Source organism: Aplidium turbinatum, chromosome 11 (assembly GCF_918807975.1).
Source record: "Aplidium turbinatum chromosome 11, kaAplTurb1.1, whole genome shotgun sequence".
NCBI lineage: Eukaryota > Metazoa > Chordata > Ascidiacea > Aplousobranchia > Polyclinidae > Aplidium > Aplidium turbinatum.
In genome coordinates, this window is record NC_137482.1 from 5065428 (window position 1) to 5306566 (window position 241139).

The 241139-nt window shown below is 37.1% G+C and overlaps 14 protein-coding genes and 5 non-coding genes across 26 annotated transcripts; 11 read left to right on the forward strand and 8 right to left on the reverse strand.

Moving 5' to 3' along the window:
* Positions 1–526: 526 nt before the first annotated feature.
* Positions 527–20302, forward strand: LOC145779748 (orexin receptor type 2-like). Its single transcript, XM_082591388.1, has 10 exons — positions 527–746; positions 9851–10029; positions 11763–12015; positions 13412–13527; positions 16533–16685; positions 17043–17109; positions 17302–17444; positions 17948–18054; positions 18502–18620; positions 19978–20302. The coding sequence occupies exons 1-10, from the start codon at positions 527–529 to the stop codon at positions 20136–20138; spliced, it is 1518 nt and encodes a 505-aa protein (XP_082447514.1). The 3' UTR covers positions 20139–20302.
* Positions 20303–26123: 5821 nt separating this feature from the next.
* LOC145779749 (uncharacterized) lies at positions 26124–32227 on the forward strand. Its single transcript, XM_082591389.1, has 11 exons — positions 26124–26510; positions 26936–27247; positions 27669–27780; positions 27862–27944; positions 28577–28680; positions 29320–29409; positions 30048–30213; positions 30661–30764; positions 30902–30999; positions 31384–31500; positions 32091–32227. The coding sequence occupies exons 1-11, from the start codon at positions 26124–26126 to the stop codon at positions 32225–32227; spliced, it is 1710 nt and encodes a 569-aa protein (XP_082447515.1).
* A 27535-nt stretch (positions 32228–59762) lies between these two features.
* LOC145779708 (4-galactosyl-N-acetylglucosaminide 3-alpha-L-fucosyltransferase 9-like) lies at positions 59763–64838 on the forward strand. Its single transcript, XM_082591344.1, has 2 exons — positions 59763–60369; positions 61670–64838. The coding sequence occupies exons 1-2, from the start codon at positions 59897–59899 to the stop codon at positions 62505–62507; spliced, it is 1311 nt and encodes a 436-aa protein (XP_082447470.1). The 5' UTR covers positions 59763–59896; the 3' UTR covers positions 62508–64838.
* Positions 64839–69934: 5096 nt separating this feature from the next.
* On the forward strand, positions 69935–72067 carry LOC145779750 (4-galactosyl-N-acetylglucosaminide 3-alpha-L-fucosyltransferase FUT6-like). The gene is made up of 2 exons (XM_082591390.1): positions 69935–70344; positions 71230–72067. Exons 1-2 carry the CDS (start codon positions 69935–69937, stop codon positions 72065–72067), a joined length of 1248 nt encoding a protein of 415 aa, XP_082447516.1.
* An 8441-nt stretch (positions 72068–80508) lies between these two features.
* On the forward strand, positions 80509–83993 carry LOC145779751 (4-galactosyl-N-acetylglucosaminide 3-alpha-L-fucosyltransferase FUT6-like). Its single transcript, XM_082591391.1, has 2 exons — positions 80509–81026; positions 82285–83993. Exons 1-2 carry the CDS (start codon positions 80509–80511, stop codon positions 83120–83122), a joined length of 1356 nt encoding a protein of 451 aa, XP_082447517.1. The 3' UTR covers positions 83123–83993.
* Positions 83994–91863: 7870 nt separating this feature from the next.
* On the reverse strand, positions 91864–105836 carry LOC145779952 (uncharacterized). Of its 2 annotated transcripts, XM_082591644.1 has the most exons (13): positions 105703–105836; positions 105013–105164; positions 104403–104474; positions 104116–104154; positions 101419–101451; positions 99567–99638; positions 98137–98214; positions 96058–96252; positions 94879–95067; positions 93963–94059; positions 93672–93709; positions 93285–93488; positions 91864–92396 (listed from the first exon to the last, which is right to left on the reverse strand). In XM_082591644.1, the coding sequence occupies exons 1-13, from the start codon at positions 105793–105795 to the stop codon at positions 92243–92245; spliced, it is 1416 nt and encodes a 471-aa protein (XP_082447770.1). In that variant the 5' UTR covers positions 105796–105836; the 3' UTR covers positions 91864–92242. The 2 variants fall into 2 exon arrangements, with proteins under 2 accessions (XP_082447770.1, XP_082447771.1); XM_082591645.1 differs by lacking the exon at positions 96058–96252.
* A 5246-nt stretch (positions 105837–111082) lies between these two features.
* Positions 111083–111154, reverse strand: Trnaf-gaa (transfer RNA phenylalanine (anticodon GAA)). Its single transcript has one exon. It is a non-coding gene; the product is annotated as a tRNA-Phe (tRNA).
* Positions 111155–113604: 2450 nt separating this feature from the next.
* On the reverse strand, positions 113605–113676 carry Trnaf-gaa (transfer RNA phenylalanine (anticodon GAA)). The gene has a single exon. It is a non-coding gene; the product is annotated as a tRNA-Phe (tRNA).
* A 4803-nt stretch (positions 113677–118479) lies between these two features.
* Trnaf-gaa (transfer RNA phenylalanine (anticodon GAA)) lies at positions 118480–118551 on the reverse strand. The gene has a single exon. It is a non-coding gene; the product is annotated as a tRNA-Phe (tRNA).
* Positions 118552–122694: 4143 nt separating this feature from the next.
* Trnaf-gaa (transfer RNA phenylalanine (anticodon GAA)) lies at positions 122695–122766 on the reverse strand. Its single transcript has one exon. It is a non-coding gene; the product is annotated as a tRNA-Phe (tRNA).
* A 6-nt stretch (positions 122767–122772) lies between these two features.
* Positions 122773–122846, reverse strand: Trnai-aau (transfer RNA isoleucine (anticodon AAU)). Its single transcript has one exon. It is a non-coding gene; the product is annotated as a tRNA-Ile (tRNA).
* Positions 122847–144877: 22031 nt separating this feature from the next.
* LOC145779590 (synaptotagmin-15-like) lies at positions 144878–153898 on the forward strand. The gene is made up of 10 exons (XM_082591216.1): positions 144878–144949; positions 145427–145634; positions 146485–146599; positions 147053–147194; positions 148322–148430; positions 149514–149660; positions 150344–150511; positions 151072–151198; positions 151541–151696; positions 152001–153898. The coding sequence occupies exons 1-10, from the start codon at positions 144885–144887 to the stop codon at positions 152228–152230; spliced, it is 1467 nt and encodes a 488-aa protein (XP_082447342.1). The 5' UTR covers positions 144878–144884; the 3' UTR covers positions 152231–153898.
* A 5407-nt stretch (positions 153899–159305) lies between these two features.
* On the reverse strand, positions 159306–162395 carry LOC145779752 (neuropeptide Y receptor type 1-like). Its single transcript, XM_082591392.1, has 4 exons — positions 162011–162395; positions 161497–161651; positions 160061–160163; positions 159306–159844 (listed from the first exon to the last, which is right to left on the reverse strand). Exons 1-4 carry the CDS (start codon positions 162393–162395, stop codon positions 159306–159308), a joined length of 1182 nt encoding a protein of 393 aa, XP_082447518.1.
* Positions 162396–165480: 3085 nt separating this feature from the next.
* LOC145779753 (uncharacterized) lies at positions 165481–167877 on the forward strand. The gene is made up of 3 exons (XM_082591393.1): positions 165481–165775; positions 166400–166562; positions 166824–167877. Exons 1-3 carry the CDS (start codon positions 165528–165530, stop codon positions 167829–167831), a joined length of 1419 nt encoding a protein of 472 aa, XP_082447519.1. The 5' UTR covers positions 165481–165527; the 3' UTR covers positions 167832–167877.
* A 1442-nt stretch (positions 167878–169319) lies between these two features.
* Positions 169320–201325, forward strand: LOC145779833 (protein lev-9-like). 5 transcript variants are annotated; one of them, XM_082591486.1, is made up of 6 exons: positions 169320–169565; positions 170350–170532; positions 175267–175392; positions 175690–175875; positions 176048–176154; positions 198789–198943. In XM_082591486.1, exons 1-6 carry the CDS (start codon positions 169484–169486, stop codon positions 198858–198860), a joined length of 756 nt encoding a protein of 251 aa, XP_082447612.1. In that variant the 5' UTR covers positions 169320–169483; the 3' UTR covers positions 198861–198943. The 5 variants fall into 5 exon arrangements, 4 of the variants coding, with proteins under 4 accessions (XP_082447612.1, XP_082447613.1, XP_082447615.1 ...); XM_082591487.1 differs by lacking the exon at positions 198789–198943 and adding an exon at positions 197382–197498; XM_082591489.1 differs by lacking the exon at positions 198789–198943 and adding an exon at positions 185296–185604.
* LOC145779622 (QRFP-like peptide receptor) lies at positions 193854–196459 on the reverse strand. The gene is made up of 3 exons (XM_082591259.1): positions 196075–196459; positions 195775–195929; positions 193854–194354 (listed from the first exon to the last, which is right to left on the reverse strand). The coding sequence occupies exons 1-3, from the start codon at positions 196457–196459 to the stop codon at positions 193854–193856; spliced, it is 1041 nt and encodes a 346-aa protein (XP_082447385.1).
* A 1302-nt stretch (positions 201326–202627) lies between the features above and the next one.
* LOC145779808 (C4b-binding protein-like) lies at positions 202628–211425 on the forward strand. Of its 3 annotated transcripts, none has more exons than XM_082591453.1 (13): positions 202628–202880; positions 203668–203850; positions 204281–204340; positions 204691–204888; positions 205162–205362; positions 206408–206599; positions 206963–207145; positions 207944–208129; positions 208965–209150; positions 209583–209741; positions 210055–210222; positions 210548–210664; positions 210988–211425. In XM_082591453.1, exons 1-13 carry the CDS (start codon positions 202799–202801, stop codon positions 211089–211091), a joined length of 2019 nt encoding a protein of 672 aa, XP_082447579.1. In that variant the 5' UTR covers positions 202628–202798; the 3' UTR covers positions 211092–211425. The 3 variants fall into 3 exon arrangements, with proteins under 3 accessions (XP_082447579.1, XP_082447580.1, XP_082447581.1); XM_082591454.1 differs by having other exon boundaries at positions 205177–205362; positions 210988–211424; XM_082591455.1 differs by lacking the exon at positions 204281–204340 and having other exon boundaries at positions 210988–211423.
* Positions 211426–229510: 18085 nt separating this feature from the next.
* Positions 229511–231548, forward strand: LOC145779873 (gap junction gamma-1 protein-like). The gene has a single exon (XM_082591542.1). It carries the CDS (start codon positions 229560–229562, stop codon positions 231105–231107), a length of 1548 nt encoding a protein of 515 aa, XP_082447668.1. The 5' UTR covers positions 229511–229559; the 3' UTR covers positions 231108–231548.
* A 6222-nt stretch (positions 231549–237770) lies between these two features.
* Positions 237771–239057, forward strand: LOC145780012 (gap junction beta-2 protein-like). The gene has a single exon (XM_082591714.1). It carries the CDS (start codon positions 237771–237773, stop codon positions 238758–238760), a length of 990 nt encoding a protein of 329 aa, XP_082447840.1. The 3' UTR covers positions 238761–239057.
* The last annotated feature ends 2082 nt before the right edge of the window (positions 239058–241139 follow it).

The following is a 241139-nucleotide window of genomic DNA, read 5'->3' on the forward strand; positions in this document are numbered from 1 at the left end:
TGTTTAAAAGAATACTGTGTGTTGTTTTTAACTTTGTATCATACAGTATTCATTATTGTAACATCATAGCATAACTTTGTACCATGTAAACATATCATCCCCCTGGTTTATATCTTTTGCTTTACTCCCGAAAAATCACAATCGTTGCCGTAATCGAAAGGTAAATCTATGTCGCAACCCAGAATCCAACCCGAACCTACCAACAGCAGAAGAAAAGACACTGGTCAATCAACCACATAGGTTGGCTCGCTGTAATCGAATGAAGTATGCGCCCTGCTGCGCAGAATGACAAACGCTGACAGTATTTTTTCTTTTTTTCTCGTGGAACTGACATATATCATCAGTACACGGCGGAAAACGGGTTGTTGTTGCATTGGCTAAGTGACCGTTTCATTGTAGGCTACTAAATAGACAAGAGATGTGATTTTTCTTTTTAGACGCGAGTAGCTAATTAACCCATCGTTGACTTTGGATAGTTTATAAGGTGGTGACTGCCCTATGCGTTATGCCAAACTTAAACAGCACAATGGATTTACCAGCTAAACCCGATTATGAAAGATATGAATTTGATTTCAACGAAACAGCTGAAAATTTATCCTTCGGAAATGACAGCCAGTATTCCGATAATTTCTACGAGTTTCAATTTGATTTGTGGGAACATTACTTGAAACCAGAAGCAAAAGAATGGTTGATTATGGTCTGTTACTTGATTGTTTTCATTGTGTCCCTTGTTGGAAATGGTTTAAGTGAGTTGTGTTTATGTTTGTAATTTGTACTGATAGTAGTTTTGTTCATAATTATACTGCACGTACTCAAGCTTATCTAAGTGTTTTAAATAGGCCATTTGATTTTTTTTTTCAAGTTGTAGTTTAAAGTAAGCGCAATTACAGTAGAAATTTATTTTAAGAAATTTGTTTTTAGTAGAAAATAAAGTAATTGATATCTTGTCGGAATTTTTAAAGATACTTTTTCAGAGTGTTTGCAGTAGGCCTATACTTATTTAATAGTAGGCTACTATGGAAACTTTTTGTATTCTTGAGAGTACTATTGTATATTTCAACAGTGTACTAAGCTTAAATTATCTGACTTAAATCATTATCTGACAACCCATTGAAAAATAAGCGTCACTCGTCTATAGTTATACGCGTATCAATCTATTTACCGCAATTGTCACTTCTGCCGAATGTCTTGCTGTCATGTAGCTACAAAAGCGGAAATGAAATCATGTCAAATGATTGAGTTGCCGAGGTTTTTTTGAAAGAAGCAAAACAGCATCTTTATTTTCACTTTTACCTATTACCTCGTTTTTTCTTCACTATTTAAAAAAATTGAATATTTGATATAATATGCTCAAGTTGTAAGCCACCCCTGGCAGCATGGACAATTGCGCTTTTGTTTTAGAACTGCAGAGAAAACTCTTATGTCAGTTCGATGCATGCAAAAACAATAAAGCGACATTAGTCATAATAATCCATCTTCTTGCAGGTTCGGTTCATTTGGGTGCGCTTTAAAAATGATGCAATTTAATGAGCAACTTGCATAACTACAACGTTAACTGAAGTTAAAATCATTTAATCTCCAAAAAAGCAGTTTAAATACAGTAGAATACATTATTTTCAAATTATGATTGACTTCTTAAAGGCTTGATAAATGTATGGAGTCTTATAGATGTGCGTTGCCATTTTGCAAACAAACACAATTGCACAAATCATAAGTTTTTGAACTGCTTTTCCACAGGTATTATTTGATATACTGTAGTAGGCTTTTTCAGCCTATTAGAAGTCGTTGCATTGAAGCTAGATATTACTAGGAATATGTGTGGTCAACATTGCTCATGTTTTAATAGGTAATATAATAATGATATAAAAATAATCAAGCAACTCAGCAATTTTGTTTGATCATTTATTTTAGTGCTGGAGTATCTTTGTTTTAGAAATCCTGAAAATACTCAAATAGCCTCTCAGTGTAGTCCAGTAAACCTTACAGTAGCTAATTAAGGAGTGGTAGACCTAGAAACATCCTTTCTTCACGGTTTCAAATAAAAACAGCGATTAAAATATCTTCAATCTTTAGTTTACTAAAATATTTTATCAGTTGAAAATTTGCATGTTATCCGGACTTCGTTCGACTTGTTTCAGAATGTTGTTCATGTCGATATGTAATCAGTGATCACTTAAAACTAACAACACAACAAAATAGAAACATTAATATTGAAAAATATATACCACTTGTTCGTTTTTAATTTGTTAAATTTTCATCAGGGTGAAAATAGCTCGCATTAAATATTTCAATTCTTGTAGGTTTTTTAGAGCATATTTCTTGAAACTACTGTAAACACGACAAGACAAACTCAAAACAGAATACAACGACTTGGTAAATTGAAGCCACTACAATTCAGCAATAATAAAAATGTGGTTTATTCGTTGTCGCTACCGTTGCGAAGTTTTTGTTTCTCGTTGCAAACAGCACTTTTATCAATTTGGTGTCGTGTTTACGATGCAGCCAATACGCCAAAGTCCCAGAAACTTGTTGGCTACTGATAGCATTCTTTCTTATGTAAACTAATAAGAATAAATCAGTATAATGGTGTTTTCAGCGGCCATAGCACAAATATGACACTGCACAAGCATTAATAAACACGTAGTTGCTAATCAGACTTAGCTGCTATAAAGTGGCAATAAACAAAGATGATATTGTGAGTGTTTTAAAGAAAAAAACACTCGTCTAATCTCTTAACGCATGGCAAATAAAATCGGTCGGTGACTTGTAAAAGTCTTTTAACCTCCTATCTCTTAACAGTCTTCGATTAAATTGTCGCGTGTGTTTCACTCATTGTAGCCTTTGTTTTGCGCAATTATTTTTTTAATCTGTCTGGATAGTTCTCCTCTGAACTTAATTCTCTACTTCAGTGGTTCCCAACCTGGGGTTCGCGGACCCCTTGGGGGTTAATGATTACCTTGATGAATTTTGGAAAAAAAATTGTTCTATATGCAGAGATAGAGCACCAGCTATGCTCGGGAACAAATCCGGATTTGCTGCTTTAGTAAAAAACAAAGCTCCTCGCGTGGTTGTTACCCATTGCTTCTTGCACTGGTACGCCTTAGCAGCAAAAACTTTACCAGCAAGTCTCAAAGAAATTCTGACGAATTGCGTGAAAGTTGTTAATTTTATCAAAAGCAGAGCTGTAAACCACTGTACTTTTAAAGCGCTCTGTCAAGAAGTAGGGTGAGAATACGAAGTACTTTTGTATCATTCTGAGGGACGTTGGTTATCTAGAGGAGAAGTTTTAAAACGACTGCAGAAGCTAAAAAATGAGGTATCAACTCTTTTGAAAGCAAAAGGAAGTCCCCTTTCAAAATTGTTTGAGAGTAAAAGTTTTCTATACGGCATGGCCTACTTAGCCGATATTTTCGGTCATATTAACAATGTTAATCGTGGCATTCAAGGACCAGGTGTGACAATAATTGATGCAGCTGAAAAACTGAAAGCGTTTTTAGCCAAGTAGCCGGTTTGGAAACGCAGATTGGAAGCAGGTAATTACGCTAACTTTTCAATGTTAGAAGATCTTATCTTGATGGATGAAACTCAAAGAGAATGTACTCTTTTGATCTCTATGAGAGAAAAATTTTGCGCACACTTGGAAACCCTGCAAATCTCATTTCAACGTTATTTTAATTCAGAACACCTGCCGCACGAAGTTGAAACATGGATTCGAATTCCTTTTTTTTTTGACTTGAGCAACATTAGTGATGACGATCTCAGTAAATATGACCTACTTGATTTGAGATCAAAAGAGTTATTACGCATTGAATTTCATTCAAAAACTGTGGAAGAAATTTGGTGCTCACAACTGCAAACCTACCTATTCTTGGCAAAGCAAGCTATTGTTACTTTGTTACGATTCATAACCACTTTCCTTTGCGAGGCAGGATTCTCAGCTCTTGTTACAATAAAAACTAAACATTAAATTTGCTTACGTTGAAAAAGTTTCGGCATGGCACTTTGGGTCACCTTAATATTCAAATACTGCTGACATTTCTTGAACAATTCATTCATTTTCTTATTTAAGCAACTGTTTAACCTGATATTTGCCGCAGGAGTTATAGCGGCAATGCAATATGACACAGTAGGCCTACAGTAGTTTAGTAGCATTATTATTACAATAGTCAATAGTATGTTAATTGAGTTTCAGGCAAAATATAGGTAAGGGTCCGCAGAATTAATAATTTGTCTAAAGGGGTCCGTGACAACAAAAAGGTTGGGAACCACTGCTCTACTTGATCCGTTGTACTGTGTAGACATTTTGAATGTGAGCAGGACAGGTAGTCTTTCAATGTTTAGATTAAACACTATTTGCCATGTTATACTGTGTTTCTCTAGTATTTTCTTATACAATGTATAAATATTTTTTCGTTTGAAAAGAACTATACTGTATGTATGGTCGAAAACGTTTGCTGAATTTTTGTGATGTTAAAATGTCGTATTGCTGCTGAGCTACGTCTGTTTATGACTTGTAAAAGCTACAAAACTATCTGCAGCTTGTAAAACTTGTTGTGCAATAAATATGTTCTGAGAACTTTTGCATTAGATCTCAAGCATTAAATCCGCAGGCTATTACTATTGACCAATCTGACATCTTTGACGCGGTTGGCCAGCACTGCTTGGTGAAAGTTTAACGCGAGTCTTATAAATAAGATTTCTTATTTAAACCACATTTGGACATATTTGGTTGAGCTATTCGGAACAAAATATGTTAATTATATTTCGACACTTTGCCTACTAGATTAAAATGCGTGGGATGTTTTTCAAATATTACCTCATAATTAATACTACGCTTGAATGATTGAAACAAGTATTTCGATACTGTTCTGAAGCAAAAAGAAGTTTTTTGAATTTATTTTTTGTTAAAAATACCGCTTTGTCCCCTTTTGGTTAAGTTTTGTATTGGCTAAAAAAGATTGTTTTGGACAGCCCTAACATTTAATTTAAGCCAATCGTCTCAAATTGTTCGTAGAACAGCATTATTCATATTACAAAATTTTAGAAATAAATTTATACTATTATAAAATGTTATTTTTCTATATATGGTCAATGCATTTATCATGAATTGCATTGCAATAACATGGTAAAGAAATTTATCCAATTTTCGAAAAGTGCAGTGAAGATTTGTTAAATAAATAGATCTCTTACTCGACTGCTTGATTAACTTGCAGGCTTGTTATCAGATCTTTGCGATGACAAACACGGACCAACACCAACTTTCATATCTGTCAGTGCCAATTGTCAATTTAGGTATAATGGAATTTCACTTCCATTGGCTAAAAGAACTTTTCGTGACGTCATAAAAAATCCAATTACTGCGGCTTTTCAACAAATGCTGTGCAGAATACCAGAATTAATAAAAATTCCATTTACGCTTCATATGTTTTAAGATGTTATTCAAAAATTGCGATTGTTCATACTTATTTAGATTTCCTTTGATAAGACTGCTACTCAAAACGACTTTGAAAAGTTTGGAATTTTATTCAATACCAAGTTGCTTTTTGAAATTTTCATACTGGCCATCAGGGTGGCCTATTACTAAAATATTTTTCTGTTTTCACAAATTTTGTTGGCTACTCAGCTAGCACATTTGGTCCTTTGTACATTGATTCAACGTCTGGAAACGTTGGTTGCTTTTACATTGATTTAACTTCTACAAACGTAGAATCAATGCAAATCAACTGACTTTGCTAATTGAGGACAAACTCTATCCGTTGTGACAAACTGTTCTTGGGCGCAACATCTACAAATGTTAAAACATTGTAAAAGGATGAATTTTTTTACCAGACACATCGCTCCATAAAACCACAAATCGTCGCGCCTTTTCGCTTTTTCGGATAACAGATTAATTAAAAGTGTAAACTCTCAACTTCATTACATCAGTTAGAGTTTTACTGCATGGGACAGTAAGCAACATTGCTTGCATTTTTCAATTGTATTTCTAATTGGTTTCTGCGGTTAAAGAAATGAACAAAGAAAAAATTTAATTGACGTTCAGTTAATTTGTGTTAATTAAATACTAACGCTTTTTTTTCCATTAAAATGCTTTTGTTTCAGATAAACTCATAGAAAATGTAACCCCACCAGAGTGCCTTAGTTGAAGGAGGCCAAACGACAGCAAAATCCGTAATTTTTACACTGATTCAACGCATGCAGACGTTGAATCAATGTAAAAATTACGAATTTTGCTTCTAGATGGGCAAGAGGGGCCAGCTGCTGTTCCCGTCGCAATATCCGTGTCCAAATTGATTTTTTTTTAAACAATAAGTACCGTATTATGCTTGTGGCTCACACCTGCTCAATCGGTTCATTTTACATTGATTTTACATTTATGTCTGCAGACTTTGAATCAAGATAAAAACGACTGATTTACTCTCTGGATGGTCATCAGAACATAAAAAGTAACATTATCCTTTGAAGTTGAAAACTTTCACCATGTTGCTGGTCAATCTACCGGTTGATTGGTGATTGCTTGATGCTGAGCCTCAATCCAATAAAACCATGGCAAACTATCGAAACCCAGACAGCAAAATTTGTCATTCTCATAAAAATTTTACGTCTGCATACGTTGTAAAAAGTGTAATAATGTCAAATTTTGCAGCCTGGAAAGGGAACTATGCATAACACAACAGGTTATGTTTGTATTGATGTTTAGGTTAATTAGGAACAATGTTTATCACGTTTTTCAGTTGCAATTTCACAGTGAAACATAGCCCACGATTGCATCATCGCTACCAAATTCAATTCCTAGCAAAACAAAACACTATTGCGATGCAAACGCTTGTCCAGAACAATTGATAAGGACCTTTTAGCAAAGCATTACAATGGCAGTACAAACTAATGCACTTACTTGCGGTCGACTTGACCTTTCACATGACTTGCAAATAGCACATTGCCATTGCGCTGATTTAATGCATGGTCTTTCACATGCGCTAAAACATTAGCACCAATATATATTTGAACTCTTTACGCCATAAAATGTTTTCTTTCATTAGTTCTCCTGAAATTACAGCTCTTCTGAGCTAAATGAAAAGCTACTTCACCCATGCATAAGTAGTCAAGCATACCTTAATGGATATTAGGGATCACTCAAATTCAACAAGCCTACATTATCTTGTACTGTATATTAAGAATAGTTTGCACATACTATAAGTGTTTTGCGACCAATACATTAAATACGTTCTGTATTTCAGTTTGATAATTTTCACATTCTGTCTCTGTCCAATAAGAGATTAAAATAATTAAATTACGTCTTTTAGACTTGGAAACCTTTGTATTTAGTAGGTAGGTTGGCAGGGGCGCGGGAAGTAGGGGTGCTCAAGGGGCTGCAGCCCCCCCTACAGCCAATTCAGCCCCCCCTGGAATTTTTGATAATTGCTTCAGCCCCCCCCCCTAGAAAATTCTGACATTTAAGGTGCAGTACAGAACGTTGTAAAGGACGTGAGGCTTATTGCCGATGCCTTAAACTTCGTGCAAATTGTTGCAGTTGTAATTCGTGAATCGTCTAACTCTAAATGTAAATCTTTATTCATCTCGCTTTTTGGTTCCTATGAAGTTGCCTGCAATTTGCTGGGTTTGTGTCCTACTCGTTGGTGCGTTCGTGCTTCTGTCCTCGCTCGTGTTGTTAAGTGCTACCCTACCCTGTTGCAATGTCTTACTGACATGACAGAAGATAGTGCAATAAGAGGAGACAAACATAAAGATATTCGGCTTGGTAAAACAAGCACGCACGACGAGACTTTATCTTGCAATTACCTGAAGCGGTGAAGTTTTTCAGCCTGCAGAAGCCGTCGCAAGATAGCTTCAAAACAAGAAGATCTCTGCTTCTTCAGCTCGGAATCCATCACCATTCTCCTCGAACGGATCAAAAATCTCAGAAACGATGAATCCGTTTCCAAGCTTATGGAAGCAGCGAACGTCTTTGCGTCTGCCAATGGCCTAAAGACGTCATTAGAGATTTCGAAACACAGAAGAATCGGATGCTTTGTCGTCGTCGGCTGGAGAAGGAGCGTGGAAACGGAAATACATCAAAGCCCTTGATTTGGTTCAAGCTGAGCTTGATCGAAGATTTGACCAGGCGGATTTGCTTACAGCAGCCAACAGAGAAGGCCCTTCTGAGCTGTGCAAACGGTGAGGAAAGATCTGATACTGAGATCAGCTTACCCGATGCCATCAGAAAAGATCGCCTAAAAACGGAACTTACCTTGCTCAGCGATGTTGTAAAATATGGAAAAACCGCAAATTCGTTCAAAAGGTTGCTGAGATACTATCGCAACTACAGTAAACCCTCAAACACTAGATCTTTCCAAAAAAATGCAAAAATTCGTGGAGCTCTGCCTTCCAGTTTCTGCTGCACCATCAGAACGTTCTTTTTCAGCTCTAAGACGCCTGAAGACGTGCTTGACAAAAACTCTATGACTCTATGACAAAAAAATACTTACTCATCTTGCGTTGATGCATGTCCACCAAAACATTTTGGACACTGTCGATGTCAAAGAACTCATGACACAATTCATAGAGAAAACACCTGAGCGAAAAGCAATCTTCGGAAGCGTGTGAGAACCAATTTCCACAAACTGTCGTTTTGATATCACTTTCTAATTTGTTCGTTTTCATTTTAATTTCCTAAACAGCTGCTTTGTTGTTGCCGTTCTTCATTGGTCACAATTTACAATGTGTGTGTTTTGGCGTCGTTTTTTTTTTTTACACAGGAGGGAAGCGAATCGTTACTACCAATTTTGAATGATCTCCCACACAAAGGGGGTCTGGGGGGCGAAGCCCCGCAGAAGCTGTCAGCACTACGACAGCTTCAGCCCCCCCCTAGAGAAAAATAGTTCCCGCACCACTGTAGGTTGGTTTTGAATCTTCATTCTGGGAATGACAAAGCCTTTGATAGATTGTTCCTGGTAGTTTCGCATACTTGTAGAAGAAGCTTTGAACCAATAACGCAGGGCCGGTTACCGAGATTGACAAACTAAAGTTTCCGATTGTTGTAATGTTGTTTCTGGAGAATTATTTCCAGGGATATCTAGAGAAGGGGATATGAAGGCTTTTAATACGTCTGACAATAGAAGGGCTTCTGTTTATCGTAAATAATCTCTGTTTACCGTAAACTGACAATCGGCACTGTTAGTAGTTTAATAACTCTTGTTATGATAACCTGCATTGCGCTATCAGTATCAAGCCTGGATACTCACTGCACGCTCATGGTTACTTGTTAATTCAACTACCCGTTTATTTGCTTTAAATCTGGCCTACTGCAAAGACTTTGTTAAAAAAAGCAGCTAACTTGTAACTTTTCAACTGTCTTTCTAAACAAGTATTCTTTAAATATGCTCTATGTAACATTTACTAACTGTCATCTGTAGCTGACTGTACCAGTTGCACAACAAAACTTTCTGCAATTGTGAAAAGAACTGCATGTTTTACGCACTACAAACTACCGCCCTGGTAGTGTCATAAGAATAAGGCAATCGCTGTGAGCCTTCGCATCCCCTTCTTTAGATATCCCTGATTATTTCATTCACTCGATGTCGCTGAATGGAAAACAGTCCTGAAAAGCGTTGCTCAAGCGCACCCTCCAAGAGCCAAACCAGGGCTGCATGATCTTGAGTCGGGCGCGTAACCACTGAGCTAACGGGGCGGACAAAAGTATGTCGGTCTCAAACACGCTTTAACGTTCCCGTTTTGTCGCTTTTACCTTTTTCCAGACCCCTGCTATGTTATGGCAAGTAATTTTTGTTGCTTTGAGGGTCGGAAGCAAACATGAAATTGAACTAAAACTAAATCATCTCATCGTTGCTTTCAGTCGTAACCTACGTTCTGAGGAGAAAGAATCTTCAAACCACAGTGAATTGTTATATGCTCAATCTAGCCTTAGCTGACACCCTTGTCACAATAATAGTCCTCCCTACAACGGTGGCAGTTGATGTTTTCGAAACTTGGCCGTTTGGAAGGGCAATGTGCAAATTTACTCCCTATCTTCAAGTAAGGGATGTTATTGTTATGTTGTGCGTTGTGTTGTTATTGCTTTAAAGTTCTGACCTTTTAGTTTCTGACATTTTAGATAAATATTAAACTAGGCTTAGACATATTCACAACTTATGTCTATAGTCCTATAGATATGTGGTTTCCTTTTACTTATCTTATGTGAATTTTCTTTGAAATTGATCACTTGTTCCTAAAGTTTACGTTGAAGCATCGTATAAAGTTATGCAACGATACAACTAAGGTCAAAACTTGCGATTTAATCGACTTCAAAATATTCGCTTCGTGTTGACGTGAAATTGTATCTGACCTTTGCCAAATCATTGTCATCAATTGATGATTTGAGCTTGTTTTGACTGATAGCACAGTGCCCATTGAAGAGGTTGTTTATTGCAATTGTCGTCCTTATTTAGTAGCCTGCAGTTGAAACGTGTCTACTCAAATCATTTCAAAATAGCGTCATTGGTTTAAAAGCAAAAAAAAAATTGTTATTTTTTCTTTTATTGATTTGATGTCACAAAAGTTCAATAATCGCTGTAAGAAGAAAAGCAAAGAAGCCTATATGTGAAGATGTGAGATTATGTCTTTGTACGACACATCTTCATGCTCTCGTTCGGTCCTCAACTGGCGTTCTTTCAAGCGTCGTGAATCGTTCCCACCACTTGTCCCAGCCAAATTTTCCTGCCAAATATGCTTTTAAAGTTTTCTGTTACGTCTAAGCTGCAGCACACACGAAAATTAATGCGTGATAGGCAACAGTGAAAATTGCAGTAAGCCTGCCCATAACGTTAGACTTCCATTTAGCCATTCTGACAATGACGTATTGCCTTGATGGTCACAGCAGCATAACATAGAAATTTTATGTATGACATCAAGTCTCAATTAAAATAACATGAAAGAAGCATCTAATTGTATAGGCATGGGAAAACTATTGAGCAATAGAGCAAAAAAAAGTTACAAGACTTGATAACTGAGTCAGATTTCTGTAAAGCGCAGTTTATTCATTTTAACGTACTGTAGACAAGAGAGAAAATAAGACAAAAGGCAAAGGGATCACCTGAAATTTATCACAATCATAAACAGTTTTATTTAGTTTATCATAGCTTGCTTAAAAAATGATTTTATCATTTGAAAAGTATATAATTTCGTAGCTGATGAAGTGTCTATGTAGTTGTTATGAATATTTTGGTGGCTTCAAATAGCCCTACAGTAATTGCAAACAGGTTCAATGGCTTTTTATACCAACACAGCAGATTGCCAAACTTTGTTTTACAATGTACTTTGTCTTTACTTAGCTATGTAACTAGGGCTCTGGAGTCGGAGGGATTTTGGCGTGTCCGGAGTCGGAGGCGTTAAAGAAAAGCCGACTCCGCTTGATACAAAGCGATGAACAATAAAAATTTTGTTTGTAATTGTTTTTTTTTTACAATTGCTGTGGTTTGTCCTCCGCATTGCGCTGTAAACCTTTGACAGAAAATAGAAGTGTTTGTTTTTGTGAAAGTCGTCGTTTCAATTTCGTTCACAACTTTTTTAAGTGAAGTAAAATTTGGCAACTCTCAAAATTCTGGAAACAGTGAAGCCAGAATTGGCCACCTATAAATCGAGGAGTCGAAATCGTATATTTTTAGCCCGACTCCACAGCCCTGGTTGTAACTGAAATAAAACTTCGTTTGAGAAACTTGTAATCGAAACACTTGTCACCAAAAATCATTTGCATTTTGGGTATTTTACAGATGATGGTAACATCAGTATCAGCTTTGTCTCTAGGAGCAATTGCCATCAACCGCTGGTATGTGGTATGCCATCCCTTGAAAGTATCGAAAATAAAAAACGCAAGGAAATCAGCAGTGATAGGGATGTCTGTTATTTGGGTGTTTAGTTCGGCAACCCTGTGCCCGGTTGCTGTTGTCAGTGAACTTTCCAGTGATTACGACGACACAGTACCTGAGCTAGAAAATATTAAATCTTGTACTGAAGTATGGGAATGTAAGTTTGCATTTTCAATTTTTTTTCTTTTTGATTAGCTAAAATGTAGGAGTGGCTGTAAACAATACTTATAGTTTCATGGCCTAGACTGCTCAAATTTATAAATTTAAAAGGATTAAAATAATAAAATATGTCGATGTTGCATAAGTTTAGAAGAAAATTTTCCCTAATTAAACAGCTATTTCGAGAATAATTTTATTATGCTGAAGCACTAGAACCACCACTGTTCAAAATAACAAAATCATTGCTCCCAGATATCGTTTACTTTTCGTAGTTGTTTTGTGTATAGAATTTACGGTACCCGGTCATTTGGTCGACAGGACGTTTGGTCGACAGACATTTGGTCGACAGGACGTTTGGTCGACAGGACGTTAGGTCCACAGAACGATCTATTTTAGGGTTAGGGTTAGTTAACTAACCATAACCCTAATCTAACCCTGACTCTAACCCTAACCCAAAAATGAATCGTTCTGTCGACCTAACGTCCTGTCGACCAAACGTCCTGTCGACCAAACGTCCTGTCGACCAAATGTCTGTCGACCAAACGACCGTGCACCGAATTTACCACATAGCTGATAGCATTGTAATCTGTTCAATTATTTTCTTAGCAACTAGCTCTCAGTTGCTTCTTTACGTAAAATATTTTTGTCAAATTTATCGATTGCTCATTCATTTTCATACCACAGAAGTAGGCCTAGTAGGCTACCTCTTGATTTACGAATGCCTAGGCAAAAAATGCAGTAGACTGACATCTCAGCGATTTGTTCATTGTGCGGTCGTTAGCAAGTGTCCCATGTGAAAATGCTGCTTGAAGTTACATCAAACGAAGAATTGCAGCCAATATTAGTTTCAATACTCGAACATATTTCCGTTTGATTGTAATATGATGTCTTGGTGTCATAAGTGAAAAACTACCATTTGCCAATCTTTTACCAATACGAAAACCGATAGAAACAAGTTTGATTTCTATTGCTCGAGATCTTCATTTTGCACACAAATGTCAAGTTCTTCATTTGCTGCGCTGATTCTCAAAGACGCTTGAAATACAGTACTGTACAAACAGCCTAATACAGTGGGGCTGAAAATATGAAAGTATTTATCATGCATGATCTAGTTTACTTTAATTTGTGAGAATGTAACAAACGATGTAAACATAACCACGTTTGCTAGTTGGGACAAACTCTAGACTTCAGTTCCTTGCCATAACTGCAGCAGTTGATAAACTGCATCAAGGTGACCAAAGACAGACTGAAAGGCGATATTGCCGAATCTCGATCGTGCTTTTGTGTCAAATTTTATGAATAAAAAAATACAACCAAGTTCTAATCTAAAACATCCAAGTCTGTAAACCATCAATTAATTCCATTGTATATAGGTAACACTTTTTTATTTTTAGCACATCAAAGAAAGGCAGCATTCCATTTATACTACGTCATCATGTGCTATCTTAGTCCTCTGATAGTGTTAGCCGCCACATACACAATGGTGTTTCGGAGGCTTCGAACAGCTGAGGTAGGTGTAAAATTAACTTGCAAACATACAGGAATACTTTATATTTGATGGAACCTACTGATTCTAACACATAATAATGTACGTTTTGTTCCTCGGCAGCCGTTTGCACTTTATAAAATAGTTTTGTGTGCTCTTGTATTGACTGCAGACTTAGCTACCACAAGCAGTAGCGTAGCCAGGAATTTTGAAAGGGGGGGAGGTTTGACGACTCAGCGGCGGGGGGTCTGGGGGGCTTCCCCTAAAAAAATTTGAAAAATTGTTTTGAATTTGGTGCATTCTGAGAGCATTTCCAACAAAATTGTGGGTATGAATAATCCTGTAAAATGGTGCTGTCCGGTGGCATAGCAAAAGGATAAGATCATGTTTTCTTCGGCATTTTTCGGAAATAATGCTAAGTTTCTATGTTTTCTTGTTGCTAGTTCATGGCTGAGATGTTTGAATATTTGGTATTGGCAAAACTCGCTCTTTTAATGCAGTTTTGTTTAAAATTAGGCAATTTTTTTTTAGACTGAAAGCATCATTCTCAAGCATAAAGAGACTGAAAGCATCATTCTCAATATCGTGACGTCACACGCGTGCCAAAGGGGGGGGAGGTTGTAACCCCCCCTCCTTGGCTACGCCACTGACCACAAGATATTAAAAAAGGATAACCGGCTTTATTTCCGACCTTTTATCAGTCAGCACGACTAAAGGGGGTCAAAACAGAACTTCTCAATAATTTAGTTGTGCTGACGGTACCCGGACATTTTGCCGAAAGGACATTTTGCCGAAAGACATTTTGCCGAAGGGACAATTTGCCGAAAGACATTTTGCTGAATAAACTCCTTTTTGTGTTATATGTATCGATATTCTCCGCAGTGTGTTTTAGTCTATCGTTCACAACCTTAGTCCTTTCGGCAATTAGTCCATCGGCAAAATGTCTTTCGGCAAAATGTCCTTTCGGCAAATTGTCTTTCGGCAAAATGTCTTTCGGCAAAATGTCCGTGCACGGTGCTGACTGACGAAACGTCGGAAATAAGGATTGTTGCCCTATTACTTGTAACATTTTGTGGTAACCTAGTCTGCAATCACAAGAAAAACGCAAGAAAAATATTTTATATTAAATGCCTAGTGAGCAGTCTTATTTCTGAATTTAAATACTTTACAATTTTTGAAGCCTCGGTTCAATTACAAACAAGTCAGTGGATCCTTGGATAACTTGTGATTTTTCGCTACAGCAATAACTTAGAACAACGGTCCGAGACACGTCATCGTTTACTTTATTAGAAATATTACCTTAATAGAAAATAAATAATTTAAAGTAAAATTAATAAAGTCACAACGAAGCTGCAAAATGTTTTATTGAAGGTCTAGGCTAGGTCAATGGGAAGAAGCAGATTAAATTAATAATTACCACGAAGCAATTATTATCGACTTCATTAGTCTTAATTTTGTTAGCCAATGTCAACAAATGCAGATAAAAATCTTCAAAGTGACATCACACTGGAGCAGCTATCTTACATGACACAAGCACTTTATTAAATTCTTTTCACTGCCATAGTCATCATAAAGGTGGCGATATATAGTAAATGAATTGACTAAGCAAAAAAATAGAAATGCTAAGTTAACAAACAAAAAAAATGCTAAAAATTGAATGAGGCTGTGTACCAGGCATTTCGATAAATAACATAATGCGTTCTACTGGTGCAAATTAAGCTAAACTATCACAAAATGTATAAAGTGACAATCTGCTTTTATTCCGACGTTTCGTCAATCAGACACGACTAACTTCTTCAGGGGGCTAGACCAGGTAGTGACTACCTGTCTTTTTCCATGCTAGACAGGTAGTCACTACCTGGTCTAGCCCCCTGAAGAAGTCAGTCGTGTCTGATTGACGAAACGTCGGAATAAAAGCATATTGTCACTTTATACATCGTCTGATCATCATCATTACGAGCCGTCTCCGATCCGAAGGTTGGCTGTCATTTTCTTCCACAAGTCACCTTCTTCCGCTACTTTTTTTGTTTCTCCAATGCTTGACAAATCAGCCCACTGTATTACGTCATCTCCCCATGTTCGTCTCCTTCTTCCCCTGCACTTCTTTCCTTCCACCATACCTTCAATAACCAATTGATGTGTGACAGTTAAGCTTAATTTGCACCAGTAGAACGCATCATGTTATTTAAACAAAAAAATAGTGCAGCAGGCGGTTGACTTGCCCACTGAATGACCGAAGCTAATAAAAGTTGCTCTTTTTGCATCATTTTAACGTGACTGGACGTTGAAACGACGCAAAAAATACAATTTTGCTCCTTGAAATTATGCTTTCCTAGGCCAATAGAAAATTATCCTGTAAAGCTGTCTCCATCTCAAATAGAAAAATCCATCACTTGTACATTTATTTAACCTCTGCAGATGATTGCGGATTTTGCTGTCTGGGGTGAGTCGCGGTATCATCACTGCCTCGCTTTGCGCATTAATTCCGCATTCTAACTCCGAATTCGTAATAAACTATTCGACAGTGCAAACGCATATCCTTGATGGAGTAGTTCCGTGTGGGATTTTTACCGATTAACCGATATTGCAGCTTCAATTAGTTATGATAGCATAACACCACAAGTGTAAACACACATTCACAGTTGATCAATCATCGTTTGGATTAAGCCGTGATCGTGCAATAATATTCCGGGTGCAGTTGATATTGATTGCGCGAAGAAAAAAAAAGTTGATATTCCCATCTGACACCAATTGCCAAGCAACACAAATCTACAAACGAAGCCACTTTCTTGCAAGTAATTTTGTATTAACAAATTAAACTCTCCCAGCATTTCTAATCAGTCAAAAAACTAACTTGAAAAACAATGCAAGCTATTGTTCATACAGTAAACAAGTATTTGAAAATGTATTGTTTTCTACGTTGATTCAACGCCTCAATACAGACGTTAAATCAATAAAGAAGGACATTTTGTTCTGCTGGGATGGGCATACTGTCCTGCACTTGTAATAGAGTTTGTTTTTGTTTTTAGATTCCTGGCCATTGTACAACGGTGAGGTATCGCCGAGAGTGTCATTGTAATAATACGAGGAAAGGACAAACTTATGTGCCCCCTACGTCACCAATTTCAATCTCATCACCACCAGAGTCGCCCAAGTCCCCACCAAATGCCCGACAGGAACAAGTGAGGGATTGTTTTCAAAATCATTTGTTAAAATCAGGCAATTATCGTGATGACGGTCTGTGGGTGTATTCGTTTTTCGTCGAAGAGTAGAACTGTTTTTACTTCTTACCATGATGCAGCCTATTTATGAATAATGCAGAAATAGATACCGTATTGATTTTTTTTTTTTAAAAGGAATAGTTTTGCAAGGGGCATTAAAAACTGAAACTTTTCTAGCAAACAACCGAACTTAACAAACGCCGAGAAGTCTATGATGTGCTGATGGTATTTTTAATTTTTTATAAAATAGTGTGTGTGTTTCAAAAGGTTTTCACTCACAGTTAACTAATATTGAAATGCAATGTATTGTTTAAATAGAAAGCCTTTTGGCGTCAACAAGATGGTCAGCCAGGGTTAAACAATTCATCTTTTCCCTCCATGGACGGTACGTATTGCTCTTAATTGAAAAAAGTTTCAAATGATTGAAAATTAATACATTTATAAAAAAAAATTAAAGTGCAGATGAAAATTTTCAAGGCTTATTACAAAATAATTGTAGACTTCTTATACGAATCCTTAATAAGCACGATAAATTTTCCATTTTGATTAAAAAATAAATATATTTTTTTTACGTTAGATGAAAATCAACCTTTAAATGAAAAGATTGAGGAAAAGGTTCAACCAAAAATCCGATTTACAAGAAAAATAAGGAAGAGCTTGTCTTTAATATCTTTCAAGAAGCCAAATAAAGATGGAATCTGCCGAAGATGTTCGGCAATGGTAATGCTAGCAGATTATTGTAACTTTCACATATTTCTTGATTAGCCATTCAGGTGTGGATGTAATAATATTGTAAAATTATTAATTCTGTAATTAAAATTACCTCGTCGTTAATTAAAAACTTGTGGATAAAATTCTAAAATTCTGATAAAAATATTTGAGCAAATGAAATGGTGGTAGAAGTTCAAAAACCCACTGAATGTTTCAAAATTATGAAAATACGTATCTTTACCAGATGTAAAACACCTTGATTAGAGCTGACAGAGCAATGGTTTTCGTATAGGATATCTAAGTATCAAGTTGCAGTTTTTGAAACATTTTGAAAAATAACTTCTACAGTATTCGCTCAAGTCAAACTTGCTGGAACCAATGGGCCACAATACAGCGCTGAAAACTCAGGTTTGTCTCCACCAAGCATCACCTTGTCTACGGGTTTACAAACCGGCACAAATTTAGTAAGACCTGCTTCTGTTCACAGGTTTACATTATTCTATTTCTCGCAGAGACTTTTGCTACAAACCCGGAGAAAAAGTGCAAGGATGCAAGTGACTCTCATAGTTGTGTTTGGAGTTTGTTATGCTCCTGCAATCATTTTGGACTTGTTGAGGAAGTAAGCTTCGCATAATGCGTTGGTCTAAGGCCGTTTGATACGCTGTGTCATTAAGAGGCAGTATTCAGGCAGGGGCATAGACAGTAGGCAAAGGGGGAAATTGCCTTCCTCCCTCTCAAAAATAGCTTTGTATATGCAACTCGCCAACAGACTTTTAAGCTGTTGGAAAGATAAGTATATCTGGAAGCACTTTAACCTCCACTTATCAGAAACTGCAGCCTAGTTGGTCATCTCGTAATTTTATCAATCCTTATTTTGGTGGTAATAAATGGTATTTGTACTCTCAGCTGTGGCCTATGATCTAAAGGCTTAACACAAACACCTTTACACATAAAGTGCTGTTGTCTTAGTTGAGAAGCATGGGAAAAGAAGTAAATAAGCAATTGGCAAAACATACCAACTTTAGTTTGTAGGTGCGAAAGATAACCGGATGTTATTCATTTTTAGTGTGTTTTCGTGTTCCATCTTTGACGCTCGTGAGACAAACTATTTTGGATTTGCTGTGGCTCATCTCATTGTGTACATCAACAGCGCGGTTAATCCAATCATCTACAACTTCTTCAGCAGTGAGTTGTTTACGGTCGGTAGGCTATAACATACTTTTTCTTTGCATTCAATCCGGTTTAGAAGTAATTCTGATAGTGATTTGTATAAATAATGTGGTGTGCAAAACGTATGTATCAAAACCTCTAAATTCATTAGCAGACATGGACACCAACAGCTGTTCCTATGACAATGGAAAAATATTTCTCGGATTTTTTTTACACTTTTTGTGAGGTTTCTGATCTGTTTCTTCATTGCATTCTGCCCAAGACATCTTCCGCATCCTATCTTAAACGTCAATTTTAAGTAATTTTACCACCTTTGTTTGGTGTTTATCTATTTGTTTACTTAGGTCTCTCGACAGTCGAGTGTAGCAAGAACTCAGCGATAGACACGTGTTTCGCCCATGAGGCTGGGCTCATCAGTACCGCACCACTAGTTCTTGCCGTCATTAAATACTTCTTACTATCTCAAGTTAGAATCGTTGACAGGAGAGTCAAAAGATGTAATTTTGGACCCGGCCCCGGAATTATATTTGAGGCCCCGGGACCTTTCCAGAAGGGCCTGGAGAGAAGAAAACGTGATGTTCATTTTCCGGAGTCCTTTTGTTTTCTTTAAAAATGTATTGTTTGGAAGACCCGAGCCTCTTGTTAGTACCAGTGCCAAATTATCTTTCCAACGATTCTGATCACAGAGAGTGCATTGCATTGTATATCAGAATAAAGACATTAGGGGCAGAATTTTGGAAAATTAAGCGACGTTATAAAATGTTTAAAGTTATAGGCTCTCTTCCAACAGTGACCTGAACGGTTACGTCACCTACAGGGAAGTAGGCACGTAGCCTAAACATAAAAAGTTCTGCAAAAGCAATGAAACATCAAACTAATCAGAAGTTACCGAAACAGCGTTTCAACCAATCAGAAGTTGCAGGTGGAACAAGGAAAACACGCAAACATTTCTGATAGAATGTAAATTAAATCAATGTTCGCCGTCGCAGCTTGGCGTAGAGGGTTAGAGAAGTAGTAGGTATTTCGATGACGTGGGTTCGATTCCCACTCTTGCCATTACTCTTTTTTTCTTCTATAATTACCAAACAAAAGTTCAAAGCAAGAAACAACTCTCTGGCTGAGTGCTAGAAGGGTCACAATTGGACGGTAGCCACTTAAACATGTTGTGATTGGTTAGCGGTGTTGTTGGATTCATTGGGATCTTACTGGGAATTGACTTGTGTGACTACCCTTGCAGGAAGATTCTGACAATGTGTCTCATACAAAAAGACCGTTCTATTATTGGAAATGATGATTGTTGTGTTTACATATATTATAAATTTGATCATCTGTAAAATAATTTTTTTTTTAACGCTTTTGATTTTATGTTCAGGTCAATTTCGTAAGGAATTCCGTAAGACTTTCAGCTGTTTCTTCAATCGTGATTTGAAAAGACGAATATCTGGTTTTTCGTCGTCTTACATTCTTTCGAAGTGGGACCAACAGACACGTAGGGAAACCCTTCAAACCACTCCAAGAATGTCGGAAAGTTGAAATTTTATGCTGTTGATGAGTTACTCTTACTGCGATCTTTGAAGCTGCTTTCAATCTTTACAAGTGTTCAAAAACAAAGACAAGGAAATAATGCCTTCAAATATAAGCTATAAATACCATATATGACATCATTGTTATTTTGTTTGAGATAGACTAATTAAAGCTAATGTAAAATAGTGTAATTTTGTTTTATGGCACGCAGAAAAACCTCAAAGTTGTTTAATGAAAATATGGTTACACTGCGTGAGGTTAAAAGCATGTTTTGAATTATTGAATTTAAGTTAAATTGAATGTAACGACAAGAAAGAAACAATCGTCCATGTTCCATTGCAATATAGCCCGTATTAAGAATACCTGGTCTAGTTATTCATACGGGCCATCAATGCCTGGTTCAGGCAAGGCAATGGAAGAAAAAAATACGAATCTATTTTGTGAAACTCGAGGTCAATAACAGTGATGTACCTTCAATTTCGGGCAAGGAAAAGCGTAGCAAAAAAGGGGGAGAGGGGTGCAAAATAAAAGCATGTGTAGATTCACTTTACTTGCCAGTTGTCGATGCAATTCTCTTCTACCTCCCTTTTTGGTTATACCTGATGTTGATGGTAATAACGTTTTGGTTAAAACAATTTTTTTTTCAGATTTTAAAAACAAAAAGTTAATTTTTTTAATGATTTTGAAGCCCTAAAATAACTTTTCCCATATTATTGTTATGTTATTGTTTTGTACTCCTGCAACGCAAAGGTGTTTTAGTGATTACACTGTTTTTTTGTTTGCGTCATATTTGCGATGTAACTACATTATTCCTCTGTCTTTTTCCTGCTTCTTTAAGTACGAAACGTGAAAATAAAAAAAAAATGAAAAAATCTTCTTACAGAAAAAAAAAATTTGAATATGCTTTTTTCTTAAAAACTCATTCGGTATAATTTTTGAAGTACTTGTTATGTCTCGACTTGGAATCGAACCAAGCATCGCTAACTGACAATAACCAATTGCCGACTGACCTCGCAAACACAGAAGTGGATATTTTGGGAGTATTGTCAAAATCGATATTTCGAAACAAAGGCAATTGTGCCTTGCCTTTGTTTACATATTTTGTTACAGCATCTAAGTGTAAATATCATAAAATTTCTGCAGAAAGCCTTTGTCATATATTTGTAGCATTTTGCATAAAAATGTAATAATGTGTTTTAGTTTCCTCATCTATGTGCAATTTTACAACACACATTAAAGTGATAAACTGCTGATTTCAAGATTTAGATACACTTTGATGTTATGTTTGCTTCTTACTCGTTTATTGCGGTAACAAGGCAACCAGACATATGCTTACCAAACAGATAAAGTTTTAAAATCTGAAGAATTTCACATCTGGACATATTTTTAACAGATTAATAATTTAACAACGGGAATTTTACTGGTTGTATTATTTCAATGCGGAAATTTATAAGTAAAATAAGCCTTAAACGAATGAAAATTTATCGTATCGAGTAAATTAAAAGATTTGAAATATATTTCGCATTAATTTTCAAAAATCTATGAAAGAAAATCCAATTATTTGGTGTTGAACAGTTTACCAAACTGATAAAGTTTAACTCAATGGAATGATTTGTTTGTGCAGTCATGGCCACCTGGATAAGTGTTGCCATGGCCACCTGGATAAGTGTTGTCATGGCCACCTGGAGAAGTGTTGCCATGGCCACCTGGAGAAGTGTTGTCATGGCCACCTGGAGAAGTGTTGTCATGGTCACCTGGAGTAGCTTTAGGTGGCCATGGTGCAGTATATACAGTAGGATATCTTGGCGTAATATTGACCAGTTTTATAAAGTGTTAAAGCTTTGGTAGAGAGTTTGCTTTGTTGAACCATAGAGAAGATTTTTATAAAGTGTGATGGCAAAAGTGTTGAACCCAGGATGGGTCGCTAAGGTTGACAGTTTGAAGAATGCATTTGTAATGTGACAGCCGTGTCCACTGTCCAGGCTTACTTCCAGCGGTTGAAAACGTAAATTTTGAAGCAAAAACAAGAACGCTAAAACTTCGTATTTAAATTCAAGCATGCAATTGAAGACCTGAGTTGAAAAAATATTAAGCTCAACATACGGCTTTTGAGATAAAGCAAGTTAAAGTTATGTCAACGTTTGTTAAGCTTTTGTTTCTATGCAAATACCAGCGAGTGTTATAGCGAAATTATGCAATTTTTTAAACAAAATTTTGCGCGAAAACAGGTATTGACCATGATATAACACATTTTTGGGGTGTCCGACGTTTTCTTCGTAAACAGTTTTTCGTAAAGCAATTCTTCGTAAGCAATTTTTCGTAAAACAATTCTTCGTAAAGTTAATTCTTTGTAAAACAATTCTTCCCAAAGCATTTATTCCTGCATGCAATGGAGATTTCATGTATACGAAGAAATGCTTTACGAAAAATTCTTTTACGGATTTCATTTCACCAACAACTGTTTACGAACAATTGTGTTACGAAGAATTGCTTACGAAGAATTGCTTTACGAAGAATTGTTTACGAAGAATTCGCCTATAACCCATTTTTGGTGATAACTCAATTTCACAAAATGTTACTTAACTAGTTCTACAACTCCGGTCTTCAATTAGTTGTCATGCTGAAGTCGCAAGTCCGCCCCGTTAGCTCAGTGGTTACGCGCCCGGCTTAAGATCACGCGGCGCTGGTTCGACTTTCGGGGTGTGCGCTTGAGCAACGCATTTCAGGACTGCTCTCCATTCAACGGCACTTATTGAATGGAATAATTCTCCGGCAACAACACTTGAACAATCGGAAAGCTTCACTCTGCCAATCTCGGTAACCGGCCGTGCGTCAAGAGCCTCTACTAGTATGCGAAACTACCCGGAATAACCAATCAAGGCTTTGTCAGTCCGAAGATAAAGATTCAAAACCAAACCAAAACGCATGCTTTTCACCAGTTTCGAACCAGATCCCTTTCGAACGCTGTACTAAGGTCCTCACCATCCGGCCGTTCAGGAACAAACTGATGCATACTGTTAAAAGCATCATGTTTTGGCCATCATGGAATGGTCTCTTCCTCCTCCTGTGAATGTGATGCTGAGGAACAGACTGCAGACACATCATCGTGACCGTACCATCTTCAAGCTACCTAGCAGAGTAGAAGGTCTGCGTGTTTTAGATGATGAAACCAAAGACTAGCTGCTCTCTAACAGCCTTCCAGTGTAGTCCCAGAACATGGTGAATCCAGGGTGGTAAAAGGATAAACCCTCGGTCCCAGAAGCTCATACGAAGAAAAAGATATCTTGTTAATTAGTGACATAACTTGCATGTCCCAGAAGTTGAATCAGTGAAGTTACTTCTTTCGTAAAGTCAGGCGCTTAACCAATTATTGAGATATCGGGGCTTTCAGGTATGAAGACAAGTGAGGTGTTGGGGTTGCAGTAAACTAGAAGATGTTTTCTAAACGTCCAAAACACACTGTAGCTTTGCGGCGAAGTTTGAAGTGTGAAAGTTAATCAATACTGTCACTTAATGGTTTAATCTATTGGAATTTTGGCGTAGTAAAACGCAATCTGCATCGTTTACGTCCATTTGGCATTCCAGCAACAACACACTGTGTTTCTCGGCAGTCGAGTGTAGCAATAACTCAGCGATAGACACATAACTCGACTGCCGAGAAACATACGTTTTTGGGAAAAGTCTTGATGGCTAGCGTGTAGGCTACACCGGTATGGTTAGCGAAACACAATGCTCGCTGTTCTATAGTGAGTATAGTCAGGTAGTGCAGACGCCAGGAAGATCGCTCCTTCTCAACTAAACAACACACTGGTAAGCAGTGGCGTAGCCAGAAAAAAAATTTGGGGGGGGGCCAAATATTTTATGAATTGAAGAGAACAACAAAGTGTTTGATTTAAGACATCACCAACTGATGTGCAGTGGCGTATCCTGGTGGGTTGAGCAAGGGAAGCAATAAAAGTGGTGGGGGGTTAGAGCGTGCCGAAGGGCACGCGTATTGTAGGGGGTCCGGGGGCATGCTCCCCCGGAAAATTTTTGCAAAATTACACTCAAATATTGGGTTATAACGCTTTCTGGAAACACTTTTAGGGTAATATTTGTATGAAATTTATTTGCAGATAAACAGCTATTAACTTATTAAAGGTAGCTGTTACACACAAACGGGCAAAAATTAGAGAACACAAAAACTCAGCTACACAAAAACCCAACAGAGTAAGCGATTCTGAAATTGCTTCCACAGATTAGTTTAAAAAAGAAACGTAAATCGCGTAAACTTTGCACGATTTAGGATTTGCAAAATGTATTAGTGTCTTTCTGTGTGTCTAAAACAAGTCCTGGGGGGTGATAATAGCCAGATGTCTTGGAAAACGATGTAAATTTATACAAATTATACCATATTTTCAGCAAAGGGTTCAACTTCAGAATCCAAACTTTGAAAATTTGGGGGGGGGGCCATGGCCCCTTTCGCCCCCCCTGGCTACGCCTATGCTGGTAAGTAAGGCTTGTGCGACCACTAGCGGATTATATTGATTTTATCTCAATTAGAAGAAAGGGCAGAGTGTGATACGGAAGCCAGTTTAACAGTAAGACATTTTGCCAGGTCCCAATGACTGCAATGAGACCGCCCACTAATCAGAGACATGTTTAAGTACCGTCCAATTGTGACCCTTCTTGCACTCAGCCAGAAAGTTAGTCCTTGCTTTAAACTTTGTTTGGTAATTATAGAACAAAAAGAGTAATTACAAGGGTAGGAATCGAACCCACGCCATCGATATAACTACTTTTGCCCTAACTTTCTACGCCAAGGTACGTGATTGCTTCATTTAGCTTGTATGATTTGCTTTTCAAGCTTTTTCACCTAACGAAAAACGTAGTTTCCAATTGGTTGATTGCTTTGACGTTAAACTTGTCTCTGGCAGAGTTTTTTCTAGTTAACGTGTTTACCGGGTCATATGCGTTGAATTGCCTTTACCTGTTTCCGCAAGCAGTTCTTCACATTTCAAGATTTGCGTAAACTCCCAGAAGCAAATCTTGACGTCACAAAACGAGTTCTAGGAATCCGGCATTTTTGCTTAGCTGTGTTGCAGAACAATGGTGTGAAAATTGGAGTCGAAAGGTTGTTGAATGGAAAAGAGGTTTGTTTAGATGCCGTTGTGACTGTAAGTGCCTTTTCATAAGCTGGCAAAAAGCTGTAGATCTCAAATAAATCAATATTCTGTTTAAACGGCTATGGACTTTTTATGAACGATTGCTTAGTTGAAAAAACTTATTAAGTCACCTTACCTGCACATTTATGAGGGTTGCAAAAAAACTTTTGCAGAAATGCCAGATCAAAATTGTCTACAGAGTAGTAATCTTAGCTTAATATGATCTGTTATTTGAATTTTAACGAACTGTTTTTGAAAAGATACGGCATCCGTCTTTCAAATCGTAAATTACGTCGTCAGCATGATACTAATGCTGCATATATCTATTTCCATCTTGCAAAATATATTTGATTGCAAAAAGTTGGCGCCAGGGGCAGATCTAGCAAGTGGTCTTTGGGTGGCAATTTCAACAAACACAATGATGTATGAGTCTACATAAATCCGACCTTGCAAATTTACCGTAATTAAAGTTATTTTTCTATGTTTTAAGAGGTGCGGTTTCCCCATCCGCCCCTCTCCTGGATCCACCACCTGTTGGGGGTCCTAAATGCAGCGAATCATTACGTTTCTTAGGGGAATATTTGTGATGTGCTCTTAATTTGCTTCTAAGTCTACCAACATCGTATTTTTGTCACTCACATGGAAATCTTGGATAATATATCATGTTAAACTTAATATTTACTACTCATTAATAATGTTTTCATTGGATTTGGGTAAAAGAAAAAAAAACAAAAAAAACAAATTAAAACTTTTTGTTAACTTGCAGAAGAGAAGTAAGTATGCCTTAAGAAATTTGTTTTTGAAAATACTATCACTTCCATTATTCTTACATTTTATTAAAAAAACAAAGATGTCGTCACCTGTCACGAAGCTTCGTCATTTTTCGCGGTTATATTCTTTGAATTCGTCACATTCAACGAAGGCTCTCACATCTCCGCACTTAACCAATACTCCAGAGTTTCCATTTCTTCCTGATGAAAACATACGACACGTCGACACACCCTGCTCCAACAAATCACCAAATTTGTGTTCCACCCCTGCCTCTGGACCGTTCAAGCAGGCTTACGAAGGCACACTATCTCAAGGCCAGTCCAGCTGTTCTAGTTTGGCATCGACGAATTTCAACAGTAAATCTTTACGTCATGAGTTATCAATGAGAAATCTGAACTTGAATCTACCTTCAAAAAGAAAGCGATGTCTCGGAATTAGTGAAACAATAGCTACAGCAAAACTTAAGGTGAGTTGGTGAAAGCTTATTCGAGAGACTTCAATGTAAAAGAAAAAAAAGCTTTTGAATAAAATTCTTAACAAGGCTACATACTCAAAGTGCATTATTTTGTTATGTCTCTGGCTATATTCTTTCCCAACAATCCTTTCTAAAAGTTTGAAAGAAAAAAAGAAAGCTATATTATGCCTTAAGCGTAGGCTGCATGCAGTGATATAGCTTAGGCTATATTTTGCATCTTGCAAATTATATTCTTTCGCCTTATTTCGGTCTCAAGGGCTTCTTTGAATTCTCGATTTATCGCTTCTACTTTTTTCTGGGCGACTGTTACTTCATTGTAAGTATCGCTTTCACTTTGATGTTCAGACATTACACCAGACATTGCACCATATTAAAGTGTATTGATTTTATTGCTTCAACGCTTTGTTTGCATGCAGAACAAGCCTGTAGTCGAATTAGTCCATTGCAATGACGCTCAAGGACTTAGCGAACGAGCATCTGCTCGAGAAAGATCAAGATGCAATGTCTTCAGTACTTCAGTGATTCCATGTGCGTCTCCATGCCAGGCCAAGGCACAAATCTTTAGACTGAGCGGTCTCTTGATGAGTCCAAACTCTGTATCGTGGTCTGCGGAGAGTCCAATTCCAGTCCAAAGTAATGCATCAGCTCTGGCTGGTCGTTTCACTCTGAACGAGATGTGCAATAAAGCAAATAAGGATGAATCACGTGTTCTCAAAGCTCGCTTGCAGGTATGTATAGAACGCCAAGAGGAAGAAAGGTTCGAGCTGCTTTAAATTTTTAAAGAAAGTTGTAGTTTTGCATACTTGGAGGCTTTGGACCACTGACGCAGGCTCGGTCACCGAGTTTGACAAAGCGGAGTGTTTTGTCTGAATTATTCCATCCACTAAATGCTACTACATGGAAAGCAGTCCTTGAAATCCCTTGCTCAAGTGCACACCCCGAGAGTAGAATTGCGCAGTTTGATCACGAAGTTTTTCGTTTGTAAACTCAAGCGCTTAACCAAATGAGCTATCAGGGCAAGTCTGAAGGAGGACCTTCCGTGAAGATAAACACAGACGTGGACTCTCTCCCCATCTTATCTACTTACTTTACATCTTCAACCACAGGGCGCAAGCCTGGTTCGGATAGAAATGAATTTTTCTATTTTAGAAACCTTCTGAGCAATGTCCACCTGGAAAGTTATACTTCTGGGAGGAAAGCGAAGAAGAGATTATAGCGGAAGAAAAAGTTGGGAAGGGAGGATTTGGGCAAGTTTTTAAAGGTAAGCTTCATTTAGTTGACTACTAAAAGTAACAGTTCTGCTATTACTAAGTAGCCTAAATGAAATGATTTTTTAATGCAGGGATGTATCGCGGAGAGAAAGTCGCTATTAAAAAATTGGAGCATGCTTTCAAACCAAGACAAGCTGTTCTTGAAACGTTGCAGGTAACTGCATAGATCGTTACCCTACTTGATAGACTCATGATCACAAAATATTAAACAATAAATATTGTTAATAGCCTACTAGAAAAAGTGCTCAATGCCACGCAAAAAGTCAAGCAGAACTTATTACATCAAATATTACTCTCTAAAACCTCTACAGCCTGTGCTTGTTTCACCCTAAAAGGGGGATCATCAGAAGGTCCTAATTTGAATAGAATATATTTAACGATTTAACTATTATTATAACCATTTTATTTGAATAAGAACCTTCTGATGATCCCCCTTTTAGGGTGAAACAGGCTGTAAAAATTTTAAAGATAACTATATTTAACGTGATCACAAAATATAGTGTAGGCTACCAGTTTTTCCACCATACCTGTTATAAACACAAAATGCAAGATGATCTATTGATCTTGGCTTAACCTGAGCTATTTTTCCACACTCGTTGAAAGTAATATTGGCTGTCACAATGTTGCTAGTCTCAATAAAGCTACGGCAGATTAGTTTTGTTGTAACGATTTTTGACTTACACAGCTCAGCATCCAGATATAAAAACAAAATAAAATGTAAAACGTGTTATATTTTTTAAAACTTTTGCGGTGCTAATAGTGCTGCAAGTTAGTTTTTATTTACAGGGTGAATTGCAAGGATTACGTTTTTGCCATCCTAATATAGTGCGCACTCTAGTGGTGATTCAAACAAATCCTTTCTTTGACATCAAGTCGAAGCAAAAAAGTTGGTGAGTTGAAAAATTATTGCTTGCATACTTAAAATCGCTGCAACATAGTTTTAACAAGATATACGTTTTGGAAAAAGCTTTATCTTTTCCTATGTCATAGCTGTTTTAGTGTTTTTTTAAACACTAATGGGACTTGAAAGCTACGTAGGTTAATTACTTTAAATGCTTTTGTTAGTCCCAGCTGTTGATAGATCGCACCAATCGAATTGTTACGGAACGTGTACAAAATATCGGTTAGCATTGGTTTACAAAGCTCATCGTTGCTTGAAAAAGTATAACCTTACAATACTTAAAAAATTTCGACTAAGTTCTAGCTTTTGTCAGTTTAAATATGCATAGGTCGTCGTATTTGAAGTAATATATTTTGTTTGTCTTATCCAGGCCATTTATGGCCAGTGTTTGAAAAAGTAGATTAGGTATACATGCAAGGAGGTCAGTCATCGTGTCCACCTTCAGGAATTTCATTAGGTGTCCTCCTTTTGAAGAATAAAGGCACAGCTGCATGCTCTTAAACCAGCGTCGAAGCTGTGCCCATTTGAGCGTCACACCAGGGCTCATACCACTTGGATGTGCAACCGACAGTAACAGATTGGCAGTGATCAAACTCATTTATTACACTGATATCTTTTTTACTTTTAGCTACGTGGTTATGGAGCATGCAGGGAGTCAAAACTTGTCTCAGATCATCAACAATGCAAACGAGAATATTTCCGAAGATAGAAGATATAGGTTTGCTATGGACGATGACACTTTCAGCTGCATTTCAAATTAAACTAGAAATAAGCATTTTCAGATTGCCCCTGTTTTGATTCTAGGCCTAATACCTTACATTAATAATAATTGAAAACCGCTTTGTATTTTTTGAAGTAACACAAATGGAATTCTATGTGACTGTAAGGCTTTGCAGATATCCAAAACTACTATGGAAGTGTTTCAAGAAGAGACATTCTATCCGAGGAAAATAAGGTTTCTTTAACCCATCAAAGTTGACATAGCACATTGCAGCTATTTTTACAAGACGCGATTATAAATAGTAGGCTACAATGGCGTTAAATAAACTCTGAAAGTTCTGTTTTAAAACTAAGTGGAACTATACACATTGCAAAATGGTCCATTCTCACTCATAGTGAAGTAACTGGATGTTGGTGTGAAAAACGTTCAACTTTGAAAACAAGTTTTTATCTTTTCATTTATATTTTCCAAACAGCATTGCAAACCAGTGAAGTAAAACATTGTTTATTTTCTTCAAAATATAGAATTTAACAACCTGCTCTGATAATAGCTAATTGCACTAGTTCTCGGAACACAGTTCCCTAGTCATGTGCTATGACGAATGGTGTCAATCGATTGCATTGTCTATTTTACAGATATTTGTGTGATATATTAAGTGGACTCAGTTATCTCCATTCAAACAAACTTGCCCATTTGGATTTGAAACCAAGTAACGTAATAGTAACTCCGACCGATTCGTGTAAAATCTGTGACTTTGGCTCCTGCTCCCAAGTGTCAACTCCTAAAGATACAGGGAGTGAGGTAACCTTTAACTTTAATTTTGGGTTCTTGTCTACTTTATGTAAGTCTTTAACCACAGTAAAAAATATTAAGGAGTTTACACACCAAGTTGCATTACCATCAAGTTCTTAAATTAAATTACAGTGAAGCAAAAAATTGTTTTGATAAGTGAAGAAAAAAAATCTGGTTGGTTAAATATTTTAATGATTATGAATCTTTCTTTTCTTAAGCTTTCTACCAAAGCTTTTTTTTCAAAATGTTCTATCTCGCGGTATTATCCTATTTCCCATTCCATACATTCCATAGATGTCTTGATATATTCCTGATTATTGCCTCTATTTTGGTTCTTGATCAGTTGCCAGGATACTGCACGAGGAGACTAAAAACATCAATCCCATGTTGAGTTATGGATTGCGGTTTATTAGTTCTCAGTTGCGGTGGCAGTTTAATCAATTCTCCATCATACAGATGAGCTCTCGAGAGAGCAATGTGACCGCATCTTCAGACTCCGCTGTAAGCAACTCGATATTTTCTGGTCGTACAACGTCATCCGCAAGTTCTGCCAAATCATCGTGAGTCAGCACCATATTTTTTTAAATACTCGAGATGGACGTTGTTAGTCAAATACGATTCAACTACTTTTTCTGCGTTGTGCTTCTTAAGTAAAATTTTATCAGCACTAAAGTAAAATAATCAACCTTTGTTGCAGTTCTCAATTGATGGGGACCTACATATACAGAGCTCCGGAACTTCTTCGGGGCTACCATCCAACAGTTCAAGCCGACATCTTTTCTTTCAGTATCACAGGTAGAGTTTAAAAGCAAGAATCGTTTATTCCTATATCGGCAGAATTGAAAAGGAGTAGTTTCTATGAGTTGAAAGTTGAACGTTAAATAGTGAGCCTAAATTTTTCATGAAAAAAAAAACGTGGAAAATGCCTTAGTTGTCAGACGCTTGTAATTTATTTCAACTTGTAACTGTTTTTAGCATTAGCCTTAAAGCATGTTTAAAGCTTAGTCTCGTAGAGACATGATTTAGCAGCAGTGCAAATTATCCAAAGACATGACATTGATGTACAGTTTTCAAAAAGTCTTAAAAGTAGTAATCTTGATCTACTTTGCTTTACGCTAAATTACCGTTTCTAAGTCGTGCCACTTACAGAAGACATAATCAGTTTGTTTTTTCTTCAAGCTTGGCAAGTATGGAGCAGAAGATTACCTTATTCGGGTCAACACAACCACGCGGCCGTGTTTGCAGTTGTGGCTTTTGGAGCAAGACCAGTTATTCCTAAATTAATTTCCTTACCCAGTAAGTTTGCTTGGCATGATTATGGTGGAAATTTGTTGTGTTTAGCTATAACGACAACTTTGGTCCCAGTCATCATCGGCGTATGAGCAGATCTTTCCAGGCTAGATTGGAGGGAAGGAAATCATCTGCCACTCAGCAGTCTCGTCGTCCAGGACTCTCAACATGCGCACCGTGATGAGGCCGGTGGGTTAGGCAGTAGTGGATGACATGGTCTGCGGTCTTTTCAGTGGCACCACACTCGCATTTCGATGAAGGAGCCAGGCCCCACTTGTGCATGATGATTGGTCCCAGTGTAACCTTTTAAGCAAATAAGGTTTTGGGCTTACGGCATATTGTTACCCATAACCCCACTAGGCTATAAGCTTGTACAAGAAAACCCTTGTGGCTTGTTGCTTTTTCTTTTACTTGCTTGATTGACTGATACGTATAGTGACAGTCTGACAGAAGTTGATGAACTCAACGTTATAAAAATTGATTGCAAAAGTTATTCTCAATTAAAAGTTGGTTTCATTTATAAGATATTGGTAGGCGTATTTAAAAATGGCGTTTGTTACACTGGGAAAAGTAACATGTGTTTCTTTTCCATTCAGATGTCACACAAATAGAGAAGGCTCAGAAAATATTTTTTGAGCTGTTGACTCTGTGCTGGCACGCCGACCCATGTTGCAGACCAAACGCTGAAGACGCTTTGCTTTCTATGAATACTTGTCTAAGTCTCATAATATGAAGCATGCAGAAGCAGCTTTTATTGCTGGTTTCTTTGTATCATAGTTGGCTTTACTATATACGTACCAACTAGTCTAGCTGCTACGCTAGCAGAGGCACAGGCCTAAAAGTTTAAATATTTTTTTGAAATCAAGGTTGTATTGCTTTTTGTTGCTTACTGCAACAGCAAAGCTACGTATGACATTCAGTGGTAATATGATGCTTCATGTCTCAAACTGAGAAGGTATGAGATGTATATGTTGAAATGTTCGTAAAACAACCCTGACAGCAAAATCCACCATTTTTATATTGATTCAACATTTGCAGACGTTGAATCAATGTAAAAATGATGGATTTTGCTGTCTGGGAAATGCGTGCGTCAAACAATGTGATTAAAACAAGCTTTTAACGCGTGAAACAAGATCATACTTTTCTTTTCAAAATGCAACTAAAAGAAACTATAAAGGAAAACTAGCAAAATTGCTAATCCCTTGACATCTTAAAGCTTGTTATTATGGTTTTGCCTGTAACCTATTATTCCAAACAGGGCTACCTGATGTAAGATTGAATAGGTTTTCTGTTAGTTACCAATTTCTGCTAATGTTACTGACAATCTTTTAGATGTTCGTGTATACGTCTTATTTTAGTATTTTGTGGTCGGTGTATATCGTTGCGTCACTATGTGTGTTTAACTCACTAACTCAGTCTTTGAAGATGCCAATATTTACTGTTTTGCAAAATCATTATCGTGTGGTGTGTGATCTTTTAATTTTGCTATAAATCTTCAAGTTACAGTATAAACTTTTAAGCTATAAACCTTCAAACTTCTCGCAAAGATCGATTTCTTTCCTGCCATGATGATAACACACAAATAGCAAGTAACCTCACTCGGCTGCAATAGTTATCTCCACAGCAGATGAAAGCCAAGAAGTGACTGCAGGTGCAGAGTCGACTGAGCTAATTCTCTAACAGTGGAGATGCTAGTAAACCGACGAGCGACGAAGTTTGTTGTAAACTATATGTGGGCAAACTTAATCTCGAGGGCCGCTTTCAGAATTTGAATTTGTTTGAGGGCCGCACTGTAGTATAATTAAGATTATAAGCCAAAACATAAAATATAACATTCAAAACGCAAGCTTTTATTTAATTAAAGTGACAAAATAAAGGGAAGTTTTATATATTAAATAAAGATATATAAAAAGTTTGTCAATTATTTATTTGAATGCAACCCACATCAAGATCACACGATGCCAGACAGACTGAGGCAATTAAACAGAACACATCTTTGAGCGAATTAACACCAGAAAAACTCTTTTCTTTGCCACGAGTCTTGGCCTTGGTCCAAGACTAAAACAAAAAAATGTCTCCTGATGCAACAGGCGGAAGTTAAAAATTTCCATTGTGACGTATCGGCTGTTTAGTAATCGGCTTCTTTCACCCTAATAGCCGTGCAAGATGGCTGAGTACATAAATGACAGGATACATATTATTGCACATATTGATATTAAAACTGCACATTACTAAAATACACAATGTGGCTGGGGAGCAAACCAATACCATCTTGATAAATCTACAATTTATCTTCATCAAGATGAAATATATGAAGAAAAAGTTTAATTAAGTCATTGTGGTAATGAATATTTTAAGCAAATTTATTGTTTTTTTTATATAATTGCTTCAGAGTTTCGTGGGCCGCACAGGAAATTCTCTCGGGCCGTAGTTTGCCCACCTCTGTTGTAAACCGATACCGAGAAAGCTTGTGTCCACTTGGAAAAATATCTATAGAGTGTCTTCTAACTTACAACATAGCGGGTGCTCGCCCTCGGTATAGAACTGGAAACCTTTAAATAGCCATCTTGATGCAGCCATCAACGAATTCCATCACTACCAAAGGTTTGCAAGGAAAATACAAGTGATGTTGGTAATAATCTGTGAAATAACATAGACCTTCATGCATTCCTATAAGATGCAAGCCAGATAATACAACGTGTGAATAGTGAATACCTCCTGCAACAGAAGTAAACTTGCTTTGCGGCATTTGTCCGTACCAAACACCGAGATTATGGAGTTAAAGCAAAATACCGGACTCAGCGGTGTCAGGTCAGTTTCAGCAAGTTGTGTACGCTTATACCTTTCCAGCTTCCCAACTTCAAAACCTTGCCAAACTTAACATTTGATTTTGAAAAAGAAATTATCAAGTTATGATCAAGTGAAGGAGTCTGATTAAACATGAAGCAGAACCAAAGCGTTGATACTTTGGACATGACGCTTTTTAATTATTTTAAGCCTCATTTGTGACTGATGCTTTGAAAACCGACTAGTAGCTTCCATTTTTGAAAACATGACCTCACCGCAATTCGATCAAGCAGTTTTCAACTTAAATGGGGCGAGGTAGCAAAACTAGTTTCGTACGCAATAGAAGATGGTTGATAAACGGTTACATAATTCCTTGCTCCGAGTAATTATCATAAAGTTGGGAAATGTAAATTGTAACACTGTCTATATTTGATTCCACTTGGCCATTTCACTGACAGTTGCTGCGAATGTATAAGGCCAGTGGCGTACGCAGGATTTTCTCAAGGGGGGGCGGGGGGGCCATTGAGAGTAGCGTAACTAGGAATTTTGAAAGGGAGAGTTTTACGGCCGGCGGGCGAAGCCCGACGGCAATTTCGCCTTAAACGACACCCAGTGGCGGGGGGTCTGGGGGGCCTCCCCCAGAAAATTTTGAAAAATTACTTCGAATTTGGTGCATTCTGAGAGCATTTTCAACAAAAATGTGGGTATGAATATTCCTGTAAAATGGTGCTGTCAGGTGGCATAGCAAAAGGATAAGATCATGTTTTCTTCGGCATTTTTCGGAAATAAAGCTAGACGTTTTCATGATATCCCAGTATGGTTTTAGTTTAGACTTTATCCATTTCTTTCTCACTATAATAGGCTTACAGAACACTATGCTACATTGGCATACCTGGGGTGGGGTAGGTGGATTGGGCCATGTATTTCGTATTGGCTTAGTCTATATTGTTAATTGATTTGACAGAGCAATGCAAAACATATTAAATGGCTTAATCTACGTCGTTAACTACTAAAACATTTTAAAGGGGGGGGCGGGCATGGCCCAATGGCCCCCCCCCCTGCGTACGCTAGTGTATAAGGCTAATTAATAAACACAAACACGTATTAGCACAAATCAACACTTTATTCAATAAATTTCAAAATTAGCAATATCCGTGGGCCAGGCGCGGATCTATGAGTTTTTTTTTGGGGGGAGGCCAGAAAAGTTTGAAAATGAATTGAAAAGAAAGAAAAAGATGAAACAGATATGAACAATCAATGGCGTAGCCAGGAATTTTGGGGGTTTTGACGGCCGGCGGGCGAAGCCCGTCGGCCGTCAAAACCCCCAAAATTGCCGTGGGCCCGTCGGCGTGTTTGCCAAAGGCGACACCCAGCGGCGGGGGGTCTGGGGGCCTCCCCCAGAAAATTTTGAAAAATTACTTTGAATTTGGTGCATTCTGAGAGCATTTTCAACAAAAATATGGGTATAAATATTCCTGTAGAATGGTGCTGTCCGGTGGCATAGCAAAAGGATAAAATCATATTTTCTTCTGCATTTTTTCGGTAATAAAGCTAACTCTCTATGTTTTCTTGTTGCTAATTCCTGGCTGAGATGTTTGAATGTTTGGTAATGGCAAAACTCGCTCTTTTATGCAGTTTCGCTTAAAATTAGGCAAACTTTGTTTTAGAGACATAGAGACTGAAAGCATCATTCTCAATATCGTGACGTCACACGCGTGCCAAGGGGGGAGGTTGTAACCCCCCCCCCCCCTGGCTACACCACTGTGAACAATGATACTTCGACATATACGATATTCTATAAAATAGACATTAAAACAGCCATGTTCATCAATAAATTTTGCTGGAATAAAAATTGCTAAGCATGCAAAGTAAACTTGAAATCTGGTTTACAACCCTGTATGCAGTGTCCATGACCAATTGGATATTTGTATGTTTGCAGACATATAGCTTATGGTAATTGATTGAAATTATGATGAAGACTAAAAACTATAAAACAATTCAGGTTTCAGATTGTTTCAGCTGACGTCATTTGGCTCAGAGTTGGTTTCAGCTGAGCCAGCTCCAACAAATGTTGCTATTAAAATGTATAATCGATGGATAATTTCAACCTTAATAATAACAAAAAATAATTCCCCTTCCCCCAGGGATAAGTTAAGTCTGCTGTGGGACTAATATCAGCTGTTTAGAAGCATATCAAACCATTCAACAATTTTTCACAAAATTTCGGGGGGGCATGGGCCCCCCCATAGATCCGCGCCTGCCGTGGGCCTATAAGCTTATTGCCCCATTACAAACTAGGGAAGCATCACTACAACTTTTCTCCATCATACTTCAGTTTGTCCCAACTTACGCAATGACGACTTTCTGGCTTTGTATTTTTCTTTGTGGAAATTGACACAAAAACTACAGTAAAGCAAAGTGGCGCATTCACATATTCTCACGGGTTAAGAGCTGCACAAATTTTCTAACATATTTTATATTCAAAGCTATCAATCTATTTACAATTACTACAGCTATACAATGAGCCCCTGACTATACAACATCCGCCAATTGAAACCCGCAGCGGCTTGGTCTATGTGAGCTGTCTAGGTATGTCTGTACTGCTGTTATCAGCTGGTTGCAATGTAGCCTATAGTGCTGTTGCAACGTTAGACCGGGATATAGAAAATTCAAAAGCGAAAGAATTTATACTTTTTTGAAAAAAAGTGTTTAGTGCGTAGTTTAGTAAAAATAGTGTGCAGTGTTGTATTGGTGAAAAGGTTCAAGTTAAATAGTAATGAGATATGATGCATCGTTGCGAAATATTACATTTCTTCAATGCAGCTGTTCAAAAAAAAATGTAGAAAAATATTAGCTAAGAGCTTATTGTCAATTGAATTACGTTTTAATTAATGAAAATAGCAGGGACGATGTTATGACTTGATTTACAAAAAACTGTGGTTGTCGAAGTCTGTATCAGGTCAGGGACATAATCATCATATAAAAAAGTAAACAACGTGTGGAAAGGAAAAACAGTGTCAGCCAGATTGTTATTCCCAACCGCGCTAGCGCTGTTGCCACAGCAAAAATTGTAAAACCTTTAAGAAAATGATTTAAGTTAAAAATTGCTGCAGTTGCTCAAAGCATCAGGATGGATAATGACTAACGTCAATGATATAAGGTGCGATAACCTAGCTTGGGTTACAAATATAGAGTTTGAAAAATTATCGTTGCTCGCTGAAGGTGATGTTGAAATTAAGTTTAATTACATTTTATAACTATTTATTATGTTTAATAAGTCTGCAAATCGGATTAATTTCAGAAAGCAATATTGATTTGCCTTGAAGTGATAAGAACGCGGAAGCAGAATAAGACAACGCATGGACAACGTAACAACAGTTTGCGTGTGTTGTTATAAGCGAGGATGTAGTGCGATAGAATTGAGTGGGAATATGCGTCCATGCTTTTTTTATTCGAAACGTCATTCTTACATTTGCTTTGCGTTATTTGACTTGAAAATCTGATTTTCATTCTGAATTCTCAAAGAGGAGCTTTCAAACAAGACAAGGAATGAATGAAAAGCGATTCATTCTTGCGGAGTAGCTATGTACGGATTTCAAGCGGCGCAGAATGGAATTTCCACCTGCTAGGATTAGAATACGCTGAGTGTTGCCAGATATTCCCTCAACACAACGGCTATGTTATCTTTCTCAATAGTAAATCAATGCTACTCTGAGCAAACTAGCTCTAGATTTGCAAAACCGCACGGATAAGCTCACCCTTCTCTCAGTAACCGAGTAAACATATCCTACACTCAGTGACCAAGTGAGTGGAAATATAGAAGCCTCTTTTCTTGCTATGAAATACACAAGGCAGATTTTGTTGGTTCATTCCACCAATACAAAAAGCAGTATGTAGGCCATGCCCCTGTTTAAGACTTGTTCCGTGTAGCCTACATTATAAAAAGCAACACTGCGTTTTTATATCACTTTTTTACCTTTTTTTATATAATTTTGTTAGTTAGTTTTATTTTTTGAGGTGGTTGAAATGGATGTTTGATTTTGGTGACTGATTAAAAGTTTTTGTTTTTTCAATTTTTTATTTTACATTAAAGTAACTGTTTTAACCTAGATCTACCCTAACTGCGTATTTAATTTCAACAACAATGCTTTATTTATAAAAACAAATTTAAACAAGAAAAACGGGTGTTTTTTAGCTTCATTAATTAAAAAAAATCAGCAGATAGCCTACCTATGCACATTTGTAACCTATGCAAAAAATACAAATACAATCACTTGCTACAATTACATAACTACAGTAGTTTACTTTACAAGAAGGATTGAATTCCTATTAAACCAACTTATTTATTGCATTTTAAAATATATGCATGCGATAGCCGATAGTATTAATAATTTGTTTCTCTTGGACATTAATTTGCATTCCAACAAATAGGCCACACTAACAAGTTAGGTGTCATTACTTTTGTCGCTTTCTTGTAACCCTGAGCGTAAGAAAGAATGTATTTAAACCGTAGCTTATTTTTGTAATCCACGTTTGAAACCCATCAAAAAAGTTACAAATGAATATGCTTTAGTTTGTGAGTAATATTTTTTACCATTAGGTAATATGACAAATTTTGTCCATTAGAGATTTAAATATATTTTTACCGGAAGCAAAGTTCATACCACATATGTACATTTAAACAACTTATAACGTTTGAGCAACATTTTAAGGTGTTCCAGCCAAACGAAATATGTGCCAGTCACAGCCTGGTTTTCATTAAAAGAGACCTATAACAAAAAACGCTTTCCTCTTTATTTCACGTCTAACTGAATACATTTGTTTGGAGCCTTTGACCTTCACATCAAATTACAGGGTACTTCTGTAAATCTTTTGTTGTATAAAAATAGCCTGAACATAAACATAATAGCCCTAAACTGATCATCGTTTTCTAAAAAAGGGGTGTAACCTTATGTTTATTCAGATATTATTGGCTCAGAGCATAACAATGCCCAAAATTTCGAGTAAAGATAAACACGTCGGCTGCTATCTTTGCAGGCATGTGAAAGACTTTTTGATCTGTTTTTGAGAACGTGGAACAGCAATGCAAAAATGCAGTTCAGTATATTTTAGTCTAGAAAGCAGTTACAAGTGTGGCTTCCATGCATGTTATCTACTCATTTCTTATTGCAAGCACCATAGCTTCGCTTTGATGAAGTGAATTCCAATGTCTGCAATCGTTGAAATTACTTTAAAAGGCAGCTTCAGCAGCAGCTACTGTTGTTCGTGCTTTAGCCAATGCTAGATCTGATGTCGCTTCTGGAAGGTCGGAGCTCGATTTCAGGTCGAGGCAAATTAACCTCTATGGACATAAGATCTGCAACAGAACTTTCTTGTGGATGCAAAGCTGTGAAGATGAATTGAGGTAGCAATGAAAGTCCATTCTGATTCTGGCCACATCAAAAATACCAAAGTGAAAAGTGGTTCTTGTTAAAACATAAATTTTGCAAAAGAATTAAGCTAAAATCATACGTAATAAAACACACCTATTAATTCGTATTGATCTTTATTTAAACTTTAATTAACTTTTTGAACTTTACTCTACAGAACATAAAGTGGTATAACAATTAAATTAAAGATAATCTACATTCTTCAGCTTGTACGGGGCACGACCTGCTGCGCTTAAACGTAAACGATCATGCTAAATTAAAAATAGCAGACACATTCAATTAAGCAGTCAATTAATACCCGCAAGAATAACTACAGAAATGTAATAGCAACACAATTCTACATCAACATAACGCGACAAAAATTAAAAGTTTTGATTCACCAAAGAATTTTTGTTGTAGAAAACTTCACAAATGCAAATACAAACGACCTGTTTGTATTTGCCTTTGCGAAGTAAACCAGGGCTTCTCAAACTTTTTTGCTCTAGACCGGTAGACCCCTGTCAATATCCTAAAATTTTCCGCAACCCTTTGCCGTTGAAATGATAAACAGTGTGAAATTTGTGGTATTTAAAGACTTAATTCGAACAAAACTACAATAAAAACAAGCAACCGGCACTCGAAACTTGCTACTTTCTACGCAGCCTATTACAAAGCCGAAAACACATTTAGCCTATTCAGTGTAATGGGTACGACTGCTTTCTGCTACAAAGCAAGTCAAGCCGTTGCTACATGTTTTGTCACTGCTGGTTTCAAGGAGGTTTCAATGTTGCTGAGTCTGAAACGGTACTTTTCTGCGATTGCTGTCGATTTTGAAAACGTTAACTGGCACAGATACGTAGAGACAAACAGCAGGAGTGCGATGACTGCTGCTGAGTGAGATGGTTATTATAGATATTCCGCTTCAACGAGACAAAAAGTGTGAAGCTTTTTTCAGAAAATTCAAGCCTCAACTTAGAGTCAGAAATTAGATCAGCAAGTTATTCTTGAGATTTTACAAAGAGATGCTCTGTGCTTTGTTTTTGTATTGCAAATGGGTTTTGAATCTAATTTAATCTGGCATTGCCTAATTCTGGAAGAAAATACTTATAAAAATGTTTCAACAGATTTGAAAATTGGTCAACAATCAGTTAACCACAGGCTTAATATTTGGTTTCACATCATTGTTAGCTAAAAACTTTTTAATATGAGATGAGAATATTTGAAATGAATCATTTCCAACCTCTTCTTTTCAGATGTTTAATTTTTTGACGTAAGCTTCAATTTTTGATTTCAAGGCAAAAACAGCCCAAGGTTGCAGAAATGATTGACCGAGAAATGAACAGACCAAGTCTGGTTCTATTCTCTTGGAAAAACCATGACTTCATTTTTCAACAGTGATAGCCTTTTTAAAGCTTTGGTTTTTTGAGCCACCTTACTTCACAACGCAGTAAAGGGGGTTTAAGCTTTGAACTTTAACTACATTTCACCCAGGAATATCTAAAGAAGGGGATACGAAGGCTCGCAGCTATTCTCTTATTCTCACGACACTATCAGGGCGGTAGTTTGTAGCGTGCTAAACATGTGGTTCTTTTTAAAGTAGCAGATAGTTTTGTAGTGCAGCTCCAGCTATACAGAAGACAGATAGCAAATGTTACGTAGAGCATATCTAAAGAATACTTGTTTGGAAAGACAGTTGAAAAGTTACCGGTAAGCTGTTTTTCTTAACAAAGCCTTTGCAGTAGGCTAGATGTAAAGCAAGTATATGGGTAGTTGAATTAACAAGTGACCATGCGCAAGTGCGCATGCTGCAGTGAGTATTCAGGCCTGATGCTACTAGCGCAATGCAGGTTATCATAACAAGATTTATTAAATTACTATCAGTGCCAATTATCATTTTACGATAAACAGAGATTGTTTACGATAAACAAAAGCCCTTCTATTGTCAGACGTAATAAAAGCCTTCGTATGCCCTTCTTTAGACATCCCTGATTTCACCATACAAACTTGCAAAAATACGGGCATTGAATGCACGACTCTTAATGAAGTTAATTATTTCACAGCATCTTGCACAACAGCATCTCGATAAGGAAGTATTTTTGTAGGTAATAGGGTTTCACAATGAATCATAGCCTATTTCACGGAAAGACTGATGCAATATGTGTAGCCTACTACTTGCAAATCGCACTTTTGCATGAAACCCAGCTGTATGTCCTGCCAATGCCGCAGCTCCTCAATAGGTTACACATACCAACACAGTCCTTCCAAAATATCCCCACCCCCGAGAAAATTGTCGACATTACTGTTACAGTTTGATTATTTTAACCAGTTATCCATTGATACGATTAGTTTCACTTTTTCAATATTTATTTACTAACATGCGGTCCTCAAGCTAGCCCACTACGAGGGCGAGGCGTATTTATGCAGCATTTACAGCTCAGTTGGGAATAATGTTTTGAACAGTTGCATCAGTTTTAGTAACTACGTTTTAAAACATACGTTTGGAGAGTACCATAAGATAATATGCAGTACCTGCAGAGCCGGATTAAGGTTTTCATGGACCTGGGGCTATTGGTAATCTGAGGCCTATATTTCATTTCCCTCATTCTACCAATCCCAATTAAAATGAAATAACAAAAATTATAGCCTACCCGAAGTACAGTATTTACTTATTAAACTCATTCAAATGACATGTTTTCTGGACTTAGACAAAGCAAAGCTGTTAATAACATCATCGGTGTCTATTTTTTCCAAAATTTTGTTTTCAATGCAGAGTAGAGCCAAGGAATGCAATCTTTTCTGGTCCATGGATGAAGGCACTTGATTCTTTACTCTTTTAAGCACTGAAAATGAGCGCTCACCTGAACAATTAGAAATCATCAGACAAAGATACATTCTTAGTAGCCTACAACAAATACGTTAGGAAATGCATACATTAACTCATTTTCATTGATGAATCTAAACATTCGAGTTTCTTTGCTGCATTCGCTGTTAAAATAGTGTTGTTTAAGCAGTGCAGAAAAATGAATTATCTCTTCAGGCAGTGATTCTTTCAGAATCTTGATCATCTGGATGATAGTGAAGCAATGTTTTAGCACTCTCTTCAATTTTACAGTAAGACATGGTGTTTAATTCCGCCAGAAACGAAAATCTTATTTGAAGACGATCGTATGCTGCGATTCGGGATTTCATACACAAAATAATTTGGTCAATGATTGGCAAATATGAGTCTACTTTGAATCTGCACGATGGATCAAGTGATGTGTCTTCAGATCCACCTTCGCTATCCAAGCATACTTTTCTTCTCTTCCTTCTTGAAATTTCTTCATTCAATATAATGATGACAGCCACTTAAACCCCCCCCCCCCCCCCCCAGGGTTATTCAACTAATCTTAACAAAGGTCCAGTTTGACAAGTTGCATATTTTTAACGGTCCGGTGAACAAGTTATTTCACACGCAACCACGAAACCTAAACTATTTTATCAAACCACTTTCTTAGGTAAAATGTAACTCGAATTAGATTTCTGAGAAAGTATTGGAGAGTTTGGGAGTCGACTACCCCCAGCAACTAGATTAATCACAGTAGAAATTGCTTCCTTCCAGTAGAAATATGTTTAAAAAAGCTCTGAAACGTGGCAAAGAGGGTATTCTTCCAAAAGCTCAAGGTCCACCATCAACCCCCAGAAGGTCCGGATTCGGACCGCGGTCCGCCAGTTGAGTAGCCCTGCTGTACCCTTTTTTTTGAGTTTTTGAAATTGGGATCTAAATTTTTGAACAAAGTTATATAGACCCTGAAGCAGATTTGTTGCCTTATTCAAAGTAATTTTGCTATCCTGTAGCGCCCGACTAGTTTTATAAAACCGTTCCATTATGCAAGACCATAACTCAATTAAAATAACGGTTTCAAGCTTTTCCATTGACAAGATAGCCTAAACCCCTTGGCTGTTTCTTTAGTTTGTGATTGTTCGTCATTGTCATCAGACATTGCTTTCAAGACTTGAAGAACTGCTTGATAACTTTTTCTTAGCGCATGTATAACGTCATATCGTGTGCCTCCCAACGTGTATCAGACGAAGGCTTAATTGTTGGCAAATAAGTTAAGAACCACTGGTTTACACAGTTAGCGTTCGTTCTATGATATTCGTCCTTTATTTTTTCGATCGTGATAATAAGCATGTCAGTTGCTCTTAGTAAGTTGTTATCGGTGGGCCTATTTTTTGGTGGGCCTGGGGCTGCAGCCCCATCAGCCCCCGCCTTAATCCGGCCCTGAGTACCTGTATGAAAATTGGTATAGGCCTACTCTCTGCGACCCCTGAAGTTCGTTACACGACCCCTTGCGGGTCGCGACCCCCCAGTTTGGAAAGCCCTGAAGTATACAACGATCATGCTGCTAAAAAAGCAAAAGTCAATCTACAGTATTGCATAGAACGTTATGCTAGGATTTTATAGACAGAATTAGATGATGTGAGTTTATATTAGCTTGAGGTTAAACTTACAATTTGCAATTACATGAATACAACACGATAACCTGTGCCATAACATCCACAGTGAAAGGAAAAGTTGTCAGCATCTGGAGTCTAGGCCTACATTCAATTCAGAAAAAATTAAAATAAAAGTTAAAATGTATTAACTTTTACAAAAACTGAAAATAGAAAAACATTGAAACAGCGCAACTGTAGTGGGTTTCGTTCGTGAGTGGTAAAAGCGAAATTACACAGTTTGTAGCATTGAAAAACTATGACGTCACACATAGCGGATTGTGATGCGTATACTTTTGACAGGATACGTAGTTTGGCGTTGTCTTGCGAGTCGAAGTTTCCAAGTAAAAACCTCAAAAGTCGTGCAACAAAATAAAAACATGAAAATAAAACACAAAATTAAAAAAAATATTATTAAAAATAGAATTTTTATCTCTACATTAGTGGGGGGGTAATTTTGCATTAGTTACCCCCCCACTCCAATTGGTGAGGGGTAATCACCCCCGCGGCCCCCCTCTAACGGAGCCCATGCATGAATGCAATACATTGAGTTTCGCTTTTAGCAGCATGATCGTTGCTTACTTCACAATGTAGACGGCTTCGTCACTAGCACATGACTAGAGAACTGTGTTTCGAAAGCTAGTGCAAACCGCAATTACCACAACGAACCCGCAGCATCAGGCTAACTTCGTTAGTAGGCTATCTACATTGTGAAGTCACATGAATGCATTTAGAACGTGTCGACGGCATATTCCATGCCATAACTGCAGTGGTTATCATCTGTTAGAGCTCAATTTTAGCAACACTTAATAAAAGCTAAGGACTGCTTGGGACAAATTTTTTTCGTAACTTAGTTGAAACGAAAGTAAATTTGTTACTAAACAATTTAATTCGAAACAAAAGTTTAAAAAAATATTTTGCATCGAAACGAAATAATTTAAAAACGTTTCTATCTTTTTTCAAAGTGTTTTCCATTTACTATTTATTTATTTAACTCTACCAAATACCTTTCAATTAAACTTAGTTTCACCAGTTCGGTAAAACTATCAGGTTAAACTTTTCAGGCAAAAATAAATCAATTACCACAGATATCAAATCTTATGCAAGACAATACTAATGTAATGTTGCCTTTTAATCATTTCATTGATTATAATAATTGAGGGCAACCAGAAAAAAAACGTTTTAAATTAGCATTATAAAAAAGTTCAGCGAAAAAATTTTCAACGAAGAGTACATTTTCTTTCTGGGGATAAATACCTCGTCATTCATCAATCAAGAAATTAAAAATAAATCGAAAATCCCAAAACTTGACGGAAATAATTATGAGAAGTAAAGGTACCTTTGCACAGTCGTCAAGGGTTAAACTAAAGGAATAAGAGCGTGGACGTTGCTATAATAGCATCTGGACAGGAAGCCAAACGCGAGGCCTCATCTTGCACGGCAAACAGGATTGCCACATTGGCGGTCTTTACGCCAAATTTTAGAAATTTGAGCGTTTTTTAATGCGTTTGGCAGGCTACTTTGACTTTGGCATTTTGATATATTTTTGGCGTTTTTTAAATTTTTTTCAGCATTGTAAATAGCTTGAAAAACTCTGACTTATCAATGCGCAGTTGCCTATTTACAAAACATCAGGTTTGAAAAGACAACTTTTCCTGAATCTTGATGCTTTTCATAATATTGCATTTTGGGCTGATTTTGTCAACAATATGATTACTACCATAGCCTAAGTTGTTGTGACAGTGCCATATTTTAATCAGAAAATGTATTAAAAAACGTCAAGTTTCTAAAATCTGGCGTTATAACCGTCAATATGGCAACCTTGTTTGCCGTGCAAGATGAGGGCTAGTGTTTGGCTTCCAGTACAGATACTATTGTAGCAACGTCCATGATAAGAGCCGCTGGCTTTGAACATGCAAATGCAAACTAAGCATGTGGCAGAGAAAAATTCTTGCTGACAATGAGAAAACGTGAAGAATCACCGCAGGCTGCTTGAGACAGTCTCCAGTCATAAAAAGTTGCAAACTTGCAAGCCAGCAGTGGTCGAGTTTTGGCTCTGGTACTGGTAGATGTGGGTTCGATTCCAGGTCAGGTCATACCAAAACTTTAAAAACGATACCGATTGTAGCCTATTCTTTCTTGCACAACGCAGTGAGGATAAGTCGGGTAGCAATGTGACGACATTCTAAATCTGATACAAAATTAAGCAAGAGCCCTGTCGCTTAAAGTGCCTCTGACAGGTAAATAAATTCGCTAAATTTACCTAAGATACCAAAAAGATGACACTAACAAACTTCCCTGACCAGCAAATCATAAAAAATATCAACACGCTACTAAGTTACACGCTTGCAAACTTTCGTTGACATCGGCGAATCTGGCACTCATTTAATTGCGAAAATAAAAACGGCAACACTGCTGTGACGTCACAGTAAGCGGGAAGGATACATTCTTTCTCTGTGATGACTTGGTAAAGTATGGTACGGCTACTGCAAAACGTGAATGTGTGGGGCTCTGTTGGTCTAAAGCATATGCAAATTAAGAATTACCGAAATGAAAAAGTGAACTTATTATTACTATCAGGTTTCGATCAAATAGGTTGAGTTTACTTTTATCAAACAGCATCTCAATTCAATTGAAATTGCAGTTTCATAGGGCTATAATTTTCATACTTTTTTATTTGTCCTAATCTGGCTATAGCTATTTGCAGTGAAACAACAGTATCTCACAAACAGTACCTTTAATTTATGGTTGAGGCAATGCCTACAAATTGCTGTTTATGTGACATTGTCAGTGACAAAGACCGTGTGCTGTCTTTTCCCACTTTCCCACAAAACAAGGTACTGAGAAGAAAATGGTCAAAGTTTTCTTCAAGTGTTCGAAAATGGGATGGGCCATACAAAACTAGTCGTATATGTTCACTTCACTGAAGATGATTTTGTTAATACCAATCAAGTAAAAATGCCCACAGGCATGTGTTGGAGTGTATACTACAAGGTGATGCTCTCGGAAGCAACAATCGGATTGTGATGCCGTCATGCATTGTTTGGCGAATCCGAAACAATTTTCCAGATCCAGATGGCCGTTACACAGGATTTCAATGGCCAACTAAAGGCACATTATGAGAGAGAGAGAGAACTTTTATTTATTTTTGAATAGTGATGATGAATTAAATATGAATGATGATTCGTACGATTTCTTCATTTTTTACTTCAAGTATATTTTAGGTTTTGTAGGAACGTATCCAGTATAGTTTTATTAAACTGCAAAAAACAATAAATCTTCGAAAAAAGCAACCGCTTGTACCAACTCCGACCAAACTGTGATCCACCAATTACATCTAGGAAGTGTTTGTTTCATCCGTTGCTAACGACGTCCACTTAGGATGACGTAATACCACCAAAGTCGTCCCAGAGCAGTGAAATATGGAGTTTCGCCTGTGGTGGCGCTGCGGAGCAGTCGTTTGATTAAATTACGCCCTAACCAGTCGAGCTACGAGGTTAAGATTAAAAAGTTCGCTAAGTGTAATTCTGCGCTAGGAGATGCTTTAAAAAGTTACTATACTTGGATCCAACCTGTCAGGGGCACTTTAAAGATCTTAGCTGTTGTACACTGACAAATAAACCACATCATTATTGATATTATGGAAAATAGAGAGACAGTAGAAACCTCGAAGCAAATAAGTGCGAGCCATGATGAGGATGACTCATGATCACCGGCATGCTTTACTTGTGAAAGGTGCGGCCAAACAGGCCCGTTACACATTGGACTTTTTAGCCACCGGCAAGCCTTTATGTAACGTGTGCTGAGCTAAAGGTTCATAATCACGTATTGACACAAAATTGAGGCAATGCTTAGTGAACAGTGTGAGAAAGTGACATCCCTGTAGCCTATATAGTATATTGACAATGGTCCATTGATTTATAAAATTTCATTGTGTTTCGAAAAAGATATATATATAACCGTCACGGACAGACATGTTGGGCGAAAAAGACTTTGTAACCAATATTTTGTATTTCTGATCTACTGCATGCAAACAAACACTTTTTGTTTGTCTTCAAGCAGTGAAGAAAATTTACACCCAAAATCTTCCACGCTTGTCGCGTGATACGTAAATCGTATAATCAATATGCGTCGAAGAGCGATTCAGTTCATTATCCATTGAAAATCATAAGTGCGTTTTGGTCTTTGTTATTCGACGTTGAATCAAATGAAAATAAATAATAGAAAGCTGGTTTTGTTTAGATATGATCCTACTCATCTTTCGTAATCGCATTGAAGGCATTCTTTGTTGAGATTTAGCAATTTTGCGTTTTCTTCATGTCGTTTCACAGCAGAAGAGCCTATACCAGTAACACTGAAGCAGCTGCAGCAGTGCGTGGTCTGCTTCAAGCTCAGTTCATCTACTTTTGGTCTTTTGTAGAAACATGATTGTGACAGGTTAGGAAACAAGCAGAAAAAATTTTGATCATCAAATGCGTTCTTACACGAAAAACCCTATTTGCTATGTTGACGTGTATGGTTTTCGCTTGGTTGTCAGAAATAAAAACAATTGAACTGAACCAGGTTATTAAAAGATAGAGTGCAGAACTTTATGAGCCATCTAGGCATGAATTGCTATCGACAGGTATGTCAAAATGCAAGCAGGGGTAGCATTAACGTGTGAATGGAATGGGTAAATGATTAACAAAGACAGATTATAATTCATTGACAGCTTTGTTGGAGGCAGGGGCGGATCCAGGTATTAACGTTAGGGGGGGCGATGTCATGGACGTTCAGGCATGTGATCGGCGCGGCACAAACAAAGACGGGGGTCTCCCGTAAAAAAATTAGGTTGAGTTTGGTGCGTTCTGAGAGCATTTCGAACACAAATTATGAGAAATTCTATAACTTAAAAAACCCTCAACAATGCTGTTGTTTAACAAAGTGAGAGATGAAGAGCTGATGTGCCCTTGTCATATGTCAAGTTGAAGCCTGAACAACCTAAGTTTTACTCTTGATTGTTTCACAGCAGTTTAAAAATTGACCACGGCAAAATAATGGTTATAGGCAAATTGTTCGTAAGCAATTGTTCGTAAAGCAATTGTTCGTAAGCAATTGTTCGTAAAACAATTGTTCGTAAACTGTTTTTCGTAAAATGAAATCCGTAAAACAATTCTTCGTAAAGCATTTCTTCGTATACATCAAATTTTAACTGCATGCACGAAAAAATGCTTTAGGAAGAATTGTTTTACGAAGAATTAATTTTACGAACAATTGAGCTTTAACCACATTTAAAAGAACATGATTTCGCTTTACAGAAGCGTTAAAGAAGGACACGACTTCTTTAATTGTTCCAATTGTATTACGGACACTGGAAACTGATGACGTCTTGGACATAGACAAATTAAGCGCATGGTTGAAGCAGAGGTACCTGGATTAGGCTGGCGCAAAATCTCCAAAAAAAAATTTTTTTCTTTTAAATTTTTCGTCAGTTTGGAATATTGTTCCTTTTGGTAAATGTATCTCCTACACCAAATTTTACAAAAAAATATTAACGTTTGACCCTGGTTCACCTGGTTTGAATTTTTTCAAAATATCGAATTTTCGCTTATCCCTGAAACTGCTCACTCGCTATCTTCTAATGCACTCTAGCATCTTAATGGACACAATAAGAGGCAGTAACACAAACTTGTAGCAAGCAAAGTAGTTTAATTATCAATTCCATGAACACTGACACATGTATTACTCTCAAAATGTCGAATTCTACCACATTTCAGACATGATTTTCTTTGTGCACTCTTCACGTAGTAAATATCTACTGCTTTCAGTTTCTTGAATCATTTGACGATGTTTATCGATTTTCACAGGCCAACAAAACTTTTTTTTATATAAAGACATGTGAGAGTCATTTTAAGGTATTTCGAGGCCCCTAATTCTAAAAATGCACTAAGTTTTCTCGAATTGGCTTTAGTTTTTGAGTTACAGCAAAAACATTTTTTTCGCAATTTTGAGCCCTTATAGATTTAACGTCGTGTCGTTTACTACATAGACAAAACTGGAAGTAATCCCAGGCACATTTCTGAGTTGTATAAACGCTATTTGGAACCAATCACGTTGATTACAACCCAAACAAACAGCTATTTAACGTTTACTGGCCTAGTAACAATCAAAATATGATGCGAAGTAAGCCTGAGGATACAAGATGTAGAATATATAACTTGCGTTTTGCATTAATATATTTGCTCATTTCAACAGTCTCAGACTTACTAAGTAAGCTACTAAGTACAAACAAAATGCATACATTGTTTAATTGTTTTGCTTAACAAACTAGACAAATAAACAAAACAAAGCTATCGATGAACAAACGCAACTCTTTATTATGATTGGCCTACTGAGCAACACCCATCAAGGTACGAAGGCCATTTATATAATTACAGAATACAAAGTTATGTTCTTCAGTAAAGTAGCTGCATTTATCCTTGCTGCGGAAGAACGTAATCTTGGCCTTGGAGTCAAGAATGTCATGTTGATCGAGATGAGGAGCCAAGATTGCAGCTACCACTTTTGATAACTAAATCTTTAACTACCACAGTAGGTGGTAGAAATGGTTTTGAGAAAAAAACTTGACCTTGCTACAAAACATTACTGAAGGTATTGAGGTTACTCTCAGTCATGCCCGTTTTCCTATTGTTTCAAGCAAATCACCACTTGAAACTATAGAGAGGGCAAACAAAAAACAGAAATAGCAACGTCCATGCAATGACTGCCTTGCACACTCCATGTAAACATGATGTTCCAACTTCCTTCGAACATCCTCACCGTGCAGAAGTATCAATTTTCATGGTGATTCCACGGCTCTCTTCATGTCATGGCACTCTGAACTTCTTAGCCTTGAGCCCAGAAACGGGTTTGAGTGCAATGTTTGCATACTTTAGGAGGAACCCAGGACTTATCTTGATCACCCAGCTTCCTGTCAAAGTAATAATAATAATGCTTGTTTTTATATAGCGCTGTATCTATCGCAAAATGTGTTGGTCCTCTGCGTTGCTTCATGCAGCAAAATATATCTGGGTTGTTTGTACAGCATCCTACTTGTCAATGGCATATTTTATTAGCCTATATGCCATTTATTTAGCCTATAGACCAGAAAAAAACTTCTTGCAGCAAAGACTTGGCCTTAGCAAAGGCTTGGAATAAAACTTCATTTGTAGCCTACAAGTATCCATTTCAGTAGGCCTACCTTTTCAATATAAAGCTGCATTCATACACATGACTTTCGGAATATTTTTCTTGTGATGTAGGCCTACTGATTCACAACTGTTTTCATTGAGTATTATGTCTCCTTTACGTTAAACACAGTTCATTTCAACCTTTGCTTGCGTTTTGAACTTTCGTGCAATATGAACCGATTGAACTAGACAAGTGCAATTATGACATCATAATGGTAAACAGGGCTGAAAATAAGTAATTTGCTAACTGAATGATTTTGAGAAACGATTTCAAAAATATTTTCATTGTCGAATATCTCGAAAACTAGAGGCAATTCGAAAAAACTAAGTGCATTTTCGGAATCAGGGGCCCTGAAATACTCTAAAATGACTCTCATCTTTTATGCCAAATTTTTTTGTTGGTCTACGACGTTATAGATTCACTGACTGCGAAAAGGCTGTAAAATCAACTAAAATGACACTAAAAGCATGCACTATTAGTGACTCTCAGACTTGGAGTAGGGTGAAAATGTTCCACGTGGAAGTTAACAGAGGAAGTGACGTCAAAATCACGTGGTCAAATTTTGAGAAATCCTCTCTTGAGATACTTCTAAACCACTTCGAAATTTACTAATTTTTCAGAAAAATTCAGAATTTCTCCTTGGGTGAACCAGGGTCAAAGGTCAAAACCCAACAAAAGTTTTTGGTTTACAAATATCAGTGAGCAAAATGGAACATTATTCCAAACTGACAAAAATTTTAAAGAACATCAACGAAAATGAGCCACCCTAACCTGGATGCATGGATTATTATAGCCTAATTTAGCCTAACCTAATCTTTGAACATGGCAAAAGACTTATTCAGCATTGCTTGCTTTCGATATGTTGTTTTTCAAATCGTATAGGCTACGGTACATATAAATGAAGAATAAAGTTACTTTTTTAGGTTTTAGAGGGGGGCGATCGCCCCAATCGCCCTTCTCTGGATCCGCCCCTGGTTGGAGGTTGAAGAATTTGTCAAAACCAAACAAGTGAAATTTACTCACCAAAGGAGCGAGGCTTGTCAATATTGAAGTGACATCAGTTGAAAGAGTCGAATGCAGTCAACACACACTGCTTTATAGATGATAGCATGTGTTTAATGTATCTTTTTCAGTCGTTTTTATTTTTGTTGTCCTACAGTTAGAAAGTCTAGCAGGCATTTTTAATTTATTTTATTTTTATCATTTACATGACCTGAACGAAAGCAGTAGTACCAGATTACCAACTGCAGTATATTCAATCCAATTCAATTTATTTTTCTTTGTAGGAAAACAACAGCAATGGTAAAATTACCAATAGTTTACACTACAGGAACAAAACCAACAAAAGGAAACGGCATCTGACGTAGCATCATGCCAAAAATGCCGACTGTGGTGTTTACGACAGGATTTATAAAGTATCAATGTAGGGTAGATTTACCATAAACAAAGGCAATTTTTTATGGAGAAACGCAAAACGTTTTTTTTTTCAGCATGGTGTGTGGCCTTGTGCAAACGTGCAATATGTGCATTGTACACCCCTGCAGCCCATGCACCTGTGGTCTAGCTACTAGCCCTGGTACCAAAAAGTTGTAAATTTTACATGGATGCTAAATAGCAGCTTTTGATTGGAAAGTGACTTTGGTAAGCAGACAAAATGGAAAATGAAATTTGCACAAATCTTCTATGAACAGAGAAGTCTGCTCCTCAAGCCAGAAAATAAACTATGAAAATACAAATTGTGCGTTTGCATGAAAATTTAATGGACTAAGTGCATTAAAACTTGGGTTAGCTGAAAATTACAACTTTGCAAGCGATTAGCTCTTGCATTCTAAATTAAATCAATCCCACTCAGGCGCTAGCAAAAGCATTTATTTATTGATTTAGCATTTCTTGACGTTGCATCAATTAGTTGTCATGTCAAGACAACCAACTGCCTCGTAAACTACAAGGCTGATAAGACCTGTCAAAGCCGAGAGAAAGCAAGCTCTGAGGTAGTGCATACTTTCCATGTCGAAGTGATAACACTCCACCACTTTGCAGTGTGTTAGAGGTGTAGAACTTTTCCAGCTCAGTCAGTGGCATGATGGTTTGTGCCTTGGCATCTAGAGCAGGTAGGTCTTGGTTTAATTTTTCGTCAGGTCATACCAGGGACTCTCAAACGCTCCCGATGTTTGTTACTGCTTAGAACAGTAAAATTAAGTCAGGCTTGTACTGTACTGTAATAACGTACAGCATCGTAAATATAATACAAATTGAAAAACGTACAGTTGCTGTAAGAGCTTGGCAGTTTTTGTCTTTATAGCAATTTTTCGAATCATGTGAACAAAATATTTAATAATTTTTATTTAATATTTCAATGTCAGTGTGCATTCTAAATAGAACATTTTCAGTGATGGAGAGTGTAGCGCCAGAAAGCTCTGTCTCTGGCGCTACACAGAGCAATCCAGAGATACCAAATTATTAATTATTGTTCATTTCAAACAGACAACATATGCCGATTTATTTTACGTGTCACTTCATAGAGCTTTTGCGTTCTCGTTTGAGCTTCAGCTTCATATGCTACTGCGCGAGTGTTAGCCTATGTTGGGTAGGATATTTCAGCTCAACTCTGATATGCAAAGTAAACTATTACAAAATTGAAACTCATTCTTTAAAAAAAATTCGTTTGTTTAGATCAGGGGTGTCCAACCTTTTTGACCGAAGGGCCACTTGCGTTTTACGAACGATTGCGCGGGCCACTCCAGTGTTTACTGCTAACTAGTAATCTTAGAAATGACTGTCTTATAATTTCTAATCAAAACCCTCACACCAAAATTCTAATCTTAGAAATGCGTATGATCCTCTTTCACAATTATAAGAACAATAAATTTATCAAGATATGGTAAAGTCCACGAAGTTTTTACTACACGTCGACATATCAATGAGAAGTTTGGCACTGTTTTTCTCGAACAAATTTGGCAATATTCGGTGAGATGGACCGTGTAGCAATGCGAAGTGAGTTTTCCATAAGGCTGTCAAAAATTAGTGAGCTCACAAGGGATTTGACATGGTTCATCCGCGAAAAAACTTACTCGCCTAAGTAAGTGCTGTCAAATAATGATGTCACGAAAACTGTCAATCTGTGAATTCTCTGATAATTTTCTTTAGAGACGTATTTTTTGTAAAATTCTTGCAATGGAAAGTCTTTAAACTTCTCTCTTTAATCAGATAAGCACTGAAGCTGAAGATCAATGCACTCCATCTGTAGGTTTTCAGGTAGCCTACCTCTTCTATCTTTACGGAAAAAGGGGCAGAAAAACACATTGAAATGCATAGTAGACTTTTTAAAGTCAACGAATCTGTGGTCGAAGTCTTTTCTTAGTTCTGTTATTAAGTTTTTGCGTATTTCTGGGAGTCTTAAACTCGAAGACTCTGAAGAGTAGGAAAAATAACGAAGTTTTCGTTGTTTATCTGCGTTAACTGCTAAATAATGATATCAGATGTAGGTTAATGAAGCAAGAAATATTACTGATTGACTGACTCTCGAAGCAGGAATACGATTGTGTGGAAAGGATGTAGACATGACAATTTGGAAATCTTATGCGTAACAATGTGCATTGTGATGCAATAAAATTAAGTTGAACAGTTGTGTACCCCTGCACTAGAGACTATAGCAGTGGTGGTTGGATACCCCTGGTTTAGATCAAGCGTCCATTACAGAGGTTAGACTTTCGATATTTCGGTATCTGTTCGATGTTTCCAGTAAGGACATTTATGTTATTATTCTACATATCCTTCAGCAAACACGCACACCACAATATAAAACGAGACAAAAGTGACAGCTTACGAGAATAGATTTCGTAAAGATGGGAAGTTGCAGTTTGATAGTTTAGGTCTAGTTGTAGAAAGTGAAAGATTGGCAGGCTTTAATTTTTATTCAAAGTTTTTACGTAATTCAACGTTTATTGTCGATAAATCACTTTTCGAAGAAAAAAAGTTCGGAAACAAGTTGAGTTATTTATGGTAAGCCTTAGCCGCGTAGTCTTTGAAGGCAACCAGCGTCTCGTTGTTGAAGTTTAAAAACACTTTTCTTTTAGCGTTTACGTGAGCTCGATGGAGTGACAGATCTGCCTCTGTCAGTGACTTTTCAGTCTGCAAAGCTTGTATTTTGTTGAATCAAGCGCTGAAGACGTTAACTTCGTGTGAAAAGGAAGGATTTTGCCAGCTGGTGCCAGTTTGTGTAAATAATGAAATCCATTAGATGTTCATACAAAGTCGATTGTGACGTTGTCTGTGCTTTCAGAGAGAACCACTTTGGAAGTTACATGGCAGGCTTTTGTATCCAGTACAATAAGAGTAAGTAACAAACTTACAATGGTCGACATTTGAACAGAATAAGAATTCCAATAGAATCTAAGTGTTGCAGGCTTTAAAGTTTTTGAGAGCTCATAGTAAAACGACGTTAGAACAGGCATAAATTGTGATAACATTGGCTTTGTCATAGACATCGGAAATAGCCGTCTTTACATCACTTCAACTTTGCTAGGTATTAAAACGCTGTAAAAAAGCTTTTTTGCAGTCTAAGATGATGGTGAACGTTTCCGTGAACAACCGAGACATAACAGTTTCTAGCATTAGCTGCAACGTTCATCTGATGAAAGTGAAAGTAAATGCAAAGACAAACAATTTGTTTCATTGCTTCACTGACCATGGCGATACCATGGTCAGCGAAGCAATGAACCCACCATGGCGATACGCATCCTCAGAGCGAATAGCATACAAAACAAAATATACAAAATTATATACTGCAGTGCAGTTGAAAGCAAGAAAAAAAAGTGAAACACACATTATTTCAAAGGTTGACCAAAGGCTGTGTGAGCAATTACTTTCTTCGTGAAGTAACAATTTTGTCTTTGCTTTTACTTTCGCTTTCATCTGATTAAGCGTTGCAAATAGTGCCAGAAACGATAATTATCCTGATGAACACCTAAACTTTTCAGTATGCAGAGCATAACCGACAGGGAACGGAGATGCAAACTACTTCTCTGCTGGCGAGCAAAACGGTGAAACTAAGCCGCACTAACGTTTCTACTTCCCTTCATAATTATCGCATGTGCATTGTGAACAGGCGACTATTTCTGAGCAAAAGTAGTTTAAAGTTAAGCTATTACCAAAAAGGAGAAATAGTTAAGCCATAATGCCTTTTTTGAACTTTTCGTTAACTTTCTATCAGAGGTGTAGGCCTACTACGTGATGTTTTGTGCAGGTGGCAGAGGATTGTGTTGATTTGATACAACACACGTACAACCTCTCGAACAGCAGAAGGATATGACACAGTAACTTGAAAACTTTTAGTGACTGATAGCAACAGCAGACCCATCGTAAACAAAGAAGGAGCGTTTTAGATTACAGCACTTTTACGAGCTTGTGTTACACTGGTGTGGTGGATACTGGATACTATACTAAGCAAACAGCGAGCAAACGATTGAGTTCATTGGAACCTGGCCGGTAGCTGAAATCAGAGCAGAGCCTACGATTACGTTTCTCTTCAAAAAATGATAAACAAGCGACACTTCGCGATATAACACAGCAAATTTGTGTAAAGCTTTCTGGACAATCACAATTTGTTTTTTTGCCGACTTCCAAATCACAGCTTAGCTAACATCGGGCTCCTTCTTGAACGATTTTTAAAACAAATTGGTGTCCCCTTTTTTATTTTTTTTTTAAGATTTCATCCTAGACAGGGCTAACATTTATAGATATAGGCTTTTTGCAGATCTTTCGAGTGTTGTGTTTGTTGAAAACCATTAAACTTACATACAACGTATATTTACATTATTTAAGTGATCACAGGATTGTACTGCGGTACAACCTTGATTAGCGAAATTCCGCTTTGTCACATTTCACAAACTTCAATTGGAGAAAACTGAGCTTTTCATTTTTATGTAAGAATTTGCTCAGTGCTTAGTGCTTGTGTTCAAAGCAAGCGTTTATTTTAAAAACAGGAGTGAAGTCGTACAACTAAACAAACATACATCTGAGCTTTTTGCCCAATGAAAAACGTCGCTTTCAAACTTCTACGAAATAATTTTTGAATTGAAGATTTAATTAAAAACAAAAATGAGATGCAATATGCTCGTAGTGCCTTTCTCAAACGTTTTACAACGTCAAATTACAAATCTTTTAGAATTAACGGTTTAAAATTAGTTGAGAGATTTTTTCCCTTTCTGCGACTTGCCGCAGCTAAGCGTTAAATGAAAAGCTACTAAAATTGCCAAAACTTTTCCCTTGACATAGTTGGCTTCTGTGTGAGCTGTTAGGAAATCCCTTGGATTGCGTGATGCCTGAATAAAAAAAAAAATAGGGTTTTGCCTGTAAATGACGTGAAATTAGGGCATTGTGCTTCTTCTTTCGAGTGATACAGAATTTTTCAGATTTCAAGGCAGGTAATGGAAAGCCAGGTGAGTGTAGGTTCATACAGTTCTCCTATGCCATGCATTTCATTTGGCATTTGTAAATGGGGCATTCAAGAAAGACACGGTCAGCCGTTGGTTCCTCCGCGCCCCACTGGCTGGTCGATGAGGGAACCAGACCCAACTTGTGCATATTGTTTTGCATTAACTTCAAAGGTCACTTTTGTCTCTTTTGCTTTTACAAACCCAAGGCTTGAAAGTAAAATCGTGTGGTTTCAGCCAATCTGCAAGCCTCAAAATCAATTCTTACCATGTTCTCTGCGATGGTATCCAACTAACACTGTGGAGGCAGAAATAGATATAAAGTATTAGTATTTATTGAGTTCCATTAAGGATAGAGGATCGCCTGACTAAGAAGCAGCTGGCCAGCGATTCTCCATCAAGTATCAATTCAGTATTTTATTATTAAAAATGCATGAAGAATCAGCAGAGCTCTATTTATGGCATATGCATTTCGCTCTGCAACTGTAGAGCATCATTAGTGCCTTATTCAAATGAAACCAATATAAAGTACGTTCGATGCTGGTTTAAGGCCAAAGCAACAAAATGAAAATAAAGTATCAGGGAGATTTTTTGAATTAAATTAGTTGTTGGATTTAAAACAGTCAACAGTTCAGATTTACAAAACGTTAAACTTCTCTTTTTCAGTGCACAATCAGATCATTAGCAACATTTTCTAGTGTACGCTTTTCAGACGAAAAAACATATTTTTTAGTACAATTTGTTGATACAAAACAAAGCAAACCTGTAAGCTACACATACATATAGCTTCACTTGACAGCAGAGCTTGAATGGAAATCCGTAATTATAAACAGTAACTCGCCGAGACTTTGACGTCATTCAAATCACGTCAAGTGGATCCTTTTTGCCAAAGGCTTGGTCCAACAAGAAATCCGTGATTATGAAACACTGCGGTTTTGTTCAAGTTAATTTCAGTTGACTTGCTGAGATTTTAATTTTGAGTAAAAGGTTACCAACAGTTCAAGAAGCTCAGGCCTTTCAAGTTGTTTGATTGCCTATTTAGTGAAATTGATGCTTCTCAACTTAAGAGCCAATATGAAATTTGTTTGTTAAATTAACGAAAAAAACAACAAAATACAAAAACACAACAAACTCAAATAATTCGCACAACAAGGATGGCAGCGAAAGACCGAAAGGTCACCAAAGGATATGTTAGGACTAGAACAGAAAAACCCTCAGAGAAAGTTGTTGCCATCGCAGTCCAGCAAGAGCATATCAGTTTTAAGAATTGATTTGGCTGGTTGGAAATTTTGTAATACAAAGATCAAATAAAGCTCAGTTTTTTCAGAACGAAGCATTTTTATAAAGCTCGATGCCTCTGTTGATGCACTACAGTTAAGCAGTTTTTAATTTTGTTTTTCGTGGTACCGTACCGAAAGTGTAAGTTGATTTAGTTGCGGCAAAGGAAAAAGTCTATTTCGACGTGTTAGTCATACGATCACTAAATGAATATACAGCATTTGTAGAGCCCGATAAAAGATTTGTCTTCATCAGAAATTCACTGGTAAAAAATAAAACGAGTATTTAGGCTTCGCTGTTTGGTCTACTACCGCATTATGTTGATAGCAAATGTATGTTTAAGAAAATAAATGAATTTCTGAACGAGTTAACTCGTAGCGATAGTGCATAACACCTTCGCTGCATTAAAATTTGTAACTCTTCAAATGACTAATACAGTATTTTGTGATAGTGGCACGGAACAGTGATAATTAATTGGTAGGCCTAAGCTACTAGTTACAAGAGAACGGATTTGTAAGTTATCACAAACTCATCGCTCTTGGGCGGGTGTTACGGAGAAAACCGATTGAAGTTCTGCATGGCATAAAATGCAGAAGTGGCATTCGCGTCGGGCATATCGAAAAACCACCTTTTTGTTCCAGCTAACTGTTCTTAATTAAGTTTGACGGAGCTGAAATTTTGTAAAGGTAACGTATTACAAATTTAAACATATTTTTCTTTTGCAAAGGAACTAAAGATTTGGCAACACTGATCAAGAATAACTTTTGAAATGCTTTCAACTTAAAAAAATTATACAAGTTAAAAAAAACCATGTTGTCTAAACGATGTCTAAAAAAAAGTATTTTATATTTGATGGTTGGATTTGGAATATATGCCATGCACCTCCATGTCTTAGCAGGCAGACAAGAAAACAATGTGATCAGGGAAAAGTTCAGAGTGAAAGTGGACAAGCACAGTAAGCTGCCTGAAGCTCCTAAAGATTATCATGAAAGTAAAAAGGAATTCAATAGAGATTATTACGAGGTGCAAAAAAAGCACGAGAATGGTCGTCCTCCTTTAAATGATATGATATTTGATAAAGAGGATATGGTAGATGAACACGGAGATCCTTATTCCATTGATATATGGGTGGCGACAAAAGGGAAGCCAGGGTATCTTGCAAACCCTCAGGAGTGCCTCGGTAACATTAGTTGTGATATTTCATATTCCATGGATGAATCCAGAAAACCTCATGCGATTGTTTTTAAGTCCGACTATTTACGCAGTGCTCTTCCCAACAAAAGGTAAGGCATCAAAAATATAAAGAGCCCAAAATGTGGATACTAAACTCATGTTTAGAAAGCCTTTCGAAAACTATACTGTCTTCATCTTCAGGGATACAAATGCGAAGACCGTATAGTTTTCAAAATGTTTGCTGAACATGGGTTTAGTATCTACATTTTAGGCTCTTTATTTTTTGATTAGATTAACCAGGCATTACAACCATTTTGCTTCTAGTTAAGGCATCTTTAACGGTTTTTGCATTTGATGTGTTTTGTTTTAAACTTAGTTCCCGACAAAAATCGCCAAAAAGTGTAGCCAGTACTGTGAGACAAAAAGTATCTGAAATCGTTATCCTCAATATTATCTACACGTTTGTCTTATCTAAACTACTACACGTTGGGTAAGAATTTTTATGAAGTGGCAAGGAAGGCAAAAAGCCAATTTTTATTATCCCCTTTAAATGTGTCGATAAGTGTTTGGTTAAAAGTATCTTTTCGCTGGGTGTCGAACATGGGTCTTTTTGAGCATCTTTTAAACGCGTTTCCCTCTCAGGGAGACAGGCATCAAAATCATGACATCATATATGGATATTATGATGTCCAAGGGACTATTTTGGATTCTATAAAAAAAAGTAAAACCTTACATCAAGAACGCGTCTCTAATTTTAGATTGAAAGATTTTTTCCGTTGCAGCAAGAACCTGGAAGTTTTAAAGTAAATTCCTATTTGAACTTTAGTGATTGAGGACTCTGTTGTCTCACAAACATAGGCCTACGTTACAAAGGAAGCTGTTGAAGCTTTTTTTGTACAACGGAAACTAAATCTGCATAGAGTATAGCTCGTCCTTGTTATTGTATAATATTTTCTACATTGGTTGTTTGTGGTACATCTTTCATTATTTTCTAATGCAAACGATTTTAGTTAGTTTGGTTTGACGTAAAACTGTCGGTCCTTGTCGTAATTTTGATGTTGCGAGTCTTCCCTGTTGGGTAACAGTAAAGTCTTTCGAAATGACACCCTTTGTATTCTTTACGTGGTAAAATAAGTGTTTATCCTGTATACGGCCATTGCAATAATACTGAACTGAAAATGGAGATTCAAAAACTAAATTATTAGAGCAAAAACAAGTAAAAAATTACACAACTAAACAAAATCCTAGCTAACTAAAGCATGCTTGAATAAGCACCGTTGGCATGCTAATAGGCAAATTGCATAACAAATTTAAACGTGTAAGAAGTGAAGACTTGCATTGATTGTTGGAACACAGTTGCACACAACATGCAAAGTGCTCCATTTATGCTTTGCTGTATGTATTGCACAGATTTCCTAACCAGCTGTACGCTTGGTGGACCGGTGAAAGCCCGCTGCACACATCACTACCAAACGGGAATTTAGACCAAATGTTTAACTTGACTTTCCACTACCGAACTGATGCAGATATTTATGCTCCTTATGGAAGCATCAACCTTATTTTACGAGAATTGCAGAATGCAGGAGACACAGATTTAGACAAACTTCTTTTAAAGAAACGGATGAGTCACAAAATGGCTGCTTGGGCAGTGAGCAATTGCTACTCAAAACGCATGAACTTTGCCAACTCTCTAATTGCAGCAGGATTACAAGTTGATACTTACGGTGCTTGCTTTGGCAGTCGTCAGCTTGGATCCGGCAGATACAGTGATTCCATGTATGAAGCAATCAGCGAATACAAGTTTTATTTATCTTTTGAAAACTCAATTACATGTAAAGATTACTTCACAGAAAAGTTTTGGTTCAATGGATTACGATCAGGGGCTGTACCGATTGTTTGGGGCCCAGATAAAAATGATTTACTTAAAGTGGCTCCAACAAAATCATTTATCCACGCAAATGACTTTTCAAATCCACAAGAACTGGTAACTTACCTCAAGTACTTGGCAAACAATGAAACAGCTTATGCAGAATATCTTCATTGGAGAACTTGGATAAAACATCCTGAGAGGATTGAAACGAGACTTAAAATGGAAAACCGTGATAATGACATGAGAAGCTATTGCAAACTTTGTAGCATCCTCCAAGCTGATGGGAGGAGGAGAAAACTGGGAATTCCCAACCCCCCACGAATAGTCCCCTCCATCAGAGCAGCATGGAAGGATGCAGACGCAAATTGCTACAGCTGAGAGAAAGTTGAATGATAGTCAGCTTGTGATGCTGTTCTATAAAAATGTTCTTGAAGTTAAACAAATTATTTTGTTGTGAAAACGTGTATTGCGGTACGATAACCCTTTTCTTCATATAAGACTATTGCTTGTATCACATTACTTTTGACACAGATCTGTTTTTCTTAATGACGTTTTTTCTGTTTATACTTTTATCATATCTATGCATTTTTTCAATTAACAAACTTTCTTCAGTCACATTATTCAAGACATTTTTGTATCGTGGTGATTTACACTTTGGAGTTAGTGTAAGAACAACTTGTCATTTGAATTGACAGCAAATAGCCGAGTTACAAACGTAAGCATGGCTAATGAGAGTAAAACTTAAGTTAAGTGCTTGCAAGAGGAGCGCCCCAAGAATAAGACTGTTTTAAAGAAAACAATACAGCTCCATAAATACGCTGTGTTTTTTCGTACCAAGCTCTTCTGGAAAGGTTTTGCGTCTCTAAAATAATCCCGGGCTTGGCCTGATTCCAAAATTACTTCCATATGAACGCCATTGGCCATGGGACCAATATGTTAATTCTATTCTTCATGCTTTTGTTCTCTTAGAATTGGTAAAATCAAAGCCAAAACTTATTATAATCGTTTATTATATTATTTTCATTATAATATTCATTTTTATATGTTATTACAAGAGTTGAGAAAGGATTGTGAGACCTTGGGAGTTGAAAGAGACTAAACCACATGCATGCAGTTTTTTGCTGATGCTTTAATGTAACCTACACTGCATTTACTGTAGGACGTTACTAAATACAAATTCCCTTTGACTTTCCCTGCTGCAATGATTAATCCACTGTTTGCATCAACGCAAGTACAAAGTCATAAGGTAGCCTATTAACCCACACGCAATGTAACTAGTTAATTTAAAAGGCTGCCTGCGATTTTTCACAGTTTGTAATTAAAATAGCAGAAAATGAAAAATTGCTTGAGCCACATCACCACAGACGTTTGTTTATTTTTCTTGAAATCGAGCGTGTGAAAACTTATTTTGCTTGTTTTGCCAACCAGTGACAAGTCTAAATAACAAAGCATTGTTTGTGGAGCATAGGAAAATAACCTCTTGGCACTAAAAGCGCAGAAATTACTATCATGGTCTGAAATTATTATTCAATTGCTTAACAGAGCTAAAGAATAGTCTGCCATGCACATCATAACTGTTTTCCTTAAAGTAAGGCGCATGTTTGAGCGGTTAAACCACTAACAATGCGCATTCGAGCATAAATAGTCTTTGCTGGCAGTTGCACGTTGTTATTAACATTGAACATGAAATCAATACAATCATCAACACGTTTGCTGAAATAAGCATTTTGACTGGGCCTTTTTATTTCCATTTACATTCATCATACGTCCCTACTATTTTACTCCAAAAACAGTTTCGATTTAAATCTATTGAATCATTTTCTACACAACTGACAGGCTACCAGGCAAATTTTAGCCTGTTTTTATGCTACTCACAACTACGTTGAATTTACATAAAATTTCCAATTTTCTACCGAAACTTGCTTGTTTGCACATTGGATCCAGGTTGCATGATATTGTGCTGATGTGCATATGGTAATGTGAGTTGGCAGGGTTGAATTTTAATCAAGGGGTTGTATAACTTCCTTATTGAAGATTGTTATCAAATTATAGTCCATACTTCCAAACTCCACTTTTTAGCTAACCTAGCAAAGCAAGATTCCTCATTCGCGTCAATGCATCTATGATAGTTATAACCATCGTCACACAATGAGCTTTTTATGCATTTGCTCGCAGTATTGAGGTGTTAACACCGATCATTTCCGTATCAACTCCTTGCAATGACACTCTAATTTTTATAACAACACATAACATAAAGAATAACAACTAGCGATTTGTACCATCAAATGTAATAAACTTGACGTTTTATTTTTGTTATTTGTAACCATTCAATTGTTTTGCATGTTGTTTAACTTGCAATTATTTTATTTTAACGTTTTGCATTTAACCATAGAGACTACTGTAGAGAGTTTTCATTTCAACCGATTGCCTTTTTGTTTTGTTTGATATTTTCGAAGCAGAAGCTTGGGCCTGATAACAATAGCCTTAAAATAATCTGATCCTGCATAAGTCAAAACCGGAAGCTCATGTAAAAAAGATGAGCTATGTCATCAACATCAACGTTAGAGCTGTAAATTCGTAAAACGTTGTTTGGAGTTTGTTGAACGTGTTTTGTGGAGGACTTGACAAAATAATGCAAAATATTTCACAAGTGCTTTTGTTTCCTTCACTGCATTTTGAATATAGGTTACAGTAAACTATGTTGCTCATTGAGAATTCTGAAAAACTTTTTGAGATTAGCAAAGGTAACCTATTTGGTCTAATTATTATTTATCTGAGACCTTCGATGCCTGGTTCAGGCAAGGCACTTGAAGGAGAATGAAAATCAGTATTTTGAAAGAGGTCAGTTATTCACTAGGCTAACACTGGAACTGAAGTGATAAAATGTTTTCTGTCTCTGAGGTTCCACTCCCAGAGAACTGTTTAAAAGCTATAGCTCTAGTTCCCCAGCTTTGCGAGTACTTCTCAGCAGTTAGTTGCGTCTACCCATTGGAAGGGATTTCGAAACATTGCGTCGAACCTAATCACCGCTTCGTCGAGTGGTGATGAATACAGCGGACACTCGAAAGGGTCGCTGGTTCGATGACTATAGAGGACACTCGACCTGTCTGGGCAAGACACTAGCTAGCATATTTCGATGTTGGCGCAAAAAGCGACAACTTTTGAGTCTGCTACATCTGAATCTCTTAACGACCCAGCATATGGCTAAAAGCATACAAATGAACCACAAAAATCCACTTAAATCTTAGACGAATACATCACAGCAATCGATAACTTTTGAGAAAAATTAAGATGCTACGTCTATTATTTCAGGTAGGCACTTTAACGTATTCCGCTTTCCCAAAGCAGTAACGCAATCATGCGTGACATATGACATCACTGATGTTTGAAACCACCTGATTGCAGCCAAAATTCTGGTAGGCAGTTTAACATGAAGATATCCAAATCAACCACGAGCCAATCAGATATTATGTGATGTGTAAATCAGAACATGTTTTAGGTGGCTTACCGTCCATTTGTGACCATTCCAGCATTCAGCCAGAGAGTTGATTTACTTTGAACTTTGTTTGGTAATTAGCCTACAGAAGAAAAAGAGCAGTAGCAGTGGTGGGAATCAAACCCACGGAAATGACATGACTAGCATCGTCCTAACCCTTTGCGCCGACTCAGCCGATGGCAAACCGATGACTTAATTTAGCTTTAATGGGCGTTTTTTTGTTCTTCCTAGAAATGCAACCTTGATGACGTCATGAATAGCGTAGCTTCGTGGTTGAATTGGATATCTTCATGTTAAAGTGCCCACAAAAGATTCTTTTTGCACTCAGTTCAGTTACAGAAGAAAAAATAGTATAGACAGGAGGTGGAAATCGAATCCAAGCAATAAAAATGACTATATCTCTTGCCCAAACTCTAATTCACAATGCTACGCTGGTGACGGCGATTCGTTCACTTAGCTTAGTTTGTACCAAAAAACTTTCGAGAAGAGCGCTTACAATATCACGTGCTGAGTCCCATGACCGCAATCAGCTGATTTTTGAGGAATCGTAGACTATGTCACGCATGATTGCGTTATTGTTTTAGGAAAGTGGAATACGTTAAATGCCTACCAGGCTACCATTATTTCAAGGCAAAAGGAATAAAATAAAATCAAATTTGTTGAAAAATATTTTAGTATAGTAATGTGTTCTGCTACGCTATCATAGGCCTACCGCTGCTCTGACATTGCCTTTTTTGTAAAATGCTGAGAGCAACGCATAACTGCGATTATTATAATTAACACAAAGTATTATAATTCTCGTTTTTGATATCGTTCAATACCAAATTTTAAAGTAATTTGGTATTGAACGATGTCGCATCTAGTCTCGTGTCTTGTGAATCAAATTAGATTAAGCAGCCTAGATTGGGAGTAAGGAACCCAGTCTTTGCGTCCGTTTCCAAACACACTGTTACCGGTCCCACCAAAATAAGCTTCGCGTTCACATTGGATTTAAACCGGCGTTCGTTGGATGGTGTGGCGGACGATTGTACGCTCGACCACGTTGCTGGCAGTAGCAACACGTAATTTAATTCAATATTTTTATTGAATTGTTTGCCACGTGCGGCGATGAAGAGCAGTCCCTGTCACATGGGACAAAGTATTACAAACCAGCCGCCATTACTTTGTTTTTGATTGTAAACACTGAAGTTCATTTTTAGATGAGGGTAAAAACAATTAAATAAATGTTGATGCTTCTATTCGTAGGGCATGTAATTTTTACTTTATGAAGACGACCAAACACCTAAACTTTAAGTGTTTGGTCTTCTTTGAAGGGTGACGCTGTTTTCGTCCGCCCCGATAGCTCAGTGGTTACGCGCCTGGCTCATAATCAAGCGGCGCAGGTTCGACTTTCGGGGTGTGCGCTTGAGCAACGCATTTCAGGACAGCTCTCCATTCAGCAGCACCTAATGGATAGAATAATTCCGCCTTCGGCACAACGAGAGAAAGGTGGCCAGTTTTTTCCTCTCAGTCGCCTTTCCTTCAGCAATTACGCCCACCCAATTTATTATACTCTGGGTAGAGATGAGCGGTGTTTATCAATAACCAGCTTAAACCAGATGTAGAACCAAGTTCGCATTGTTGAAAAGCCAACGCCTTATCCGTTGCACCATCCCACCGCCTTTCCAGACTAAGTACTCAAATAAATAAAACTGTTCATATGTAGGCTATTCCTGTTCAGCTTGAAATGGAGTTACACAAAAGCCAAGTGAATATATGAAAAAAAAATCTTACAAAACACGAAGTTTTAAAAACGTTTGCGGGATTGTATTTGCACTAAAGAATTGTCAATTATATCAACTGTAAAAAACTTTTTTTGCCAGGATCGCCAGGGCATCATTATATTTACCTGAGGTGTTTTTGTGGTATCCAAGTTACTCTCCGGTTGATGAAGATTCAGGATAGGTGGGTGACAAGGAAGTTGATTTTCCTTTAAGAAGTGCTTTACCTCAGACTAGCACATGCTTGTCATGAGCCTCGAACTGACAACCTTTAAACGACGTAAAAGTGATGAGCGTGGTGCTCAGTAGTATCTTTACGAATATTACAATGAAAGCTATCCCAGTTCATGAAATACACCGGTACGGTTTGCACAACGACACACTTTGACTGTAGGCTAACCTAGAGTACCCAATAACTGTCTGCTACCCTTGTTCTGTTTTTGGTCGAAATACAACTTCAAGAAAATCTTTACAAAAGTTAATTCAAAAATAATATAATTATGGAAAATAATTCTTTATATAGGCTACTTCGTAGCTTAATCGAACAAATTTTTTATCTATTTTAAAAAATGTTGGATTTATTGTTAACTTGAACACTAATAACGCTGATAAAAATTAATTGGCAATTCTTCAAACTCATCTCTACAAAATTGTTTTTCTTTCGAAAAGAAGCAAAACATTTCGAGATATTCTTGCCGGATAGACTGAAAGAAGATTGAATCGATTGAATGCAAAACAAAGGTTTCTTTTTCTGAAGAACCATTATGTCATCTCATATCAGGCAATAAAGTGGAAACTGATTTCTTAGTGATCAATCAATAGTTCCTGTATTACTTCTTTCAACAATTTTTATAATTAACTTAGGCTATATATTGGCTATGGATTAAAATGTATAGCCTACGACGTTATCTATGAAAGTGGTGGGATGGCGCAGCGGATAACGTGTTCGCTTTCCAATCATTCAAACTTGGTGCGATTCCCAGCTTAAGCTGGTCATAAACACCTCTCACTCTTACCCAGCAGGGTGTAATTATAACTGGGTGGTCGTAGTTACTGACGGAAAGGCGGCGAGAAAAAACAACTGGCCACCCTATTTTCGTTAGTGCCGATGGCTTATAGTACGATGAAAACCTTATTTTCTCATCAAAGGTTGAATACACACACTGTGAAAGATAACGACAAATTTTGAAAAGTTAGTTATTCAAAACTGATGTAAAATCACAAACGTAATTGAAACTTGAAAAATATTAAGCCTAAACAAAGTTCACCGCTAGAAAAATGACAAGAAGCACTAAGCCTTGAAAACCTGTGACCTACAGTCTGTATTGTACTGTATGATAAATAGTGCATACAGCAGACATGAGTGATTTAAATTTAAAACATGCATAACCTTCATATCATTCTACTGTATTTCCGGTGGACAAACTGCGTCGCGTCGACATGTTTTTGTGGCTCTTCTAGCTGAATATCTCAAATTGAGAAAATTTTGTTGTTAGCTTATAACTCAAACTTTTATATCAAACATAGCTCAAACGGTTTTAAGTTTTCTAAACAAAATCACAGTTGTTCAAACAGACATAATGTCGAGAACGTTCTGTTATTTTCCCAGTGTCAGAATGAGAGAAAATATTTTCCTGAAGTGGCAAGTACAGACAATAGCCTACTGTAATTTGGAAGAATATAAAGATAAACTGGAGGAGTTCCAAGCCAATGGGAGAGTTATAATTTACTGGAGAAGTTCAAAGTCAGATTTACAGGAGCTAAAACTATGTTTTGATATGCTTGTAAATTCATTCAATGTTTCTCGGTAGTCGAATGCAGCAAGAATGGACAGCGATACCCACCGGTGTTTCGCCTATGAGGCTGGGCTCGGCAGTATCACACCACTAATTCATACCACACAGTTCTCGACCGTTGTTTAGCATTCAATGTTAATGTGGCCAGTGATATAACTGTCCAGTCCGTCAACAATTTGTTACAAACTCGTCTACTGTAGAAATAAAACTGATTGAAAGGCAACAGACAAGGCCTTAAAAAATATCAGTTCATGCTTCTTGACAATTGAGTTTTAGATAAACATTCCATGGAGTAAAGGGTCAATATATGATATTTCTGTATTTAGCAGGACATATGGTTGTGAATCTTCTTTTCTTGAAACAAAGTTTGTAAAATCAAAACATTGTGCCATTCCAACAAATAAACACTTAGGAGAATTAATTTGTACAACTTCAACGTAATATTATATAAATTTTCACTGATTAGCAACTCGAACAAAAACCTAATATTGCGTTTGTTGTTTTTTATTTAGCCTATGTTAATTTACGTAAACCTTGCATTGTTTAGTGTTTACCTATTTTACTGATACTACACATTTTGCGGCTCACCGGTATTTTTAGTTTTCGGCAAATGACTCTTTCATGAAACAAGTCTGCCCACCCCTGGTATATACCGAATATGTAATTTTTGCAGGTTCAATCACAAAAAATAGTCTTGTCATGATAACTGGTAGATACTGCTTTCGAGTTGTCAAATTGGTCATGTTTTGCACAATGGCTGCTTCCATCTCTTTTAATTTTCTTCTCAATGTCGACGAAAGCCAAATAAAACCAACAAAGTCACAAGAAAATATTCTTGCTCAAAATTTAGCACCAAGAATAATGGAGCCCCCACAACGCCCAAACAAATTGGAAAGATACCTGAAATCCAAGCAGAGGAAAAATGATTTGAAAACTTTCAACGACATGATATTTGAAGAGAAGGACATGGTTGATGAACTTGGAAAGTCATACAAAATCGTTATTTGGTCCGGTGCTTCCGGAAAACCAGGGTACATTGCTAATCCACAAGAATGTCTCGGCAATGTTAGCTGTGAAACAATCTTTTCGTCTAAGTTAACCAAAGAAGCTCATGCTGTTGTCTTCAAGCACGACCATCTAAATTTCAACTTCCCTACGGAAAGGTACGTAACTGGCATTTGTCACTATATTTCTTGTAAAACAATAATTCTCAAACCATTGTCGGCGACTCATGTTTAGGCCATAGAGGAGTTGAATTGGGGCCACAACTTGATTGGAAGGTAATTACAGAGAAGCTAAAATGGAAAAAAGATAACTTGTTTTAAAAGATTGCATGTTTTTGCTTCACGAGCGCTTCATTGCCTCCACATGATTAAAGTAAGTGAGCGACCAGGACTATGACCTGATAATTGGATGAGGATAGAAGGACAGGATTTTCCCAACGGTGTTGATGTTAAGTTTACGATTCTTTTCCCGAAAGTTACCAACACTCTTTTGGTTTCTCTGTTGCAATCTCAAGTTTTGAAGATATGTCCAAAGGGTCGAGATATCCTGGTCTATAAATCCTTTGTACAGTTTCCCAATGTTTCGATGGGTGTAGAATTGTCAAATCATTGGTGAAAGTGTAGGCTACTTTACGGATGCAATACTTTGGTACCATGATTAGAAAACCGTGTTGTAGATGGTGAAAAGAAGGGGAAGCAAAATAAGAACCTAAAAGGCGTCATTTAAGCTGTCGTTACCTGCTTATTTTACTTAACCTGCTTACTTTACTACTTCTGGCGGGGATAAAACTTCTGTCGCTCTAGTAAAATTTCTGTTGTAAAATTACGTGTGTGGTAACGAAAAATACTTATCGTAATAATTATATTAGATAGAACGCATTCTGTTAGTAATATGGCAAAAGTAGATCATAATGTGACATAGGCTACAAGTTTTAATTAAAACGAGTGAAGTAAAAACTCGTTTCAATTTGCGAGTTTTCAGCACAATAAATATTAAATATTACTTGCAGCATTCCATTTAATTTTAATACTTTTGATTTTCAGATATCCGGAACAATTGTACGCTTGGTGGACTCTAGAAAGCCCCCTTCATTCCGTCAGACCACCTCCACATTTAGATGGGACTTTCAATTTGACATTTCATTATAGAACTGATGCAGACGTTTATGCTCCTTATGGAAGTATCAACTTAATATTGAGAGAACTAAAAAAAGCTGGTGAAACAGATCTTGAACTGTTGTTACGAAAAAAACAAAAAAGCAACAAAATGGCAATTTGGGCAGTAAGTAATTGCTACAAAAAAAGAATGGATTATGGAAAGTCGTTGATAGAAGCAGGGTTAGATGTAGACACGTACGGAGCGTGTTTTGAACATCGCCAATTAGGGAGAGGGAGATACAGCGATTCCATGTATGAAGCAATCAGCGAATACAAGTTTTATTTTTCGTTTGAAAATTCAATTACATGCAAAGATTACTTCACAGAAAAGTTTTGGTTTAATGGATTACGATCAGGGGCTGTCCCGATCGTTTGGGGCCCAGACAAAAATGATTTACTTAAAGTGGCTCCAACAAAATCATTTATTCACGCAAATGACTTTTCAAATCCACAAGAACTGGTAACTCATCTTAAGTACTTGGCAAACAATGAAACAGCTTATGCAGAATATCTTCATTGGAGGACTTGGATAAAACATCCTGAGAGGATTGAAACGAGACTTAGAATGGAAAACCGTGATAACGACATGAGAAGTTATTGCAAACTTTGTAGCATCCTTCAAGCTGATGGGAGGAGGAGAAAACTGGGGATTCCCAACCCCCCACGAATAGTCCCCTCCATCAAAGCAGCATGGAAGGATGCAGACGCAAATTGCCACTGGTGAAATTAAGTTGTTATATTGATGATGATGATGTAGACATAAATTCGTTAAATAAGTGTCAATAACTTAAACCTTTTAAATGATTTGACATAGATGTTCTGATCAGTCTACTGTAGTAATAGGCTAAGTATTGCAATGACAGGCTTGTTAGTTTGCTTTTTTACCTCGTCGACTATTTATTATAATTTGAATCAAACTGTAACAATTTTATAACCAAAAGTTTTTGCTGATACAAAGTGATTTGATTGAGTGTCTGAAGTTGTTCATGTTCATGACAAAAGATATGATAATGTGTATTATCATGCAAAGTATGCTTTTGAACAAAAAAATTAAATTGCAGTACCACATAAACAAAGTAATGGGATTGAATAATATGATGATGGTGATGATGGCGTATAAGTGATCTTTCCATGATGTATAAACGTTATAACCAAATCTATGAGACCGGAGTGACGAAAAGACACAACTCCAGGCCTAAAAATCCGCTGTACGCCATATAGGGCATCATTTCAATGCAACGTCTATTAAATTACGTTGATATTTTGCTTTGTAATGTTGTTTAGACGCGTTTCTTGATATTGTCACGTTGCCTTTGTCTTACTCATCGCTACATTTGTTTTATGATTGCAGTCTTGCAAAATATTGCAACAGAATAGCCGTAATAGCTTGTAAATTGTTAGAATTGTATGGTTCAAAATAGTGTTATTCAACCTCATTCATTCAGTATCTATTACATCTATTTAAAATGTTTTAAATGAGATTTTACAAATCACTTAATTTTCACTTGATTCAATTCAACTCTATGATTTATGGGAAATCGACTTTGATTTACAACGAGATAATCTTCTGTAAATCTTATTCAAATAGAATACTATTTCAATAGAACACTTTACTTGAATAATATTTTGCTTAAAGAAGCTTTGCTGAAGAATTATTGAGATCAATTTCCTAAAAATATGAGCGAAAACACACCTAACTGTATTACAAGATATGCAACCGAGTTACTTATTAATTTATTATCGAGCACCGCTTTTGATTTAATACCTGTTAGAATATACACCTTTTCTTGCGTTTTTTATTGAACTGCTATTATTTTTACTATACATGGAAAGCAATGGATCATTATTCAGCATATTTTATTATGCTTTCGTTTATCATAGAAACTTTAAATTTTCTTGTTCTTAATAATAATAATGTTAATTTTATTTGAAACCCATCGCGATTGCATATTGCATGTTGCAACTGCCAGATGCAAAACAATAGACAGCTAGAAGCAACCAAAGAAGCGTAGCCATCGAATCAGCTGCTTCCTTTTCATCAGACAGGCTTGTTAAGGATTTTAAACACATTCAGTAAGCGCCTTGCCAAGACAAAGTAGCATGCTCTGGAGCGGTGTCGAGTCGATGTCCTTTAAAGAATCGCACAGGCCCTTTTTGTCACTGTGACCCTAAATATTAGAAAGCCTGTCAACATTGAATCAATATGAAAAGAGGAAATCTTTTAGCTGAGAGTGATACCCTGCGTGATGAATTTGCAGGTAAATAAATGATTCGTAGTTGCATGACTACAAAATTGTACGCCTCATACAACATGGACAATCTCTTGGTAAGAGCAAACCAGTCGTAATCATAAACATTGTCAGTTTTACATTTCGTGTTTTCAAATGGAGATTTGTTTAATGCGGCCTTCAACGTTTCAAAATGTTCTTTTGTTTTTATTCTTTGTTTCGACAAAATAACATGTAGCCTACAGATTTTTGCAGACCGATGTAACATACATTATTTAACTATTTATTTATTTCATTCCCGAATTGTCTATTTTGTAAAACGCTTTTGTTTTCTATAGGCCTATTGCGTTAACGCATAGGCCTACCATGGCCACCTGGAGATGCGACCTGATTTGTCACATTTTGCAGATTTTGATTACAGCTACTGCTACTGCTTGACTGACATTTTTTGAGATGTTTTTACTTTTTGCGGTTTCCTAATGACATAAAACTTTTTTGTTGCCATGGGGAAGCAGTAGAAAATGAGAAAACGTAAGTTGAAAAACGCAAAATCAGACTGTTATTGAAAAATTAACAGTCTGGCTAAAATCTTCGAAATCAAATTTTCTTTGTTTTTCAACATGTGAGGATGTTAAAACCTATCGTGTCATCTAGGGAAAACAGTAAAGAAAGCGTAAAAATTTAATTTTTAGAAAAATTTATTTAAACGTTCGCCCAAAGTTAGAAAAACCTGGAAATTTCTGCAAAATGTGACAAATCAGGCCGTATCTTCAGATGGCCATAGGCCTACATTCCATCTCTTTTGCCGATAAAAAACAATTGTGTATTTTGTTTTTGTGGTGGCTATCCGGTGCGCAATCGAATGAATAGTTGTCAGTCGTCACAGCATTTTATTTTGGGCTATCGGCATGTTGTCAAACTTCGTTATTTTGCCTCCTCAAGGGGATTAAAGAAAAGTGATGAATTTAGAAAAGTGATAAATTATTAAACCAGACACGTTGTCAGAACGTGATCTCATCACACCTTACAGTGCAAAATTACCAAGAATGTCTATAAACTCAATCTCTGCTGCAGTTTGCTTTCAGCATTGTACCTAGAAATTTCCAACTGCTTATCAGCTCAGTGTCCGAGTGGTTTCGCCTTCGGCTGGTTCTGGTGCTGGTAGATTTGAGATCGATTCTAGATCCGGTCGAACCGAAGAAACGGTAAAAACGGCACCACTTTTTTCTTGTATAACACAGTGAGAATAAGTCGACTAGCAATAATGTGATGACGGGTAGTAATAGTTTTGCAATTGATTGAGTTTCGCTTTTAGCAGCATGATCGTAGCTTACTTCACAAGGTAGATTTAAACGATCTGTCTTAGCCTGATGCTGCGAGTTTGCTGTGGCAATAGTAAGTTGCGCAAGCTTTCGGAACACAGTTCCCTAGTCATGTGCTATGATGAACATGACTAGGGAATCATAGCACATGATTAGGGAACTGTGTTCCGAAAGCTTGCGCAACTTACTATTGCCACAGCAAACTCGCAGCATCAGGCTAAGACAGATCGTTTAAATCTACCTTGTGAAGTAGTAATAGTTTGATGACAACGTAAACCTGATATAAAATTAAAAATGAGCCCTGTCGCTAAGAGACTTTAGCCGTTGTAGAGCTACAATAAATAAAACCATGGCATTATTATTAATTTCTAACTGAAAGCAAATAACTGTAGATTTCGGTCCACGTAACGCTTTTCAGAGACGCTCTGTTCCAGAGTAGGATCAATTAAATAGTTGTCAGTTTAACTACATTACAATTACAATTAACATTACAATTACAATTAACATTACAATTACAATTAACATTACAATTACAATTAATATTACAATTACAATTAACATTACAATTACAATTAACATTACAATTACAATTAACATTACAATTAACATTACAATTAACATTACAATTAACATTACAATTAACATTACAATTAACATTACAATTACAATTAACATTACAATTACAATTAACATTACAATTACAATTAACATTACAATTACAATTAACATTACAATTACAATTAACATTACAATTACAATTAACATTACAATTACAATTAATTACAATTACATTGTTCTGAAATTTTCAAACAACAATTGTAATTACATTTACTTCCAAATGTAATTGATTACAAGTTTTAATTACAAAATTAAATGTTCCAATATTTATGTTCATCGATAATTTTATAGGGTTTGGTTAAGACAAGTAGAATTGCATTGATAAAGATAATTAATGAAGTTTCAACGCAAAAGTCCCTTTTGAACCCCAACTAAAGACTCGACAAAAGCACTGATATTATGCGTGCAACTTATCAAATGTAATTGTAATTTAAGCCAATTTTTTTGAAAAGATTGTTACAATTACACAACAAAATCTCAATTACATTGTAACTAATCCAACTCTGCTTTGTTTTATGCGGTTAAGCCGTGTTGCCATGAAGTTCTGCGTCCAGTTGATATTAATCACTTCAATCATTTAGTTTCATGAGTTGATTAATTCGCTTTCACAACGACAAAGTTTGAGTTTCCTCAATCGTGTTCATCGAGTTGCGTTTACGTTTTGTTGTAGAAGTGTTGTGACAAGTGAAGTATTTTATTTACCACCATCATCATCATTAAGATCCTTACTCTCGTCGATGATTGGAGGCAATGAAGCGTTGAGTTTTTCTGTTTCGAGATTTTTCTATTTCAATTGTGTAATCAAGTCCTGACCCGTCATTAATATCATTAGTCCAAAATTATTTTATTTATCAGACGCCACTAATTGGAGCACTGCTCTTAAAGTGAGCTACTCAGCTAGGCCGAAGATTGAACTATCGTCTCTTGATCATGCTGTGTCTACATTAGCAAGGCCAGGTGCTCACCAGCTGAGCAATAAAAGTAGGCATAATAACCACAAGCCAACAAAGCTTAGTTACACACAAACTTAACAAACAGCAACCAAGACAGCAGCCTCAAGCCAACAAAAAAACTTGTAAAACAACGAAACTCTGACTCTAACACTATTCGTCATAGCACACGACCAAGGAACTGTGTTGCGAAAGCTGGGGCAAACTGCTACTGCCACAGCAAACTCGCAGCATCCGACTAGAACAAATCGTTAGTATCTACAGTAAGTTTGTGAAGTACAATATACCCAATAGAAGATGAGCGGAAGAAAGCAATATTGAAACTGATACAAAAAGCAGAACAGAGTGCAGAAGCTTTATAATGGATCAAAGTATCATATGCCAAAACCAGTGCTGCTAGTTTTGTGGCAGCTTAAGAGGTTGTTATGCTTGGAAAGCCGTTTCCAGACGGAGATTACGGTATAGCCTGCAGTATATAAGGGAATCGTGTAGAGCAGGGGTTTTTAACCAGGGGGCACGCACCACTAAGGGGTGCGAGACCTGTGTCTAGCCGGTGCGGGGATGCTGAATTATCAAGGTTTGTTATAATATGACGTAAAAAGTTGTTTTAACAGGTTTCAACAAAAATTTCGAACTGTTACGCGACTACTACTTTTCAGCCACTCCTAGGAGGGGGTGCGAGAACTGGTTGGTAATTTCAAGGTGGTGCCGACAAGATAAAAGGTAAAGAACCGCTGGTGTAGAGAATACGTGTACTTTACTGATGTATATTTGCAAAACTACCACAAAATGCGTAGCCTGTTACGTTTTGTGGTTTCTTGCTGGTCATATCTGCTGAAAAACATAGCAGAATGACTCTTTTTGTTTAAAAAAGTTTGGCGATTCCTGTTCTAGTCATAGGAAAAAAATCATTATTTCATAGCTAAACAACAAAACTGCCATTCGATTGTTTTTCCACTGCTTGATTGCAAAAACACATCAAAGCTTTCACAGTTTAAAAAATATAAGTAGCCCATAAACATGTTGTGCGATCGCTTTACGTTTTTAAAATCAATGATCTTGCAAAATGCAAACACAGCGCAAACGTGAACTGAACTTAAATTTGCTAAAAATCACAAATAAAATATTCTTAAAACTCACACGATTCCAACAATAAATTTAAAAAAAACACACTTTGCTAAATACAATGTTAAAATTGACGAAAAAATTTTTAAGTGGGACTCCAACTTATGCTTGAAAAATTTGAAGCTAAATAAACTTTGTCACATCGTTCTTGGATGAAAATCGCTTTAGCTCAAAGCCAGGGTTTGCCATTGACAAAACAAATCTAACAACTGCTTTCAAAGACTATGGTCCTTGTCAAGTTTCAAGACATAGGTTAGTTATGACTACTTCGATCAACTTTTTGTTTTAATGAGATCGGCGACTAATCAAACTTACTGATTACTGGTCTCCCACGGCCGCTTCAAAGTATAGATTTAACCTAAGTAATGATGTACGCATACAAATTGGAATTCTTGCTAGCGAAATCTGACTCTCATTAACAACAATTCAAAACAAAGTGTTTTTAGAAAGTCCGGACCCAGACAGCAAATCCGTCATTTTTTCAATGATCAGTGTAATGATTGATCAGATTTTTTCATTGATCAGTGATGTTTTCATAAATCAGTGTAAAAAACGATTGATTTGCTATCTTGGGATCAACTCGGCAGGTGACTGACGTAGACAGCAAAATCTGTTTTTTTTACATTGATTCAACATCTGCAAACGTCTGCAGACAACGTCTCGAAGTTTCCAAGTCTGCAGACGTTAAATCAATGTAAAAATGGCGGATTTTGCTGCCTGGAGAGTACAAAGTGGGAAACTGGACAAATGCTTGATGTACCGGTACCACTCTCTTGTTGTCATAATCGCCCTCAGGGGTTCACCTTCTTTTCAATACAATATTTGCAGTCGCATATGTGATGCTTATAGTTGATATTTTAATTTTAGTCTGTTACTCTTACAAACCTCAAATAATGCTGTGTTTCTGTTTAGTTATGATCAAGTTTCCACTAGCGTTTAGTTTTGTAAACTTATATTTTAGTTATGAAACCAATACTGGAAAGATTAATGCAGACTGTGCGTTCATGTCCTCACAGCTAGAATTTCAATCAAGTAGCGTAGCATGTTGAAACTATAAAATTAGGTTCATGTGGATCTGATAGTGCACGCAGAAGCAGTTTCAGCAAAGGATAAAATAACCAACAGAAGCAGAAATGCAGATCCCATTAACACAAAAATATTAACTTAACTGATTACAAAATGACTATTTGTGTCGTTGCTTCAGAAGCTCCGAAAAAAGACTAATACAGATACAGCTCTTTTGCATTTGTCAAATGCTGGCATTTGCCCAACAATCTAATATCTTGCAGCACTTACTGCACTAACCTCTTGCTGCACTACAGATACAGACTGGTTTTTTAAACATGATTATTTTCATATCACATACCATTTTTAGCTTAATGAAGATAAGTTTCCCGTTGCAACATTGATATGCTTGATTTTACAAAATTAAGGATATTGTCATTAAAATATAAGAAATGTTCTTTTAAAAAGAATATGCTTTGATGTAATTTATTGGTGGTAGCTTAGATTCCAGCTTTTGGAAACAAAAGAAACTGTCATAGCCTGGAACTGAAGTTCTAAAAAAAGAAAGTGAAGAGCTATGGCTGAGCAGATAAGAAACTGGCTAAAATTCAAAGCACCCTCTGAAGCTAAACTTAATTAATCTAGCACCTCAACCACGTTTCTCGAAGTATATCACATCCAGAAAAAAAGTTGTTTTTTTACATATCCTTTCAACATAGTTGTCGTTTTAATTGTTGTAGGCGTGTCATTTTCGCGCAAAATGAAATGTATAACGACGTCAAACGATGTAACAGGAGCAAGTTTTGCCAGCTGAAGAAACCAATACATCACAAGGCAATGTGGTTCAATATTTCACAGATAAAATGTCTTGTAAAGCGTAGCCGCTACATGCAAGTAACAAAGGAGTTAAAACAATATAGCAAGTTATGAGAATGCGAGAATGTGATACAAGCCAAAAAGATGTAGGACTGCACAGTGCACAGTATGAAAACATGGGCTTCCAGTTCTTGCGCTGAAATCTTTTTAATTGCATTACTATATGTGTTGTGTTGGTCAAAAGTGACCAGCTGAGTTCATTCAGAAAAAAAGAACATTAAGTTGATAGCTTTAGAGTTGACTATGTAATTGTTGATGTTCTGACTAAGAAAGCCGTTTTGCTAGCTCAATCCTGGTGATTTGGTGTGGGCTACTTGCACAGGCTTTGTAGCATACAACTTTTTTGTTATATTCAAGCTTAGCGCTAGGTGGTTGAAAATTTAGATCTATTGAACGGAAAGGTATATAGAAAGTCAACCTTTGTGTCCATCTTCAATAATGTCATCTAAGTGACCCGTCAAAGGCGTAGATGCATAGCCTACTCTCGTGTGGTGTCGACCCGGCGCTTTTTCGAGTTTCGTACATATTTCGTGCAGTTTCGTGCAAAGGCTCTCACCCCTTGTCTATGCGACAATGGCTCATCACATCAGGCTATGAAACCCTTATGCTTGTTTGATGTCATTGTTCAAGACAAGTGAGCTTGTTAGTAGCCGACCAAGAGGCAAAATATTTCAAGAATACAGTAGCATAAGTGCTTGCCAGTGGCGGATCTAAGAAGAAGTGTATTTTGTTGAAATCGCCACCCCCCCAAGGCTATTCGCTGGACCCGCTTCTGGTGCTTGCAGCAAGCTTAAACAACATATTATGTGATTACAGTGTAAAATTCGAAGATAATTAAATAAATAATATGTTTCGAAACCGTTCATCAATGCATAAGACAATGAAGCAGCTAAAGCAATACTTTTTCTATTGTTTTTGGACTCTTAATTAATGGGTTTTTAATTTTCGTATGCCACTTATTTACAGTGATTACTTCAAAAATTGAAAAGTCGATCACTGCTGGAAAAATTAACAATGATTACATTAAGATATTGTACTCGCATGGCTAAGCGTATCATCGGATGGACAATGGTTGTTTTGGTCGGATACAATGCCATTGTGAGTGTCTTTGCTCCTCACGATAAAACCAGACCAACACCAAGATCTATTATCAAAGCTTCAACGCTACCACATGCCAAACTACCACAAGCTCCTAAAGAAAATCATAAACTAATTGAAATACTTAAGAAAAGAGAAGCCTCCTATAGAAGAGAATCAATAGACTCAAAGAAAATTGTTGCAAACATGCGACAATTGCCTTCAATGGAGCAAAGTATAAAGAGAACTGCTCCACTTAATGATAATATCTTTGAAGAGAAGGATATGGTGGATGAATACGGAAAGCCTTATAAGATTGTAATCTGGTTTGGCGGCCGCGGGAAGCCACAATATGTTGCAAATCCAGAAGTCTGTTTCGGAAACATTAGCTGTGAAACTACATTTTCTGCAAAAGGAATACAAGATGCTCATGCAGTTGTTTTCAAGGCCGAATCAGTTTTTCTTTCATTCCCAAAAGAAAGGTATGATAATAATAATAATGCGTATTTTATATCTCGCTATAGCCTATTGATTACAACTGTGGGTTAATGTAATGGATGTGTAGCGGACAGCAGATAACTTAACTTATCCGCTCACCTAGCTATAATACTAAGTCTACAGCGACATTTCGAGCGCAATAATGGGTCAGAAATGATCCGAGAACGAGGTCTGGGCTTCTTTAATACATATATGATTCTATTGTCACCACATAACTTAAAAGATTGCAATCGTCTTTCTACAACAGAACATAATTCAAATCATAAGTTCAACCCAGGAAACTGCACACTGAACGCTGACTGACGGAGCCAGAAGTAATATCGCTACAGTACCAAAATCATATTATAGTTACCTACACCAAAATTATGCCATACTGGGTGCGGCAAAATCAGACTGTGCTCTAATAGCGGCAAAAATCATTTGTACTGATTGCACCAAAATCATACCGTACTCTGACATACTCTCTACACCAAAAATACACCAAGTTGAAGGCCAGAACGCGATATACATAGCCTAGTCGTTGAGACATCCAGCATCTGTAGGCTATAACGTTGAAGAGACAAAAAAAACTACGTATATGTGATTGAAACTTCCGGTTGCAAGAATGCGTTTAGCTTATTGGCATGCAAATTCGTGATTGATAAGTGCCATATGATTAGCCAAAAATGTTTGCTATTTTGTTTTTGTTTTTATAAGGTTAAATGTTGTGTTGTTGCTCTATTATGTCTGTTTATGGTTAAAAAAAAGTAACTTCTCTACTCAAATTGTAATGCTTTATGAGGCAGACTTTTGATGTAGCTTTTATTGTTTCAAAATTTATGTCGACACCGACTGCGACTCCGCACTCGCCAAAAATCTCGCCGAGTCCACGACTCCGAGTCAACAGCCCTGCCCACAACTCCACCAATCAACCGATAAAGCGTTGTGGTGCCGCGGTGTAAATTTAAATGTCTTAGATTAACAATAAGTAGTTAACAATGTTGAAAAGGAGCGATCTTTCTGGCGTCAGCACTACCTGACTACTCACTATAGAACAGCGAGCATTGTGTTTCGCTAACCATACCGGTGTGTAACCATATTCAATTGACTGACAAAAGCAGCGGTTGAGAACTATGTGGCAGGAACTGGTGCGGTACTGATGAGCCCAGCCTCATGGGCGAAACACGTGTCTACCGCTGAGTTACTGCTACACTCAACTGCCGAGAAACACTAGTCAACAATGTTCGTTTATTAATTTTATAGGAAACAGAACCAGCTATACGCGTGGTGGACGGCTGAGAGTTTATTTCACACCCTTGTGCCATTACCAAGGTTGGATGGAGCTTTCAATTTGACGTTTCATTATAGAACTGATGCAGATGTTTACGCACCATATGGGAGCATGAATTTGATACTAACTGAACTGAAAAAAGCTGGCGAAACAGATCTTGAAGTATTATTGGGAAAAAAGCGAAAAAGTAACAAAATGGCTATTTGGGCAGTGAGTAACTGCTACTCAAAAAGAATGGATTATGGAAAGTCGTTAATAAAAGCAGGATTAGATGTAGACACGTATGGTGCATGTTTTGGACATCGGGAATTAGGGAAAGGAAAATCTAGCGATTCCATGTATGAAGCAATCAGCGAATACAAGTTTTATTTTGCATTTGAAAATTCGGTCAACTGCAAAGACTATATCACAGAAAAGTTTTGGTTTAATGGATTGCGATCAGGGGCCGTCCCGATCGTTTGGGGCCCAAATAAAAATGATTTACTTAAAGTGGCTCCAACAAAATCATTTATTCACGCAAATGACTTTTCAAATCCACAAGAACTGGTAATTTATCTCAAGTACTTGGCACGTAATGAAACAGCTTATGCAGAATATCTTCAATGGAGAACTTGGATAAAACATCCTGAGAGGATTGAAACAAGACTTAGAATGGAAAACCGTGATAACGACATGAGAAGTTATTGCAAACTTTGTAGCATCCTTCAAGCTGATGGGAGGAGGAGAAAACTGGGGATTCCCAACCCCCCACGAATAGTCCCTTCCATCAAAGCAGCATGGTTTTCTCGAGATTTAGAGTGCAGAGTTTAGTGTTTTCTACATAAATCAATGTTCAAATGATATTTTTAAACGTTTGTTTTGCTTAAATGAACGAGACGGATTTTTTTGTGTCCATGCTATGTTGGAACGTGAACATGGAGAGTGCGCCATACCATTTTATATCGCTGCTTAATGTTTTGATAAGTTGCCACGTTTGAAATCGAAAGTGTTTGTAATCTATAATTGTAATTCATAACTTTGAAATCCACATTATTTGCAACTGAAACAGTGACTAGCTGCACATGAGTGTACTGCTAAAGATAAACTTTCCTTTAAAGCCACCGAGCAAACTGCAGGGTTTTTTTTAACACTTGAAAAAACAAAATTATAAAACACGTTATGGTTCTCAAACAAAAAGTTAGTATTGGTCAGAGTTTTCGAAAGCATGTGATGCGACACACTGGTGTGCAGTGGGAGCGTAGCAAGTGTGTTCCCAAAAACCTTGTGATTTGGATGTTGCCAAGTTGAGAAGTAGGACACAGATACGAAGTGTCAATTTAGTTTGAAAAAATGCGTAAATCATTTGATCATAAAACTACTTCCAACGGATGTCAAGCCCTGATTAAAGACTATTTGTGCACATGAGTAGACAGTACTGGGTACTCCTTTGACATTATGGTAGGCCTACCAGTAAATGATTTTATTGTATGCATTTATTAAAATAAATCTAACCTTATTCTACAGTATTATGTATCCAAACGTTTGTTTAACGTAGCAGTCGCAATCAAAGAGTTTGTGGGACAACAAAAAACAATAATCTAGAATCCTAGATAGTCAACGTGCTGCAGTAGATTTCGAAATTCTTTGGTGTGCGGAGTTTGAAAATTACTTCTATAAGCGATGCACGATAATTAAGGAACTAATCCTCAAACATTTTTGCAAACCTTTATATTGTATATTTTTTAAATTCGGACTTTTTGAGAAAATTTGTGCTGCAAAATGATTTGAATTTGTTAAAAATAAGAACTTGAGAAAAAGACGGGAATTTGTCACTAAGCTAGGACATAACAATCATCGGAGATGGATCCAAAATACAGAAAATTGGATACTAACACCACAAATTATTTAAAAAGAAGGGGCGATTACTTTAAACCCGTATCAACGTAAAGTCAATCGGGGATCCGCGTAAAGCAGATACAAAAGCATCAAAAATTTGAGAAAAATATGAACACTATAATATAAACGACGACCTTTTAGAGTACATGCATAAAAGTGAGACAAAGTCCAATTTGAAATTCTTTTGTTGCATTTAGTTTTTTACGCAGATCCCCGATTGACTTTACGTTGATACGGGTTTAAAGTAATCGCTCCTTTTTTTTAAATAATTAGTTAGAAGTAGCTTGCATCCGCTAGTTCGGATCATGTAATTTGTAATTGTAACAGGAGGCTGGCTTGACTGGTCCCAGGCTTTGGCGTATGTCAGCTTGACTGACCCCATTGTTTGTTGTTTACATTTAAATACTTCGCCGAATGCTTAATATTCTCGTACTTTTTATTGTTGCAACTATAGTTTGTCACTTTAGCCTATGACCTAATTACCTTCATAATTTGCATAAAAATTGTCATTTTTACTGCTCGTAGACTAATTTGTTTCTTAGCAACCAAATAACATTTTTAGTCATTTTTTTACAGTGAACTGGTGTAAATTTTACTGTACTATGCTGTTGATAAAAGTTGTACTGAAGAGGGTTAAATACCTGAAATCGCGCGATATGCAACATAAGAATTTCTAACTGGAAAAATGCAACAAAAGAATTTCAAATTGGACTTTGTCTCACTTTTATGCATGTACTCTAAAAGGTCGTCGTTTATATTATAGTGTTCATATTTTTCTCTAACACCACAAATATGTATTTAAAGTCAAAAAATGAAAGGGTGTACCAGCAAACAATCCTATAGATGTTTGCTGGTACACCCCTTCATTTTCTTTGAATTTTACTTCAGCAGTATGTTTTCTTTGCACTTACAACACATCCTTCATGCATGTATAACTTGTAATTTTATTTGTTATCAAATGTAGCCTATGTTTATCTTTTTGCTGCATGTGTGTCAGGTAAAACATAATTTTTAATAAGTTTGATATCAGATTACATATGTTAGCCTATAAGAAACGGTATTTAGTCAAGATTAAGCACAAAATTTGAAACGTGCTCAAAAGGTCTATAAGAGCAACGAAAAGATTTTTTCCCATGACAAAAACAAGCCAATAAACATTACCGTGAAATATTTTTATTGTATAGAATTGTAATAAAGTGAAAGCTTTTATTTTATCGTATTAAGCTCATGCAAAGAAACAAAGGAGTCAAACTTTAGTGGATGGTTTTAAGTTTTTTTTTGTATGAACCTCCTTTGTCAATCCAAGAGCAGGGGCTTTGCCTTTTTATATTTTTTAGGCAACGTTTATGACCAGAGTTAGATACAGGCAAAGTATTGACCAGCCATAATCTTGTTTTGTTATTCAAATTACGACACCAATCTTACCGCTTGGTAGGCTGTGGATTGTGCGGTCTTTCATGTGTTTTCCATGACAATCTCACACATTGCAAATGTGTTGTTCTCCATTTCTTGAAAATAAATAACAACCTAACTACTAAAAACGAGATATTGTGAAAAGTGTTGTGGCTCATACTTCACTCGTAGACTTGAAATCGCAACAACGGTCCCTTCTTTGCTTGCGGTAAAAAAACCTACACTACCAATTTGACATTGATTGCATGAGATCAGTTTTGGCTACCTCACATCATATTTATACTGCGTGACTGTTCACGTGACACGAATGAGACTCGGTAACATTACATTTCACAACGTTGCAAGAAAGTAACGACTATACCGGTATGTTAACTCCATACCTGTTGCTGTTAAATGTGTTTGCAGTTTGTGTTAAAATCTTTCTCATCTGTGATACGACTGACACCATACTCGAAAAGTCAGCAAGAATCCACATTCCACATGCACTGCTTCAATAAAAGTAGCCTAACCCAGACAGCAAAGCGTCATTTTTACATTGATTCAGCATTTGCAGACGTTGAATCAATGTAAAAATGACAGATTTTGCTGTCTGGGAAGTTAAATGTTTCAAAAATGTAGCCTAAAAACGTTTCTTAACGTTGTTGGAACATTTCTAATAAGTTAAACTCCCGGTTTGAAAAGCGAACATCTTATTTCAAAACCAACATGGCAAAGCAATGTCAACATCATGTTCTCTGAAGCATCACATTCACATGGAAATGAACGTGATTGGCCACTTTTTGTAACTTTCTACTCAGATGGTCTCAACATGGTTTTATTGGCTAGATAATTTAAAGGTTTTATTTAGGCCTACCATATTTTCATCGCCTAAAAAGAGGACACGTTTCGCCTGCAAGTAAATTTTACGCTTGAAGAATCTTTTACATGTTTTTAGATCATTCATTACAATATTGCCCTACGCAGCAAAAGTTATCAAAAAAAAAACAAAAAAAAACAAAAAAAAACGAGAAAACAGATTGACTGAACGTTTAACTTATTTGTTGTCATTTCTAGTGCTTCCTTAAGACAACAAATGATTTTATATTTTTAAGAGTAGGCAAAAAGTTAAAAAAGACCTAATTTTTAGACAGTTTCAATCAGACAGCAATGATCGCAAAAATCTGCAAAATGTGACAAATCAGGCCCGACCTCCAGGTCAAGCCTTAACTTATTTAACAAAATTGTTAAATTATTTGCAAGAAATATGACTAAAACAGTAGGCTGTAGCCAGGGCCGGATTTAGACCATAAGAGGCCCTAGGCTATTCCATTTGTGAGGCCCCTCTCTATTTTTGAGCTCAGAATTTCTCTCTAAACAACATCACATGTCATTGCTTAATGTTAAAAATATGAGTGCATTAAACTCTTCGTTCTTTTCATTTTCCACATTCATGGGTGCAAACTTTTAATTACTAGAATAAAAATCTAGTTTATGCAGTTTCGCCTTTAATTTTAATTTCTTTGATCAAACAACCGTTACAATAATTGTAAAGTTAATTTACGAGGACATAAGAAATAGTTACAGCCATCAAATAAAGTAAGACTAGGCTACCAATTTTTTTTTCTAGCTTTGGTCAAAGCAAAATCATGCAAAAGTTCATCAAAATTTATCTGCTTAAGTTTGTCACTCTCAATGCACGGAATGCTCACTTGCTCAGTGCGGACAACCTTTCTTGAGACATTGTCGATCCCAGTTTATTTTTGATGCTTTTGAGCCTTGAGAAAGACCTCTCTCCTAAGCAGTTTGATTGATTGAATCTTTATCCTCGGACTGGAAAGCTTCTTGCAGAGCTTAATCTTGGCAGTTTCGCATACTTGTAAAGGCTTTGAATCACTGACGCAGGCCCGGTCACCGAGATTGACAGAGTGAAGTTTCCGATTGTTGAAGTTTTGTTGCCGTGGAATTATTCCATTCACTAGGTGCCGCTGAATGGAGAGCAGTCCTTAACGTGCGCTGCTCAAGCGCACACCTCGAGAGTCGAACCAGCGCCGCTTGATCTTGAAGCTTCTTCGTTCCAGAAGTGACGCGCTAACCAATTGAGCTTTCGGTTAGAAACAGTCTTAATATTGCTTCCACGTTAGGAAAGGCAGTGTTAATTTTTTCCTTGCATATAATTTCATAAAGATCTCCATGAGACAAGGAAATAAATTGCTCTTCTGTACCGACAAGCCCTTGGTTTTGTGTTTGTCTCACGTACAAATGAAAATGTAGAAGTTCATCAGCAAGTTTCGGGTCAACATCTTCCGAATACGCTTCCTTTAAAAGTTCTACGCCTCGTAGGGGAGATGCAGGACCTATTATACATTTTTTCTTTATTGCTCTCATTTCTTCAGCTCATATCAAAATTAGACAAAATGTTTAGAGAATACGGCTCAGGTCAATGTTTATTGACTGTGTAAATATCTTGAAAATCGAATTTATTTTTGTTAAGTTCTTCTTCTTCTTCGTTTGAACCTTGTTCTTCGCCACTTCAAGGGTCGAGGGGCTCTGCCTTTTACCACCCTTGGGCAGTGGCGGCGACGCGGTCTAGATGTTTGGGCAGGTGTCGAGCAGCCATTGAATTGATTCGTCATCCAATTCACGCAGACCACGCACACCATTTGGCGCATGGTAGATGGCGCAGTTACAGATGGTGTGGTCTACGGTTTGTTCCTCCATGCCACTCACAGATCGCGGATGGAGCCATCCCCCATTTGTGCATGTTGAAGCGAAATAGTCCGACGCCAGTACGCAGGCGGTTGAGCCGCACCCAGGCCTTCCTTGGCAAATGCATTCCGGTTGGGTGGTGGCTGGTATCGGAGATGAAACTTCGATTAAGTTAAGTTAAAACTTATACAAACTTTTTTGAAAAGTGTATGATAGGTCCTGCCCCTGAAGGACCTATTAAACACAAGCAAACATTGAAAAAAACCTGTCTTTTCACTTTCATTGCAAAAACAAGCACATAAAGTTGTGAAATGATAATACTTAATGTTTATGAACACTTTAATTGCCAAAGTAACAGAGACAATATAATGTTGCTAGAAAATTAAGGTTTATTTTCAAAACCTTCAAAACATACAAAGTTTAATTCTTCAAATGCCTCATTGTATAATAGGTCCTAAACGTTACTATATAATAGGTCCTTTAAGGATTCATTTTTAAGTCTTAGTTAATACAAAAATATTTACACGAGCAATCACTTTGAAATTTTGTGACAACGTACAGGTTAGTTACCACACAACTGCAAATAAACGCAAACTTTTGCAAAGAGCATCAATAACAAAATTTATCGCCTTATTGCTGAACTCCCAAAAGTTTACATTTTGACCCCAAATTGGAAAATCCTGTGTTTCTCTTGAACCGAAAGCTTTTATCACACAAAACTTCATACAATTTAGTTGAACTAAAATCTTGATCCAAAACCATAAAAACCGAAACCATTCATTTTGAAGTAAAGAATTTACAGCGCTGTATAATAGGTCCTTCTGTATAATAGGTCCTGCATCTCCCATACAATTTCTACCTTAGTTGCTTTCAGATTAGCAAGAAAGAGGAACATTTCTGCAGTGTCACTGTACAATGTACATATTAGCTCTTCTTCATTGGCTTCAAGTGCGTCGAGCATAGGGATAAAGGAATTTATTTCAAACCTTTTCTTTGAAGAGAGACTGACCAGTTCACGTAAAGCGTCAGGTGCATTTCTTCTAGTGACAGCTCTGTAGTTACATGTCTCCTAGTGACAGGTCTCCTAGTGACAGCTCTGTAGTTACATGGCCATGTCTCCGTCAGGTCTCCTAGTGACAGCTCTGTAGTTACATGGCCACTTGGAGATGCGGCCTGATTTGTCACATTTTGCATATTTTGAATACATCTACTGCTAGTGTTTGACTGACATTTTCTGAGATTTTTTTACTATTTGCTGTCTCCTAATGATATAAAATCTTTTTGTTGCCTTGGGGAAGCAATAGAAAATGAGAAAAAGTAAGTTGAAAAACGCTAAATCAGACTGTTATTGAAAAATTAACAGTCTGACTAAAATCTTCGAAATCATTTTTTCTTTGTTTTTTAACATCTGAGGATGTTAAAACCTATTGTGTCATCTGGGAAAAACAGTACAGAATGGGTAAAAATACAATTTTTAGAAAAGTTTATTTAAACATTCGCAAAAAGGTAACAAAATCTGGAAATTTCTGCAAAATGTGACAAATCAGGCCGTATCTTTAGGTGGCCATGGTAGTCAATATTCGGCAAGGTTGCTTTTGCTTGCTGATCAAACTTATCTCTAATTTCGCTTAGAAAGTCTGTCAAACCAATTGTGTATAAAATTTTTACTCTGAAAAGCTTGATATATAAATACTTTAGGTAGGGTTTAAACTGGTCAAGTTTTTAAAAGAATTACAAACTTCAAAACCGAATTTCGAGGCCCCTGGACGCTGAGGCCCTAGGCTTCAGCCTGTCTAGCCTATTGGTAAATCCGGCCCTGGCTGTAGCCTACATTAGCGTTAAAATGCTAAAAACGGCGTGAACTAAAAAGCTGTTCCTTTCTTTGCAAAGCTTTAGGCCTATCCATGCCACAATTTCTTTTGCCGTAGGTTAGGTCTTAGCCTATAGCCTAGCCTACACATTGCACTTTTAGACATTCGTTCCGATTTGTTCAAGTACCAAACTGAGTTGGTAATAAGTTGGTAATAAGAGTAGGCAAAAAGTTAAAAAATACCTAATTTTTAGACAGTTTCAGTCAGACAGCAATGATCGCAAAAATCTGCAAAATGTGACAAATCAGGCCCGACCTCCAGGTCAAGCCTTAACTTATTTAACGAAATTGTTAAATTATTTGCAAGAAATATGACTAAAACAGTAGGCTGCACATTAGCGTTAAAATGCTAAAAACGGCGTGAACTAAAAAGCTGTTCCTTTCTTTGCAAAGCTTTAGGCCTATCCATGCCACAATTTCTTTTGCCGTAGGTTAGGTCTTAGCCTATAGCCTAGCCTACACATTGCACTTTTAGACATTCGTTCCGATTTGTTCAAGTACCAAACTGAGTTGGTAATCAACAACGTTACGTCTACCAGCGTTGTACGGTATCAATATAAAACGTATGTAGGTAAAAAAATAATTCTTTGTTTAAGTGTGAGCATGGTCTTTGAAATGTCATTTAATATCTTACAGTAAACCAGGCAATGAACATTCAACAACGGTTCCATAAAATGCGTCAATTTCTTGTAGAATGTATAAATCAGCATGTTGCATTGGTATACAAAATATTTATAAAACAAATAGCCTACAAGCCGTCGTTGAAACGTCACCAAGCAATGTAATCCCGTTGAAAATATAAGCATGAAAACCCAAGTTGTCAAAAAAGAGGACATTTGAGCATTTTTTAGTGTCCTCGGAGGACAATTCATTTTTCTTGAAAAAAGAGGACAAATCCTCTTAAAAGAGGACATATGGTAGCCCTATTTTATTACAACTTTTTAAAGTTAACGTTTCGTTGGCTTTCAGGCTTGGTATGCACCGGTAAAATAATTTTTATCTGACTAGTTACAAGATTCCATTCAGTAAAATAATTTACACAAAACCGTAAATGAGAAATCACTTTCCCAATTGCTCCTCACTGTCATCTTTCCCTATATCTTTTCCTTAAGTAGTAGAGAGCAAGGGGATAACACTTTACTACTGTAGTAAGACATTCAACAGCCATGTTGTCATAAATTTTTCATCCTGCAGCTTTGGCTTGTGACTAGTTAGCAACATTGTGGTTTGAGGTAATTACACTTTTGAAAAGTCGAAAATTGTCTTGAAACAAAATGCATTACAAACATTTGCTTGTAGAATAATGACACTTGTTTGTTAAATAAGATATTGATGCCTTGAACTGTTCTCGTTTTTGAAAATTGTAAATTTTTTTTACAAGGTCTTCATTGTTTTTTGTTTGTTTTTTTCTTTTTGAAAAAAATAAATTATAATTTTAAGCATTTTTGAGAAGGCATATTTTTATGTACAGAGAGCAAATTGTACAGAGATTGTTTTAATTAGTCTTCGATGAATATCATCTCAATCTATTTTGGTGCACAAAAATTAAAACTTTGTTGTTGGTTCTTTATGTAGAATTTTTTTGTAAACTTAAACTACGAACAAAAATAACATAAGTAGCCTACTCCGTTAAAGCGCTCACATTTACTTGATAGCCAACCATACCTAGAAGAATTCTAATTTTCCATCTTTATTTGAATAAGGACCTCATGTTAAAACATAAATATTTACAATATTTCAGTATAAACGCTTTTTTTGTAAGGGTGACCCAAAAAGATGCGTACCCGTGTTTTATTCGATTTTTTCACATTTGGAACACATCTTGGGAAAGCCATAAATTGACTAAAAATTGACAGAAAAAGCTGAAACTCTGGTCAATGGTCGTCCATAAACTGAATAATGTGTGGTTGTAATTTGAAGTAAATAGCTTTTCAATCAAAGTCACAATTGAAATTTTCATAGGTACGCATCTTTTTGGGTCACCCTGTAGTTTATGAACATGCCATATGTCACACTATGTTTATATTTAGCTACATTGTTTTCAAGTAGAAATTGAACACTTCCAGTGTCCTCCACTTTCTTATAAGTTACAAGATCCGTCTTGGCATCTCTCTTCCGTGTTCCAAAAGAGCATCAAGGATCTTGATGGAACGAGATTGAGCGGGAGCAGGAGATGCCCGATCAGAGTCATGCACCATCTTGTATACTGGAGTATTCATGTCAACATCCACGTGTTGGTCACTGAAAAAAGGGTTTGATTTACCAACTGAGCGCATTTATAGACGGAAATGGCATACCGTACAAATGACGACAAATGCAAAGGTGCGAGGGTCATGCCGACAGCTGCTACAAAAGGCAGTTCATTGGGACATGCAGTTTTTTGCACCAATCAGCCCTACTGTTTTTTTTATTATCGAAACAGTTTCGTAGCTCATCTCACAACAATGTTTAAGGCTGTGAAAACAAAGTTTTGTTTAGCGACTGCTCAGAAAAATAAAACGTTTTACACGCAACATTTGAATTGTTTTAAATTTGGAAAGCTGGAGTTATGATGATATGTTTCGCATGAGGATATGCAAAACAGCAATTGCCATTTAAAACCCACAGTATTGACAAGTTTATGACTATAAGTGGGTAAGAAGATAACAAAACGCCAGCATATTATACAATAGCAGGCACATGCTGAAGTGTATGAGTGATAACAGGGAGCACCAGCAGTACAGCGATTTCAACATACTGAGGAAGACTTATTCATAAGTGAGAATGTATAGGCCAACTCAAACGAGTAGCAGTATTTAGGACGCTTCGAGGACACGAGATAGTAGAATGTTATTTAACATAAGTTTAATGGCATTATATGGTTTGCTAAGTGACAAACGATGATGAAAATTAAATGTTGCAAATAACAACATTCAGCCCGTGATGAACGTAAATAAACAGTAGGGTCTTTGACTATCGTAGTAAGATGGTGATTGAAGAATTACATTTAATTCTTGAGAAACTAACAAATTGGCTAGAATATTCATGTAGACTACAATTTAAACGGAAGCAAAAACTTCTACTATTTTTTTTATAAATGCAGATGCAACCACAATAAACCTAATAAAAATGATTGAAATGCACTTGTACCCAAATGCCTCCGGATCTGGAACTTCAGCTCCCTGTGCAGCTGCCGTGTTGACAAGTGTGCTGACAATCTGATTGGCACTGTACATTCCAACCGGCGTGTTGTACTGTGAGTGTACTATCGTTGCCGACAATGGGCCTTCTATTTCAATACGCTGACAAGGATAAGCAGCGGCAGCTATCTTTAAACTGTTCCCAGGATCGGATCTGAAAAACAACGTATATTTTGTTAGTTGTTCTTCTCTATTGAATACTGCATGCGCGGTATAAAATATTATGTGCAGTAGCCTATATGCAGTTAAAAAATAAACTCTGAAAACAGCCTTTTGTTGATAGGAATGAGGTACATACGCTATTACACTTTTTTACTAAAATAAATCAAATACTCACAATCCATTGGGCTTTTTAGGCAAGATCTTAAGTTTATCCTGATATGGAAGTCACCGTGGAAGAATCGGAGTGTAGAAAAAAGGTAATATGAAAGAAAAAAAAATGGAATGAAAAGCACAACACCCAATCTTAAACATTTAAAAATGAATTCTAAATAAAAGTATTTGTTGCCGTTTTGAAGTTTGTGACAGTCTTCAGTTAAACGAATCTCTAACTGTAGCCTATGTTCCACGGCATTATGGCCAATACAGTATTTTTACAAATGTAAGCCAGTTCCAATATAAAACTTACATGGAGCCAAGTCATCTTGGGGTTATACACTGGCTGTTTTTTTGGTGGTTTCAATTGGCGTCGTATGTAGTCTGGCATTTTTGGTGTTGTGTTCTCCCTAAAACAACCAATGCAAGTGTTCAGGTATGAGCTAGTGTTTAAATTAGTTAAAATAGATAAGCTGTAGGATACTGCTTAAAACCTTCTTTCAAATTCAATAGCTCTAAGTAGGCTACATAAATTAAAACTGGACTACTCCAAGTATTCAAGTAGGTATTTGAGGCTTGGAAAAATGAAGTAGCCTATGTCCTGTACGGCTATTAACGAACCAGAGTCAGAAGCTTTTCTAATAGCACAAGAAATATCTTCTTAAATTTTCAGCCTGGCTCAAATGAAGTTTCTTGTTCAATTTTTGAGTGACCAGAATAACAGATTACTTAAAAAGGAATCGAACCCACGTTCTCAGCATAGAAGGCATAACATGCATTACGCCGAGGTTATTTTCAATTTTAAAATATAGCCTACATCAAGCAAAACATTTTTTTGCAGTTTCTAGATAAGCAACAAAACAAAAAAAACGTTCTTCACAATTTTTTATGTCTTGACTCTCGAGATACTTGAATACTGAACAAAGACGGTTATTTTATTGCGATTCGATCATGAACAAAGACGGTTATTTTTCTTAAATGTATTAACAAAAGAAAAATGATCGAATCGCAATTTCTGCAACAAAATACACAACGTAAGATTGTTAAACTCAACACTAGAACTAGAACAAAAGAAGCTGTTGTTCGCTAGCCTGCCAGAATGAAATGATACGAATAGAACAGAGTACTGCCTCGCGGAGTACACGTGACAAAAGGAGTGCAAAAGTAATCAAGGAAGCATGCTAACTGCAGGCATTTGTGCAAATACTTTAAATATAACTAAACCTTACGTATTTTCTTTACAACTTTCATCCAAAATTGAGTGTTTTTCAGTCTCTTTCGTGGCGTTTTCCAGCTTCCGTGTCCTAGGCTTTGGTGCCGGCGGTTGTTGAGGAAGATCTGTACCATTCGCATCAATGGTGCGTTCGGATGTTTCCAAATGTTGTGTCTCTGAAATCTCGTTTTTCTTTTTAGTTTCACTGCATTTAAAGAATATAAATTAGGCTAGCTTGCTCAGAATAATTTGGACTCACAATCGATGGCCAGGATTTGATTACAAAACTGCAATAGAAAAATCACAATACAATAAAGGAACTTAGTGCTTCATTGCCTTCAACCCATGACGAGAGCAAGAAACTTAAAGATGGTGGCTCACAAATTGCTGTCTGTAAAAATGTGAAAGAAAAAGTTTCACTATCTATGCGGCATGTGTAAAAAACTAAAAACTAAAAAAATGTTTTAAAAACTTCGTCGTGTAAAAAATCTTCTGGCTTTCTATACTGCCAAACCATTTAAAAACAGTGTTTTAAAATTGCAGTTAAAAGTACACGGGTGTACCATGCAATCATAAGAGATTAGCTTTATACTTTAAGTTTCGTTTTGTGAAAAACAATCTGAAATAACGGTGATTAAAGCGTCACTTGACTTAGGCGAACCTTTATCTGATCAAAAAAGAATTTATATATGTGGGATAGCCTGCTCTACTACAAGAAATATTAAATGCAAAAGTTCATCATTAAATCTTTGAAACACTTTAAGTTTGCAGGATTAGAAACACATGTAAGTTCTTGGTATTTAAGCTAATTTACTGCATGTTAATGGCTAAAAAATTGAGTTTATTCAAGGTTTAGATTACAATGTATCATTGTGTACATGCCAGATCAAGTTTAAAGTATGCTTTCTATGTACAACTAAAATTGAAGGCCGTTTACATAAAATCAATACAGAATAAATAAGCTTGCAAAGTAAAAGAAAGGCAACAATTTACAATCGAATGAAGAATTGATACTAACCTAATCGGGTTGAGGTGTAGAGTTAAAACACATGCAAGCTTTTCTCACTTTGCAAAATAAATGAAAATAAAAATAATTGCACGTGCAACTGCTCCAATACAGTGGTGATCACAAAGCACGCGTAGTGTGTGAAATGTACAGGCAGCTGACTGCAAGTGTGACAAATGTAAAAGTCACCGCAATAATGCTCCTTGCTGACTTCCACAAAATATTTCACCAACATTATCAACATTCTTAGAGATACTGGAGTTAGAAGACCCGAGCGAGGTTTTAAATCCATTTTCATGAACATGGTTTTCCGAATGCTTCTTTAGCGCCACTTTGTGGACGTATTTCGAAGTGTTTTGAAGGCAAACGTCTACTGCTTTTAAGCTTGAAAAATGATAAAAATAGTTAAGCACATTACATGCAAGGGAATGATTTTTTTCTAGAAAATATCATCTTGTCAAAAATAAATCAATCATTTTCTATAATAATGATGAATGTCGTTACAGTTTCTTCCTGTCAGCTCAGATATTTATTAATTTCCAACATTGCTTTGCGAGGAAATATGTTGTAACAGATTCTTACAAATTTATTTCATTCCCTAAAACATTTTCAGCAACTTTTTGTAGATTGTTTTGTAGCCTATACAGCAGATATAAACAAAACATTTGCTAGTTACATGTAGGGTAGTGGTAAAACAATTAACAAATAGGAACAAAACATCAACAAAATTAGATTATACTAGGCTAGTGGTGTTTTTGGGAATCTGAAGAGCTTGTAACGTTCCCTAAGCATTGTATTGACACAAAAGTTAATCAACTGTAATGTAATTAAGCCAAGCTACATGGTTACCTCAGTAAGCCGACTTAATTGATTGTTCATTGAATCTATTACTGGATGAAACGTTGTGTGTGGAGTTGTAGCAAAGTAAATGAAATTTTAAGATGGAGAAACAAACGTTAAACCAACGTTCATTGACGTGTTACGGGTACAAACGTAGTAAAAAAAAGTTAAAAGAATAATCAAAAAATACGAGAAATTGACATAATAAAGTTAGATAATAATCTCTACAAAAAACAGTATTGATTACTAACTCGCCTTCTGATATTTATGATAGTGTCACGCTCAATAGCAAATCTAGAAGACATGGTAGAGCCCAGCTTGTTTTCCGAATAAGCATTGCAAGAAAGAATAAAAAAGACAATGAATGAGGTAAACATATGCCACGCTTCAACCTATGGCAGGGTTACTCAACTAATGTTAACAAAGGTCCAGTTTGACAAGTTGAATATTTTTAGCGGTCCGGTGAATAAGTTATTTCACACGCAACCACAAAAGTTAAATTATCTGTACTAAACCACTTTTTTAGGTAAAATGTAACCCGAATTGGATTTCTGAAAAAGTGTTAGGGAATCTGGGGGGCGAATCCCGCCAGCAACTAGGATAATCACAGTGAAATTGCTTCCTCCCAGTAGAAATCTGTTTACAGAAGCCCTGAAACGTGGCAATGAGGTTATTCTTCCAAAAGCCCAAGGTCCACCATCAACATCCAGACGGTCCGGATTTGGACCGCGGTCCGCTAGTTGAGTAGCCCTTACCTATGGCGTTTAAAGGCAAGGGGCATCCATAAAATATTGAAATTCTTTTTTGTTGGGAAGGAGCGATCTTCCTGGCGTCAGCACTACCTGACTACTAACTATAGAACAGCGAGCATTGCGTTTGGCTAACCATACGGGTGTAGCCTCCACAATAGTCATCAAGACTTTTCCAAAAACATGTGTTTCTCGGACCAGAAAGATCGCTCCTTCTCAAAAGTGCATATCCTTGGCGACAGTTAGTTTAATTGTTTTCTTTCAACAAAGGTAAGGAAAAAGAAAAAAAAAGCCCATAAGCTTCATGGGCGAAACACGTGTTTATCGCTGTCAATTCTTGCTACACTCGATTGCCGAGAAACACAATCTTTTTTGTTTTATTGTCATCAGAGTTTGAAACTAAAATTCATGAGGCACTCCAAATAAAGCAGCACAACCCCAGGCTCAACAAACAATTATTCGCTGGAGGGGCATCTTTTTTGTTGAATTTGTATTAGCTTACGTTTATTTTACATAGTTATTTCCCCATGACTTCACGTGACAGATGCTCAGTTCACTGTCATAAGATCCACTATTGGACATACGCCACAATCCTTGTAGAGTGTAGACTGTAAGCATTTCAACATCTGCAACCGTTCATAAAATCTTTCAAAGCTTTGTGGTATTGAATTGCGCTTACCTTGTTGGGCTTATGACACCTGTTGATGGTGAAGCTGGGGTTGCAGCAGACGACGATCCAACACTTTCTGACATGACCCTAAAATAATGCTAATGCGTAAGGTTTCAGGTGATTTGGTTTTGAATTTCTATCCTCGTACTGACAAAGACTTGATGAGTTATTCCTGGTAGTTTCACATACTTGTAGAGGCTCTTGACTCAGGGCTGGTTACCGAGATGGGTAAAGTGAAGTTTTTCGATTGTTGAAGTGTTGCTGCTGGGGAATTATTCCATCCATTAGGTGCCGCTGAATAGAAAGTAGTCCTGAGATGCGTTGCTCAAGTGCACACCCAGAGAGTCGCACCAGCGCCACTTGATCTAGTAGCTTCTTCGTTCACAAAGTCACATGCTAACCAATTGAGTTAACGGGCGAACGCTGCATGATGCAAATCGTAGTATAACAAGCAGAGATGTACGTATACGCCGCAAATTCTACGCCGTATACTTGCGGCGTAGACTTTTTGTTTGCGCTAACGCTTGGGGCCACATTTTTTTGGATAGTTGTCGCTTGAGGCTACGCCATAAAGTTTTCGCGGTTTTTAGCGCATAGCGTCAACGCATACTTTTTAATGTCTTTTTATTCGCTACAACACGCCAATACTTTCCAGCGCTGCAGCTGAAAGAATGTTTTCAATGGGCAAAGACATATTGAAACCAAAACGCAGCAAAATGTCAGATGAACACTTTCAGATGCTTGTGTTTCTTCGTGGAAATTCAAAATAAAACTTGTTTGTTTCGAGTGGTTTATACCGTGTGAATGTTTGGCACCTAGCAAACAAAATGAGTTTACGCTAGTGTATGCGCTGACGTTGACGCCGCCAACTTTTTTTTTACAATTTACGTTTACGCATCCGGCGTATGGTTTTTCGAACGTTTGCGTTTACGCTGACGGCGTCAATATTATTTGTATGCGCGTACATCACTGATAACAAGCAATATTTTCTCATAAATGCTGAATCCATCATAAAGTTTAATAAACCAGTCTGCAGGTCTTGTAGCCCAATACGAAAACAAACTCATGCTTTCAAATTACTTCAATTAACTCTCTTTCTTAGTTGCTCAAACGTTTCTTACTTGGCACTTGCAAATCAGGTGTTTATAGCAATAATTTCCTTAGCGGATTAATAAAAAACTTATTTCAGATTAAGGAAATCACTTTTTAAACTTAACCCCAGCAGCCTCGCATAGCCAAATTATGAAATCCTTCAACTAGGCTACTTAGAAAGCTCCAGTCACAGAAGATAGCACGAAGATAATTGAAAAAAATGTCCAATTTAAATATGATAACTTAAGCCACACATTAGATACGATCCAGATGAACAGTGGTTTAGTCAAACGATTAAAACAGTCAAAACTTTGCTGGCTTATTTATTTTCTTATACCAACACTCACATCTCTCGGTCGGTGCTTTCAAGCGCGTCTTCTAACTTCTCATTCTTTAAAGAGTCGTCTCTATCACAAGCACTGCGGCAAAAAGTAACATTGGAGTTGAAGTTCCACATCAATCAAAAGTTTAATTCGATTGCGAAAAACTTAAAACTATCATTTTCATGCAAGATACCAGTTTCTGGCATTAAATAAGAATTTAAAGTTATGAATAATGTGTTTTGTTTTTTTTGCAAACGGTAACATGTGAGTAGCCCAGTTCATACCACCTAGGGCTACCATATTTTCATAGCCCAAAAAGAGGACACGTTTCGCCAGCAAGTAAAATGCAAGTAGAATTTTACGTTTGGACAATCTTTTACATCTTTTGGATAATTTTAAGCTTATGCAGCAAACGTTAAGTTACAGCAAAAAAACAAGGTAGATTTATATGCCAGATTTGGCCTATGAATCTTTTGCAGCCCCCGTATACGGCCTGATTTGTTAGCCTACATTCTGCAACACATTTCCAGATTTTTCTAACTTTTGGTTGCTGTCTGAGTGAAATATTTTAAAAATCATATTTTAACATCTGTTGCTGTCTTTCCCAAGTGACACAATGAGTTTTAACATCACAAGGGATGGAAAAACGAAGACAATTTAACCTATGAGATTTCAGTCAGACTGGTAGCCTAACAAGACTTGCTTACAAGGACTTTTTACAGTCTGCTTGAACGTTTTTTAGTATAGTTTTTCTCATTTTTGACTGCTTCCTCAAGGTAAAAAAAATCTTTCATATTATTACGAGTCAGCAAAAAGCGAAAATATCTGATTTTTAGAAAATTTAAGTCAGACACCAACGATCGCAAAAATTTACAAAATGTGACAAATCATGCACCACCTCCAGGTGGCAATGCCTTAACTTTTTCAGTGAGAAAGGATCAGCTTTGAAATTACAAAATTGTTGGCATGAAATATGATTGAAATTGTATGCTATTCAATAGTTAAGATTCTGAAAACGGACTGAGATGACTAAAAGGCTGTTTATTTCCATGCACCATTAAGGCTGAAACGAAAATCGTACATAAAATGCGTTCTATTTGCCACCGTAAGCCATGTTATTCATTTTGCACTTTTGGACATTCTTTCCTACTTTCTTCACTTGACCAACGAGACAAACTCTTAAGTTGGTAATCATAACGTCTACAAGCGTTGAATCAATTTAATAAAATCTGAGTAAAAAGATTATTTTTTCGCAAAAACTTTGAACTCGTTTTTGTAAAACTTTGAACTCGTTTTGTAAAACTTTAAACTCGTTTGCATTTTTCTGTTTTTAAATCACATTTTTTAATGTATTTCTTCGTGATTTAGGCTACATAGCCCACTCATTTTTTTGATTTCTTAAATTGATATATTGTCGAAAATTTCCTTATAAAATTCAAATTCAAAGTCACAAACTTCCGATAACCGCGAAACAATGGTGTTTGATATGTTACAATACAGTAGACGTCTGATTGTTTACAACAACGGATCAACAAGATAGGCTACTCCAATATTCTGAGTTATCTTTGAATATTACATTGGTGCAGAAAATTGTTTTGGAAAGCACATACAAGCCATCGCCGAAAATTCGCACAACAATAAAATCCTGTTGAAAATTTAAGCAAGAAAACTCAAAATACCAAAAAAAGAGGACATTTGATCATTTCTGAGTGTCCTTGGAGGACTATTCATTTTTCTTGAAAAAAGAGGACAAATCCTCTAAAAAGAGGACATATGGTAGCCCTAATACCAACTGAAATAAATTTAACATTGCCATTCTTGACTGACATGCAATGCATTCACGCTTGGATCTTGTCAAAGCATCAATGCAACTCACCTTAGACGGCTGGAAGCCCGACTGACACGTTCGCTAGAAAAACATAAAAACTGTTTCACATATTTACAACACCAGTCAGAATGTTAGTGAAGTGGGTTGTTACAAAATGTAATAAATTAACGGAGCACGTTTTTAGGTGTACAAAATGTATATATTTGTCAACATGTAGTCAGTAGGGGGAGGGGGTTAATCGGCTTTTTTCAAATTCAACTTTATTCCTGGTTTTAGGATACAACAGGACATTCTAAAACCTCTGAAAACAATTTTAAAATTTCCGCCCAAACCCTCTACCCTGAAAATTACTTTTTGCGTCCAATTGCCTAATATTGTATGGACGTCACTTTTTGTTTATGGCATTTAAACTTTAAATATTATCTGCTACTGTACTAACACACATTAAATATGCTGCAAGACAACCGCAAACATTTTTCTGGTTTTGGTTTTATCGTAAAACACGGGACAGTGGTCATTTCTCTTTGAGCGCATGACTACGCGCATGCGCGAAAGCGTGAAATTAATGCAAACAGTTTGTATTACGCTGGTTGTATTTGAGCGACCGTTCATTGACTAACCACTATCTCTAAAAACTACTTTTCAAAAAAACGAAGTCGCTATTAGCTTGTTTTGTTATAACAACTGATAAAACATCTTTGGCTTCTGTCTGCAAAAATTTACTCTACATTTATAATTCAAGTCCTCATTCTGAGACTCTCCGCTCAATCCCTCCATCTACCTGTATATTTCATCTTTTGGTTTCAGTTTAATCACATGGATTGGCTTGCCTTTGGTTTGCTTCTGCTGCAACAACCAATTGAAAACCTCAGGCTGACAACGGCTGCTCAACAGTGAGTTGTTGTTGTTGGTACGGCTGCGTGATTCTCCGCTCCTTGCGTATTTTTTAATGTTTGTGTTTTTATCCGGCAACCCTGTTTTTCTTATCTTTCTAAAATGTGGCCCGTTTGAAATCACTTAAAAGAAAGCTTGGAACTAAGTTTAAATGGTCATTAGTGAAAATGAATAGTTGTATGTTGTCCTTATTAAGTCGATCGGAACTGCGTACTATCTGCATTGCTGTGTTACTTGTCCTGATATCTAGTGTTGTGCTCAATCTGTGCTAAGGTGCAAGTATACAAATTTAATAGTAAACCTGGTCTAATCAAATACTATGCTGTTGGGCTCATATCCGTCATTACCTTTTATGTTGTAGTTAGTGTGTGATGTTTGATGCATAGGGTAGCCTATCATTATTAACATGCCCTGATAATTTCTCATCTGCCCTATGGTGACTTTGTTGAAGCCTGAGTTCATTGGTAAATGTTGTTGTAGATTGTTCGTTTGGAAGAAATTCAGTTTTCTCTTTGGGTCTTGGTTTCGCCAACGTCAGGTACATACTTTGTGCGATTTGGTTTACTGTATTTAGATGCAAATGATGCCGTAAGAATAAGACAATTAAGAATAGCAGCATACATTGTATGAATACTGTTTGATTTATTATGTGCGAGTGTAAATATGTGTGTAGGTTAGGCACCTGTCTTAGTCTCGTTTGTTTATTGCAGTTATCGTCAGTCTTCACCTTGACATCAATCAATATACACAACAATTCAATTGGCGTGGTTGTACATTGGAGTCCAGAGGAGGCTGTCGCATTAAAAACCTATACTGACAGGCTGGTAAACTGCTGACGCTGTCAAAGCATCTGACGTCAGCCACAGTTGTATTGCATGGTTGTCGACGCGGTAGCCACTTAACCATGACAACTCCCCGCAAGACCTGAAAGACACCGCTAACCAATCAGAACATATGCTTAAGTGACTACCGTCCAATTGTCACCCCTCTAGCAGTCAGCCAGAGAGTTGATCTTACTTTGACCTTTGTTTGGTTATTACAAAAGAAAAAATAGTTATGACAGGGGTAGGAATCGAACCCACGTCATCGAACTGTATTCCCAAGCCTTGACCCACTAGACCACGCTGACTACGGCGGAATGTTTACGGATTTTACGTTATATCAGAAGTGTTTACGCTTTTTCTCCGTTTTACCTGTAACTTTCTGATTGGTTGAAGCGCTGCTCCTGTAACTTCTGGTTGGTCTGATTTTCTGATTGATTCATTTGTTTCACCAATTTTTTTATGTTTAAGAGCCCACCTGTCGACGCGAGGTGGTTGTTGAGAAAGCTCTATCAAAAGGACACCGAACAATGCGCTAATCCTGAAGAGATCTTTCAGAAGTTGGGAGAGCTTTAGCTCCACGGTTTGTGGTTAACCTGTAGGCCTATACCGATGCAAGCTCAACTTGACCCTATTGGGACGAAACTTTCCTAATTTTTAATACCCTGTTGTATCAAGATTAAAGTTTAAATCAAAATTAACCCTCCCTCCCCATTTATAATCAGTTGGTTGAAAACATATCCACAAGTTTAAGTTGCATAGTTAGAAAAAAGGAAATGTTGTAGTATTCAATTTATGTTGTAGCCTATTTCAGACAGCAAATCAATCGTTCTTTAGATTATTACGAATGACTGATTTGCTGTCTGGGCTTTAGAAGGGAAAACAATACTGTATTTATGAATGGAAAGTTGTACTTAGCTGGAAATTTTTGAGTTGTAACTAGATTTCTAAAACCTGAAAAATAACAGCTCTGATATTTATGATAACACAATTATTAGAATATATTTGAAACTGTAACATTTGCACTTGCCTCATAGGAGTCATGACCGATTGACTTCGAGGTCTTTCTCTGCAACGAAGTGTGGTTTTAATGTGTCTGCTATGTATCATACACTAGCCGTACTCATAAAATAGATAGGCATACTTGGAATCGGTCAATTATGGAAAATAAATTACACAAAACTTTAATAAGAAATTCAAAATAAAAATATTTCAAACAGGTTTTGAAGAGTCCGAACTCCGAAGTCAATCAGTTAATGAAGTAACCGAAATTAAACTGAAAATTTTAAGTCAAAAAATCTCTTGCAATACACTCACAATTCAGAAACAGCCGTGATATTGGTCTCCGAAACACGTTTTTTCTTTGTGACCTGAACTATTTCATCCTGGCTAAACAGAGAAAAAATAAATGAGCTGTAAGCACTCAGAAGGATTGCCAATGTCTTTAAAATGGACTTTGAACCTAATAGGCTATGACGCGGAACGAAATCAAACAAAGTAGTAAAATTTTCAGCATACGTAGTTATAGAATTTATTAATGCTACTTTTTAATTATTTCATAGCAAAAATATTGTTCAGAATTTTTTTTTAATAATTTATCAATAAACTTTCGTAATTCTAGCTCAAACTAATTTTTAAAAAAGGTTGCTGAGAAAATTCTTCAAAGTTTTGTGCTAATCAACACGTCTCCACCACGAAGTGTTCGCGACATTGTGACGTGAGAGATATTTTGCTTTCGTCATAAGCTAAAATAACAAGTTGATAAGAATAGTGAAACCACATTTGACAGGCCAACTTCTCCCTTGTTGCGACAATGCCGCTTGTTTTTTTTAACCTTGCAGTAAATAGGAAAAACTTTTCTTAGTTTTGAACAAAGCATTACACCAAAGCCGACATCACACTTATCAGTACTTTGCTTACCATGTACCTGATAAGCGTCATGTGAAGAGTCCAGCCTGAAATTCTTATCATTTCCATAATTTCTGGAAGATCGAGATGGCTGATATCAAAGCCATTGATAGCGATCAAGGCATCGCCTTGCATTACATTGGCTTGTGCTGCTTTACCTCCGGGTGTTATCTTAAAAAAATAAAAAGTTATTATTTTGTGCTCAAAGCTTTGTTGTTCTTTATTATCCCCAGTCAGCAAATCAGCCCTTTTTTACAATGACTCAACATCTTATTTTTTATAACTTTGTTTGTCTTCGTTTTTTTGTTCTCTCGTTGTTGATGCCTCTCCTTGTTGTATGAGGTAGCAGCTGACTTCGTTGACCCTGTGGTTTTTCGCTGTCATTCCTAGTACCAGCATCGCATTCAATGTATTTATTTCTGTAGCTTAACTGATGTAGGCCTATACGTGCCATGATACTTGGCTCGCACGACGACGATACTAAAAAAAATTTGAAATCTTTACCTGAAGACGTTGAATCAATGCAAAAAACATTGAGTTGCTGACTGGGTATTTGTAATATTTGTTTCAAAATTCAGACCAAAAATTCCAACTCATATGGAAAGCATTCGGTTAGTAAACTATATATTAAAGTTTTTAACAACATTGCAACAATTTTTTTAACTTCATAAATAAAATTAAATGTAGGCCTATTGTAAACAAAACTTACTCTTGAAACAGCAGTCAGCTTTCCATTTAAGGGCCCCCCGGAAAGACGAAATCCCCAAGGGGCTCCCCCTGACATTGACACCTCGTAAGGCATTTCAATGCCGAAACACTTGACGAAATGTTACATAAAAATATTTATCTGTTGCAAAATAATAGCTATTAGTATTACTGGCATGCGATCTGTAGTACCCTCAATAACACAAAAATTGTATCTTATCTCAACAAAAACTAAAGCTATAAGCTGTTCTTCATTTGCCATTATGCTTCTTGTTATACAATGCAGTGCCATGCACATATACAAATAGGAATACGTCGGTATGCTCGAAAGAAGTATCTGCAGTTTCAATTACCTGTCGAGTTATACTTAATCAGTTTAACACACAATACTAAAGAAGTTCTTATGACATCAATAAGCCCTCCCGTTCTAATGCAACCGACTGCGCTGCTACTGTACAACATTTCACTTGGCGTTTGACCTACGTAGTTTGGAGACCACGATATCTCAAGTTACAATGTCTGGGTTTTGTCACTTTCACCGATCATCTTTAACCACACTGTCGCAAAAACTGTAGTGTTGCCAGATGTTTTTAAAAAGATTCGAGCCTAACTGTCATTAAAAACCAGCCCGAAAGTAGCCCAAAGGATACAAGTTGAAACTAAACTAAATGTGCCCAACATTGGAACATTTGCGCCATGTAAAATCTTTAAAAATGAAGCTTTTTCAGTAGAAATGGTAATTGCACTTCCATAAAAGTTGATTCCAAATAAAACGAAACCGAACAAATCAACTACAGTAGTCCATAACATGCAACTGCTAAAATTTTCCGACAAATAAGTAACAACACCAGTCCAATTCTGCGAAGAAAACGCAAAACTAGTAACCAAGAAATACTTCTTCATTCAATCACGAAAGCATTAAAACGTTATCCTGCTTTGCACTCCACTCGTGGCTTATTTGCTACTGAAAAATCTCAAAACGAAATTCTGTAATAATTTTCCTCTCGTTTTCAAGGTTTTGTCCACCGATTCAAAATTTAAATTGAGTGGCAGGCAAGCTAATATCTGTGTTCACATTCTGACATCATGTCTGTCTCTGGTCAAAGCACAGTCTCTTGATATCGCTATCAAGTCAATGCAAAGCCCCGATAGCTCAGTGGTTACGCGCCGGGCTCAAGATCACACGGCGCTGGTTCGACTCTCGGGGTGTGCGCTTGAGCAACGCATTTCAGGACTGCTCTCCATTCAGCGGCACCTAGTGAATGGAATAATTTCTCGGCAACAAGACTTCAACAATCGGAAAACTTCACTCTGCCAATCTCGGTAACCGGCCCTGCGTCAAGTGCCTCTACAAGTATGCGAACAAGTACCAGGAATAACCTATCAAGGCTTTGTCAGTCCGAGGATAAAGATTCAAAACCAAACCAAACCAAACCAACGCCGAGCTGCTGTTTTTGAAAATTGACAACCTTCTGCTAAAATGTTAATCTCCATCCAATTAGTAATCTTCCAGTAGTAAAAATTGGAAGTAAGAAACTGAATTCCGTCAGTTTTTAATCACTTGCTTTAAATTGCTGTTCTTTCTGTGGACCTCAAACCAACAAGTTGGTGATGCTTTCACTTTGCGACTACGCAGCATCAGATTTCGAATGAAAAATAAATCCAAATTACACTCAATCTCGCCTTCAATTCAGTTCACCAGGCCATAGCCCAAAGAAAGGTCGTAGTTACTCCTCTCGATAACTGTGCAGAGTTCAAAATCATGAAAGAAATCAAGCACAAAAGTTGAAGGAGCACCACTTCGCAATCGAGTCATGCCTTTAAGTCCCTTGTCAAAGACAAAGCCACATACTCTTGAGCGGTGTCGAACCAACACCCTGTTGAACGTCGAACCAGGGCTCTCACCACTCGGCTATGCAGAGTTGGGATTGGTAAGACAATGTCCAAGCAAGCAAAAGTTGCTTTTTAAAAACATTTTCAACGTGTTAAAACGTTAAAATGACGATGGTTCTGTCACTTACTTTCTTGGTTTCTGAGTGTGAGAATAGTCAAAATCTGGTGAAAAAACACAGACATTTGAGAAGTTTTGCAAATTAAGTCATAACTTTAGCAACTTGAAGACTTTCTTATTTGACGGCGTACGCTCAGACAGCAAAATTCGTCATTTTTCAACTGAGACGTCTGCAGACGTTGAATCTATGTAAAAATCACGGATTTTGCTGTTTGTGCCGTCACTATTGTACAAGAGCTGCAAAATTAATTTTACTGGTTTGCAAACCCATGCTTCTCTGAGAGCACCACTTTCACAGAAACTGCTGCAACATCGACATTGGCTCACTTTTATTATACAATTGCAATTGCTTATCTCAACAAGTAAAACTATTACTCAAACTTGTTACCACAGTGATCTCAAGATGACACTCACATCGGCTAAAGGTTAAACTTTTGTTTTTCTGGGAAGTATTGCCTTTCCTTGTATGGACACTTCCACAAACTAAAAGTGCTCTTATCAACTGATGCTAAGGCTATGTTCCTTATTCTAATCTATTTTCAACATAAACGTTTTTAGTCTTTCTTGCAATTGGGCGACACTCGAATGAATCAGATGCAGCTTTCACCATCACCATGCTGCGAAGATTTTTTATTGTCCACTGCTGCTTCACTATTGCCCTTAACGCTTCTTAATAGTTGAAGTCGATTGATTGAAAGGGTTTCTTTGTTATCTTTTAATAATTTAATTCACCATTATTAGGTGATAATTACAGGGCAATCAATCACGCAGAAAAATCCTTTGACGCACTGAAGGTGTGAGGGCAGACTCATCAATCCAAACAAAATTCACAAAAAAGCTGCTTTTTGTTTTTTCATAAATACCCAACAGAAATAGGCCGCCAGGCAGTAACAGCGAAACCAGCATCGTCATTTTGGCTGCTTGGTCTTGGGCAAGTGTAGACTGAGGAATCGCCAACATTGCACTGTCGGTTACCTTTGTACACGTATTCTAGCTACATTTGCTTCCCAAGTGTATTTTAAGAATTTACGAAGTGATAATCCTCCATGGAAGAGTGGCTTCAGCGCCAGAAAGGGCATGTGAGGTGATTTGAGTTTCCAACTGCAGTGATGAAAGCTAGCAGCTACATTAGCCTACCATTATGAACAACATGCTAAGGTAGCATAAGTGATTTTTAACTACAGAATGTGCAAACTGCAATATAAATAGATAACTCATTAAGATTTCATTCTTTTCATCGGTGATGTGGAAATTTAAATTGAAAAATAATAAATTGTCCAAACTTGCCATAAAGAAATTTATTGCTGTGAGCAATCAAAGCTCAAGCTCTTTAAATCGTCATAGCCTCTAGCAAGAAGGAAGGCAGATATAAGAATTTGAGTGTAAAAACTTTGCTGCATTTTCAAGTTGAAAATTTTAGATTAAAAAGGTGATAACTGATAATATTCAAACTTTTATAATATAACTAAAACATATCACTAACTAACTCCAGCCAGATGAGCATTTTATATCTTAATTTAGATTAACATATAAAATCAAATATTTGTTTATCGATTTGGTAATTAGGCCTTCAACTTGTTTGTCGTATCCAGGCTTACACCCGGTGGTTGAAGATTTAAATTAAGTGGACGGGAAGGTAAGGAAGCCAATCTTCGTGTCCACCTTCAGGCATGCCTAAGTGTCCTGCTACAGAAACAGCCGCATGCTCGAGCGGTGTCGAACCGGCACCCTTTCGATTGCCGTCCCAGGGATCTCACTACTCGGCTATGCATTCTTATATAACTAAAAAAAAAGGAACGCTTGGGCTTTGTCTTTTTCAGTGTGATTCCTTAAGCCGAAGAGGTTATTTATTGAAAGCTACATAGCAACTTACCTGTTGAAAGTATCCCAGAACAGAGCTCAGTCTACGTTTTTGCATTAATAGGGTAATGTACAAATTGTCAAATTTTAAAACGTAGGCCAATACTGGTTGTGCTGTTGACATGAGAACATGAAGAAAAAAGTCGGTCATAAAATATGGCCTGGCCGTTCCATACTCGGAGTTGCATAAGCTTTGAGATTTTTTCAAAACGTTACTTAAAGAGTTGATTCGTCATAGCACACATGACTAGAGAACTATGTTCAGAATAGAGAACTGTGAATCGAGAACTAGAGAACTGTGTTCTGTGACTATGCGCTCAACATGATGGAATTGGTAAGGAAACTTACTAATCGAGTAACGTGATCAAGTTTAACATCTTCAAGTTTATTACATATAGAAACACAAAACTACGCAACAAATTAAGTATCGAACGTTTTCGACATGACAAGATGTCCTCTTCAGGAATAATATACATATAACTTAACTACATCTGAATAAAATGCAATGGTTAACTAAGTCTATAAACAGAAAAAGACAAAAACTGCACAGTAGGCTACTTCTGACTAGGTCAAACTCAAGGATAGGCTCCACGAGAATCAAAGGTAACTGCATCAAAAGGTGTTAAACAGATCATCTTGTGATGTCGAAAACGTTCGATACTTAATTTGTTGCGTAGTTTTGTGTTTCTATATGTAATAAACTTAAAGATGTTAAACTTGATCACGTTAATCGATTAGTAAGTTTCCTTACCAATTCCATCATGTTGAGCGCATAGTCACAGAACACAGTTCTCTAGTTCTCTATTCACAGTTTTCTATTCTGAACATAGTTCTCTTATAGTCATGTGCTATGACGAATCAACTCTTTAAGAAACGTTTTGAAAAAATCTCAAAGCTCATGGAACGGCTTTGCAAAAGCAGCAAGCCCGCTAGATGCGCCAATCAAACTTGCAGATTCAAAGCATTAGAGCGAATTTGTTTATTATCTCGTGAAGTGCAGTAGGCTATGAGCCTACAGATCCTGCGGTAATATTCGAAGCACCAAAACGTCTTTTTAAAAAAAAGAATACATAAAAAAATTACAAAACTGCAAAAAAGACAGTTCTGCGCCCCTCTACCCAACTGAGCTAACCGCTGCGAAAGACCATAAGCTTGTCATCCAGTTAGCCACGACCCCCACAGACCACAACAATAAATCTAACTAACACATTTATACACACAGGTGTGCAGAGGCAGGCACATTACTTCAGAAAATAAAAAGGGTTTAGCCACTGACATCAGAAAACAACAACGGCTGCTGGTTACATCACAACCAGTCTTTTCTACCTCAGTTTACCTTTTCACTAAATATGGTGCATGGGTTCGTCACAACATTTTAAGGGTGCACGTAGCAAAAAAGGTTAAAGAGCACTGGGTTAGACGACTTGTATTTGAATTTATGAATTGAGTTTTCGAAATAGGAAATCTAAAGAAGAAGTTTAGTGAATAAAACTACTCACTATCAATAAAAAATTGCCTCGACCCGGAAATGAACCAGGACCTTCAGAGTTTCAGTCTGATGCTCTCCCAATTGAGCTATCGAGGCTTATTGATCTGGCCAGTACGGGAATCGAATCGCAACGGCTTTGCAAAAGCAGCAAGTCCGTATTTCTAGATGAGCCAATCAAACTTGCAGATTCAAAGCATTAGAGCGAATTTGTTTATTATCTCGTAAAGTGCAGTAGGCTATGAGCCTACAGATCCTACGGTAATATTCGAAGCACAAAAACGTCTTTTTAAAAAAAAGAAGTCATAAAGAAATTACAAAACTGCAAAAAAGACAGTTCTGCGCCCCTTTGAAAGCTGTGCCCTAAGCGACGGCCTAGTTCACCCTGGACACGCCGCCCCTGCTTGTAGGCTAAGTGCTTTCTAAAACACACGCTATACAATAAAATGTAGTTATACAGCATACACTTGATTAAGACTGAAAATATTGAATGTGTATCATGATAAGTTATTTTAGAATAGCTATAGCCAGTGAGCGAACTAGCAAAGTTAATCAGCCAAGAAACTTAGAATAAAAGCGACCTTACAACCATGTGTGTTGTGATGGCTGACTGAACTTAACTAATTGAATGGTTGACAATAGGGCGTCGTTGAGGTCGGATTGATTCGTTTCGATGTGGCACATAGTGTCGAAAGCAGATAAAACAAAACTGACACAGCCGCTGTCGGAAGTGAAACAGATCCGAGTTTAAGAATTTATGTTGAGCCAGGAAAAAAATGAGAACGTTGTTTCTTTAAGCTCTTTGGTTGTCTAAAAAGAGAAATCAATTTATTGTGTAGATCAGTTATTTATTTCAATGTAGATGTATAATCAGCTATTTTCCGTTACTTGAAAAGGGCTAACATGTGTAAGGCCGAAAACGTTCGTAGTTTATAGTTTATGTTCAGTTTAATATATTATGTTAAATGCCGTGTGGTTGCTTGGATTTATTTGTTTATGGTTTAAAAAGAGAGAACCGTTTATGAAATGAATTAAACTTAAAGTCAAAAATGTGAGCTTATTAATGGTAAATGTTTTCAAACTATGGCATAATGAGACTAAAGCCATAAGGCTGAGAATATATGATACGTGAGACTGAAACATTAAAGTCAATGCAAATGCGATGATTTGTACGAATTCAAGGTTAAAGTCGGTACAACCTCAGATTTAACCAGATTTTTTAATAAACTTTGGTTTTCTTTCTTTTTAGTCAGTGAAATAATTGGGACAGCTGATTCTAAAGTGGCCTAAGTTAAAAAACGTGGATTTGAGATCATCAAGTTCAAAAACCCATGCCACGACAAACATTGCCACTGAAGGTTTGCAATCTTTAGTTTAATAAAGGTTGTATTCCCTAATGAAGATTAATAAAGATTGCAAACCTTCAGCGACAGCGTCCACCACAGCACGAATCTCTAAACTCGATTATCTCAAAATCACTGTTTTGACTTGGGCTACTTTAGAATCAGCTGCCTCAATTGGTTTATTTCGTTTCAAAATGTACGTATATCTATGGCAAGTTATTAGAATATGGCCTAATATTTCACATTGATTCTAGTCCTGTCCAGATGTGTTGCCTATAGGAGCAGGAGTTTTAAAGTATTAAGGAGCCAGAGTCTGGTTTCAGCAGGTGTCGGAGTGGAGTGAAAGCCAGAAATTCTTGGCAAAAACAGGAGCCGAAACGGTGTCAAAATCTGATTTTTTTGCCAGTTGATACTTTTGCCGTTCGAAAATTTACGCTGTAGCCTACTTCGCGCAGTTTGTTATTTTTCTGTCGTTTCTTTCCAAGTAGTCATGTTTTCATTTAACAGTATGCTTCTTATTTCATGACATGAGAAAAAAAAAGTATAACTGTACAAGTTATAATAAAAAAAAAAAACTGAATGGTGGTTTATGGTCTGCACTCGGTGTGGAGTTTGGAGTGAACATCTCCAAACGGTTTGGAGCAGGAGTGGAGTTTGGAGTGAATATCTCTAAACGGTTTGGAGCAGGAGTGGAGTTTGGAGCGAATATCTCTAAACGGCTTGGAGCAATTAATTATAGAATATTGACGATGTGATTGAAATAATTAAAAGTATATTAACTGCAATATTGATAATGGGACATAGTATCATATTTTAATTTTTATAAGCATACCTACTCAATTAAAAAAATATAAAGAAGAAGATAACAACAATTGAAAAAAAGATCGTTCCTCGGTTTGAGCAGTTGGTTCATAATATGCAGCAACAAAAAGTCGTTAAATATTTTCTCAAATCTGTTTGTTTTATGTAATATTGTAGTGTAATGGTTTCTTTCTAAAAATATTTTTATTATTTTGACCTCAGTTTACCTTTTCACTAAATATGGTGCATGGGTTCGTCATAACATTTTAAGGGTGCACCGTAGCAAAAAAGGTTAAAGAGCACTGGGTTAGACGACTTGTATTTGAATTTATGAATTGAGTTTTCGAAATAGGAAATCTAAAGAAGAAGTTTAGTGAATAAAATTACTCACTAGCAATAAAAAATTGCCTCGACCCGGGATTGAACCAGGACCTTCAGAGTTTCAGTCTGATGCTCTCCCAATTGAGCTATCGAGGCTTATTGATCTGGCCAGTACGGGAATCGAACCCATGACAATCGCGTTATAACACGACGCTCTAACCAACTGAGCTAACCGGTCAGACGAAAGTGTTTTGCTTTAAATTTAAACAAACTCCTGCAAGTATGCACAATTGCACAAGATTCGTGCCACTGTTCCATTAAATAGGGATTTTTTCACTACGGTGGTTTCCCTTGTCTAGAATCTCAATTACGTCACAGTCAAATTGCCTATTAAATGTACAATATATGCATGTTGTTGTTGGCTGTCGCGCATTCAAATGTTTTTATAACTTTTACAACCACCTTGCACTTGTTTTGTGGATATCAAATAAAAAGTTTAGCTCATAGCTTTATAATGTAAATTGAATTGTTTAAATTTCAAAAAAAACTTTCATCAAACAGTATCCATCAAAACATGTTTGCTTGTAGTTGTAGGCAGGGCCGGCGCAAGGCTATTCTGCGCCCTAGGCAAGCTTTTTCTGTGGCCCATGGCTCAACATTTCACTGTAATAAGCAAACAACAAAATTTGAGTTTTTTTGGTTTCTTTAACTCAAGTTGTTGTTGGTTAAATGACTTTACAGCAGTTAGTAGCAGTTCAAAATTAAATGGTATTAATCAGTGGTGGATTTCCAGAAGATTAGCTTCCGGAGCGCTAGTTTTTTACTTTCCAAATGCGCTAGGTGCCGTAGAAGAAATTCAGAAATATGTCTTTATAAGACTTTGAAACAACACACTTGATGTACCTAAAACGTTGCTAAAGTAAGTAGGCCTATCATGGTCTATAGATGGTATAGCGTTGTTCAATGCAAATATTCATATTTTAGTGAAACAATAATACAAAAAATACAAGTTATAGCGTAGAAAAATAAAAGAAAAAAATTTGTTTTTAGTTTTTTCCATTTTTGATTTTTCAAGTTATAGCCTACAATTTTTAAGACACTTGTCGTATTTAAAATCATAAAACCTCTGGCGACTTCGGGTCTCAATTGCCGGGTTACGTCCATGACGTAATCAGGATCCAACATCCTTCGCTGGTTAAAAAATTCTCAGTGGAAGACGGATCATTCGTATAAAGAGTAAACTTGAAACAGTTACAGTGTGTAGAGAAACACGGTCAGATGTCAGTATGAGGTTCATTTGTGAAAATCCGCGCTCACACTCGCTCGATGAAATTGGAAGGGATTATAGTGACGTTATCAAATTTTGAAGACTCTGGGATCTTCTTTTCGTAGTTATATATTCACGAAGTCCTCTCACAGCAGCTTCGCGTTCATCTAAGCGCAATCTCTTTGCCACTTCAATGCTTTCGTTTTTTCCGTGTGTCATTGCTGTGTCCTGTGGCCAAATAGTTGAGACAAGTATTTTTCAGCTGTTAATAAATGACAAGTCTGTTGAATTCAACAAGCGATTTTGGATGGAATTTCCTAAGTGTTATAACTTACACCCTTCTCTGTTGGGTGGAAAATATCACCCTTTGGTAGGGTGAAAATGACCATCTTTCCCAATAGGCTATGGGGTGGGAATGAAAAAGTAAAAGTGGAATTTTTAGACCACCCCTAGAAGTGGTTAAAACTACACTTTTTGATTTACAGTGTAGAAGATGCGGGGATTGATTAGCAGGCTATTTCTGCATTATTGTTTACATGTAATTCTACACCTTTGAACTCTAAGTTTTCTTCAGCATCCTTAGCAATGTCATAATGTCGTCCGGGTTCGTTCCTTCGTGTTTCAAATAATTTGCAAGATTATTAATTTTGCTATCTGCATCTTAAATAGTAGCCTACATGCTTTGTTTTACAATTCAAGGCTTAGGCTATTTCGGATAATTCTTGCGAGTGTTCGTACATCAAAGCCAAGTCCAACAAGAAATCCGTGGATGTTATCTTCGACAAGAGTCCTTGATATTTCACACGTTCCCGACAATCTCTTGTGTCGCTAATAGCTCCCTTTTTGAAAAATTTGACAAGTGCTGGGAAATCATTTCAAACGGCACTAACTGTGCGGAAACTCGAGGCTACCCAACGTGTGTCCAGTAGGCCTACCCTTCCGATTTTCAACAACTGCACTTCAACAGCCGCTGCACATTCACCCAATTCCCTGCTATTGTTAGGAGAAGCGTGGTAAAGGCTATAGCGTTTGTCCATAAAAGATCGAAATCGATTCAAATTACTGACTGATTTTACAGCATGACGAACCGATAGTTCCACAATCTATGGTTGCACAATACCACACCACAATGTCTGGAAATTAATCACGAAGCCATTTTGCTACACCATTTTTGCGACCTATCATCACAGCCGCGCCATCACATACAACACCAATCAAACAAGAAGATAAAAATGTTGTAGACATGCCATATGATTTTAGGCAGCTCTTCAGGAAATCAAAGATGCTATTCGCCGTAAGAATAGCGAGCTCAACAAGACAAATACATTCACAGGTTCGCTTCCGTCAAGACTGGTACGAAGATAATCAGAGTGGATACTGGATACGTGATTTAACGTGGTCGACTCATCAAGAATTATGGATATAGTTTTACTGAACAGGGCAAAGCATAACACTGGTCAACACAACTTTTCTTGCATGGAGTTTTTCAATGGATTTAGGGTAATTTTGGGGTGCTGAATCCGAATCTGACCTCAGATTTATCCTATCACATCAGGTTTGTGAGATATGACAACAGCAAATTGTTACTTTTGTCAAAAGTGGAAGATTTGACGTTGCGTTGATTGCACATACACATTGTGCTTTATCCAGAAATCCAGGCCATGTAGTACATAAATAGCTGAAATACACCCACCAACTATAATTTTGATAATAATTTGTTTTCTAAGCAACATTATTAACCATGCAGTAGTAACAAGCTAAAAGGGAGGCTAAAAGTATAACTGCCCCCTCCCCCGTCAATGTTTTTCATGAAACCACAAAGATTTAAATAGGCCTATGGCAATGCTTGTTCAGTAACCTTATTTAAGCTGTTTTGGCCTGTCTAACACTAAACTTTCGTTATAGCACTGCATATGTTGGTGGTAAACGCAACGCCAAATCTTCCACTTTTGACAAAAGTAGCAATTTGCTGTTATCATATCTCATAAACCTGACGTGATAGGATAAATCCGAGGCCAGATTCGGATTCAGCACCTCAAAGTTACCCTAAATCAGTTCTCAAAGCCCATGCAAGAAAAAAAAATTTTTTTGTTGACCAGTGTAATAAGAGTATAAAATATTTGAGCTTCCGGAACGCCGTTCCGGAGAAGTCAATTTTTTAACCGAGCTTCCGGAGCGGCGCTCCGGACCGCTCCGGCTGAAATCCAGCCTTGGTATTAATTCACTTTTTATGCTTTTTATGCTTTAAGGTTGTATTCCCTAATGAAGATTAATAAAGATTGCAAACCTTCAGCGACAACGTCCACCACAGCACGAATCTCTAAACTCGATTATCTCAAAATCACTGTTTTGACTTGGGCTACTTTAGAATCAGCTGCCCCAATTGGTTTATTTCGTTTCAAAATGTACGTATATCTATGGCAACTTATTAGAATATGGCCTAATATTTCACATTGATTCTAGTCCTGTCCAGATGTGTTGCCTATAGGAGCAAGAGTTTTAAAGTATTAAGGAGCCAGAGTCTGGTTTCAGCAGGTGTCGGAGTGGAGTGGAAGCCCGAAATTCTTGGCAAAAACAGGAGCCGAAACGGTGTCAAATCTGATTTTTTGCCAGTTGATACTTTTGCCGTACGAAAATTTACGCTGTAGCCTACTTCGCGCAGTTTGTTATTTTTCTGTCGTTTCTTTCCAAGTAGTCATGTTTTCATTTAACAGTATGCTTCTTATTTCATGACATGAGAAAAAAAGTATAACTTTACAAGTTATAATAAAAAAAAAAAAAACTAAATGGTGGTTTATGGTCTGCACTCGGTGTGGAGTTTGGAGTGAACATCTCCAAACGGTTTGGAGCAGGAGTGGAGTTTGGAGTAAATATCTCTAAACGGTTTGGAGCAGGAGTGCAGTTTGGAGTGAATATCTCTAAACGGCTTGGAGCAATTAATTATAGAATATTGACGATGTGATTGAAATAATTAAAAGTATATTAACTGTAATATTGATAATGGAACATAGTATCATATTTTAATTTTTATAAGCATACCTAGGTAAAGGGTAAAGGGGGGTCCCATACTTGATTCAAGTGTCGGGTATGAGAAGATAAGGTTCTCATTGTACTAAGCCTTCGGCACTAAGGAGAGTAGGGTGGCCAGTTCCTTTCTCTCGGCCGCCTTTACTTCAGCAACTACGCCCACCCAATTTATTACACCCTGGGTAGAGGTGAGCGGTGTTTTCAACAACCAGCTAAAGCCGGGAGTCGAACCAGGTGTGCATAATTGGAAAGCCAACGCCTTATCCGTTGCGCCATCTCACCGCTGCATATCTTACTCAATTAAAAAAATATAAAGAACAAGATAACAACAATTGAAAAGAAGATCGTTCCTCGGTTTGAGCAGTTGGTTCATAATATGCAGCAACAAAAAGTCGTTAAATATTTTCTCAAATTTGTTTGTTTTATGTAATATTGTAGTGTAATGGTTTCTTTCCAAAAAATGTTTATTATTTTGACCTCAGTTTACCTTTTCACTAAATATGGTGCATGGGTCCGTCACAACATTTTAAGAGTGCACCGTAGCAAAAAAGGTTAAAGAGCACTGGGTTAGACGACTTGTATTTGAATTTATGAATTGAGTTTTCGAAATAGGAAATCTAAAGAAGAAGTTTAGTGAATAAAATTACTCACTATCAATAAAAAATTGCCTCGACCCGAGATTGAACCAGGACCTTCAGAGTTTCAGTCTGATGCTCTCCCAATTGAGCTATCGAGGCTTGTTGATCTGGCCAGTACGGGAATCGAACCCATGATAATCGCGTTATAACACGACGCTCTAACCAACTGAGCTAACCGGTCAGACGAAAGTGTTTTGCTTTAAATTTAAACAAACTCCTGCAAGTATGCACAATTGCACAAGATTCGTGCCACTGTTCCATTAAATAGGGATTTTTTCACTACGGTGGTTTCCCTTGTCTAGAATCTCAATTACGTCACAGTCAAATTGCCTATTAAATGTACAATATATGCATGTTGTTGTTGGCTGTCGCGCATTCAAATGTTTTTATAACTTTTTATTATAAGCAAACAACCACCTTGCACTTGTTTTGTGGATATCAAATAAAAAGTTTAGCTCATAACTTTATAATGTAAATTGAATTGTTTAAATTTCAAAAAAAACTTTCATCAAACAGTATCCATCAAAACATGTTTGCTTGTAGTTGTAGGCAGGGCCGGCGCAAGGCTATTCTGCGCCCTAGGCAAGCTTTTTCTGAGGCCCATGGCTCAACATTTCACTGTAATAAGCAAACAACGAAATTTGAGTTTTTTCGGTTTCTTTAACTCAAGTTGTTGTTGGTTAAATGACTTTACAGCAGTTAGTAGCAGTTCAAAATTGCATGTTATTAATTCACTTTTTATGCTTTCTTTTTTATTTGTAAGTTTCCTTACCAATTCCATCATGTTGAGCGCATAGTCAGACTCAATGTATATCGTTGCCACTAGCATTGAAATGGGTGGTCTATTGAGTATAGGCTACTTATAGACCAGGGACCGGAATCACTTTAGGTACTGCGCCCAGAAACTTGTTAAAAGGCTCGGAAAGTATTTTTGTAAATGTCTTTATTTTTGCACTGTGATAGCTCAGGTGTCCTTACAAAACTACCTTCTAACTTTTCCTCGGAAAAACTTTTGGAGATGTCTTGCTTTTTTTCAGAAAAGGTCCCGATTACGTTTAGTACCAAGCCTAACCTGTTATCTCAGCGGCCATCATTGTAGCTAATGTAAGTTATCATCCAGACCTCAAATCGATTCTTTTTCACATTACAAAAATATTACAATTTTTTAGAAAAAAAAAATCTATCCTGAATCATTGTAGGTAGATCGTGCAATCGTTTTGATAAGTTTCGTCTTTGAAAAACTTCCCATTGAAGCATTTTGTATACTGTCTAAAAGTTTTAATGTACCAATAACGATAGCACATCTTGAGATGTCATAAATTTGGGGAATTTTGTGGTTATTACTGTTAGTTCGCTGCTCCACTCATTGGAGTTAATGTACCTGTTTGATTGCACAAATGTTTGATAATTGCGAGTATAAAAGGTTGTTCAATGTTCATTGCTCGAAGTGGCTTTTCATCTGACTCTCAACAGGACCTATCGTCAGAATGATGTTGTCGTTGTATTGATTGTCGGTTGTCGCTCTGCAACAGCTAAAGTCTTTTAGCGACAGGGCTCATTCTTAATTTTATATCAAGTTTATGATGTCATAACATTACTACCCGACTTATTCTCATTGCATTATGCAAGAAAGAACACAAGCGGTACCGGTTTTACACTCTTCGGTTTGACCCGACATGGAATCGAGCTCAAGTCAGCACCAGAGCCGAAAGCGAAACCACTCGGCCACTGAGCTCGGGTATTGTCAGAATAAAGTAAACTTAATTGTGGTTAAGTGTTTATAGCAGAAGGAAAGAAAAAAAGAAAACGAGATGTAAATTTTGGCTAATCAAACAACTTCAAATTAAAACGAAAGAGCTATAAGGCATAAACAATTAAATACTTCACCACATTTAAGTTTATTTTATTCTGACGATAGCTTCTGAGGAAAGTTAGACGAAAAGCCGTTTCAAGCAATGAACAAACTTTTACTCGCACTCTTCAAATTCTGTACCAACAGTCAACTCTTTTTTACTTCCCGATGTAGATATTACCGACCTTTTTGAGCCTGATGCTGCGAGTTCCCTGTGGTAATAGCGAACTGCACTAGCTTTCGAAACACAGTTCCCTAGTCATGTGCTATGACGAATCAACTCTTTAACTAACGTTTTGAAAAAATCTCAAAGCTCATGCAACGGCTTTGCAAAAGCAGCAAGTCCGCTAGATGCGCCAATCAAACTTGCAGATTCAAAGCATTAGAGCGAATTTGTTTATTATCTCGTAAAGTACAGTAGGCTATGAGCCTACAGATCCTACGGTAATATTCGAAGCACAAAAACGTCTTTTTAAAAAAAAAAAGACATAAAAAAATTACAAAACTGCAAAAAAGACAGTTCTGTAGCCTACCCCTCTAACCAACTGAGCTAACCGCTGCGAAAGACCATAAGCTTGTCATCCAGTCAGCCACAACTCCCACAGGCCACAACAATAAATCTAACTAACACATTTATACACACAGGTGTGCAGAGGCAGGCACATTACTTCAGAAAATAAAAAGGGTTTAGCCACTGACATCAGAAAACAACAACGGCTGCTGGTTACATCACAACCAGTCTTTTCTACCTCAGTTTACCTTTTCCCTAGGCTATGTGCTAGCCTTCCCATATTCACGGTTCAGCCAGAATGCCAGTATCTAATAGGCCAGGGGTGTGCAACCTTTGTTACAGGAGGGCCAGATATAAATAATTGGGTGTAACCGCGGGCCGCACGTTTATTTAACATATGATTTCTAGTAGTTGCAGGCACAAAAGAGTAGTTTTTCTTGTTATTCATGTTATTCTTATATTAGGGGTTATCTCCTTCCAGAAATAATAAGTTAGGACGCATAACATTCTGAAGAAAACTGCTATTCAAATTTATTGTCACACTGTCTTTAAACGAGCTCAGTGAGAAGTTTGCAGCTGGCTTCTTTTCCTGACGGCTTTTTCCAAATTTGCTTTAATGGAAGTGATCGCAATTCGAAGTCCATTTTCCAAGTGTTGGTCTGTCAGAACCGATCAATAGGGAGATTTCATGACGCCAGTTTTAGAAAAAAATGTTCGCACAAATACGTTGAGCCAAAAAGTGCCATTTTTGAAGCCATGGATTTTTGAAATGTGGAAAGTCATCTTAGTTGAAATGTTTTCGGTAAAAATCGCCAAAATTCATTTTCAAATACTTTGCTTTCAAATCCTTTTTCTTTTGAAGATCAATCAGTTCAAGTTGGATATCAGCTGGTGCTTTGTCAATGTCCGTGTTGAATGGCGAAGAGAATATATCAAACAAATGTTCATGAGATTTGAAGTCCTTGAAACGAGCCAAAAATTCATACAACAATTTTTCAAATTTAGTTTTCTTCTCCGGATGCATTCCATAGTCTCTCAAAGTTGGAAAGTGGAAAAGATGTCCTGTCTGTATGTGAGCTTTCCAAAGTCGTACTTTGTTCATAATGCCTTTTATGTGACCATACATTTTTAGAAATAATTGATTAAACTACCATTCAACGTTTTATAGGCAGAGAAAACTTTTTCTCGAACCGTAGAAAATTTCATGATCAGATCACCGCTTCAATGCGTGATGGAAAGCTACAGATAAATCTGCATCTGGCATTACAGAGTGCAAAAACAGTGTTGCAGAACGCGTTTTCGAATATTAAATTCTCATCAGTGCAACTACGTTTATGAACGCAATAACAACGGTTAACTTTAAACTCAATACAATACATTACAAACATTATAAGGACATATTCTCAGTGTTCAATTGAATATTAATAAATCCAGAGACATCAGAATAGAAAATTAAATACAATGGATTGGCGGTGGCCGGTGGGAGACTTCTACAATGGTTAACAGAAGGTGCGAAATTTACAATATTCCACTCCACAATGAATTGTTCAAACGTACCAGACTAAACTAAATTGCCGTATAAACATGTTTCGCGGGCCGCACACAATTCAAAATTGGCACATCTTTGCGGGCCACATAATTTTTCTTCGCGGGCCACATTTGGCCCGCGGGCCGCACGTTGCACACCCCTGTAATAGGCTATTAATTCGATGTAGGCTTATTTCTTGTAGCGTAGAAGGCAAAGGCCAAGGTTGACGTTTTTATGCAATCATGTTGCAGAATAGATAACTTTTATTTGAAATTATAAATTGATTTTTGAAATCGGAAATCTACAGAAAATATTTTGTTAAAAATTATCACATATCAATCCAAAAACAACTGCCTCGACCCGGGATTGAACCAGGACCTTCAGAGTTTCAGTCTGATGCTCTCCCAATTGAGCTATCGAGGCTGGATCTGGCCAGTACGGGGATCGAACCCGCGACATTCGCGTTATTAGCACGACGCTCTAACCAACTGAGCTAACCGGCCAGACGAAAGCGAATCACTTTAATATTAAACAAAATCCTGCACTATGCATAATATACGTGCATACACAGAACACGTATCGGTAAATAGGGATTCTTTCACTGCGGTTGTTTCCCTTGTCTAGAATCTCAATTACGTCACAGTCGCACTGGCTATTTAAATGTACAGTATATACATGTGCATAGTGTTGTTGGCTAAGGCGTATTTGCAACGTTCTCATTACTGACTACTCCAAACAAGATAGCCTAATTTATAAATCAAGCATTGCCCGCTCGTGGTATGGAAGGCTCAGTCTACCTTGACGATGACGCCAGGCAGTGGCTAATCGCTAAGTGCCCTGATAAATAGTGACAACACTGACAACACAAGACAAAAAGCAAACGAAAAACATTTCACTCTTTACATAGCTTATGTAACTGTTTAAATGGAAAAATAATAATGTGCCAAACTTGCCATAGCCTAAACCAGGGGTGTGCAACCTTTGTTACAGGAGGGCCAGATATAAATAATTGGGTGTAACCGCGGGCCGCACGTTTATTTAACATATGATTTCTAGTAGTTGCAGGCACAAAAGAGTAGTTTTTCTTGTTATTCATGTTATTCTTATATTAGGGGTTATCTCCTTCCAGAAATAATAAGTTAGGACGCATAACATTCTGAAGAAAACTGCTATTCAAATTTATTGTCACACTGTCTTTAAACGAGCTCAGTGAGAAGTTTGCAGCTGGCTTCTTTTCCTGACGGCTTTTTCCAAATTTGCTTTAATGGAAGTGATCGCAATTCGAAGTCCATTTTCCAAGTGTTGGTCTGTCAGAACCGATCAATAGGGAGATTTCATGACGCCAGTTTTAGAAAAAAATGTTCGCACAAATACGTTGAGCCAAAAAGTGCCATTTTTGAAGCCATGGATTTTTGAAATGTGGAAAGTCATCTTAGTTGAAATGTTTTCGGTAAAAATCGCCAAAATTCATTTTCAAATACTTTGCTTTCAAATCCTTTTTCTTTTGAAGATCAATCAGTTCAAGTTGGATATCAGCTGGTGCTTTGTCAATGTCCGTGTTGAATGGCGAAGAGAATATATCAAACAAATGTTCATGAGATTTGAAGTCCTTGAAACGAGCCAAAAATTCATACAACAATTTTTCAAATTTAGTTTTCTTCTCCGGATGCATTCCATAGTCTCTCAAAGTTGGAAAGTGGAAAAGATGTCCTGTCTGTATGTGAGCTTTCCAAAGTCGTACTTTGTTCATAATGCCTTTTATGTGACCATACATTTTTAGAAATAATTGATTAAACTACCATTCAACGTTTTATAGGCAGAGAAAACTTTTTCTCGAACCGTAGAAAATTTCATGATCAGATCACCGCTTCAATGCGTGATGGAAAGCTACAGATAAATCTGCATCTGGCATTACAGAGTGCAAAAACAGTGTTGCAGAACGCGTTTTCGAATATTAAATTCTCATCAGTGCAACTACGTTTATGAACGCAATAACAACGGTTAACTTTAAACTCAATACAATACATTACAAACATTATAAGGACATATTCTCAGTGTTCAATTGAATATTAATAAATCCAGAGACATCAGAATAGAAAATTAAATACAATGGATTGGCGGTGGCCGGTGGGAGACTTCTACAATGGTTAACAGAAGGTGCGAAATTTACAATATTCCACTCCACAATGAATTGTTCAAACGTACCAGACTAAACTAAATTGCCGTATAAACATGTTTCGCGGGCCGCACACAATTCAAAATTGGCACATCTTTGCGGGCCACATAATTTTTCTTCGCGGGCCACATTTGGCCCGCGGGCCGCACGTTGCACACCCCTGGCCTAAACAAAGAATAGCAATGCACCATAACTTGCCTTGCAAATGCGCAACAAGTACATTTGTATTTCTATTGTTTGAAAACATTCAAAATACGGTTCTATGCTCTCGAGTTCACTTCTAGATTTATTGCTGTAAGGAAACAAAGCTCAACTGTTTAATTGTCATTGCGCCTAGCAAGAAAGAAGGGAAGGCAGATATAAGAATTTGAGTGTAAAAACTTTGTTGCATTTTTTAGTTGAAAATTTTAGATTAAAAAGATGATAATATTCAAACTTCGATAATATAACTAAAACATGCCATTAACAGAATTCTACCAGATAAGCTTATAAAGTGAAATATTTTTTCAATTAATTTGATAAATAGGCTTCCAAATAAAGCGAAATAACACCTGGGCTTTGTGTTTTTACTGTGATTAAGCCTAATGGAATATTTATTGAAAACGACACAGCAACTTAGGCTACTAAAAGTATCTCAGAGCAGATACTGTTTTTCTGTCTTACGTTTTCATTTACCTATCAGGATGGTCCACAATTTTTAGAAGTAATAGTAGGCTAGATGTGCTGACGTAGTGAGGATGGACAAAAAAAGTCGGACATAAGTTATAGACCAGCCTTCCCATAGTCGGATTTCAGCCAGAATGCCAGCCTGGAAGGCTACCGTTTCGATGTAGACTTACTTCGCGTAGCAAAGAAAGACATGACCTAGCATTAACTTCTTTGTGAAACCATGCTGCAGATTAGACGGCTTGTATTCGAAATTTTGAATGTGAACAAAATCATCTAAAAAGATCTAAATAGATGATAAAAAAAGATCTAAAATCTCTAAATAGATTTAAAATCATCTAAAAAGATAAGGGCCTCGATCAGGGATTGGATCAGGACCTTCAGAGTTTCAGTCTGATGCTCTCCCCAGGGCCGTTGACAGGATTTCTCGGGCCCGGTACCAATTTATTTTCGGGCCCCTTTCATCGACAACGTTATGAATATAAAGGTCGCTCTTAAAATGGGGATGACACATGCCGTTCAAAGTAAAAAAAATTAAGAATATATTAACCCGATATGCCAAAAGCATGGTTGTTCAACAGATCTTGCGCAATCTTAAAATTTCCCGAACCGCGAAACTTACTATGTCTATTTAACGATTGTTTTTTTGAACTTTTATTTGTCACATGCTGCTAGATTATTACTTCTCGATTCCATTGATGTTTCACTGGTCATTTTAGGCTCACCAGAAGACAATTTACAGCAAAGTTAGTGCAGATAGTCAGAAAGTTTTCAATTTGATTTCGAAAAGGTTGGCCCTAACCCAAACATTTGATGATTGCTGCAATCTGAAAAGGGTTTTGGTCTAATTTTTAGTCCAGAAATAGAGATAGCAATCTTCTTACCTGTGCCATTTCAGTTTTTGAGTTTAAACAAGCATTAGTTTGTATATTTTGAAATTCGTGTTTTGGGTTAATATTATTCGTGGTTAGGGAAGTATTCGTGGTTAGGGAAATCCCTATACAGTACTAAACTAAATTCTTATTTTACTGCTTGGTGGCTGAAGTGGCTATTTTAGCACCACAGAGCTGAAGTGGGCCCGATACCCAGAAGGGGACCCGGTACTTTACCATCTGACGGCTTGAGGGGCTGTTTTAACCTCTGATGGCAATTCCTTTAGATCTGATTATATTAAGATCTTGATAATGTTTGAAGTCGCGGCAAATCTTTCAAATCCGGGACCCTTAAATATTCCGGGCCCGGGTCCAAAAGTACCACCTAGACCCCCCCTGGCTCTCCCAATTGAGCTATCGAAGCTGGATCTGGCCAGTACGGGGATGGAACCCGCGACATTCGCGTTATTAGCACAACGCTTTAACCAACTGAGCTAAATGCCCAGGCGAAAACGTTTCATTTGAAGATTAAACAAAACTGCGGTTGTTTCCCTTCTCTAGAATCTCAATTATGGCACAGCCGCATTGCCTATGTTGTGTGCAATGTACATACGCATATTGTTGTTGGCAGTCGCGCATTCACACCTTCTCATAACTGTTTGTTGAGCAAACAATCGCCTTTGAGTGCTTCCACTTCTTATGTAGGTAGCAAATAAAAGATTTAGTTCCTAACCTCATAATATTAACAAAAGTAAAAATTGAGTTGTTTAAATTTCAAAAGAAACTTTCATCAAACAGTATCCATCAAAAACATGTTTGCTTATAGGCTAAGTGCTTTACAAAACACACAAAATACAATGGAATGTAGTTATTACAGCATACACTTGAAGCCTTTGAAAATTTGAAGCAAATTGCCATAGAAAATCAGACTGAGATTTTAAAAACCAAGTGACCCCGGTGTTATCCAACCAGATTTTTAATGAACTTTGGTCTTCACTTGATTCCGTCGGTGAAATTAGCATATTTCAATCGAAAGTGTGCTTAAATATTCATGACCATTTATTGGTGTATGACCTGATATGTCACATATTGACTTTGATAACAGGACAATGCTCATTGTGAAAAAACACTAGATGGACAAGATGATGTACTTGTCTTATAATTGTTACGTCACAGTCAGCATTGTTCTCTTAACAGTTGAAAGTTCCAATCGTCGGATCGAAGTCAATGTGACATATCAGGCTATATTTTAATAGTTCAGTTCAGTTGTTTTTATTTCTGAGTTTCATTGAAAATCTAAGACAAGGAAGTTCATCTCTTTGCAGGGCAGTTGTTGTTTAACTGACTGGACTCGGCCTCAAGTTTCCGTGCCCCTTGGAAAAGTTACAGGCTTCTAAAATCATCTCGGGCCCAGGTCTAAAAGTAGCCTACTCCCTGGACCGCCTTGTTAACGCTATTGTCCGTCTCTCCCAAAGAGTATAATCTTAATTCGTTGTAGTCTATGATGACTAAAAACCCTCAAATTTTGTCTTGCTTCTTACACCATAGTAAACAATCGCAAAAGGTTTGTCCAAACGAAGGCACGTTCGTGGACTAACATCGAAACGTAGATACTGCATATTTTACTGTAACAAGATTGTAATTGGAGTCGTTGATAGGCCTAGTTAGGAGGCTGTAGTAGGCAGTGAGTTACACTTGACCTTTTTATGGCATGGTTGAGGCAGATTAAAGAGTTACGGGTATTACAGTTATCTGTGATCTTTATTGTAAGTTAATATGAAAATGTAAAAACTCTTGTTCGTGATATCAGTTCAAAGTACTCATGGCTACCTAAAGATAGGTGACCATGAACTACTAAAATTTAAACCCCAAATAGAAAGTATGCAGTTAGTAAAGGCAATTAAACTATAAAAATAATTGATAGATTTGAATCCGTTGTGAACAAAGCATGTTTTAACGAAATATGACTGTAGTATACCTAAAGTGATTGTACGGCATGCAACGTGATCTTGCCTGTAGCTGCTAGCCGTTTGTTGCATTGTTACAACAAACTGTACGTGTTTCACAGTAGCCTTGTAGTCAACCTACCGTCAGGTTGTCTGTTTTCTTAGTTTATGTATCTTTGTTAAATGGAGGTTTAATTCATGTTTTGTTTTCTAGACTTTCGTTATAAGTTAGTTTAAGCTTTAATAAAGCAAATACAATGTAAAGAATAGTTTCATTTCAATGACGAGATATGATAATTTAATGTTTTGAAACGATGTTCTGTCAAGCTGCAAAGAATATTTCATAGTTCTCAACAAGGCACTGAAACAATCAACATTTTAACAACATTAATTTTAAAAAACATAAAAAAATTCTATTTGAATAAAAACCTTTTAAAAATCCAATAAGGCTGAAACAGCTTGTTGAGGTGTTTATGTGAATATTAACTATATTTTATACCAAAAAACATACGAAGCAGTTTTGTAACAAATTTCACAAATTCTGGTTTACAGGCTGATAGTAATAAATTAACATTCAATTTCTTTAAGCTTCAGATGAGTGATTCTTTTTTGTTTAATGCTGGCAAGGTGGCAGCAGTAAGTTTGCATGGAAACGCGACAAGCTTTGGAAATGGAGATGAAAATGAAAGATTGCAAATAGGTAGGTAATCGTTTCAGATAAAAAGACTATTATTGGAGGAAAACGATTAGAACGTTTGGTCAATCAGATCAAAAGTAAATAGCCCAACATGCAGAAGCTAAACTGATGTGAGCAAACGTTTTGAAAATTCAATTTGTAGCACTAAGTTTCAAAACTTTTCGAGAATTAGTTTTGTTTTTACATTTTGATCTTTTTATGTTTTGATAAGATTTTTAGTATCAGTTTTCGCGAAGATGTAATTAAAACTTGTAAGTTTTAATTGCCAATGCTGCCTGTCGTCTGTAGTATCGCATTTGTGATCGCAGTTAACTGTATGTTTTTGCAATGGGCGCAAGCAAAAACATGATTATTATTATATAACATGTACAAACTACAAAGCATTGAAGCATGAAAGGCGCAGGCCATCACGATTTTTTCTCAAATTTTTAAAGGGTTAAAGTGGAGAAATTCCGCTAAACATTCGATGATTCAGTTTATTTGGTAGGCCTACTGTAAGCAGATGTTTGTTTTTTTTTCTCAAAATCAATTAGCTCTTTTTTTGCCCTTCCCTACGTCAAAGCCTCTACAAGTATGCGAAACTACCAGAAATAACCTATCAAGGCTTTGTCAGTCCGAGGATAAAGATTCCAAATCAACCAATCAAGCTCACAAGAGTAGGCCTACCTACAAACGTGTTTAATGCTAATTGGGTTTATTAATTTGAAAATTGGACTTTTTTAATTTGACTTGCACAACCTACAATCAATTTACAGGTGAATATTCAATCCTTGATCAAAACAATGTTTAATTTGCAGCAACAATTGTTGAAATTTCGATTGGGTGCTTATTGGTTGCAATTGCACTACTTGTGGTGTCAGTGGTTTTGTGCAAAACCTGTTCCGCGTGGTGGCGATACGGAGCTACGACGGATGACGAATATCACAAAATAAAGAACTTGGAAACTACTAAAAACAGAAAGAGGATTGCTCTTGGACTATTTACTCGCAAAGCAGAAAAAAGGTTTGTTTACAATAAGACACTGGCAAAAATAACAACCGAAAACCATTGGAACTGAATAGCCTTTTCGACAATAATTAAAAAATATAGTGAAAATTGAATTGTAGACTTAATGGTTTTCGTTTTTCATTGTTTGAATCTTCGTAAACCAACTAGTCAAAATACTCTGCATTTTGCCATCCTCACAACAGCATCTTCAACATTTGTCGTGTCCAGGCTTATGCCTAGTGATTGAAGATTTATCTAAAGGAGTCCAATCTTCTTGCTCACTTTCAGGATGTAGTGTCTTGCCAAATACGCAGCCGCATGCTCTTGAACGGTGCCGAACCGGATCCCTTTCAGGTGCCGTACTGCGTACCAGGGTTTTATCACTCGACTACTTGTTGATGCAGCGCTATACAAAAATAAGCAATAAACTCTGTTGTTGTGAGAAATTGTAAACTTACCTAGTCCACACTGTGCTAACGAATGTAGGTCTACATAATATTATGTTAACTTCAAACACTTTTCAATGTCTAAGATATTCAGAAAAACTTTAAATGCTGGCTAATATATAAACAACCTAAAACGTTATTGGTAATGCAGAACTTATAAAACCTTGGTTTTAATGAACTAATGTGTTAGTAAGTCGTTTAAAATAACTGCGCAAGCGAATTCAGACAAAGGAAAATTAAATGTTGTCATCTTCATAAACCTGTAAATTAAGTGAAATTACACAGTAATGACCGAATAAATGCTAAACTTTATTGAAAGCAATTCTTGATTACATTTGTTTGCTGAAGCTGTGCACTGTAGATGAAAGCGCATCAGAAAGCACGCAGTCCATTATGTAGTATGCAGTTTCTTCTTACCACGTCACTGAACATATAACGATCACACGTTTCAGAGATAAAGCAGAAAAATATACAAAACATAAACAAATACCACAAGATTTGATATTTGCATTGTCTAGTTATTTGCAAAGCGAATGGAGAATGCTTACGAGATCCTTGTTGAAAACAGTTCTGGTTGTTTATTTATCATTTACCGCAATATGTTAAATGTCAGGGCAAGCGTATAAAAATCAATAACTCAAACACAATCTGTTTAGCTGGTATTTACAACAGCTTCTTTGATTATATCTTGTGTTTGCTTGGAAGATTTTGAAACAAAATCTGTTGCTTTGTAACATTGGCTCTGTTATATGCTATCATCATCATCATTTCCAGCTTGTAGTGGCACACTGCAGAGCGAAAGCTTATATAATGTGATGTGAGTAATTTGACTAAGCCCAAGTATTTTTAGCAACTAGCTTTAAAGATCAAATATGTTTCTTTAGCTATCGTGCAGAAACATCGAAAATAATGTCGACCGTCTGATTGAATAATTTTTCAACAACGCTGGTTGAATTTTCAATCTTTTGATGAAAAGCATTTCGCATGTTTCGTGTTATTGGCCACTAGAAAATACTTTCATAAAATTTTCCTCAGATATTAAGCCAAGGTACATATTGTATCTCCGATATGAAGCCAAAGTAGGAGCCTACGCTTGACCTATCTTCGTAGTTAAAACAAGAACACTTGACCAAATTTTTACATGACTTTTTCAAAGCGTACTGAAAATTAATTTCACTGAAAGCCTGTGTGATCAATGGAAGTCACCAATGTGAACTCACGATTTTCAAAACTTTAACATCGCGATCACCTCCAGTTTGGATCGTACGTAGGATTTTGCAACGGGGGATGAGGCAGTCGAATTCAGCTTAACATTTTTTGACAAATAAAAATTAGAATATTTCATGTTGTATATTTTATTTTATTTGAAAAGGGAAAGGAAGGTGGACATGGTACATTGTCCTCATTATTTTTATTATTATAACGTGGGATCTAATGGAAATTTATGTTTTGCGAAACAAACGTTTATCTTCGGCCCCGAAACCAAGACAAAGAAAAAAACTTATACAAAGTTAATATAGAGTGTTGCAGTCTTATTATGTTCGTTAAATAGCTATAAAAAAATACAAAATGCATATGCAGCAATCTTTCGAGATTGACATGAAAACGTTATAATTTGTAGAGGCAGCGAAAAGCAATCCCATCTCCACTTAAATAATTAAAAAAGTATTTTCCAGAATTAGCGTTGTCACAGAGACAGTTTAATTTTCAAACGTTTTTCAATTTAGCTAAATTCGAGAATTTAGTGTCTACGTGCTCACGGCACCCTGTTTTCAAAGTTTAAAATGACGTAGATTATAACTTGCTTACAATTATTCTTAAATATATCACATGATGGGCTATTATTCTTTTGTTATTTAGCAAAACAATCTTTTGAGAAATGTCAGGCCAAATCTTCATCAATTATTAAAAGTATTGTTCGCTGACGCAAGACGCTGCCTCTTTTCAACAACATTTCCGTAGTTACGCAACAAAAATGAGTTTTATTTGCATCCGGGTCGAAATACAGTATCCCATACTTTCAACTATCAGATGAGTGTTGTTTATTCTATTTTTACAAACCGTTATAGTGTTATAGAGTTTTACAAAAAAAGGTAAAACGTTGGTTGCCGTATTATGTTAGAAATACGTATAGATAAGCTATAGCCTGTAGTTTCCTTTGTTAGCATGATAACGATGGTAATGGTTTTCGAAAAAAAGTCCCATGATATCTTTGCAATGTGGGTATTGGTAAAATTGATCAACATACGCAAAACCCTTAAAAGTAAAATTTGATCTCGTTCGTACAGACGCTTTGACATGATTCGTTACTATAGAATAGGCTAAAATTACTGTACGGCGCAAAATAGTTGGATAGGCTCATCTGGATTATTTAAGGAGTCAGTATCAAGTTGATTTGAGTGGTTACTGGATGTGTAGCAGCAAAAGCCTGGCAAAAGCTGTGTTTACTTTAAATAATGCAGAGTTCTCTTAAGAAGTTTAAGTAACAAAACCGACTGGGTGCAACACAGGGTCTACATATATCTCACAAAACATTTTATGTTCAAATGAGGCAAATTTTATGAAGTAAAAAATAATATATGTTATTTTGTGTACCGTATTCTGTTAAATGTAGCCTGCTACACAATAACAAAACATGTAGAATGCCTCGAGTTGGATGACCCTGGTGCAGCGTAAATATTTTCAAATATTCTTGCTTACTCATATGGCCACTGTCTGTCAATGGCAATTATGGTATTTGCGTTTCAAAGTCAGATGCTTCACATATTTCGTCAATTACTGGACTGGAGTTGCGAAGTTCAACAAATAACACGTCAGGGAGCAACAACGCACAGTGTGCTGTGACCCTAAAAAGTGTGAGCAATACCGCATCACTGGGATTATGTCAACGAAATAAAATTTACTACAAATACAAGAGCACTTTCATGTCCGCTAGTTGCCATGGTAAAGTACCTTGTTGTGCAAGTTTTAGCCAAGTAAAGTGACAAAAAGTATAACACGAATAGGATAATGACAAACCTTTTGTATTGAACGAGTTGTTGAAGAACCACTTGACTAGTGGCGTAAATGGATAATAATTATGAAGTCGAGTATTTTGTTTTGATTTTCAAAATCGGTTGTAGGATTGTGGGAAAAGGCGCACAAATGAAACAAGATAAAAACAACTTTCCTTCGTGGAAAGTGCATAACAGATTGAAGCTTTATCATATTAAAGAAGTAGATAAATTAGGTTGTGAAATAAGTGGTGTAATATAATTGGAACCGGTGCTTTACGGTATGTAATTTCCGTGCATTACGTTTGGAAAAAGACCGCACCCTATACCGTATTTAGGTGATCACGGTTTTGCAATCGCGGTTTCAACCATTTACGTGTTTTGGCGAAATTCAGTGTTGCAACTAAGATTAATTTTAAGACATTTTATACTTGTGCAATCTGTAATAGCGCATGGAGTGCACGCAAACGCAAATATTTATATTTCAAAACCGTGTCAAAACTAGTTCGAAGTGTAAGCGTTCAGTCTGTTGGTCGTTGAAATAGGGAGCGTTTTCGAGATGAAAACAAGCAGATAGAAAGCATTTTAAAGCAGTATAATAAGCACTTATAATAATAATAGCATTTAAAGCGTTTTCAAAATAAGCAGTTAGAGAGATGTTTAGAACGGTTCTAACTATTTGCGGTTTCAAGGTATTCGCGATAAGGCTCGGTCTCTAATCCCAACGAATACGAAGGATCTGCTGTGTATACCACGGCACAGCCTGGGTGCAGTGGGTCATGGCTACTATCTCCAGATATGAATAGGTACATCCAGTAGAGTTCACAGGGGGTTTCAGGAAGTACTTTTACACCCGGGATCATTTTAGGTGTTCAGGAAATATAAGAAAAAATCCAATTTTTTTGAAATCGTATAATTTTTAGAGGTGCCTTGTTAGTGGGTCCCGAATCTCTCATTACTACCAGGCCCGAATTATTCTCTCGCGGCTCTGAGTACACTTTTAAATCAAAAGTAAGTTGTTTTTGCTTTTGCGTCTTGTGACGCAAGTCAATGATCAGAGATTCCCATTGAAAGCATCCCGGACAGAAAAATTTGTCATTTTTACATTGATTCAGCCTCTGCAGACGTTGAATCAATGTAAAAATAACGAATTTTGTTGCCTTGGACAGGATGATAGAATTGAATAGTGTACACACCACATGCATTATTGGAAATCGATATTCCGAGAAACAAGACATTGGAATGCAATTTATATTGAAATGCGTTTGTGATATTTTTCGGTGCCCTTTTTTCTTTAATGAATTTCATCGAATAAATTATAAACGTTTTTGTTGGTATTGTAAACATTATTGAAGAAGTCATACACCAAATCCGTCTTTTTTTACATTAAGTCAACGTCTGAGACGTCTGCAGATGTTCAATCAATACAAAATGACGGATTTTGCTGTCTGGAAAGCTTCTTTCAGTTAAATGCAGTGAGTAAATTATCTGAATGTGAAAGAAATGTGGCGATTGTAAAAAGCTGGTTGATCTTTTTGACACGCTTGACTAATCTTATTTAGATAAAATGACAAATGCATTCAAAGCCAGAATTACATCAGACGTTTTTTACATACGTAGTCTTTGACCATGGGAATAGCAATAAATTATTATTTATCTAATTAAAAAAAACTGATGTATTGCGTCGTAGCGTGGTATAGGTGACAGTCAATAGATTTCTGAGAGAATGGATAAAAAAGCACATTTCCGGGAACTAATTTCCTTTATTTTTCTATCTTAAAATAGAGAAATTTTTATTTAGCTATTGTGACTGAATAAAATGCATGATTAGATGAATAATATTAAGTGAAAACCTGATTTTGGCTTTACGATTCTTGGTCAACAAGTCAAATTCGTGTTGCCCGCGCATAATCGTTTCATTTTTAACAAAGTGGAAAAGAATAAAAGACTTGTTGAAATGCTGACAGAAAGCCAAGGTATAGGCAAGTTTGGCCTACTCTGAAGAAAAGCTACAACATCTTGCTTAGGGAAGGTTCTTGGAATACTGAAACAGTCATTTGTATGGAAACGTCAAAGGATGCCTCACTTTAGTAGCCTGTAAGTTACAGGGTCACGTGATTGAAACTTACAAATAGTCTAAGGCAGGAGCCAGCAACATGTCGTCAGTGGCCCAGAGCACGGCCCGCAGCACCCATTTCATGGCCCGCCTTGTGTCATTGAAACTAAGCACAATAAATTGGTTCTTTCTTCTGTAACTTCAGGCACGTTCTTGTTTTTAATGCAGTTTGCTTGTCGGTATTTTTAATGTCATAATGCATCGAACTGTTGTTACGTCCAGACTACTTTATAAAAACTCGCATTCCACGAGTAAAAAAAAAACGATTGATTCTTAAAAACAACGTTTAGCACTTGGTGGTGCGAAAAACATTGTTCTTTAACTTTATGAAGATGTTGTGAGGTTTGATTTACAAAAATACCCAAAATAAACAATATGTAAGTAGTCAACATGTTTGTCGAACATCTTTCCTAATTTCAACTAAAATTTCATTTTTTGCAAATGCAGTGTTGTAATCGTTATTTGGCTTTATTAAACTTGTTTTGTTTATCTTTATCCTGCATTGCGGGGAAGCGGACTTGAGCGCTATGCATCGGTGTACGCCTTCCGACATACACCTGACCCACGCTGCAGCCGACGGCAATGTCTGTTTCCGATTGTCTACTCTACTTATGACTTAAATTTGGTACTACCCATTACTCGAAATCGATCACTAGGTAGAGGCAATTATCGTAAAGTTTCTTGCCCAGAGAAACAACAGCAAGTGCGGGTGGCTGGAGTCGAACATGCAGGCTCTCGACTGCGAGCCCAACGCGCTAATCACTCGGCCACGGTCATTCTAGTAATGCCGGGATGACACAAAGCAACATGAAGCTCACGCAAATTGTCCTTACTAATTGCACCACAGAATGCACGTGTAAGTGCATCGGGACCTACATTTTCCTTCCCTGGTCTGTGTAAGACCGTGTAACTAAATTGAGAGAGTTCAATTCGCCATCTAGTTATCTTTTCGTTTTTTTAGTTTACTTGCGTGTTTGACGTCGAACATATACGATACGCTCTTTTGGTCTGTGATTAATGTGAAGTGACGTCCGATTAATAGGTGTCTCCATTTGCGCAAAGCCTCCACGATAGCATATGCCTCCTTCTCCACAGCAGAATGACGCTGTTCACCCGTCGACAAGGTTCGTGAGTGAAAGGCAACTGGGCGTCCATCTTGATTAAGAGTCGCAGCAATAGCAAAATTGGAAGCGTCAGTTTCCACAGTCAAGGGTAGGGAGTTGTCGATAGGATGCAACGAAGCTGTAGCCAGCACTGACTTGATTTCTTGAATGGCTTGATTGGCGCTTTCAGGCAGAGGCAATGAAGCTTTGATAAGCGGATGTATTCTGTCCGAATAGTTAGGAATCCAGCGTGCATAATAAGCAAATAGTCCAACCAGGCGCTGGAGCTCTTTGTGAGTTTTGGGTACTGGTAAATCGAGAAGTGGTTGCACTCTGTCTGGATCTGGTTTGATTGACTGATGTTCGATTTGATATCCTAATAAAGAAACCTTTGATTGAGAGTGCTGTGTCTTCTTCTCGTTTATAGTTAAATTGGCTTTCGACGCGGCTTTAAAACATTCTTCCAAGTTCCGATCGTGATCAGCTTGGTTCTTCCCAGCAATCGTAATGTCATCGAGGTAAGAAAAGCAGCCCTTTAAATTGTTGCTTTTGATGAACCAGTCAATGACTTGTTGAAATTCGGAACGGCATTGGTTAAACCGAACGGCAACCGTCGCCATTGATACAAGCCAGAGCCCGCCTGGAAAGCGGTGTATTCTTTATCCTTCGGATCAAGTTCGATCTGGTGGTAAGCAGACTTTAGGTCGACAGTGGTAAATACTTTATTTTTAGAAAGTTCGGTCACAATGTCTTCGATTAGTGGTAATGGATATGCATCAAGCTGAGTGAAACGGTTAATAGTTCTGCTGTAATCCATGACCATGCGCCTTTTCCCTGATTGCTCGTTTTTGACAACCAAAACCTGAGCCCCCCACGGAGAATTGCTGGGTTCAATCAGGCCGTCTTGTAGCAAGCGTTGTGTTTCTTCATGAATATAATCTCTGTCTTGCTTGGAGTATCGTCTGGCCTAATCAGCAATAGGATGGCAATCTTGTGTTAAATGGTCGAAGGGCTTAGGGTGAAGCGAATTCATTTTTGGTAAGGCATTAAGAGTCAGCACAGGACGATGTCCATTGAATTTAAATACAACGCTTTCGTGTTCTTTAAAGATTTTCTCTCCGATTATTGCATCCGTGGCCAAATTGTCTAAAATGTTGAAGGAAACATTCGAATATTCATTTTTGTTTACGATCAAGGTAGCAAAGCATTGCCCTAAGATTGGCAAACGAACAGATGTTTCGGCTAAAATTACTTCGCCCAACGTTTGATGAATTTTTAAGGAATGTTGATCGACAAATCTTTTGGTAACGTAGCAATCTGATGACCCCGTGTCCATCAATGATTTTGCAGTAAAACCGTCAATTAATACATCACAAAAAACGTTGTTATTGTTTTGCGTTGCTGAAAGATTAGCTGTAGCTAGTACTGAGCTTCGGATAGTGTTCAATTTGGTGCGCTGTGATTGTTTAGATTTAGAACGAACATAACGTTGTTGACAGACTCTCGAAAAATGTCCGATTTTGGAACAGTAGTGACAAACTGAATCTCTTGCTGGGCATTCCCTTCTGGGGTGGCGAGCTTCTCCGCAGAAATAACACAGTTGCTTAGCATAAGCTGCCTGAAGAAGCACTAGTTCGGCGCACTGCGGTTCTTGCTGACTGGAAAGTCGTTCCTGTCTGTTTGGCCACTCCCACGCACATGCACCGCTGGACGCCATGGAACTGGTTGATGTTTGATAGGCCTCAGCGTTTGCAATTGCGAGCTCCTGAGCACGAGCTTGCTCATATACATCAATCGTTGGCGTATCCCGCTCGAAGACAGACAATGAACGCATCTCTCAATAATCCGCGACGATGCTCCTCGGCGGTCACAGCGTTACATTCACATTCTTTACTAAAATGTTCCAGGCGCAAAACGAAATTGTCTATTGTTTCATCAGGTTGCTGTCGACATGTGCGCAAGCGATGACGTGCAGCTACGATATTCTTAGGCTTTACATAGAGACCCTTCAAGAAAGTCATGGCCGATTCATAGTCTCTAGCACAGGGGCGTCCAACCCGTGGCCCGCGGGCCACATGTGGCCCGCGACAAGGTTCTGAGTGGCCCGCGTGATATTTTTCGAAATGACATATATTATATAATTAGCTCAATCGCTAACGTAATTTATGGCGAACTTACATTCCGATAAATTGGCATTTATTGTTTGCTTTCTTTCTCTATTACTCTATAATCCCTGGTGCATGGGGTGCGCAACTGTTCAAGTTAATTTTATTGTATCACAATGCACATTGTTACGCATCACATTTTCCACATTGTTACGTCCACCCTTTTCCACACAATAGTAGCCTACTGGTGCTTCAAGAGTCAGTCAATCAGCAATATTTCTTGCTTTTAGCGAGAGAAGTTCAAAAAGAATTTTACAAAAAAAATTGTTTCTAAAGAAAAAGATCAGAAAATTCATAGATTGGCAGTTTTCGTGACATCATTATTCGGCAGGACTTACTTGTGCGAGCAGGTTTTTCGTGGATGAACCTAGGGACAGCCGGACAATACATTACGGGACGCGCAACTCCGCTGTTCCGGCAACATCAGAAGGGTCAATTGCCAATTTGACATTTTTTACGCTTTGCTGCTGGCTTGCTTTCAACTAAAAACCTTAAACCACTTAAAACTAACTTCATTCTTCTTATATAACCCATAAAATGTACAAACACATTTCTAAGATTAGAATTTAGGTGTGAGGGTTTTAATTAGAAATTATCAGACAGTCATGTTTAAGATTACAAATTAGCAGTAAATACTCAAGTGGCCCGCGCAACCATTCGTAAACTACATGTGGTTCTTTGGCCAAAAAGGTTGGACACCCCTGCTCTAGCACTTGCTATACTTTTATAAACCTTCGGGGACACCATGTTGATTAAAACTTTGAAATTGTCTGGGTTCAAATTTGCTACAGCCAAAGCTTCTAAATAGTGATTGAACGTCTCAAGCCAATGTTTGAATTCGTCGACTGCTGACGGAGCACTTGGCTCAGTTTCCAAACGCTCAGGTTTCAAGACCTTGTCCATGTTTAAATTATAAGTTTAATGAATTGTTGTAACCGTTATTTGGCTTTATTAAACTTAAAACTCGAATCTGCAAAATAAATAATCATTCTATAACACAACTCAAGTTAACAGCAAAACAGCTAAATCAACACCCTTCACTCCAACTTGCACAAACTAAAACTGCGAACAGAAATACCATTTCACCAACAGTGAACAGTGAATCAACACGTCGGCTTCAGGCACTAGCTTTAGGCATCAGAGCACTTGTTCAATTACAGCTCATGCAGTTGGACAAAACAATGGCTAACGGCCCAATTTCCAAAATATTAAACAAGAAAGTTCTACAGTAATAGGTTACTCCATGTAAAAAGTGGTTGAAACATTATCTTCAGTATCAGCAACACGCTTTCACGATTCTCAACATTGCAAAGTTTTGTTCATAATGGGCTGGTATATTAATTGAGCTTGCTGAAAATATTCCCGCTTTTTTTTGCTTAAAAAGAATAGAATTGCAAGTAAACTTTGGATTCAAACAACTTGCAATAAGCATGATTTCTTACCTTTTTTATACAGAAGCTGTGTGTATTGAAATTAGCATAAAAAATACATAATAATGTATAATGATTACCTTTTTTCTAAAACATTGAATAAGCAGTTATTTTAAACTTGAAAACATTTAAACTCTTGATAAGGGAATGTGCACGTGTTTAACCAACTCTTCTGTTGGAGCTCACATCACCAAGAGAGAGAGAGAGGAAGAGAGAAAACTTTTATTTCTTCAGTTGCGAGAATAGCACGGTACAATTATATACAATACAAACAAAATAGCACCATTCATGGCAGTCCAAGATATGTGGAGAGATCATAATTCAGACATACCAATATGATTTTCATTAAATTGATTGCAAATGTGCTTCTATTAGGTTTTTAGAGTAACCTATAACTTTTTTAGACTGCCTGATCTTCAGCATTAAGCAATTACATTTGTACATCCATAAATAAAGCAAGGTCCAATAACTACTTGCATGCCAGCCACTGGAACACAACTTAAATGAAGGTGCCACCACGGTCTAATCCGGTTTAAGTACATTTGGCTCGCAGATGAAACTAGTTACACGCCTCTGGGCTGAGGAGTCATATATGATAAATGTGATTTTGTCCAGAGTCTTTGAATAAACTTTTCTTCATTGTGTCATGCAAAACAAAACTAAAACTAGTGAAAAGTGCTAGTAAAGTTGATAACAAAGTTTAAAAAAAAGTACAATGGATAGTCTTAATGGGGCATTCGAAGTTGATACTATTAAAGTGGAGTATTTTGGAAGTCAAAGTCCCAGGGAGTAATTCACGCATAACACGTAGGCTATAATTAAATGTAAGTATGATATAACACTTCACAAAATTGGGAACAAAATTCGAACAATTAGAGTTGTTTGTAGCTTACCTTTCTTCTGCAACATCTGGATAAAGCAAACAATATCGAAATAACAACAGGTTACGTTTGTTTAAAGATTTACAATTAATACTGTAGCTACTTCAAAGCATACAATCCAAAAATTCAATGACGGAAGTACAGTATAACAAATCGCTTTTTTCGCCAAATAAGAAGAGGTGACACTTTTCTCATTTTACGAGAGATTGAAAATAATGTTATAAAGATTTGATCAAAAAAGGTCTTTAAAATATATATATAGACACAGTATTCCCGAATTTAAATATAGTTTATTAATAAATGATGTTCTGGCAAATAATGAATAGGGTAATATGCCTGGTAGCTTGACGTCACAAATGATTTTGTGTTTTTCTTTTGTGCTTTAAAGTAACCCCACGGCTGGCTTGCTTTTGTAAAAAAACAGGCAAATATTTAGTGAGAAAAAGTGTTATTTTTTATCGTTTCAAAGTCTAGCGATGTTGAAACAATGTAAAACTTGTACCAGCGCTTAGATGTTGCAGGTATTTCAAAAATAGTGGCTAAGTAAGTAGTCTATCAAAAACCACTAAGACTAGGGTTGACAAATAAACAAAAATTACGAACACTTTGATTCCCTTAATTTTGGGAGAAGTCGTAGCGATTTGTCAGTAAATGCAGTGATTTATTTTTGTCGAAATGCTTCACAAAGTCACCTGAGCTTGTGTAATCGGCTACATAATAAAAGTTTTGTGACAAAAAACACAACAGCAGCTGTAGTTACTTAAACATGACCAAGAAAAGTCAATTGTTGTTGATTTTGGCCGGTTTTATGTTGTATTTGCGACAAACGAACTTGGGTCGCAACCTTAGTCACCAAATATTGCGCAAACAGACTGGTAAAATCTTTCTGATAGATCTTTGATAATAAAATCAAACATTTGTCATCAAGTCAGTCAATACGAAGTAAAGGGACAAGTTCCTAAACTAAAATATCATAGGTAGAAGAAGTTAACATTCAAGAATAACTTTTTGGAAAAGCACCTGGGACAGCTATTCTTATGCACCCACTCGTGAGCATATTGTATGACGTAATCTGACGCTGATGATTCAGCGTAGACAAAGCTCTTCATTTTTCAACAATGGCCGTGGCAGCAAAATAAAGATTTTAGTTGCAGAAATCACGAATAGTGAGATAAAACAGGATCCAGTATCGGAAGACGATATTATTGTTGCACAGACGATTGCGTCAAACTGGCGCATTGATGAGACGCAAAGTTCACTCATGCGTGAGAAATAAACAAACTAGGGGCAGGTTGAAGGTTACTATTTTTAAAATCGGAAAAAAGAAACTCAAAAGCATCTCGTTTTCTCCACAGATGCAATGCAAGCTGAACCATAAGAAAGACCTGTTTGAAATCATCAGATCATAAACAAGTCGTTAAAATGTTTAGGTCTTATTATCTATGACAGTTTCAGCTTTATGAAAATTATCACTTAGTTTAGACATAGAGAAATTAGAGTTTTAGAGAAAGTAAGCTAGACATGTATTTTTGAAGACTTTGTTAGGGTTAGTTATTTGAAGGAAAAATGGTAAAGCAGAACAAACTCGTTACTGATGGTCATATTGTATAAACAAATTATTATGTCAATTTTTCAGTAAGTGAAAAAAGTCGGCATGTGTTGAGAAGTAAATTACTCTCACATTAATAATCAGAAATTCGAAATTAAGCAAAATTATTCACAATAAGTACAAAAAAGAAACACTCACCGTTTCTCGATGCCTTCATTAAGAGGCATTTTGTTGCGAACAAATTGCTTGCAACTAAGTTCAGCAATGGATAACAGAAAATTTGCTTACTGTAGCCTATATGTGAAAAATGATTTAAAAAGACGCTTAATGCTACGTGACAGACTTCTAACTAACATTCTACAATCAATCACCTTGTTTTAACCATAGGCCACGCATTGAAAAGTTTATTTGTATTGAATAAGTACGAATCGACATAGACTTATATTTCTTTGTTCAAATAATGTCAAATTGATGGAATCAGTTTGAAATAGCAGGACGAAAATCACAAGATTAAATTAATTTTTGTTTTTGGAAGAGATCTCATCATACAAAAGTTCAATAAGATCTAGAACTTTCAATAAGGGATCTTATCTTTGCCAAAGTAGTTCTAGTCCTAGGTGTTGCATGTAAAAATGGAAACGTAAGTCTGGACGAGGTCTCTGTCCTACTAAAAAGTATTTAGAAGGCAATTTAATGGCTGGTTAATGTGTAACTTTTGGTCAAGTCTATCGACAGCACCAAATTTACGATCATTCCAAAAAGTGTTGCACCAAGAAAGTTATAGCCTACATCAAGGTTTGAGATAAAAAGCTGTTAGGCCTAAAAAAATTTGCTACAAGGTGACGAAAATGAATTGATTTGAAAGTGTGTGCAAAGTCATGTAAATAAAACAGCAAAGCCTGTGTTGAACATTGCCCGTGCTCCAATGAGCGGCATTTTTTAGGCTTCGTGGATTATCTCATGATCGTGCACAAGTTTCACCAGAGATTGTAAGACTTCATTTCAGCAGGGTGACGAATCAAATAAGATGATATATAAACACAACAGAAAAGAATAAAAGCAAAAAGGTAGCGTTGAAAAAGCAGAAACAACTTGATTTGTTTGAATACCTTTGACTGAGGATCACCGTGTACACTAACGCGGCATTAAAGCTAAGTCAATATGAAAAGGTCGCTGACTTTCCAATCCCCACAAAACGAACTTGTATAGCTTCTATTGTTACGTTGGAAAACGTTTAAAGTTGAAAGATAAAAGCAACAACCGAAACCGTTCAGTAAAAGATTTTACAACAACCCCAAATGCGATGGTGCAATCGATACCACCACCCCAGCCAATAAATCAGTTTTTTGTTCATTTAACGTCTGCTGACGTTGAATTATTGTAAAACTAAATTAGTTTGCTAGTTTGGACATTAGGAAAAAAGTTGGTTCTGTTGCAAAAAAAGTATTTTTTAAAGATATTTTCAAAGTACAAAAATGATGTAAAATTCATTTAAAAGATAAAGCTTTGGTAGAGAGTTTGTTTTGTTGAACTATAGACAAACAAAACAAAGCAATCTTAGCGGGTTCTACATGTTGTATTGCACATAGATATAACATAATTAAAAAAATCAACTTAATCGTTTTCGACATGTACGTGTGTCCTCGTCAGGAATTACTTAAATCTACAATATACATAAAATGAAAATTATAAGATAAATTTGACTATGTACTATAACTGTAACGACTCTCCGGACTGAAAAGCACAAACTGAACAAGCGATACAAGAATGATTACGAGTAAATTCTACAGCGAGAAACAGATCACATGAGGTGTAAACTGTAAACAACAGGCATGCGACAAACAATTAGAACACACACAAAAGGAACGATGAGCCACAGGCGAATACCTTGGTTGAGAGACGGATTATTACGGATTATTATTTTTTAATTATGTTATATCTCTGTGTAATACAGCATGTTAAACCCGCTAAGGTTGCTTTGTTTTGTTTATTTAATTTAAAGGGTGCCAGACATTTTAGTCAAAATGATGCAACTTGTTTTTGTTTTTTTTATTGCACACTTCCTTTGTTGTACTAAAAAAACAACCACATTTTTGGTACATCTACCACAGATACCTTAGACAAAAGCACGTAAGTGCATAGTATTTTACAGACGGAAACGTTTTGTTGCAGTTATTAGCTTTAGAAAATTTATAGGAGTGGAGCTATGGTAGGCATATTAGCAAAATACATACTCAGCAGGTGTTGGAGAGAAAAACGAGTATTTAATGTATTTATAGTTTATACAGTAGCAAGGAAGAAGTGCTTCAGATCCCGTAAGCTTGCACAGAAATAAAAAGCTAAAATGAATAACTTTCCTCTTCTAAAAAAAAAAAACAAAAAGATCATCTCATCCTAAGCTGATTGTACAGATTCATATTAAACAAAAAATGTTGAAAAATTATTGTTTCATACTGCACGTGTATCATCTGCTGTGTCTTACGAGGAATTCCTTTTATTTAGACCAAATTAATAATGTTTAAAAGCAATTTTTGGCAAAAATGGCACAGTGAGGAAACACCAGCCAGCAAAGATTTTAAGTGAGTTACGTTCTTTGAATCAGTTTCTGCGTGAAAGCGCTTTATCTGTACATTATAAAATACTTTGGGCAATGATAAAATACAAGTGAAGTTGAAATAATCCACTAGTCGATAACTTTATCAAAGAAACTCGTGGGTTTTAATGTTGGTTGTATATCGTAAATGTCGAACATGTATGTGGTGTAGCCTAACCTGAAAAAAAACTTTTACAAACTTTTACAATATTCACCTTTAAAACATCTTACTGTATGGGAAGTTTCGCGAGTTTATTTTTACTGTGCCACAGCAGGAGCTAATAATTTTTAAGTCAGTATCGTTAACTTTAATTGCTTCTTGTTTGTTTTTTATAGATGTGTTTTTCACACAATGAGCTACAGCAAAAGCTAGGTTTAAACTTAATCTCTTTGTTTTTTGGAAACCTCTACTTATCACTGATTAATTGTGTCACTGCTGTAAATCTGTTTATTTTTTATTTAGCGATAATGACTCAATTCCACCAGCCGAGGCTGGTGACAAGTCACCAATCGTCCGAATTCATCCCGTTGATTGTAACGTGACCCCATCCAGCACTCCTCCGCTTCCCCCTTCGAGCAGATCTCCTGCAATCAGTCGAAATTCCAAATCTGTAGATATCCCCTTTGAACTGCCCCCAACTGTCCCAGGAAGGTTTACAGAAGTGTTACAGGTAAGTGCAATATTAATTGGAGATCTTGATTCAATAGCTCTTATGTTGCATGTTTGCAACGTAAGTTTTTGGGGTGTAGATAGACTTTAAAGCAGCGGTTTTTAACCTTTTGCCTTGTCGGCACCACCTTGTAATTACCAACCAGTTCTCGCGCCCCTCCTAAGATTGGCTGAAAAGTAATAGTCGCCCACAGTTCAAAATTTTTGTTGAAACCTGGTAAAACAACTTTGCTTCTTACGTCATATTATAACAAACCTTGATAATTCGGCATACCCGCACCGCCTAGGCACATGTCTCGCACCCCTGGTTAAGAATCACTGCTTGTAAGGATTAGGATGAATATTTGAGAAAATGAACCAAAAATGTACCTTTAATTGACCTTATAAAGCCCAATGTTGAACATTTGCAACAATTTGTGCTGCTAAATATTTATTGTTGGTTAGACTGCTCTTTTCCAAGATAAAAGTCTTAAAACTTGAATTATAATTGAGCGCTCCTGGGTTGATGCATCGGTGACGTGTGCAAATGGTGACATCATCTGCATGACGGCCAGAAGGCCATCTGTTCGATTCTCATAGGTAGCGTCCTGCTTCGTTGCTAGACTTGCTGTATGCTTGACAATACGCACAAAAATCGTTTTCTTTGCCTTCCAGTCCACTTTTTTTAAAGAAAGCTTACAGTAGCTATGCAAAACACTGGTGTAAGCAACCATAAGTTTAAAGTCAATAGAAACAGCCCGGTTCCGTAACGTATATATACTGTAATATCGATATAACCACCAGTTCGGTACCACGCGTGTGATTTCTTTAACATTATTCAAATACTGTAGAATGATTTCATTTCCATTCAGATTCAACCTGAGTTGAACGCCTCTCCTAACTGGACACGTGATAGGGCTTTATCGCATGATTTTTACAACCAATCAGACAGCGGTTCATCAGACGATGCTGAAACTGGCCGACGAGGTAAAAGCTTCAAATATTCACAAGTTGTCACTGGTTTTCTTATGTAATCTAAGCAAAAGTAGATCAAGAAAAACGTCCTCTAATTTTTAGACCAATTACTACCACCGCTACAAAGCTTTGGACTGCGATGATTTTTTAATGACTTTTCAAAGATCTGATCGGCCATTGTGGTAGTGATTAATTTACTGTCAGAAGTCGTGTTATGATCATGCTGTCAACTTATTTAAAGATAACCGCAAATAGCTTCGTATGGGATGATTATGTTTAAAACTTTAAAATCAGAAAAATCAGCGGAAGATATGATTTTACTTTTATGTTTTAACTTTTTACTTTTGATAATTATTTGTTTTACCCTTTCCTTTTCATTTTTTCTTTTGTTGTTGTAAAAATATGATGGTATGGGTTTTGTTAAAGTTTTAAATTCACCTAATTTTACTTTTTTTGTTTACATAGGAACATCTCCATTTCCTTGGAGAAGATCGGCCACTTTACCTCCAACGCCTGGATCCCCAGCAGTAGACAGTTCATTGTTCTCCAGGTCGCCCAACCATTATCGCAATAATGTTTTGGGAAAGTTACAACCAGAGCTATATAGGTTGGTTGAGTTAAAAATATCGCGAAGATTGCAACATAAAGCATCTACTTTAATTCGAGACTAAAAATAGATTCAAGATTTCAGTCAAATTTAAAGTTGTAATCAAAAGACCAACTTTGTTAGAAAAACGTTTCTAAAACTGTACCAATAAAATAGCAATGATTGAAAAGTATGTATATAGTGTTGAGGGTATAGACTAGAAGTCGGTACAGAACAAGGGTGAAAATTGAGCAATGGAGTTGCTTGCCCCAAATGAAAGTGTTTGTAGGGTTTGATTTTCCTTTTGGCCATAGCAGATAGACAATGTATTCAAAGACTGTGAATACGTACGAGAGCATAAAATAAGATGCTACGTGAAAATATTTGGATTTCAAAATTCAAAAAGAGCATAAGCTAGGTTGGGATAGCAAACCATTTATTATCATTCAGATACTTTTAATCTAAATGTAAAGGCCATCATCACGATTTCTGGAAATTATTGATTTTGACTTATGAAGAACAATTGGAAATTTAATTAATTTGTAAAGAAAAACATATATTTTTATTAGTGTACAACACGACAAACCACACATGCAAAACTGTTTCGTTGCTTTTATATCATATTTCCATTTATCTCGAGTAGTTAAAATAAAGCTATTTTTTGGTTTACGGTAAAACGTCTTTTTTTGTGTTTCTTATTTAAATTTTTTCTTATTTACTACAAATTCTTTTACGGAAACAGAACGATTGTTTACTTTAACGAATGTAAAAATAAACATTTGGCCAAAATGATTGCAGAATAAAACCCCTATTTAAAAAAAACCAAAAAAACAGGCATTCATGTTCTAGAAAGTGTTGAGTTCTGTATCTAAGTTCTAAAATAGTTTTGGATTTTACATTCCAACAGATAAATAAGTAGCAACAAATGTAAGCAGAAGCTTTAACTCTTCTCGAAAAGCCAATATAAAATCATACAAAATTTTGACAGGAAAATTGAAAAGTATCTTACAGACAGTAAAAGCTATAGCACACACTTCCACCATAACACTGATATTTTCAAGTAGTTAGATTTTCAATTTCAAGCATGTGGTGGGCCTAAATGCTACTTAGTAACAATTAAAACCAGCTAAGCATGTTTCTTTTCCCAGGTATTCCGAATGCAAAGATACAGACCTCCCTCAAAGTCAAAAGGGTCGGGTTTGGTTTTCTTTGGTCTACGATGGCGCTGTTGAAACCCTCACCGTAAAAATTATCAAGGTAAGTGGATTTGCTGTGGTAAACATGGTTTTGCTTTGTTTGGTAAATCCTCAATTACATTTAGAGCATTTATATCACAAAAGATACGTAATAGTCTACAAACTTAGTTTGCATTGACCTACTGTATTTAAAAATAAACTCCAACTTTAAATAAGTCGCATCACTAACTTCAAAGTGTGCAGTTTGTGCAAAATATTTTTAGTTGTTCGTATAGCCCACAAATTGAGCCCCTGTTTTTAGGTCATTGTGTGATCCGAAAATTTTCGGCTTACAGTCGATTAAATGCAATTCCAGTATATTTGAATGTTTACAACTACAGTAAAGCGTTATGTAATGATGTTACAAATTTTTGCCTTCAGTTGTTTTTCTCAAGACACAGTTTTCCTAATTTTTGAGCCAGTGTATTTTTATTTTGCTCTGTCTTTGTTTTTAGCTTGTCTTTCTGTAATACTTGGCATCACGTGAATATGATAGTTGTTTCTTATTTTTCATGAGTCATGTCATATTGCAGTGTGTTTCCACTTTTTTGTTACATGGAACTAGGCCTGCATGAAACACTTTTACATGTTTTGCAGCACCAAAAAAAACTTTGAAAATTTCACAATAAATTGTGTTACAGCAAAACGATAGTCTAAACTTAATCAGTGGTTACAGCTTTTTTGTTTTGTGTGATGTCTATAGAACCGAGGTCTCAAACGTAATCACTGGTTACAGCTTTTTTTGTTTTGTGTGGTGTCTAGGTCTGTTTTGCTCTGGAGTGTTGGTCGCAAACTAGAAACTACTAGTCTTCAATTAGGCTAAGCTTATACAGAATCATTACACTTGAACCAGCAAACACGTACACCTTATTGTTATTGAGTGATAGAACCCAAACACGATAAGAATTCTTTGTCGCGTAAGAGTCAAGACCTTCTTCGAAGCATGTGACGATCTTCCACAAAGCACTAATGTTCTACGGAAGACCGGTTGATAATATATAATCATTGTCCTGTTGGAAATCTTAGCTTTCAGATATAAAAACATTAGTGTCTCAGATACGTTTGCAAAAGTTTAATGAAATCTGCTTTTGTATTGCTTTTCTAGGTCAAACAATTACAGCCACGTGCGAATAATTCTTCGAGGGATTGCTTTGTCAAACTTTTTCTTCTTCCGGACGAAAGGACGTCCAAACAAACAAAAACCGTTCACCGAACAAACAATCCTGGTTTCAACGAAACATTTCTATTTCAGGCATGAAAGCTTGAAAAGTTTTTTTTTTTCTATAGTAGCCTAAATCTACACGTGCTAATTTATTTTGCGTAAACGTTTAAGTCAATATAAGTAATTAATCTAGTCCAAACCACTTTGCTGAGTAATTTAGATCTTAAAATAAAGTATGCGGTATGCGTGATTCAAATTTGGAATCTTCTGCATCAGCAGATAAAATGATAAGACTTAACCAACACCAAATCAACACTATCTTGTATTGTGGTAGCTGAAATCCAGACAACAAATCAGTCGTTTTGTACATTGATTCAACTTTTGCAGATGCAAATGCAAAAAGCGACTGATTTTCTGTCTGGGAAGGGCAGCCAGGCCATTTGCATGAAACTTTAATATTATATTTTAAAAAGATTTTCCATTCAATTAATTATTTGGAAAACGAAGTAGCGATTGATTTGTGTGGGAATTGTACACCAGTCTTTGTAGTGCAAAGCAGTTCCTTAGTCTCTAAGCCAGCCTAGTTAACAGAATTCGTTCTGTGTACATTAGTTCAAGATCTGTAGATTGATTCAAGAACAGATTCGTGTATAACTACAATCCTGCTACTAATAATTTATAAAAACGTTTTAGATAGAGCTCAAAGGAACCAACATTAAATTTTTAAATTAACCACTACCAATCAAATCAATCTTGTATTCCTTTCTCTGCAGGTCACAGACTCTGACGTACGAAACCGAAATTTACGATTTTCTGTTTACGACGTTGAAAAAAAGAAGTCAGCAAAAAATTTGCTTGGTCATGCCTTGGTGAGTTTGAAAGAAGTCGATCTTTCAAGAATCAACGATGTTCTATGGAGAGACCTTGATGACGTAGCTCACGTGAGTACCAAGTGTTGAATTGACACTAACCAAACATTTTTGGTCGTCAATCACTTTTCAAACACAAGCAACTGTTCACACGGTCAACGTCAAAACTACGTGAATAAACGCACGTTTACAGACATTGCATTGTTTTTAGAGTTTTTCACCACCACCGTTGTCTTGCTGTGCGGCCTTGCCAAATTTATCATAACAAAGATTTTTTCAGCTGGTTGTAAGATTCATACCTACGTAGTTCAAATTGGGCCTCAAAAATAATACAATGAGTTGCATTGCTAGACTTACAGTAAAGTAAACCATATTATTTGGCTTTACCCTATTGGCAGCATAGCCTGTGGTGACTCACCACTGGTGAGAGTCCTGATACGTGGCTCCAAAGGGCGTGGCTCGACACCACTGAAGAGCATGCGGCTGTATCTTTGACAGAACACTTAATGGCATGCAACGGACACAAAGACTGGCTTCCTTGCTTTTCTGTCCACTTAATCTATATCTTCAACTATTTCGCATGCGGCCTGTGTACGACAAAAATATAACCATATTATTTGTAATTGATATAGCCTGGAGACACAGAAGCGTCGCGTGGTGAATTGAGAGTGGCCTTGACTTTTGTACCAAAGTTGGACCGTCTTACAGTTGTGATACTAGAAGCAAAAAACTTGCGTCAAATGGACCTTGAAGAAACTTGTACGTATTTATATTAAAACAGTTTAGCTGATAGCAGAATTATTGATTAGGACTACCACTGCATCGCTAAGAGTTTGTTCCACGTTTCAAAGCAACAAGCGTAGCTAGAATGTTTCTATTAGACACGTTTCGTGTTTAAGATGCAATTAAAACAACAGGGAAAACTTTGTTAAATTTTCGGAGTGAGAAGGCCTATTTCAACAAAATGCAATAATGTGTAAGATCTAAATTACTCTGGCCTTACAAATAAATTGTAATAAAGTTACTTTTCCGTGTTTGAAGAGGGGCGACCGCCCTCTCGGATCCGCCATTGATTTGAACATTGTGAACATTTACTTTCAGCGATCCACGTAAAAGTGGTCCTCACCGAAGGACGCCGAGTGGTGAAAACGAAGAAAACTGCGTCACAACCTGGAGTGTCTGATCCTCAGTTCAACGAGTCGTTCGCCTTTAAAATTGCATCCGAAAGTTTGGACCAAACATCTATTTCTTTAATAGGTAATTAAAGAAAGTAATAACAGAAATAATAACAAATCAATGCAAAGTAAAAAAGCTGTTTTTGAGGAAATATATTGGGCACGAGGAGAAAGTTGTTTTTGCAAAGTTTTTGAAAGTTGTTTAGCCAACGCACAAATGAAACAAAAGTGACAAGTTTTGCTTTCTGTTGTTTCTTCAGAATCCAGCTTTGTCGGATACCGAGTTAAAACTTTAGGCCAGATTAGATAACTTCCATGATTAATCTCTAAAAGGCCTGTTTTTTTTCCAGACCAAAACTGAAAATCACTTTATCATATTTTTTCAGTTGTTACAAGTGGGGGACGCAATGGCACAATACGAAAGATGACGTCATCATTACGGAATACCGTCACAAGAGGGCGCTATGGAAAAGAAAACAAATACGGAAAGCTAATGATCGGGTCTTTCATGTACTGCAGAGGAGAACAGCTGCTTCATTGGCAGGAGACGCTTTCCCAACCGCGAAAATCGGTCGCAAAGTGGCACGCATTGTCGGAAGTTCCCACAAACGAATAAGCTGCGCTTTTGAATTTGCTTCAATAAGCGATTGTATGTCGACCAAAGTGGCACTCCGTTTGAGGCAGCAAGAAACAAAAAGGAATCTTTAAAATCTGCTGCTCAGGCAGAGGAGATGAGCCTGTTGAGAGTGCCATCTTTAAATTGCCTCCGCGATATCTGAAACAAAAACTACCTGGACCTATCGCAGCCTTTGAATTGTGTGCACAATCATCTCGACTTCAAAAAAATGTGGAAAATGACTTAATTCTGAATCTATCAAAAAATAACTAGACAAAGCATATTGTTCTTTTTTCATGTGCTCTCTACATGGTGTTGATTTGACAAGTCTACGATCTTAATCTTTACTATTAGACACAAGGGCGGATCCATAAGTAACCTTGGGGGAGGGAGGGATTTAAACAAAACACAATATTGTATAAGTCTGAAATAACCCGACCTTACAAATACACCGTGAATAAATTTACTTTTTTATGTTTAAAAGGGGGAGTTTTTTCCCAAACTCCCTCCTGAATCCTCCACAGATCAAACAGATCTATGGTATTTTCTGCAAATGTTGTAGAAGTCTATTTTGCTTCCCTTTTTTCTGCCAAGATAAGCCAAGAACTTCTCTGGCTAACAAAATTATCTTTTCGGAAAGAAGTCTAATGACTTTGAAACGATATAAGTTTGTTTCTTAACGCAACAACCAGCTTACATGAAAAGTTGTGTGAATAATAATTCGTATTGCAAATGTAAAGAGCTAGCTTTCTATGGCTAGTGTAGCTGATCAATTGCTAATTTTCAAATACATTTTAGGGTAGTTCCACATTTAAGTTAACAATGAATGGAATATTTTTAACATCAAGATTCCTTTTCGTAATCACTCCCATACAATATAAAATAATTGAAGTCAGTAGACCGTGACGGAGCCCCTAATAGCTCAATGTTCCTTCCAGCTTCTCCACTGTTGGCTCTAAGGTACATGTTACATCTAAATACCAAATAGCAAGAAAATTAGATAAATGTAAGGGATTGGAAAAACCCCTTTTCAAGCTAAAAACTAAACATTTTTTTGCTTTCAAAGTAGATCAACATTACATTGAATGACTCATTACACACAAGCATGCAACAAAAGACTGATCTTAATTTTCTTGATCACTGAGCGTAAAAGCCGATGGAATATGCAAACTACTGCAATACCACACAGTTAAATACTTAAGCCTGTTTTCCCTTCAAGGTATAGCAGCTCATCATCCCCAGCAAGCACTCAAACAACAGCCTATGTGCATAGTTTTGGTCAAACTGCTCATAAATTACCCAGTTCCGCTCTGAAAAGTCGGGTTACTGCAGTCACTAGAAAAAAAATAGACATTTCAAAGAAATGAAAAACAATGTCAATAAAAATTCAAAAGTATAAAGCATGTAAACTAAGCAAATAGTTGTGAAATATTATTGAAATTAGGCTATCAATAAAGGACTCATAAACGCTATCATGTTAAGCCCAGTTTTCCGGGTCGTGGCACGTTGAATTTAGACCAACTGCTTTCTCCCTGTCACAAGTTCCAAAATGTGTGATTAGTTGTTCTTAAATCTCACTGACCAGATTAGGCTACGTGATATAGTTTTGTAAAGTGGTGATAATTTGTTTGAAATGGTACATAAATTAATAAAATAGTTTTCTTCCGACGTTATTGCAGCAGTGCTTGTTCACTGACAGCATAATCCGTCGTTGACGTATTTTGCTGTATGAGTTATGCTCTGCTATGAAGCACGTTGTAATTTTCTTTGTTTGCAGTAGGCTACATACTGAAAATGTTTACTGATACTGATCCTGAAATACTGAAATTATTTACTTGTTGAAAGCAAATACTGAAGATGACAAATGACCGAGCCAGTCTTAGCTACCAAGTTCAATATTTATAAAATTATTGTATTTTCCTGAACTCAAAGCATGAGTTCCTGTTTTCCTTTAGTCTTGTATCTTATTAAGATAATCTTACTATAAACTTATGCTATTTAAGAAAGTCAAGAAAATGAAGTATCTTCTGACAAGTGTCAAACTCACAACAATGCTTGATATGAACGATTAGGTTGCATGCCTTGTAATACAAACGAATCTATTTTCGCATAAGTTAGTTCAATCATAAACAGCTAACAATCGATTTCGATCAGCAAGTAGTTAGATCATTTTCAGTTACGTTTATTCAAACAGAATCAAGTTGAATAAACTTAACTGAAAATGATCTCGCTGCTAGCTGATTGAAATCAATTTTTAGCTGTTTATGATTGAAGTGACTCCTGTGAAAAAAGATTCATTTGTATTACATTTACAAACAACCGTCACAAAACACGAACCATCACGTTTAAACCAATTAACTACTCTCTACAGCCCTCGGCCGGATGAATTATTTTGAATATATGTAAAATGCTTTTCTTTATAGAAATTCAAATACCAAGCATTTAAAGTGCCTCTGACAGGTAAATAAATTCGCTAAATTTACCTAAGATACCAAAAAGATGACACTAACAAACTTCCCTGACCAGCAAATCGTAAAAAATATCAACACGCTACTAAGTTACACGCTTGCAAACTTTCGTTGACATCGGCGAATCTGGCACTCATTTAATTGCGAAAATAAAAACGGCAACACCGCTGTGACGTCACAGTAAGCGGGAAGGATACATTCTTTCTCTGTGATGACTTGGTAAAGTATGGTACGGCTACTGCAAAACGTGAATGTGTGGGGCTCTGTTGGTCTAAAGCATATGCAAATTAAGAATTACCGAAATGAAAAAGTGAACTTATTATTACTATCAGGTTTCGATCAAATAGGTTGAGTTTACTTTTATCAAACAGCATCTCAATTCAATTGAAATTGCAGTTTCATAGGGCTATAATTTTCATACTTTTTTATTTGTCCTAATCTGGCTATAGCTATTTGCAGTGAAACAACAGTATCTCACAAACAGTACCTTTAATTTATGGTTGAGGCAATGCCTACAAATTGCTGTTTATGTGACATTGTCAGTGACAAAGACCGTGTGCTTTCTTTTCCCACTTTCCCACAAAACAAGGTACTGAGAAGAAAATGGTCAAAGTTTTCTTCAAGTGTTCGAAAATGGGATGGGCCATACAAAACTAGTCGTATATGTTCACTTCACTGAAGATGATTTTGTTAATACCAATCAAGTAAAAATGCCCACTACCCAGGCATGTGTTGGAGTGTATACTACAAGGCGATGCTCTCGGAAGCAACAATCGGATTGTGATGCCGTCATGCATTGTTTGGCGAATCCGAAACAATTTTCCAGATCCAGATGGCCGTTACACAGGATTTCAATGGCCAACTAAAGGCACATTATGAGAGAGAGAGAGAACTTTTATTTATTTTTGAATAGTGATGATGAATTAAATATGAATGATGATTCGTACGATTTCTTCATTTTTTGCTTCAAGTATATTTTAGGTTTTGTAGGAACGTATCCAGTATAGTTTTATTAAACTGCAAAAAACAATAAATCTTCGAAAAAAGCAACCGCTTGTACCAACTCCGACCAAACTGTGATCCACCAATTACATCTAGGAAGTGTTTGTTTCATCCGTTGCTAACGACGTCCACTTAGGATGACGTAATACCACCAAAGTCGTCCCAGAGCAGTGAAATATGGAGTTTCGCCTGTGGTGGCGCTGCGGAGCAGTCGTTTGATTAAATTACGCCCTAACCAGTCGAGCTACGAGGTTAAGATTAAAAAGTTCGCTAAGTGTAATTCTGCGCTAGGAGATGCTTTAAAAAGTTACTATACTTGGATCCAACCTGTCAGGGGCACTTTAAATATCTCAGCCACGAACTAGCAACAAGAAAAGTTAGAGACTTAGGTTATTCCGAAAATTTATTTCCGAAAAATGCCGAAGAAAACATGATTTTATCTATTTACTATGCCACCGGACAGCACCATTTCACAGAAATATTCATACCCACATTTTTGTTGAAAATGCTCTCAGAATGCACCAAATTCAAAGTATTTTTCAAAATTGTCTACACCCCACCGCTGGGTTTCGTCTTACGAGAACACGCCGCCGGCCGTGAACTACCCCTTTCAAAATTCCTGGCTACGCCACTGATCAATGGATTAACACATCAAAGACCATAGCAATTTCACATAAAAACTGTTGTATTATCTTCATACGTGCATTATACAGTAATTATCCACATGTCTCCAACCGATTATAGGCCTACCATGACAAATGAGGAAATACGTTTGTCAACAAAATAAAACATATCAATGTGCAAGTAAGAAAAAAACGTTTTGTATAATCCTTTCTCCCTTTTCAAAGTGTTTGTATGAGAATGTGGTTTATTCGTGGTTTACGCAGCCTACTGTAGAATAACAATTACGGTTAAATGCTGAGTATTTGCACGGCACGTATTTTCAGTTGCAAAACCATTTACTCAGTTGTACTGCTTACTTAAGCAGTGTAGACTACTTTGAGTCGAATCTCAATTTCGATACACCCAGCGAATGGAATGGTCAACTAAAAATAACACTAAAAGTGCAAACCGAAACTTTACATTGTCTGTTCAAAGTCAACGGACTAGAGACATAGGTTCAAATCCTGGCGAAGCATTCGAAACTGTCAGACGTTTCACAGAAAGCTTTCACAATCTACAAATACGCTTTCCCGGAATGCAATTGTTACAGAAAACTAAAATGTACCGTTTTCACATCAGCGAGCTTTGTTTTACTGTATTTTATCTAAAATTGTTATTTCATAGTGTCCAGTGTAATTTTATTTATGAAATATTAATAAAACCAAAGTGACTATACCGGATGTCTGATTTTGATCCATTCGTATACTTTAAACGAGACCGATAGCATCTAAGCATTGCCTAAGCCCTAATACGTTCATCAAAATATATTCATCGTGGTGTTACAAAATGTTGACTGAAGGCTGCTAAAATAAACAAAGTCTGCACCTGCAGCACTAATATAGCCAACATGGTGAAAAGACAAAACACTTAAAGGGATACTAAAGGAAAAACCTGACTTGGCGATAGTTCTTTGGGTTTCACATGCTACCATAAAACGATTTTCAATAAAAATTTGCCCAATTGCGGTCTGATCAGCATTCCGCGCATGCTTTTGTCAGAGCTTTTAAAACGGGAATGGGCGTAAGCAGCAAAGCGTGCGACTGTACAGTTTACGTCACTATCGACTAGCAATCAGCTGATCGCGCAATGGTTGTTACTGCGGGCGATTTAACTGTAGGTTATGTATGTATGTACATCAAAATTCAGACTTCAACATCAAAACATCAGACAGTTTGCTCAAAACATCAGATGTGGTAACGTGGCTTTTGTTATTGCTGTCGATAGTGACGTATTCTCGGTAGCCACTTTAACAAGGAAAAATTCTGCCACTGCAATTGACTAGAATGCACCGCCAACCAATCATAAGCTACGTTTTCTATGACGTGAAAAAGAGCGAAAAGAAGATGATACAAAGCAAATCAAGTGATGGATTTTCTGTCAGCTGGTTGGCTTAGGGGTTAGGGCTCATCATCATTATTTTGTTCCTTCCTCGTATGGAGGGTTGGATACAATGCGCCATTGTTCTCGACCATGAGCTGTGCGTACTGCACATTCATAAGTTAATTTTGTCCATTTTGTGATGTTTGTTGTCCAAATCATTCTTGGTCTGCCTTTACTTCTTTTACCGTTTATCTTCCCTTCTATTAATGATCTTTGTAATGAATTTTGCCTTATTGTGTGTCCGAAATACTTCAATTTTCTTCTTTTGACTGTTTGTAAGAGCATTCGTTATTTCATTGATGCGGATTCGATTCCCACCACTGCTGTTGCCCTTTTTTCTTCTGTAATTACCAAATAAAGTTCAAAACAAGCATTAACTCTCTGGCTGAGTGCTAGAAAGGTCACAATTGGACGGTAGCCTCTTATAACATGTTCTGATTGCTTGGCGGCTGCATTGTAGTCATTCGCAGTGGCAGAATTTCTACTTGTTAAAGTGGCTACCCGTATTCTCGAGCACTGTTTCCACTTTTTGGTCATTTTGAAAAAATTAAAAATAAATGAAACATTGGACTTTGGACCTTGCCAGTGCCATTGAAAACAAAAGTTTTTCGGTAATTTTTTTTTAAATGTATTCTTGAATGTTCAGTTTACGCATTTTAATGCTTAATTCCCGTTTGAAAATTTTATTTAGTATGCCTTTAAAGTGGTAAGCAATAGCAAAATGATATTTATAACAATAAACGACAGAAATGTTGAAGTAATCATCTCACACCAGCACCACAACAAAACGTTCAAGCATTTTTAACTGCTTTACGTGAAAGCATTAATCAAGCGTGTCTTTAGGACAATAAGTGCAAATGTGAAAGCAATGACATAATCAACTGCAGTATTAGAGAGTACAAAATGTAGATGTGGTACCGCTAATTTGTCATAAATAGATAGCCAGGTACGCAGGGCCGGATTTAGCTGATGGGGGCCCGGGGCACTTTTAGATCGGGGAGCCCCCAACTCCCGTGCAAAAATCACCTCTCGTCTACAGTAGCATTAATCCAGCACTGCACAGCATTTTGCAGAAACTTCAAAAACTGAAAGAAAAAAAATAATACAAAATCACATTTTTTCAACGTAGGGGGGCCCTTTAAAAGTCGGAGGGCCCGAGGCACCTGCACCCTCTGCCCCCCTAACTCCGGGCCAGCAGGTACGTTCTGCTAGTGTAAGCAAGCGAAGTTGTCACAAAATATAAGTTAGTAACAATTTACATTGTTTCAACTATTGATCATTCAGAAACGGTTCATTTTATTAGAAGCTGGATCAGGCAATGATTACCAGCCCAGCTCTGACCAGACCACACAGAACATTGTCCCTGCAAGCAACTAAACAAATAGAAATAACATTTTAAATGTATAACGAAAACCTAAGGTGAAAAGCACATATACAGAAAGCGACTGCGTTCCGAAGATGCTAGTTAATTCTGCCTCACTTCATCTGCCACACACTGATCCTTTAAATATTTTGCTACAAAGCACCGTTGCTGCGAGTGCGCATGCAACAGGCCAGTGTTTTCAGCAGGAAAACGAATTTTCTGTTTCTGAGTCAATATCCGTCATTCCTGGTAGCTCAGTTGGCAGAGTCACAACGCTGATCTTTTTCAAAGAATATCGCTTATTTGGAGCTGTTGTGAGTACTTTATCGTCAACAGATACAATACTAGGTGGGTACAGACCATTTTCGGAAGGTTCCGATACAGTGATCGATACTATAGGCAAATCGTGCCTATGCAATTTGCTTTTGTTCATGTACGATGTTGATTTAAACTGATCGTTGACGAATGCTGCATCCTCAGTACGTTTTCTTCTGAAGGCATTTCGGTTGTTGAAATGAGCACGTGACCACTTTAGATTCTCAAAGTAACGCTTGTTTTGCTTGAATTTGTTTACGAATGCATTTCGAATTCGTACATGCAAGACTGCGTACAATATTGGGTCCAGTGCAACATTAAGATGACCAAGCCATTGTAAGTATGGGACGAGTTCAGAAGAGCAGTAGCTATCCAAGCAAACCACCATGACTATAAAATATGGACCCCAGAATAAAGCAAAGGCTGATACGATTAAGACAAGCATTAATAACATTCTTCTTCTCTGCGTTTGGGCTCTAGCTGCAGCTGTTGAAGAAGAGACAACATTTCCCACTGGTTGGCGGATAAAAATAAAATATCCAATTCGGAAATAAAGCATAGTCAGCAATATTAAGGGAACTGCGTACATGAAAACCAGTATTGAGATAGAGTAGGCCCTTGACTGCCATAGCGTCCAACTCTCATCACAGTAACGAATGGTAGCATAATACCATATCGATTTGTCTATAACTTCATCGTTTATTGAGTATTCGGTATCCCGCAGCACTACGACTTGTGGTATCTGAAAATGAAAATTTATATGCATCTTGAAAAAAAAATGTTAATTTGTATAAATTAAAGTAAACTTGAACTATAGGCTTGCAAAGATGAGCAACGTTATTAATTTTAACATAATAATTCAAGTTTATTACATTTACAGAAATACAAAACTACGCAACAAATTAACTATTGAACGTTTTCTATATCACAAGATGTCCTCTTCAGGAATAACATTTATATAATTCAACTACATCTGAATAAAATACAATGGTTTATTAAATCTATAAACAGGAAAAAAACTGCACAGTACTTCTGACTAGCTCAAGCTCGACGATATTGGCTCTACGAGAATCAAAGGTAACTGCATCAAAAAGTGTTGAACAGATCGAATGATGTGGTAGAAAGGCAAGGTGCGAAAAAACTAATTTTAAAATACAGAGAGCAAGAAAGATGAGCGCAAGCATACAATTGTCTGTTCAAAGGTGCATTGTTACGTTTTATGTACAAGGCTTCTAAGATCTTGGTTTGATACTCAGACCTGCCTCTGAACATGATCTCAAACTGCTTGATCATGTCCAGAGGCAGTTCTGAGTATTAAACCAAGATCTTAGAAGCCTTGTACATAAAACGTAACAATGCACCTTTGAACAGACAATTGTATGCTTGCGCTCATCTTTCTTGCTCTCTGTATTTTCGCACCTTGCCTTTCTTCCATATCATGTGATGTGTTCAACTCCTGTTGATGCAGTTACCTTTGATTCTCGTAGAGCCAATATCGTTGAGTTTGAGCTAGTCAGAAGTACTGTGCAGTTTTTTTTCCTGTTTATAGATTTAATAAACCATTGTATTTTATTCAGATGTAGTTAAATTGTATATATGTTACTCTTGAAGAGGAAATCTTGTGATGTAGAAAACGTTCGATATTTAATTTTTTGGGTAGTTTTGTGTTCTGTAAATGTAATAAACTTGAATGTGTTAAACTTGATAACGTTGCTCGGCTTCTTATGCCTATGGTTCAACAAAACAAACTCTCTACCGAAGCTCTAAAGTAAACTTGTTTTAAGTAAACTAAGTATAGGCTAAGTCAGAATGAGAGCAGATGGCTGAATGACTGTGTTAGTCATTTTCCCTTTCCAGTTGTCATATTTTTTGCATTTTTAACTACATGGCAGTGTGTTGAACGCAATTATATGTCAATGTGAGCTGACGCCTTGGTAGGCTAATGTGATCAACAATCGTCAAGTATAATGGTGGTCAACAAACGCAAACTTTCAGTTAAAAGTAAACTATGCTTGCTGCACTGTATCCAAGTTCAAAAACAGTGACCAAATAAAAAATTACAGAACAAAGTTTACCTGAAAGCAAAACGATACTATCCACAAACAAGCAATGACCAAGATGAGCTGAATACGTTTTTTGAAAATTTGTTTATTTCTTGGATAAACTGTCACTTGATGTCGCTCAACAGCAATTAATAGCAAAGCATATATCCCACTCATAACAGCCATTCCTAAAACAATAAATAAAGTTAAACTATACTAAAATCGGCTATGAATTGAAGACTTGTTTATTGTGTTAATTTTGTTAAAACTTAAATCAATCTCAACCTAAAGGCCAGTCAGACATGTAGGCTACGATGTGAAGTCAATACATTCTATAAGTGTGTCATAGCAGATGGTTTATCAATGCACTGTTCCAGGTTGTGTCAGAAACATGAATTTCACAGACACCAACACTGAGATAATACACGAGCTACAGCAATTATTCGAGCTATGATACATGAATTGATTTCTACGAGCAAGAAGAAGGTTTAAGAAGTAAAGATCAAAAATATAGCCTACTATAGGTAGAACAGCCTAAGTTTCCTACCTTGTATTGGAGGAATGGCTCTACAAAGTCCTTCTCCTAACGTATAGTCGTATGAGATATCGTACACCAAGGTCCAAATTGAAGTGAGGGTTAGAATTAAATTGCTAACGCAAAGTGACAGCAACAACATATTTACAGGAATGTGCAACTTAGGAGTAGTAGATATGATCCATATCACCCAGAGATTTCCAAAAAATCCAAGTATAATGACAATGCAATATATTGCTGTTAAACTTGAAACAAAAGTATCGGACAAATATTTAAACTGATCTTCACAAGGACCCAAAGCTTCAAGCAGATCGTCTTCAGTAATGTTGGCTAGTCCAACAATTCCAAGATATACTTTAGAAAAAGTCCAATTACAGTGTGGATAATTGATAGCCATGTCAATGCTCTTTATATAACAGCTATTGGAAATCTGTGGTAATAGTTAATTCATTATCTGTTAATTTATATCGATACTGTTAATTATACTGTACATTCTGCTGATTTTTATGAATTAATGTCTATCAACTCGTCGCTGCATTTGCAGGACTTTGCGCTATAAACACAAAATCTACTTCTATTTTATTTCCAAAAACTCTATAACTTAACAACAATAACTCGATGAACTCAATAAGAACAATTCTTAATAATATATATTTTCAAAAACCTGCTTTTCACGAAGCGCTAAGCTCTATTCAAAAAGAAATACTATTAATACAACAAAAAGCGCCCAGTGTCAAGAACAACCATGAGCAAAGGAACTTCAAGTTTATGGTATCAAAAGATTTATTAATCTTGCAGTATGCGTCTTATTATCTTCTATAAAAGGTTTTTACTGTGTCTCAATTTTACGATGAAAGTGACTGTTTAGGTTATTTTAATGGTGCTGACTTTATGCATCTGAATTTTATTTAGGCCCACTTAAATACCATTGTGAATTAGAAAGCTTGCTTTACTTTTGCTAAAAGTTATCACGTTTTGTTGTTTGCATTAAAACTAGTGCAATACCGGTAGTAGCTTTCTTGTTTTTGATCATCGATTTTGAAAAAAAGAAATAACAGATAGTTATATTTACTATTAGTATTTGTTAGATTTTTAAAAGTTCAAAATACTGTAGATTTGCTTGTCTTACAAGTTACACTTTGCTAACCAAGTTTAGTTGCTCACAGGAAGCGTACATAGCAAGCTATAAGAGACCTACATACAGGGTACACTTGTAAGCAACCCTTGATTCAGTCTTAGGTCTTAACAATTTTTCTACTTTCGATATTATGCAGTACTGCAGTAAGCATATTTTCACTATCGACAAAAGCAACAAAATTCATTCTAGCTATTATATTAAAAAATGCTGCAGGTTCAGCTAGTTAATGGCAATTTTAAAATCAATTTTTTTTTTCTTTTTTCAATAACACATTAAGATGTTTTCATAATTACAGGAACCTGCTACTATGGAGCTACACTGCGTCTTGAATAATGTCATAACTGCTTTTCCATCGTTGAATTGAATAGCTTTGTTTGAATGGGATTCGACAAAAACATCTCCCAAGACAGCTGCTAGTTAATTATTATTTAATCTTCTTGTAATAAAACAAGCTAATTATAATTGCTTTTTTTTGGTTGTAGCAAGAAAACTATCAAGTAAAAGATTTAAGAATGTTTTTTTAATAAAGCTTCTTTGAGAGCTTGATCCTGGCAGTTCTGCATGCTTGTAGAGGCTTTGAACCACTGACGCAGGCCCGGTCATTGAGATTGACAGAGTGAAGTTTTCCGATTGTTGAAATGTTGTTGCCGGAAAATTATTCCATCTATTAGATGCCGCTGAATGGAGAGCAGTCCTCAACGTGCGTTGCTGAAGCACACACCACGAGAACCCAACCAGTGCCGCTTGCTTGAAACAGTTACTCACTAACCAACTGAGCTATCGGTTTGAGACGGACAGATTTAAGAAACAAAAGTAGAAACTGTAGGTTACTCTTCTTTTTTCGTCCATGATACAGTTTTATCGTTATCTTTGCTAGTCATGTTGCTGTTAAGTTTTAAAGAAATTTTCTTTTGCATGACAAACTCTTTTTCACATAATCATATAAATACAGTACTTGATTATATCATTCAATCGGCTTGAACAAAGGTATTTTTCCAATACGTGAACACTCTTCTCTTTTTTAACTTACAACACTTCCTCTGGAAGCACTTTTCTTCAAAGTGCTCAACATGGAAGTGTTTAGTAGAACCTTTTTAAAACAAACGCTTATCCGAATCTTCCATAAATCTTAGTAGATGTCCAAGTTGTGAAATCTTAAGTACCTTTTGGACTGACATTAATCATGAGAAGAATCGTTTCTTTGCTAAAGAGCAGCCAATCACTTTACTTTTACACAACTCTTTTGTATTAATCACGTTGGAAAAACGTGTAATTAGTGCTGAGACTTTCTCGGTTACTGACCGATAATTACGACACACAACGCCAAATTGCACAGGTATAAAAAGTTGTTGACCGAACAAAGTTAAATAGACAAAAAAGCAGATGTTTCTGTTGACATAAACACCCAGTAATGACGCACGGGCATGTCAAATCTATCAGTGGTCGTAACTTTGAAATTGACTAATGGAAGTTTAATTCATCCCCCAATAAAATGAAATGCCAAGATACTTGATATTTTTTTTAAATTTGTGTGTTTGCGTGATTAAAAATTATATTTGTCGTTGAAATAATGTTTTGGCCTGTTGGTATTTGCGTTATTTTTTGTCTGTTGATTGAAATGGTCCTTTTTTTATTGAAACCAAAACAAATTAATTTATTTTCACTGGAGCCACTTTGTCATAATCTCAAACCCGCTGCAAAATGAGCTTGAATAATTGTTTTTGCTTTTAACAATAAAAAAAAACTTTTTTTTTTACATGAGCAAAAAGTTATTACGAAATTTTTATTGCAGCCTTGCAAAAAGTACGATTTGAAGAAGTACTTTTCTTTAAATTAATTGCAAGAATAAATAAAGCATCCTTACTTCTCCATGGAAAGCTAATTCCTAGTTCTTTAGTGAACTGTGTTGGTGCATGCCAACATAGCCTGTTCAATATGATTATGTGCTGGTACAATATATCTGCAATACAAGTTATGTCACGACTATGCTCATAACGTTATTTGTGTCTGAATTATCGTTGCTTTAACGTTACAAAACAATCTAAAGCATGTGATGTTTGTTGGCTTGCCTTTTAATCAAAGAGTTTAAACACGGAAATGAATCACTTCAGCTAAGAGACCATCAAAATCCACCAACGACTTTCAGCAGCAGATTCATAATGAGAATAGTGGTAAAAAGTTTTTCTATAATTTGTTGTACAAAAAGAGCCTGCTCGACAAACAGATGAGAACAACAGGCAGGAAAATACGGTTGGACTAAATATGCTCCTGAGTTCCCATCACCTACCAGTAAAACTTCTCTGTAGATGCGGTGCTTTGAGCGTATGCTTGATTTTATGTAGGGTGTTGCTTTTGGAAAGTGAAAGAAAGTCTGTCGCCAATGGATTATTAATGAAATCAAACGCTTTTCTGTCAAGGTTGATAAACAGAGATCGAGAAACATCAAACTACGGTTCAGCAGTGCAGAATTCCGAAGACGACAAATGTGAATTATGGAAGAACAAAGAAAAATGGAAAACTGTAAATCCACAAATCGTTTTGGACCCAAACAAATATTTATACCCTGGATTAATTTGGGGACCTAACAATCAAATTGTTGGTCTTTGGCAATCCATATACCTTGCAATCCGACTCAACAGGTAATTTTTACAAATTGAGTAAAACATATGAGCAATATGAACCAAATGTTTATTATTGTTTAGTATGTGAGTGGTTCGTTTATCATGTTTCAAGCTGTTTTTATACGGATAGATTAATTCATTTTTATATCACTAAAATGGCTGTTAGGCATGAAGTAATGTTGAATAACACACTTTTGTTTTTTCTCATTATTGACTTTTGTGATATTATTGTCCTAGGTGGTTTTCTAATGACCATGCTACAGATAGCCATAGCCTATGCAATACATGATGTTCCATAGAATGTAGCAGTTACAAGAAAAAAATGCTCAATGCATCACAGCAGAACCAATGACAACAGCAAAAAAATCATTGTAAAACGTATTTGCTGCGTTTCAAAAATTGAGTTAGAACTTTTTTTTAAAAAGTTGACCACCCTAACATAGTTAGCTATAATCACTTCGCCCAATAAATATCACTGACGTCTTTACTTTGTAATCCTAAAGAAATAAGTTACGCAATGCCACATTGATTTCAACAGAGTCTATCGCGTTTTGGGACATATGAGATCATTATTTCATATAGTTGTGAAATGCAGTGCAAGTGACATAACACGTTTTTTGGACAGTGTGTTTCTATCTACAGAACTTTGGTCATTCCGCAATTCCACAGTCATTTCACAAACGGCTTCCATCTCATGCCAGCCTTTCAGTTCATTGATGTCGATTTGCTGTGCAGTTTTGTTTCTTGCGTTTCCTTGGAACAAATGAGAATGAACTGCAAAAATTATTTTGATGTTGTGCTTCAAGTAAGAAGACAGAGAGTTTCTTGTTTTTTGACGCATAGACGTTTTTTTAATGTACCGTTTTGTCAAAGAAACGGGTTTCATATTATCATATCACTCTGCTGTACTCTACATATGTTATTAAATTCGAAATGTCTTTGAATGGAATGATGTCCGATAAAAACGATTTAAAAAATCTTTTGCAAAACAACGTCATAAGTTACGTAACTAGATTTAAAGTCGTTCGATCCATTTTTCAATAAACTTTTTTATTTTTTATTTTAGGGAAAGTTAGAGAAACTGAAATCCATCAAAATGTTTGAACGAGATACAAAAATGAACATTCTACAGGTTGACGACCCCTTGAAGGATATAAAAGGGGCAACCGCGTTGCGTTTTGACCCCAGTGTTGACGTTTCCACTAATATACCATCTCTTCCAAGCAATGACGTCATGATGACGTATCACCAGCCATGGATTTCGTCAAACCCTTCAATACTAAGAGAAGCTTTTGGAACCTCAGCAAAATGTGCTATATTTTCATCCCCATTCTATACAATTGCATTGGACAGTAGCAAGGCATACCCACTGAAACCATCTTCTTTAAAAAGAATTGCAAATGTTGAAGACAATGAGCTTATAGCAGGGGTCATAGACGCTGTGCAACGACCATTTTGTGTGCGGAAGGCAGCAGAAGAGTACATACAAAAAATCTTCAATGATAAATTGTTTGTTGGTCTTCACTGGAGATTTAACAAGCATATTGATTTTGGTCAAAAATGTTCAAAAAAGCAACTGAAAGCAGCAAAGCAAGATTCTCGAGCTATTTGTGATTCATTTTTGGATGTCACCCCAAAAGACATTGCGTTTGCTATTAACAAGCAACTTTCTATGGAATTGCCAAACTGCTCAAACTTTGGCAATATCGGAATCTATATTGCCACACCTCCTTCCATGAGACGTTTTAGAGAAAAGGTTTATTCCAGATTGTTTAGCTTTAATGCTAACATACAAAAACCTGATATTGATCTAAAAAAGTTTCTTTCAAAAAATTTTAAGTCATGTTGGATTAAACATCAGTGGACCAACTTAAATGAAATTCTATCTTTAACCGAAATGGAAATAATGAGGCAAAGTTTGTATTTTTTCTATTCCTACCATTCCACGTGGTCGAGTAATATTCTTCCGCAAAGATACAGTCGAAGACCAATCAATACCTTAGGTGTACGGAAAAAAGATTTCTCTATATTGAAACTGGTCGCCATAGAAACAAGAAGACGAAAAATTGCATGAGGTCATCTACTTGCACTGGGGCTGATGAAACTGATTTTGTATTTAAATTTTGTGGAACATTTATTGAAATCAAATCAGAATTATGTTTTATTTTCTGGTGCAGGAAAGTTTTTTAGTTTTATGAGCTTTTAATTGCCTCTTGTGTGTTTTAAATGCAGCTGAACGGTACACCAAATCTTGCAATCAGCATCGTCGTTATCTAAATATGTCCAAGTGGCCGTGGTCCAACCATGCTCGAGTTATGTTTAAATAAGAATAAATATAACTAATACTGTTGATAAGCAATGTTGTTATTATTATCGCGATTTGTTTTCACTGAACTACAGCGAGAGATTACCAGTACAAGGTACTTGCAACGTCACACATGGACGACAACTAAGCTATTAGCTTATGTTTGTAATTCATAATAGTTAAAAACAGAATTGAGACGTTTTTGCCAAGCTCAGTAATTCTGAAATTTTTCACATATTTTTCTATGGCGAATTTTCAAATTTTCTGTTTAGTTATTTTGCCTTCCTCATACAATCAAAGGGCATAGTATCAAAACTATTGGCCAGCCTTACTTTACAGTAGGTTCGTTGCATACAGGCAATTGAAACCGCAAAAAGTGTGAATACACTTCAGACCAAGTGTTTCTTTTGTGGACCTCTGATGCACAAGGAGTCCCCTGACCCTGCTTCGGGAACCACTAGATACTGAAATGGCTAAAAATCAAAAAAAAAAATTGTTAAAAGGACATCATGACCCCATAGAGATGGTGTAATGTAGCTATTGCTTTACTGAAAAATGCTTTGTTTAAATTCACGATCAGCCTTATGGCGATTATCTGATGTTCATAAACATTAAGACGGTTTTTAGTTAAAGTGTATTAAAAAAAACAATAAGATGTCACATAAAGTTACACTTTCCATTGTTTAATATCAAAACACGGACTCTCATACATTACGTTAGCTGCTTAAAAAAACAACATTTATCGAATAACGCAAGTGAGGCAAAAGCCTGAAACATATATGAGTTTTAAAAGAAGAAATAATATTTTATGATCGAATTAGTTTCATATTTATTTACGCAGATATCGATTTCGATTTAAATCATCGTCAATCATACATGTTTATCAGGTTGTTGCAAATTTATTTTCATTTTGATCGATTTTGAGTCAACCTGTTTCAATGTCGACTTAGCTAAAAAATAATCGTTTACCTTCAAATTGTTATCATGCAGTTAAATAAATTTAAATAATCTAGCTCAATTTATATATTGTATATAATATTAACATGAAAAATTATTTTTTCATTTTTATACATTATACAACTGTGTAGTAACGTGATTGTTTCCGTTATTTTTAAAGGTTCGGCTTTTGTTAAAAAATGTTATTTCGTCTTATTCTTGATAGTTTCAATAATTTATTATGTTGTCACAATTATGCACAATTGTGAAGTTTGTAAAACTTACAGCAACTGAATATAAGTTTTAAATGCCAAACAAAAAATAGAGAACGTTCAATCGAATAAAAGTTAAGTAAGTGTTTGTGTGCCTAGACATTAAAGCGTTCAACTGCGAGCCTTGATGTCTATGTATTTGAACCAAGTAGAAGGGACTTAGGGAAAAAATAACCTTTTTGTTAAAGAAAAAACTGAAAACAGTCTAAAAGCATGATTAAAAGATTCCATAAATGTATCAAGGCATTCCTGTCACTGTTTTGCTTATGTCTGCTTACTTCATCAGTAGAGACAGGTAAGACCGGTACAAATTAGACATAATGAACTCAAAACGAAAGGCTAAAGTCTTTCTAGTTTAAACAACACTGTTCCTACAATACTTTTAAAAACCATAAGGAAAATAAATTGTAAATAAAGTAACAAATTATGCTTATCATTCTATTTGAAAAAAAATACTGACAATTGCGCTTTTACCGTGGTGAAAGCGCTAAAATCTGAAAAGTTTAAAATTAACTCTATTGGTTACTAAACCCGACTATTTTTATTGAGTAAAGTAACAAAAGATCGCATTTAGGTACTACTGATTTTCCAAGGGTACACAAAATTGAATTAATAATTGGTTTGCTATGTAGTTACTTTGACAGTTCAATTATAAGTAGGCCTATGCTAAAGCGCAAATCAGCTTTTCTTCTTTGCTCTAACTCCTAATTCACACCAGCAGTCTCAAAACTTGTCATTTGAAGAGGTCGAACAGTGAAGCTGATTTGGAGGGCGCAAACGTAAACCTACAGTGAATAATAGTTATGGAAATGTGAATAGATACCATAGTTTTGATCCACAAAACAAGCAAAATTTGAAAACGGTTTCCACATTTCCCAAAGGAGGTGGCAGTTTTTTTTCACCTGTGCCTTGTAGCTAGACCACTCCACCAAACTACCCAGCTATATCACACATAATCAGGGACAAAGTGCATTTAATTATACCAGTTTTAAAAAAGCATTGCCAAATTAGAATGTAAAACAAAGACCCCAAGATATTTTCGATTTGTAAAATGGTTTGCTGTGAAACATTAATTACAGTCTGCCCGTACCCACGGAATGTAGCCAATGCTGTTTTTCACCGTTACAAAAGCCAATACCAAACCAACGAAACGGCGAAGTACACTTGCAACGCTGGAATGGGAACCACTGACAACACGACAACTATTTGCTTAGCAAATACTGGATGGAGTCTCAATTGGAATCTTCCTTCCTGCTTCCCGAGTAAGTAAGCTACACCTTCAGTGTTTTACAGCACGTTTGGCTTGCTTGTGCCGACAAATGGGGTAGGCCAGGGGTGGGCAAACTTTTTGTACTGAGGGCCACATTTGAAAAAATGTTGCAGCCGGAGGGCCGCACACTCTCGTTACAAAGTAGGAAAATTTACCCGGTGTGCAAATGAACGCATATTCATATTAAACACAATTTTTGTATTTCACACTCAGTTACGTTTAAAGCTATGCAATCATCATCACAAAAGTTAATGAGACTTGTGCAACTGTTCACAGTTTTTCACAGTCTTCTGGTTTGGTTGTGTCTTTTTAAATTGTACTCCTTCAAAACAGCCACGGACTCACGGCACAACAAGCAAACTGTTTTATTCCCAATTTCGATAAAATAGTATGTAACAGTCCATTCCTTATTGAAAACACGACTTTCATCTTCAATCTTTCGTTTCTTAACAGCACTCATTATTTTAACAGAGTAAAAATATAAATCTTTTATTTTTTAACAAAAATCCTGTCGAAGTAGAAAACATTAAACAGTGCGTCTCAAATAATAATGAAAAGCTATTTGGAGGAAAGTAGAAGTACTGGTAGGCCTACGGTAGCCGCTACCGTATTTGTATTTTATGATCAAACAATTGCATCAAACAATGCGTGAGAGCATGTTGCAATACATGCGCGACTGACGTGTGTGTGTTTACGCACTGAAAGTGAAGAGATAAACACACTCGGAAAGGGAATAATATTTTGTCATGTAACCTGTTTAATTAAAACAATAAGTGATGAGTAGTAGTTTCTGCAAGTGCCGGCGGGCCGCATAAAATGGTCTCGCGGGCCGCATGCGGCCCGCGGGCCGTAGTTCGCCCACCCCTGGGGTAGGCTATATGATCAATAAATTAAAATTAGTTTTTTCTGAGTTTGTAACCGCTCAATTGCATCCGACTATTAATGAATCCTTAGTCATTGTAAAGTTCTCTCTAGATACTACCACTGATCAAAATCTGAGCGTGAAAAAATTAAATATGAGATATTGCTTCGCCAGCGTAAAGAACGCTACAAGTTAGGCCATAGGCTTATGGTATATGGCAAACTAGCTTACGTAGGAACCAAAAACAAACAAAAACTCATAATCTTTCTCAAGTATAATTTTGTAGTTGTGAATTCATACTAATGCTCTCTAAGACGATACTGTATCTTGCATTGAATAATAAAATACAGCTTGCCATAACAATATGTCCTATAGTTACTACGTTTTGCTGGAAAAAAATTACAACAGATGCTGAAAAAGTTGCAAAACAAAAAAGTATTGACAAGAGTTTTTTTGGGGTTCTATGGTTTAGTCTCAAGCAAGTATTTTCCGTGGCAATCATTTTATCTGGTCATCTGGTATAAATCTGACCAGATCCGTACCCGATCTGGGAAAGATCGGGACCAGATAAAGTGATTGTCTGGGTTATTTGAAGCTCAAAATTTTCTGGAAAGCTGAAGTTGCTGATTAAAATCGACGAAGGCAAGTTATGGTACATAGGCTAAGTATAGATTCGAATCGGAGCCAGATTGTCACAATGAGCCGAAACTTGGCACGAAAAGACTGTCCTACAACATTGGTAACACATTTTTTTCATATCATGTTATTACTTTGCATGCAAAGTCTGTGGTCCACCAGACACAGTGCCGAATGCAGGGGCGCCGGAAGCGGGGGGGCAGGGGGGGCGGATGCCCCCTGCCCTCAATTTTTCTGCAGATGGAGAGGCAGGGGGGGCAATGATGCCCTTTTAAAGTCATGTAAGCTACTGCACATTTTGCAATGTAACAATTTCTGCTATTCGCTTTTAGCCAAGTTATGATCTTTCATTTTTGCCTCAAAATAATATTTACGGCACAAAATTTTGCAACACAGTACAGGCCTTACAACTCGTTTTTTTTTTTCCGGCAGCCATCGTGGCCTACCGGAGCTCCTTCTCGGCGGCCAAATCTGCGTGCTTGGAGACTAAAATACAAAATAAAAATAATGATAGCACAAGTAAATAGAATTAAACTTGCAACAATGCTAAAATGATCACTTAGCGATGTTGAAGTCTGGGCCTGGGCGACGTCCTACAATAGAATCGTTGCACCACGCAATAACTGCTTAATCGGGATTGTAATCCAGTACTGCGGGACTATCTAACGACACTCGCTCGAGTGTCTCCAATGTGGCTGATTTTAAAGAAGTTCACCACTCCCCTAGAATTCTTTTTAGCAACAAAAAATAACGTTCGACATGTGTTGACGATGACGCTAAGGTAATAAATACTTCAATGATGTGAAGAACATTACTAAAAGAAGCATAATTTTTGCAAAATATGATCCAAAAGTGTTTTCCCCTCGGATGTCAACTAACTTAGTTCTCCTTTTTAACAACGATTCAATGTCCGACAACAACGAATCGACATAAAAACGACAATATTGCCAGCCGATGTAAATTAGCATTTTGGATTAAGATTTTTTTAAATAAACGTCGGGAACTACAAACAAGACTTACATTAATTTTGCGTCACTCTTTGATACTACATATCTTCCACAGTTAATCCACGATCATTCTATTGCGAAATTAAATAATTGGCTAGAAGAGACCGGAGGCCAAACTTGGCCTATTGAGGAGGTAGCACCGGCAGTCATTCAAGCACTACTTAGCGGCCATGGCCGCAGGCTGCTTTAAGTAGGGCTACCATACGTCTTTGACACGTCTTTGACTCTAATGACAGTACATCTTAACAAGATTTGTCCTCTTTTTTCAAGAAAAATGAATTGTCCTCGGAGGACACTAAAAAATGCTCAAATGTCTCCTTTTTTGACAGTTTGGGTTATCATGCTTATATTTTCAGCGAGATTATATTGCTTGATGACGTTTCAGCATCGGCTATTTGTTTTCTAAACATTTTGTATACCAATGTAACATGCTGATTTATGAATTCTACAAGAAATTGGCGCATTTTATGGAACTGTTGTTGAACTATCATTGCCTGGTTCCTTGTAAGATATTAAACGACATTTTAAAGGCCATGCTCACACTTTCACAAAAAAATTATTCTTTTTCCTTCATACGTTTTATATTGATACAACGCTTGTAGACGTTGTTGATTAGCCTACCAACTCAGTTTGGTTCGTTTGTTGCTTGAAACAAATCGAAACTAATGTCTAAAAGTGCAATGTGTATAACACCTAACCTACAGCAAAAGAAATCGTGGCATGGATAGGCCTACAGCTTTGCAAGAAAAGGAACAGCTTTTTAGTTCACGCCGTTTTTAGCATCTTAACGGTTATGTGCAGCTTACTGTTTTAATCATATTTCTTGCAAATAATTTTATGGCCACCTAAAGATACGGCCTGATTTGTCACATTTTGCAGAAATTTCCAGGTTTTTCTAACTTTGGGCGAACGTTTAAATAAATTTTTATAAAAATTAGATTTTTAAGCTTTCTTCACTCTTTTTCCCAGATGACACAATAGGTTTTAACATCCTCACAAGTTGAAAAACAAAGAAAATTTGATTTCGAAGATTTTAGTCAGACTGTTAATTTTTCAATAACAGTCTGATTTTGCGATTTTCAACTTACTTTTTCTCATTTGCTATTGCTTCCCCAAGGCAACAAAAAAGTTTTATGTCATTACGAAACCGCAAAAAGTAAAAACATCTTAAAGGGGTATTAAAGGAAAAACCTGACTTGGCAATTTTCCACGTTCTTTGTGTTTAACATGCTACCATAAAACGATTTTCAATAAAATTTTGCCCCATTGCGGTCTGACCACCATTGTGCGCGTGCTTTTGTCAGAGCTTTCAAAACGAGATTGGCCTGAGCAACGAAGCGTGCGACTGTAAAGAACGTCATAAAGTCTACGTCATAAAGTCTAGCAATTAACCGATCACGCAATAATTGTTACTGCGGGCGATTTGACTGTAGGCTATGTATGTATTTACATCAAAACAGCACATTTTAACATCAAAACAGCAGACAGTTTGCTCAAAACATCAGATTGGTAACGTGGCTTTTGTTATTGCTGGACTTTATGACGTATTCTTTAGCTGTGTTTGCACGTTTTGGTCATTTTGAAAAAAATGAAAATAAATGAAACACTGGACTTTGGGCCTTGCCAGCGCCATTGAAAACAAATTTTTTTGGGTAATTGTTTTTGAAATATATTCTTGAATGTTCAGTTTACTCATTTTAATGCTTAATTCCGGTTTGAAATTTTCCTTTAGTATGCCTTTAAAAAATGTCAGTCAAGCACTAGCAGTAGCTGTAATCAAAATCTGCAAAATGTGACAAATCAGGCCGCATCTCCAGGTGGCCATGCGTAGGCCTATACTGTAATGATCCATAAACATGTAAAAGATTCTTCAAGCGTAAACTTCTACACGCTGGCGAAACGTGTCCTCTTTTTAGACGATGAAAATATGGTAGGCCTACTTTCAGGCTTGACAGTAGGTTACATCATGATAACATAGCATGATGCCCTTCTTTGCATACCGGACACATGTAGGCTATCATTACTCAAGAGCCTACATAGTGAGCTAATAAATTAGCATTATCGCTATGCCTTATCTTAAAACTTAAAAAAAAATTGGCCTTTTAGTAATCAAAAGTGCCTTTTTTTCATAATCTTGCCCCCCCAGTCAAAAATCGTTCCGGCGCCCCTGGCCGAATGTCATCATTGCAATGATAAAGAGGTGGACCTCCTCATTTCATAGGAGACACAGTGACTTATAGTTGTCCTACTCCATTCAACATCAGCATACTTGATCCAGTAGAAAGTGTTTGCCAACCAGATCAAACTTGGAATCGTTCCACAGTTTATGGGAATCTTCCCAAATGCCGTAAGTTTTGTTCATCATCATTATTTCAACTCATGATCGATTTTTTTTAACACAACTTAATTCAGCTGGGCTTTTTGACGATCGTGGTTCAGTTAAGTGTTTGGGTTGTATTTAAGTGTTCGAGAAAATGGACCAAAAATAGCTGTTTGGTTAGAGGAACACGTAGGCTATACCATTTGCTTGTTTCTAATCAGTTCTGTAAAAGATTTAGCCTACTTTAAAGCAGATCAAGGTTTTTTGAAATTTTGTTTTTTGCATAAAGCCTATTCCTCAAACTGACAGACTCAAAGATTTCAGATTGCCAGTCGTATCCAACCTTCCTAAATGGTTTTGCTGTGCCGGCATTCGCCCAAGCCACAGAAGAAATAACATACAAGTGCACCCCTGGTTACAAAGCGGTTGGAAGCATTTCCACAAACCGCTGTGAGCCCTCAGGCCTGTGGAAGCACCCGACCGTCACTTCCCTTGTCTCTTGTGCTACGAGTATGTAAATGTTTGATACGTAGGCTTACGTAATGTTACGTAATTAAAAGAACAAAAGCAGCGTTGGCAAGGAGGTTCAGAGGGTACTTTTGGTTGGACCCTGGATGATTTTAGAAGCCTGAGATATTTTAAGGAGGGCAGGGAATTAAAGAAAATATAATGCATTCTTTAGGTCCTGTTGCGCTATACACTCATGTACATAAAAGTGTCTTGTTTGAGGAGTCGGGGCAGGATTTTGGCATCGGGTTCAAGTTATTCACTCAGCAATTTTTGAAACAAGTAAATGATTTTCTGTGATGGGCTAAGATTTTAAAAGATACTGTAATTTCTTACTACAAAGTTTTGAAAGCTGTTTGCATAAGTCTTCTTTTAATGATAGTGTAATAAATAAGTTAAATATTTGCACTTTTTTGGTATTGTTCCCAATAGGCTATGCACTAATTAGATTTCGTCGCCACCGGCGCCCTTTCGATCGCCGTCCCATGGCTCTCACCACCCGGCTATGCAGCCACCAGTTGATTAGTGTTTGCATAAAAAGTATGAATTTATTAGTGATGTCGTTAATATTTTTATAGCTTGTTGTTAACTTTAGGTTTTCAAGCTGATCTGAACGATCATTCAAAAAAGCATCAATTTTATTTTTTTCGATTTTTCTTGTTAAATACTGACGTTTTTCGTTTTGTGTGTCACAGTTTTGATTAATAAAAATGTTGGTAAGTGATCAGATATATCATAAATCAATACCTTAGTTTGTACAAGATGATTGCTTAGTTTATATGATGATTGATGCAAGATGATGATGATGATTGATGCAAGATGATGATGATGATTGATGCAAGATGATGATGATGATTGATGCAAGATGATTGCTTAGTTATAAATTAGTTTATGCAAGATGAGAAAACACGTTTGTCGACAAAATAAAACATATCAATGTGCAAGTAAGAAAAAAAAAGTTTTGTATAATCCTTTCCCCCTTTTCAAAGTGTTTGTATAAGAATGTGGTTTATTCGTGGTTCACGTACTGTAGAATAAAAATTACGGTTAAACGCTGAGTATTTGCACGGTAGTACGCATTTTCAGATGCTAAACTATTTACTTAGATAGGCTACACAGCTTACTTAAGCAGTGTAGACTACTTTCAGACAAATCTCCAATCCGATACACCCAGCGAATGAAATGGTCGACTAGAAATAACACTAAAAAAGTCAACGGACTGGAGAGATAGGTTCAAATCCTAGAAAACCATTCGAAACTGCCAGCTGTTTAATAGACCTTGCACATTCAAAATCACCAGAGCGTGACGTTTGAGTTACGCAGAGTCTGAAAGTGAAGAATCGCTTGTTTACTACGGTTTATGAAGGCGTTTCTTGTTATTGCAAGCAAGCGTGAAGTCGCTGGCCGCTGAAAGTAAATTTTTTGTGTTTATGAATTGTTGTAGGTTATCAGTACACTTCAGTTCTTGTTCGTTTTAATCATAGTGTTGGCTAACAGACTAGGAAAGGCAATTTAGAACAGTCATTGTGAAGCGTGTGCATTTTGACCGGGTATTATATGGTCATGGACCACGTTAATAGTACCTACCTTGTCTTGCAACATTTTATTTTGATTCTGCATACCATATGCAACAAATCAACCACACTTTATTGATGATACCAAGCATAGTCAGTGGTATTTTCCTGTCGAAGATGTGAAATTGACGAATTTATTTTATGACCCTCTCTACATGAATGCGATGGCGTACAGTACTTCGTGTATTCGACACTTCGTCCTCATTCATTTGAGGCCTGCTACCTAGGAACGGTGGGATATTCACATGTAGACCAATATCATGTAGGCTAAGTCTTTTTCTAGAAATGAAACCCTTTATCGGCCATAAAAGCATCATTGAAGTGCAGTTCATTAGTACGGTAGCTATTTTTGCTTGAAAAGGTGAAAAAATCCACTATTCTGACATATTTCTTTGTCACTCACATGTCACATTACCAGTGTACAACTGAGATACAAACATAATATCCCCATTTAGATCAACTTCCACTAATGAGGCCTAATGCCTTTGCAGTGTTAGTACTTTTATAGTTTGAGTACGTTTGCGACTGCTGACGGTGAAGTGAGGATAGTGTTTCGAGACGTAGGCTACTTCAGCGCAATCGATGATGATCATGGTGCTTGTTACAGACGGTTGTTCGCCTGGTCAAACGTCATGTAGAAACCGTTCGGGTCTACTGAATATTACGTCATGGAAATTCCTAAAACATGAGCCAAAATTGCACCATCGTCCGTAAGACTCGTGTCAGACCGGTTTAAACCTGTTTCAGTTTGAAACCTGTTTGGACATGTTGTTGCGTCGCGCTACTGCTGGCGTGCCTTTGAGTTATCACAAATTTTTCTGATTCATTCTTGAAGTTGTTTGTTGGAAGTCGGTCGCACATTTAACTGGTTTATTTGGTGCTTGCTAGCTGGACAAACTCTCCGTCTTTTATCCAAGTAATCTGTATCGTAGTGACAGTTTTAGAGGTGTAGGCATTGCACCAGTCATTTCGATAGCCGCGGGCTAATTTTACTGGAATACACTTTGAATAGACGTTTCGAAGGTGTGTTTATTTTTCGGTCATTACGTACAGACAAACGGATCCGGGAACTTTATGTTACAATTTTCCCACGAAGAATTATGGTTTACCGCTGTGACCAGTGCTTGTGTAGTCCTTCTTGAAGTCTGGCTTCATGACTGCCATGATAACATCACGATGAGGGAATATGTTCCAACTAATCAGCCTTAAATACATGAGATGCATTTATGAATGTAAAATACGGTTTACAATACAGATGCAGAACCTTGTGCTTAAGTCTGTATAAAACAAACCCAAGCGAAGCTTCATCAACGCCAACAAAATTCATCTTCCACCGCTAATCTATGTTGATGCAGTGCTCCTGTAGCATTTTGAGGTATTTCGAAATTAGCATCGTCAAGTTCTGCATCAACATTTTGATTTGCATGCTTAGCTTTTAAAGCTGTATAGCCTAATACAGGAAATTCTTCCTATCTTTGTCTGGCAAGATCGCTTCCAATACAGCAAAGAACTGGTCGAAGGTTTACACTTCTGTAGCCTAAGTCTACAACTTAAAAGACTTTTATTTTCTGGTAAATTATACTGAAACACTGATACACGCCTGTAAAGACCACAAAACAACAGCTCAAGCAAACGTTAAACAGTTTATTCGCCTGCAAACTACGCCACTAACTCTAGCGAACAGTATTGTAAACAGCGGCTAGTCGTTCACGACTCCAACGTCACGCTCTGTTGGTTTGTTATGCAAAAGGTCTATTGAAAGCTTTCACAGTCCACAAATACATCATTTTCCAAGAATGCAATTGTTACAGAAAAGTAAAATGTACCATTTTTACACCAACGAGCTTTTTTTTACAGTATTTTATCTAAAATTGTTATTTGAAAGTGTCCAGTGTATTGTTGTTTATGAACTATTAATAAAAGCAAAGTGACTAACCTACCAAATGTCTGTTGTTTATCCATTCGTGTACGTTAACTGAAGGTTGTGGAAACAAATAAATTCTGCACCTGCAGCATGAATACAGCCTACATCGCGAAAAGACAAAACACTTAAAGTGGTAAGCGATAGAGCAGTGGTTCTCAACCGGGGGTCCGCGGACCCCAAGGGGTCCGTGAAGCGATTTCAGGGGGTCCGCGAAAGTTTCCGAGTTTTCAGCATTATTGATAAATTACGAAATTTAAAAATTGTTTGTGCTTTGTTTATGTATTAACCTACAGTGATTCTCAAACTGTAAGTCGCAACGCACTGGTGCATCGTTTGAAATTTCAAAGGACGTGGCACAAAGGTTTGGTTTTTTAACTAAAAATATAAGGCTATGTTCAACTTGATTCTTTTGATACATCAGGTTGTTGATCAATGATTAACTTAGAAATGCAAACGTTAGTCAGCAGTCTATCACCACTCACAGTTTTGCAATGACTGCGATTATAACGAACTAATATTGATTACAAATAAAAATTTCTTTGTAACGGTCGCAAGTATTCTATTAACTTTAGATAAAATTTGTAGAAAAACATGAAATGAGCATATAAATTACTGATGTTTGATCCTGTGTGCCAACATATAGTTCATAAATCATAACATAATTTCGTCAATCTCATCAATTACGAAAAATTACAAATTAATTAAATAAATAAAAATGTTCATGACCTCCAATCCTCCATATTCATTTCTTTATTTCTGCCTTTTCTTCTCTTCATAGTTTTAGCAAAACGCAACTATCAAATATTATAATTTCAATTTGACCTAGCTTGAGCAAGTATAATGGCAATCACTTGAAAATTCAAATAAAATTTACTAAGCAGAGGATTATGGAAATACTATGTCGGTGAAATTTCACCAAAATTTCACCGAAATGAATAGATTTCACCGACATAGTATTTCCATAATCCTCTGCTTAGTAAATTTTATTTGAATTTTCAAGTGTTTGCCATTATACTTGCTCAAGCTAGGTCAAATTGAAATTATAATACAGTAGAATTCGCCTATAACGGCTTCGTTTATAACGTCAATTCGCCTATTACGTCACATTTCGCTCGGTCCCGGCAGAATTCCTATCTTTTACATACATTGTAGTTCGGCTACAACAGCATCGCCTATAACATCAATTCGCAGGTAACAGCACCCTTTATTGGTCCCCAGACGTCTTTTGTTCGTTTATAACGTCGCTTTAAGCCATCACCTTCACCACGAACGGTCAGTCTTTTAATCCAGTTAGCGCTGCTGCTTGCAAAATGTCTTCCCTTTATTTCGCTACGTCGTTCTCAGCAGGGACTTTAACTGAATTAACTTTTTTCCCGCGTGAAAAACTATCACGTGTAAAAAGCAGCTCTACAGCTGACCTTTAAACAACTCAAAGCAACAGTTGTACAATGTACGTGCAGTAGGCTACTGTATAAACTAATTAACTTTTTTCCCCGCGTGAAAAACTATCACGTGTAAAAAGCAGCTCTACAGCTGTGTCAAATCCGTGTCAAAACCGAAACAGCTCAAGATCAATGCCTTTTTTGCTAATAAACAATGAACTTTTCTACTACTGTATGTAACGAGCTGTATTGCGCAAATTTCCTGTACCTTTTGCTGTAGGTTATTTTTTTTAAACAATTTCTTTGTTTGTAATTTTTCGTTTGTTTTTGGTCCAGTTGTGCTGACAGCAGTGCCGGTCTTAGGGCATTTCGGGCCCTGTGCGGAATATGATTTGCGGGCCCCAATGACAATGATCCAATTCAGTAGCGTAGCTATAGGTATTTTGAAAGGGGAAGGGGGGTTTCACGGTCGGCGGCGAAGCTTGACGGTGTGATCGCCGAAGGCGACACCCAGCGGCGGGGGGTCTGGGGGGCCTCCCACAAAAAATTTAAAAAAATTACTTTGAATTTGGGGCATTCTGAGAGCATGTTCAAAATTTGGGTATGAATATTACTGTAAAATGGTGCTGTCAGGTGGCATGGCAAAAGGATGAGATCATACATTCTTGGGCATTTTTCGGAAATAAAGCTATGTTATGTCTAGATGCAACCTATTTCGTACCCTGAAATCGGAGTAACAAAATCAAATTTCGTCCCCTTAAAACAGTGGTTCTCAACCTTTTTGTCTTGGTGGACCCCTTTTGGTGCCTTCGAAGCGGTCGCGGACCCCTAAAAAATTCTATTTGAAATTTTGCTATATCGCGTCTCCTTATGTAATCATATGTTGCATAATGTTAGGCCTACATAAGTTTCGAAGCAACACACTTAGAAGAATTTGCTCTATTCGCAACGTAATTGATGATTAAAAATGGGAAAAACCAACTGAAAAAGGTGATCTGGTACTATGACACTTCCTCAAATGGGCGATCTACCTAATACAGAAACCAATATCACTAAGAAAATAAATCAATAGCTTTTTTTCCTTGGTCTGAACCTTAAAACATTTGACCAGGCTAACACTCACAATAGTATTTCAATAAGATTTAATTTATGTTATGGAACCGGTTTTCTTCCATTAGGAATCGTCAGCATAACTGAGTCGAAATAAAAATTAGCCTACATCAATAGATGTCAGCACAACTGAGTCGAAATAAGAATTAGCCTACAATATCAATAGATGTCAGCCAGTGCCGGTCTTTGGGGTGTGCAAACCGTGCAATCGCACAGGGCCCGCAAATTAGGGGGCCCGCAATTTACTCAGAAAAAGCAGTAATTTTGTCATTTCCAATTGAAAAATTCAACAAGTGAATTCAACAAAGGAATTAGCAACAAGAAAGACTCAACGGGTGCAACCTATTTCGTCCCCTGAAAAGATCGAGAAAAAAAACAACATAGCCGAAGTTGCTAATCGGAGTTGCCGCAAACATTTCAAATTTCTCTCGATCTTTTAAGGGGACGAAATTTGATTTTGTTACTCCGATTTCAGGGTACGAAATAGGTTGCATCTAGACATAACATAGCTTTATTTCCGAAAAATGCCCAAGAATGTATGATCTTATCCTTTTGCCATGCCACCTGACAGCACCATTTTACAGTAATATTCATACCCAAATTTTGAACATGCTCTCAGAATGCCCCAAATTCAAAGTAATTTTTTTAAATTTTTTGTGGGAGGCCCCCCAGACCCCCCGCCGCTGGGTGTCGCCTTCGGCGATCACACCGTCAAGCTTCGCCGCCGACCGTGAAACCCCCCTTCCCCTTTCAAAATACCTATAGCTACGCTACTGAATTGGATCATTGTCATTGGGGCCCGCAAATCATATTCCGCACAGGGCCCGAAATGCCCTAAGACCGGCACTGATGTCAGCACAACTGGACTAAAAACAAACGAAAAATTACAAACAAAGAAATTGTTTAAAAAAAATAACCTACAGCAAAAGGTACAGGAAATTTGCGCAATACAGCTCGTTACATACAGTAGTAGAAAAGTTCATTGTTTATTAGCAAAAAAGGCATTGATCTTGAGCTGTTTCGGTTTTGACACGGATTTGACACAGCTGTAGAGCTGCTTTTTACACGTGATAGTTTTTCACGCGGGGAAAAAAGTTAATTAGTTTATACAGTAGCCTACTGCACGTACATTGTACAACTGTTGCTTTGAGTTGTTTAAAGGTCAGCTGTAGAGCTGCTTTTTACACGTGATAGTTTTTCACGCGGGAAAAAAGTTAATTCAGTTAAAGTCCCTGCTGAGAACGACGTAGCGAAATAAAGGGAAGACATTTTGCAAGCAGCAGCGCTAACTGGATTAAAAGACTGACCGTTCGTGGTGAAGGTGATGGCTTAAAGCGACGTTATAAACGAACAAAAGACGTCTGGGGACCAATAAAGGGTGCTGTTACCTGCGAATTGATGTTATAGGCGATGCTGTTGTAGCCGAACTACAATGTATGTAAAAGATAGGAATTCTGCCGGGACCGAGCGAAATGTGACGTAATAGGCGAATTGACGTTATAAACGAAGCCGTTATAGGCGAATTCTACTGTATTATAATTTCAATTTGACCTAGCTTGAGCAAGTATAATGGCAAACACTTGAAAATTCAAATAAAATTTACTAAGCAGAGGATTATGGAAATACTATGTCGGTGAAATCTATTCATTTCGGTGAAATTTTGGTGAAATTTCACCGACATAGTATTTCCATAATCCTCTGCTTAGTAAATTTTATTTGAATTTTCAAGTGATTGCCATTATACTTGCTCAAGCTAGGTCAAATTGAAATTATAATATTTGATAGTTGCGTTTTGCTAAAACTATGAAGAGAAGAAAAGGCAGAAATAAAGAAATGAATATGGAGGATTGGAGGTCATGAACATTTTTATTTATTTAATTAATTTGTAATTTTTCGTAATTGATGAGATTGACGAAATTATGTTATGATTTATGAACTATATGTTGGCACACAGGATCAAACATCAGTAATTTATATGCTCATTTCATGTTTTTCTACAAATTTTATCTAAAGTTAATAGAATACTTGCGACCGTTACAAAGAAATTTTTATTTGTAATCAATATTAGTTCGTTATAATCGCAGTCATTGCAAAACTGTGAGTGGTGATAGACTGCTGACTAACGTTTGCATTTCTAAGTTAATCATTGATCAACAACCTGATGTATCAAAAGAATCAAGTTGAACATAGCCTTATATTTTTAGTTAAAAAACCAAACCTTTGTGCCACGTCCTTTGAAATTTCAAACGATGCACCAGTGCGTTGCGACTTACAGTTTGAGAATCACTGTAGGTTAATACATAAACAAAGCACAAACAATTTTTAAATTTCGTAATTTATCAATAATGCTGAAAACTCGGAAACTTTCGCGGACCCCCTGAAATCGCTTCACGGACCCCTTGGGGTCCGCGGACCCCCGGTTGAGAACCACTGCCTTAAAAGATCGAGAGAAATTTGAAATGTTTGCGGCAACTCCGATTAGCAACTTCGGCTATGTTGTTTTTATTTCTCGATCTTTTCAGGGGACGAAATAGGTTGCACCCGTTGAGTCTTTCTTGTTGCTAATTCCTTTGTTGAATTCACTTGTTGAATTTTTCAATTGGAAATGACAAAATTACTGCTTTTTCTGAGTAAATTGCGGGCCCCCTAATTTGCGGGCCCTGTGCGATCGCACGGTTTGCACACCCCAAAGACCGGCACTGGCTGACATCTATTGATATTGTAGGCTAATTCTTATTTCGACTCAGTTGTGCTGACATCTATTGATGTAGGCTAATTTTTATTTCGACTCAGTTATGCTGACGATTCCTAATGGAAGAAAACCGGTTCCATAACATAAATTAAATCTTATTGAAATACTATTGTGAGTGTTAGCCTGGTCAAATGTTTTAAGGTTCAGACCAAGGAAAAAAAGCTATTGATTTATTTTCTTAGTGATATTGGTTTCTGTATTAGGTAGATCGCCCATTTGAGGAAGTGTCATAGTACCAGATCACCTTTTTCAGTTGGTTTTTCCCATTTTTAATCATCAATTACGTTGCAAATAGAGCAAATTCTTCTAAGTGTGTTGCTTCGAAACTTATGTAGGCCTAACATTATGCAACATATGATTACATAAGGAGACGCGATATAGCAAAATTTCAAATAGAATTTTTTAGGGGTCCGCGACCGCTTCGAAGGCACCAAAAGGGGTCCACCAAGACAAAAAGGTTGAGAACCACTGCGATAGAGCATCATGTACGAATCGTGTTTGCAACAACATCTTTTTGGCCGAAATGGTATTTACAACAATGAACGGCAGAAATGTGGAAGCAATCATCTTGCACCAGCACCACATGTCGGCTGCATAACCGAGTGGTGAGAGCGCTGGCACGGTAATCGAAAGGCCGCCGGTTCGACACCGCTCAAGAGCATGCGGCTGTGTCTTTGGCAGGACACTTAAAGGCATGCATGAAGGTGGACACGAAGATTGGCTTCCTTGCCTTCCCGTCCACTTAAACTAAATCTTCAACCACCAGGTGCAAGCATGGAAAGGACAAAAAAAGCACCACAACAAACGCTCAAGCATTTTTAACTGCTTTACGTGAAAGCATTAGTCAAGCGTGTCTTCAAGACAACAAGTGCAAATGTGAAAGCAATGACATAATCAACTGCAGTAGAAAGTACAAAATGTAAATGTGGTACCGCTAATTTGTCTCAAATAGATAGCCTGGTACGTTCTGCTCGTGTAAACAAGCAAAGTTGTCACAAAATGTAGTAAAAATTTACATTGTTTCAACCATTGATCATTTAGAAACAATACATTTTATTAGAAGCTGGATCAGGTAATGATTACCAGTCCAGCTCTGACCAGACCACACAGAACATTGTCCCTGCAAGCAACTAAACAAATAGAAATAACATTTTAAATGTATAACGAAAACCTCAGGCGAAAAGCACAATTACATAAAGCGACTGCGTTTCGAAGATGCTACTTAACTGGGGTCTTGAAGCAACTCTTTGACTAAACTCCACAATCTGAATACTCACAAAAGAATAAAATTAACAAAAACTCAAGTTGTTTTTTTGCCGCTGTCGAGTGTCCAGGTTTCTTCGACGACACTGCGAGACCTATCTGGGCAATAACGTTGACAGAGGTCGGGTAATTCAGGAGGTACTTTTAAACTCTGGCCTGACCCGGGATAGTTTTAGGGTCCCATAACTTTTCCGTGAGCCCGGGAACTTGAAAACCCCACTTTAAATTCGTTAGATAGGCTACAGTGCGTTTTTCTGAAAAATGTTTTAATATGAAGCTCAAGCTTGCATGGGTACCGGGCCCAAATTATTCTCTTAACAGCCTTGTGTCTGGGTCAGAGGTGTACGGAGTCAGGTTTTCTGGACTCCTGTTCCACTCCGACTCCAAAGTCTGCGACTCCAAATTCACTCCTGCTCCAAATACTATGGAAATAATGACTTCAATCCGACTCCAAACTCAAAACATAAACCACAATATAGATGCTGATCATTTCTATAGACTAGGCCACTAGGTATAACATTCATATCTTTCCTATCCTCTGTCATGAAAAGAAAGGCATATTTGTCAATAAAAAATTACTGCTTGGAAAAAACCCATAATAAGTTACAAAAATAACAACTTGGCCAAGTAGGCCTACAGCGTAAATATCTGTACGTTAAAAACATCAACTGGTAAAAAAATCAGACTACGGCTCCAACCCGACTCCGACTGAAAACCGAGACTACTGCTCCTAAACACTTCAAAACTCCGGTTCCTGTACACTTCTGATCTGGATGTCATCTTTTAAGACATAAAGAGCTTATGCTTCATTTAGTAGACGAAAAATCATACTAATTATAACTAATCTAACAAATCGTGATGTCTATGTAGAATAAGAAAAGACCATTGCAAGCATTACACTAACTCCAAAGTATTGCAAGCCCTAACAGAATGCTCATGAGACGTTGATTAGCCTTGCATAAAGTCGGTCATGTTGTAGTCGACTAAGAGACCAAGCAGTAAGTCGTTAACTCGTAAACTAATGCTTGATCAGCAAAAAGTTCGTACAAGGCAATAGCAATTGGAAACACGCGTTGGGCGATGATAATTAAATTTCAGAAACGCTAGCATCAGTATCAGCTGATAGCCTATACATAAGCCATCTCTATGTTAGTTAGAATATTGCCTAACTAACAATGGAGAGATCCTAGAATACGTTACTTTTATTCCAAAAGCTATTGCAGGAGTTTATAATAAACAAACTTCTGCTTTCAATTGCTTCATGGTTCAACCTTCCAGCTTGTTTTATTTCAATTTTGTTTTTACATTGGTTTATTGAGTCCATAGCTGCTAAGTAGAACACTCACAAAATGATGTTGAATAGACGTAAGTAGCCTCCCCAGACATCAAATCAGACATTTTTTTAATTATTTAAAGTCTGTAAACTTTGAATCAATGTAAAAAATGACTAAATTGCTGTCTGGGACCTTAAATCATTAATATAAACCTGTGACGTTCTGGATTGATTTGATGATAGCTACGTTTCTGGTTGAGAGCTGAGATTAAACAGCTGTTGATGTCAGAAAGTACATTTTGTATTGCGCCCAGGGCCTCCGAGAGACTTCAGCACTGGTCGGGAAAAAACACGAAAAATGGGCCCCATAATATTTTTTAGCAAATATTGCATTGCATGTTCGTGTTAAGCTGAAATTAGCCTACTTTCCTCAGCATGAAAAGAACTTCGTTCAATGTAAAAATCATCAATATATAATCACTGGATTACACTTGCAGCAAAAATGCCACTGAGGCAAACTATTTTGTCTAGAAAGTTTTGTAAACACACAATAGGCCGACAGGCAACGAAAATAGTTCAACCAAGCATTTAATTCAGGAGTGTCCAAACTTTCTCCCACGCGAGCCAGTTTTGATAATAAGTGTTCGCGGGCTAATAGCCACAATAATTTTTCTGAAAACTGCAAGTTGAATTTATATGATTTTTGTGTGTCTGCAGGCCAAAAATAACACATTGTAGCCTACAACAACAGGCGCGGGCCATACAAAAACGTCTCGTGGGCCGGAGTTGGCTCGCGGGCCGGACTTTGGACATGCCTGATTCAATTCAACCCTTTCTGGACTAGTTGTAGGCTACTTTAGCATTGACTCAGCTTCCGATCAAGCTCTTGTTGGTTCTAACTTGATGCATTTAAGAAACGTCTTTAGAGCTCCAATTGTAAAAGGGTAATGTAAAGCATTGGGTTTGACTGCACCACGCCTTGATTACTTTCTCGAAGTCAATTTTCTTTGCGAGATGATAGGACAACTTTCTTTAGATTTTTCAGAAATTTTCCTTTGACTGGGCTATAACTTTAAAGATGCCACAAGCTTACAGATAATCAATTACTCCAAAAAGGATAAGACATTTGAACAACGCTGTCTGTAGGCAACATTATGAATTCCAACCAGATTTAAGCAACAACATCCATAAACAAAAAACTCAAATAAAGAAAAAACTCACTATACCTTCCAAATCACATCATGAGAAGCATGACCAACAAAGGCTACTTGACCACACGAAAACAAAAGATCTTTTAACTATGACAAAATTACATCCAGTTGCAGCAATAAGTTAATAAAATCAAAAGTTTTAAAATTGTTCGGCCACACTAAAAGATCACAATTCGGAATCAGCAAAGTTTGCACATAAGGAAAAGTAGAAGGAAAAAGAAAACGTGGCAGACAACCAAAACGATGGCAAGACAACATCCAATCATGGACCGGACTCAACTTGAACTTGGCGACACTGGGCGAGCTGGCTCAAATCGCCACTCTTGGAAGCAAATAACTCATGTTGATGCGCAATCTGATGCATGAGGAGATAATGACTGATGATGATGATGATCCATAAACAAAAAATATACAGGATTTACTTTCTTTAATCGTGCTTGGACTGATACCTTTAACTTTCCCAGATAACTTATGTTGTATACAACATCCTATGCATGGCCAAAGCAGATTTTGAAGTTATGGTTCAGTTGTCAAGCAAAAATAGTTCCCGCTTAGCTAAAATAGCGCCACTTTTCAAATTGAAACTATCAATACAATCGAAACCGTTCAGTGATACAGAAATCATTTCAGCTTCAGATTTTACGTCTTGAAGCTGTTCAACATCGCCTACCTTAAAACGAAAATGATTTGTTCTTGATGAGAAGCATCGAGAGTGACATTTACAATGATTGAGAAATACTTGGAACTACGCACTTCATTTAAGAATTTGTTGATTTTTTAGTTGGTACATTTTTACTTTAGTACTAAAAATGGGCCCCCCTCAAAAGTGCAAAAACAAAAAACTACTCGTTTTTCCTTTACAATGTTTTGCTAGGGGGGAAACTGGCCCGACTTCCCCCCCCCCCTCTCGGAGCCACTGATTGCGCCACATGTTGAAGCGATCAGAGCAGAGCTACAAACGTCACGCCCTTCCGCCGGAAGAATGTAGATCGAAAAAGAAAGATTCAGCAAAAGCGAATCCATATATAGGCCAAGCGATGTGACGTCAGAATGTCTATGATTGCGCCAGCGCTTCCAGACGCAATGAAGGTTACAAGTTGAAAGTAAACAGTTGAATATATGGGAGCACTGGACTGCACTGAATAATAACATAAAAGTGTACAAATGCAAAGACATTCGTTGGCCCCAGTCAAAGCGAAGTTGAGACACAGGAGGAACTTCGTGAATGACGAATACTTAAGTTATGATTTAGGGTTAGGTATTGAAATTGAATACTGGGGGGGCAACTGTAAAATCCACGATGAGAGAAAAAATTACAAGCGTTTTCAGAAAAAAATTAAGTATACAAACAGGTAAGCGTCCATGGCTGTCCATGCCCTGCCTCCGAAGAGATAGGAATTGACACCCATGGAAGCAAACCAGAATAGTAAAACAAAGTATACATAGCCTAGCGGTGCGCGCGCGCGGTTGTGCAAGACAAGGATGTCCGAGATTGGTTATAGAAGCAGACTGTTAGTTGGAGTATGTTGAATACGGAGGGACGATACGACAGCAGTTGAGTTGGTAGTCCGGTGATGGATGATGAGAACGACATGATAGAGGCCAGCTTGTATAGTTTGACTGATTGATTGAATCTTTATCCTCGGACTGGGAAAGCTTCTTGCAAAGTTGCAAGCTGTGAAGCAAACATCTAGTGCAGATGAGTGCTGGATGACAATGCAGCTATGGTGCATGTCCGGGTGACGCGAGTGGGGGCGTCTGAAACGAAATTGGTACAAAGTAGCGCTCGCTAGAATGTAACAAATAAGCAGTATAATGACACATTACAAAAAAATAACGATACATGCGGGCATACAAGCTGTTAAATTTACGTGGTATGACGTGGTCATGGCGGCAAACGCCGGCTGATGATGTGTAGGAAACTAAACAAGAATCTGTAAGAGTCGTAGCATTTGCTAGGAATTAGCACATAGGCTACTGAGTAGGCTAAGGACACATTAAGAAAATAGCGACAAACACGAACATAAAAAGTTGTTGCAATTACGTAGCATGGTATGGTCATGGCGGCAAACGCCGGCTGATGATAGGACACATTAAAAAAATAGCAACAAACACGAGCATAAAAGTTGTTGTAATTACGTAGCATGACGTGGTCATGGCAGCAGATGCGGCTGATGATGTGTGGGGTATGCAGTAGATCTGCATGTATAAAAAATGTCTACGCAGAAAACTGACTAGAAGATAACGATTGGTCGAATGGATGCAGTTTCACGTCTTGCCCAGGACGGTGAGCTACTGCAGAATTGGTCGTTAGGCCTATAGTTGAGTTTGTTGTGGCCTAGTAAACACAGAAAGTACATGACAGTGTCATGGCGTAAGCTTAGATAGGCCTACTTAGGCAAGATAAAATAAAAAAAACAGCAACACGAGTTGCGGATTTTCTGTTAGTGGGGGCAGTAGCGTAGCCAGGAGTTTTGAAAGGGGGGTTTAGCCACCCAGCGGCGGGGTTCTGGGGGGCCTCCCCCAGAAAATTTTGAAACATTACTTTGAATTTGGTGCATTCTGAGAGCATTTTCAACAAAAATGTGGGTACGAATATTCCTGTAAAATGGTGCTGTCCGGTAGCATAGCAAAAGGATAAGATCATGTTTTCTTCGGCATTTTTCGGAAATAAAGCTAAGTCTCTGTGTTTTCTTGTTGCTAATTCCTGGCTGAGATGTTTGAATGTTTGGTATTGGCAAAACTCGCTCTTTTAATGCAATTTTGTTTAAAATTAGGCAATTTTTTTTAGAATGAAAGCATCATTCTCAATATCGTGACGTCACACGTGTGCCAAAGGGGGGGTTGTAACCCCCAAAACCCTCCCCTTGGCTACGCCACTGAGTGGGGGCACCTTGACTTAGATAACCGCGTGGTTTTTTCGGTGCCTCCATGGTGTAGTTTCCATATAAAAAAAAGCTATTTGTTATATCTCCTGATAGGTACTTTGAAAATGACTGTGGAGCTATGCCGAAAATAAACTTGATTGATTGATTGATATCCGTCATTCCAGGTAGCTCAGTTGGCAAAGTCACAACGCTGATTTTTTTCAAAGAATATCGCTTATTTGGAGCTGTTGTGAGTACTTTATCGTCAACAGATACAATACTAGGTGGGTACAGACCATTTTCGGAAGGTTCCGATACAGTTGTCGATACTATAGGCCAGGGGTCACCAAACTACGGCCCGCCACGAGCTGCGGAAATTACAGCTGCACTACAATTCTGTACATGTGCTCCCCTTGGTATTATCAACCGTCTTTGGCTTTGCTTTTTTGTGTAATAGACACTTCTTTGTTGAAATTTTCGTTCTTATAGTTCATTGTTGTATGTTGAATTTGTACATTTTTCTACCAGGCAGCCTACATGTTGGTGCTCTATTTTTATCATTAGGCTACCACAAATGGGGACAGCCTCAGGGATGGAGGAACCTCGTGGGCCTCGTGGGCCTGGGCCCACCTACTTAATTTTCTGGGTGGGCCTGGCCCACCCACTTTTAAACGCCAAATTTCTTTAAAAAGGTAGCGAAAACGGCAAATCAGAGAGAGAGTTCCAAAAAATGGTCTTCACTCATTTGATACACAGTAGTTTGATTATCATTTTTGATAGCTCAATGATGAAATCCAATCTTTAAACTTTTCTGTTGAGTCCGTTATTGATGTGCAGCACGTGTGGGTGTGGTTGCGTGTGACTGGTGGTCTGGAGCAATCTACCAATCAATTTAATTGTTTTCTATGCTCTCTATGGTTAGAACAGTGATATCATTACATATGCACGTGCCTACTGTATAATATATACTGTATACTACTAGCCTACTGTATATATACTGCATATTATTATTCCCAGGTGGCATTATAACTGTGTGTGTGTATTGTTGCCTTTTTATTTGTATGTACATCGCCATATTTTGTAAAGCGCTATAGAGCAATTTTGTAATTTTTTTGACCAAATTCGGCCCAAAAATAGAAAGTTTTGCCTGTTGGCACGAAAAGCAATTATGAAAACGCAATGTTTAAACCAGGGGTCGGCAACCTTTTTCTAACAGCGGGCCAAAGCCAAACTTTACATGGTCTTGGAGGGCTGTAGCCTATTAATACCAGTTTTGATAGATTCAGAGGCATGATTTCAAGACGTTGACGTAGCCTAACGCCTTCAGAATATCGGCTAGTAATACCCTTGACGGGAATCAGCTGAACAAATTCTTAAACATCAAAATCTTTGTTTACTGCACGCACAAATACTGCGCCAGCTCAGCTGTAGGCTTATCTGTCGTGTCTGTGCTCGCATCTATTGCCATTGCGAAGAACTGTAGATATATACAATAACTTTTTGCTAGATGTTACGTTCTCCGATATCTCTTTTCGTTGAGTTACGATTCTTGTTGAAAGACTTAATTGGCCTATATCTGAAAAGTAGTTTTGTTTTTTTTCTCTGGACATATCTTTTCAATAACATCCATCTTACACTTTTTTCCAAATTCTCCATCACTATACGATTTCTTGTCTTTTGCTATTGATTGTGCTACCTTGTAGCTAGCAGAAGAATTTTCTGATTCATTGGTTTTCCTTTCCTTTGTAACAGAGAAATTTGCTGTTTTAAAGCTATTTTTGAATAGATTAACCTTGCTGTTCCTTGTTTGACACATTAACTTGGAAAAAATAATATGTTTTGCATCATAATGGCGCTTTATGTTGAGTTATTTGTTTGTACAAACAGAAACGCTGCAAACCAAAGACGTGGGCCTACTAAAATGATTAATGAAACGTACTTGTTCTTTCATTTGATTATACTGTAATAAATCACTGGCCTGGCCACATATCATTATAATTTGTAAAGGAGCGGCGGGCCGGATGATTGTTCTTGGCGGGCCGTAGGTTGCCAACTCCTGGTGTAAACGATTTCAAATATTAGGAATGCAACAATGTTATGGGGGTCTGGGGGGTGAAGCCCCCCAGAAGTAGGATTGACTTAGACTGCTGCGCCTCTAGGCCCACCAACTTTTAAAATGGTTCCTCCATTCCTGGACAGCCTAGGCCAAATTTGGAAAGATGTAATGTTTTTTCAAGAGCACGATGCCCTGTAGTGTATCACAGCAGGGAATAACTTTTCCAGCAACCGTTCGATTTTCATCACAACTTTGCTATTCCACCGCTAACTTTGTTATTTATTGTGTTCAATTCAAGTCAATGAAGATTCTAAATAGTTGTATATCTTTTCTTTTCGCAATTTGCATCCGGCCCGCAGCTGTTAATCTCGCAGCAATCTGGCCCTTAGAGAAAAAAGTTTGGTGACCCCTGCTATAGGCAAATCTTGCAATTTGCTTTTGTTCATGTACAATGTTGATTTAAACTGATCGTTGACAAATGCTGCATCACCAGTACGTTTTCTTCTAAAGGCATTTCGGTTGTTGAAGTGAGTACGTGACCACTTTAGATTCTCAAAGTAACTCTTGTTTTACTTGAATTTGTTTACGAATGCATTTCGAATTCGTACATGCAAGACTGCGTACAATATTGGGTCCAGTGCAACATTAAGATGACCAAGCCATTGTAAGTATGGGACGAGTTCAGAAGAGCAGTAGCTATCCAAGCAAACCAGCATGACTATAAAATATGGACCCCAGAACAAAGCAAAGGCTGATACAATTAAGACAAGCATTAGTAACATTCTTCTTCTCTGAGTTTGGGCTCTAGCTGCAGCTGTTGAAGAAGAGACAACATTTCCCACTGGTTGGCGGATAAAAATAGAATATCCAATTCGGGAATAAAGCATAGTCAGCAATATCAAAGGAATTGCATACATGACAAACATTACTGAGATAGAGTAGGCCCTTGACTGCCTTAGCGTCCAACTCTCATCACAGTAACGAATGGTAGCATAATACCATATCGCTTTGTCTTTCATTTCATCGTTTGTAGAGTATTCTGTATCCCGCAGCACTACGATTTGTGGTATCTGAAAATGAAAATTTATATATATCTTGAATATAAATTGTTAATTTGTATAAATTAAAGTAAACTTGATAGGCATACGAAGCCGAGCAACGTTATCAAGTTTAACATCTTCAAGTTTATTACATTTACATAAACATAAAACTACGCAACAAATTAAGTATCGAACGTTTTCGTATAAACGTTTTTCGAACGTGTAAACCATTGTATTTTATTCAGATGTAGTTAAATTATATAAATGTTATTCCTGAAGAGGAAATCTTGTGATGTAGAAAGCGTTCAATATTTAATTGTTGCGTAGTTTTGTGTTTTTTGTAAATGTAATAAACTTGAAGATGTTAAACTTGATAACGTTGCTCGGCTTCGTATGCCTATGGTTCAGCAAGACGAACTCTCTATCGAAGCTCTAAAGTAAACTTGTTTCAAGTAAACTAAGTATAAGCTAATTCAGAATGAGAATAGATGGCTGAATGACTGTGTTAGTCATTTTCTCTTTCCAGTTGTCATATTTTTTGCATTTCTAACTACATGGCAGTGTGTTGTACGCAGTGCCGGTCTTTGGGTATTTTGCGCCCTGTGCGAAATATGCTTTGCGGGCCCCAATGACAATGATTCAATTCAGTAGTGTAACTAGGTATTTTGAAAGGAGAGGGGGTGGTGTCGGCGTGATCGTCAAAGACGACACCCAGTGACGGGGGGTGTGGGGGTTCTCCCCCAAAAAATTTTGAAAAATTACTTTGAATTTGGGGCATTCTGAGAGCATGTTCAACAAAAATGTGGGTATGAATATCACTGTAAAATGGTGCTGTCCGGTGGCATAGCAATTAGCAAAATGATAAGATCATGCTTTCTTTGACATTTTTCGGAAATAAAGCTATGTCTCTATGTTGAGACTGAATGCAACCTATTTCGTCCCCTGAAAAATTCGTACCCTGAAGTCGTGTAACAAAATCAAATTTCGGCCTATTTCGTTTCCTGAAAAGATTGAGAGAAGTTTTGAAATGTTAGCGGCAACTCCGATCAGCGACTTCGGCTCTTTTTTTCTCGATCTTTTCAGGGTACGATATAGGTTGCACGCGTTGATTCTCTATGTTTTCTTGTTGCTAATTCCTTTGTTGAATTCACTTGTTGAATTTTTCCATTGGAAATGACAAAATTACTGCATTTTCTGATTAAATTGCGGGCCCCATAATTTACGGGCCCTGTGCGATCGCACGGTTTGCACACCCCAAAGACCGGCACTGGTTGTACGCAATTATATGTCAATGTGTGCTGACACCATGGTACAGTGATCAACAATCGTCAAGTATAATGGTGGTCAACAAACATAAACTTTCAGTTAAAAGTAAACTATGCTTGCTGCACTGTATCCAAGTTCAAAAACAGGGACCGAATACAAAATTCCAGAACCGAACAAAGTTTACCTGAAAGCAAAACGATGCTATCCACAAACAAGCAATGACCGAGATGAGCTGAATACGTTTTTTGAAAATCTGTTTATTTCTTGGATAAACTATCACTTGATGTCGCTCAACAGCAATTAATAGCAAAGCATATATCCCGCTCAGAACAGCCATTCCTAAAAACAATACATAAAGTTAAACTGTACTAAAATCGGCTTTGAACTGAAGACTGGTTTGTTGTTTAAGCAGTAAGCTTTAAGGTAAGCTTTAAGCAGTAAAGACTAAAAATGTAGCCTACTATAGGTAGAATAAGTTTCCTACCTTGTATTGGAGGAATGGCTCTACAAAGTCCTTCTCCTAACGTATAGTCGTATGAGATATCGTACACCAAGGTCCAAACTGAAGTGAGGGTTAGAATTAAATTGCTAACGCAAAGTGATAGCAACAACATATTTACAGGAATGTGCAACTTAGGAGTAGTAGATATGATCCATATCACGCAGAGATTTCCAAAAAATCCAAGTATAATGACAATGCAATATACTACTGTTAAACTTGAAACAAAAGTATCGGACAAAAATTTAAACTGATCATCACAAGGACCCAAAGCTTCAAGCAGATCGTCTTCAGTAATGTTGGCTAGTCCAACAATCCCAAGATATACTTTAGAAAAAGTCCAATTACACTGGGGATAATTGATAGCCATGTCAATGCTCTTTATATAACAGCTATTGAGAATCTGTGGTAATAGTTAATTCATTAACTGTTAATTTATGTCGATACTGTTAACTATACATTCTGCTGATCTATTTTTTTTTAACTAATTAATGTCCAACAACTCGTCGTTGCATTTGCAAGACTTTGCGCTATAAACACAAAATCTACTTCCATTTTACTCTCAAAAACTCAATAACTTAACGACAATAATTCAATGAACTCAATAAGAACAATTCTAAATAATAAGACAAGGATATATTTTCAAAAACCTGCTCTTCACAAAGCGCTTCAAAAAGAAATACTATTAATACAACAAAAAGCGCTTAGTGTCAAGACCAATCATGAGTAAAAAAAACTTTAAGTTTATGGTATCAAAAGATTAATTAACCTAGCAGTATGTGTCTCTTTATCTTCCATAAAGGTTTTTACTGTGTTTCTATTTTACGATGAAAGTGGCTGTTAGGTTATTTTAATGGTGTTGACTTTATGCATCTGAATTTTATTCAAGCCCACTTAAATACCATTGTGAATTAGAAAGCTTGCTTTACTTTTGCTAAAAGTTATCACGTTTTGCTGTTTGCATTAAAACTAGTGCAATACCGGTAGTAGCTTTCTTGTTTTTGATCATCGATTTTGAAAAAAAGAAATGACAGATAGTTATAACTTATTTACTATTAGTTTTTGTTAGATTTTTTAGATGTAGATTTGTTAAATCGTTTCTTCTTTTATATTGCCTGTACAAAGTTAAAAAGTTAAAAATACTGTACATTTGCTTCGACAAAAGCAACAAAATTCATTCTAGCTATTACTGTATATTAAAAAATGCTGCAGGTTCAGCTAGTTAATGGCAATTTTAAAATCATAAATTTTTATTTTCTCAATAACACATTAAGATGTTTTCATAATTACAGGAACCTGCTACTATATGGAGCTACACTGCGTCTTGAATAATGTCCTGCTCTTGCATCGTTGAATTGAATAGCTTTGTTTGAATAGGATTCGACAAAAACATCTCTTCCCAAGACAGCTACTAGTTAATTATTATTTAATCTTCTTGTAATAAAACAAGCTAATTATAATCGCTTTTTTTTCTCGTTTTACCACGAAAACTATCAAGCAAAAGATTTAAGAAAAAAGATTAGAATACTGAAGGCTACTACTCTTTCTTCATCCATGATACAGTTTCATCGTTAATTTTGCTAGCCATGTTAATTACGACACATAAGGCCAAATTGCACAGGTATAAAAAGTTGTTGACCGAACATAGTTAAATTGACAAAAGCAGATGTTTCTATTGACATCAACACCCAGTAATGACGCACGGGCATGTCAAATCTATCAGTGGTCGTAACTTAGAAATTGACTGATTGAAGCTTAATTCATCCCCGAATAAAACGAAAAGCCAAAATACTTGATTTTTTTTAATTTTTGTGTTTCCATGATTAAAAATTATATATGTCTTTGAAATAATGTTTTAGCCTGTTAGTATTTGGGTTATTTTTTTGCCTGGTGTTTGAAACGGTGCTTTTTTTTATTGAAACCAAAACAAATTGATTTATTTTCACTGGAGCCACTTTGTCATAATCTCAAACCCGCTGCAAAATGAGCTTGAATAATTGTTTTTGCTTTTAACAATAAAAAAAAACTTTTTTTTTTACATGAGCAAAAGGTTATTACGAAATTTTTATTGCAGCCTTGCAAAAAGTACGATTTGAAGAAGTACTTTTCTTTAAATTAATTGCAAGAATAAATAAAGCATCCTTACTTCTCCATGGAAAGCTAATTCCTAGTTCTTTAGTGAACTGTGTTGGTGCATGCCAACATAGCCTGTTCAATATGATTATGTGCTGGTACAATATATCTGCAATACAAGTTATGTCACGACTATGCTCATAACGTTATTTGTGTCTGAATTATCGTTGCTTTAACGTTACAAAACAATCTAAAGCATGTGATGTTTGCTGGCTTGCCTTTTAATCAAAGAGTTTAAACACGGAAATGAATCACTTCAGCTAAGAGACCATCAAAATCCACCAACGACTTTCAGCAGCAGATTCATAATGAGAATAGTGGTAAAAAGTTTTTCTATAATTTGTTGTACAAAAAGAGCCTGCTCGACAAACAGATGAGAACAACAGGCAGGAAAATACGGTTGGACTAAATATGCTCCTGAGTTCCCATCACCTACCAGTAAAACTTCTCTGTAGATGCGGTGCTTTGAGCGTATGCTTGATTTTATGTAGGGTGTTGCTTTTGGAAAGTGAAAGAAAGTCTGTCGCCAATGGATTATTAATGAAATCAAACGCTTTTCTGTCAAGGTTGATAAACAGAGATCGAGAAACATCAAACTACGGTTCAGCAGTGCAGAATTCCGAAGACGACAAATGTGAATTATGGAAGAACAAAGAAAAATGGAAAACTGTAAATCCACAAATCGTTTTGGACCCAAACAAATATTTATACCCTGGATTAATTTGGGGACCTAACAATCAAATTGTTGGTCTTTGGCAATCCATATACCTTGCAATCCGACTCAACAGGTAATTTTTACAAATTGAGTAAAACATATGAGCAATATGAACCAAATGTTTATTATTGTTTAGTATGTGAGTGGTTCGTTTATCATGTTTCAAGCTGTTTTTATACGGATAGATTAATTCATTTTTATATCACTAAAATGGCTGTTAGGCATGAAGTAATGTTGAATAACACACTTTTGTTTTTTCTCATTATTGATTTTTGTGATATTATTGTCCTAGGTGGTTTTCTAATGACCATGCTACAGATAGCCATAGCCTATGCAATACATGATGTTCCATAGAATGTAGCAGTTACAAGAAAAAAATGCTCAATGCATCACAGCAGAACCAATGACAACAGCAAAAAAATCATTGTAAAACGTATTTGCTGCGTTTCAAAAATTGAGTTAGAACTTTTTTTTAAAAAGTTGACCACCCTAACATAGTTAGCTATAATCACTTCGCCCAATAAATATCACTGACGTCTTTACTTTGTAATCCTAAAGAAATAAGTTACGCAATGCCACATTGATTTCAACAGAGTCTATCGCGTTTTGGGACATATGAGATCATTATTTCATATAGTTGTGAAATGCAGTGCAAGTGACATAACACGTTTTTTGGACAGTGTGTTTCTATCTACAGAACTTTGGTCATTCCGCAATTCCACAGTCATTTCACAAACGGCTTCCATCTCATGCCAGCCTTTCAGTTCATTGATGTCGATTTGCTGTGCAGTTTTGTTTCTTGCGTTTCCTTGGAACAAATGAGAATGAACTGCAAAAATTCTTTTGATGTTGTGCTTCAAGTAAGAAGACAGAGAGTTTCTTGTTTTTTGACGCATAGACGTTTTTTTAATGTACCGTTTTGTCAAAGAAACGGGTTTCATATTATCATATCACTCTGCTGTACTCTACATATGTTATTAAATTCGAAATGTCTTTGAATGGAATGATGTCCGATAAAAACGATTTAAAAAATCTTTTGCAAAACAACGTCATAAGTTACGTAACTAGATTTAAAGTCGTTCGATCCATTTTTCAATAAACTTTTTTATTTTTTATTTTAGGGAAAGTTAGAGAAACTGAAATCCATCAAAATGTTTGAACGAGATACAAAAATGAACATTCTACAGGTTGACGACCCCTTGAAGGATATAAAAGGGGCAACCGCGTTGCGTTTTGACCCCAGTGTTGACGTTTCCACTAATATACCATCTCTTCCAAGCAATGACGTCACGATGACGTATCACCAGCCATGGATTTCGTCAAACCCTTCAATACTAAGAGAAGCTTTTGGAACCTCAGCAAAATGTGCTATATTTTCATCCCCATTCTATACAATTGCATTGGACAGTAGCAAGGCATACCCACTGAAACCATCTTCTTTAAAAAGAATTGCAAATGTTGAAGACAATGAGCTTATAGCAGGGGTCATAGACGCTGTGCAACGACCATTTTGTGTGCGGAAGGCAGCAGAAGAGTACATACAAAAAATCTTCAATGATAAATTGTTTGTTGGTCTTCACTGGAGATTTAACAAGCATATTGATTTTGGTCAAAAATGTTCAAAAAAGCAACTGAAAGCAGCAAAGCAAGATTCTCGAGCTATTTGTGATTCATTTTTGGATGTCACCCCAAAAGACATTGCGTTTGCTATTAACAAGCAACTTTCTATGGAATTGCCAAACTGCTCAAACTTTGGCAATATCGGAATCTATATTGCCACACCTCCTTCCATGAGACGTTTTAGAGAAAAGGTTTATTCCAGATTGTTTAGCTTTAATGCTAACATACAAAAACCTGATATTGATCTAAAAAAGTTTCTTTCAAAAAATTTTAAGTCATGTTGGATTAAACATCAGTGGACCAACTTAAATGAAATTCTATCTTTAACCGAAATGGAAATAATGAGGCAAAGTTTGTATTTTTTCTATTCCTACCATTCCACGTGGTCGAGTAATATTCTTCCGCAAAGATACAGTCGAAGACCAATCAATACCTTAGGTGTACGGAAAAAAGATTTCTCTATATTGAAACTGGTCGCCATAGAAACAAGAAGACGAAAAATTGCATGAGGTCATCTACTTGCACTGGGGCTGATGAAACTGATTTTGTATTTAAATTTTGTGGAACATTTATTGAAATCAAATCAGAATTATGTCTTATTTTCTGGTGCAGGAAAGTTTTTTAGTTTTATGAGCTTTTAATTGCCTCTTGTGTGTTTTAAATGCAGCTGAACGGTACACCAAATGTTGCAATCAGCATCGTCGTTATCTAAATATGTCCAAGTGGCCGTGGTCCAACCATGCTCGAGTTATGTTTAAATAAGAATAAATATAACTAATACTGTTGATAAGCAATGTTGTTATTATTATCGCGATTTGTTTTCACTGAACTACAGCGAGAGGTTACCAGTACAAGGTACTTGCAACGTCACACATGGACGACAACTAAGCTATTAGCTTATGTTTGTAATTCATAATAGTTAAAAACAGAATTGAGACGTTTTTGCCAAGCTCAGTAATTCTGAAATTTTTCACAGATTTTTCTATGGCGAATTTTCAAATTTTCTGTTTAGTTATTTTTCCTTCCTCATACAATCAAAGGGCATAGTATCAAAACTATTAACCAGCCTTACTTTACAGTATTATATTCGTTGCATACAGGCAATTAAAACCGCAAAAAGTGTGAATAGATTCCAGCATGTAAGATTTGATTACAATAGGTATGAAAGTATTATTAACCAGTTGCTCTATAGCGGGATTTAAGCGTATCCCCAATCAAGACCAAGTGTTTCTTTTGTGGACCTCTGATGCACAAGGAGTCCCCTGACCCTGCTTCGGGAACCACTAGATACTGAAATGGCTAAAAATCAAAAAAAAATTGTTAAAAGGACATCATGACCCCATAGAGATGGTGTAATGTAGCTATTGCTTTACTGAAAAATGCTTTGTTTAAATTCACGATCAGCCTTATGTCGATTATCTGATGTTCATAAACATTAAGACGGTTTTTAGTTAAAGTGTATTAAAAAAAACAATAAGATGTCACATAAAGTTACACTTTCCATTGTTTAATATCAAAACACGGACTCTCATACATTACGTTAGCTTAAAAAACAACATTTATCGAACAACGCAAGGGAGGCAAAAGCCTGAAACATATATGAGCTTTAAAAGAAGAAATAATAATTTATGATCGAATTAGTTTCATATTTATTTACGCAGATATCGATTTCGATTTAAATCATCGTCAATCATACATGTTTATCAGGTTGTTGCAAATTTATTTTCATTTTGGTCGATTTTGAGTCAACCTGTTTCAATGTCGACTTAGCTAAAAAATAATCGTTTACCTTCAAATTGTTATCATGCAGTTAAATAAATTTAAATAATCTAGCTCAATTTATACATTGTATATAATATTAACATGAAAAATTATTTTTTCATTTTTATACATTATACAACTGTGTAGTAACGTGATTGTTTCCGTTATTTTTAAAGGTTCGGCTGTTGTTAAAAAATGTTATTTCGTCTTATTCTTGATAGTTTCAATAATTTATTATGTTGTCACAATTATGCACAATTGTGAAGTTTGTAAAACTTACAGCAACTGAATATAAGTTTTAAATGCCAAACAAAAAATAGAGAACGTACAATCGAATAAAAGTTAAGTAAGTGTTTGTGTGCCTAGACATTAAGGCGTTCAACTGCGAGCCTTGATGTCTATGTATTTGAACCAAGTAGAAGAGACTTAGGGAAAAAATAACCTTTTTGTTAAAGAAAAAACTGAAAAAAGTCTAAAAGCATGATTAAAAGATTCCATAAATGTATCAAGGCATTCCTGTTACTGTTTTGCTTATGTCTGCTTACTTCATCAGTGGAGACAGGTAAGACCGGTACAAATTAGACATAATGAACTCAAGACGAAAGGCTAAAGTCTTTCTAGTTTAAACAGCACTGTTCCTACAATACTTTTAAAAACCATAAGGAAAATAAATTGTAAATAAAGCAACAAATTATGCTTATGATTCTATTTGAAAAAGAATACTGACAATTGCGCTTTTACCGTGGTGAAAGCGCTAAAATCTGAAAAATTTAAAATTAACTCTATTGGTTACTAAACCCGACTATTTTTATTGAGTAGTAAAGTAACAAAAGATCGCATTTAGGTACTACTGATTTTGCAAGGGTACACAAAATTGAATTAATAATTGGTTTGTTATGTAGTTACTTTGACAGTTCAATTATAAGTAGGCCTATGCTAAAACGCAAATCAGCTTTTCTTCTTTGCTCTAACTCCTAATTCACACCAGCAGTCTCAAAACTTGTCATTTGAAAAGGTCGAACAGTGAAGCTGATTTGGAGGGCGCAAACGTAAAGCTACAGTGAATAATAGTTATGGAAATGTGAATACATACCATAGTTTTGATCCACAAAACAAGCAAAATTTGAAAACGGTTTCCACATTTCCCAAAGGAGGTGGCAGTTTTTTTCCACCTGTGCCTTGTAGCTAGACCACTCCACCAAACTACCCAGCTATATCACACATAATCAGAGACAAAGTGCATTTAATTATACCAGTTTTAAAAAAGTATTGCCAAATTAGAATGTAAAACAAAGACCCCAAGATATTTTCGATTTGTAAAATGTTTTGCTGTGAAACATTAATTACAGTCTGCCCGTACCCACGGAATGTAGCCAATGCTGTTTTTCACCCTTACAAAAGCCAGTACCAAACTAACGAAACGGCGAAGTACACTTGCAACGCTGGAATGGGAACCACTGACAACACGACAACTATTTGCTTAGCAAATACTGGATGGAGTCTCAATTGGAATCTTCCTTCCTGCTTCCCGAGTAAGTAAGCTACACCTTCAGTGTTTTACAGCACGTTTGGCTTGCTTGTGCCGACAAATGGGGTATATGATCAATAAATTGAAATTAGTTTTTTCTGAGTTTGTAACCGCTCAATTGCATCCGACTATTAATGAATCCTTAGTCATTGTAAAGTTCTCTCTAAGGTACTACCACTGATCAAAATCTGAGCGTGAAAAAATTAAATATGAGATATTGCTTCGCCAGCATAAAGAACGCTACAAGTTAGGCCATAGGTTTATGGTATATGGCAAACTAGCTTACGTAGGAACCAAAAACAAACAAAAACTCATAGTCTTTCTCAAGTATAATTTTGTAGTTGTGAATTCATACTAATGCTCTCTAAGACGATACTGTATCTTGCATTGAATAATAAAATACAGCTTGCCACAACAATATGTTTTATTTATAGCGACTACGTTTTGCTGGAAAAAAATTACAACAGATGCTGAAAAAGTTGCAAAACAAAAAAGTATTGACAAGAGTTTTTTTTTGGGTTCTATGGTTTAGTCTCAAGCAAGTATTTTCCGTGGCAATCATTTTATCTGGTCATCTGGTACAAATCTGACCAAATCCGTACCCGATCTGGGAAAGATCGGGACCAGATAAAGTGATTGTCTGGGTTATTTGAAGCTCAAAATTTTCTGGAAAGCTGAAGTTGCTGATTAAAATCGACGAAGGCAAGCTATGGTACATAGGCTAAGCCTAGATTTCTAATCGGAGTCAGATTGTCACAATGAGCCAAAACCTGGCACGAAAAGACCGTCCTACAACATTGGTAGCACATTTTTTTCATATCATGTTGTTACTTTGCATGCAAAGTCTGTGGTCCACCAGACACAGTGCCGAATGCCATCATTGCAATGATTAGAGGTGGACCGCCTCATTTCATAGGAGACAAAGTGACTTATAGTTGTCCTGCTCCGTTCAACATCAGCATACTTGATCCAGTAGAAAGTGTTTGCCAACCAGATCAAACTTGGAATCGTTCCACAGTTTATGGGAATCTTCCCAAATGCCGTAAGTTTTGTTCATCATCATTTCAACTCATGATCGATTTTTTTAACACATCTTAATTCAGTTGGGCTGTGTGACCATCAAGGCTCAGTGTTAGGGTTCAGTTAAGTTTTCGAGAAAATAGAACAGAAATAGCTGTTTGGTTAGACTTAGAGGAACACGTAGGCTATACCATTTGCTTGTTTTTAATCAGTTCTGTGAAAGATTTGCTTTAAAGCAGATCAAGGTTTTTTGAAATTTCGTTTTTTGCATTAAGCTTATTCCTCAAACTGACAGACTCAAAGATTTCAGATTGCCAGTCGTATCCAACCTTCCTAAATGGTTTTGCTGTGCCGGCATTCGCCCAAGCCACAGAAGAAATAACATACAAGTGCACCCCTGGTTACAAAGCGGTTGGAACCATTTCCACAAACCGCTGTGAGCCCTCAGGCCTGTGGAAGCACCCGACTGTCACTTCCCTTGTCTCCTGTGCTACGAGTATGTGAATGTTTGATACGTAGGCTTACGTAGTATTACGTAATTGATAGAACAAAAGCAGCGTTGACAAGGAGGTTCAGAGGGTACTTTTGGTTGGACCCTGGATGATTTTAGAAGCCTGAGATATTTTAAGGAGGGCAGGGAATAAAAGAAAACATAATGCATTATTTAGGTCCAGTTGCGCTAAACACTCATGTACTTAAAAGTGTCTTGTTTGAGGAGTCGGGGCAGGATTTGGCACCGGGTTCAAGTTATTCACTCAGCAATTTTTGAAACAAGTAAATGACTTTCTGTGATGGGCTAAGATTTTAAAAAATACTGTAATTTCTTACTACGGTACAAAGTTTTGAAAGCTGTTTGCATAAGTCTTCTTTTAATGATAGTGTAGTGTTCTTTTAATGATAGAATAAATATTTGCACTTTCTTGGTATTGTTCCCAATATACACTAATTAAATTTCGTCGCCACCAATAAACTTGCGCTAATTTATAATTTTTGTTTGCTTTATTTTTGATTTATTTATTAAGTAACTGCAGACAGTGGCACACCGTTTCGGCCTTACAGCCTCATCAATGCAGTAGGTACACTGGGTATGACCACAGAGCTATAAACTCCGATTTTCCTACTTGTGGCTCCTAAAGAGGCCACAAAATTGGTATTTTCGCCAACCTTGCCAAAGTTCTCAAATTGCAAGTAGTGAGCTAGGCGCAATGCAACAGCAAGGTGTCTCCAGCATAGTGCTGAATGGGCGTAAACCAATAGCGTCTGTAACTAGTTTATAATTAATGAATTGACTGATTCAGATTAAAATTTCCAGCGTAAGGAGATTTTCCAAAGATATGTTTAGTAAGGACTACATTGAAGCATTGTATCCCACTCAAAACACGTGATTATGTTTTTTCCATCCGCTGAACTTTCTTAGAAGACTTTCTTAGAAATGGAATCGGTGATTAGCTTTCTTGCAATGCAGTGGCTTTTCTTAGCCGCGAATCTAAAGTTCCCCCATTGGTTCCAAGACTAATTTCTACATAATATTTCATTTTTAGCTTGTAGCGACACCCCAGCTGTATTTGTTGGTGCAACAGCTAAATCAAATACAACTCCTCCCTTTGTGGCTGGGGATGTCTATGTGTATATATGCAATGATCCAGTCTTCACAATCAATCCAGATGTCACTACCTGCATGGCCAATAACAAATGGAGTTTGGATATATACCCATTACAATGTCGCCAAACTAGTAGGAAGATAATAAATACAGTGGAATAAATTTATCATTTTGTTTTTCATTGTATCAGAGTGACAAAGTTAATTAAAAAAGTGAGCTACATTATGACAGTAGCCCACATTTGTAAAATGGTGTTCAACAAACACATATTACCATAACTATTAGTTTTTATAAGACTAATGTCTATAACTAAACTCTTCATCGGCTTTCCAATCCATATTGATGAGCTTCCTCCTTCAAATGCGACTAGTGATTTGCTATAATGTTGTTGAAATTAACTCTAATTATCTCTTTTACGTCTGAGCTCTGAAAAAAAAGATTTGCAAAACTGCAAAAACTTGCAAATATTAAAATTATTAAACAATTAAATAATAGGATGCTTTCCGCCATCTTCACCGAGGAATGGAGGATATTTTCCTGTAAAAGCAGCTTATGATCCTGGAGATGAGGTGAAGTATTTCTGTAATAAAGGCCATCAGACTACAGACCTCCTCGTCAGTATTTGTGATCGCTCTCGCACTTGGACATTGGGCGGGTTCCCTCCAAGGTGCTTATCAGGTAAATCAACTTCTTCATTCTAGGTTCTCAAATTCACAAGTACATTACATTGTAAGAACATTTAGTTTTCATGGGCCACGAGTATAGCCTATAATGGTTACTTATGAATGTTTTGATATTTCATTTGCCAATTTCACTGGCAAAAGCACCGGTCGAGAACTCTGTCGCGTGAATTAATGGCACGTTACTGATGAGCCCAACCTCATGGACGAAACACGTGTCTCTCGCGTCAATTCTTGCTACATTCGATTTCACCACTTGAGTAATTCTAGTTGTTTGATTCGATAAATCATTCAAAAGCCCATTGCAAGTTACTCAGAGTTTTGAGGCAAATTTAGGCTCGGTCTCAAGACATCAGCAAAAGTTGATGCAAACGCACTGTAGAAAACAAGTAGGCCTATGCGGTGCTTTCATCAATTTCCCAGGTGCCTTGGAAAGCGGTCCTTAAAATCATGCCAGTCCGAAAGTACCTTTGGACCTCCTGTTTATGCTATTTAGTTGGCGATTGTAACAAAGACACGAATCTTAATTTTACTGTTTGGATTAAGTATAGAAAACTTTAGCGTATTTTCTCACCGTACATATTCTGTTTAAACGCTGCTGGATATGGGAAACACCAAGAAACACCAATCAAGCTATTTTTGCAGTGCTAATCTTTATCATTATGCCATTAACAATTACAAGTTCAAAAAACGTCAATTAAAGTTGATTTATGTCTAGTGACTGGTCTCATAAAACCGTTTCATGGAATAAGCGATCAATTTAACAAGCTGATGCTTATATCTCTTTTTGCTAAAGTTTGCGATGCTCCTCCGATAGTTCCAAACACAAGAGTCACTGGTGACGTTCCTCCTTATTTCGTGGACGAAATTATTACGTACGAGTGCGTTGCCGGACTCAGGAACAGCAAATATGTCACAGCCACCAGCAAATGCCAAAGCAACCACCAATGGAGCTTTAACGCGATACAAGAAAGCTTTTGCAGTGAGTAGCTAATGCCAGTTTTAAAACTGTCTTTGTCCTATCCGCTTAAACGTTTCTTGGAAGAATGCAGCGGTTAGGCTGGGCTTCAATTAAAACATAATGGACGCTTTGATGGTTATAGCGACTCTTGCTTGTTCAATTTTGCATTTACGATAGGACAACACTATTCTCCATTGTTCTAAGCAATGATGATTGCAATCTGTAGCTTTTCTTAAGTCTTCAGTCTGACCTGGTCGAGATTCAAACCAAAGTCTATCAGTCCGCCTTGATAGCTCAGTTGGTTAAGCGCCTGACTTTACGAACGAAAAACTGCAAGATCTAGCTGTGCTGGTTCGACCTTCGGAATGTGCGCTTGAGCAACGCATTGGACTGCTCTCTATTTAGCGGCACCTAGTGGATTGAATAATTTACAGACAACAGCACTAACAATCGGAAACTTCACTCTATGAAACTCTGTGACCGGCTTGCGTGCTGCGTAAGTGGTCCAAATCCAAAGCCTCTACAAATATGCAAAACTGCTAAGATTAAGCTTTCAAGGAAGTTTTCTCACTCTGAGGATAAAGATTTCCGCAATCAATCAAATAGTGACGCTACCAGCTGATTAAAAACGCACTAAAGTGAAAAGCAATAGAAATGGCGTCAACTGACCTGTGCTAACTAACTTACCGGACGATTGTGTATAACCATAGTAGCACAGAAGTTTAGATTCAAGCCTAGATGAAGAATTTAAATATAAAAAACATTTGTGCTAAAAGTTTGAGTGGAACCTCTGGTGAATCTTTTAGCAATACTTTTAAATTAAAATTTTCAATTTTGATTGATATCTACGTCACAGATTGTCCACCAGCACCAACATTGGGCAATGGAACAATTTCACCTGAAGTTTTGCGCGCGCCCGGTGAATCTATTACGTATGCCTGTTTACCTGGGTTTAGCCTCGTCGGAAGTTCAGTTAATCGATGTTTAGTCGAAGGGGGGTGGGAATTCCCCAATGGCCCCCCTGGAACGCGTTGTGTTGAAGGTAAGATACAGAACCTATCCTTAATCGTAAACATATTTATTTCTACTAGAAAACTAAAAAATATTCTTACCAAATCATTCAAAGGTTAGTTTTGAAAAAGAAATTTTATATTAGGTAAATAACAATAAAGACACTGTGGTGTTTTTCGGCTAATTGGCATCTGCGAGACAAAATACCAAATACAGTACAATTCACATACTGCTTTTGAAGAACTAGTAAGACTTCTCTTTTTCCAAATCTCTCGTGTACTTTATATTTTTCGTAATGAATACCATCATTATTGTCCATTTGAGCGTACCAGGACACCATTGACATACCTTAGTCTTTTCAAACGTCTCTTTTCCTTTCCAAATTTGGTAGTTCACATTTTTATGGCAAGCGTTCTGTTGTTGTTATCGCACTAACTAAACCAATGAGACATTATCGATCTAGACAAACCTCTGTGGTGCCTGAGTTGCGACTGGACAAGCATATCGTCCTGGTATAGTCCTTGCTATGAAGTAACACATCACAGCCCTACTCCGGAAAAAGAATGCAACTACCCTCCTTCAGCAAACGCTTATTGCCTGACTAGATTTGTGATAGTGGATGGTAAGAGCTGTTTTTTTATCTATCTAATGAGAAAAACGCAACTTTAGCAAAAATCGAGTGCTCTCAATGAAATGCATTCAATTGGTGTATGCCAAACACTTTGTATGTAAACAAAAATACTATGTTAAGTAAACAACAAGCCTTGTTTGAAAACATTGGTCGCATTACCATGTGGTAGATTTTACCACTTTGCACATCCCTTTAGAAACACTATCTTGTAAGCATATGAAAATGCACTAAATATTGTTCAGTGACATTTTTTAGATGCAATAACTTTCAGCTCAAAAGTTCTCTGTTGATGATTTTTTTTCAGATCTTCTTTATTCGATAGAGCGTGGGTGTCAAGCTGGACTCGTTCTGGAAAAGTCACCTTCGGATCCAACTTGCGTCACAACGTCACTCAACGAAGTTAGTGGAGTCAGGACGTCATCTTGTTATTTTGCCTGCAACCACTTTCACGGTTGCAACGACGTCACAGCTGGTGAGAGCCAGTTTTTGACTTGTTCCCAGATAGCAAAATCAGTCATTTTTACATTAATTCAACGTCTGCAGACGCATAAACTTGAAAACTTATCAACTATAAACTTGACGTATGAACTTGAAAGTTAGGCTGAAACTACATTGATCGACTTTTACCATTTGATAGAAGATGAAAGAATGATCAGCACACATACAAATATATGAGTTGAATATCAGGTCTATGCCACAATCGTTATATACTGAGCTATAGCCTACTACTACATTTATTTTTATTATTTTGAGTTTTTTTCTTGAAAAGAAAATAAACCGTTTGAGTTTCGTTTCAGCTACACTGACAATGTGCCCCGTGAATTGCGGCATATATGGAAGATGCGATTATCTTTCGGGAAAGTGTATCTGTGTGAGAGGCTTTGCTGGACGGTCATGCAGCACGAAGATTGAACGTAAGAGACGAGACTTATTTCGTTTGCTTGATAACAATGAATGGTGCTTTATGTTCATATTTGTTGGCAGCCGATTGCGCTGTACAGTAGCAAGAATTAAAAAAGATAGACGTTTTGCCCATGAAACTAGGCTCATCATTACCTCGCCACCAATTCCTTGTGCTGACTGTCAGGTAGATCGCTTCTTTTTACATAATGAATGGTATGTAACTGGTTTTAAAGTTTTCAGGTAAAGTTAGAAAGTTTTTCTTAAGTTTCTTTATTTAAAAAGCAAGTTTTAACCTCATTCTTCCAGCTTTTATGAGAAACTGTTGTTTGTTTAGTATTTTCTGCCAATGGAGCCGCAGTGCACAAACTCTCGACTCGGAAAGCATTCCTGGTAGCATTTGTTTCTTTCACAATCTGGATCGGAAATGAAAACATCTGATGAGAAATCAGGAAAAACTTTTGCTTTATTTCCATTCAGTTGCATCTGTACAGTGTTGTACACAACAGAGAATCTCAGTCAAGATTAGCTTTGTCATCGGAGACCAAAATGAGCACAGCTTGACTACAATTAAATTGCTGAAGCAATTGCAGAGAAGGACAATTTCGTTTCGTGATTGGAATCCATTTATATCATGCTGTGTTTGTGGAACGTTGCTTGCATTGAACTGAAATTGTGATGTCTCAAATATCATCGATTTATCGCACTCCAAGAGAACGCGGTATAGTTCATTATACCGGTCATACTGATCACGAAATTGCCAAGATGTCAGCATCTCTTACGCTTCAATTTAACAAGTCTGATGTTGGTTTTTCTACCCAGATACCCTTTTGTCTGATCTGTTAGCTTAGTGGTTACGCGCCCGACTCAAGATCAAGCGGCACTGGTTTGGCTCTCAGGGTGTGCGCTTGAGCAACTCATTTTAGGATTGCTCTTCATTCAGCGGCAACTAGTGGATGGAATAATTTCCCGCGAACAAGACTTCAACAATCGGAAAAACTTCACTCTGTCAATCTCGGTAACCGGACCTGCGTCAAAAGCCTCTACAAGTATGCGAAACTACCAGGAATAACCTATCAAGACTTTGTCAGTCCGAGGATAAAGATTCAAAACCAAAGTTTGCTATTCTTCCGACTGGTGTGCTCTTCAATCATGCAATCCTGGTTCGACTCTCGCCTTAGGCTGGTTGTTGAAATTACTCACTTTTATCTCGGGTGTAATAAATTTGATTGGGCATAGTTGCTGAAAAAAGAAACCCAAAGAAAGGAACAAGCCACCCTACTCTCGTAAGTGCCAAAGGCTTAGAGTAAGAACTAATTAAAAACTAAATGACATGCAGGCAGTATACCACAAAATTAATTATAAAACACCAAAAAAAAACAAGTTTATACGCAAAAATCTCTATCGCAAGTTTACACTGTACACTTTACAATAATTATAATCATTAAAGCAAATGCATATTCATGTCTGTTGAAACAGAACAAAGTTGTCTTGTTTTTCATTTAGTATCATTTTTAAATATAAGAATGATATTTGTAAGAAAGGTTTTTACAGTACAACCAAGCAATTCCAGAAAAAGTTTAAATAACGAACTTATAGTAAGACGTCCGCCCCTGACGCTCGAGACGTGAAAAGTGACTACAACAGGTATATATACTGTACAAAAACCAAGCTTACAAGAATACATAGAATAAAAAAGCAAACGTGATTGCAGTGTTTCACCAAAAAAGTAAAATTGTTTTGCTATAACATTTTGTGACAACAATGCCCTCAATTAATGACAAACTTTTATAGATCTGTATTGGCAAAAGTTCCATTCTGCGTGTTTACTCCATACTTTGGCTTCTAATAAAAAAAAAAACAAGGAGATACTCTTAAAGCACAGTGATATCATGGTTAGTTTATGGCAGCTCAGCACTTAATCTTTGTACATGTGAGTAAAATATCAATTTACATTTGTAACTTTGAAAAAACAAAACAGCTCTACTTTTTTTCTATTTTGTAAATGTGATGTTCAATCTTGTTACTCTTGGTTTGTGCCTAATGCTAATATAAGCTATAGTATGGTATGCCCTCAAAAAGTAAATAGCCTATAATCATGAATGCAAGATGCATCTATTCTTTTCGGTTATCTTGCACCCATCGACCAACGCAAAGAAACTAAAATGAAACGTCGCGATGATAGCAACCTATATTCATGGGAAATAAAATAACCAAATTCCTAGATGTAAAAAACGTTAGCAGTGCTTCTCAACCTTTTTCAGTTCGCGACCCACTTTTAATGAAAGTTTTATTGTGCGACCCACAATGAGAATGACATCTTTGTTATGGTATCTTTACTACTGGGGTACGCACTGAAATAATTAATCCGACACAACACATCTAATTGTTACACATTTAAGTTATTTTGGCAGCCGATTGTAGCATCGAATAGACAGCGATAGACACGTGTTTCGCCCATGAGGCTGGGCTCATCAGTATCGCACCGTATGTGTTAAACTGTTTTATTTGCATCAACAGCGCACGGGTACAAATAATTGACACGACGAGAGAGCACAAACAAACATAGCCAGGTCGAAGACTTTAAGAAACCGGCCTGCCACACCCCGCGGCGGCGGGGAGCGGCGTGATTTATGGGGTGACGATGCACCCGGAGGGTTAAGTCCACCAGCTTAGGTCGCGAGGGCCAGGCTGGGGAGTCGAGGTACCTGTGGAGGGAGAGTGTGGATCGAAAAACTATATGGACCGTCCGCAAATTTAGAATGGCGGAGCGGGCCAGGGAGACAGGCTCTTTCTGCATAGCCCAGAAAGAAGCCCTGCGACGAACCGGGCGACCCGTCGTGTGTGGACGCTGGAACCGGCAGTAATTGACCGCCGGGCAGCGCCCACGTCTCCTTCACGCGTCCTCGCGCAGGTACTTTGACTCTTATACCCGGTCTGCCAGTAGGCAGAGCGGATAAAATTGGGGTCTCCCATCGACCGCCGCTTTACCAGTCAGTTTAACTCTTATCTTTGTGGAAAGAAAGAGCCAACAAAACCAGCAGGTGCCAGGGGTAGGTCAATGTGAAGAAAGGCGTTCTTCCCAGCCATCAGCACAAGGCCGATCACTCACTAGCACAGCGAGCTGCAGTGACGCTTCGCTAACCAGAACGGTGTAGCTTCCACGCCAGCCATTGAGACCTCCAATTAAACGTTTAAGTTATTTTGGCAGACGGCAGACATTGTCAGTGCACGTTACATAAGAGGCGATGTGCTCTTTAATTGCCGTTTTAATTGTTAAATTTGTGTTTAGGTGTTCCCGGCCTTCGTCAACAAATGTCTGTTTGACATAGCCTACCAATGTATGTCTGGCTTGCGTCACGCAAACAATTAAACTTATAAACGACATAATAAGAAGAAACCGCAAAAAAGAGTAGGCTTCAGTTGAAAATATTGCTCCACTTTAGACGTTTTATATACAGGAGTACAGAATAAATGTCACATAAAAATTTATTTTTCATACGTTTATCTGGATTTTCTGCAAACTTTGTTGAATCTTTTCCTAAAAAGGGCACAATAATACAATGATTAAAATCTACTTCTTCAGGCGTGTTCTTTGGTTTATCAGTCATAAAGAAGTTAAAAGATTTATTGAAAAAGTAAGAAGCATATCCATATCCATTTAAATAAAATATATGTTTCTATTTGTTGATTTCTTTTTGAAACAACTGACCATCAGAACACATCAAATGGGCATGACATAACAGATACAAGACTCAACCAGACTTCCATTATCATAAAAAGAGGAAAACAGGGTTTGGAGACATTTTTAAAGTAAAACAATTTTTTCGATCAATATAGTCTACAGTTAGTAGCATACACAGAGGGGGAAGCATTGGACCATGCCTCCTCTTTTCCAGTTTTGTTTAAACGACTAAATTTACTAATGGTTGGGCTGGTTTTTGGGCAGAAATAGTAAAAAAAACTCCAAAATCTAACCAAGAACATATTAAAAGTTCAAAACCTGGCCTACCGCTCAACTCATCCGTGCGTAGCTTGAGGCAGTTTATTGATCAGTAATACGCATGCCAGAGTTGATAATGTTGTCGAGTATTTGCCAAAAGGCTGGCCACATGAAATTGGATTTTGTCTATGTACGGTATCGAGAAAGAAAATGGAAGATTAATAAAACTCATCTAAGAATGCAACACTGTATAATAAATAAACTGATCCATAAATTGCCATAATAATACAATAATAAATAAGAAAAGATACACCGGCAATTGACATGGAAATTCTATAAACAATTAAAACAAGAAATTAAAATATTTTGCCATACGATTGGCAATAGATTTATTTAAAGACAACTACTAGAAGAAAAAACGAGTGGAAAACAAACTACGTACAGACCACCCAGAATTTGGACTGATGATATTAAAGACTGATCAAACGTGGTTACAAAACTGCGACAGAAAAATCTCACAACAGAGAAACTTGGTGATTCATTGCCTCCAACCCCCGACGAGAGATATGAACTTGATGATGATGATACTTAATAGATAAACAATAATGCTGGAGATTGCACAAGTAAAAATAGTTTTGTGTCATGTTAAGTCATAAACGACAGTATAGGCTATGGCTATCCCAAGGGCTATCTCATTTTTAATAAATCTAAATCACTAGAAGTCGTGCATTGTACATATGTAATTTGTTTTATTTCAGTAAAAAGTACAGAGCACAAAAACCTTAACGAAGCGTTCCCAACAAAGTGTTGCTTTCAAATCAAAAAGACTGAGTTGGTTTTTGATGTGACGTCATTCGAAAGCAAATTCTCTTAGCAGCAGCTTCTAGAGTTCATCGCTTTTGGCATTTTGTCTTGTGCAACATTTCAACAGCCACAGATAAGACAAATTGTTGGTTTCTTTTATTTTAGGCAATTAACTAATTTATTGTTTAGATGAATTCTCGAGAGTAATGATTAAAAAAGCGCGCCGGAAGTGATGAGAGTTTGGAATAAATTGTTCTGGTATTTCGACTTACAATTCAGTTGGAAAAATTTATTGCATTTTGAAGTATGATTGGAATCTGCAACCACATTAAAGCTCTGCAAAAGGTTTTGGTAAGTACAAATAGTTATTTTTTGTAGCCAGTTGAACGACCCATTGATTGGTATTATTTGCAATGTTTTTACAATTTTATCTACAGTAGCCCGAAGCACTTAGCCTTTGTATTTAGAGGGTAGTAAAGAACTACACTTTTACGAATGCACTTTTTAAAATGTGAAAAATTCAAGTCTTTTACTTTGATTGATGAGTTTTTTGACAAAATTGTATTCTTTGATCGCAGAGGGTTAGGTAAACCAAATTCAAAAATACTTTTCAAATCCGTTCGTTTGCCTTCATTTTTTTTATCTCGAACTAAACCTTCATTAAGAACAGTGATTCCGACAACTTGTGTGCCGCATAAATTTTCCAAGTGTGTCATTAAAAATTTCTGTTCGTCAAAACATGGCTACGGAGTTGTGGTCTGGTTTGTTACATTTTGCAGGTTTTGCTTACCGCGACTGCTACTGTCTAACTGAAATTTTCTTAAGATTTTATTTTTTTTATTTGTGATTTATAATGTGAAAGCTTTTTTATTGTTTTAGGAAAGCAGAAAGTTAAAAATGTCCAATCAGACTGTTAACCAGGGGTTCAGATTTACAGTCTGACTGAAGTTTATGAATCAAATTGTCTTTGTTTTTCCACACCTGATAATGTTAAAACCCATTTTGTCACCTGGAGAAGACAGTAAAGAAGACTTTAAAATATGATTTTTAGAAAATTTTGTTCAGACAGTCACGAAAAGTTTGCAAAATCTCGAAATTTCAGTAGAATGTGACAAATCAGGCCATATCTCTAGGTAGCCGCGGTCAAAGGCATTTGCTTGCGCTTTTAGGTTGCTGTTTTCTGTAAGATGAATTGAAGAAACAGCTAACATTTGAGTTTTTAATTTGGAAATACAAAACAATATTTACTCCTACAAATTTACTAAACCAATCAATCATGGTCGTATTTACGCACCGGCCATCAATTTTGATTTGTTTTGATTCGAATTCAAAGTCAAGTTTGGTTCAAATTTCAAAAATCAGCTTTCAGGTTGCAATAATCCACCAAACTTGTGGAGTATATACTGTACTGCTTCCAGCATTCTTATGTACTGTAACATTTTTATTTTTTAAAAGCAAGTAGCAGACCAGTTGTGTTATGTGGCAATAGTTAGCATAGCTTACGAATGATTGAGATGAGCGTACGTAGCCTAATTGCTAACGTGTTTTTGTAAAGACAAATAAAACGTGAATATGCACTTAATTCAAATAAATGTTGAGGAGAATGGACGCGACTCTCGCAAATTGTTTGTTTAAATTTGGTTGGTAGCGTTTGATTAACAGCGCTTCCTGCCAAAAATTCTCAACATTACTAGACGTAGGCTATCACGTACCCTGTGGTGCAAATTTTTTTGTAGTTATGTAGTCGCCTTTTCCTAATGTACAATAATTTGTTTTTCTGTTTGTCTGTCTGTTTCCAAATTATTGCTTTTAATCGCTGCGTATTTCTTGATGCTTGTAGTCAGGTAGCTAGTTGCCTTTCACATTCCTAATGAAGCCTTAAGTTAAATCGAAAACGCTCGACTGTTAAAACTATTTGTAAATGTGTAAAATACATTGTTATAGTGCCCAACCCTGTTGTATTGTTGTGTCTTGCTTGTCTTTGGTACAAGAATGTCTGTCATTGTACAGTGCCAGTTTTTTTCATTGTACTGTACTTGTAAAGATTATTTTTATCGAAGCTATTAGCTTTTAATTTTTATATTAGCTTTTAATTTTGAATATTCACATTGCTTTTATTTGCAGATATCGGATTTTCTTTTGACGTCATTGATAAACGCAAAGTACATTGGAATATGTTCTTGACAGGTATCCGTGAAGGAATTTTTGTTAAAACGATGTAATTGTTAAACCTGCAACCAAAGGAACTGTATGTCACATTGTAAGTATGATTTTCCCACTAAGCACCTCGTTCCAATCAATAACCAACTAAAAACAACATTAAAAAACATGCTTCTACATTTTCCATATAACGTGTATCCGGCTTTACCGCACAACTTTGGTCCGACACTATGGCAAGCGTCAACCCCTGGATGGACTCAGGGGTTCTGTCTGCTTATTTTATCGGTGTCATCTGTTTCAAGTTGTCCGAGACTGTGCTCAGACGTCCGAGATGGCTGAAAGACATCCAAGGCTTTCTTTGGACATCCGAAGCTTTCGCAAGGCGTCTGAGACGTTGTCCAGGTGTCCGAGACTGTTGAAGGTGTTGGAGACTTTCGAAAGACGTCCGAGACTTTCGAAAGACGTCCGAGACTTTCATAAGACGTCCGAGGCTGTTGTACGACGTCCGAGGCTGTCATGGACTGATGTCCGTGGCAGCCGTAGATAGTCGTCCGAGACAGTTGTAGACAGACGACTGAGATTGTTGAAAGATGTCTGAGATTGTATTAAGATGTCCTAGATTGTTGTAAGACATTGGAGACTTTCTTAGACAGACATCTGCGACCGTTGTAAGGCGCCCGAGAACGTTGTACGATCTCTGAGACTGTTGTAAGATGTCTGAGGCTTTTGTAGACAGAGGTCTGAGATGGTCTCAGACGGCGTTTGGGACGGTGCACCATCACTACGTAGTTACCTGCTAAACTGGCCAAGGCCTTTGTTTCCTCGAGACTCGAATTAAGCTGGTGACGCGCCTTCGAGTGCCGATCCTTACTCGAATTCAGTCCCTGGTCTCCATGGTCTCGTTAGTGCGGAATTCAAAGCTGCGTGTAAAGCCGGTGCCTCAAAAAATACATCATTATCAAACGGCTTTACAATTTGCACGTTTGAATTTGAACTTTGCACGAGTGTACCTGTATTTGAACGTGTGTTTCGATTAACCATGTCTGTATCCTGTTTGTATTTCTGCCTTACTAATATTGTTGTTCAAGTTTCTTCAATGTTTTTACACCAGGTGGTGAACAAACCTATATTTATGTCACTGATACACATATTTTATTTATTTATTTTTTTACATTATTTACTGTATAATTTTACATGGGATGTTTTTGCGCCGGGTTTCTTACAGTGGTTTTCTTACGTCACCTTATATCATGCATGGCTGGGATAGCAATGTAGCAAGAACTTTACTACAGCATCTTATTTGTCTTCCAAACACTGTTAAGAGTCTTTTTTAGAGTGTGAATTTGTGTTGTCAATGATGACATTGACATACATTTATTTTCACAAGCTCTCACACACTTTTTTCTTGGAAAGAGATGAAACGAAACATGGATATTTGGCACAACAGTACATGTTATGACATAATCTTTCAGTTTTGCAGCGTAATTGCCAGATACAGGTTCATGTGGAGGAGCGACATAGCAGATACATTCATTGGCAAATATAGACTTGGGAATAAAGTGATTGTGATATTTTTAACTTCGTGCTACTTGATCTTGTTCCGAATTTCCAAGTGACTGGTTCTAATGAAGATACAGGTGAGCAACTGGCTATCAAAGACAACCTAATCAATCAACAGTTTGCCTAACTAACTACATAACCGACCAACGAAGATTGCCTCACTACCTATATAACTACCTAATCGACCATCAAGGTCTAACTAACCACCTAATCGACCATCAAGGTTTAACTAACTACCTAACCGACCATACATGTCTAACTAACTGCCTAACGGACCATAAAGGTCTAACTAACTGCCTAACGGACCATCAAGGTCTAACTAACTGCCTAACGGACCATCAAGGTCTAACTAACTGCCAAACCGACCATCAAGGTCTAACTAACTGCCAAACCGACCATCAAGGTCTAACTAACTGCCTAACCGACCATCAAGGTCTAACTAACTGCCTAACCGACCATCAAGGTCTAACTAACTGCCTAACCGACCATCAAGGTCTAACTAACTGCCTAACCGACCATCAAGGTCTAACTAACTGCCTAACCGACCATCAAGGTCTAACTAACTGCCTAACCGACCATCAAGGTCTAACTAACTGCCTAACTGACCATAAAGGTCTAACTAACTGCCTAACCGACCATCTAACTAACTGCCTAACCGACCATCTAACTAACTGCCTAACCGACCATCTAACTTACTGCCTAACCGACCATCAAGGTCTAACTTACTGCCTAACTGACCATCAAGGTCTAAGTGACTGTCTAACCGACCATCAAGGTCTAACTTACTACCTAACCGACCATCAAGGTCTAACTTACTGCCTAACCGACCATATCAAGGTCTTGCTAACCACCTAACCGACCAACCAATTGCCTATCACATCTTAGCAGTAAAATCGTACATGAGATGTATCACCGACCATCATGGTCTAACTAACTGCCTAACCGACCATCATGGTCTAACTAACTGCGTAACCGACCATCAAGATTTAACTAACTGCCTAACCGACCATCAAGGTCTAACTTACTGCCTAACCGCTTATCAAGGTCTAACTAACTGCCTAACCGACCAACAAGGTCTCACTAACTGCCTAACCGACCATATCAAGGTCTCACTAACTGAACCAACTATATCAAGGTCTCACTAACTGCTTAAACAACTATATCAAGGTCTAAGTAACTGCCTAACCGACTATATCTAGATCTAACTAACTTCCTAACTGCCCATCAAGCTCTAACTGCCTAACCGACCATCCAGGGCTAACTAACTGCCTAACCGTCTATCCAAAACTAACTGCCTAACCGACTATCCAGAGCTAACTAACTGCCTAACCCATCATCCAGGTCCAACTAACTACCTAACCGACCATCAAGGTCTAAGTGACTTCTTTACCGACCATCAAGGTTTAACTAACTGTCTAACCGACCATCAAGGTCTAAGTGACTTCTTCACTGACCATCAAGGTTTAACTAACTGCCTAACCGACCATCAAGGTCTCACTAACTGCCCAACCGACCATCAAGGTCTAACTAACTGTCTAATCGACCATATCAAGGTCTAATTAACTGCCTAACCGACCATTAAGGTTTAACCAACTGCCTACCCGACCATCCAGGGCTAACCGACCATCCAGGGCTAACGAACTGCCTAACCGACCATCAAGGTCTAACTAACTGTCTAACCGACCATCAAGGTCTAACTTACTGCCTAATCGACCATCAAGGTCTAACTAACTGCCTAACCGACCATCAAGGTCTAACCGACCATCAAGGTCTTACCGACTGCCTAACCGACCATCAAGGTCTAACCAACTGCCTAACCGACCATCAAGGTCTAACCAACTGCCTAACCGACCATCAAGGTCTAACCAACTGCCTAACCGACCATCAAGGTCTAACCAACTGCCTAAACGACCATCAAGGTCTAACCAACTGCCTAACCGACCATCAAGGTTTAACCAACTGCCTAACTGACCAAAGTTTAACTAACTGCCTAACTGACCAAGGCCTAACCAACTGCCTAACCGACCATCAAGGTCTAACCAACTGCCTAACCGACCATCAAGATCTAACCAACTGCCTAACCGACCATCAAGATCTAACCAACTGCCTAACCGACCATCAAGGTCTAACCAACTGCCTAACCGACCATCAAGGTCTAACCAACTGCCTAACCGACCATCAAGGTCTAACCAACTGCCTAACCGACCATCAAGGTCTAACCAACTGCCTAACCGACCATCAAGGTCTAACCAACTGCCTAACCGACCATCAAGGTCTAACCAACTGCCTAACCGACTATCAAAGTCTAACTAACTAACCAATTACCTAACCGTCCAACTAACTGCCTAATACTTTAGCTGTGAGGTGGTACCTGATTGAGATGTATCACCAGTTTCTTAAACCTTAAAGCAATAAGAAAAAAAACTTGCGACTTTCTGGGCAACACGCAATCTTGCGGGATTCATGTCATCTACCTCCACGTGGTGAATCCTGGTAACTGGAAACTTTTTCAGGCTAATGATGACAACCAGAAGCAGAAACTCCAATAACTGCAGATCACAGTCAAAGAAATCTGATATGCGTGACGCCTCCTCTGACCATGTGCCCTTGTTAGGGTAGGTATATTCTAACACTGTAAGGAAAGGCATCACTCTGTTACAGCTAAATGTAGAAGGTCTAACAACATCCAAAATTTCAGTTTGCTTCTTACGAACGACGACGACGACTCAATCTTGCGTGGTTAAAGACGTTACAACCTTTTATCGCAGGTGGCCAAGAAACAATCTGTTTTGATTGAAAATAGCAATGAAGCTATACCAAAATGTAGCCAACACCAAACTGGACACCAGTTGCACTCAGGCAAGCACAAAAATGCTGGCGAGTTGTTTCAGCTCAGGAGAAGTTTTGTCGTAAGCTTGCGCATACGGTTAAAGATCAATCGCTTAGCTCAAAATCATTAGTTCCGAAATCAGTTCTCATGGTAAAATCGGTGTGGCACTGATTTCCGCCCACGTACTGTAATGTCGTCTTTGGTTAGTTTGTTTCTATAGGCTACCTCAAACAAGAAAAGGAATCCATTGTCTCCAAAGCGCAAGGACAAAATACTTGCTGACACAACAATGCAAAATTATTTTTTTTGTTACAAGGATTTTGTTGACATAACCGACTTTTATGCAACCAAATCTTACCTTCTAAGTCTGTACAGAACCAAGCAGCTTTTATTATGCAAGCACTCGCGGTTATGGGGCTACTTCACGTCCGGTTGGATTTTATGTTCATCTCAATAAGTTGCACTAAAACCGACCTCAATTGTTTTAAGGGTAGCAGAGTTCTTCAAGAGGTCCTTTCCCCTTGTATAAACTTGCACAGCAAATGGCCTTTTGACCGGCCCAGTTTCAAAGGTCGTGTATCAAACGTTCTTTATTTCCCGGTGGGTGACCACTCTCGCGCAGGGCCTCAGAGAAATTTTCACTAGGGGTGCGAAAAGTTATTCCGGGCCCCCCTCTCACTTCGGGCCCCTTTTGTCTTGGACAAAACGAGTGACTTTTGCTTAGGCGTATTGCACATCATACAACATTTTACTATTGATATCTGTGCGCAATAATAGTATCAGGCGGCAAAAAAACTATTTATTTACTGTTTTGTGTTGTGCATATCATGTGATCTGTCCCTCGCCAATTTGTGTATCCTGCATTGAATTCGTGTGTCAGTTGTTGATGGTGCTGTTGAGAGGTGTCGGTTGTACAGCTTTAATATAAAATTTTCAAATTAATTTATTTATCACTCTTAGATGTAGCCTATAATTATTTCTGATGAGGACACTATGTGGTGTCGAAAACGTTGGATTTAAGCTTAGTAGTTTTTTTTTCTTGTTTCTTTGTGTGTTTGATCAAAAATGTTAAATCCGTTAACGTTACTGAGTGTTACATGTATCTGGTACAGATCAAGCTCTCTACCAAGGCTCAAACATAACATCTTGTTCAAACATAAACAAATTAACCATCTGACCAATAACCTTTCTTCATTAACTTTTGCATTCACCACATGCCTAGCAGAGGTGAACGAAGTCAGTTTTTTTTACTCCGGCTCCGCTTCTGCTCCGAAAGTATTGACTCCGGCTCCGGCTTCAACTCCGAAGTTTATTTGAAGTGAAATAAGCGTGAAACTACCTTTTTCAAACAGTTTTTAAAAAACACAAAACACCCGGGCTTTTCTCAAAACTGCTTTTGCTACGCTATACCACTCCCCCCAGACAGGAAATATGATTTAATTTAGGGTGCTTTTAACAGGACGTTTTTGCACGTAAAGCATTAAATCACCACTTTGAGTGCATTGCGAGCAAATTAGGAACCCAATTACCTTTCCGGGCCCTTTTGCTACATTATGGGCCCCCCAGGACTAAAGAATAACAACTTCTTTGCTTGAATTTAGTCGTTTAGGATGGTTTTAACCAAACATTTTTGCGCGTAAACTATAAAATCACAATTTCGGGCCCTCCAACAAACACAGGCCAGGGCCCTCAAGGGTACTCCGCACCCCCCTCTCATAGGCCTTGCTCTCGCGTATTGCGCAAACACTGTAGCCTATCTATTAAAACAAATTCATGTCCGCTTTTTAAGAATAGGCCTAAATGTTGCAAGAATTCGCCCAGACACAACAATGCATGTAGTCTGCATCATAGTAGGCCTATATTGCCTATGTAGTAGCCTAGTAGGCTATATAAAAATGAAGTAAACTTTCTCATATTTCAAAGAAAAACAATAAATAATAAAAATAAAAACTTTTTGGTAAGACTAAGTTTAATTGAGATATACTCAGGCTAGCTTGACAATATGCAGTGTGACAAATATTTAGTATATCATTCTTTACTGGTATAGTGATGGCTTTGTGCTTTCCTCCACGGCCTGGATTGTCACGTTGTCGGCGTGTGGGGGCTTGCGAGCATTGATGATTCCTGTCAGGCGCGGCCAACACAGAATTATCCATGTTGGAACGGCTGCGGATGAGATGTCACACTAGGAAGGATCTAAACCGACGCCATGAATTTACAACCAAAACAACTTTATGCTATATTGCCAACATGCGTGGAACTGCGGTAGGCTTATGTGTCACAATGACAGTTGAGCAGACATGAAACCATGTGATGTCGTATGCATTTTCAATAAGTTGTTTGTGAAATCTAAGTACAAAAAATTGCAGCGACGGTTATTTTCTTAGTTGTGATCTAAGGTTGGATAGAACTGACTAGGTTACTGTCAGCTTACTCTAATTTCCGTTATCCACCGCCAGGAGTAGGTTAGTGGGATACGCGGAGGCACAAAAAAAGCTGCTAATCATTTCGTAAGCAAACTTTGCATCATGAGACTACTTTCCCACGCAATCAAACTCTAGTAGGCTACTCCAAATTAGGTCAGATCTGAAGTTGGTCAGAATTATTTGAGATATAGCTTTTTCCACATTTCAGTGATGCTGGATGTGCTAAATATTGCAAATATGCTCAATTAACTTTAAAATTACGAGAAGAGCAATAGGCTAATTGCCAGAGAAATCGACGTCAGTGCTTCATCTCGAGAATTGCATTATTAGTCGATGCTCCTTGATTGACCTTTTGCAAGTCTGAGAAAACACGATTAGTCGAATTTGAGGTTGTAAACGTTTTTCTGTTGGATACACGGAAGTTATATTTGATACTTTGATAAAATAATCGGTGACCCATTTAAGAGAGTCGAGTACATTGTCGTATTCACCAGCATCTATGTAACTGTAAGCGTCTTTGAACTCAATCGCCCCCCAAAGCTAAGGTCGTAACTGACCACTTGTCGGCCGAATTTGACAAAATCCCCACCTGAAACAGAAGTGTGCTTTGTGATGTAATAGTATTGTAAAGAAAATAAGTAAAAAAACAACGAATCCTAATTTCTCTTACTGTCCAAACGGATATATTTCTTATTTCAACAAATTTATTAACCAGTAAGACTGGTTGATTTGTTGAACATAAAAAAACGTTTTGGAGTCTTTCTGATATCAGTTCAAGATTGATAAACTGGGTATCAGTTAATTTTCTCAAATGATTTTGTAGCCTGCATTACTCCTTAAAAGTAGTTTTATTTAAAAATAAAGCAGAAAATTTATTTTTAAAAATTAATCAAATAGTGTTTACATTTAACTTTGCTAATATAAACATATAAAGTGCAAAAATAATGAAAAACAAGATTATTTTGCCTTTTGTTATTCTGAACTAAATTTTTAATCATCAGTTTAATCATATTCGCTTACCATCATACCATCCTCCAGTAAGATCAATTCCAACATCACATCCATCCCGGAGACCAGAATCACCTCTCCAGGGGATGCGGTTATTTGCGGGAAACTTTCCTGATCTCTGTGCTTCGTGGAAGAGGATGAACATGGCAATGACTTCATTATAGTCATAGGGGCGTCTCTCTGGAAAAACGTTCACAGTCAAAAAATTTCTTGCTTGTTGCACTTAACTTTTCACAATGAAAGAAAATTTTTATCAATCTGTGAATTGAATGAGGCCGTTCACCAGACATTAAGTTAAATAACATTAAACAATAAATACTACCAATTTACTACAAAAAGTGCTCAAAGCCAAGCAAAAAGCCAGTCAGAGCGAATTTCATCAAATATAGTTATTAGCCTACTCCGAAACCTTTATAGCCTACAGCTTGTTTCACCCTAAAAGGGGGATCATCAGAAGGTCCTTATTTAAGTAGAATCGTGTTAAATAACATGATATAAGTTCCGTTATTCTGGTGCAAACTAGGCTGAACTATCCCAAGATTTAACCTGTGTATTGTTAAAACTCATTTTAAGGCAAACTCTATTTAAAATATTCTAGTTAGCTTCATGTTTCAGATGCAGGACTTTCAGTCATTTCAAAAAATATAGTAAAATTTTTAACAAAAGTGTTATTGTAATGTTTGTTATAATATGCCTCAGATGATTTTCATAGAAAACGAGAGAGCTAAATAAAGAAAATGTATCTTTCTTACCGCTTGGCGGAGAGCGTCTAAAATTCACTCTAGTTTGCCCAGATGGTCGTGCCAATCGCACTCGTGGGCCAGAGCACCTTGCTCTACTCGATGGTCTGTAAAAGATATAGTTTAAAAGAGCTACACAACCACTAAAAACAATTCTTCAACATGTTTTGAAATCAAGCGCAAGCATTTTTGAGCTGGTAGGCTTATACCAGTTTAAAGCTTGTAGTTTTACCTTTTTTTCACAAACTGTTTTGGCAATAAAACAATGTCACTTTTTTCTTTTACTAGGCTACTTGGGTAAGTTAGTTAGCTTCATGTTTTTATGTTTTATACACTCCATCATGCAGTCATATTAATCGCTTTCCTACCCTTTATTTTATGAAGTCACATGTCACGTATTTGTTCAGTTGCAACTTGCAAAATTACACATTGTTTTCAGTGCACAGAAACTTTGAAAAGCATTGCAAAACTTAAGACCTGTTTTCATTCCAGATTTCACACCATCGCAACAGACGCCATCAAATCATGGGAAACTTATCGCTCTGATTCTCCCAGAATGTCAAAGGCTTTTCTCTCTTAACTGCGTTTTTGTCTTCAAACTGTTTCTTTGCTTTTATAGTTTGTACAATAGGCGAGGATGTTTTGAGACGTTTTTTGGATATGGTTTATCCTATGATGCCTTAGCCAGGAGGCACCACACCTGTGCCTAAGAACTAGGAGATGTACAAATGCTGAATTATAAAAAGAAAAAGCCGTACAAAAAAGTGTGACGGCTAGTTCATCGGGCATTTGGCCAACATTCTCGATTCAGGAGTGGATCAAGCAAATAACTTTTAGGAGGGTGCGATTTTAACAAAACACAACAATGTGTAGGTTTATATTCATCCGACGACTTATCGCAGCCCCTTCTCTGGATGCGCCACTGTCTGGATTATAGGTGATTATTACCTTTCAGTCATTTTAGAAAGAGGTAGAAAGACTAGTTGGTGATTTTAAAGTAGTGACAACAAGCAAAAGGGCGAAGACCTACTGGTTTATTGTGATGTTTTTGTTTCTATATAGTCTTCTAAGTTTGATTGATGCTCCACGAAGATAGTTAGCGACGTTCAACAATATTTCAATGTAAAAGCATGAGAAGGAATCAAGAGTGGACGGCACGTTGTCAGTTTATCTTGATCATCATGCAAGAATGAAAGAACAAAAATACTGTATCTTCATGGCTGCATAAACTTTTCTGACAAACATATTTAAGACTTGTTACTGCGCGTTTATGCAGAAAGTTTCAAGTGAAAGAAAAAAAGTATTAAGATGTTTTTGCAAAAAAAGGCCTATAAATTATTATTCCTTCTAATCCATCTGGTAGCGACAATTAAATATACGTGTTCTTTAAAATCAAAGAATAATGTTACTAATCGGTAACCCCAATAACATCAAAAAGTTTACAAAAATTTTAAAATGTCTTTGATTGTTGTGTTCAGGTACAACATAATGTGTTGTTATAAAAAGAACAATTAAAGCTCTTTCTATTTTGTTGATGCTTACCATTGCTCGCTAATTGTTAAAGCGTCGTTTGTCTATTCAGAGTCACAATAAACTATTTGCTAGACGCGACGTGCCATCTACATTCGCACGTATACGTATTTATAACCTTACTTTACATTGAAACAACGTGAAAACAAAAAATTAAAGAATCTCGAAGCATTTGGTGATGCTGATAGGACGCTGGAAGTGAAACCTAAACTATTAGTGCTTTTTTTTCGAATTAATAAAAAATGCTGAACACATCCATGTCATTAGGTCCAAGTTAATTTCGCTTAGTCCTATGCCAGTTTCACTGGTGATTCATGTTTAATGGAAAAAATCAAGAATAAAGTAGAAAATAACATGTTTCCTATAATAATAAAAAGGCTACTTGATAAAAAAGGAAATCTAGTCCAAAATAAACAATGAATTTGTAGTAGATACCAGGATGCAGTTTTAATTGTCAGGTGCAGATTTTGATTACAGCTACTGTTAGTGCTTGACTGACATTTTTTTAGATGCTTTTACTTTTTGCGGTTTCCTAATGACATAAAACTTTTTTGTTGCCTTGTGGAAGCAGTAGCAAATGAGAAAAAGTAAGTTGAAAAACGCTAAATCAGACTGTTATTGAAAATTAACAGTCTGACTAAAATCTTCGAAATCAAATTTTGTTTGTTTTTCAACATGTGAGGATGATAAAACCTATTGTGTCATCTGGGGAAAAGAATAAAGAAAGCGTAAAAATCTAATTTTTAGAAAAAATTATTTAAACGTTCGCCCAAAGTTAGAAAAACCTGGAAATTTCTGCAAAATGTGACAAATCAGGCCGTATCTTTAGGTGGCCATGGTAGAAATAACTAAAGTTGCGGCACTTAACCAATTGCTGAGGACAACTAGCCACGAAAAGATTAAGATATGTTATTCATTAAGCGAAACGTAATATTTTACAGCTTATGATGAAGTCTTGTGGCAATATCGATTCAATCACAAAAGAAAATTTACATTGTTATGAACAGCGACGGAACCTACGTTTACCGTTCAAACGTTACAACCAAAGCAAAACTTTTCTTCCTATAGATAATGAAAAGGAATAGTTTTGAATTTAATAAGCCAGTTTAAGGGTTGTGTGGCCTGCAAATGGACTGGTTTGGTTGGTTTTTCAAACTTTATGCTTGGACTGACAAAACCTTGATAAGTTATTCCTGGTAGTTTCACATACTTGCAGAGGCTCTTGACGCACTGACGCGGGGCAGGTTACTGAGATTGGCAGAATGAAGTTTTCCGATTATTGAAGTGTTGTTGCTGGGGAATTATTCCATTCTCTTGTGCCGCTGAATGGAGAGCAGTCCTAAAATGCGTTGCTCAAGCGCACGCACCCCGAGAGTCGAACTAGCGCTGCATGATCTCGAGCCGGTCGCTTAACCACTGAGCTAACGGAACGGTATACCAATGAGAGGGCTGCGCCTCCAAACAAGACACCTCACAAGAAATAAAACTCTCACGAACACACTGTGTTTTATGTACCTAGTCGCCTCCCCTGAAAGGATTCCTGGCCCCTAAAATCAACGCTACCAGCTATTTTACAGCAATGGAAATGTTGCACAACCTTCTAATGATGTTTAGCTTAATACTGAAAAGTTTGGGTGTTCATCAGGACAATTATCGTTTCTAGCACTAGTTGCTACGTTCATCTGATGAAATTGAAAGTAAAATTAACAACAAACAAGATGGTTGTGAAGCAATAAACCATCTTGTTTGTTGTTAATTTTACTTTCAATTTCATCAGATGAACGTAGCAACTAGTGCTAGAAACGATGTTAAGCTTGTCACTTTATTAATTTTGTTCTATATTTTTGCAGTTACTAGTCTATTATTTACATGTTGTGTTACATCTTCGCAAAGTAAGATTGCGCTAATATGTGGAATCTCATTGAAAAATCGGCTGAGCACATTAACGTATACAGCACTGTTACTGGGCAGGCTTGGTATCTTCTGGTTTTTGTTTTTCGCCTGATAGTCGTTGCGACAATTGGAGGATCAGTGTATGGAGATGAACAGTCAGCTTTCAGATGCAGCACAAAAGTCTTGGGATGCGACAATGTGTGTTATGACAAGTTTGCCAAGATTTCTCACATTCGCTTCTGGGCCTTCCAACTTCTTGCTTTAACCAGTCCAGTTGTCGTGTTTCATTTCTACACAATTTTCATGAACGGCAAAATCGAAAAGATAAAAGCTGCTGAAAAGGAAGCAGAAAATGAATTGCGTCAGGAAGAAGAAAATAAAAACGTTGAACGGGAAAATGACAATGGGAGTGGAAACCCAGCGGATAAGTGGAAAATGGCCGTGACTGGAGTGACTAAGCGACTTGAAAGGCGAAAAAGACGTGTAGGAAAAATGAAAGAAAAAAAGGTGTTCAACAAAGAGAAGTTGGAAAAAGTGATCATCACTCGAGGAATTAGGCTTGCATATCTCGTTTCTGTACTCGTCCGAGTTATAGTTGAAATTGTTTTTTTATTTCTTGCTTTCGACATGTTTCGATTTGCAGAATATGAAAGTTCGCCACTAGGTAGTGTGGTTTCTGATGGGCGTCGAGTGGACAACCCATTCGACCTGTTTTGGATTAGGGTACCTCAATTGTATAGATGTGGAGGAGATTCTGTGAGGTGGGCATGCTTCCAACATCTTCTTCCGGGAAGTGATGATTCTTATATTCCTTGTTGGGTGTCTAGGCCATGGGAAAAGACAATTTTCCTGCGTTACATGAACACACTGAGTGTCATATGTCTACTGCTTGCTGTGTGTGAGTTGATTCAACTTAGCGTGAGATTCATAAGAAAATACAACAAACGTGCAGGCCAAGAGAAAGAAAAACCAGCTGAACCTTTTCCATACAAAAGAGCACCGTCAAATGACTATTTGCCTCCAGAAGCTGTAAAACCTCCTGTCAATGATGAATATTACAATAAAAACGAAATAAAGCCAATCGAGGAAGTGAGAGCACCTCCTAGCCAACCCACGTCCAATTTGTGGCCTTCAAAATCAGCATCTTCCAATGCTTTTGTGGACTTAGCTTCAGGAAAAGTAACAGTAGAAGAACTTAGAAAGCTATTAAAAGAAGATGAACCAAAAAAAACACGTCGGACAGAATCCAGATCAACAACGGAGCCAAAGAGACCACGAGTAGAGAGAGAAACAACGGATAAAACTACCCAACCAGAATCAAAGCCCAAAAGAGGATCAAAAACCCGCTTTCAAGTGCCAATATCATACGGAACCCAATCCCTAAATAGACCACGAAAACTAAGTAAGCCTGGCTATTCCTCTCTCTACAGGCTTGGCAGCATTTCTTTCTCTCATTCCGAAGAAGAGGAAGGGGGGAGTGGTGGAGAAGACAGTACTTCTGGTGACGAAACAGAGAGAGAGTCTGTATCTGTTCATTCTGCTCACTCTGACAACTTTGTTTAATATTTTTTCATGGCCTATGCATAGTGAATTATTGTTTATGGCATTACATCTCATACAATATTATGTAATCGCAACTTTCAAATAATTCTCAAATGCATTTTTCAACGAAACAGCTTTAAATGAATCTAGACAAAGTAATGCCGAAAATTTTGAAGAAATATTTGTTTTCGACTGTAAACTGTCAGCAGGTGATACCTTTCGTTGTATTGAGATTTATCTGGCGTATTTGCACAAATATTTTGTACTTGCCATTTGCCAAGTTTTCACGTTATTGTGAAAGTGATATATTTCCTGTTCTCATATAAAACATGTGTATTTCTCGTCTTGCTCTTTGAGCTTGAAAGAAAAACAAGTTTCCAAAATTTTGTGTCGTTTTTCGGTAAATTTATATCAAATCACGGAACTAGCACAAGTATTTCAGACTTTTAATTTGAGGTTTCTTTTTCACCCCAAGAGTTTGATTTTAAAGAAGACCTTTCCCTTTCAACCAAAATTTACTTTCTATTGAGCTTTATAGAAAAGCTTAATCTGCAGTAAACATAAATTCCGTGATAAAGCAAAATAACCTTCAACCGTCTATCTAAATGGTAAAGTGTCTTGTTTTAAACTTGACAGAGACAAAGCAAAGCAGGAATCAGTAGTTCAGTCATTGTGCCGCGACAAAGTAGCGTGCCGCATAGCTATAGGCTACTGAATGTGCCGAGGGACAACTACAAGCCAAACATATTTTTATCAAGTTGCAAATGTTAAGCAGACTAGTCTTAAAACAATTCATTGATTGATTGAATCTTTCTCCTCGGACTCGGAAAGCTTCTTGCAGAGCTTAATCCTGGCTGTTTTGCATACTTGTGTGGAGGCTTTGAATCGCTGACGCACGCCCGGCCACCGAGGTTGACAGAGTGAAGTTTCCGATTGTTGAAGTCATGTTGCCGGGGAAGTATTCCATCCATTAAATGCCACTGAATGGAGAGCAGTCCTAAAATGCTTAACTAAAGTCCTTAACGTGCGTTGCTCATGCTCAACCCTACACCCTGAGAGTAGAACCGACGCTTCTTAATCTTGAAGCTTCTTCGGTCTAGAAGTCACGCGCTAACGAACTGAGCTATCGGGACAACTTCTAACATTAAGCACATAGTTTACTTGTATCTTAAAAAGACCTGGACAGAGTTCAACATAGCTAGTTTAGCGGAAAACATTTGGAACAGTAGTTACCGTGTTGGTACGGTAGGGAAAAATCTTGACCTACAAGCCACATTTTAGATTTTTTGTGTTAACTTTTTTTTTGCTAAAGATAGACCGCTTAAATTTTTAAAGCATTTAACATTACTATTGGGGCAGATTATGGGCCAGTTTCAGATCAATACCTTTAATAGCGTATCAGTTATAAACATTTTCCTGAAAGTCTCCAAAGTGGCTCAAGGGTCCTGCTGGTAATGACCCATAAACCACCCGAATTACCCATGAGTTACTGCAATTAAATCAACCAACTTTGTTTGATTTTTGTTATGAAATGTACTTTAGACGCAAAAACACACAAGCATACAAAAAGTACAGTAGGCTACAAAGGTACTTAATGGACCAACTGAATAATCCCCTCCCCAGCGAAATCCGTAGTTTTTTCGCCCCTCCTAGCATAGCTGAAAATAAGAGTGGGGCAGGGAAATAGTTCGGCTTAGCACAAGTGGGGGAAAGATCTCAGCAGACCATTTTCCCTCCCCACTCCATTTGGAGATTTGCTAGGAAGGAAGGAAAATCTACAGATTTTGATGGGGGGATGTTTTTCGGTTGATCCTGATTAATAAAACACATTACATGCTGCTGAAGAAATTGTCCTCAGTTTATGCAGTTAACACAAAACCTATTCAATGTTGTAGCAGGTTAAATCTAAAGAGAAATGCTTAATCCCTTGTGTCCGTTTAGTGGAGCCACAAGGATTTAGTGGAGAAAGCAACAATACGACATCACATATTTGCACAGAGTGAATGTCTTCAGCAACAAGTTCAACAAAACCATTTCCCTTCGGATTCCTTCTCAAAAAAGACACCTCTACATCATCTTCATCATCTTTTTCTTTTGTGATTTTTCCAATATAGTGCACGTCTCGCTTCTCACAAAACTTAACAACCACGAAGTCCCCAATGCTAACCGTAGTTTCATCTTTCGAATCATTGATCGTGTCGTCCACTTCACTTTCACCCGAACTGTTGTCATTAAGATCCAGAACAGTTGCACTTTCAGCTTCACCATCCGAATCTTCTGACAGCACTTTAAAAATATTTCTCTTTTTTTTCTGTCCCATTTGAGCAGGTTTACAACATAACGTAATACACCTATACAATCCTACATACTATGACATAATAACATCACCCATGAACCATGGCTCAAGAGTAATGTTCCTTGGTGGTCATGGGTTGACCAGCCTGATTGGTATGCTTTGCATCAGAGCTAAAAAAAATAAAGCAAGTTATTAGCCAAAGTCTGACTAAGATTCAACACTAATGCCTACCATTGCATATCCGAAATACAGCTTCCTGCACTGAGCTAAACCTTAGGTATCAGAACAAACAATCAATGGCACCAAAATTTTACTCTGGAAGGCTCAAAACAGAACTTTCTTAACAACTGGAAAACACCTTTCAGCTTTAACCCAGAACTTTCCATGGAACCTTCTGAGGCATTTGCACGTTCAAAAATGGTACAAGTTGGCGCTAGAGTGCAACAGAATTTTTTTAAAGGGGGTGGCTCATGGGTAAACACGGTTCATAGGTCAAGGTCTTTTCCTACTGACCGTCCACGTGAGGAATGGAAACCCTTTACTGGCGGCGACGACTTCCTGCAGTCGTTTCAATACAATTTTTTTAAATATTGTGTCTTTCAGTCAAACTAGGAATAATACCAGCTTTGATTTTGAAATTAGTTTCTTTGTTTTTTATTATGTTCCAAAAATGGAACGTTGGCATCTAAAGGTAGGTCAAAAATAGAGTATTTTTCGCAAAGGATGCGCCATCGAATAAAGTGTAACAGGAAAGTTGTTTACTGGCAGATGGTGTAAAGAAGCAAAATGTCAACAACAAAACACACGTTGAGTAAATCTACAAGGACTGTATACAATGTTAAGCGCGGAACGATAATGATATGTCCCTCCAGGCTGTTTCTGAAATGCCTTGTTGCAGCTGATGGAGCATTTACTTGTCCTATTGTCTCTCACTGTACCGCATGCTCTGATGTTCTCTCTAGCAAGATCAGTGAGTAACTGATGGCAATTGGTTGAAAAATAGAAGTCATAAAACTGTTAGATATGGATTAGAAGGCGATTACAGGAATACCATGCTAGAAGTATCGCTGACGCGCTCTTGGGGCGGATGCCCCTCCTGCCTCACTTTTTCTGTGGATGGAGGGACAGGGGGGGCAATGGTGCCCTTTTAAGGTCATGTAAGCTGCCGTACATTTTGCAATATAACAATTTCTGCTATTGGCTTTTAGGCTAATTGTAATCTTTCATTTTTGCCCCAAAATAATATTCATGGCACAAAATTCTGCAACACAGTAGGTTACATCATTATAACATAGCATGATGCCTTTCTTTGTATACCGGACACTTGTATCATTACTCGATAGTGAGCTGATAGATGAGCATTATCGCTATATCTTAAAACTTTTAAAAAAAATGGCCTTTCAGCAACAAAAGTGCTCTTTTTTCATAATCCTGTTCTCCCAGTCAAAAATCGTTCCGGCGCCCCTGGGCATAAGAGATCTAAAACATGAGAATCGGAGATCCAAAACATGGGCATCGGAGTTCATAACATGGACATAAAATGACATGACGTACGTCTTGCACGTCTGTCAACTATATGTCTAGAAATGAAATCCCCTTATCCCTGTATTTGGTGTTTTGATTGGACAGAAATGTTGCTTTTTCTGAACAACTGAAAGCTCTGTCAGTAAACTAGCAAATCCCACTTTTGCTTTTATCAGGCTACTTTGGTAGTCAGCTTTATACACGCCATTGTGTGCAGTCAAAACAAATTAACTTCTTCCCTAATCTTTGACACCATTTTTGTAAAATCACAAGTCACGCATTTGTACTTTCCACTTGCGAAGTTAATTGCACATTGCTTTCAATGCACAATACTTGGAAAAACATTGAGAAAATCATGATTTGTTTACATTCCAGATTTCAAGTCATAGCAAAAGACGCCATCAAATTGTTGAAAGCTCCTAGGAAGTCAAAGGTTTTTATTTCTTCAACTGTCTTTTTGTGTTTTGATATGATTTATCACAAAGTTTGTTAGCCAGGAGTGGTCGCGCTACTAAGGTGTGCGAGCCGTGTTCCAAGGGGTGTGCGTGAGTGCTGGACCATCAAGGTTAGTTACAAAATGGCCTAACAAGCTGTGACTTAGTTGAAAGGGGCTGGAAAAACTGGTGGGTAATTTCAAAGTAGTGACAACAAGAATATGGTGAGAATATGCTGCATAGCCGAGTGGTGAGAGCCATAATTCGACGTTTGACAAGCCGCCGGTTCGACACCGCTCAAGAGCATGTAGCTGTGTCTTCAACAAGACACTTAAAAGCAGTCGTTGATTGGGAAGTGGGGAGAAATGCCTAAGGTCCTTCGTAGGACTATAGACTGCTAAACTGACAAAAAAAATGAAGAACCCTTGGCGTAGCCATGGGGGGGGGGTTTCAACCCCCCCTCTGCTTTGGCACGCGTGTGACGTCACGATATTGAGAATGATGCTTTCAGTCTTTTTATGTCTCTAAAACAAAGTTTGCCTAATTTTAAACGAAACTGCATTAAAAAAGCGAGTTTTGCCAATACCAAACATTCAAATATCTCAGCCAGGAATTAGCAACAAGAAAACATAGAGACTTAGCTTTATTTCTGAAAAATGCCGAAGAAAACACGATCTTATCCTTTTGCTATGCCACCGGACAGCACCATTTTACAGGAATGCATACCCACATTTTTGTTGAAAATGCACTCAGAATGCACCAAATTCAAAGTAATTTTTCAAATTTTTCTGGGTGAGGCCGCCCAAATCCTCCGCTGCTGGATGTCGTCTTAGGCGAACACGCCGTCGCGCTTCGCTCGCCGGCCGTTAACTCCCCCCCTTCAAAATGCCTGGCTACGTCGCTGGAAGAACCACTGCTTTATTGTGACGAGCTTGATCGAGTCTTCTAAATTTAAATACACCTCACCAGGGTTTTTTTTAAGGTTTGGTTTGGGTGACCGCTAAGTAGTTTTAAGAGACCGCAAGTGTTTCATTTAAATACCAAAAAATAGCCATATTTGCTTAAGACATAGCGAGAAACAACCATTACTTTTCTGCTGTAGTTGCAAGTCCAAATTTTGGGAAACCACTGGAGAAATTTGGGGGACCGTTTCGGTCCCCCAAAACACCTTAAAAAAAACACTGCACCTCACATATATTGCCCTAAACGCTTCTACTGTGACAGATTAGAGTTGTGGTAACCTAATAATTCTAATAATTGTGATAACAATTCTTGCAATGGGAATGCAAAACTAAACACAAGATAGGCATGAACTGATACGGTGGTGCGTCATCAAAATATACAAATAAAATCCATGATTATTGAGAAGTTAGTTAATGATTTTTAATAATACTTCAAAGTAAAAACATAAGAGTGGATCTATCTAGAACAGGCCACACATTATCAGTTTATCATGATCACTAGCAAGAATAAATAATAAGACTAGTTAGCAAGAATAAATTAATAAAAGTACTGTATCTTGATGGCCGCATAAACTTTTCTAACAAAATGACTTTGCACTTATCACTGCGTGTTATGCAGAAAGTTTCAAACAGAGGAAAAACCGTGAAGGTGTTTTTATCGAAAATATATACCAATAAATATGATTCCTACTAATCCATCCAGTTGTGACAACAGAAATAATGTGTTCTCTGCAATCAAAGAATAATGTTACTAATCGGTAGCTCCAAAAACCTTTAAAAGTTTATAGAAAATTAAGCACATCTTTGATCGTTGTGTTCAGGTACAATATAATGTGTTGTTATAAAATGAACAATTAAAGCTCTTTCTATTTTGTTGATGCTTACCATTGCTCGCTAATTGTTAAAGCGTCGTTTGTTTATTCAGAGTAACAATAAACTATTCGCTAGACGCGACGTTCCTCGTACATTCACACGCACGCGTATTTCTAACCTTGCTTTACATTAAAACAACGTGAAGATGGAATATTAAAGAACCTCGAAGCATTCTGATGATGCTGATAGGACGCTGAAAGTGAAGCCTAAACTATTGGTGCTTTTTTCTTCGAATCAATAAAAAATGCTGATCACATCCATGTCATTAGATTCAAGCTAATCTTGTTTAGTCTTACACCAGTTTCACTGGTGATTCATACTTTTTAGAAACTAATAAAAAAGTCACTGGATAAGAGAGAAAACAATAGTCGAAAAATAACCAATAAATTTTGTGATACCAAGATGCAGTTGTAGCTGTCAGATATAAAATGCAGTTCAAGTTTTTGAATGAAATTGATTTGTGTTGCACAACTTACCTACAGTTTTGAGCCTGTTACTTTATTAATTTTGTTGTTTAAACATATTCTTTCAGTTGATAGTCTACTATCTTTATGTTCCATTAAGGCTAATGTTTGCAAAGTAAAATTGCATTAGTATGTGGGACGCCATTAAAGCTTCGGTTGAGCATATTGCCGTTTACACCACTGTTTTTGGGCGACTTTGGTATCTTCTTGTCTTCGTTTTCCGCCTGATAGTCGTCACGACAATTGGAGAATCTGTGTACAGGGATGAACAGTCAGACTTTCAATGCAGCACAAAAGTCTTGGGATGCGAGAATATGTGTTATGACAAGTTTGCTCAGATCTCGCTCCTTCGCTTTTGGGCCTTCCAACTTCTTGCCTTGACTAGCCCCGTTGTATTGTTTCATTTTTACACAATTTTTGTGAATGGAAATATCGAAAAAGCTAAACAAGAAGCAGAGAACGAATTGTGTCAGATAGAGAAAAAGAGAACTACCATATGTGAAGTGATGATGTCATTCATAAAGCGACTAAAAGGTGTTGGAAAAAGGAAAGAAAAGCATATATTTAACAACGAAAAGTTGGAAAAAGTTAACATCACTCCTTGCATTCGGTTTTGCTATTTCGTTTCTGTACTTTTCCGACTAATTGTTGAAATTATTTTCATTTCTGTTGCTTTCAATATGTTCACATTCGCAAGCTATGAAAAGTCGCCACTAGGTAGCGTGGTATCTGATGGGCGTCAAGTGGATAACATAGTCGACTTTCTGTCGATTAGAGTTCCTCAATTATATAGATGTGGAGGAGATTCTGTGAAGTGGGCATGCTTCCAACATCTTCTTCCGCGAAGTGAAGATTCTTATATTCCATGTTGGGTGTCTAGGCCATGGGAAAAGACGATTTTCCTGCGTTATATGAACATACTGAGTGTTATATGTCTAGTGCTTGCTGTGTGCGAATTGATTCAACTTAGCGTGACATATATAAAAAAATACAACAGCATTTCGTTCTCTCATTCCGAAGAAGAGGAAGGAGGGAGTGGTGGAGAAGATAGTACTTCTGGTGACGAAACAGAGAGAGAGTCTGTATTTGTTTATTCTGCTCACTCTGACAACTTTGTTTAATATTTTTTCATGGCTTACTGCATAGTGAATTATTGTTTATGGCATTACATCTCATACAATATTAGATGTAGGCCTAATCGCAACTTTCAAATAATTTCAAATGCATTTTTCAACGAAACAGCTTTAAATGAATCTAGACAAAGTAATGCCGAAAATTTTGACGAAATATTTGTTTTCGACTGTGAACTGTCAGCAGGTGATACCTTTCGTTGTACTGAGATTTATCTGGCGTATTTGCACAATTATTTTGTACTTGCCAAGTTTTCACGTCATTGTGAAAGTGATATATTTCCTGTTCTCATAATTATAAAACATGTGTATTTCTCGTCTTACTCTTTGAGCTTGAAAGCAAAACAAGTTTCCAAAATTTTGTGTCGTTTTTCGTTAAATTTATATCAAACCACGGAGCTAGCACAAGTATTTCAAACTTTTAATTTGAGGTTTCTTTTTCATCCCAAGAGTTTGATTTTAAAGAAGACCTTTCCCTTTCAAACAAAATTTACTTTCTAATGAGCTTTATAGAAAAACTTAATCTGCAGTAAACATAAATTCCGTGATAAAGCAAAATAACCTTCAATCGTCTAAATGGTAAAGTGTCTTGTTTTAAATTTGACAGAGACAAAGCAAAGCAGGAATCAGTAGTTCCGTCATTGTGCCGCGACAATGTAGTGTGCTGTGCCGAGGGACAACTAAAAGCTAAACATACTTTTATTAAGTTGCAATTGTTAGGCAGACTAGTCAGCAATACTGCAGTGGTGTAGCGTGAAATTTTTGTTAGGCGTTAACTTCTTTCAGCCAACTTTAAGCACATAGTCTACTTGTATCTAAAAAAGGCCTGGGCGCAGTTCAACATAGCCACTTTAGCGGAAAATATTTGGTAGATAGTAGTTAGCCTACGGTATTGGTAAGGTATTTACCATCCGCATGAGGAATGTTAAATTTATAGGAAATGTCCTTGTTTCTCAACTGCATCAAGTTATTCTTAATAACAAAATGGATTAAATTATTAGAATCTCTATCCTCGAACAGTGAAATTGTTTTTCACAAGATGCAATTTTGCATACTTGTATTAGATTTCAACCACTGACGGAGACCCGATCACCGAAATGTACACTGTGAAGTTTCCGTTTGTTGTTCAAGTGTTATTGACCACAAAGTATTCGCACCGCTGAATGAAGAGCTTTCTTTGAAACCAGTTGCTCAAGCGCACACTCCGAAAGTCGAACTATTGTCGATTGCTCCTGACATATTTACGTTTGCTTTCTGGTATTTTACAGAAATGTTTCATATTTTGGTGTCGTTTTAGGCCTATACCTGTTACGGCTGTTCGTCATCGTTTTGTCAATAAAATATAACGTTCTGTCGCAATAGCCATCCATTTAATAAAATGCACTTTACTCGAAAAAGTTGAAACATAACTTCAAAATGAATCATTGGGGTGTGCGCTTGAGCAACGCATTTCAAGGACTGCTCTCTATTCAGCGGCATTTGGTGAATGAAATAACTCACAGACAACAAAACGCTTCAACAACAAAAATAAACTTTTCTGTCAATCTAGGTGACCGGGCATGCATCAATGTTGCAAAGCATCTGCAAGTGTGCAAAACTGCCATGATTGAGCTCTCAAAGAGGCCTTTTCAGTTAGAGGATAAAGATTCAATTATTAAATCAATCAATTAATTACCGAAATGCCCGAACTTAAACTGGTAACACCGAAATGTCGTGAGTCCTAAAACAAAACATAATAAGAACAAAACATTTTTCACAGCTGACAAGCATACAATTTCATCTTGTTCTTATCAAAAATATCTTTAACAGCATTAAATTGTCAACCTGGTTGGTTGGATTTGAATCTTTATCCTCGGACTGACAAAGCCTTGAAAGGTTATTCCTGGTAGTTTCGCATACTTGTAGAGGCTCTTGACAGAGGGCAGGTTACCGAGATTGGCAGAGTGAAGTTTTCCGATTGTTGAAGTCTTGTTGCCGGGAAATTATTCCTTTCACTAGGTGCGGCTGAATGGACAGCAGTCCTGAAATGCGTTGCTCAAGCGCACACCCCGAGAGTCGAACCAGCGCCGAGTGATCTTGATCCGGGCGCTTAACCACTGAGCTAACGAGGCGGACAACCTAACAATACATTGGTCATAACAATTAAAAGGTTACCTGAATTGCTGCCCCATAGCCTAAGCAAGCAGTGTTGGCGAAATAGTAATATACCAGTTGCCACGTTGAATCCTTAATCATTAATTTCATGTTCACGAACACCAGTTTTGCTTTCTGATCATCACAACACCTACAACTTACTTCAGCCAGAGAACAGCACCAAGTCTACCTGCTATTGCTAGGCTATCTTTCAAACAACTTTGCAGTTCTGCTACC

What these genes read in the sequence shown, in the direction of transcription:
- LOC145779952 (XM_082591644.1), bottom strand. Translation starts at nt 105,795, where the DNA reads ATGCCTTACGAGGTGTCAATGTCAGGGGGAGCCCCTTGGGGATTTCGT. An exon ending in CGGGCTTCCAGCCGTCTAAG is followed by an intron (nt 99,639 to 101,418) that starts GTGAGTTGCATT and finishes TTTTTGCCGCAG; the next exon opens with TGCTTGTGATAGAGACGACT. An exon ending in CCAGATCCGGAGGCATTTGG is followed by an intron (nt 92,397 to 93,284) that starts GTACAAGTGCAT and finishes CCCTTTTTTCAG; the next exon opens with TGACCAACACGTGGATGTTG.
- LOC145779752 (XM_082591392.1), bottom strand. Translation starts at nt 162,395, where the DNA reads ATGGCTATCAATTATCCACACTGTAATTGGACTTTTTCTAAAGTATAT. An exon ending in AGCCATTCCTCCAATACAAG is followed by an intron (nt 161,652 to 162,010) that starts GTAGGAAACTTA and finishes TTATTGTTTTAG; the next exon opens with GAATGGCTGTTATGAGTGGG. An exon ending in CATTCGTTACTGTGATGAGA is followed by an intron (nt 159,845 to 160,060) that starts GTTGGACGCTAT and finishes TAATCGTATCAG; the next exon opens with CCTTTGCTTTATTCTGGGGT.
- LOC145779753 (XM_082591393.1), top strand. Translation starts at nt 165,528, where the DNA reads ATGAAATCAAACGCTTTTCTGTCAAGGTTGATAAACAGAGATCGAGAA. An exon ending in CTTGCAATCCGACTCAACAG is followed by an intron (nt 165,776 to 166,399) that starts GTAATTTTTACA and finishes TTCTATCTACAG; the next exon opens with AACTTTGGTCATTCCGCAAT. An exon ending in ATTTTGATGTTGTGCTTCAA is followed by an intron (nt 166,563 to 166,823) that starts GTAAGAAGACAG and finishes TTTTTATTTTAG; the next exon opens with GGAAAGTTAGAGAAACTGAA.
- LOC145779750 (XM_082591390.1), top strand. Translation starts at nt 69,935, where the DNA reads ATGGCTGCTTCCATCTCTTTTAATTTTCTTCTCAATGTCGACGAAAGC. An exon ending in TTCAACTTCCCTACGGAAAG is followed by an intron (nt 70,345 to 71,229) that starts GTACGTAACTGG and finishes TTTGATTTTCAG; the next exon opens with ATATCCGGAACAATTGTACG.
- LOC145779751 (XM_082591391.1), top strand. Translation starts at nt 80,509, where the DNA reads ATGGCTAAGCGTATCATCGGATGGACAATGGTTGTTTTGGTCGGATAC. An exon ending in CTTTCATTCCCAAAAGAAAG is followed by an intron (nt 81,027 to 82,284) that starts GTATGATAATAA and finishes TTAATTTTATAG; the next exon opens with GAAACAGAACCAGCTATACG.
- LOC145780012 (XM_082591714.1), top strand. Translation starts at nt 237,771, where the DNA reads ATGTGGGACGCCATTAAAGCTTCGGTTGAGCATATTGCCGTTTACACC.
- LOC145779873 (XM_082591542.1), top strand. Translation starts at nt 229,560, where the DNA reads ATGTGGAATCTCATTGAAAAATCGGCTGAGCACATTAACGTATACAGC.
- LOC145779748 (XM_082591388.1), top strand. Translation starts at nt 527, where the DNA reads ATGGATTTACCAGCTAAACCCGATTATGAAAGATATGAATTTGATTTC. An exon ending in AATTTACTCCCTATCTTCAA is followed by an intron (nt 10,030 to 11,762) that starts GTAAGGGATGTT and finishes GGTATTTTACAG; the next exon opens with ATGATGGTAACATCAGTATC. An exon ending in CATCTACAACTTCTTCAGCA is followed by an intron (nt 18,621 to 19,977) that starts GTGAGTTGTTTA and finishes TTTTATGTTCAG; the next exon opens with GTCAATTTCGTAAGGAATTC.
- LOC145779708 (XM_082591344.1), top strand. Translation starts at nt 59,897, where the DNA reads ATGTTGTCTAAACGATGTCTAAAAAAAAGTATTTTATATTTGATGGTT. An exon ending in AGTGCTCTTCCCAACAAAAG is followed by an intron (nt 60,370 to 61,669) that starts GTAAGGCATCAA and finishes TGTATTGCACAG; the next exon opens with ATTTCCTAACCAGCTGTACG.
- LOC145779622 (XM_082591259.1), bottom strand. Translation starts at nt 196,459, where the DNA reads ATGGCTATCAATTATCCCCAGTGTAATTGGACTTTTTCTAAAGTATAT. An exon ending in AGCCATTCCTCCAATACAAG is followed by an intron (nt 195,930 to 196,074) that starts GTAGGAAACTTA and finishes TATTGTTTTTAG; the next exon opens with GAATGGCTGTTCTGAGCGGG. An exon ending in TAGCATCGTTTTGCTTTCAG is followed by an intron (nt 194,355 to 195,774) that starts GTAAACTTTGTT and finishes TTTCATTTTCAG; the next exon opens with ATACCACAAATCGTAGTGCT.
- LOC145779833 (XM_082591485.1), top strand. Translation starts at nt 170,495, where the DNA reads ATGGAGTCTCAATTGGAATCTTCCTTCCTGCTTCCCGA. An exon ending in CTTGCAATCCGACTCAACAG is followed by an intron (nt 199,011 to 199,634) that starts GTAATTTTTACA and finishes TTCTATCTACAG; the next exon opens with AACTTTGGTCATTCCGCAAT. An exon ending in CTTTTGATGTTGTGCTTCAA is followed by an intron (nt 199,798 to 200,058) that starts GTAAGAAGACAG and finishes TTTTTATTTTAG; the next exon opens with GGAAAGTTAGAGAAACTGAA.
- LOC145779749 (XM_082591389.1), top strand. Translation starts at nt 26,124, where the DNA reads ATGTCGTCACCTGTCACGAAGCTTCGTCATTTTTCGCGGTTATATTCT. An exon ending in AAGTCGAAGCAAAAAAGTTG is followed by an intron (nt 28,681 to 29,319) that starts GTGAGTTGAAAA and finishes TTTTACTTTTAG; the next exon opens with CTACGTGGTTATGGAGCATG. An exon ending in CTTTTCTTTCAGTATCACAG is followed by an intron (nt 31,000 to 31,383) that starts GTAGAGTTTAAA and finishes TTTTTCTTCAAG; the next exon opens with CTTGGCAAGTATGGAGCAGA.
- LOC145779590 (XM_082591216.1), top strand. Translation starts at nt 144,885, where the DNA reads ATGTTTAAAAGCAATTTTTGGCAAAAATGGCACAGTGAGGAAACACCA. An exon ending in GGTTTACAGAAGTGTTACAG is followed by an intron (nt 145,635 to 146,484) that starts GTAAGTGCAATA and finishes ATTTCCATTCAG; the next exon opens with ATTCAACCTGAGTTGAACGC. An exon ending in TCACCGTAAAAATTATCAAG is followed by an intron (nt 148,431 to 149,513) that starts GTAAGTGGATTT and finishes TTGCTTTTCTAG; the next exon opens with GTCAAACAATTACAGCCACG.
- LOC145779808 (XM_082591453.1), top strand. Translation starts at nt 202,799, where the DNA reads ATGATTAAAAGATTCCATAAATGTATCAAGGCATTCCTGTTACTGTTT. An exon ending in TCTTCCTTCCTGCTTCCCGA is followed by an intron (nt 203,851 to 204,280) that starts GTAAGTAAGCTA and finishes TTTTATTTATAG; the next exon opens with CGACTACGTTTTGCTGGAAA. An exon ending in GATACAAGAAAGCTTTTGCA is followed by an intron (nt 208,130 to 208,964) that starts GTGAGTAGCTAA and finishes TCTACGTCACAG; the next exon opens with ATTGTCCACCAGCACCAACA.